Source organism: Ranitomeya imitator, chromosome 2 (genome assembly GCF_032444005.1).
Source record: "Ranitomeya imitator isolate aRanImi1 chromosome 2, aRanImi1.pri, whole genome shotgun sequence".
NCBI lineage: Eukaryota > Metazoa > Chordata > Amphibia > Anura > Dendrobatidae > Ranitomeya > Ranitomeya imitator.
In genome coordinates, this window is record NC_091283.1 from 106,901,663 (window position 1) to 107,190,020 (window position 288,358).

Genomic DNA, 288,358 nt, shown 5'->3' on the forward strand with positions numbered 1-288,358 from the left:
TGGATAATCCTGATGTTAATTGAGCATTTTATATGCAAATATTTATTTAAATATTGAGTGGGAAAACTTTTTAAAAAGATTATACATTCTGACATGAATAATCACTTTGTTCTCTTCAGGGCTAAGAAATCTATTTATTAGTGTATAATGTTTGTCTGCTGAAGTCTGGTGACAGATCCACTGTAAAAAAAAAAAACTCAAGTCACTAGCTGAAAAGTTTATAGTATCATTACAATGCAATTGATTCTTATTGACCATAACGGTAAGTGGCTGCTCTCTGGTTGGAGAATGTGTGTGGTGAAGAATATACTGATCTATCGGAGATGTCAAAAGAGTCAAGCTGCTAACTTGGCCATTTTGTTCTCCTCTGTAAACTACCATGGGGTATTCCTTTAATATATGCTGTAAATGCTGGATTATAATCTATAGATATGTTTTCTAGATCTCTGCTGTTAAAGGTTCAGAAATCTGATGTTGGCACTGAAATTGTTAATTATTACACACAACTGATTACATAGTAACTAGTGTTGAGCGATACCGTCCGATACTTGAAAGTATCGGTATCGGATAGTATCGGCCGATACCCGAAAAATATCGGATATCGCCGATACCGATATCCGATACCAATACAAGTCAATGGGACATCAAGTATCGGAAGGTATTCTCATGGTTCCCAGGGTCTGAAGGAGAGGAAACTCTCCTTCAGGCCCTGGGATCCATAGGGAGGTGTAAAATAAAGAATAAAAATAAAAAATATTGATATATTTACCTCTCCGGCGGCCCCTGAACTCAGCGCGGGTAACCGGCAGGCTTCGTTGTTCAAAATCAGCGCTTTTAGGACCTGAGAAACACGTCCCGGCTTCTGATTGGTCGCGGGCCGCCCATGTGACCGCCACGCGACCAATCACAAGCCGCGACGTCACCGCAAGCTATTAGCGCGCTCATTTTTGAAAAATGAGCGCGTTAATGACTTTCAAAGACGTAGCGGCTTGTGATTGGTCGCGGCCACGCGACCAATCACAAGCCGCTATGTCTTTCAAAGCCATTAACGCGCTCATTTTTAAAAATGAGCGCGTCAATAGCTTGCGGTGACGTCGCGGCTTGTGATTGGTCGCGGCCACGCGACCAATCACAAGCCGCTATGTCTTTCAAAGCCATTAACGCGCTCATTTTTAAAAATGAGCGCGTCAATAGCTTGCGGTGACGTCGCGGCTTGTGATTGGTCGCGGCTGCGACCAATCACAACCCGCTACGTCTTTGAAAGCCATTAACGCGCTCATTTTTAAAAATGAGCGCGTTAATAGCTTGCGGTGACGTCGCGGCTTGTGATTGGTCGCGTGGCCGCGACCAATCACAAGCCGCTACGTCTTTGAAAGTCATTAACGCGCTCATTTTTCAAAAATGAGCGCGCTAATAGCTTGCGGTGACGTCGCGGCTTGTGATTGGTCGCGTGGCGGTCACATGGGCGGCCCGCGACCAATCAGAAGCCGGGACGTGTTTCTCAGGTCCTAAAAGCGCTGATTTTGAACAACGAAGCCTGCCGGTTACCCGCGGACTCACCAGGGGCCGCCGGAGAGGTAAATATATCAATATTTTTTATTTTAATTCTTTATTTTACACATCTCTATGTATCCGATACCGATACCCGATACCACAAAAGTATCGGATCTCGGTATCGGAATTCCAATACCGCAAGTATCGGCCGATACCCGATACTTGCGGTATCGGAATGCTCAACACTAATAGTAACATAGTAACATAGTTAGTAAGGCCGAAAAAAGACATTTGTCCATCCAGTTCAGCCTATATTCCATCATAATAAATCCCCAGATCTACGTCCTTCTACAGAACCTAATAATTGTATGATACAATATTGTTCTGCTCCAGGAAGACATCCAGGCCTCTCTTGAACCCCTCGACTGAGTTTGCCATCACCACCTCCTCAGGCAAGCAATTCCAGATTCTCACTGCCCTAACAGTAAAGAATCCTCTTCTATGTTGGTGGAAAAACCTTCTCTCCTCCAGACGCAAAGAATGCCCCCTTGTGCCCGTCACCTTCCTTGGTATAAACAGATCCTCAGCGAGATATTTGTATTGTCCCCTTATATACTTATACATGATTATTAGATCGCCCCTCAGTCGTCTTTTTTCTAGACTAAATAATCCTAATTTCGCTAATCTATCTGGGTATTGTAGTTCTCCCATCCCCTTTATTAATTTTGTTGCCCTCCTTTGTACTCTCTCTAGTGCCATTATATCCTTCCTGAGCACCGGTGCCCAAAACTGGACACAGTACTCCATGTGCGGTCTAACTAGGGATTTGTACAGAGGCAGTATAATGCTCTCATCATGTGTATCCAGACCTCTTTTAATGCACCCCATGATCCTGTTTGCCTTGGCAGCTGCTGCCTGGCACTGGCTGCTCCAGGTAAGTTTATTATTAACTAGGATCCCCAAGTCCTTCTCCCTGTCAGATTTACCCAGTGGTTTCCCATTCAGTGTGTAATGGTGATATTGATTCCTTCTTCCCATGTGTATAACCTTACATTTATCATTGTTAAACCTCATCTGCCACCTTTCAGCCCAAGTTTCCAACTTATCCAGATCCATCTGTAGCAGAATACTATCTTCTCTTGTATTAACTGCTTTACATAGTTTTGTATCATCTGCAAATATCGATATTTTACTGTGTAAACCTTCTACCAGATCATTAATGAATATGTTGAAGAGAACAGGTCCCAATACTGACCCCTGCGGTACCCCACTGGTCACAGCGACCCAGTTAGAGACTATACCATTTATAACCACCCTCTGCTTTCTATCACTTAGCCAGTTACTAACCCATTTACACACATTTTCCCCCAGACCAAGCATTCTCATTTTGTGTACCAACCTCTTGTGCGGCACGGTATCAAACGCTTTGGAAAAATCGAGATATACCACGTCCAATGACTCACCGTGGTCCAGCCTATAGCTTACCTCTTCATAAAAACTGATTAGATTGGTTTGACAGGAGCGATTTCTCATAAACCCATGCTGATATGGAGTTAAACAGTTATTCTCATTGAGATAATCCAGAATAACATCCCTCAGAAACCCTTCAAATATTTTACCAACAATAGAGGTTAGACTTACTGGCCTATAATTTCCAGGTTCTCTTTTAGAGCCCTTTTTGAATATTGGCACCACATTTGCTATGCGCCAGTCCTGCGGAACAGACCCTGTCGCTATAGAGTCCCTAAAAATAAGAAATAATGGTTTATCTATTACATTACTTAGTTCTCTTAGTACTCGTGGGTGTATGCCATCCGGACCCGGAGATTTATCTATTTTAATCTTATTTAGCCGGTTTCGCACCTCTTCTTGGGTTAGATTGGTGACCCTTAATATAGGGTTTTCATTGTTTCTTGGGATTTCACCTAGCATTTCATTTTCCACCGTGAATACCATGGAGAAGAAGGTGTTTAATATGTTAGCTTTTTCCTCGTCATCTACAACCATTCTTTCCTCACTATTTTTTAAGGGGCCTACATTTTCAGTTTTTATTCTTTTACTATTGATATAGTTGAAGAACAGTTTGGGATTAGTTTTACTCTCCTTAGCAATGTGCTTCTCTGTTTCCTTTTTGGCAGCTTTAATTAATTTTTTAGATAAAGTATTTTTCTCCCTATAGTTTTTTAGAGCTTCAATGGTGCCATCCTGCTCTAGTAGTGCAAATGCTTTCTTTTTACTGTTAATTGCCTGTCTTACTTCTTTGTTTAGCCACATTGGGTTTTTCCTATTTCTAGTCCTTTTATTCCCACAAGGTATAAACCGCTTACACTGCCTATTTAGGATGTTCTTAAACATTTTCCATTTATTATCTGTATTCTTATTTCTGAGAATATTGTCCCAGTCTACCAGATTAAGGGCATCTCTAAACTGGTCAAACTTTGCCTTCCTAAAGTTCAGTGTTTTTGTGACTCCCTGACAAGTCCCCCTAGTGAAAGACAGGTGAAACTGTACAATATTGTGGTCGCTATTTCCTAGATGCCCAACCACCTGCAGATTTGTTATTCTGTCAGGTCTATTAGATAGTATTAGGTCTAAAAGTGATCCTCCTCTGGTTGGATTCTGCACCAATTGTGAAAGATAATTTTTCTTGGTTATTAGCAGAAACCTGTTGCCTTTATGGGTTTCACAGGTTTCTGTTTCCCAGTTAATATCCGGGTAGTTAAAGTCCCCCATAACCAGGACCTCATTATGGGTTGCAGCTTCATCTATCTGCTTTAGAAGTAGACTTTCCATGGTTTCTGTTATATTTGGGGGTTTGTAACAGACCCCAATGAGAATTTTGTTGCCATTTTTCCCTCCATGAATTTCGACCCATATGGACTCGACATCCTCATTTCCTTCGCTAATATCCTCCCTTAAAGTGGACTTTAGACAAGACTTTACATAGAGACAAACCCCTCCTCCTCTCCGATTTTTACGATCCTTTCTAAACAGACTGTAACCCTGTAAGTTAACTGCCCAGTCATAGCTTTCATCTAACCATGTCTCGGTTATTCCCACTATGTCAAAGTTACCTGTAGATATTTCTGCTTCTAGTTCTTCCATCTTGTTTGTCAGGCTTCTGGCGTTTGCGAGCATGCAGTTTAGAGGATTTTGTTTTGTTCCAATCTCCTCGCTGTGGATTGTTTTAGAAATGTTCTTACCTCCCTTCTGAGTATGTTTTCCTGGGTCTTCTTTGTTCAAGTCTAATGATTGCTTTTGGAAAGGGAAAACGGTTGCTAGGCGATGAGAATTTATGGTGATATCGGTGACCCTATGACGTCTCCACCCTTTTCCCGTGTTTTATTCCCATTACACATGCATCTGTCTAGGAGGATTGTAGACAAGTCCTATTGGTGCAGTTTATTGTGCTCACGATGATGCTCCCTGAGTAAAGAGCTAAACAACTTCACTAATTCATGTAAACCATGTTCTACATTATGTTTGTCTTTCAGCTCAACACTCAGAGAATAACATTTTATTTTAAGTAATGCAAACACGAATTCACTAATCACATAGGGATTAGGCCTAGATATTTTCAGGCAAAGCACCAGAGTTCTGAAGTCCTTGTCACATTCAGGGCCAAAAGGTCTGATATCATTTTTGGTGTCCTTCTGGATTTATTTTTGGAAAAGTTATCTTGATATTGACAGTTAGGCCAAGTTCACACATTCAGGATTTGGTCAGGGCCGTATTTAGAGTTTCTGCTGCCCTAGGCACTTTTAGTGCTGCCTCCCCCATTGGTGAGTATGACACTATCGGCATAGACTTTGGCAATCGCTGATGTGAAAGTAGCCTTTTGCAGCAGATCGGGCAGTTTTTCTGCATCTGCCGTGTAACGGATCACTTACGGCAACACTGCGTTTGGCCTCATTCATTCCCCATGGGAATTGTGGCACTTGCCGTGATCTGGCAAATGTGGTACCATACCTCCCAACTTTTGAAGAAGGGAAAGAGGTATAAAGTTTACGTGCATCGCGGCAAATTTTAGGCCACGCCTCTGAACACACCCATTTCACAACTAGTCACACCCATATCCACGTCCCAACCACACCCATTTAGCACTGCTGATCACACTGTTTCATATGCAATAATTATTACTAAAAAATAAATATGGCCACACAGTGCTCCATACTGTATAATGGCCACACATGATGCTCCATACTGTATAATGGCCACACATGATGCTCCATACTGTATAATGGTCATTGGCCACACATGATGCTCCATATTGTATAATGGCCACACATGATGCTCCATACTGCATAATGACCCCACATGATTTTCAATACTGTATAATGGCCCCACATGATGCTCCATACTGTATAATGGCCACACATGATGCTCTATACTGTATAATGGCCACACATGATGCTCAATACTGTATAATGGCCACACATGATGCTCTATACTGTATAATGGCCACACATGATGCTCAATACTGTATAATGGCCACACATGATGCTCTATACTGTATAATGGCCACACATGATGCTCAATACTGTATAATGGCCCCACATGATGCTCCATACTGTATAATGACCCCACATGATGCTCAATACTGTATAATGCCCCCCTCCCATCTTGTATGCGTGGCTCATCTCCCTCCCATCCCATACGCATGGCTCATATTCCCCCCCCCCTCCTCCTGTATGCATGGCTCATTTTCCCCCCCTCCTGTATGCATGGCTCATATTCCCCCTCCTGTATGATGGCTCATATCCCCCTCCTGTATGCATGGCTATTAATCCCCCCCCCTGTATGCATCGCTCATAATTCCCCCCTTCTGTATGCATGGCTCATATTCCACCCCCCCTCCTTTATGCATGGCTCATAATTCCCCCTCACCTCTTGCATGCATGGCTCATAATCCCCCCGTATACATGGCTCATCTCTCCTCCCCCTGCTCCTTCTCCCATGGCTCTGCTCCGGGCTCTCCATCCTCTTTCTTCCCCCCCCCCTGTCCCTCATACTCACCTGTCCCACACCGCGCAGCCGCGCCGACATCCCTCTGGCTCTGTCCCGACTCCCGGCGCAGCACCTTCTTCCTGAGTGAGCGGTCATGTGGTACCGCTCATTAAGGTCATAAATATGTGACCCAGGACTTTAAAAGAAAAACAAAAAAACAAACAAACCTTGCTCAGGTGCCGCCCCCCTGCATTGTCCCCGCCCTAGGCACGTGCCCTCAAGTGCCTAGTGGCAAATACGGCTTCAAAATGTGTGCAAATTACAAACTGATGATAATTTTGAAAACTTGTTAAAGTAATATAAATTAACGTATATACACACCACACTAAGGCTGCCGTCACACTATCAGTATTAGGTCAGTATTTTACATCAGTATTTGTAAGCCAAAACCAGGAGTGGGTGATAAATGCAGAAGTGGTGCATAAGTTTCTATTATACTTTCCCTCTGATTGTTCCACTCCTGGTTTTGGCTTACAAATAATAATGTAAAATACTGACCAAATACTGAAGGTGTGAATGACACATACCTTAGTTAAATTCTCCGAAGGCTGAGGAAAGCAGTTAGCGCTTTTCCCAGCTGCCGATTGCTGACTACAATTGTCATCATCCTCACCTAGTCTACCTGTGTTCAGCGAGACTAGGCGACACTGATGACAGCTGTGGTCAGCAACGCCATCTGGGAATAGCATGCATTATTAAACAAATAAATGAATGGAAAAAACGGAATGTGTTCCCCGTAATTTTTAATAACCATCTGAGGGAAAGCAGATGGCTGGGGGCTGGTGTTCTTATTCTGGTAAGGGGCCAATATACATATAGGTCCTCAGCCTGTTAATAGGAGCTAACAGCTGTCTGCATAATCTTTACTGGTTATTAAAAAAATTATAATTCATTTTTATTTATCAGCAAAGCTGGTGGCTGGTTCTAAATAGGCTAGGATGAGGCCATGGATATTTGCCAGCTCCCAGACTAATAACACCAGCTCTCAGCCACCCCTGAAATGGTGCATCCATTAAATGCATCAATTCTGGAGCTTAGGCTTGGTTCTTCCCAATCGCCCCGATGCATTGGCAATTGGAGTAATGGTTTTGGGGTTGATATCAGCTGTGTAATGTTGGCTGACATCAAGCTCAGGGGTTAGTAATGGAGAGGCGTCTATCAGAAACTCCCATTACTAACCTCGTAGTCAAAAGGAAGAAACACACATACACACAAAAGTCCTTTATTTGTAAAAATCACTCCCTGACAATTACCCTCTTTACTCATTTATTACCATACACAAAGTAATCTTCACCTATCCACCGTAAATCCATAATAAGGAGGTCCCACGATGATCCACGACTCTGCTTCATTTGGATGCTATGGTGAGTGGTAACATCAGTAATAGACATTACACAGTTGACATCAACCCCAAAATTATTACCCTGAAGAGCTGAGTCTCAGAGCCAAAATGTGAGCATCAAATGGATTTGTCATTAATGGGGCAGCTAACATCAGGGGTTCCAATATCCATGGCCCCTTACCAGCCTATTAACATCAGCCTACAGATGTCTATTTATCCTTTTCTGGTTATTAAAATTAGGGGGGACCCCACTTCGGTTTTGGGGGGTCCCCCTTTTTAATAACTAGTAGAGCTATGCAGACTGCTGTGAGCTGTTATTACTAGGCTTGAAACCTTTATGGATATTGGCCCCTTCCTAGAATAATAACAGCAGCCTCCAGCTGTCTGCTTTCCATCAGCTGGTTATTAAAAATAAGGGAGACCCCACATCATTTATTTATTTATTTATTTATTTATTTATTTATTTTTGTGCTAAATACAAGTACAGAAAACTACACACACTGCACTGATTATTTATCTCACTGACATATTTCTATTTATCTATCTATCTATCTATCTATCTATCTATCTATCTATCTATCTATCATCATCTATGTTCCTCATTGTTATCTATCTCAAGCTTTGAATATCTTTAATATATAACACTCTTTAATTTTTATGCTGCATTTCATTCCATACATGTCACATGGACAGCACACTGATGGCACATGGACACACAGATATGGACAGCACACAGATGTCACACAGACACAGACCACGAATCTCACCAGTCCTGGTTGTTCCACTATGGGAAACACCAGGAAGTGTGAAGGGGGCCTTAAAAGGGGTATCCAGTAGTTTATTATTTACAAGAACAATGGCTGCTGATAACAACAAAATGAAGAGAAATACTTGTGTTATCTATGCTGCTGTCATTTTTCTTTCAACATTTTCTTGGTGAAGTTGTGCATAAAGCAAAATATGGATACTTAAACTCAATTTATATATTTTTTGTACCAAAGTTACCACTGTCCTGTTACTGAACAAAACCCACTACACCAAGACCAATATACCAATAACCACACACGAGTCAAACAGCGCTACATCATAACTACATATTACCAGCATATACAGTGGAGAATGAATAATACCTCAATACTGAGCTCTAAAAAAAACAATGAACTAAGGCTAGTTTCACACTTGCGTTTCAAAACGCATGCGTTTAAAAAAAACGCATGGTGAAAAAACGCATGTAAACGTGTGCAAACGCTGGTTTTTTTTGACGCATGCGTTTTTGCATGTGGTGAAAAAAACGCAGCGTTTTGACGCGTTTACATGCGTTTCTTCATGCGTTTGCGTTTTTTAAACGCATGCTGAGAAATGTGTGACAGCTGCCAATCATCAAAATAAAGTAAAAAAAACACTATAAACTGAAATAGTTAGGGTTAGGGTTAGGGGTAGGGTTAGGGGTAGGGTTAGGGTTAGGATCCCTTTAGGGTTAGGGTTAGGGGTAGGGTTAGGGGTAGGGTTAGGGGTAGGGGTAGGGTTAGGATCCCTTTAGGGTTAGGGGTAGGGTTAGTGTTGTGAATTCTGTTGTTGGGCTCCCTCCTGTGGTCATGAATGGTACTTCGGCTGGTTCTGTCCATGGACTTCCTCTGGTGGGTGTTTCTGAGTTTCCTTCCACAGGTGACGAGGTTAATTCGTTAGCTGGCTGCTCTATTTAACTCCACTTAGATCTTTGCTCCAGGCCACCTGTCAATGTTCCAGTATTGGTCTAGTTCACTCCTGGATCGTTCTTGTGACCTGAATTCCCAGCAGAAGCTAAGTTCCAGCTTGTATTTCTTTGGTTTGCTATTTTTACTGTCCAGCTTGCTATTTTTATTGTTGTCTTGCTTGCTGGAAGCTCTGGGACGCAGAGGGAGCGCCTCCGCACCGTGAGTCGGTGCGGAGGGTCTTTTTGCGCCCTCTGCGTGGTATTTTTGTAGGTTTTTGTGCTGACCGCAAAGTAACCTTTCCTATCCTCGGTCTGTTCAGTTAGTCGGGCCTCACTTTGCTAAATCTATTTCATCTCTGTGTTTGTATTTTCAGCTTACTCACAGTCATTATATGTGGGGGGCTGCCTTTTCCTTTGGGGAATTTCTCTGAGGCAAGGAAGGCTTTATTTTTCTATCTTCAGGGCTAGCTAGTTCCTTAGGCTGTGCCGAGTTGCATAGGGAGCTGTTGTGAATTCTGTTGTCGGGCTCCCTCCTGTGGTCATGAATGGTACTTCGGCTGGTTCTGTCCATGGACTTCCTCTGGTGGGTGTTTCTGAGTTTCCTTCCACAGGTGACGAGGTTAATTCGTTAGCGGGCTGCTCTATTTAACTCCACTTAGATCTTTGCTCCATGCCACCTGTCAATGTTCCAGTATTGGTCTAGTTCACTCCTGGATCGTTCTAGTGACCTGTCTTCCCAGCAGAAGCTAAGTTCCAGCTTGTATTTCTTTGGTTTGCTATTTTTCTGTCCAGCTTGCTATTTTATTGTTGTCTTGCTTGCTGGAAGCTCTGGGACGCAGAGGGAGCGCCTCCGCACCGTGAGTCGGTGCGGAGGGTCTTTTTGCGCCCTCTGCGTGGTCTTTTTGTAGGTTTTTGTGCTGACCGCAAAGTAACCTTTCCTATCCTCGGTCTGTTCAGTAAGTCGGGCCTCACTTTGCTAAATCTATTTCATCTCTGTGTTTGTATTTTCATCTTTACTCACAGTCATTATATGTGGGGGCTACCTTTTCCTTTGGGGAAATTCTCTGAGGCAAGGTAGGCTTTATTTTTCTATTTTCAGGGCTAGCTAGTTTCTTAGGCTGTGCCGAGTTGCATAGGGAGCGTTAGGCGCAATCCATGGCTATTTCTAGTGTGTTTGATAGGATTAGGGATTGCGGTCAGCAGAGTTCCCACGTCCCAGAGCTCGTCCTTTATTATCAGTAACTATCAGGTCATTCTGTGTGCTCTTAACCACCAGGTCCATTATTGTCCTGACCACTAGGTCATAACAGTACAGGTGGCCCAAAGTACTAATGCATCTCAATAGAGGGATAAGAGAAGTTCTGAGACCATTTTTTTTTCTTTGCAGTGTGTTCTGTCTATCTTTTCCCCTTTACCTCTGGGTGGTTCAGGACACTGGTGTAAACATGGACATTCAAGGTCTGTCCTCTTGGATGGATAATCTCACTACAAGGGTACAAAACATTCAAGATTTTGTGGTTCAGAATCCGATGTCATAGCCTAGGATTCCAATTCCTGATTTGTTTTTTGGTGATAGATCTAAGTTCTTGAATTTCAAAAATAATTGTAAATTGTTTCTTGCCTTGAAACCTCGCTCCTCAGGTGACCCTGTTCAACAAGTAAAGATCATTATTTCTTTGTTACGTGGTGACCCTCAAGACTGGGCATTTTCCCTTGCGCCAGGAGATCCGGCATTGCGTGATGTTGATGCGTTTTTCCTGGCGCTTGGATTGCTTTATGACGAACCTAATTCAGAGGATCAGGCAGAGAAAATCTTGCTGGCTCTGTGTCAGGGTCAGGATGAAGCGGAGATATATTGTCAGAAGTTTAGAAAGTGGTCTGTGCTCACTCAGTGGAATGAATGTGCCCTGGCAGCAATCTTCAGAAAGGGTCTCTCTGAAGCCCTTAAGGATGTCATGGTGGGGTTTCCCATGCCTGCTGGTCTGAATGAGTCTATGTCCTTGGCCATTCAGATCGATCGACGCTTGCGTGAGCGTAAAGCTGTGCACCATTTGGTGGTACTATCTGAGCATGGGCCTGAGCCTATGCAATGTGATAGGACTTTGAACAGAGCTGAACGGCAAGAACACAGACGTCGGAATGGGCTATGTTTTTACTGTGGTGATTCCACTCATGCTATCTCCGATTGTCCTAAACGCACTAAGCGGTTCGCTAGGTCTGCCACCATTGGTACGGTACAGTCTAAATTTCTATTGTCTGTTACTCTGATTTGCTCTTTGTCATCCTATTCTGTTATGGCATTTGTGGATTCAGGCGCTGCCCTGAATTTGATGGACTTGGAGTATGCTAGGCGCTGTGGTTTTTTCTTGGAGCCCTTGCAGTATCCTATTCCATTGAGAGGAATTGATGCTACGCCTTTGGCCAAGAATAAGCCTCAGTACTGGACCCAATTGACCATGTGCATGGCTGCTGCACATCAGGAGGATATCCGCTTTCTGGTGTTGCATAATCTGCTGATGTGGTCAATTGGTCTTCTGCAGCTGTAGAGGCTTTTCAGGAGTTGAAGCGTCGTTTTTCTTCTGCCCCTGTGTTGTGCCAGCCAGATGTTTCGCTCCCGTTTCAGGTTGAGGTTGATGCTTCTGAGATTGGAGCAGGGGCTGTTTTGTCGCAAAGAAGTTCTGATGGCTCGGTGATGAAGCCATGTGCTTTCTTTTCTAGAAAGTTTTCGCCTGCTGAGCGTAACTATGATGTTGGTAATCGTGAGTTGTTGGCCATGAAGTGGGCATTCGAGGAGTGGCGTCATTGGCTGGAAGGAGCCAAGCATCGCGTGGTGGTCTTGACAGATCACAAGAATTTGACTTATCTTGAGTCTGCCAAACAGTTGAATCCGAGACAGGCTCGATGGTCGTTATTTTTCTCCCGTTTTGATTTTGTGGTTTCGTACCTTCCGGGCTCTAAGAATGTGAAGGCTGATGCCCTGTCAAGGAGTTTTGTGCCTGACTCTCCGGGTGTTCCTGAGCCGGCGGGTATTCTCAAAGAGGGGGTAATTTTGTCTGCCATCTCCCCTGATTTGCGGCGGGTGCTGCAAAAATTTCAGGCTGATAGACCTGACCATTGCCCAGCGGAGAAACTGTTTGTCCCTGATAGATGGACTAGTAGAGTTATCTCTGAGATTCATTGTTCTGTGTTGGCTGGGCATCCTGGAATCTTTGGTACCAGAGATTTGGTGGCTAGATCCTTCTGGTGGCCGTCTTTGTCACGGGATGTGCGTTCTTTTGTGCAGTCCTGTGGGACTTGTGCTCTGGCTAAGCCCTGCTGTTCTCGTGCCAATGGGTTGCTATTGCCCTTGCCGGTCCCGAAGAGGCCCTGGACGCATATTTCTATGGATTTTATTTCGGATCTCCCCGTCTCTCAAAAGATGTCGGTCATTTGGGTGGTTTGTGATCGCTTTTCTAAGATGGTCCATTTGGTACCTTTGTCTAAATTGCCTTCCTCCTCTGATTTGGTGCCATTATTTTTCCAGCATGTGGTTCGTTTACATGGTATTCCGGAGAACATCGTTTCTGACAGAGGTTCCCAGTTTGTTTCGAGGTTTTGGCGATCCTTTTGTGCTAGGATGGGCATTGATTTGTCTTTTTCCTCAGCTTTCCATCCTCAGACAAATGGCTAGACCGATCGAACTAATCAAACTTTGGAAACATATCTGAGATGCTTTGTTTCTGCTGATCAGGATGATTGGGTGTCCTTTTTGCCGTTGGCTGAGTTCGCCCTTAAAAATCGGGCCAGCTCGGCTACTTTGGTTTCGCCGTTTTTCTGCAATTCTGGTTTCCATCCTCGTTTCTCTTCAGGGCAGGTTAAGTCTTCGGACTGCCCTGGTGTAGATACTGTGGTGGATAGGTTGCAGCAGATTTGGACTCATGTGGTGGACAATTTGACATTGTCCCAGGAAAAGGCTCAATGTTTCGCTAACCGCCGGCGCTGTGTGGGTCCCCGACTTCGTGTTAGGGATTTGGTTTGGTTGTCGTCTCGTTATGTTCCTATGAAGGTTTCCTCTCCTAAGTTTAAGCCTCGTTTCATTGGTCCATATAAGATTTCTGAGGTTATCAATCCTGTGTCATTTCGTTTGGCCCTTCCTGCTTCTTTTGCCATCCATAATGTGTTCCATAGGTCGTTATTGCGGACATACGTGGCGCCTGTGGTTCCATCCGTTGATCCTCCTGCCCCGGTGTTGGTTGAGGGGGAGTTGGAGTAAGTGGTGGAGAAGATTTTGGATTCTCGTGTTTCGAGACGGAAACTCCAGTACCTGGTCAAGTGGAAGGGTTATGGTCAGGAAAATAATTCCTGGGTTTTTGCCTCTGATGTTCATGCTGCCGATCTGGTTCGTGCCTTTCATTTGGCTCATCCTGGTCGGCCTGGTGGCTCTGGTGAGGGTTCGGTGACCCCTCCTCAAGGGGGGGGGTACTGTTGTGAATTCTGTTGTCGGGCTCCCTCCTGTGGTCATGAATGGTACTTTGGCTGGTTCTGTCCATGGACTTCCTCTGGTGGGTGTTTCTGAGTTTCCTTCCACAGGTGACGAGGTTAATTCGTTAGCGGGCTGCTCTATTTAACTCCACTTAGATCTTTGCTCCATGCCACCTGTCAATGTTCCAGTATTGGTCTAGTTCACTCCTGGATCGTTCTAGAGACCTGTCTTCCCAGCAGAAGCTATGTTCCAGCTTGTATTTCTTTGGTTTGCTATTTTTCTGTCCAGCTTGCTATTTTATTGTTGTCTTGCTTGCTGGAAGCTCTGGGACGCAGAGGGAGCGCCTCCGCACCGTGAGTCGGTGCGGAGGGTCTTTTTGCGCCCTCTGCGTGGTCTTTTTGTAGGTTTTTGTGCTGACTGCAAAGTAACCTTTCCTATCCTCGGTCTGTTCAGTAAGTCGGGCCTCACTTTGCTAAATCTATTTCATCTCTGTGTTTGTATTTTCATCTTTACTCACAGTCATTATATGTGGGGGGCTGCCTTTTCCTATGGGGAATTTCTCTGAGGCAAGGTAGGCTTTATTTTGCTATCTTCAGGGCTAGCTAGTTTCTTAGGCTGTGCCGAGTTGCATAGGGAGCGTTAGGCGCAATCCACGGCTATTTCTAGTGTGTTTGATAGGATTAGGGATTGCGGTCAGCAGAGTTCCCACGTCCCAGAGCTCGTCCTTAATTATCAGTAACTATCAGGTCATTCCGTGTGCTCTTAACCACCAGGTCCATTATTGTCCTGACCACCAGGTCATAACAGTACAGGTGGCCCAAAGTACTAATGCATCTCAATAGAGGGATAAGAGAAGTTCTGAGACCATTTTTTTTTCTTTGCAGTGTGTTCTGTCTCTTTTCCCATTTACCTCTGGGTGGTTCAGGACATAGGTGTAAACATGGACATTCAAGGTCTGTCCTCTTGGATGGATAATCTCACTACAAGGGTACAAAACATTCAAGATTTTGTGGTTCAGAATCCGGTGTCAGAGCCTAGGATTCCAATTCCTGATTTGTTTTTTGGTGATAGATCTAAGTTCTTGAATTTCAAAAATAACTGTAAATTGTTTCTTGCCTTGAAACCTCGCTCCTCAGGTGACCCTGTTCAACAAGTAAAGATCATTATTTCTTTGTTACGTGGTGACCCTCAAGACTGGGCATTTTCCCTTGCGCCAGGAGATCCGGCATTGCGTGATGTTGATGCGTTTTTCCTGGCGCTTGGATTGCTTTATGACGAACCTAATTCAGTGGATCAGGCAGAGAAAATCTTGCTGGCTCTGTGTCAGGGTCAGGATGAAGCGGAGATATATTGTCAGAAGTTTAGAAAGTGGTCTGTGCTCACTCAGTGGAATGAATGTGCCCTGGCAGCAATCTTCAGAAAGGGTCTCTCTGAAGCCCTTAAGGATGTCATGGTGGGATTTCCCATGCCTGCTGGTCTGAATGAGTCTATTTCCTTGGCCATTCAGATCGATCGACGCTTGCGTGAGCGTAAAGCTGTGCACCATTTGGCGGTACTATCTGAGCATGGGCCTGAGCCTATGCAATGTGATAGGACTTTGACCAGAGCTGAACGGCAAGAACACAGACGTCGGAATGGGCTATGTTTTTACTGTGGTGATTCTACTCAAGCTATCTCCGATTGTCCTAAGCGCACTAAGCAGTTCGCTAGGTCTGCCACCATTGGTACGGTACAGTCTAAATTTCTATTGTCCGTTACTCTGATTTTCTCTTTGTCATCATATTCTGTTATGTCATTTGTGGATTCAGGCGTTGCCCTGAATTTGATGGACTTGGAGTTTGCTAGGCGCTGTGGTTTTTTCTTGGAGCCCTTGCAGTATCCTATTCCATTGAGAGGAATTGATGCTACGCCTTTGGCCAAGAATAAGCCTCAGTACTGGACCCAATTGACCATGTGCATGGCTCCTGCACATCAGGAGGATATCCGCTTTCTGGTGTTGCATAATCTGCATGATGTGGTCGTTTTGGGGTTGCCATGGCTACAGGTTCATAATCCAGTATTGGACTGGAAATCTATGTCTGTGTCCAGCTGCGGTTGCCAGGGGGTACATGGTGATGTTCCATTTTTGTCTATTTCGTCTTCCACTCCTTCTGAAGTTCCAGAGTTTTTGTCGGATTATCGGGATGTATTTGATGAGCCCAAAGTCAGTGCCCTACCTCCTCATAGGGATTGCGATTGTGCAATTAATTTGATTCCTGGTAGTAAGTTTCCTAAGGGCCGATTGTTCAATTTATCTGTGCCAGAACACGCCGCTATGCGGAGTTATATAAAGGAATCCTTGGAGAAAGGCCATATTCGCCCGTCGTCATCACCGTTAGGAGCAGGGTTCTTTTTTGTGGCCAAGAAGGATGGTTCTTTGAGACCTTGTATTGATTACCGCCTTCTTAATAAAATTACAGTCAAATTTCAGTATCCTTTGCCGTTGCTGTCTGATTTGTTCGCTCGTATTAAAGGGGCTAGTTGGTTCACCAAGATAGATCTTCGAGGGGCGTATAATCTTGTGCGTATTAAACAAGGCGATGAATGGAAAACAGCATTTAATACGCCCGAGGGCCATTTTGAGTACCTGGTTATGCCATTCGGGCTTTCCAATGCTCCATCAGTATTTCAGTCCTTTATGCATGACATCTTCCGAGAGTACCTGGATAAATTCCTGATTGTGTATTTGGATGATATTTTGGTCTTTTCGGATGATTGGGAGTCTCATGTGAAGCAGGTCAGAATGGTGTTTCAGGTCCTTCGTGCGAATTCCTTGTTTGTGAAGGGGTCAAAGTGTCTATTTGGATTTCAGAAGGTTTCATTTTTGGGGTTCATTTTTTCCCCTTCTACTATCGAGATGGACCCTGTTAAAGTCCAGGCCATTTACGATTGGACTCAGCCGACATCTGTGAAGAGCCTGCAAAAGTTCCTGGGCTTTGCTAATTTTTATCGGCGCTTCATCGCTAATTTTTCTACTGTTGCTAAACCGTTGACTGATTTGACCAAGAAGGGTGCTGATGTGGTCAATTGGTCTTCTGCAGCTGTAGAGGCTTTTCAGGAGTTGAAGCGTCGTTTTTCTTCTGCCCCTGTGTTGTGCCAGCCAGATGTTTCGCTCCCGTTTCAGGTTGAGGTTGATGCTTCTGAGATTGGAGCAGGGGCTGTTTTGTCGCAAAGAAGTTCTGATGGCTTGGTGATGAAGCCATGTGCTTTCTTTTCTAGAAAGTTTTCGCCTGCTGAGCGTAATTATGATGTTGGTAATCGTGAGTTGTTGGCCATGAAGTGGGCATTCCAGGAGTGGCATCATTGGCTTGAAGGAGCCAAGCATCGCGTGGTGGTCTTGATAGATCACAAGAATTTGACTTATCTTGAGTCTGCCAAATGGTTGAATCCGAGACAGGCTCGATGGTCGTTATTTTTCTCCCGTTTTGATTTTGTGGTTTCGTATTTTCCAGGCTCTAAGAATGTGAAGGCTGATGCCCTGTCAAGGAGTTTTGTGCCTGACTCTCCGGGTGTTCCTGAGCCGGCGGGTATTCTCAAAGAGGGGGTAATTTTGTCTGCCATCTCCCCTGATTTGCGGCGGGTGCTGCAAAAATTTCAGGCTGATAGGCTACGTTCACATTAGCGTTGCGCCGCCGTGCGTCGGTGACGCAACGCGCGACGCACGCTAAAACGCGCGCAAACGCGCGCGGTTTGCGACGCGTGCGTCGTTTTCCGACGAAAATCGGATGCACAGAAAATGCTACATGTAGCGTTTTCTTGCGTCCGACGCTAGCGTCGGAAACGACGCACGTGGCGAAAAACGCCACCAAAACGACGCACGCGTCCCCTATGTTAAACATAGGGGCGCGTCGCCGCTGCGTCGCCGCTGCGTCACCGGCGCAACAGCGACGCACATTGGCGGAACGCCAATGTGAACGTAGCCATAGACCTGACCGTTGCCCAGCGGAGAAACTGTTTGTCCCTGATAGATGGACTAGTAGAGTTATCTCTGAGATTCATTGTTCAGTGTTGGCTGGGCATCCTGGAATCTTTGGTACCAGAGATTTGGTGGCTAGATCCTTTTGGTGGCCGTCTTTGTCACGGGATGTGCGTTCTTTTGTGCAGTCCTGTGGGACTTGTGCTCGGGCTAAGCCCTGCTGTTCTCGTTCCAGTGGGTTGCTTTTGCCCTTGCCGGTCCCGAAGAGGCCCTGGACGCATATATCTATGGATTTTATTTCGGATCTCCCCGTCTCTCAAAAGATGTCGGTCATTTGGGTGGTTTGTGATCGCTTTTCTAAGATGGTCCATTTGGTACCTTTGTCTAAATTGCCTTCCTCCTCTGATTTGGTGCCATTATTTTTCCAGCATGTGGTTCGTTTACATGGTATCCCGGAGAACATCGTTTCTGACAGAGGTTCCCAGTTTGTTTCGAGGTTTTGGCGATCCTTTTGTGCTAGGATGGGCATTGATTTGTCTTTTTCCTCGGCTTTCCATCCTCAGACAAATGGCCAAACCGAACGAACTAATCAAACTTTGGAAACATATCTGAGATGCTTTGTTTCTGCTGATCAGGATGATTGGGTGTCCTTTTTGCCGTTGGCTGAGTTCGCCCTTAATAATCGGGCCAGCTCGGCTACTTTGGTTTCGCCGTTTTTCTGCAATTCTGGATTCCATCCTCGTTTCTCTTCAGGGCAGGTTGAGTCTTCGGACTGCCCTGGTGTAGATACTGTGGTGGATAGGTTGCAGCAGATTTGGACTCATGTGGTGGACAATTTGACATTGTCCCAGGAGAAGGCTCAACGTTTCGCTAACCGCCGGCGCTGTGTGGGTCCCCGACTTCGTGTTGGGGATTTGGTTTGGTTGTCGTCTCGTTATGTTCCTATGAAGGTTTCCTCTCCTAAGTTTAAGCCTCGTTTCATTGGTCCATATAAGATTTCTGAGGTTCTCAATCCTGTGTCATTTAGTTTGGCCCTTCCTGCTTCTTTTGCCATCCATAATGTGTTCCATAGGTCGTTATTGCGCAGATACGTGGCGCCTGTGGTTCCATCCGTTGATCCTCCTGCCCCGGTGTTGGTTGAGGGGGAGTTGGAGTATGTGGTGGAGAAGATTTTGGATTCTCGTGTTTCGAGATGGAAACTCCAGTACCTGGTCAAGTGGAAGGGTTATGGTCAGGAAGATAATTCCTGGGTTTTTGCCTCTGATGTTCATGCTGCCGATCTGGTTCGTGCCTTTCATTTGGCTCATCCTGGTCGGCCTGGGGGCTCTGGTGAGGGTTCGGTGACCCCTCCTCAAGGGGGGGGTACTGTTGTGAATTCTGTTGTCGGGCTCCCTCCTGTGGTCATGAATGGTACTTCGGCTGGTTCTGTCCATGGACTTCCTCTGGTGGGTGTTTCTGAGTTTCCTTCCACAGGTGACGAGGTTAATTCGTTAGCTGGCTGCTCTATTTAACTCCACTTAGATCTTTGCTCCAGGCCACCTGTCAATGTTCCAGTATTGGTCTAGTTCACTCCTGGATCGTTCTTGTGACCTGTCTTCCCAGCAGAAGCTAAGTTCCAGCTTGTATTTCTTTGGTTTGCTATTTTTTCTGTCCAGCTTGCTATTTTTATTGTTGTCTTGCTTGCTGGAAGCTCTGGGACGCAGAGGGAGCGCCTCCGCACCGTGAGTCGGTGCGGAGGGTCTTTTTGCGCCCTCTGCATGGTATTTTTGTAGGTTTTTGTGCTGACCGCAAAGTAACCTTTCCTATCCTCGGTCTGTTCAGTTAGTCGGGCCTCACTTTGCTAAATCTATTTCATCTCTGTGTTTGTATTTTCATCTTACTCACAGTCATTATATGTGGGGGGCTGCCTTTTCCTTTGGGAAATTTCTCTGAGGCAAGGTAGGCTTTATTTTTCTATCTTCAGGGCTAGCTAGTTCCTTAGGCTGTGCCGAGTTGCATAGGGAGCGTTAGGCGCAATCCACGGCTATTTCTAGTGTGTTTGATAGGATTAGGGATTGCGGTTAGCAGAGTTCCCACGTCCCAGAGCTCGTCCTTTATTATCAGTAACTATCAGGTCATTCTGTGTGCTCTTAACCACCAGGTCCATTATTGTCCTGACCACAAGGTCATAACAGGTTAGGGTTAGGGGTAGGGTTAGGGTAAGGATCCCTTTAGGGTTAAGGGTAGGGTTAGGATCCCTTTAGGGTTAGGGTTAGGGTTAGGGGTAGGGGTAGGGTTAGGGTTAGGGATAGGGTTAGGATCCCTTTAGGGTTAGGGTTAGGATCCCTTTAGGGTTAGGGTTAGGATCCCTTTAGGGTTAGGGTTAGGATCCCTTTATCACCTTTATGGTGGGGGGTGGCATATCAGTGTGTTTTCTGTTTTTTTTAATAAAAACGCATGCGTTTTTAAAGCAAACAAACGCATGTGCTTAAAAACGCATGCGTTTCCATTGACTCCAATGTATTTTTTTACACAAAAAAATGCATGAAAACGCATGCATTTTTATGTGTCAAAAAAACGCCTCTCAAAAATACTACAAGTTGCATTTCTGAAAAAGAACGCATGCAGCAAAAAAACGCATGTGTTTCAAAACGCGACCAAACGCGTACAACAAAAAACGTATGCGTTTTCAATGTTAAATATAGGAAAAAAAATGCATGCTTTTTTTGTGCAAAAAACGCTGCAGACAAAAACGCAAGTGTGAAACCACCCTAAGACTAATATTACCATATAATGGTAGATTCTAATAAATCCAGTGACACTCCACGTATACAATTGAATTATTTAATTTTCTTTTTTTTTCTTCATCCATCACAGACCACTATGACTTCTTCCACCCTCGTCTCTGCACAGCAATATTACCTCCCTATTGCTCCCTCCACAGTAATCATATTCATCAAAATATAGTACATTACAGTAGTGATATCCCCCTTTGTGCTCCTCACAGTAGAAATGTTCCCCTCGGTGTCCACATATAGTATAAATTCTGCCCTTTCTTTGGGCCCATTTTTATTCATGCTCAAAAACAGTAACAATGCTACCTGGTGGCATCTATACAGTAGTAATGCCCACTCCATCACACAATAGTAATGTCCTCCGCTGTGGTCACTTTCTTTGTGACTCCATACAGTAATAATGCCCTCTCATGGCCAAATACATTCATAAAGCCCCTGTTTTTCTGGCCCCATACAGTGTAGTAATGTCCCCTATTTGTGCTCTCATACAGTGTTAATTCCCTTCTCTGTGGCCACATGCATTATGTCTCCTTTGCGACCTCTTACAGTAATAATATCTCCCAATTTTGGCCCAGCAGATTTATAATGTCCCCCATTTGAAGCACTATATATTCAGAATTTCCTTAATTTTTGTCCCCATAGTAATAATGTCTCCTATCTGTGCTCCCAATCAGTAATAATTACCCCACATGTGGTCATATGCACTAATTGTCTCCTTTGTGCCCCTATACAGTAATATGTCCCTTATTTGTGGCCTCATACATTAATAATGGCCCCCATTTGTGGCACTATTCATTTATAGTGTCACCCCGTTTATGTCCTAATACAGTAATAATTCTCTATACTAGTGGTCCAAACAGTAATAATTCCCCTGTTTGTGTTGCATGTGCGGCACCCCAGGGTCCTGGTCGTCTCAGTGGTATTGCTTTCCTCCAGGGGAGAGTGATGCTACGTTTGGAGGCAAGAAAGTATAACTGCATCCAGGTATCACAAACATGCAATGCATTTCATACTCCGGGCCACCAGGGGGAGCTTTTGCTCCTATTTATTAGGACACTCCCTATATATATATATATATATATATATATATATATATATATATATATATATATATACAATGCCTACAAGTAGTATTCAACCCCCTGCAGATTTAGCAGGTTTAATAAGATGCAAATAAGTTAGAGCCTTCAAACTTCAAACAAGAGCAGGATTTATTAACAGATGCATAAATCTTACAAACCAAAAAGTTTTGTTGCTCAGTTAAATTTTTATAAATTTTAAACATAAAAGTGTGGGTCAATTATTATTCAAGGTTTAATATTTTGTGGAATAACCTTTGTTTGCAATTACAGCTAATAATCGTCTTTTATAAGACCTGATCAGGCCGGCACAGGTCTCTGGAGTTATCTTGGCCCACTCCTCCATGCAGATCTTCTCCAAGTTATCTAGGTTCTTTGGGTGTCTCATGTGGACTTTAATCTTGAGCTCCTTCCACAAGTTTTCAATTGGGTTAAGGTCAGGAGACTGACTGGGCCACTGCAACACCTTGATTTTTTGTCTCTTGAACCAGGCCTTGGTTTTCTTGGCTGTGTGCTTTGGGTCGTTGCCTTGTTGGAAGATGAAATGACGACCCATCTTAAGATCCTTGATGGAAGAGCGGAGGTTCTTGGCCAAAATCTCCAGGTAGGCCGTGCTATCCATCTTCCCATGGATGCGGACCAGATGGCCAGGCCCCTTGGCTGAGAAACAGCCCCACAGTATGATGCTGCCACCACCATGCTTGACTGTAGGGATGGTATTCTTGGGGTCGTATGCAGTGCCATCCAGTCTCCAAACGTCACGTGTGTGGTTGGCACCAAAGATCTCGATCTTGGTCTCATCAGACCAGAGAACCTTGAACCAGTCAGTCTCAGAGTCCTCCAAGTGATCATGAGCAAACTGTAGATGAGCCTTGACATGACGCTTTGAAAGTAAAGGTACCTTACGGGCTCGTCTGGAACGGAGACCATTGCGGTGGAGTACCTTACTTATGGTATTGACTGAAACCAATGTCCCCACTGCCATGAGATCTTCCCGGAGCTCCTTCCTTGTTGTCCTTGGGTTAGCCTTGACTCTTCGGACAAGCCTGGCCTCGGCACGGGAGGAAACTTTCAAAGGCTGTCCAGGCCGTGGAAGGCTAACAGTAGTTCCATAAGCCTTCCACTTCCGGATGATGCTCCCAACAGTGGAGACAGGTAGGCCCAACTCCTTGGAAAGGGTTTTGTACCCCTTGCCAGCCTTGTGACCCTCCACGATCTTGTCTCTGATGGCCTTGAAATGCTCCTTTGTCTTTCCCATGTTGACCATGTATGAGTGCTGTTCACAAGTTTGGGGAGGGTCTTAAATAGTCAGAAAAGGCTGGAAAAAGAGATAATTAATCCAAACATGTTGAAGCTCATTGTTCTTTGTGCCTGAACTACTTCTTAATACTTTAGGGGAACCAAACAGAATTCTGGTGGGTTGAGGGGTTGAATAATAAATGACCCTCTGAAAAGACTTTTCACAATTTAAAAAAAAAAATAAACAAAGAAATAACATTCTTTTTTGCTGCAGTGCATTTCACACTTCCAGGCTGATCTACAGTCCAAATGTCACAATGCCAAGTTAATTCCAAATGTGTTGAATACTACTTGTAGGCACTGTTTAAATAAAACTGGTAGACTGCAGGGAAAGTTAGTCAGTTCCAGACAGGAGCCAGTTCCTGACAGGGGTCCAGTCAGGAGTTCTGTTAGTCAGTTCCAGACAGTAGTCTGAGGAGGACAGAAGGTTAAAGGAGCTGTGTATGCCCTCAGAGCTGCAGCTCCCAGAAAGAGACATTGAAAGGCAGAATTGTATTGCAACGAGCGTGAAGGAAGTCGAAGCAAAGGAGAGGATACAAGAAGGGGACCAGCCCCGCTCAGGCTGCCTCATTCTGAGGCGCAAATTCCCGGTAGCTGGAACACTGAGGGAGTAAGGACCTCTACGCCTTATTTCAAAGACTGGCAGGACAGCTAATTGCAGGTTACCTGACTGCACCTACACCCAGGAGGCACAGTGCCACCTACAGAGCCGGGTTATCTAAGAAACCCTATAAACAGGCTCAAGTCACCAGTCATACAGGCTTTGTCCTATCCTACACAGGGGACAGAGAGAGCGAAACATCGCATCTGTGAGACCCTTGTGTGAACCCATAGGCAGTAAGGGACTATACCACCGCAGTGCAAGGGAAGGCTACTGATTTCCACCTGGACAAGGGGGCTCTGGACTTGCCTCCAAACTGGCCGCACTCTGCCTGCCCTGTGATCTGGTACCCTGGACTGTGGATGCTGAAATGTCTTCAGTAAAGGTAAAGAGACTGCAACCTTGTGTCCTCGTTCTTCACTGCACCATTCACCATACCACCATCTACACACCGGAAAGCCCTGGGAACATACTTCACCTGTGGGAAGGTATACCATCTAGCTGCCATAACATCACCCCAGTGGACCCCTTAAAGCAGCTTCGGTCACCCTGACTGAAAACCACAGGTGGCGTCACAAACATAAACTTTATCCCTTTAAAGACCTTTCCCTTTTATACGGACGTCCCAGGGCCACGGACCAGGTCAGCCACTGTGACATGCCCCTGTGAACCGAAGGACCCATTACCGAGTACCCCACGGCCCTTGGGGGGCGATCCACATGCATTAATTTTGTCACCTTTGTCTCCCCATACAGTAATAAAGTCCCCAATTTGTGACACTATACATTAATAATGTCCCTCATTTGTAGCACCATACATTAGTAATGTCCCCCTTTGAGGCCCCATACATTAGTAATGTCCACATTTGTGACCTATAATCCAACAGTACTATCTCCAATTGTACACCATTTGTACTTAACAGCCATTAAAAAAGTGTCTGTCAGCTGTCTCTGCTCCAGTGATGAACGTCTCTGTCAACTTCATCCTGGTGCAGTAAGTGCAATACAGTTGTGTAATTGTACCAACTTCAATGGGATGCTGACATTTGCTGCTGCAGTCTCTGAACGAGCTGTGACTTGTACATCTAATACTGGGCAAAAAATCAATGGCTCTCTGCTCCAAAATAATTTTCAACTGAATGCACATCTTGAGATGCACACCCAGATGAAAAAATCTTTCTGGGCCCAGTTGTGGTTGCAACCCCTGTGACCATACCTCCCAACCGTCCCGGATCCAGCGGGACTGTCCTGATTTTGACAGTCAGCCCCGCGATCCCGGGCGGGACATTAATTGTCCCGCACTGGTTGGGAGGTATGTGAATCACCCGGTCGGTCAGCTGAGAGCTCCCTGCACCCGGCCAGCACAGCAGCACATAATGGCTGCTCTGTGTACAGGACCTGTGATGAGGTCACAGGATGGGAGGAGTTAGGGGTCACATGATCGGATTCGGGAGGAGGACCTCCGTATACAAGACTTTGCTGGTTGCCATGGCGCCGGAGGAGGGTAAGGCAGCGTATGTGTGAGGTCAGGAGGTGTTTACAGTGTGGATGTAGCAGAGCCGTGTGTGTACGAGGTGTATGGAGCTGAGCCGTGTGTACGAGGTGTACGGAGCCGTGTGCATGAGGTGTACGGAGCGCAGCCGCGTGTGTACGAGGTGTACGGAGCCGTGTGTACGAGGTGTACGGAGCCGTGTGCATGAGGTGTACGGAGCCGTGTGCATGAGGTGTACGGAGCGCAGCCGCGTGTGTACGAGGTGTACGGAGCCGTGTGCATGAGGTGTACGGAGCGCAGCCGCGTGTGTACGAGGTGTACGGAGCGCAGCCGCGTGTGTACGAGGTGTACGGAGCGCAGCCGCGTGTGTGCGAGGTGTACGGAGCGGAGCAGCGTGTGAAAGGTGTACGGAGCGGAGCCGTGTGTGTAAGGGGTGTACAGAGCACAGCCGCGTGTGTACGAGGTGTACGGAGCACAGCCGCGTGTGTACGAGGTGTATGGAGCGTAGCCGTGTGTGTGCGAGGTGTACAGAGCGGAGCAGCGTGTGAAAGGTGTACGGAGCAGAGCCGTGTGTTTAAAGGGTGTACAGAGCACAGCCGCGTGTGTAGGAGGTGTACGGAGCACAGCCGCGTGTGTGCGAGGTGTACGCAGCGCAGCCGCGTGTGTGCGACGTGTACGGAGCGGAGCAGCGTGTGAAAGGTGTACGGAGCCATGTGTATGAGGTGTACGGAGCACAGCCGCGTGTGTACAAGGTGTACGGAGCGGAGCAGCATGTGAAAGGTGTACGGAGCGGAGTCGTGTGTAAGAGGTGTATGGAGCACAGCCGCGTGTGTTACGAGGTGTACGGAGCACAGCCGCGTGTGTACGAGGTGTGCGGTGCGGAGCAGCGTGTGAAAGGTGTACGGAGCGGAGTCGTGTGTACGAGGTGTACGGAGCACAGCCGCGTGTGTACGAGGTGTACGGAGCGGAGTCGTGTGTAAGAGGTGTTCGGATGAGAGCAGAGTGTGAAAGGTGTATGGAGTGGAGCCACGTGTGTACGAGGTGTACAGAGCAGAGCCACGTGTGTACGAGGTGTGCGGAGCAGAGCCATGTGTGTGCAAGGTATATGGAGCGGAGCAGTGTGTGCAATGTGTATAGAGCGGAGCCGTGTGTGTACGAGGTGTACGGAGTAGTGCCGTGTGTGTACGAGATGTATGGAGAGGAGCCGTATGTGTATGAGGTGTACGCAGCGGAGCCGTGTGTGTGCAAGGTATACGGAGCGGAGCAGCTTCTGCAATGTGTATGGAGCGGAGCGGTGTGTGTATGAGGTGTACGTAGTGCCGTGTGTACGAGATGTATGGAGCGGAGCCGTGTGTGTATGAGGTGTATGGAGCGGAGCTGAATGTGTACGAGGTGAACGGAACGGAGCCGTGTGTGTTTGAGATGTATGGAGTGGAGCCGTGTGTATGGAGCGGAGCCGTGTATGCAAAGTGTACGGAGCGCAGCCGCGTGTGTAGGAGTAGCTATGTGTGGCCATTATACGGTACGAAGTATCATGTGCGGCCAATATACAGTATGGAGCATCATGTGTGGCCATTATACAGTATGGAGCATCATGTGTGGCTATTATACAGTATGGAGCATCATGTGTGGCTATTATACAGTATGGAGCTTCATGTGTGGCTATTATACAGTATGGAGCATCATGTGTGGCCGTTATACAGTATGTAGCATCATGTGAGGTCATTATACAGTATGGAGCATCATGTGCGGTCATTATACAGTATGGAGCATCATGTGGGGCCATTATACAGTATTGAGCATCATGTGGGGTCATTATACAGTATTGAGCATCATGTGCGGCAATTATACAGTATGGAGCATCATGTGCGGCAATTATACAGTATGGAGCATCATGTGTGGCCGTTATACAGTATGGAGCATCATGTGGGGCCATTATACAGTAATGAGCATCATGTGGGGTCATTATACAGTATTGAGCATCATGTGCGGCAATTATACAGTATGGAGCATCATGTGTGGCTGTTATACAGTATGGAGCATCATGTGTGGCCATTATAGTGTATGGAGCATTATGTGTGGCCGTTATACAGTATTGAGCATCATGTGGGGTCGTTATACAGTATTGAGCATCATGTGCGGCCATTATAGAGTATGGAGCATCATGTGCGGCCATTATACAGTATGGAGCACTGTGTGGCCATTATACAGTATTGAGCATCATGTGGGGTCATTATACAGTATGGAGCACTGTGGCCATATTTTTTTGTTTATAATTATTCTTTATGAACAGTGTGATCAGCAGTGCTAAATGGGTGTGGTTGAGACGTGGATATGGGTGTGACTAGTGAATGGGTGTGGTCAGAGGCGTGGCCTAAAATTTGCCGCGGCGCGCGTTGCGCGCCGCTAACTTTGTCCCTCTTTCCCAGCTTCAAAAGTTGGGAGGTATGCCTGTGACTATGATTGTCAGGACAAGGTTTAAGCCCTTATTAAATGTCCTATACTTTGAGGGGGGACTGGCATGTTTGTTTTTTGCACAGACTAGTAGTTGAAGAGTTGGTGGAACTTGTACTACTAGAACTGTTTGCAAACACGTGCATATTTAATGCTTGCTATCAGCGTCAGACTGGAGCACCTTGGGCCCTCCAGAGAAAATCATTCTTGGGGCCCACTATGTAGCTACACAGAAAAAAAATACAAAACCACCAATTTGTGAGGTAAAACATGCTAAAATCAGGCTATAATTTAAGGTAGTACATGTCTTAATGATATAGCAGGGGTTGGGGTAACATCCCTCATTGAATATAATGTAGCTCCTCCTCATAGAATATAGGGTAGCCCCTTCATAGAGTATAATGCAGCCCCCCCCATAGAATATAATGTAGCCCCATCATAAAGTCTAATGCCGCCCCCTCATAGGTTGTAATGCAGCTCCTCATAGGGTATAATGTAGCTCTCCCCATAGAATATAATGCAGCCCCCCTAATATAGTATAAAACAGCCCCCATAGAGTATAATGCAGCCCCCCATAGAATATAATGTAGCCCCTTCATAGGGTATAATGCATACCCCTCAAAGGGTATAATGCAGCCCCCCATAGAATGTAATGTAGCCCCCTCAAATACTATAATGCAGCCTCCCATAGAATATAATGAAGCCCCCCATAGGGTATAATGCAGCCCCCCATACAATATAATGTAGCCCCCTCATATAGTATAATGTAGCCCCCATAGAATATAATGCATCCCTTCATAATGTAAAATGCAGCCCCCCTCATATAGTATAATGTAGCCCCCTCAGAGTATAATGCAGCCCCCTCATAGGGTATAATGCAGCCCCCATAGAAAATAATGTAGCCCCCTCAAAGTATAATGCAGCCCCAAAAAAACAGTACACAGGCAAAGATGCTTACCTGTTGCAGCCTCCAAAACAATTGCACTATCAGGGTGCAGCGGACCCAGGTTAAGATGGCAGCTACACAGGTGCATTAATAGCGATGTTTTGGAGTGCAATTGTTTTGGAGGCCGCAACAGGTAAGCATCTTTGCCTGTGTACTGTTTTTTTTGTTTAAAGTTAGTGGAGGTTTTTTTCCTCTTATGGTGTTATTATAATGCAGCCCCTCATAGGGTTTAATGCAGCCCCCATAGAATATAATGTAGCCCCCTCAAAAGGTATAATGCAGCTCCCCCATAGAATATAACATAGCCCCCTCATAGGTTATAATGCAGCGTCCTCATAGGGTATAATGCAGCCCCGATAGAATATAATGTAGCCTCCTTATAGGGTATAATTCAGCCACCCTCATATGTATCATGCAGCCTCACATGGAATATAATATAGCCCCATCATAGAGTATAATGCAGCCCCTTCCATAGAATATAATGCAGCACCCTCCACAGTATTATGGCCTCCTGTCACCCGCTGCTCCACCATTGCTGCTCTGCTGGTGCCGGGTGGGCCCCCCTGACTCATGGGCCCCATACAGGGTCGGACTGGCCATCGGGCAGTTCTGTCAAATGCCAGAAGGGCCGGTGACAGTAGTGGGCCGCTGCACGCCGACTCACCCTTCCCCCCCAGTGCCGCCGCTGTCGCATTCAACTATACCGGCGTCTATGACTGTGTGGGTTGTGCTGTATACTGCTATGTGGGCTGTGCTATACACTACTATGTGGGCTCTGCTGTATACTACTATGTGGGCTGTGCTGTATACTACTATGTGGTAAGTGCTGTATACTACTATGTGGGCAGTGCTGTATACTAATATGTGGGCTCTGCTGTATACTACTATGTGGGCTCTGCTGTATACTACTATATGGGCAGTGCTGTATACTACTATATGGGCAGTGCTGTATACTACTATGTGGGCAGTGCTGTATACTACTGTGTGGGCTCTGCTGTATACTACTATGTGGGCTGTGCTATATACTACTATGTGGGCTCTGCTGTATACTACTATGTGGGCAGTGCTGTATACTACTATGTGGGCAGTGCTTTTTAAAATTTATAAATAAAGATTTTTGACTTTTCTCATTCCTGGAGCTAACGTGTTATTTTTATACGTAGCTTTTTGTGGTATTGATTATGGTATGGAATGTGACCAGGCTCTTGTGAGTCTTAGGTTGTCTTTTTTGGATTAACATGTATATATATGTGGGCAGTGCTGTATACTACTATGTGGGCTGTGTTGTATACTGCTACATGGGCTGTGCTGTAAACTGCTACGTGGGCTGTGTTATCTGCTATGCGGGTTGTGCTATATACTATGGGGGGTATATTATACTCTATGGAGGAGGCCGTGTTATATACTATGTGGCTGTTATATACTATTGTGGGGGTATATTATATTCTATGGGGGAGGCTGTGTTATACTATGGGGGGCTGCATTATATTCTATGGGGGCTACATTATATATTATGGGGAGGTGGGCTGTATTATATTCTATGGGGTGGCTGCATTATACTCTGGGGTGGCTGCATTATATTCTGTAGGGTGGTGGCTGCATTATACTATATGTGGGCTGCATTATACTGTATCGAGAATTATTGGGAATACGTTATACTATATGAAGAACTATGGGGTGCATTATACTATGGGAAGTGAATTGTACTACATGGATGTCTATGGCGGTGCATTATACTATATGGAGCACTATGAGGAGTGTATTATGCTATATGGAGGACTGAGCAGTGTATCTTAATATATGGAGGACTATAGGGAGTGTATTATACTATATGGAGGACTATGGGGTGTATTTTACTAGACAAGTAAAATGCTGCATATTCAGATTGTTTTTGCTGGAACAAAAATCATTGTTCTCAGCAGCACATTGCCAGCGTAAACTGTAGATGTGCTGCTGATAACATGATACTGTATGGTGATCTGTTAGTGATCTATTAGTGATCGTTCTGTCCCATCATTATTCCTCAGCTGGTCGAAAGAGGCCGGGAAACAAGTGTTGAACAACTTCAGTATTGTTGATCAAACTCATTTAGCGGCCTGAACTCAGCGCTTGTAAATACAACCAAAATGCTTTTGTGTGATGTGCAATATGTTAGCATTTGGGGCCCCATTTTATACTTTGCCTAGGCGTAGGGCCCCACTTTGCCTAAAACCGGCCCTGCCTACAAGTGTACAAAGATATTATACAGTCACCATGTGACAAGTGGGCCTGTGTAACTTCAAATGCCAGGGCTGAATTTTAGTCCCAGTCCAGCCCTGGCCCCATAGCAGCTGCGTAGTGTGCCGCTATTAGCAACACGCTACTGGCTGGGGGCCGTTGGGGCAGTGGGGGCCCCAGGCAACTGCCGGCCCTTTAAGCCAGCAGATGTCAGTACTTGGACCACAAGAATCCTTCGGTTCTCCGGAGGGCCAGTCCGACTCTGCCTGCTACGCAGCCACCCGAACTATTGTACATGCTTCCAAGCAAACTCTACCCTCCAAAGTACTCTCGCAAGAACCCTCCAATAAACTGTTTTCCAAAGGTCATTACACATGCTCTAGGTTTTTTAGCTAAAAGTACCATTAAAGGGGTTTTCCACTTTGATATTATCCCCTTTCATATGTCCTAACTCTTTATAATGATAGCTTTTCTAATATACTTCCATTACCTGTGCTCTGAGCGAGTGCATCTGGATGTAGGTCACGCGGTTCTTTGTTGCTATGCAGTGACTCCTTCCTGCTGTGTTCCCTCCAGTCTGTCCTTCTTTAGATGGAATGAGAGAAGCATGTCAATCTGCTCCTGATGGGATGGAGCTGCATAGAAATGACTGGCAGCTTGTCTCAGCATACATATTCGCAACATGCAACTTCAGGAGTCAGTCTTGTAGTTTCGGCGCCTTGTCATTAGAAAGCATATCGCAGTGTCAATTAATGGAAATATGAAAGAGTTCCAAATATTAGTGGAAAACTCATTTAATACATTGATTTGTGATACAAAAGTTCTCTAAATCTATGACTGTATCTGTTACTACCTTAAAAAGTATTGAAAACCCTATTGCTATAAAACAACTTTTGACAGTTTGACAAAATTATACCTCCTGAGTCCTGAATGTACACAATGTGATAATGCCACCTCACTGTAAGTATCTTCTTTAGATCACTAAATGCCCCTTTTGTAACCCAATAGTGTAATAGTACATCCTTTACCCCCACACAGCAATAGTGTACCTTCACCACCACCCCAAACACAAAATATATTGCCTTCTTAGTGTCTTATACATAGTATTTATGTCCCCTTTGTTTCTCCCGCCCGCTAATGACATCCCTTATTGTCCAAAAAACAGTAATGAATTGTGCCCTTAGGAGTTTGTTGCACAGCAAATTATGCAGCTGCGATGAAAACTAAATCTCAGAGCACATCCAAATACTCGGAGACCACCCGAGCATGCTCGGGGAAACCTGAGCAACGAGTATACTCGCTCATCACTAGTAGTGACACATACTGTATCTCCCCTCCAGTACTTTACCAGTGACTTTGTCACAGGAGGTTTTTCAAGGGTTTGATTAAGCCCCTTAGTGACAGTAAAAGGAAATCTTAATGCTTCAACATATCAAGATATTTTGAACAACTGGATGTTTCCAAACCAGGAACGGACTGGGGCTGAAATTCAGCCCTGGCATTTGAAATCTTACAGGCCCATGTGTCCCCGTCCCCATGAACCAGATGGAATATATTACTAATATTACCCAGGATGTAGGAAAGGAAAATTTTCTACAAGACCAATGTTTCTAATGATTCCACTGGCCTGGTGTGGTAAGTGACTGAGTCAGCAACCATGTGCTCCATCGCAACTCCTAACAGTATGGGTATCCTGAGAACACCAACTCTGTTAAGAATGTAGCAGAAAAGGCAGCCCATGACCAGAGAGACCTTTCTGGAATATGCCAGAATTGCCAGATGGCCAGTCCGGCCCTGTTTCCAACTTTGTAAAAAGTTTGAGGAAGGATCTTTACTGTTCCAGCAGCACTATTCACAGTGCACAAGGCAAGAGAGACATGGTTGTCTTGGGTTTGGTTGGTGTGGAAGATCTTGACTGGCCACATAAATTCCTAACCTCAACCCCATTAAACATCTTTGGGATGATCCAGAATGGAAATATTCAGCCAGGTTTTCTTCTCCAACATCAGTGTCTGACCACACAAATGCTTTTCTGGGTGAATCACCGAAAGTTCCTCAAGACACCCTTCAAAATCTTGTACATTGCCTTCCCAGAAGAGTGTAATACAAAAATAGGAAAAGCGCTCCTTGTGTTAATCTGTGAATCTTATTTGAATACCAGATTGTGCACTGCTCACCTGAGGAGGTTGTGCATAGATACAGCTGCAGCTCCGACCACTGATTCCTAGCCGTAAGGCTACTTTCACACATCAGGTTTTTTGCATCAGGCACAATCCGGCGAATGTTGGAAAAAACGGATCTGGCGCAGATTGTGAAAAACTGATGCGACGGATCCGTTTTTTCGATGGATCTGACTAGCATATCCAGATAATTGGATAAAAACAAAATTGGAGCATGCTCAGTTTAAAAAAACAGAATCCGGTGTCGGAATCCGTCATTTTCCAGATCCGGCACTTTCCGGCTCCCCATAGGCTTCCATTCTAGCAAACAGCCGGAAGGGCCGGATCCGGCGCTTCTGGTTTTTTCGCCGGAGACAAAAAACGTTGCTATGGACATTTTATCCAGAAACCGGAAATGGACGATTTCCCGGATCCGGCACTAATACAAGTCTATGGGAAAAAAACAGATCTGGCGGCAGCATTCGCTGGATCCGTTTTTTTTAAATTTAGCCAGATTGAGCCTGACAGCGAAAACCTGATGTGTGAAAGTAGCCTAACTGGAATGAAGGTTTGAGAATCACATAAAAAACTTGCCAGATATTTTGGGCGCTGCCAGTGGATGGAGTATGTGACAGCCTTTGATTCTCAAACTTTCCAGAAGAGGGAAAATTGTTATAACTTCAAAAGAGGACAAACTTCATCAAATTATTTCGGATAGGAGGACAATAAACCTCCAGTAGGTCTTACATGTAGCTGTTCCAGTACTTCTGTCCATATAGTGAAGATACATATATGCATGATTATATTGCAGTTTTACCATGTACAACTTTTGAGCTTGTTTATGGTAAATTTAATATGACCTATATATATTACCACTATTAATTGGCCAGTACCAGTGAGCCTTGATGATTCCTGTCTTGGCATTGCTGCGAGTTATTTTTGCTTGAGATTTAAAGATTAGTCACACTACATGTGACCACAATCCCCATTTAACTAAATACTCCCAGACTGAGGTCACTCGGCAGCTGCTGTCCAAGCTATAAAATTATATTGGGAAGCTTATAAGGGGCTTTCTTGTAAAACCCTAATCAACTGAACAATGATGAGATAAAGCGGATGCGAAAACAATGTCGGCCAGCAATTTGTGGTCAATAATATCGATATCATAAACTTGGCATTAGGTCTGAGTTACTTTTTGTGAAGATTAACAAAAGACATACATGTGTCCATAAGGCACATAGTCCATCTGTTTGGACTTGTCTACATGTTCCTCATTTACCAGTTCAAAACATTTCACCTACAAAAATCCTTTTCTGGTCAATATATGTTCATTAGACCAACTGTAAAATCTAATCTGCAAGTCATTTTTATCAGGCATCAGTCTTCATTGGCAAGGCACACTGCTTTGGACCCAGCATCAAAGGAAGGAACATTCAGCAATGTGGTCAAAGTATCCAGATGGCCAGTCCAGTAAGTGACTAAGTCAAACAGCGACTCCTAATTTAGGCAGTTGATTTTAACAATAGAACAAAAATTACTGCAAAAAAAATGAAAAGAAAAAATACATGGAAAAAAAAAGCTTATTTTTCTATGGCGTGTTGCTTGGTGAAAGCTTTATATCTCCTTTTTGTTTCCTATAATACAGATCTTGTTCATACACAGCAGTTTTGATTGCCATTGTTTTGAGCCAAAGTTAGAAGTTGGTCAAAAAGGAAGTATACATATAAGGCCGGGGTCACACTAGCGTATGGCATCCGATGTGATATGCTAATGACCCATGGCTCCTGCTCTGCTGCGAGTGGGAGCCGAGTGTCATGCGTCAGTTCTCAGAGACTCTCGCATAGAGTGGATCAGAGCACAGCTGCAGAGGAGGCGGAGAAATGACTTTCTCCATCTCCTCCATTGCCGGGGTCAGAGTATATCGCACATCACTAGGATGATATCCGAGTGATGTGTGCTGTCTCATCTCACACCCATAGGCTTAGGCTTATATGGACCCATAGGCTTATATGGGTGCGAGTGAGCCAAGTCTCGCCCGAGTGTCGGTGACAATCACAGCATGGAAAAAAAAGGGGATGTGAGCTGCCCCATAGAGGAATACTGGTCCAAGTGCTATGCGATTTTTCATCGCATATGACTCGTCCGTATTACGCTGAAGTGTGACCCCGGCCTAAAGAAAAGAAAAACTCTTCTCTTCTCTTATGTACCCACTCCCTTATTTGGTTTAAAAAAACTGCATGTGTGAGTCTAGGATTAGTGTAATTTCACACACAGCATTTATTTATTTTTATAAGGGTCCAAGCAGGGACCACTAGGATATGTACTGGTTGCAGGTTCTCTGAACCCACCTCAGAAACAAATGAGGCTGTCACATTCTGGTCAGGGTAGCCGTGGCCAGTCTATGCCTCGGTGGTCCATACTCGGACTGATTTGCACGTACGTCTACATGAGCCCTAACATTGTTTATGTGGCACGTTTATTGGCATGTTTTATAATAGCTAGATGTAACTTTTTGGTTTATAGGGCAATATAAAAAGCAACAGGTGGCTTTGTTGTGTGGCATTTCAGTTGGAGTGGAGTTTTTTATTTAGTTTTTTGTTTTTTTTTCAAAATGCAGCAAGATCTTAGTATTGTTTTTTTTTTTCTGGTGTTTTTCCCAGTGTGTGTGAAGGCTCTGTAGTGATTTCAACCTGTTAGGCAGTACTGTATGAAACTATGGGAGAATTTACTAATCATTCCTAATAGTTAGACAGTGTAAACTTAGACTAGACAGTCTGAAAATGTGTCATATTTATCACAGTGGTTCAAGCTGGATGACACATTTGGGAATCTTTATACAATTTAGATTGACCTCACTATATGGAAGTCTTCAGACACTGGACAGAGATCTGTCTGAGATGGTTTACTGAATCCTGCATTGAGCAGGGGTTGGAGACGATGACTCTGGAGGTCCTGTCCAACTCTAATATTCTAGGATTCTATGATATTGGGCTGTAAAAAAATAGAAATGTCTACCATATTTCCCGGCGTATAAGACGACTTTTTGACCCCTAAAAATTGTCCCAAAAGTCGGGGGTCGTCTTATACGCCGGGTACGGCGTGTGCAGGGAGCGATCCTGCATTTCGGCGTGTGGTTATAAAGAATAAAAATAAAAAACATGGATATACTCACCCTCGGACAGGCCCTGGATCACAGCGCTGTTAGCGTCTCCCTCTGTTCCTTAGAATGCGGTGAGTGAAGGACCTTCAGTGACGTCGCGGTTTTGCACCACCATCAGGCTGGGAGCATTCCTTAAGTTCTGCTGCCTGCAATTGAAATTGGCAGCACCACTAAAGATGCCTGTTGTCTTCTCTATGTCATCATCCAGCCAGCATGTATATGCCAGCCACAAGAGGAAGTCAAGCCACAAAGAACCATGCAAAGAGGTAAGTATTCATTCTTTTTCTGTAAAGTGAATGAAATCAGGGTGGGTGAGAGGACATTATATTATACTAGATGGTGGCCCGATTCTAACGCATCGGGTATTCTAGAATATGCATGTCCACGTAGTATATTGCCCAGCCACGTAGTATATTGCCCAGCCACGTAGTATATTGCCCAGTCACGTAGTATATTCCCCAGCCACGTAGTATATTGCCCAGTCACGTAGTATATTCCCCAGCCATGTAGTATATTGCACAGTCACGTAGTATATTCCCCAGCCATGTAGTATATTACCCAGTTACGTAGTATATTGCCCAATGACGTAGTATATTGCCCAGTCACGTAGTATATTGCCCAGTGACGTAGTATATTGCCCAGTGACGTAGTATATTACCGAGCCATGTAATATATTGCACAGCGACATAGTATACAGCACAGAGCCATGTAGTATATTGCCCAGCCATGTAGTATATTGCCCAGTGACGTACTATATTACCGAGCCACGTATGTCACAGGTTAAAAAATAAAAAATAAACATACTCACCTAACGATCCGAGGGCCCCTTGTAGTTTAACATACTCACCATTCTGGTCGCTACTCCTCAGCATCCTGTCTCTCCGCCTCCTGGGATCCAACGGCGCTGTGCCGATGTGCGCGCGGCTGCCGCCATCTTGCGTTCCCAGGATGCATTGCAAAATTACCCAGATGACTTAGCGGTCTCGCGAGACCGCTAGGTCTTCTGGGTAATTTCAAAATGCATCACTGGGAAAGGAAGATGGCAGTAGGCACGAGCGGCTCAGCGTACAACGGAGGGTGAGTATAGCAGGTTTTTTTTTTTTAAACATTACTTTTTTTACTATTGATGCCGCATAGGCAGCATCAATAGTAAAAGGTTGGGGACACACAGGGTTAATAGCAGCAGTAACGGAGTGCGTTACCCGCGGCATAACGCGGTCCGTTACCGCCGGCATTAACCCTGTGTTAGCGGTGACCGGAGGGGAGTATGCGGGCGACAGGCACTGACTGCGGGGAGTAAGGAGCGGCCATTTTCTTCCGGACTGTGCCCGTCGCTGATTGGTCCTGGCAGCCATGACAGGCAGCTGGCGAGACCAATCAGCGAATGAATAACCGTGACAGACAGAAGGACAGACAGACAGACGGAAGTGACCCTTAGACAATTATATAGTAGATTATTGAATCAAGGATGGAGGGTGTAAGAGAGGACACGTCATAATGAATTGGGGGAGCATGTCATTATAAATTGGGGGGATTACATGAACTGGGAGAGTGGGAGAAGCACAATGGGGGTTAGGACACAGAAAAGTGACTTAATGAATAGGGGAACAGAGCGCAGAGGCAAATTAATTTATTTATTTGGAGGAGGAAAAATGTTTTGGGGAACAATTCAGGCTTATCAAATTACAGTGCTCAGCATAAATTATATTTTCCTTTCAAAATCAACATTTTCTATGGAATACTGCAAAATTCTCCCTCAAATGTGGGCCATTGATTGCAAATGGAGTGCCCCCAAGGGCCGTGGGGTACTCGGGCCGGGTTGGACAGTTCTTAAAGGGGATGTGTCACGGCAGCAGTGACCCGGTCCGTGGCCCTGGGCGTCCAATAGAAGTGAAATTGTAATTCAAGGGAAACATAAAGTTTATGAGAGAAGATGTTCGTGACACCATCTGTAGTCCTCGGCAATAAAGGTGTTAGCTGACGCTGCTTCAGAGTCCGCTGGGGCTGATGGTGATGCAGCAGAGTTGGTACAGCTCTCCACAGGTAGAGCTAGACCACAGGGCAACTGAATGAATAAATGATGAGATGATGGTGGTTGTGGTAGGCCGGGCAGGTGTTGTAGAAATAATGCAAGGACACAGTAAGGTGCAGTTTTCACTTTTACTCACCGTTTCCAGTCCAGAAGCACCAGCCGGAGGCTGTGTTCTCCAGGTCAGTGGCCCAGCAAACTCACAGGTAGATTGGGAGATGCTCTTTTCCAGGACTCCTTTTGTATGCCTTTCTCTGGCTGTCTCACTACTCTGTTTCCACTTCACCTGCCCAGCGTCTCACCCACAGTGTCTCAAGCCAACAGCTACAAACATGGTCGGGCAACGTCCTTTAAGTCCCCTGGATTCAATCCGGCTGCCTTTTTGGCGAAGTATGGGTGGATGTGGCTGTGACTCTTGCAGATGCCACAGCCTCCGGTTTCTTAGCTGAACTTGAAGCTTTCTACTAAGTTGGGCCCAGTCCCCTGACTGCGATCTGATCCCTCCACATCTGGATGCGGGCCATGCGGGTGGCTTCTGCACTTCCCGTGCCTCTAGGACCCTTCTTCCTCTCTCCTTCCCTGCAATCTCCCTCTTTTAGTATTTTCTCTCTCTATAGCTCCCTCTCATAATGAGCTTCTTCTCTCCATGTCTGCTCCACTACTTTCCTCCCTCCTTCTGACTGACTTTCCTCTAATCAGCTCCTCCCCTACTCTACCTACCCCACCCACTCCCACCACCCATTCCTATCCAGTCTGGGATAAGGCTTTCCTCCACAAGGGTATGCCCAGGTGCCCCAACTGAACTGGTGTGTGTTGGATGTGAGTGTTAGAGTCCTGGGTAGTGCTCCCTCTTTACCTGAGATTGGGATACCACACCTGTGCATGAGGTGCAGTACCTCTGTGGTGACTGGATCCCAGGGGTGCCACACAATTTTTTTTTTATTTTGCATGCCCCAAAATAATAATTTTCCTAACAAATTAATTAAAGACCATGCTACAAATATGAGTACAACCCAATGAAAGTCTTAGGAGCAAAGCTACGGTTTAGACTACAAAATTCTATTTACAAAGAATTCAACCACAGGTAAGGCTAATTATTAATTACACTGGTGTCCGTTGATCTACAGGTATAATATCTCATAATGTGTATAATATTTCATAGGGCAATGACCCACACCATGAGTGGTAGTTCGGTCTCACTGCACTCTCTTTCTTGTTCTATGATTTACAAATGTTGTTTATATGAATCTGCATATAGTTTTCTTTATTGTATTCCTTTTGAAAAATAATAAAGTTAAAAAAACAGGTATCACTTGACTATACAAGGGTGTTACTTAAAGGCAATCTGTCAGCAGGATTGTGCTAAGTATCCTACAGACAGTGTCAGGTTGGCGCGGTTATACTGATTGCAATGATACCTGGTGATGAAATCCATCTTGTGATTGTTGTTTAATCTTTATTTTCAGTTTTGAGTCAATGATATGCCTGTGTCCCAGGGCGGCCTGTGGGGGCATCTTCATGTGGTGCTCTGATTAGGTATTCACCAGTATGGCTTATGACAGGTCACTGATCCTTCACTGACCTGCCCCCTATTTTACATACTGATTATTATTATTATATATTAAAAAATTAAATCACATTCAGCAGGCAGGGGCCAGCGGCGGTGCCTGTGCTGCAGCATGATCGCATATATAATGTGCATTAAATTGTTTTATTTAGTGATATACATTTATTCTGAAAAAAATCTTTCTCATAATGGCGCCACCGCACCTGCATAGTAGCAACTATCTGCGATCCGAGACAATTTTCATAAAGTCCCCCCAGTCCCACCACGAAGCATCAGAATCTCATTAACTGAAAACTGAAAATAAAGATTAAAGAACATCCACAAGACGGATTTCATCAACCAATGTATCATTTTAATCAGTATAACGGCACCAACCTGACAGTGTCTGTAAGTTACTCAGCATAACTCAGCTGACAGGTTGCCTTTAAGAAAATCCTTTCTCATTTTAGGCTGTCAGCAAAAGCACCACATGGAAGAGAAATGTAACAAAACTTAAGCAAGAAAGTAATATATTTACACAAGAAAGGTGAAGACTACAAGAAGTAAAGCAAATGTTTACTTATCACTCAGAATACTGCAGTAAACGTAACGTATATACTCGAGTATAAGCCGGGTTTTTCAGCACATGAAAATATCCCCCGCGGCTTATACTTGAGTGAGGTGTTCAGAACATGAACGGGGACCGGCAGCCTGTTTACTGAAAGATTATATCTTAGGAATGTGTGGTCCAGTTCCTCAGCAGGTGGAGTCAGCTGACTAGTGCTGTCTATGCTGCAAAACCACATCCTATTTAACCTTCCATCAGTCTGCTGGGAGTAGCTAGTTATTGTTTAGCTTACCTTAATGCATCTTTGATGCTACTCATCTGCTGATCTACTGTTCAGGCTTGATCCTGACCTTATATTCTCCATAATCTCTCCTTTGACCCCCGGCTTGTATGCATTTGCTGTTGTCTGACCTTCTTGTATCTTATTCTGCTTATTTCTCTATGGTTTTGTCTTTGGATTCAGTTCCTGCTTTTGTCCCTCCAATTATTGAACAAGCTGGTTTGACTACTCTCGTCTCAGGCTCACTCCTCTAACCAGCAGCTTCTCCATGGACACATTCTGGAACCCATGAAGCCCCATTGCAAATTAGGATCCCTGTATAGGGATCTGAACTTACAATGGGGCCCCAAGGGTTCCAGAATGTGTCCACGGAGAAGTTGCTGGTTAGAAGAGTGACCAAACTTTCTCTGGAAACTACTAGACGTAGTGGATAGCACCAAGTTGGTCCTAGGTGACTCACTTTAGAGTAAGGTTGTTGATGAAAGGAAATATAAGGATTATGATCCAAACTTTCATGTGAGCTCTCTTATAGATTTCACTGTTCGCCTGCAATGTACAGATAATTAAAGAAGCTCCCAGTGCCAAAGATCCAAAGCTTTTGATGAAACCCTATTACAAAAATGCTTTTTAGCTAAAATATACTGTCCATCATATTATCTTTGTTTTCTCTAGTATTTTGTATTGTATGTGTGAAAGTCTCCTCTGCCACACAATAAGACATCTGGCACATGGTAGGTGGGGCCCCTGTTAAATATTAGCAGAGGGACCCACAAGCCTTAGTTACACCTCTAGGTGAGGCCTCTAAACTTATTTTTATATATAGCTAAAAAATGTAACTAAATGAGCAGGTGCTACAAGGATGAGGGATTCCAGAGTGACTTGGCACCTTTTAACTTATTCATGCATTAACTAGGGGATAGAAGGGTGGAAGAGACGGGAAAGCCCTTTTAAAAGAGATGGTCTCTCAGCTGTCAGAACTGGTAACAGGAAGTCAGTCCGGCTGAATTACAATTATTTCTACTTTGCGGCTGGAAGGCCAGCATCCCAGAAGAACAGCTGAGCCGTGCAGCCCAAAGGGAATTCTATGCATGAAGAATCATCTGCTGGTGCAGCATGACTGTGTTTCTCATGTGTTACCTTGTCCGCTGAAGCCTGGTCTATTAGGTCTCATCATGATGCATACAATGTGGTTTGGGAATTAGCCATTTTTGACATTGGACACATACGTACTATGATAAATTCAATTTACTCTTTAGAATTTCTAAAAGGAGCTTACTAGTTTTTCTGTTCATTATATTTATAGGCTTTATTCAATTTGAATGACCTACAGTATTTAGTGACTTTTGCCTAGAAGTTCAGCTCCGCTCTGATTCGTTGAATTCCAGTTGGTCTACAGCTCTAGTCATTGGTCGCTCCACCAAGCTGTGCTGTTCTGCTCTGTATATTTTACATCTGGTTGGCACCGGGGCAGAAAACAGCTGATCAGTCCGAGTGTCAGGTGCCAGACCTCCGCTAATCTGATATCGATGACAATCCTAAGGACAAGTGTCAGACCCCCACTGATATAATATTGATGACAATCCTAAGGACAAGTCATGATAGTCATCTATATCATAAGGTCAGACAAAAATTTTAAAATGACCACATTTCTGTTGCGTTTTAGGGTTTGTATTAGAAAAAAAAACAGATTGTCCAATATTTCATTAAAGCACACTTAGTTCACTATAAAGTTGCACGGTGAATTAATTTCAATATAAAAGGTTGCGGATCCGCCCCTATACTCTTTTCATTTTTTTTTAAATTGGAATAGAAAAGGGCCTTTACCAAATTGTCCATACATTATTTGAAGTTACAATTGTCCAAAATGTCTGGGTATGCTGGAGCATTAAGATTCCCCTTTATGGGAATTAAGGCACCTAGGCCAACTCCTAAAAAACAACCAATAAGATTTTCTCTCTTTCACCAAACTTTTCAGTTGGCACAATGTAGTCAATGAATTAATATTCTCCTTACAGTGGGCAAACTCTGACTCGTCCATCACGTGGCAGATAGAGAAGCGTAGCTCATCGCTCCACAAAACAAGTTTCCACTGCTCCAATGTCCAATGGTGGCAGCTTAACACCACTCCATCCGATGCATGATCTTGTGCTTGCTGATGTCATGTTTGCATGCAGCTGGTAGGCCACGGAAACCCATTCTATGAAGCTCCATTGAGTTAGTGTTAATGTCAGAGAAGGTTTGGAATTCCGCAATTAGTCAGCAGAGCACTAGCGACTTTTATGTACTATGCACCTCAGCACTTGGCGAACTGCTCTCTAACTTTACTTGATTTGCAACTTCATGTCTGAGTTGCTGTGGCTCTTGGGATAAATGTACTTTTTAATAGTTTTTTTCAAATTTTGTAGGCTCTTCAATTGCTTGCAGATCATGTCGGTCTAATGCCCCTACTGATTGCTTAATAAACCATCGAACAGTGTGCAGCTCTGCAGACAGGAGCGAAGAGCTCCTGTCTGAGAGCACACACCAGGCTGAGTACGGATTAATAGAAAGAATAAGCTTCGTAGACGATCTGCAAGCATTTAAAAAGTGCCTGTCAAATTTGAAAAATTGTAATCAAAGTTTACCTACTCTTTAAGAGTGGTTCTAGGTTTTTTGTTCATACAGTTGTTTTGAAAATATAGTCAACTACACTTTTTAATGTATTAATACCAATTGTATTTCAAAAGGGCACTTCTTTAAGATACAATTGGCTCACATTATTCTATGGGCACATTAGAAATGTCAAGAGAATTTTCTTGTATATACAAATGTAGACGTAAATTCTTTGTGAACCTACTGTTATTCCTCCCATGCCAATAAACACAAAAGCCATTGCATCTGAATGTGGGCTATCAAAACCATTTCATTTCTGTGGTGAAAGACATTAAGCCCGCATTGGAAGATTTCTATCATAATAAAAGGGTTGAAAAGATTACAAACAGTTAAGTTCTGAGACAATTATGGGTCTTTGTTCTCCGGCACACTCATTTGATTAATATCTACAGTATTACCTCTGAAATACACGCATTGTAGTATTGTAATGTGTTCTTTGAAGAAGTACAGGATTTGCATTAGAGATGCAAAAGTGACATATTTAACTAACTAGACAGCAGAAGTGAATAAGTCATTGTTACAATTTTTCGCACAATTCTTTACTTATTTGCAAAATGCAGCATTAGGTCATTCATGAAATAGATGGTACTGGCCTATAAAGGGAATGTATCACCCGTAGTGTTTTGAATAATTAAAACCAGCTAGTCACACATTTATTATTTTTCAAATCAGTTTTAATTTTCTGATCATAGAAGTCTCTTTTTTATTTCCTATAAAACATTAGGGGGCTGATATTTTGCTGGTTATTTTGTTAACAGTATTTAACCCCTTCCCGACCTTTGACACCACATAGGCGTCATGAAAGTCGGTGCCTATGTGGCGTCATGGAAAGATCGCGTCCCTGCAGATTGGGTGAAAGGGTTAACTCCCATTTCACCCGATCTGCAGGGACAGAGGGAGTGGTAGTTTAGCCCAGGGGGGGTGGCTTCACCCCCCTGTGGCTACGATCGCTCTGATTGGCTGTTGAAAGTGAAACTGCCAATCAGAGCGATTTGTAATATTTCACCTATTATAACTGGTGAAATATTACAATCCAGCCATGGCCGATGCTGCAATATCATCGGCCATGGCTGAAAACACTAATGTGCCCCCACCCCACCTCACCGATCGCCCCCCCAGCCCTCCGATCTGTCCGGTACACTGCTCCGGCTCCCCTCCGTCCTGTGCTCCGCTCCCCCCGTGCTCTTGCCCGCTCCCCCCGTGCTCCAATCACCCTCCCTGTGCTCCAATCACCCCCCCTGCACTCCGATCCACCCCCCCGTGCTCCTTTCCACCCCCCCATGCTCCGTTCCACCCACCCGTGCTCCGTTCCACCCCCCGTGCTCCGTTCCACCCCTCGCGCGCTCCGATCCACCCCCCATGCTCCGATCCCCCCCCCCCGTGCTCCCCCCCCACCCCATCATACTTACCGATCCTGCCGGGGTCCGTCCGTCTTCTCCCTGGGCGCCACCATCTTCCAAAATGGCGGGCGCATGCGCAGTGCGCCCGCCGAATCTGCCGGCCGGCAGATTCGTTCCAAAGTGCATTTTGATCACTGAGATAGATTATATCTCAGTGATCAAAATAAAAAAATTAATAAATGACCCCCCTCCTTTGTCACCCCCATAGGTAGGGACAATAGAAAAATAAAGAATTTTTTTCCACTAATGTTAGAATAGGGTTAGGGCTAGGGTTAGGGTTAGGGCTAGGGTTAGGGGTAGGGTTAGGGGTAGGGTTAGGGTTAGGGCTAGGGTTAGGGGTAGGGTTAGGGCTAGGGTTAGGGTTAGGGTTAGGGCTAGGGTTAGGGGTAGGGTTAGGGGTAGGGTTAGGGTTAGGGGTAGGGTTAGGGTTAGGGCTAGGGTTAGGGCTAGGTTTAGGGCTAGGGTTAGGGCTAGGGTTAGGGTTAGGGCTAGGGCTAGGGTTAGGGCTAGGGTTAGGGTTTCGGTATGTGCACACGTAGTCTGGTCCTCTGCGGATTTTTCCGCTGCGGATTTGATAAATCCGCAGTGCTAAACCGTTGCGGATTTATGGCGGATTTACCGCGTTTTTTCTGCGCATTTCACTGCGGTTTTACAACTGCGATTTTCTATTTGAGCAGTTGTAAAACCGCTGCGGACTCCGCACAAAGAAGTGACATGCTGCGGAATGTAAACCGCTGTGTTTCCGTGCAGTTTTTGCACAGCGATTTTTGTTTCCCATAGGTTTACATTGAATTGTAAACTCGTTTTCCGCAGCGTGTGCACATACCTTTAAAATTAGGGTATGTGCACACGGTGCGGATTTGGCTGCGGATTCGCAGCAGTGTTCCATCAGGTTTACAGTACCATGGAAAACCAAATCCGCTGTGCCCATGGTGCGGAAAATACCGCGTGGAAACGCTGCGTTGTATTTTCCGCAGCATGTCAATTCTTTGTGCGGATTCCGCAGCGTTTTACACCTGTTCCTCAATAGGAATCCGCAGGTGAAATCCGCACAAAAAACACTGGAAATCCGTGGAAAATCCACAGGTAAAATGCAGTGCCTTTTACCCGTGGATTTTTCAAAAATGATGCTGAAAAATCTCACACGAATCCGCAACGTGGGCACATAGCCTTAGGGTTAGGGTTGGAATTAGGGTTGTGGTTAGGGTTGTGATTAGGGTTATGGCTACAGTTGGGATTAGGGTTAGGGGTGTGTTGGGGTTAGGGTTGTGGTTAGGGTTAGGGTTGGAATTAGGGTTGTGGTTAGGGGTGTGATTAGGGTTATGGCTACAGTTGGGATTAGAGTTAGGGGTGTGTTGGGGTTAGGGTTGTGGTTAGGGTTAGGGTTGGAATTAGGGTTGTGGTTAGGGGTGTGATTAGGGTTATGGCTACAGTTGGGATTAGAGTTAGGGGTGTGTTGGGGTTAGTGTTGGAGGTAGAATTGAGGGGTTACCACTGTTTAGGCACATCAGGGGTCTTCAAACGCAACATGACGCCACCATTGATTCCAGCCAATCTCGTATTCAAAAAGTCAAATGGTGCTCCCTCAATTCCGAGCCCTGACGTGTGCCCAAACAGTGGTTTACCCCCACATATGGGGTACCAGCATACTCAGGATAAACTGCGCAACAATTACTGGGGTCCAATTTCTCCTTTTACCCTTGTGAAAATAAAAAAATGCTTGCTAAAACATCATTTTTGAGGAAAGAAAAATTATTTTTTATTTTCACGGCTCTGCGTTGTAAACGTCTGTGAAGCACTTCGGGGTTCAAAGTGCTCACCACATATCTAGATAAGTTCCTTGGGGGGTCTAGTTTCTAAAATGGGGTCACTTGTGGGGGGTTACTACTGTTTAGGCACACCAGGGGCTCTGCAAACGCAACGTGACGCCCGCAGACCATTCCATCAAAGTCTGCATTTCAAAAGTCACTACTTCCCTTCTGAGCCCCGACCTGTGCCCAAACAGTGGTTTACCTCCACACATGGGGTATCAGCGTACTCAGGAGAAACTGGACAACAACTTTTGGGGTCCAATTTCTCCTGTAACCCTTGGGAAAATAAAAAATTCTGGGCTAAATAATTATTTTTGAGGAAAGAAAACGTATTTATTATTTTCACGGCTCTACATTATAAACTTCTATGAAGCACTTGGGGGTTCAAAGTGCTCACCACACATCTAGATAAGTTCCTCTCGGGGTCTAGTTTCCAAAATGGGGTCACTTGTGGGGGGTTTCTACTGTTTAGCCACATCAGGGGCTCTGCAAACGCAACGTGACGCCCGCAGAGCATTCCATCAAAGTCTGCATTTCAAAACGTCACTACTTCAATTCCGAGCCCCGGCATGTGCCCAAACAGTAGTTTACCCCCACATATGGGGTATCACCGTACTCAGGAGAAACTGGACAACAAATATTGGGGTCAAATTTCTCCTGTTACCCTTGGGAAAACTAAAAAAATTCTGGGCTAAATAATCATTTTTGAGGAAAGAAAACGTATTTATTATTTTCACGGCTCTGCATTATAAACTTCTGTGAAGCACTTGGGGGTTCAAAGTGCTCACCACACATCTAGATAAGTTCCTTTCGGGGTCTATTTTCCAAAATGGGGTCACTTGTGGGGGGTTTCTACTGTTAAGCCACATCAGGGGCTCTGCAAACGCAACGTGACGCCCACAGAGCATTCCATCAATGTCTGCATTTCAAAACGTCACTACTTCACTTCCGAGCCCTGGCATGTGCCCAAACAGTGGTTTACCCCCACATATGGGGTATCAGCGTACTCAGGAGAAACTGGAAAACAACTTTTGGGGTCAAATTTCTCCTGTCACCCTTGGGAAAATAAAAAATTGCAGGCTAAAAGATCATTTTTGAGAAAATAATTTTTTTTTTATTTTAATGGCTCTGCGTTCTAAACTTCTGTGAAGCACTTGGGGGGTCAAAGTCCTCACCACACATCTAGATTAGTTCCTTTGGGGGACTAGTTTCCAAAATGGGGTCATTTCTGGGGGATCTCCAATGTTTAGGCACACAGGGGCTCTCCAAACGTGACATGGTGTCCGCTAATGATTGGAGCTAATTTTCCATTTAAAAAGTCAAATGGCGTGCCTTCCTTTCCGAGCCCTGCCGTGCGCCCAAACAGTGGTTTACCCCCACATATGGGGTATCAGCGTACTCAGGACAAACTGGACAACAACATTTGGGGTCCAATTTCTCCTATTACCCTTGGCAAAATAGGAAATTCCAGGCTAAAAAAATCATTTTTGAGGAAAGAAAAATTATTTTTTATTTTCATGGCTCTGCGTTATAAACTTCTGTGAAGCACCTGGGGGTTTAAAGTGCTCAATATGCATCTAGATAAGTTCCTTGGGGGGTCTAGTTTCGAAAATGGGGTCATTTGTGGGGGAGCTCCAATGTTTAGGCACACAGGGGCTCTCCAAACGCGACATGGTGTCCGCTAACAATTGGAGCTAATTTTCCATTCAAAAAGTCAAATGGCGCGCCTTCCCTTCCGAGCCCTGCCGAGTGCCCAAACAGTGGTTTACCCCCACATATGAGATATCGCCGTACTCGGGAGAAATTGTCCAACAAATTTTAGGATCCATTTTATCCTGTTGCCCATGTGAAAATGAAAAAATTGAGGCTAAAAGAATTTTTTTGTGAAAAAAAAGTACTTTTTCATTTTTACGGATCAATTTGTGAAGCACCTGGGGGTTCAAAGTGCTCACTATGCATCTAGATAAGTTTCTTGGGGCATCTAGTTTCCAAAATGGGGTCACTTGTGGGGGAGCTCCAATTTTTAGGCACACGGGGGCTCTCCAAACGTGACATGGTGTCCGCTAAAGAGTGGAGACAATTTTTGATTCAAAAAGTCAAATGGCGCTCCTTCCTTTCCAAGCCCTGCCGTGCGCCCAAACAGTGGTTTACCCCCACATATGAGGTATCAGCGTACTCAGGACAAATTGGACAACAACTTTCGTGGTTCAGTTTCTCCTTTTACCATTGGGAAAATAAAAAAATTGTTGCTAAAAGATAATTTTTGTGACTAAAAAGTTAAATGTTCATTTTTTCCTTCCATGTTGCTTCTGCTGCTGTGAAGCACCTGAAGGGTTAATAAACTTCTTGAATGTGGTTTTAAGTACCTTAAGGGGTGCAGTTTTTTGAATGGTGTCACTTTTGGGTATTTTCAGCCATATAGACCCCTCAAACTGACTTCAAATGTGAGGTGGTCCCTAAAAAAATGGTTTTGTAAATTTCGTTGTAAAAATGAGAAATCGCTGGTCAAATTTTAACCCTTATAACTTCCTAGCAAAAAAAAATTTTGTTTCCAAAATTGTGCTGATGTAAAGTAAACATGTGGGAAATATTATCTATTAACTATTTTGTGTCACATAACTCTCTGGTTTAACAGAATAAAAATTCAAAATGTGAAAATCGCGAAATTTTCAAAATTTTCGCCAAATTTCCGTTTTTATCACAAATAAACGCAGAATTTATTGACCTAAATTTACCACTAACATGAAGCCCAATATGTCACGAAAAAACAATCTCAGAACCGCTAGGATCCGTTGAAGCGTTCCTGAGTTATTACCTCATAAAGGGACACTGGTCAGAATTGCAAAAAACGGCAAGGTCTTTAAGGTCAAAATAGGCTGGGTCATGAAGGGGTTAAAAATATTCTTTATGTTAGGACTCATCTGGTGAGGTGGATTCACTATTCCCCAGGGAAGGGTGAACACATGGACTTAGGGAGATGGCACAGCAGAAAGAATTTTCTGTATGAGACATGGAACAGTGAAGACCTGCCCAACAGACTAGACAGTGTAAAGGGAGCGGTGGACCACTGTGCTGTGGTCTGAGGAGAGCTTCTAGGGGCATAACTAAGTGAACACCTGATTCTTCGCTAGAGTCCCTGATGGTGGGGTTAGACTTGGCTCCACATGTACACCAGGTGCGACCTCAGACACACAGCAGCTGACCCCCAAGGGACAGAAAGCTGGAACGGCCAAGAAAGGAGGGCTCAGCTGGCACAGTCAGGCACAGCAGGATCCCATGTGCGGCCGGTGCTGGCAGACTCGGCTCATAGACAGACAGGCACTGGCAGGTGCAGGCTAGTACGGCTAGTATATAGGTGGGCACAGGCAAATGCTAGCAGGTATGGTTGATATACAGGTGGACACAGGCAGTTGCCGGAAGGTACAGCTGGTATATAGGTGGGAACAGGCCGGTGAGGGCTGGTGTACAGTTGGGCACAGGTAAGTGCAGGTAGGTATGGCTGGTATGCAGACAGGCACTGGCAGATGTTGGCAGGTGTGGCTGGTATACAGGTGAGCACAGGCAAGTGCAGGCAGGTATGGCTGGTATACAAGTGGGCACAGGTCAGTCTGGGCAGTTATGTTGGAAGGCACAAGCAGGAATGAGCAGAGCAAGCAGGCAGGTACTAGCTGGAATTTGGCAGATACTTGTAGTTATGCACATATAGATGACCTGAGAACTAGCAAGGGTGCAGACTAACTGACAAAATACGTTGCTCAGGCACCTCCCATCAGGTGAAGGTGCCTTAAATAATAAGCAATTGGCTGGGGAGACTTTAGGACATGGCACGCTGTCCCTTTAAGAGGGAATGTGTGCGCGCCCTAAGCAATTAAATCTCTCCAGAAGGAGAGGGGCATGGATGTTCTCCCTTGGCTCCCATGACATGTCCTCAGGACCAAGCTCCTTCCAATCAAGAAGAAAAAGGGTTTTCCTCTTAACCTCTTACTAGCCAGAATATTCTCTACCTCAAAAACATCTTCTGTGCTGACAAGAGCAGGAGTGGTACCTGAGTCCTTGAAGAAGGGACTGAAAACGGCAGGCTTGAGGAGAGACATGTGAAATGAATTGGGGATTCGTAGAGTGGCCGGGAGTTTGAGCTTATAAGTTTTGGCATTATTTTGTTTGAGAACCTGAAATCGATCGATGAAGCGAGGACCCAATTTATACGAGTGTAGCTTGAGAGGGACATATTGTGATAAAAGCCAAACCTTATCCCCAGGGCGAAAGAGAGGCGGGTCCAGATGTTTCTTGTCCATGTCTCTTCATCTGTTCAGCAGATTTAATTAAAGAGATTTTAGTTTACTCTCAGATCTAAGAGAAGTCCTTTTTCCGTGCCGGGAATGTTGGTGATAGCAGACACAGGAAATGGAATATTGGCATGTTTACCGTACACCATGAAAAATGGGGATTTAGCCGAGGATTCACTCACAGGTTATTGTATGAGAATTGGGCTCAAGGCAGGAGTTCGGCCCAATCACTGTGTTGAGCATTAACAAAGTGCTGCAGGTAGTTGGTCAGGATCTGATTAACCCTCTCCACCTGGCCATTGGACGGCAGATGGTATGCAGAAGAGAAGTCTAATATCACATTCAGTAGTTTGCAGGTACTCCTCCAGAAGCGAGATATAAATTGGATGCCTCTATCAGTGACAATATGGAGAGGTAATCATTGGAGGGGAAAAATATCCTGAATGAACATCTCAGCAAGCACAGGAGCAGACAGAAGACTGGACAGTGGAGTAACATGGGCCAAATTTGAAAAGCAATCAACAACTACCCAAATGAGGGTATTTCTGGCCAATACTGGAGGATTGGTGATAAAGTCCACCGCGATATGCTGCCAGGAAGCATATGGTATGGGCAGCAGTAATAACTGGCTGTCAGGAAGCTGTTTTGGAGTCTTATTCTAGGCACAGAGGTCACAGGCCGAGACAAAATGCGCAATATCCTTGTGCAGTGTTGGCCACCAATAGTACCATGAAATGAAAAGAACGGTTTTCTTCTGTCCAGCATGACCAGCTAATTTGGATGAGTGACCCCAGTGAAGCACCCACTACCTGTCTGGTTCAGAGATGAAGATTTTTCCAGGTGGAACCCGATACAAGTTTAATAGAGCAACATTAAGCATTTTGGAGGTTTCACTGATGCTTTGAGGTTTCTCCTCCTGGTCGGAAAACGGAAAGAACCTGGAAAGTGCGTCCGCTTTGAAGTTCTTCTCTGCAGGCTGGAAGTGGAAGACAAAATCACACCTGGCTTAGTGTGAATTTAGGCGCTGTTCGGACTGCAAGTTGGCCAAAGTTGAATAATAGCACAGATATCATGTGCTACTGTCTACAGGACTGTGCATTTATGTTATAGTTTTACTTTCAAACCAGTACTTCTCATTAGTAATTACTTATGCGTGAGTGAATACTTCACACTCTGCAATAGATACTGTATTCATCATAAAATGGTTAGTAATGATAGTAAATGAAGTACAGTACACTTCTTCATAGGACAAAGCTGGACAATGTCATATACCATAACACATGAAAAGAAGCCTGTGCAAGTGATTAGCGATTATTCATGGGTGAAGTGGCATGTAGGCACATATTTCCCCTAACGCATCCACTGCAGGTGTAATGTAACACATAACACCCGGATATGCTGAGGAGCCACCAAAGGAGCGGTCCTCAGTTCTGCACATTAAAGCAGATTCTTCTTGTGAAACGATACTTTTAGGCTACGTTTCCACGATGAGTTTTTGATGTTGCACATTTTCTGCACCATTCCTGCATCTATTAAGTAAAATAGAGTACTTGCATTTTTTCTACAATACACAGAGTAAAAAACTTTCACAACTTTCACAAAAAATGTAGTTTAGGGCACTATTTTAGCAGCGATAATTGCAGAGGTATTTACCTTATGAAATATTTCCATTGCAGGAGTTCTGCCAGGAAAATGGCCTTTGGGAAGGTACCTAATACTTTCCATTTTTCCCTCTTTATATAAGAAATGATTTGAACATGAAGACATGTATTAAAGAACTTTTGTAGAATGCTAAATGTGGTTTAATAGCCAGAGTTTTGATGTCAGGTTCTCTTTAACACATCACAATGTACTGTTTGTTTTTTTTTGTTTTGTTTTATAGGAGAATGAGTAATCCTGCATGATCTTAATTTGGGTCGTTAGGTTTCTTTCAGAGTTGCATGAACTAAACTCAGATCATCAGAGTTTAAGGCGGTTATAATATACAGTATAGATGCTAAAATTCAGCTGTAATCCGGTCGTCTTATACCAGCGTTATTTAAAGCACTCATAACGGAATTAATCTATATTTACGACACTTGCTGATAAATATGCAGTAAACATCAGAACAATTATCCAGCTTTCCAGACGTCTCAGATCTCATCTTCAGGAGCGGCGTAACATAATATCTGAAGAAACACAAGGGATAAAGTGATCGCATGGTCTTGTAGATGTTGGATAAAATTGGGATGGGCCAGGGGATTCTGGAGGCAGGTTAGGAGTTAATTTAGCAGCAGACAAGCGGTTAAACCAAGGCAGGAGGAGTCTGCTCATTTTAGGCACTAGGACCGGGGAGCAGACTCACCCACCCTGGCAGCAATCCTTTGGCTTGAAGCTCGGATAACAAAGGCAGATTGGAAATAGCCTTCATTCCACCAGCATCCTCAGCTTGTACCAGTGCTAGCAGGGTGAGTACGAGCCGCTTTCCAGTAACATCCCTGCATGTGCATTTTAAGGGGACAGTGTGGGAAATGTCTAGAATAGAACCTGTGCCTATTGAAGCATCTTATCATTTGCTGCATGCATCCAGATCACTGCCCTTTATCCGAATCACTCAATATCAATGATTCGCTATTATTTGCGCCTCTTGGTATTCGGAGCACGTATATTGCGCACATTTTAATACCGTGTGGAGTAAAATGTAGCAGGAAGCTTGGGACCGCATAGGGGAGACCTGACGAGGGCTGTCATCCCTTGTGTCACATAGGTGACAGACAGTGATCAGGTCCGTGTGGCGGCAATCGTAAAGGGCGGTTGTTACGGAAACTGCACATTTAACAGACGAGTCGCGAAATAAGGATTAATGCCAAAATATTTCAGTAGATGCAGCGCACGTGTAAAAAAAAAGGGTTCACACTAAATCCGAATGTCTGATAGAATACGCACCGTGTAATAAAATGACACATTATACACCAAATATTTAACATAGACAAGAGTAAATAAAAATAAATATTTACCAAAATAACAAGAAAAATCAATCTTGGTCTACAATCGTCCCCATGTGATTTTAGATCAAGGGGTTTAATAAATATTTTCCTAGTGATTAAAGAGTATTGAGACAATGAATGGAGGGAAAGGTGTGGACGTCCATTGTTAATGCTGCCATATAGTATGTTATCCCACAGCACATTAGTGGGAGGTGAAGGTTGCTGAGATTCTGTAAGATATGTAGGTGATATAGGAGAAGGAAATGGTCATGCGGGATTAACCCCTCGCTGGGCTTTCTTGCATTGCATGCTGCAGATGGGATGTGTTAAGAGTTGCCTTGTTCCACCCATTCTCTGCAGCATGGTGCTTCACGGGGATGTAATAGATGTGTCTGTAGAAATCCACATGTACATTTGTCACACACTCGGCCCTTTAACAATACACAGAGCGGATTCAGGCACTGTTATCTTGTCTGTGTCAAATACTGGCTCTAATTTTGGACTCTGCATTTTCATAATTACTTAATGGGACAAAGAAATAATTTCTGTAAATTTGCCTAACAAATCATATGTGGATTTTTTTTTTTGTTTTGGCTAGTACAGACGTGCGAGAGCTGATATGGGTGAGGGTAGGCTGTGTCTGATCAATAATCCTTTGTTATTGGGAGATGGCCCCTGTGAACCCGGGCTTTATTGGTATGCATCGCAGGAACAATAGTGTCAGGTGCATGTGTCTGGATTTGCATCATCCAGGAAAGGTGGCCTTCAGAATTCATGTTGGAAACACACCCATCCTCCATCTACAAAGGCAGCTACTCTATTACTGTGACACCATGCTTATGCTATGCTGCTGACCTTCACAGACATCAGTGGACCACCGTAGGGTCCCTACACAGCACATAGGTGACATGCATTAGTGATCATGGGGCATACATTTTCCTTCACTACCTGTCAGTAAAACCCTTCAAGGCTACTTCTTCTAACCCTGACATGGCTGACATTATTTGCATTAAACTCTATAGCAAATGTGTACGAGTAAGACTTTGTGCCCCTTGAACCCACTACCAACTATTATTTATTTATTTTACTCACTTATGTAGCGCCATTCATTCCACAGTACTTTACTGACATCATTGTCCCTGTCCCCACTGGTGCTCACAATCCACATTCCCCATCTGTAGTCTTTGGAGAGTGGGAGGAAACCGGAGAACCCAAATCCTCAAGGAGAACACATAAACTCCTCGCTGTTGTTGTCCTTAGTGGGATTTGAACCCAGGACAGTACTGCAAACTAACATTGCTGACCACTGAGCCACCGTGCTCCCCATCAATTATAATCCAAACATTAGCATGGTAGCATACTATCATACGGGGCAGTGAACGTTTTCTTCAAAAGTCATCCTGACTATATGGAGAGGACCATGATCGAAAATGGTCTTCTAAGAGAGGTCCTCTCAAAAAGGATTAGAAGGATGCATGGAACATGGTGAAACAGGCCATTGAAAAGCTCATTTTAAAGAGGTTTAACAATCTTGGCACCCTATTATTAGGATATGCCATCACTTTATGATTGGGGGGCATCCAACCTCTGGGACCCTACTGATCCTGAAGAGGAAGGGGACACAGTGCTGGTGTTGTGTTGTACCCTACTGTACAATGGCGGTGTAGGGACCTGTGGTACCGTCCCATGTGAGTGAACAGCTATTGGGAGCCAGGAATACCGCAGTGCAGGAAAGGGGATACAGGGCTAGTTATGGTGACGTACCGGGCTACATGACCATCTGAGTTTGGACTTTTAATTTTTCCCTTTTTAAACTATGTTGCTATAATACACGGATTTTTCCATTTTGCTGCTATATCTACACCCAGAAGTCGGTCTGGAACCTCCATTCAAGGCAGTTGTCACCAGTTGTTGAGTCAATATACAACTTTTCTATTTTTTTTATTATTCTCACAACCCGGGACTCCACCTAGTGGTGGCATCTCCTAGTGATATTACATTATTTTATAAGATGGAGAAACCTCTTTCAAGAAAGGGTTGAGCTTCTTTATCAGGTGATTTGTTTAGGAGCGGTCCCACTTTATATTAATCTGGATGCCACCAGACAACGTACCATCAACACGTTTCCCACGTTTTTCAACACTTTATTTATACTTTTGAATAAATTACTTCCAAGTCCAAGGTCTACAACTATGGTGTAAATCCCGTCCATAAACATTCGCCTTTATTGGAAGATTCTGTCTGCCTGCTAATGTCTATAGGGCCTGTCTGTTTCCCTGGGGATGACCTGCGTCACTTAGATCTGACAGCTGCTCATCTTCTCTTACTCTGTTGAGCTAACACTCACATGAGGCTGGTATTGGGGGAATTTGGGTTGATGGCGAAAGTTGGCCAAATGAGTTATCAAATATTTATGGGCTGCATTATACACGTCAGCTTCCCTGACATTTGTGTTTTAGTAACATAATGTATTCCCTATAATATAATAATTCTTGAACATAGTGTTGTGCGGTTCCTTTATTATTCTTCTTAGAAATGTAAGCATAAATTAACATCTGGTAGTTTGAGCCTCTACACAGCCTGACAGTCTCCAATCACTGATGACTACGTAGCTGTTTGACAAGAGAAATGGTGACTTAAAGGGGCATTCCCATCGCCAAGATCCTATCCCAATGTCTAGTAAGTGTAATAATAATAATATTAGCAAATACCCCCAATTTAGAAATGTTTATAGTTCTTCTGATTTGCTATGTCTCTTACCCCATGTGTGGGCATTGCAGTAGCTTAGGTATCCCTAGTTACGACCACCCATATAGTGACAGTTAGCTAGTTGTTATTAATGATAACCATGGATACCTAGGCTACTGCAATGCCCGCACATGGGGTAAGTGACGTAGCTAATCAGAAGAACTGTACTACATTTCTTATTGGAGGTATTTGTTAATATTGTTATTATTGCACCTACTACTTATTGGGATAGGATCTTGAAGACAGGAATACCCCCTTAATTTATTTATACATTTATATGAGGAATAACAGAAATATTGCACTATGGAGAATAATAAACAGACAAGTCAGGAGAGGCTGTTTGCTCCGCTTTAAGTAACCCACATTAGGATAACATCCAATATCCACTGTCAAACCTTATGACCTGTGTTTGGCCATAGAATTAGCCATGAATGTTAATTATTTGGACGCATGGCTGATTGACTTTGCTCCATGATATGTCGATTAATGGGCATGTCAGACCTCTAAGTTAGTTTCAGACCGATCAAAACAAAATTAACACTAGCCGCACAGTACGTCTTATGAGATGGACCAGGTGATGGCTGATTGTAGACAAGACCTCAATTGCATAATTCAACCAATGTTGAGTCATCGGAAGGACAATGGTGCTGCTGACTATGGTACAAAAACTATGGAATTTGGTCAAATCTTGTCCGCTGAATAACTTGGGAAATAAATCGAATATATACATTTTTTTAATGCTTTGATGGTGACTAGTGATGAGCGAATATGCTCGGTACTTGAGATTTTCCGAGTATTTTTTAGTGCTCGGAGATTTAGTTTCCATCACCGCAGCTGAATGATTTACATCTGTTATCCAGCTTGATTAAATGTGGGGATTCCCTAGCAACCAGGCAACCCCCACATGTACTCATGCTGGCTAACAGATGTAAATCATTCAGCTGCGGCAAGAAAAACTAAGTCTCCGAGCACTAAAAAATACTTGGAGGACACCCGACTGTGCTCGGGAAATCTCAAGTAACGAGTGTATTCGCTCAACACTAATGGTGACATGTACTTGGCAATATGGTGACTCAACATTAACGAAAGAGATGAATTTGGTCATGTTGGTGGTTATTGTTATACATGTTTTAGTTTATGGGACAGTTCATTTTACTTTGTTAATTTGTAAGCAAAATTCTTTTTTGTTTATTTCATTTTTGTGACATCTACGCTGTAAATCCATAAAAGTGAGCATTTCTGCAGTACACAGCCATTACTGCAATAACTGATGTTCATCGCCAGGCAGGGAATTTAGTCTGTCCCTTCTGTAACGAGTCGTGTAATCCGGATTCGTACAGTATCATGTTAGATTTAGGCAGGTCCTCTAATCCTATCCGAATGTCCTCTCTTACACCATGCCTTGCCTGGCAGCTTTGCCTTTGGTCCTACGACTTGCAGGACATGCCATGTGATAATTGGCTTTCTTGTTGCATCTCTCAGCCATGGCAACTGATTCTTTTGTGTCGACTAAGGCTGCGGCAGAATCAAATAGATGACATCATGCCACATGTGCCGGGAATGTCTTTTATATTTCGGAAATGTGGCTTCTGATGGAATGAAACCGATTCACGAAGATGACTCGTGAGACGCGCTATCAGCCGCACTTGATAAAAGCATTTTTATAGGCAAACATTAAAACAATGCTGCGTAGAAGTCAAGGCTTGGGAATAAAAAAAAAAGAGAGAAGAGAACTTAATGGTGATCACACTTCTGTCACAACTCCTGAAAGGATCCAGTGATCACGTCAGCTGCTTGCAGGACCCGCTTGTGTACGATGATATAGTGGGAAGAACTTGGCACTACATGAAGTATTTTATTTTTATCACTCATATGGCGTTTCCTATAATAATAAGACCTTCGTTAGATATGAGAGCAGCAGGTAGCACTGGGGGAGCAGAGATGGCGGTGCGGCGATAATTTGATTGAGATATGCTTATTGCATCTTTAAAAGGGAGTGTTAATCTTTGGCTTTATTATATGCGATGGATCCATACTTGGGTTCTGCCCTTCTAGAGTTGGTGCCAATTGGTTAGCACATTCTACTCCTCCATTGCCCATGACAGTGGTCTGTGGCCACTGCTGATGTCTGTGGCTCTTCGTTTGATTTACCAGTCTGCTGTGAGGTCTTTGTTGCGGAATCCTATCAGCAGGTAAGAGGCGGTTTGCTCTCTCCCATGTTAGAGATCACTGTCCTGGCCGATGGAATAGGACGTGACAATAAATTTGCACCAACTTCACATGGACTATATGATGATGCAGGAGAAACGATACCCAGAAGTTTGGGCCATAACCTTGAGAGCCTGTCATGTATGTTTTACTCTAACACTACTTATTTCTGAGAAAACATAAGTAAAAGCCGGTTGAGGACCATGCGTCTAAGGCCTCTTTCACACTTCAGTTGTTTGGCGTCTGTCTAAAACTGCCATTTTCCTCACATAACGGATCCATCAATTTTTTTTGACGGATCCGTTATTTTCCCATAGACTTGCATTAGCGACGGATTGTGACGGATGGTCGTCCTTTCCATCCGCCATGCGACGGATTCGTCGAAATTTGGCAGACGTTTTCTGGACATAGACGGACATTGAAACATTTTTTGTCAACGCCGAAATGGCGGATCGCGACGGATCCGTCGCGTTCGCAATTCCATAGAATGGCCGCCTATGGCCGTCATTTCGGCGGATCCGTCGCCCCAATCCATTTTTTCAATTGCGCATGCTCCAAAAAGTAGATACTTTTCCCAGACAACCCCCAAGTAACGGATCCATCAAAAAAACGGATCCGTTAGACCCGTTTTCTCAACAATTGTGAAGGATCCGTCAATCCGTCACTATGTCGGTAGTGACTGACGCCAAACAACTGAAGTGTGAAAGAGGCCTAAGATGTCCCGGCAGCTTCTCCCCTTAGACTGACAGGTCTCTCCCTCTACTTACACATAGGGAAAGAACTATCAGTTTTGAAGAGCAGAGCAGCAGAAAAGATGTCTGGTCTACCACTTGGACAAGTCATTCAAGAAACATGGCTGCTGGTCGGCCTATAAATCTGTGTTTGCACCACAGCATTTAAAGGGATAGAAGTCTGCAGTCACTACTCACTATGTTACTGGAGACTAGTAAATCCTCACACTGTGGGCTGTCAGGATTCTCCGGTGCCGGGAGCGGGCGGTCCTGTGACCACAAGTATGGAATTTGCATACTTCCGGCCACATTCCGACTGGACTGTGCCCACCCTCGTACAATAAATGTCCTTTTAGCGAGTCCACGCACAATTTTGTTGGCATGTGACTTCAAGTATGCAAATCACATATTTGTGTTCACACATCCGCCGGCGCTGAAGATCCATTCCTCATAGCACGCAGTGCGCGCGATGTGAGGATTCGCAAGTCTGCAGTCACATGGAGTGACTGCAGACTTGTAGCCTGAGACCGGAAAACCTCTTTCAGAGTTAAACCTTCATAGCTGGAATAATGCAGGGAGTATCTGATTCATGAGGCACGTGGGTCTGGCAGCACGAATCTGCTGTCAGGTTCCCTAAAACACAGAACAAGTAAAAACTCCCGTTCCTATACTTCTATCCAGCATTATTGGGAATATTGCTATAACTCTTTTTACGGATCTATTTTCCTATTTTTTTATTTTCTGATTTTATATCATCTTGAATCTGTAATGTAGTGACAAACATTTGGTACGGCTATGAAGTTCCTGGCAATTAACGCAAGCTGTCAGCTGTCTGTATCATGGTGAATAAGCAGGCGGGTCTCACACACATTCATCACATTCTGCAAAGTGCTCAAATACTGCCGGCCACAATGGATTTAATGTGATTGTATACTTTTAGATGAGTCCTACCTGAGTCTATACAATTGTATCTTTTCAAAAACTGGTTGCTTTGGCGTTTCCGTCCACGTATGTGCTATATATTATGGGACTGCATTAAAATTCACTAATACATGTATTTCTATTCTTACAAGACCTAGCAATCCTATAATAATAAGGCTCTGGTCCATAAGGCAGGATAGGTCCAAAATCCCTGGCTTTTCTCCACTTTTCTCCACTTCTATACTTGCTGTTCTTTCAGGAAATCCACCTGTACATTTGTGTTAATAGATTAACTCAGATCCCATTGGTCATTGTAAGTGGTGGATAATGGTGTTATCAGCTGTGTATAGAGGTAATACCTGTCACTTTAATCCTGCCTGTGATGATAATGAAACGTCTGAAAAGTCTTCTTTTAAAGGAACAGGAGTCTAAATAACCCCAATGACCAGTGTGAAAATTGTTATTTTTTATACTGATTGGCTATTTTTTTTTTTTTTAAATGCTACATTCTTTAAATACTTTTAACTCAAGAAGCTGACTTAAATATGTAACTTTCAGATGATACATTCCCTATAAGTATAGATGCCATGTTTTTTAACTTATGTTTGTGGATAGGTTTAGGTGTTGCAGGAGGCTGCCTTACTATAAGATCATTATGTAATATTTTCAGGATCAAAAATTGTTATCTATTGTTTTTCTAAAAGGGGTGTATATGAAAATGTGTGTGAATTAGATTATATAGGGCACTGGTGGATACAGACAGAAGAGGGCCCCTGTGCAAGAACAATAAAGGGGTCTTTTGCAGTCCAGTAGCTCATCATAGTGCACTAATCCACCTGCTTTGGAGGTAGAAGTTGCCCCCTTACCTTTTGGGCCCCGATGCAGCTGCACAGGTTGTACCACTGACATGTCCGCCCCTGATGTAGGGTATTTACTGTAATATAGTGAGAAATTTACAGACATCTGTATATCATACACAAAACCGATAGAAATTGTAATATAGTGAGAAATTTACAGACATCTGTATATCAGACACAAAACCGATAGAAATTGTTTTGTTTTTTACCGAAAAGGGACCTTTCAATGGATTATTTTACTGAGTACGTTGTCCGATTGGTGCTGCCCTGATGACTCTGGAATAGTTTTTCTTTATCTTCTGTGCCTCTTTATTCCAAACTTGTGCCCCCTGGTTATAATAGTGCAAATTTTCCCTTCAATCAATTCGGTGTATACAACAGAACTTCTCATTGGGTGCGGTCATATTTTGATTGGGCAGAATCATAAGATAAAAATCAAATGGACACAGAGAAGTTCTGTAATACCCGCCCAGTTTGTTAAAGGAAAAATTTGTACCATTATTACCAGAGACGTAACTTTGCAACAAAGGAGCTCAGAGAAGAAGAAAAACTGTTCCAAAATCAGTGAAACATCACCATCAGGTCCATCAGAAGAGGGACCGTATTTTTCGAACTATGAGATGCACTTTTTCCCAAAAAATGTTTGGGAAAAATGGGGGTGCATCTTATAGTCTGAATGTACTTACCAGGAGTGTGGCGGCAGCAGGAGTTTGGCGATTCTGCTGGCCCTGGGATGGGCAGAGGGGGTGTTCGGTGGTCTGACTCTGCAGGGAGATGATGGCTCCCATCCCAGACTGGTGAGGCAGTATTTAATGGTGTTCGGTGAAGCGGGGGGCTCCGCCCACGTGTTTTGAGAGCCAGAAGCCTCCGCACTTCCATTGCTGCGGCCTTCAGGAAAATGGCCATCGTAGACGGTGCATGCAAAGATTGAGATTTCTGTGCCGAGATCTTAATCTGCGCATACACCTCCTACAGTGGCCATTTTTCAGGATGCCACCGCATTGTAGCAATGGATGTGTGGGGGCTCCGGGCTTTCACAAAATGTCAGTGGAGCCCCCATACCACAGAGCACTGCCGAACAGTCTAGGATAGGAGTCATATAATCTCCCTGCAAAGCTGGACCACCAAACATCATCTCCACCAGTGCTGCCAATCCCCCCCCCAGGTAACCTGAATTCAGACTGTGTGACGGACCCCCATTTGACGCATCATTTTTTCCCCTCTATTTTCCATCTGAAAATTTGGGGTGCGTCTTATAGTCTGAAAAATACGATAGTCAGTTTAAATTAAATATCCAGTGAAATATCCCTTTTAATACTATAATAGACCCCCTACAAGAATATTTACTGTAACTGTATCTATAATTGAAATATCTCAAGAATCATCCTCCTTCCTGTTATTCTTGTGGTTCTTGCAATCTACTATATAATTGTCTACGGGTCACTTCCGTCTGTCTGTCTGTCTGTCACGGATATTCATTGATCGCGGCCTCTGTCTGTCATGGAAATCCCAGTCACTGATTGGTCGCGGCAAAACAGCCACGACCAATCAGCAAAGGGCACAGTCCGGAAGAAAATGGCCGCTCCTTACTCCCTGCAGACACTGCCCGACGCCCGCATACTCCCCTCCGGTCACCGCTCACACAGGGTTAATGCCGGCGGTAATGGACGCACTCCGTTACCGCCGCTATTAACCCTGTGTGTCCCCAACTTTTTACTATTGATGCTGCCTATGCGGCCTCAATAGTAAAAAAAAATGTAATGTTAAAAATAATAATAATAAAAAAAAAAAAAAAAAACTGTTATACTCACCCTCCATAGTACGCCGAGCAACTCGAGCCTGCCGCCATCTTCCGTTTCCAGCGATGCATTGCGAAATTACCCAGAAGACTTAGAGGTCTCGCGAGACCGCTAAGTCATCTGGGTAATTTCGCAATGCATCCTGGGAACGGAATATGGCGGCAGCCGTGCGCCTATCGCCGGAGCTTCGCTGGATCCCAGGGGTGAGTATATAACTATTTTTTATTTTAATTATTTTTTTATATGGGGTTATATCTATAGGGATATGGTGCCCACAATGCTGTATACTACGTGTGCAGTGTTAGAAACCGCGTGGCTCTGTGCTGTATACTACATAGGCAGTGTTATATACTATGTGGGCTGTGTGATATACTCCGTGGGCTGTGCTAGATATTACATGGCCACTGCTATATACTGTGTGGGCAGTGTTATATACACTACGTGAGTGGACAATATACTACGTGACTGGGCAATATACTATGTGACTCTGTGCTGTATACTACGTGGCTCTGTGCTGTATACTACGTCGCTGGGCAATATACTACGTGACTGGGCAATACACTACGTAACTGGGCAATATACTACGTGACTGGGCAATATACTACGTGGCTCTGTGCTGTATACTATGTGGCTCTGTGCTGTATACTACGTCGCTGGGCAATATACTACGTGACTGGGCAATATACTACGTGACTGGGCAATATACTACGTGACTGGGCAATATACTACGTGACTGGGCAATATACTACGTCGCTGGACAATATACTACGTGAGTGGGCAATAAACTACGTGGCTGGGCAATATACTACGTGGCTGAGCAATATACTACGTGACTGGGCAATATACTACGTGACTGGGCAATATACTACGTCGCTGGACAATATACTACGTGACTGGGCAATATACTACGTGGCTGGGCAATATACTACGTGGCTGGGCAATATACTACGTGGCTGGGCAATATACTACGTGGCTGGGCAATATACTACGTGGACATGCATATTCTAGAATACCCGATGCGTTAGAATCGGGCCACCATCTAGTTAATCCTATAAAATTCTATTTAGGACAAAAATCCTCAGACAAAGTGTCACCTTTTCAGCAATAAACTTAGCTCATTAATCTTTGAGGACCAGAGAATGCCCGGGATCTGCATGGGCTCAGGTGTTATGGCTGCTGTTTGTCTCAATTAGCCATCCCTGCTTTCCCCCATGCCTCAGTTGAGTCACTTTTGGTATAAATTATTTACATACTTTGAGTAACATGAGAATGTGTGCCAGTAACAAGTAAAAGGAATTATTAATGTTACAAGGGGATTGCCCTGTTTTGTAGTATCTCTGGGCGAGACACGCGAGAAACATTCTCATCTCTGCATGAATGACTCTTTTAGGTCTCCAGAGGCGCTAAGACATGGAGCTCGAATTTGGTCACTTTGATGAAAGGGATAAGACTTCCAGGAATGCACGAACATCTCGAATGAACGGATTGCCCAGTCCCACACACAGCGCCCACTGCAGTTTTTACAGAACCCGCACTTTGCAAGCTCTCAGCAACGAGAAGAAAGCTAAGAAGGTCCGCTTCTACCGCAATGGAGATCGATATTTCAAGGGAATAGTGTATGCCGTGTCTCCTGACCGGTTCCGAAGTTTTGACGCCCTGCTGGCTGACCTCACCAGGTCACTCTCTGATAATATTAATTTGCCCCAGGGCGTTCGCTACATTTACACCATCGATGGAATCAACAAAATTTCCAGTATGGATGAACTGGAGGAAGGTGGGTTTAAATTTTCTTACCTTTATATGACATTTATGCAAAAAAAAAAATATATATTTTGGCTGAAATATATTTGACTTCTCCATTATGTATCATATCATACCATGACACTTTATACAAGTTCAAAATAAACTGGAGAAATATATATTAAATTCAGCCTTTTTTATACCAAAATGTGTTGGCAGAAGTAATTGAGCCCCACAGCCAGAGAGGAACCTCCTCCTCCTCTCCTGAGGTGCCATACTCCGTGCTCACACCTCCCCCGTCAGATCTGCTGAATCAATCTCTCCTGTTGCCTAGCAGCGCATAGTCGCTGTGCCGTCTAGTCCTATAGAGTCTGCATCGTAAATCATTTCTTGCATTTTTTTTCCACGATTTTCCTAAATCGCGATAAATTTGCTGCGTTTTCTCCCACGATTTTCCAAAATCGCTGTAAAAATGCAGAGATTTTGTCCTGAGCTTTTTTTAAATTGGGTCCAAAATGTGGCGATTTTGCAGCGATTTTAGAAAATTGTGGCAAAATAAGCACATTCTGATTGCATCTTGCAAACATACCCTAAGGCTTCTTTCACACTTCAGTTGTTTGGCGTCAGTCTGCTCCGACATCGTGACGGATAGGCGGATCCGTCAAAATTGTTGAGAAAACGGTTCTAACGGATCAGTTTTTTTGACGCATCCGTGTATCTGGGAAAAGTATCTACTTTTTGGAGCATGATCAATTGAAAAAGCGGATTGGGGTGATGGATCCGCCAAATGACGGTCGTGACGGATCCGTCGCCCGTAGGCGGCCATTCTAGGAAATGGCGGACGCGACGGATCCGTCATGAACCGCCATTTCGGCGCAGACAAAAAACGTTGCAATGTCCGTCAATGTCTAGATGACGTCCGCCAAATTTCAACGGATCCGTCACATGGCGGATGGAACGGACGACCATCCGCCACAATCCGTCGCTAATGCAAGTCTATGGGAAAATAGCGGATCAGCCAAAAAAAAAAATGGCGGATCCGCTATTTGATGAAAACGGCGGATTCAAACTGACGTCAAAAGACTGAAGTGTGAAAGAGACCTAAGCTATCGATCATCTATCTATCATCTCCTATAAAGATCCCCTTGCTGAAGTTTAATCCAATGTATATGAAGCTGCCGGACCGTCCTCTGACCGCCAATGTAAACTGTGGTCTAGGAGGTTGGATTTTTCTTGCTGATTTGTTTTTCTGGAGATAAGTGCCACTAGTCAGAATCGCCAGGCAGACACTCATTTTTCTGCTAAAACAACTTGCATGTTCAGCAGAGACGGTTGTGCGTATTAATCGAGAAGTTGGCCAACAACTATATAATGTGTAAACACATGTTGTCTATTCAAGTAATTCAGGGGGGACATTAGTATGCTGTATTTCATATTGGTAAAGGTGGTTCCCAGGACACTGTATGTGACTGCAGACCTCCGAATTGTGACAGCGTAAGTCCACGAGAAGCAATGATTCCCTGGTATTACCGATGCAGGCAGATGTGCCATTTCCATACTTGTGGTCCCGTTCCAACTAGAGTCATTCACATTCTCTCAGTAGAAGTGAATTGAAAGCAGCCAGATGAGTCTAGTCGTCATGTGGCCGCATGAATGCAAATCATATCAATGTGGACACGTGACCACCCGCTCACCATGCTGTCAAAATTCATCAGTCTGCAGTCAGATAAAGTCACAGCAGACTTCTGTCCCAAGCCATTTTAATGCACCATGCATTGCAATTACGAAGCCACAGTCTACTAGTCTATGATAAATCCATTATGGCTATTTGAAAAAGGAGAGGGAAAAATAAAAACATAACTAAAGTTGTCCTTAAGGGGCTAAAGGTTTTGTATCTAGTTTATAAGCATTTCACCTATCCATGATCTCTGGGGGGGGGCAGATCACTGAGATCTCAACGTTACCAAGAACAGAGTTCCATTAAACCCTGTTTGAAAGTAAGTGAGATTAAAAGGAATCTGTCAGCAGGTTTTTGCTATTTAATCTGAGAGCAGCATAATGTAGGAGCAGAGACCCTGGTTCCGGCGATGTCACTTGATGTAGACTCAATACAATCAGTGTTTTATTAGCAGGAGATTATCAGTACTAGTTCTCACGTGCAGCCAGTCCAGCTAATCCCAGTAACCCCGCCCCCACCACTGGTTAGCAGATTGCTGACCATGCACAGTGTACGCGGGACGCTGTCAATCAGTGGTGTAGGCGGGGTTATACAGAGCTCAGGATTCCGAGCACTGCTAGATCTACAGCAGAGAAAACAGGGATATTATCTAAACTGCACCCAGCAGCCCAGTAAGTGGTACATCACTGGAATCGGGCTCTTTTTTCCTACATCTTGCAGCTTTCAAATTCTATAGCAAAAGTCTTTTATAGATTCCCTTTAAGTGCAGCTCTGTTCTGATCATTCTTTACGGGACTGCTGCAGAACACAGCGCTCAGCTATCCAGCATTACAACAGAAAACTAAAGGAGCAGAGCTGCACATGCTCGATCACTGCTCCCTTCAGACAGGGTTCTGCAGAGCTTTGTTCTCTAGACACCCTCTGCTAAATTCATTCCAAGGCCATGTTCCCACCTTCAGTATTTGGTCAGTATTTTACCTCAGTATGTGTAAGCCAAAACCAGGAGTGGGTGATAAATACAGAAGTGGTGACGTGTTTCTATTATTGTTCCACTCCTGGTTTTGCCTTACAAATACTGAGGTAAAATACTGACCAAATACTGAACGTGTGAACGTGGCCTTCATGAGACCAGCTAGTGTCCAGCACTCCCGTTAGGAATGAATGGAATGGAGGATCGCATGATCATCACCACTCTATTCACAGGGGCCTGTGAGAGGAAATCAGTAAATTACCTAATGTTTAAATCAGATTTTTTTTGTTACTTTTTAGTATTTATTTCTTTATTTATTATTTTACATTTCACAGTCTGCATTGAAAAATAAAAATGACAAGCCTTGCAATTTTCATGCTGGACATTGAGGCTATTCTAGAATTATACTTCATGGTCTTTTAAGAAATCCAAATGTATATTAGCAGTAATAGATAGGCCCTATCTTCTGTATTGAAGCATCTAATGAGTGTGTGCAAGTGTTGTCATGAAACGAAGAGGAGCTGTGACATCGCCAACTGTGAACATAGGATCCTGTGTTAGTAGCTGTTGTAAGGTAGCGGCTTTCGTGTCCGTTCGGCAATGAGGCAGTGACCAAAAAAATTTCAACTTAAACAACTTTATTTTCCAACTTATAAACTAAAACTTTATTCTCATGTTCATGGAATGTTCATGTCAATCAGTCCGTTGCCATGGACGACTGCACCACCACATAATCCGTGGGTGGGGTAATCGCTTGCTAAAGTCTCTGGTGTTTCACACAGACAGGCCTGCACAAGGCTCCTGCTCTGTTCCATGGGAAATCCAATACTGACACACCCAAACATCAACGGAAAGTATAAATGGGAATCGTGGACATGGGCCACTGCCAAGACCTGGAATGGAGGGAGAGATCCATCCCACCACCATCCTACAGATCTCTCCAAAAATAAAAGGCCGTGTCAGGTTTTCTTAAACCTTGGTCAGATAGTTTGACCAAATCCTCAGCGGTTTTGTATGCTTCTATGCATATCCTGGGCGACACATAATGGCCCTCGTATACGAGTCCCCTCACAACCTCACACTGTGTATAGAGGTGTTGCCTCTTATTGTAATCCTGCCAGTTTTGTAATGAGACTTCTGAAAACTCTACCTGAATGGACCGCAATTGAGTCTAAAACAGCACCAATGGCCAGTGTGGAAATTGCAAGGTTTTTTTAACTAATACAGAGGATATGGAAAAAAAATCAAAAATTAAAAAAAAAATACAATTAATGCAAAAACCTGATTTAAACAATAGGTAACTTCCTGATGATACATTTCCTTTAACAAACCCCCAATGACCAGCTGACATTGACAAGATGAGCCACATTTTGCTGTATATTTACTGTGTAGTGTTCAATGTACAGAAGTATCCACTTCAAAATGACAAATATATGATCCTGGCACAGGAGAGTGCAACTCCGCACCTAGCAATACAAATTCAATGGCTTTTGTTCTGTTAAGAGTTCACTTTCTCTGTGATGTATTTTTCTCTGTGTTAAGATCAGGTACATCGGTATAGCAAAACCGAGTCATGTATGTCAGATGGAGGCCATTATTAATAACAATAAGTGGTTATGTAAAGTCAGAGATCTAAGTGGAGAATTCTACTATATGGCGTCCATATGACCCAATTGGAAATATGAAGAACCTCAAAGGGAGAAAAATGCAAGCCGAAAAATACAAAGTTATTTTTATTCAATAAAATAGAAAAAAATAAAAAACACACAAAGTAATATTGAGACGTCAGACATGGTGCGGTACAAAAAAGAAGGGGAACACCTGGTTTATATATGATATACAGTAAGAACCCAACTACTCAGTTATAAAAAGAGTACCACACACACACACACATATATATATATATATATATATATATATATATATATATACCAGACAGGAAGATAGTTAAGCAGTTTATACAATGCCTAGAAGGTGTCAATCAGGAGGTGGGTAAGGTTATGTTCACATGTCCAATAATGATCATTTAGAGCGGATCCAGCAGCAACGCGTTGGCAAAAAAATGTTGTGCAGACTGGATCCAGTAAGCAAAAACGGATGTGTTACAAATTAAAGAAAAATGGAAGGCTAATTAACAGATCAGTTTTCTATAGACTTCAATGTTTAAAAAGGGATCCAGCAGAGATCAGCTATATAAAAACGGACTGGCCATGTTCACATGTTGCGGTTTTTACCGCGGAACCGCAGCGATTTTGCCGCTGCGGGTCCGCTGCAGTTTCCATTGCGTTTACAGTAACATGTAAACCCTATGGAAACCGCAAACCGCTGTGCGCATGCTGCGGCAAAAACCGCGCAGGAAGGCAGAGGTTTACAACCCGCAGCATGTCACTTCTTTGTGCAGAATCGCAGCGATTCTGCACCCATAGGAATACATTGAACCGCTTACTTCCCTCATGGGGCTGTGCCCACCATGCGGGAAGTAAGCAGAGAATGTGCAGGTGGCACCCGGAGTGGAGGAGAGGAGACTCTCCTCCAGGCCCTGGGAACCATATTTGTGTAAAAAAAAAAAGAATTAAAATAAAAAATGATATACTCGCCTCCCAGCGCTGTACGTGGCCGTCCGATCTCAGGTTGCTATGCGAGCAGGACCTGCGGTGACGTCGCGGTCACATGACCGTGACGTCGCGGTCACATGACCGTGACATCACGAAGTTCCTTCTCGCACAGCATCTTTGGAACCGGACCGCCACCTGCAGCGCCGAGGAGATCGGGACGTCAAAGGGTGAGTATATAATTATTTTATTATTTTTAACATTACTATTGATGCTGAATATGCAGCATCAATGGTAGAACAAGTGCATGATTAAACCCGTGGCGGAACCCGCAACACAAACCGTGATAAATCTGCAGGGATAACCGCAGCGGGTTTGCCCTGCAGATTTATCAAATCCGCTGCGGGAGAACCCGGGGGAGAACCCGCAGCCCCCTTCCTACGTGTGCACATAGCCTTAAGTTGTTTTTGCACAACTTTTACCAAAGGATTGCTGCTGGATCTGTTCTACCTAGTCAGTACTGGACATGTGACCATATAAACAACAGAGACACCAGGAGTGAATAATCCAAGAAAAAATGTACTTACAAAGTTTTACACTTTATTACATTACAAAAAGGCACATAATAAACAAAATTGTATCATGACAAAAATTGTTTTTACAGAGAGGGATCAGTAACAAAGAATGTGGGTCTCAAAAATTATATATATAATGAGGTGGGTACAGCATTCATCACAACATATATAAGGTGCTAGTGCTGCAATGGACAGGTGCATTGTCCAATTAACATGGCTTAATATTAGTTATTTGCAAGTCCTCAGCAAGCAGGATACATAAAGTGCCATATGCCAGTATAATAACACGCTGCTACCTATCTCATAAGTGCTAGAGTGCTCTTACCCATTGTACCTCTCTGAGACTCCACACATGTATCCCCAACGCGCGTTTCGCGATGGCTTCTTCAGGGGGCCATGTGAACATAGCCTAAGAGACCAGGGACCCATCACACCCAACGAGCGTTTCGCATAGAAATGCTTTGTCCAGTGGAAGAACTTACGGTGTATGTGTTCCTTCTTTTATGCACCTTACCTTGCCTGTCATGTCTCAATGTTACTTTGTGTGTATTTTTTTCTGTTTTATTTAATAAACATGACTTTCTTCGTATTTTTTGGCTTGCATTTTTCTTCTTTTGGGGTTCTTACTAATAATGCACAAAAGCCTTTTACATGGATTATGCCTGTAGATGTCCAATTATGGATATGGACAAGAGTTGTCTTTTCGAGACCACCACACTGGTTAACATAATATATTTTATTTTAGAAAAGTAAAATGAAATTCTATTCCAAATCTGCCAACATTTCCCCAATGCTGAATGTATCGTGGAAAATTGGAGAATGTAATGTTGGCTGAGAATTTATCTCGGTCATGGGAGTCTTTCTATTCCTCAGATGTCTCTAAATTGTTTTTCATTTATAAACAAACATTATATTCTCTGCATTGGTCCTGTATACATAAATTGTCACATATTACATTGTTCTTTCCAGGAAACATTTTGCTTTTAACCTTGGAGAATAGAAGCCTCTGGGCTGGATTATGTGCTGCCATAGACTTGGATAACTTTGCCTTAAAAAGCAGTAAATGCTCGCTTTAGATGTTGGAAAACCACTTAGGGCTTGGCATATAATGACTTAGTCTCTCCAGGAGGTGCACACGCCTCTGTAATTTATGGAGAATACGAATTACTTAAAAAGCATTTATGGCATGCTTTAGACACACAGCTGATTTAGGGAAAAAAGAACCTCAAAATCTGTAGTGCGAATGGCATAACATCTGCGGGCAGGATATTCATTTCCTATCTGTGTGGGTCGAGCCCATACACATTCTTTGTGCGGATTCCGCATTGGTTTACACCTGCTCCATAATAGGAATCCGCACAAAAACCGCAAAAATATTCCGCAGAAAATCCGCAGTGCGGGTTACCTGCGGATTTACCAAAATCAGTCTGGAAAAATCCGCAGAGCAATCCGCAACGTGTGCACGTGGCTTAATACCGTAACCCATGTAGAACATTATTATTATTATTTATTATTATAGTGCCATTTATTCCATGGCGCTTTACATGTGAGGAGGGGTATACATATTAAAAACAAATACAGTAATCTTAAACAATACAAGTCATAACTGGTACAGGAGGAGAGAGGACCCTGCCCGCGAGGGCTCACAATCTACAGGGGATGGGTGAGGATACAGTAGGTGAGGGTTGAGTTGGTCATAGCAGTTTGGTGGAATGATAGTTACTGCAGATGGTAGGCTTGTCGGAAGAGGTGGGTTTTCAGGTTCCCTTTGAAGGTTTCGATGGTAGGTGAGAGTCTGATATGTTGTGGTAGAGAGTTCCAGAGTAGGGGGAAGTGCGGAAGAAATCTTGTATGCGATTATGGGAAGTGGAGATAAGAGTGGAATAGAGAAAAAGATCTTGTGAGGATCAGAGGTTGCGTGCAGGAAAGTACCGGGAGACGAGGTCACAGATGTATAGAGGAGACAGGTTGTAGATGGCTTTGTATGTCATGGTTAGGGTTTTGAACTGGAGTCTCTGGGTAATAGGGAGCCAGTGAAGGGATTGACAGAGAGGAGAGGCTGGAGAATAGCGGGGGGAAAGGTGGGTTAGTCAGGCAGCAGAGTTTAGGATAGATTGGAGGGGTACGAGAGTGTTAGAGGGGAGGCCACTGAGCAGGAGGTTGCAGTAATCAAGGCGGGAGATGAGTGGATGGACTAGGGTTTTTTGCAGATTCTTGATTAAGGAATGTACGGATTCGGGAAATATTTTTTTAGTTTGAGTAGGCCAAAATGGAAAGGGCTTGGATATGTGGTTTGATGGAGAGATCAGAGTAAAGGGTTATCCCGAGGCAGCAAGCTTGTGGGACTGGGGAGAGTGAACAGCCATTTACTTTAATAGATAGGTCCGTTGAGAGGGTTGAGTGACATGGGGAAAAATGATGAATTCTGTTTTGTCCTTATTAAGTTTTACAAATCTAGCACAGAAGACAAATGAAATAGTGGGCAGACATTGTGGGATTCTGATTAGTAGGGAGATGATATCGGGTCTAGAGATGTAGATCTGTGTGTCATCAGCATAAAGGTGATATTGAAAGCTGTGTCCCATGCCAACGGGGCAAATGGAGAAGAGCAGGTCCCTAGGACTAAACCTTGCGTGACACTGACAGATAGGGGGTGAGGTGAGGAGGTGGCATGTGAGTGGGAGACGCTGAATGTCCGGTCTGTTAGGTATGACGAGATCCAAGATAGGGCCAAGTCTAGGATGCCAAGAGATAAGAGGGTCTGTAGTAATAGGGAATGGTCCACTGTGTCAAAAGCAGAGGACATTTCCTTTAATATGAAGGTGAAGTGCTTTTAATCAAGTGCAGGAGTAGGAGGAATAAGACGCTGCGGTCTTCTGGCTCATCTCTAAACCCATGACAGTGACTTAGCAGTGTGCCTACTGTACTGTTGTCATTTGACAAGTTTTTTTTCCGAAGTTTAAACACATAAATGTCTCATGTTGCAGTCTTGAAGTTTTCCTTACATCACCACATCTAATACCAATGCAGAGTTATTCCTGCTTCATCTCATGTAATTGCTTTTTGATGGTGTTTTAATATAGGATTAGTCAATTTGCAAACCTAAGTACTTTTATCTGACAAAGATCAAAGACTTTGCATATGAGAAAGAATTTATAGTTTGCTGAATAGCAGAGTGGATTTTAATAAGTAGATCTTACTCATTTGTTTATTACAGGATCTCACCGCTGCCTCGAATTAAGGCCGAGCTTAATGTTTAAAGTAGGGTCATGGTAACTTGTAGAGACAGTGGACCTCCCTGGAGCCAAATTGTATTCTAGCGTGATAAGGAAAAAAATCTACGCGGGGTTATCCTCTGTCATTGAGAAGGTTTAGTTCACATCTGCTTTATAGTTAAGCCATGACACACTGCTTGACTGATATCACCGTACCTAATGGGTCACAGTGATTTATCATGGGTACCTTCATAGTGTCCATCTGTTTGACTGAAAATAATAGCTGTGCATGCACAGGTATGGATCCTGTCAAATCTGCAACAGAGTATCTGATGTAAATGTGAACATAGTCTAAGAATAAAGAAAAAATATGATGCAACCCAACAATGTTATATAAGTTAGATGATCCTGACTGCAGTAGTTTCTAACACCATAATTTCTTGTAGCATATCTCCATAATTGCTAACTTCGCCACATAACTATTAGCCCCTGGACCAATTACTTTCCTGATCATTGGCCAATGAAACAATGCCACCAATTAGCCAATGAATAAGAAGAGGTTGAGATATGCAGGTCTTATAATCATCATAGCTGGCAGCACGTCCTAACTGTATGAGGACAGTACGATTATATTAAAGATCATTTGTCCCATACAGTTTGCATCAAGCCATGAAATAAAGGCTTAAAGGGGTTGTCAGGGACTTTAACATTGATGGCCTATCCTTAGGATAGGTAGGTCATCAATGTTTGATCAGTGGGATGCGACATCTGGAACCCCCGCCGATCAGCTGTTCCTGGTGTCGGTGGCACCTGGAACTGCTCAGTTATGGATCAGCACAGCACATTTACGTCAATGGAATAGTGGCTTTGGCCGGGTACTGAACATCATCCCATTTATTATTTGAATAGGGGTTGAATGTGCAGTACAAAGCCACAACCAATATACAGTTGACGTTCAACTCTGTAACTGAGCAGTTCTAGTCCCCACCGACACCAGAAATAACTCATCGCACCCCCGCCAATCAGACATTGATGACCTATCCAAAAGATTGGCCATCAAATGTTAAAGTTCATGACAAACCCTTTAAATATGGTAGATCAACCTGTTATATCGTCAGTTCGCACTCAAGTAAACTCTTTATACTGACTCTGCTGTCATAACTGTCAATTATGTACATCTACTAGGGTAAGTGGTTTCATGCCCCAAGGTGTAAAGAGTTGTGTCCATTTTAGAAAAATGTTTATTCAGTTCTACAATATTTGAGTACATACTTCAAATGTGAAAATTATTTTAATATCATATATGTGGTTTTAATGAGATTATTGAGTTGCATAGCACTGTACTACTTTATATTATAAATATGAAGCTTCTTCATTGCGGCTTTTCAGTGAATTTGGCTGCTTTTCACTGCATTGCATCTACTGGAAGTTAATGCAAGTGGACCATGAAATATCAATGGTCGTCATTCATTATTCATTATCATCATCAGAATGATAAAGTGAAATGCTGTGACTTCCTCAGAAAATAATGTAAATATAGAAAGTCCCACAGGAAATAGTATGTTCCATTTCACATAACTATCTGTTTCATCAGGCTCATTTATTCATTGGAAACTCCCTAATCTGCTCAACTAACTGGCAGGAAACTACTTTATAGACAATATGTCTCTTTCCAATCTACATAAAAGATGGATGTATTGGGCAAAATATACTATTGGCTCATGCTCTTTGTGATAAGTTTTGTAAAGAATGGCACCCAGTAGTAAGTTGTTCTGAACACAGGGTATATTTCACTGCATGTCTCCTCAAAAGGCAAAGCAAAACCACGGTCAGGTAGACCAACAAAAAATGTTGTCCACAACTGCCAGGAAAATTGTTCGGGATGCAAAGAAAAGCCTACAAATAACATCAGCTGAAATATTGGACTCTCTGAAAACTAGCGGTGTAGCTGTTTCAAGATGCACAATAAGGAGGCACTTGAAGAAAAATGGGCTGCATGGTCGAGTCGCCAGAAGAAAGCCATTACTGCGCAAATGCCACAAAGTATCTCACCCACAATATGCAAAACAGCAGAGACAAGCCTCAAAACTTCTGGATCAAGGTCATTTGAAGTGATGGGACCAAAATTGAACTGAGCTACAATGGCACAGGAAACTTGGTCAAAGTTGAAGGAAAGATGAATGCATCATGTTATCAGCAAATACTGGAGGCACATTCGCACTCATCAGCCCGGAAACTGTGCATGGGACATACTTGGACATTCTAACATGACAATAATCCAAAAGTCAAGGCCAAGTCGACCTGTGAATGGCTACAGCAGAACAAAGTGAAGATTCTGGAGTGGCCATCTCAGTCGCCTGACCTCAATATCATTGAACCACTCTAGAGAGATCTCAAGCGCGCAGTTCATGCTAGACAGCCAATGAATTTACAGGAACTGGATCCTTTTTGTCAAGAAGAGTGGGCAGCTTTATCATCTGAGAAAATAAAGAACCTCATCCACAACTGCCACAAAAGACTTCAAGCTGTCATTGATGTTAGAGAGGGCAATGCATGGTCTTAAGAAATTGGGTATGTGAACGTTTGATCAGGGTCATTTGGATGTTTTGGGTTGTCATTATGATTTAAAAAGAGAAAACACAGTAGTTTGACAATAAATGGCTTCACCCAACCACTAACAATGAATGGAGAAAAAGTTTTGGTGTTATCATTCATATTCTCTGAAAAAAGGCCAAGAAAGCAAAAATTCAGCCGGAGTATGTAAACTTTAGAGCACAACTGTACATACATCATATAGGGGGCGCTGAGGCTGGAATACATACATCACATAGGAGACAGTGATATGCAGGAAATATTCAAGCCCTTTAAAGAAATACCAGTATTTACAGGAAATCTGAAAATGTGTGTCAGGGCTGGTTTTAGACTAAGTGGGGCCTGGGTAAAAGTTTAAAATGGGGCCCCAAATGCTAACATATTGCACCATCACAGAGAAACATTTCGGTAGTATTTACATGCGCTGAGTCCAGGCCGCTAAACGAGCATGATCGACAATAATGAAGTCGTTCGATGCTTGTTCCTGGCCTCTTTACTCCGGCTGAGGAAGAATGATGGGTACAAATAGTCCTCGATACAGTATAATGCAGGTCCCATATAGTACACATAGTAGAATGCACTCCCCATGGTCCTTGATAGAGTATAATGCAACCCCCACCATAGAGTATACTGCAACCCCCTCAGAGTATACTGAAGCCCCCTCATAGAGTATACTGCAGCCCCCCTCTGAGTATACTGAAGCCCCCATTATAGAGTATAATGTAGTCCCCACATACAGCATAATGTAGCTCCCTCAGAGTATAATGCAGCCCCCCAAGTATAATGCAGCCCCACACACAGTATAATGCAACCCCCAGAGTATAATGCAGCCCCCTTAGAGTATAATGCAGACCTACACACACACAGTATAATGCACCCCCTCAGAGTATAATGCACCACACACAGTGTAAAGCAGTCCCCACACACAGTATAGTGCAGCCCCCTACTCACAGTATAGTGCAGTCCCCCACTCACAGTATAATGCGGCCCCCACACACAGTATAGTGCAGTATCCCACACAGGGTATTGTGCAGCCCCCCACATACACATTATAATGCAGCCCCCCCCCACACACACACACAGTATAGTGCAGTCACCCACATAGTATTGTGCAGCCCCCCATACACAGTATAGTGCAGTCCCACACAGTATAATGCAGCCCCCACACACAGTATATGGCAGCCTCCACTCAGTATAATTCAGTCCCTCCACATACACAGTATAGTGCAGCCCCCCACACACACAGTATAGTGGAGTCCCCCACACAAAGTATAATGCAGCCCCCCACTCACTGTATAATGCAGCCTCCTCACACACACACAGTATAGTGCAGTCCCCCCACATGCAGTAAAGTGCAACAGCCACACACACACGCACACAATACTTACTGTACCTCTCCTCCTCATTCCCCCACTGCTCTGGCTTCTGCAATCTGCAGAGCGTCTCAGCATCTTATCAGCTCCACTGCTGGCATACGCTGCTGAGTCAGAGGCAGAGGGGGAGTGATGGGAGAGGGAGCGTCATCTGATGCTCTCTCCCCCATCACTGCTTTCAGTTGATAAGTTGAATGTGGGGTGGCGCCGGGCCCCTCTTACTCACGGGCCCAATAGCAGCCATGTCATGTGCCACTATTAGTGGCACCCCAATGCCTGCCCCTAATGCCAGCCCTGCCTCAAGTGAGACACTGTGGTAGTATTCCTCACTGTGTGTATGTGTGTTTATAATGGTATCACAGTATAACAGTATAATGGTATTACATTATACAGTATCACAGTATAATAGTACCACATAGTGGTCCATACAGCATAATTTGCTCCATATATTGCTCTATACAGTATAATGGCCCCACATAGTGTTCCATACAGTATAATAGACCCCATATAATGCTACATGCAATATAATGGACCCCATATATTGTTCCATACAGTATAATGGCTCCATATAATGCTATATACAGTAAAATAGGCCCCATATATTGCTCCATACAGTATAATGGCCCCACATAGTGCTCCATACAATATAATGACCCCACATTACTCCATACAGTATAATGTGCCCCATATATTGGTACGTGCAGTATAGTTACCTCATATTTTGTTACATACAGTAAAATGGCCCCATATATTGCTCCATATAGTACAATGGGCCCCATATATTACTCCATACATTCTAATGGGCTCCGTCTACTGTTCCATACAGTATAATGGGCCCCATATATTTCTCCATACAGTATAATGGCCCTATATATTGTTCCATACAATAACATGACCCCATGTGTTGATCCTTATTGTAGAATGGACCACTTATAATGATCCATTCATTGAAAAAGAAATAATCAAGTACTCACTTCAACCCGTTACCCGTTGCTCCAGTCTCTGCTGCTCCGGTCTCCTCAGTGTCTTCTGACTCGCTGCACAAAGGGCTCACTGCAGTGACATCAGTGAGGAATCAGTGAAACAGTTTAAGGGGCAGTACCCGGTGCCAGCGCTGCCCCCCGACTTACGGGCCTCGTGATGATGACCTTGATGACGAGTAGTCCCCCCATCTGTCCAGGGCCCCGGAACTTGCTCTGGTTCACCGGGTGCTGACGCCGGCCCTAAGTCCTTCATATATTGGATTTCTATGGCTCAGCACTTCAGTTTGAGATTATCTTTTTGAAGGTCTGTAGGGCAGTGGAAATACGTTGTCTGGAGTGACGAATCACATTTCCTCTACCGGCAGTCTGATACGCGAATCTTGAATTGGCAGAAGCCAGAAGAATATTTGTTGGTCAGATGCACAGTGCCAACAGTGACCACTGCCAAGTTTTATGGAAGAGGAGTAATAGTGTGGTACTTTGGTAGCCTGAGCTCGGCTCTTTTGAACCCGGAAGGGGAAGTATTAGTGCATTTAATAATATTACAAAAAACACTGGACTTTCTAATTGTAGCACCAGATTAGTCTGGAAGAACTTGACGGGCATGCCCTGAGCTCTGATTTCAAACCCAACTTAAAGGGAACGTCTACCTAGATTCATGCTGCTCGAACCACAGGCACCATCAATTGGAGCTTAGCTGCATAATTGAAAGGTCTTTTCCTATATGAACATACGGGAGAGGCCTTCAATCAAAGGTGGATGATGCCTGCACCAGAATAGTCACCTCTCTCCCTATGGTCCCTGATAGACTTTTCAAACTATATTTTATCTGAAATGCCTGAGTTTTTCAGAGAAAAGCATACCTGGAGAAATCCCTTGTTCAATTTATATACTAATGGTACACATGTGCAAGGGGCTGTTCCCCTGCCTGATATCTCGCGCTAGCACCATCATTCCCGGGTTGGGCTTATGCACAGATCAATAGACCAGCTCTCGTAAGTCCTCAGGACCTTACTGCGCATGTACCCCTTCAGGAATGATGTTGCTTGCAGAACTTTCGGGTTAAGGAGCAGGTTGCTGAGAGAAGAGTGACCTGTCAATCTGTGAAGGGAGTCTGGCGGCAGGCATAGAAAAAAAAGTGGCCGGAGAATTGTAAGTTCAGGGTCAAGCCCCTGCACTTGTGGCTTATTAGCATGAAAAGTGTAAAAGGAATTTATGTGAAAAGGAAACATGGATTGCTAAAACAAAGGTATGGATTTATTCAGCATTAGAGTGACACAATATAGATTATATTAGTTGGGGGTACGAAACCTGTTGATAGGTTCCTTTTAATGGACCTTAATGAGGATACATTTGTAATGCTAGTGACATAAGATTTAACATACTGTCAAATTTTACATCCATATTTAGTATCTCTGGTGTGGGATGTTTCCATTAAAGAACACTTCAACATGCTTTGATAACTATGAGAAATTTACAAAAAATAATTAATATACTAACAATGTATTTGGTGGAAAAAATAATTTAATGGAATGCAATAAAAACATCACTGTAAAAGCATCACACAGGTAACACTTAGTGATAACATAATGAGATATATCGGATAACAAAGATGGGATAGCAAAAATAATGTTAATTAGAAAAATCTACCTTCAAATGTTTGTGGGATCCAGAGCAGCCTATGGATGTATTTTCATTTTTAGCCAAAACCTTGATGGACACAATTAGTAAAGTTAACATAAAAACCTCTCGCAATTTACACTATTTGCAACTTTTTAAATCAAGACACTTAAAGTCGTGCAAATGACACCTAAAGTAATAAACCCATTAAGGTATTAAGACAGTAACGGAATTTCCACGTTTGCTTTATGCCTGTATAAGTGCAGTGAATTAGCAATGTAACATTTGAAAGTTTCTTTGATGTCCATATAAGAAAAAAGCGTATAATCAGTCATTAGTCTCACTGCGTCTTCTGTTCTGCCATTACTATTGGGCCATCTGTCCTTTTCTCTGCTGACTTGGCAGATCAGCATCCCTCTGCCTGGAAGGCTGCCTTGCCAAGTAAAAAAAAGGCAGATTTTGCATTGTAAAGGCAGGTGGCTGAGTTTTTCCATGACAATGTCTTCCCTATGTCATTTCATGGATCATAGTTTATATTAGTAGGCAGGAACTGGACGGACAATCTGTTTAACCTTGCAACAGTGTTAAGGAAAACATGATCTAATACACCCTGGATCTGATTGTATACTGGTTTATAACTAAAGTTACACAAATGTTATATTTATTATTGCACACAATGTTTTCTTTAACAAATGCCATGGTGTTCTGCAATTATTACAAGAAAATAAAGTTGCTCGTGATAATAAAGGACTTTTTCCATCCAAAAGTGATGGCGCATCGCAAAGATAATTTCCTGAACAATGGTGGTCTGATAGGATCCCCACTAATCTTTAAAAGAGAGAGCTATAAAGCTAGAATTCACATCTTGCAAATCGTGGAGTTTAAAGGGGTTGTCTGGCCTTAGGCTACAAGTCTGCGGTCACTCTCAGTGACTGCAGACTTGTGAATCTTCACATCGTGCACACCGTTTGCTGTAAGGATTCTCTGGTGCTGACGACGCAGGAGCGGGCAGTCATATGACCGCATGTATGAAATTTGCATACTTCTGGCTACATTCCTGGTCTTGCTCAATACAGTTGCATTGAATGAAACCGCCCTCCTTTAGTCGGCACGTGAACGTATGTATGCAAATCACATACTTGTCCTCAAGCCCGCCTCTCCCAGCACTGTCACTGCAGAATCCTCACAGCGCACAGTGTGCGCAATGTGAGGTTTCACAAGTCTGCAGTCACATAGAATGATTGCAGACTTGTAGTCTTAGGGTTTGTGCACACGTCAGGATTTCTTGCAGAAATTTTCCTGACAAAAACTGGACATTTCTGCCAGAAATCCGCATGCGTTTTTACCACGATTTTACCGCGATTTTGATGCGTTTTTGATGCGTTTTTGGTGCGTTTTGTGTGTTTTTTCCCAAATGTATAGAATTGCGGGGAAAACGCAGAAAATCCGCAAAAATAATGAACATGCTCATTTTTTTACCGCGATGCGTTTTTTTCCGCGAAATCCATGTGCACATAACATGCAGAATGCATTCTAAATGATAGAATACATAATGTATGCGTTTTAAATGAGTTTTTATAGCGTTTTTACCACGAAAAAATGCGAAAAAAAACGCGAAAAAACCTGAACGTGTGCACATAGCCTTAGGCCGGAAAACCCCTTAAAGGGAACCTGTCACCTGAATTTGGCGGGACTGGTTTTGGGTCATATGGGCGGAGTTTTCGGGTGTTTGATTCACCCTTTCCTTACCCGCTGGCTGCATGCTGGCTGCAATATCGGATTGAAGTTCATTCTCTGTCCTCCATAGTACACGCCTGAGCAAGGCAAGATTGCTTTGTGCAGGCATGTACTATGGAGGACAGAGAATGAACTTCAATCCAATATTGCAGCCAGCATGCAGCCAGCGGGTAAGGAAAGGGTGAATCAAACACCCGAAAACTCCACCCATATGACCCAAAACCAGTCCCGCCAAATTCAGGTGACAGAGTCCCTTTAACTTGCAGGAATTTCCAATGATATTCAGTTATTAAAATTGGCCATTTCTTGGACAGTGCAAACTTAGACTAGACAGTCTTAAAATGCATCGAATTTGTCAAATTGGTCCGTGCCAGCAACACACTCTCTCACAAGTTCCAGCCATGCAATCTTCATAAGTGCCTGACAGGACACATGTGTAAGGGTTATCTTCATGAGACAACTTCTATAGCTACCATCTGTCATGGGAGCAATGTGTCCTTTACCTTTATAAGGAGAAATATTCGCGTGGAGAGAGAAATTAAAAGGGTATTCCTATCTGTAAGATCCTATCCCAATATGTAGCAGGTGTAATAATAATAATATTAGTACCGTAAGTGCCTCCAATTAGAAATCTATATATATAATAGCCTAAGGGTTTTTCCGTCTGTCTTTCTGTCTGTCTTTCTGTCTGTCTGCCTGTCTGTCTGTCCTGGAAATCCCGCGTCTCTGATTGGTCGAGGCCGCTAGGCCTCGACCAATCAGAGATGGGCACAGTATCATCGACGTAGAAATCCCGTGCCTCTGATTGGTCGAGGCCGCCAGGCCTCGACCAATCAGCGACGGGCACAGCGACGATGATGTCATAAAGGACATAGACATCCCCCGTCTCTGAATGGTCGAGGCCGCCAGGCCTCGACCAATCAGCGACGGGCACAGTATTGACGTAGATGTCATAATGGTTGCCATGGCGACAATGATGTCATAAAGATTGCCTCGACCAATCAGCGACGGGCACAGTCTGCCGCGAATTCTGGAATCATCATTGTCCATATACTACGGGGACATGCATATTCTAGAATACCCGATGCGTTAGAATCGGGCCACAATCTAGTGTAGTATATTTTTCTGATTTGCTATGTCTCTTTCCTCATGTACAGGCATTGCATGACTTTTAGTATCCATGGTTACGACCTGTGATATAGCGACAGTTAGTTACCTAGTTGCTAGTGGTCGTAACCATGGATACCTAAGGTCCTGCAATGTCTACACATGAGGAAAGAGACATAGTGAATCAGAAAAGCTTTACTACATTTCTAATTAGAGGTATTTGCTAATATTATTATTATTACACCTACTACATATTTGGATAGGATCTTGGAGATGGGAATACCCCTTTAACTTAATTGCCCATATTTGCATATGCCTATAGGAATACCATAAAAGTGAGATGTATGGCAAATTTCCAAGATATAATTTTCCATGGTTATCTGAGAGAACGGATCCCATTTAAAGAACAATAATTCATTTTGGAAACATAGATACTGGTTTACAATTTGCTCTGCAGTGATAATTGCCCTGGAAAGATTGATAGTTTGATGGCTGAAAAGTATTTTAGGAGTCTCCAATACATATTAATTACAGAAAAAGTCCCCTTTATATTTTATCCTCTGACTATAGGGACATTTTCAAACATTTATTTAACCCTCAACAATCAACTGTTACTACTGGGGGAAGCTGATGCCCTTAAACAGCCGCATAAATGGCCGGCTATATAATATATAGATATCTGGCTTGGGTCCACTAGGCTCTTCTAGAATGGCTCTATAAATCTGGCTCACAGATGTGGTCTCAAATGGAGACTCTCTATGATAAACTATATTAGCACCGCAATCTCTAGATGCAGCATACAAGTAGCCCCTAATGGGACTCCAGCACATCTCATGAAATATTTCCTCTCCTTGCCTTTCTAGTATGAGTAAGGTTTGATAAAGACCCAGTGGGTCGAAACTTATACCATTGGAATACCTTATTGTCTCAACTGCGGTGAATCATTTAATTTTGGTGATTTGAAAATAAAATTCTAAATTGTTTGGAACTTAAAGGAATTCTGAGTGTGACTGTTTATCCTTGGGATTATATTAGCATGCCAACGTTGTCTTCATAAGACGACCCATAAAATAGGTTGTGGAATGCAGCACTGTCCAGCCCGCAAGCTTCCCGCTAATGTGGGTGGCATGCTCCTGCTTGAGTGACAGATAACACCAGCGGCATTGTTGGCCCAAACTGTGGGCTCTCTGATACTGCAAGCAATGGCACCATCTGCAGGATCGGAGAAGCATAGTGGCTCCTCAATGATCCCTAAAGCTCCTGATCAGTGCTTACAATGTCTATTGGAAAGCACTTGTAAGCACTACATGTTATCAATGGGTGGTAAACAACTAAGCAACCCTATACTCTGGAACTCTCTACCCCAACACATCAGGCTCTCCCCTACCACGGAAACCTTCAAAAGGAACCTGAAGACTCACCTCTTCCGACAAGCCTACAGCCTGCAGCGATCCCCAGTATACTGAACCGCCACATGACCAGCTCTACCCTCACCTAGTGTATCCTCACCCATCCCCTGTAGACTGTGAGCCCTCGCGGGCAGGGTCCTCTCTCCTTCTGTACTTGTGTGTGCCTTGTTTTACTCATGCTTATTTTACTTGTCTATATTTGCCGCGTTCACATGTAAAGCGCCATGGAATAAATGGCGCTATAAAAATGAATAATAATAATAAGCAACAAGCAGAAAACTAAAAAACATTCCATTCTTGAGCAATGTGATGACAATAACCTTTTGAATGGAGTGTGTCAGGCCAAAGCCACAGTATAAACTAACCACATAGCCTTGTAGGGATATAGCCCCTATTAAAATCGCATTTTTATGGTTCTAAATTCATGATTCTGTTATGCAGAAACTGAAGTTGGTGTGGCTAAGAGGATCAGTGCACTTTTCCACCCGGTGGTTTCGCATGTCCTTGCCTCCCTCAGTGGGAGTTGACAGAGCACTGTTTGAAGAAAAAACTGCGGCAAGCCAATGCTGTCAATAACCAGTGAGGGAGGTGGGGCATGCAAGGCCACTGGATGGTGTACTGACCCTCTTGACCATACCAAAGGTGCATCAAGCACCTTTATTAGCATATATGATTACATTTCAGTGCTTAGAACACTAAAGGTGCAATTTTTATAGTGAGTGAATTCCCTAGAGTCCTTTTTAATTAGTTTATACTGTCAGTTTTGGATGGCAAATTCCCTTTAAGTGTTTCCTCCATGGGTGTAACTACCAGGATAGTTGGCATAGTCCCACCTCTCAGATGATGGAGAAGGGAATGAAAGTATATATGTAAATTGTAGGGAGACAAAAGCAAGAAAGAAATTTTCAATAAGCCTATGGCAAGGGTAGGGGACAAATAATCATAAACCTTAAATATGATAAATTTGTCATGCTGATCGTGGTCCTAGTGGAATATGGTCCTGTTCCTTGTTTGGCTGCTGACTTGTTGCACCCCTGATTCCTCCTGCATGTATTATTCCCAAAGGTGCATAACTTTCCTTACATACTCATAAATAGTACCGCAAGTCACTGAGCCCAATTGTCCACCATGTAAGCTTCAAGTTTGACAGCTTGTAATGGAAGTATGAGTCACTTATTTAGAGGAGTCAATGCCAAATTCAGTCAAGTCATTGAACCCTTTCTTAAATGACGCTGACCTATATTTTCAATGTGTCATTGTGGACTACAGAAGGCTAATTGTAAACCGAAAATGCCCCCCGTGAACCCCTCACTGCATCATCCGCTTATAGGAAATATGGCAGCCATTTATAAGATGAAAACGTAAGGCAATGCACTGAAATAGACATCGATAGAAAGAATATTTACAGAGTAATTAGCGGCGGGGGCTATTAATGATTTCCATTTATAATTACAAATAAATCCGAGTTCCCGATCTGTAATGCTTCGTTATTACTCTATAAAAGGGAATGCGTTTATGCGGTAAGTGCTGCGGGCCGTACTGGCAGGGAGGTATAAAATATAATTTTTTTTGCATATATATTTATAAATTAGAGTGGGAGGGATATGGCAGAATTTTTCGACAGTCACGCAGTAGAGATTTCATGAATAGGATACAGGCCTCTGCAATGAAGGGGCTGTTTAGATAAGCATGTGCTCTTTTTCGGCAGAGCTAAAAAGCGCTCCAATTAATTTGCAAATCCCATTGAGGCCGGGAAGAAATTAAAATGGATGTGTATGATATGTGTTTAGAGGGTCTGGCAAGCAATGCTAATCCTATAAGAAGCCCCAGTTTTTCCTATGCTTCCAGAAATGTTAGGAAATAGGCCCAGTTATGTGTAGGATCAATCTCGCTTTTTTTCCAAAGCTTATTCTTCTGTAGCATAAATAAATGCCATTAATAGACCTGCAGGTCTGTCACCCGTCTTGTCGCTGCAGACATGTTTGGAGGGAGCCTATTGTAGAACGCTGTTTAGCACTCGCATTGTTTCTATGGTAACAGAATCAGGTTTACCTTTCACAGCCGCAATACAATAGTCGCCCGCTGCCGGATACCTTGTCTTTCCATTAACAGAGATACATTCAGTCATTAGAGATCTGAAATAGGTAAATGGCTAATGTTTTACATGGAGTGTAATATAATAGGGTCACTGGTTATTTAAAAATGGGGATGATTTTGTGTCATTATTAATATAAATGGGATCTGACGTAAACCTCTTCTGAAATAGTGCTCTGATAAAATGTAGTATTGAAAGATTAAAGAGACAGTTTAATCATTCAAGGCTCTTAAAGGGGTTATCCAGGAGGGGTTTTTTTGCAATGTGCCTAGGGACTAGCAGGTAGGCAGTTGCTAACACAGACCGCACCTGCTGGCAATTCAGTGGCTTCTGCTGACGCTACAACTACAGAGCATCATTGCCTTCTCTTCCGGGGTGCTCTGTTGATGGGGCATTACTGCCAACATCATGCACAGGAAGCCGGCAGTCACGCCAAGTCAACAGAGCAGCCCAGAAGAAGACGACCTGCTCTGTTGGCAAGGAGCAGTTGAATCGCCTGCAGGAGTGGTGAGTGACTGTGGTAAGCTGGCACCAAGTACGACAGGCAGGTAGTTAGCAACTATCTGCCACTTAGGCCCACAGTAAATAAAAAGTCTTGAACAACCTCTTTAAGATCCGAGATTCCTGAATAGGAGACATGAAAACAGTACAATACATACTGCAGAGCTATGGGCAGGAGCAGACATGATATTGCTGCAACCTGTGCAGCCACACAAGGGCCGAGAGATTAGGGGCTCCATGTCTACCTTCAAAGCTTCTGTCGACGACTCATTATTGGACTGCACAGGGCCCATATACTGTTCTGGCACAAAGGCCCACTTTTGTCTTTGTCCGCTCTTATCTATGGGATTTGTTTAATGGAAAAAACAGGGATGCAAGGTAGCAAAGAGAAAAGACGAAAAACTATCTATTGCTATTTAATGAAAGCAGCTTTCATCTAGGCAAAATATCCAAAGAAGCCGTCCAACATGACTAAGGCATTTTTTTAAAGTCACTTTCCTTTTTTGTCTTGTGGTATTAATTACAATTTTGGCCACAAATTCATCAAAATGAGGTTTGTGACTCGTGAATTTGGTCCAAATGAAAAAAAAAGGACTTTCTTCCTGTTTTAAACTGTTTTTGCAACTTTTTGTGCTACATGTCTACCTTGCCATTTACATGGGATGCAAAAACTGTGCCAAAATTTGAGCATGTTCAAAAATACACAAAGGGGGGAGGATTGGAGTGAAGATGCCCCAAATTTTGCGACTTAAACATATAGAATTCCTAGAGTCCGCCCACAAAGTGGAAAAAAACAACACAGGGCAGCGCATATAAAACAGACTTAACCCTGCTGTACTGTTTGGTCAAAAATGACCATTTTTGAACTTTGATATTTTTTAAACAATTCATTATGCGGTTCTGAAACTTGTGGTTACTTCTATTTTCCTAATTTGAGGGGTTCTTTTTAAGGGTCCTTTTTTTTTTTTTTGGTTTATTTTTTGCGCCACATTTTTTTTTTACACTTGTACTGTTCCCTGTCAAAAATGACCGAATAGCATTTTAGCTAATTTCAGCCATTTTTTTAGTAAAACAAATGAGTTATAATTTCTTTTGAGACTACTTATTGCATCTACTATTGTTTATGAAGTAAACAGTTGTTTTAGGTGCAGATTTACACATGCAAACCATAAAATTAGCTAAAATGCTATTCGGTCATTTTTGACCGGGAACAGTACAAGTGTAAAAAAACATTGGCTTTCAGTACAGTTCTGTGCAAACAAGCCTGAGCTTCCACAAGGTATTCTCAGCAAAAGAGGTGTACATAGTTCCATGTTTTATTTCACTCAAGACACAACAGTGGTTTCTTATGTTCCCCAAAAAAATAAACAAGTGATACTTATGAGCACAATGCACAATGATGATGCAATAAGCAATCGAGAAGATAGAAAGCCGGACGTGATAAAGGACTAGGCAGACATGTGTACTATTGTTGTCCTGAATGTAAACAATAGAATTATGTGAAGATTTTCTGAAAAAAACTGATTTTTTTAATTTTACTATTTTTTTTTTAAATGTTTGCACGCAGTTAAATTTTATACTATAGTTAATTTTAGTTATAGTTAGTTATAGTTGTTATAGTAGTAGTTGTTGTTTTAGTTAGTTAGTTAAGCTCAAATTTGTAATTTATGTGCAGGAAAGAAATATATCTTGGTACCGTGTTAGCCAGTAGATAGAAAAATATTTAGAATTGAGAGTCCTCAGTGGTTGATACCTTTTAATGGCTAACTGAAAAGATGGTAACAAATTGCAAGCTTTCGAGACTACATACGTCTCTAGAGACGTATGTAGTCTCGAAAGCTTGCAATTTGTTACCATCTTTTCAGTTAGCCATTAAAAGGTATCAACCACTGAGGACTCTCAATTCTAAATATTAATTTATGTGCAGAATTCAATAAGCCCTTGTAACCTTTATAAACACAAAATAAATAAAAAAATTGAGTTTTTTACATATTTTTTTTTTATAATGACCAACCATGCTCACATGCAGTATAATAATGCAACAGGTATTCAAAAAAAAAATTTAAGTAGCTAAAACAGCATTTTAATAGGTCTGGTCAAAAATGACGGGAGCAGTACAAGTGTATAGTGGAAACGAATAGAACAGCAGGTTTAAAAATTGAGCACATAAAATACTGAATTGGGTGCAAATAAAAAAGGCACTGAACATACAAAACGAAACAAAAAATAGGCGCAAAGGCAATGATGAATCGGGGCCTGAATGTCCATTCAGACAGGCTGAGAACTAGCTTTCCTAAAAATGTTCTTTCCTGATTATCGATCCTTGTAAACATAGCGATCATACCCAGAGAACAATCAAAACAATAGTTGATTGTATGATTGAACAGTTTATGCCAGCATGGAAATCATTGTTATCGGAAGCTCATCACCCTTTGTAAACAGGAGATGTGTTGCCAATAGCATGAGAAAAACAGAGAAAAAAAGCTGACCATAAAGTCCAAACATAGTATGATGAGAAAATCAATAATGTTTATTAATATCAATAATACACAGGTAATAATAAAATGACAAAAAACAAATCAATGTATACACAGAGTTAAAAACAAGGGTGCATACCCAGACAAGAAAAATTTGCCATAAACTGTAAAATATTATCTGACCAATAATAAAGTGCCAATCACAGAATTGATGAAAATAAGTCAATCATAAGTACAAAAAAATCAACCAGATGGTAATAAAGTGCATGAAGGGAGTTGTGTGACTGGAGCTTATTACTATTGAAGCTGATTTCCGCACCAAGCACTTAGCACTTTATTATCCTATTCTTATCCTCCACAACTTTTTTTTCTCTGTTTTTCTTCTGTGATTTTCCGACTGTCCTCATCTAACTATACATGTCCAGGTTTCTGGTTGTAGGGTCACTATTTATATCTAAATGATACTTAGATCACTTATACGCATAGGCACCCTGCCACTGTAAACCTTTGTTTTGTTTTTTTTGCCAATAGCATGAGTCTGTATGGGGTACAGACCAATCACATTGATGATTTTTCTGTTCCCACCAGTACTCATCAGCCTGTGTTAACAGGCCAACAAACGAGCCTCTATTAGCCAGTCTGAAAGAACCTTTTATATTAGGTATCCATTTGAAGTTTATATGCAAATAAGTTTCTCAGATTTTGTGAGCGGGACTGCAAGACCCAGAGTTGGAAACAGGAACACATGGGCTACTTGCACAGTGAACAAGTCTGTAGGAACATGTTCACACACCACCAAGAAACTTGAAGACAAAAAAGAGCATAGTAAAACCAAAAACACTCAGTTTTAAAAAATCACAGTAATACGCAAGTGCTAGTAAAAAGATGTAAAAAAAAGGGTATTTGGTTGATAAGTTTTTTTGCAAAAAATGTATACTAAGCTGCTCCACCAAACGTCAAGGTATACCCATATAGAGGACTGCTCTGTATGGGTATACCTTGACGTTTGGTGGAGCAGCTTAATATACATTTTTTGCAAAAAACGTATCAACCAAGTACCCTTTTTTTTACATCTTTTTACTAGCACTTGCGGATTACTGTGATTTTTTAAAACTGAGTGTTTTTGGTTTTACTATGCTCTTTTGTGTCTTCAAAACCCAGAGTTGGCCAGAGGAAAGATGGTCCATGTCACGTGGCCCCACTCACAGTGCTCCGAGAACCTTATTTCAATATAAACAAATAGAATGTTTTCTTCTATTGGGTGCTTAAAGTAGCGGCATGACTCCATTACAAGGACTTGTTGTGCTTACCATATATTGATATGGATTTGATACAGATTCAGAGCTAGGAAACGGTTCCCAAACAAAGAACGCATACTGTATACCAAACTCTTTCTCTAGGGGTCTATAATAAGTAATCCAACACAAATGTCAATAATCTAAGTAATAGTCTTACAACTTCCTCTATATAAACTTAAGTTACTATCAGCATGTTGACATCTTGGGGCCCAATTTAGTTACCTTTTAATTGGCTGCAAAGAAGTTTAGCCGTCCAAACTGCTGATCTGAAGCTTAGTGTTATCATTGAGTGTAATATGTGGTGTATCGATATGTGTCAATAACAATCCGATCCATATGTGGCCAAAATAGAAATGTGGCAAATGATCCACAGCACCACATATTAGATTGCTAGACAGGTCATTTTGTAGGGAGGGGTGTAAAGCCATTAAATCTTACCCCCGAATTCTTGTATACTTTGGGGTTTTTTTTAACTGTTCATGATAAAAGCCCCAAACATGCTTTGTAAAAGTGATCCCAAACTGGAATTTATATTTTAGAGCTATAGAATATCTACATTTACAAATATCACAGAAAATAAATGGAGTTACATAAATTGGTTAATTTCTACCTTTGTATCATATATTTTAGGAGAAAGCTATGTTTGTTCATCTGACAACTTCTTCAAGAGACTGGAATATACAAAGAATGTCAACCCAAACTGGTCAGTAAATGTGAAGACTTCTGCTGCTCAAAAGAGCCCACAGTCCCTGGGTACCTGCAACAACGCTCAGTCCAAGGAGAGCAAGGACTTTGTCCGTCCCAAGTTGGTAACGATCATTCGAAGTGGAGTAAAGCCTCGTAAGGCTGTACGTGTCCTTCTCAACAAGAAGACGGCCCATTCCTTTGAACAAGTCCTCACCGATATCACTGATGCCATTAAACTGGAGACTGGAGTGGTCAAGAAGCTGTACACTTTGGATGGAAAACAGGTAGGGGGAGATTTGGCCACGTATTGACATACTTTTGGATTACTTTTTAGTTTTCAAAAAATACTATAGCCAACTGTCTTTCTTTTAAAGTATGGCACCCATAATAAATGTTACCTGTACACAAAGGGTATATCACCAGTACCTTATGTCGCAAATACAAGAAAAAACAGCTTGATCTCCAGTTCCATATAGTTCTGACTATAATGTACAAATTTTGAGCGTTCTACTCACTGCTTTCTTCCATTCATGTAATTTAGCCAGCATGCCATGTCATATTATGGAAAAGTATTCATTGGAATGATGATTACTATATTTACAGATCTTTCAGAGGCTATGTTCACACCATATTTTGTGCACTAGTTATATGTAAGGTCAACCTCCCAACGCATTTGTTAAGGAAGTCAACTGACCACTATACAAGCGATGCCTGTCAAATAAGCGTCCTTTTGTCATGTGCCAAGCTGGCAAATATTGGTAAACAAAATCTATTATTCAGATAGAGAGCAGGGCCTCATATACTTTAGAAGCGGAGAACAAAATAGACCCCCAATTAACGTTTATTAATATTTAAAAAGCAAAGGACTCAACAACAACAAATCCCCACATAAATTGCAAGCATGGCATCATGGTAGAAAAGTATCTATATATCTAGATAGTAGGTGGAAACAGTGGCTATTGTCACTTGGCAAGATACTCTACTACCAGACACGACACCTCATAGTACAATAGCATGATACCTAAAAGTGTCTACACCCATAAGAGCCAAAATAACCAAACGGTATTAGTAAAGTTAATAAAGTGAAAAAAAGTGCATACTGTATATAAACTTGGGCTTAAAATCGAGATATAGCAACCTTCAATGGACATGATGTACAAGAACGTCATTAGTAGAGTATTGTATACCATAGAGCGAGGAGAAAAAGCAGGGGGCTAAACTTTCCCTAATATGCCCTGCTATCTTTCCCTGCCTTGCTCCGGAGGTTGGCACCGTAATGTCAAACGGTATGGCGCCTCTGCTCAGCGTCGGCAACCCTAAAAACCCTACAATTGGCCCTATATCAGATTAATAGGGACAATGGGAGGTGGTATATGTCAAATATAGATGTTGATAACAGGACAAAAATCAAAAGAGTGAATGCACTTTGTGCCTAAAGACAAAATCCCTATCCCATATATTACAAAAAATTACCAGATACTAGTCTATAGGTCCCACATTCTGGAACACATCTATAGTCAATACAATAGATTTAGACCTTAAGCATCCCAATTGTCTTGGGTTGATATGTCAAACAGCATCCAAGCCAAACTTGATAGTGGATAGCCAATATTAATAAATGGACTACCAAAAATATGCCCCCTAATCTGGACATTATAATAGATATAACAAACTTGGCACGTTTCTCCCTGTGTTCTCCAGGGATCCTCAAGGGACCGATGGGAGACATCAGTCTCTCTCAATTATGGACAAACACATGCGTCACCCCGCCATCCCCATGGTATACACCACCCTATTATTGACATTCTTGTGCATCATGTCCATTTAAGATTGATACATCTCTATTTTAAACCCAAGTTTATATTTGCACTTTTTTGCACTTTATTCACTTTACTAATACTTATTTGGTTATTTTGGCATGTAGAGGTGTAGACATCTTTAAATATCAAGCTATTGTAGTTTGAGATGTCATTGGGTATCTTGTCAGGGAACAATAGATAATGTCTCTACCTACTATCTAGATGTATAGATAATTTCCCTGATGCCATGCTTGAAATTTACTTGTATGTAGGGCTTTGTTGTTGTTGAGTCCTTTACTTATTAAAATATATATAAAAGTCAATTTTTTAGGGTCTATTTTGTTCTATGGTGAATATTGGTGTAACTTTATTACCTCTTTAGGAAAGCACAACACCAACAGACCTTTTTCCATATCAGAATAGGACATTTAAAGACTTTTGGAGCTTTAAGTTTGTTTCTTGTATATCAAAAAGCAAAATCTTGCTGCAATTTCCAACATAGCTGGCCACTCTGGATTAAATGTATAAAATGAAAAATAATTAGTTTCTTCATGGAGGTATGTATGGATGATATATGCCACTGTATGTTCTATCAAAACAATGGATAGGTCTCGTCCATGTAGGTAAGCCCGGTGGATAGACCAATTCTTTTCAACTCATCAGCGGTCTCCAGTACTCCCTCCCGTGCTCAATCCCTATTGCACGTCCACTGGCTGTGCCACCTCTCAATTTCAGTTACATTGTAGACTTGGGTAAATCTTCGCTCTGAAATAAGAGACCCAATGAGGTAGCAACCAGCACAGCGCTATATTGACAGAGGAACTCTGGCTTCAGAATCTCAAAGGCAAAGTCTTCACATCTCAACTGAGATCACTATGAACCTTGTAACCACTGATGTCATTTTCTGCCTCTTTTTTGGATCCTTTTTAGGAAAGCAAAGAAGAACAGAAGTAATAATTGCATCAATTTTGAGTATAAACAAAACAATTTATATTGTTTAGTTTGATTTACCACCCAAAGAAGCTCAATTACTTATTTTCTAGGTAGTTCCCAATGTCAATGTTTATGAAAGACATGATCATCCAACTATAATGTACAATATACCCCAGCATCTGTATACATAAATTATGGATAATATAAAATATACAATTAGAAATCTAGATCATATCTTAGGGATTCTTGCATTTATCCAACAGGTTTTCATTGAATTTATTAGACTTTTACAGAGATGAAGAATTGGGGGTGGGAAGCAACATGTGTTATATGGTGGTATTTCTCATACAAGGACTATTATGCTTGTAACAAACCAGTATATAATCTTTACTTAATAGTTCTATGGTATAAAAATAACTAGGGCAAGGATGCAACAGGGATACAGTAATAGTAGCTCACTACAAGTAATATTATGACTTATATGTATTCTGGCAGATATATTGTAATAGGAGAGCAGACAAGGAGGTTATGTGTAATGTTTTTTACCGAGGTCACTGGTGTAACCTCATAAATCAGGGTAAACTTGCTCTCATTTCATTTTTATATCCTCATGCACCGCCAGGTCCTAATAAAGTGTAGTGAGCCATTACAATAAAGATTTAGTGTAAGCGGCTTTCAGAACAAAAGGTACAGATCCCCTAATATACATTCGTAGGCGGAATCCAGAGCACATATTAATTAGAACATTCAAACTACATTTGGATTTTCTATCCCAGCTACTAACAGAACTGTTCTTTCCTAAAAATACCACATTTACCACTCCCGCTAAGACAACTAGGAATTGCACTATTGGAATCCCTGTGTTCTCTTCAGCCTAAGAATGAATGTAAAGCATCTTGAAAGCATTAAAGGAATATTACTAAACCAGACAATACAGAAAAATATTTTTAAATGCACCTCTTTTTTTTTTGTGGAGCTACATGAGGTTATACTGTACATAGTTCACATAAGCAGAAAGGAATGAAGTTCTTCTGCCAAGCAGAAAAGTTAAACTTCAAAGGAGGTATCATTGAGCACGTATGGGTGTCGGGACAAGTCTAAGAGCATCTCGTAAACCCAAAGTTCTGACATAAGCATGGTAGTAGTAAATGAGCAATCAAGCAATAAGGATTTCGGCCCAGACTTGGGCAGGTGCACCTTAAAGTGAACCTCAAAGCTAATACATGCTGCCTTAGCCACACGCAGTATGTATCATATCGTGGCTGCACGATTACCAAGGTATCGGTTGGCAGCTTATCTCAAGAAGCACAATGCGATCAGCAGTCCGAAATCGGACATGTAGATCAACATCTCTTCTGACCATCAGTTGGCCAGCACCCCATACACATTAGACCGTTGATCGACATTAGTCTAAGAGTTCACCGGTAGAGTAGTCTGCTGTGTTGGCTGTTGCAGCAAATCTTGATGTCCAAAATTGGTAATCAGAAATGTTTTTAACATTTTATCAAAAAGGAATTTTTGCTTTTTTTCACTCTTTCTAGCACATAAAATGTACACTGAAGTTCTGGGATAAAAGCCAATGTAAATACTCATTCCTTATTTAATGTATTGATTCACATTTGTTGAACCGACTTGCATATTCCGTCTCCTCTGGAAGAAAGAAAGTCCTCCCTTTCATACAAGAAAACTACGTAACTTGAATAGCAATTCTCTACAATTGCTTACTTTGGAATTCCTTAGTCATTGACAAAAGCATTCTAGTAAAATATTAATAAAATCCTAACATATTACTGTTTTTCTCACAAGATCCCGAGTGTTACACAGGCTGACGATTCTTGTTCTGCAGAGACCACTTCTTATTTGCCACCTCATTATTGTCACAGTTACTTCAATATGTCAAAACCAACAGTATATTGTGAGCCACTTAAATATAAATCAAACTTTATAGTCTAAAATGACAGTAGCCATCGGACAAGACAAGATACCCAACTTTAAAGTTAAAAACTATAATATTTTATTGATGATATTATTATTTTTATTTATTATTATAGCGCCATTTATTCCATGTGAGGAGGGGTATACATAATAAAAACAAGTACAATAATCTTAAACAATACAAGTCATAACTGGTACAGGAGGAGAGAGGACCCTGCCCGCAGGGCTCACAATCTACAAGGGATGGGTGAGGATACAGTAGGCAAGGGTAGAGCTGATCGTGCAGTGGTTTACTCGATCGGTGGTTACTGCAAGTTGTAGGCTTGTCGGAAGAGGTGGGTCTTCAGGTTCTTTTTGAAGGTTTCGATGGTAGGTGAGAGTCTGATATGTTGCGGTAGAGAGTTCCAGAGTAGGGGTGATGCGCGAGAGAAATCTTGTATGCAATTGTGGGAAGAGGAGATAAGAGGGGAGTAGAGAAGGAGATCTTGTGAGGATCAGAGGTTGCGTGCAGGAAAGTACCGGGAGATGAGGTCACAGATGTATGGAGAAGACAGGTTGAGGATGTCTTTGTATGTCATGGTTAGGGTTTTGTAATGGAGTCTCTGGGTAATGAGGAGCCAGTGAAGGGATTGACAGAGGGGAGAGGCCGGGGAATAGCGGGGGGACAGGTGGATTAGTCGGGCAGCAGAATTTAGAATAGATTGGAGGGGTGCGAGAGTGTTCGAGGGGAGGCCACAGAGCAGGAGGTTGCAGTAGTCGAGGCAGGAGATGATGAGGGCATGGACTAGGGTTTTGCAGATTCTTGGTTTAGGAATGTACGGTTCCGTGAAATATTTTTTAGTTGAAGGCGGCAGGAAGTGGGAAGGGCTTGGATAGGTGGTTGGAAGGAGAGATCAGTGTCAAGGATTACCCCGAGGCAGCGAGCTTGTGGGACTGGGGAGAGTGGGCAGCCGTTTACTGTAATGGATAGGTTTTTGGGGGGTCGGGTGAGATGGGGGAAAGATGATGAATTCTGTTTTGTCCATGTTAAGTTTTAGAAATCTAGCGGAGAAGAAGGATGAAATAGCGGACAGACATTGAGGGATTCTGGTTAGTAGGGTGGTGATATCTGGTCCAGAGATGTAGATCTGCGTGTCATCAGCATAGAGATGACACTGAAAACTGTGAGATTCTATGAGCTGTCCCAGGCCAAAGGTATAAATGGAGAAGAACAGGGGCCCTAGAACTGAACCTTGCGGCATTCCGACAGATAGGAAGGCAGGGGACAGGTCCAGGAGGAGGAGGACAGAGTAGTGTCGCTTGGTATATAGGTATATTGATATAGGATAAAAGGCAAGAAATAAAAAGACAGGACAGGCAAGCCTCCAAAGAAAGGGTAGGACACAACAAACTTAAGCAGTTAGTCTAATAAGTCGTAAGGAATTCATGCTATGCAATATATAAGAAAAATAAACAGAACAGGAATGCCCATAGGTATAAATGTCAAATAATAAAGAATTATTCAGGTTATAGGTCAATAAAGTGCAAATGCAATAATAGTCCTCATAGCTATATCTATCCTCAAATGATTCTATTTCTCCATAGGATAAGGGTAAGGTGGTGAGGAGATGAACAGGACACTTTAGAGTAAATGTGTAGATCCTAGTGATCTTACATTACCATTAATATGTTGTGCCCTGTGCTTCCATCATACCATCCCAAACATCAGACCCAAGGGAATGAAGGCAAGAGCATTCCTGGCATGCAATCCATATACCTGTCTGAGTACTAGTGAAATGGAAATACTAGTATAAATCACAGTAGATTACCTGTGGATGAGACAGGTCTAAGATGCAGGCATAAGGCTGTGCTACCCCACACCCGACGGGCGCCGTTTCGCTGCTCCCTTCTTCTGGGGATGCCTATAGATTGGCTCTCCTGCTAATCATGCAAATCATGTATGTTTTAATATTTAGTTTTAATAAGGAATATAAATAAGTTGACACATTCCTTTTTAGGTCAGATTAAGGGTATAGAACGCCTATTCCCTCTTATTGTCAATGTTGATAAAATATTGAGAGCAATGGTCCGGAATCTTCTCTATCTCTAATTCTTAGAGTCTTAAGTCTTACACGCCAGTGAAACGTGGACTGTGCTCTGATCATAGTTTTCGAGGCCACTTATCGTGTCTTCTGATCCAAACTAACTGTCTTATATTTGTCTCTGAGGCAAGTACCCCAGGTCAGGAAACTAGGGTACTGCAATCTGAGCATGGTCTGTTTTTACAAATCTAAGAAACTGGCCTAAATCTTGGACTAAGAAATTACCTCTAAGTATGGAAGTCTCTGACAACTGAGAAAATAGAGAATACTGACATATAGGGCCTGAGCACTGAAATCCGTGAAGTCATTTGAAAAGATTAATATAACGAGCCTTTCAAAAATAGCTGAATAGACGAAACGCCAAGAATAATCTTTATATTAAGCCTCCTTGCCATATCTGAAACTTTATCAAGTGCTGCAGACTCTCGGATTACAATGTAAATTAGACACAGACAGACATTAATTAGTTCCTTACCAGAAATACTTATATAAAACAGATTGCAGGCTCAACAAAACTTCAAACCACTTTTAAAAGGTACATTTTTTATTTTAAATGAAAAGTATTTTTTTTACGTAATGGTTGTCTGATTCATACAGGCCCCATCAGTTGTTATTGACTTGAAAACCGCTGTGTCAGTGTTTTTATAAATGATGCATTAGAAAACACCCACAGAAATCAATGGATATTCATTGTTTTCAATAAGAGTCCCCAGGGGCAAAAGCTGCAGAGACCGGCGCAGGCCAGACAAGCACATTAATTCTAATAACACTCAACTGCTCATCTGTACGTGAGCGAGGAGGGAAGATTAACTGTGCAGCATACAATGTGCACGGGATCCATTCCCAACGCCAACCGGTATAAATGCAACATACAGTATGTCTGAAAATGTAACACAAGGCAATGCTTTTAGGGGAGAATAGCTCTAGAATTTGGCACTTAATAGAGCATGGCACTTTTATTTCTGAATAGACTCTTATGGATATTGAACGCCTATGGCTGTATTGCCATGACTCTGCTTGGCAGTTATATGAAGCTATAAAATGACTGTGTGAATGAGGCGTATAATCATATACAGTCATGGCCGAAAGTGTTAGCACCCTTGATATTGTTCCAGAAAATGAAGTATTTCTCCCGGAAAATTGTTGCAATTACACATGTTTTGGTATAAACGTATTTATTTCCTATGTGAATTGGATCAACACAAAAAATGTGAAAAAAAAAATGCAAATTGGACATCATTTCACACAAAACCCCCAAAATGGGTCGGTCAGAATTGTTAGCACCCTCAACTTAATATTTGGCTGCACAACCCTCTGGAATAATTATCTCCAATCAATCACTTCTTATAACCACCAACAAGCTTCTTACACCTCTCAACTGGAATTTTGGACTACTCTTCTTTTGCAAACTGCTCCAGGTCTCTCATATTTGAAGGGTGACTTCTCCCGACAGCAGTAGATCTCTCTACTTGTGTTTAATGGGACTTAGATCAGGACCCATTGCTGCCACTTCAGAACTCTCCAGTACTTGGTTTCCATCCACTTCTGGGAGCTTCTTGAAATATGTTTGGGGTCATTGTCCTGCTGGAAGACCCATTACCTAGAATACAAATCCAGCTTTCTGACACTGGGCACTACATTGCAGCCCAAATTCCTTTGGTAATCTTCAGATTTCATGATGCCATGCGCACAGTCAAGCAAAGGCAGCAAAGCAACCCCAAAACATCTCTGAACCTCCATCATATTTGAATGTAAGTACTGTGTTCTTTTCTTTATAGGCCTCATTCCATTTTCGGTGAACAGTAGAATAATGTGTTATGCCAAAAAACTCTGTATTGGTCTAATCTGTTCACATTTCACTTTCCCAGAGGGATTTTGGCTTAAGGTACCGTCACACTAAGCGACGCTGCAGCGATACCGACAACGATGTCGATCGCTGCAGCGTCGCTGTTTGGTCGCTGGAGAGCTGTCACACAGACAGCTCTTCAGCGACCAACGATCCCGAAGTCTCCGGGTAACCAGGGTAAACATCGGGTTACTAAGCACAGGGCTGCGCTTAGTAACCCGATGTTTACCCTGGTTACCGTTGTAAATGTAAAAAAACAAACACTACATACTTACATTCCCAGTGTCTGGTCATGTCCCTCGCCTTCAGCTTCCCGCACTGACTGAGCGCCGGCCGTAAAGTACAGCGGTGACGTCACCGCTGTGCTGTGCTTTACGGCTGGCCGGCGCTCACCAGTCAGTGCGAGAAGCTGACGGCGAGGGACATGACCAGACACCGGGAATGTAAGTATGTAGTGTTTGTTTTTTTACATTTACAATGGTAACCAGGGTAAACATAGAGTTACTAAGCGCTGCCCTGCGCTTAGTAACCCGATATTTACCCTGGCTACCAGTGAAGACATCGCTGAATCGGCGTCACACACGCCGATTCAGCGATGTCAGCGGGAGATCCAGCGACAAAATAAAGTGCTGGACTTTTCCCAGCGACCAACGATCTCCCAGCAGGGGCCTGATCGTTGGTCGCTGTCACACATAACGATTTCGTTAACGATATCGTTGCTACGTCACAAAAAGCAACGATATCGTTAACGATATCGTTAACGATATCGTTATGTGTGACAGTACCTTTACTCACATATATTTTGGCAAACTGCAGTCTAGCTTTTTTATGTCTCTGTGTCAGCAGTGGGGTCCACCGGGGTCTTTGGGGTATTCATTATGCAAACTAGGGGGAAGGTCACTGAGGGATCAGTGACATGTCAGCAGTCTGCATTATGAATACAGTCAGAGCGCCACATAAAAAACCCCCTCCAGGCCGACACCGGGGCACGAGCATATCATTAACTCAAAACTGAAAATAAAGATTAAAAAACAACCGCACTGTGAATTTCATCAACCAATGTAACATTTTAATCAGTATAACAGTGTCAACCTGGCACTGTCTGTAGGTTACTGTGCACAGTCCTGCTGACAGGTTCCCTTTAAGAACACAGAGGATTTTAAAGGAAACCTATCAGGTCCCCGTGCCCCCAGAACCATCATCAGTTGTGTCTGCATACAGGGCCAGTTTTAGGCAAAGTGGGGCCCTAAGCAAATGTTTAAAATGGGGCTCCAAATGCTAACATATTGCACATCACACAGAAGCATTTCTGTTGTATTTACATGCGTTGAGTTCAGGCCGCTAAACGAGTGTGATCGACAATATTGAAGTCGTTCAACACTTGTTTCCTGGTCTCTATACACTAACTGAGAAAGAATGATGGGAACAGAACAACCACTATTAGAACAATCTGTCCCCATGCAGTATCATGTTATCAGCAGCAAATCTACAGTTTACACCGGCGATGTGCTGCTCAGAACAGTTCCGGCATAAGCAATCAAATCACTCAATGAATATGCAGCATTTTGCTTGTTTAGTATAATGCAACCCATATTCCTCCATATATTATAATCTGCACCACAGTCCTCTATATAGTATAATACACTCCCTATAGTCCTCCGTATAGTATAATACTTTCTCCATAGGCCTCCATATAGTATAATACACTCCCTATAGTCTTCCATGTAGTATAATACATTCCCCATAGTCCTCCATATAGTATAATACACTCCCTATAGTCCTCCATATAGCATAATACACTCCCTATAATACTGCATATATTAAAATACACTCCTCAGTAGAGTTGAGCGACTTTTACTTTTTAGGATCGAGTCAGGTTTTGCGAAACCCGACGTTGTCAAAAGTCGGGTCGGGTGAAATCGGCATATTATTTCGAAAAGTCGAAACCCAATGCAAGTCAATGGGGAATCAAAGTCGGTAGTGAGTGGAGGACAGGAAAAGACCGACAGTGCCCATTTTAAGGCCAAAAGCATCAATTCTTATTTCTTAAGCTTGTCAATCTTAATTTACTTTATAATAATAGTTAGGCATTGAAAACAGGGGCTCACTTGGCAAAACTTGTGGGGGGGTAAGGCTGGCTCAAGATTTTTGTGGGCCCAGGAAACACGGAATACGTCACGGCGGTGGAGCAGGGAGAGGTAAGTATTTCAACTTTGCAATTGCTGTGATCCTGAGCAAGCAGGGGGGGCCCACTCGTTGGCACTGGCACAGGGCCCCTCATAGTACGGCGGTGTGTTTGACAGCGGGTGGCGCCTCCCACTGCCAGAGACACTTTTGCGTACTATGAGGGGCCCTGTGCCAGTGACCTCGCCAACGAGTATGCCCCCCACCTGATGAAGGAACCTGCACTTTCATCTGCACCTTCCTCTTTGTCCCCGTGTAAGGTGGTATAGTATGCGGGAAGGGGAACCTGACTTTCAGCAGGGTCAGATTCAGGCTGTGCAGAGTGAAAGGGGAATGTAGTGGTCTGGGTCAATGTACCAGCAGACCTATCTAGCAGTGGCTGGGCAATGGGCAGGATGAGGAGGAAACACAGATATAGGCCCAAATAATAAAGTAGGCTAAATGCAGTTCAAAATTGGTAACAGGACTAAACAGGCGGCCTAGCTTTTTTCAGTGGAGGACAACTGTAGTGAGTGGCGCAGACACAGTTAGTAGGCTCGAATACAAAAGTAGGGTAAATGCAGTTCAAAATTGGTAACAGGACTAAACAGGCGGCCTAGCTTTGTTCAGTGGAGGACAAATGTAGTGAGTGGCGCAGACACAGTTAGTAGGCTTGAATACAAAAGTAGGCTAAATGCAGTTCAAAATTGGTAACAGGACTAAACAGGTGGCCTAGCTTTGTTCAGTGGAGGACAACTGTAATGAGTGGCGCAGACACAGTTAGTAGGCCCAAATACAAAAGTAGGCTAACAGCAGTTCAAAATTGGTAACATGACTAAACAGGCGGCATAGCTAGGTACTGGGGTGGGCTCCTCTGCTGAGTAGCAGACAGTGGTAGTAGGCGCAAAGTATTAACTGGTCTAAATGGAGGCCAGGGCCCCTGTATATTTTAACTATCATCTATCATTTCAACAAATTTGTATTTTTCAGTGCCATTGAAATATTTAACAGCACAGACTACACAGTGGTGGAGCAGGGAGAGGTAAGTATTGCAAGTGGTAGAGCACTGTTCGAGCTGGGGGGAACACTCTCTCGTGGGCGGTGGTACTGGCAAAGGGCCCCTCATATTACGACGGTGTGTCTGACGTTGGTTGTGCACCACCACCATCAGAGACACTTCATTGTACTATGAGGGACCCTGTGCCAGTGCCGTCGCCCAAGAGTGGGTGCACCCACCTGTCCAGGCAAACGGCACTCGCACGGGTGCTTGTGCCAGGTGGTGACCACGGCCCTGTGGGGGAGTCATCCCATTTAGGGAGTAAACCTATAGGGAGGGCAAACAATTTAAATGCTCCACCATCATACAATATAAGAAAACCAAAAAACAATGGACACAAGAGCTCAAAAAAATAATAATAATAACAGCTTTATTGAGACAAATAGAAAATTACAATAAATACATAAGAAACACCATGTACGTAAGATACAAGAGATAAAAAGAGAGGCGAGCCTAGTGCCACGCACAAATACATAAATACACCAACGAGCAAATCAGGTAGTAGCTATAAGGTCAAGAGGCCATATATGGGAGCATATAAAGATGTAATAAAGGTAATGAGAGAAATATTATCCCAATATTCACTATGATTCCTAATACCAGAAAGTTGGCAGCTACATAAGAGATAAAGCTCCAAAATACCGAGCGGACAACAGGAGGGTAACGTAAATATGTAGCCAAATGTATGGGTGTCACATTAGAGCATAATACACAAAGATAGACCCCAAATGGCGTATTACATCTATCAGTACAGAGAGATTAACGTTATGGTCTGATTACCCCTAGTGGCTCAGTAAGCCATATATTGCACATAGTCCCGGGAAGTCCCATGCAAAAGGGGGAAGACTGAACCGATACAAAAGTGATACGTTACCGACCTGCTGCTGTCGTGCGTGGAAGAGGAGGCCCCTAGGGGTAATCAGACCATAACGTCCCTTTTTAGGATACGCAAGGCATACTCAGCCATGTGGGCCAATGTTCCAGGTGTCAATTCACTGCTTGTGCTGGGTTGAGGAGCACTTTCTTGCAAATCAACATCACTTGTGTCCCGCAAAAACCCTGTACCTGACCTTGCAATGCCACCAGTTTCTATTGCCCCCTGTGAAGCATCCTCCTCCCATAAATATTCATCCCCATCAACCTCCTCCTTTTCGTCTGCCACCTCGTCCAGGAGAGTTCCCTGAGCAGACAATGGCTGACTGTCATCAAGGCTTCCCTCTTCCTCGGCTGCAGATGCCAGCTCCTTAATGTGCGTCAAACTTTGCATCAGCAGACGCATTAGTGGGAGTCTCATGCTTATGATGGCATCGTCTGCACTTACCAGCCGTGTGCATTCCTCAAAACACTGAAGGACTTGACAAATGTCTTGGAGCTTCGACCATTGCACACCAGACAACTCCATGTCTGCCATCCAACTGCCTGCCCGTGTATGTGTATCCTCCCACAAATTAATTACAGCATGCCTTTGTTCGCACAGCCTCTGAACCATGTGCAGTGTGGAGTTCCACCTTGTTGCAACATCGATTATTAGGCAATGCTGGAGAAGATTCAGCGATCGCTGATGGTTCAGCATACGGCTGGAGTGTACGGGCGACCGGCGGATGTGCGAGCAAAGTCTTCGCACCTTCAGGAGCAGGGCTGGTAACTCCGGATAATTTTTGAGGAAGCACTGCACCACCAGGTTCAAGGTGTGAGCCAGGCAAGGTATGTGTTTAAGTTCTGAAAGGGCTATGGCAGCCATAAAATTCCTTCCGTTATCCCTGACTACCTTGCCTGCCTCAAGATGTACACTGCCCAGCCATGACTGAATTTGTTGCTGCAAGTACTCGGCCAGTACTTCCGCGGTGTGTTTGTTGTCGCCCAAACACTTCATTTGTAACACAGCCTGCTGACGCTTACCACTAGCTGTTCGATAATGGGACACCTCGTGTGAAACACTGGCAGCTGCAGATGGAGTGGTCGTGCGACTGCGCTCTGTGGATGAGCTTTCGCTTCTGGAGGAGGAGGAGGAGGAAGGGTGGCGAACGCCTACAGCCAACTGTTTCCTAGACCGTAGGCTAGGCAGAACTGTCCCACTATGGCTGTCCCTTGTGGACCCTGCATCCACCACATTAACCCAGTGTGCCGTGATGGACACATAACGTCCCTGGCCATGCCTACTGGTCCATGCATATGTTGTGAGGTGCACCTTTCTACTTACTGATTGCCTCAGTGCATGGACAATGCGGTCTTTGACATGCTGATGGAGGGCTGGGATGGCTTTTCTCGCAAAGAAGTGTCGACTGGGTAGGTCATAGCGTGGTACTGCGTAGGCCATCAGGGCTTTGAAAGCTTCGCTTTCAACCAACCGGTAGGGCATCATCTCTAGCGAGATTAGTCTAGCAATGTGGGCGTTCAAACCCTGTGTACTCGGATGAGAGGATGAGTACTTTCTTTTCCTAATGAGAGTCACTTGTAGGGTGAGCTGGACTGGAGAAGTGCATATGGTGGAACTAGCGGTGGTGGTGGTGGTGGACATGGCGGATTGAGAGAGGGTTGGTGATGGTATTCTCGATGTTGGCCTGCATACAGTGTTTCCTACCAATAACCTTGTGATTCCCTGACTGCTTTGGCCTTGCAACGATACCTCCACATTTGCTGCTGGTGGTGTCCTAACCGGTGGGCTTTCAGTGAGGGAAGCAATGTAGCGTTGCTGACTACCTTCATTCGGAGCAGGTGCACCAACGGTACGGGACGTTTGGTAGTTAGTCCAGGCTTGCAAGTGCATGCTGGTTAAATGTCTAAGCATGCACGTTGTATTTAAATTTTGAAGATTCTTGCCTCTGCTAAAAGTCTTTGAGCATTTCTTACAGATAACTTTTGACTGATCATTCGGATCTTGGTTAAAAAATTGCCACACTGCACTCTTCCTACTATGGAATACCTTTTCAGGCATTGCACGCTGTGCTACTTTCACCGGATGGCCACGCTGTCCTGTTTTTATTTTTGACAAACGTTTTTGGCCTGATACAGGCCTGCCAGATGACAGCTGTTGTGATGTAGATGGCTGCTGCGGATCATCCTCCTCCGCTTCAGAGCTACTGGCAGCGGCACCCTGTTCCCCCAATGGCTGCCAATCTGGGTCAACAACTGGGTCATCTATCACCTCCTCTTCAATGTCATGTGCACCTTCCTCTGTGTCACCGTGTAAGATGCTATAGTGTTCGGGACGGGGCACCATAGTCTCATCAGGATCAGATTCTGGCTCAGTACACTGCGAGGGCAATGTAGTGATCTGAGTCAATGGAACAGCACTATAATCTAGCTGTGGCTGTGCATCAGTGAACTCCATGTCCGATTCATCATGTAATGGGCAATTAACAATTTCCCGTTCTAAACCAGGCACGGTATGTGTAAAGAGCTCCATGGAGTAACCTCTAGTGTCGCCTGACGCATCCGTCACTTTTGTTTTGGGTGAAGGACATATGGAAACGTCTTGTTCCTGACCGGGAGCATACACTGACGACTCGCTGCTTTTATATTTGGAACCTTCTGAAGAGGAGGCGAAAGAGCTAGAGGCTGAGTCAGTAAGGAAAGCCAAAACTTTTTCCTGCTGCTCCGGCTTTAAAAGCCGTTTTCCTACTCTCAGATAAGGGAGCCTTCGAGGCCTTGTGTAGCCAGAAGATGACGCTGGCTCAACACCTCCTGCCTTAGGTGCTATTGTGCTTTTGCCAATACCACCAGATGCACCACCACCACCATCAGTACCAGCTCATAACCACCGCCCACGGCCTCTTCCACCTGACTTCCTCATTTTTTAGAAAATCTAACCAAAATAACAACCATTATATGGTACTGTAAAACAAGGTAGAAGGTGTAAATAAACGTGTTGAGATTTTAAATCTCCCTTTTTTTGGGAGACTGAACAAAAAATCAGGCCCTGTGCAAAAAACATCACAATGTAAGTGGCTGAAAGTGGCTGGCTGATATACAACAAACTAACAGGACAGAAGTATATCCACTTTGTGAGAATTTGAATCTCCCCCTTTTTTGGGGGAGACTGAACCACAACTTAGGCCCAGTGTATATAACAGCACAATCTAAGTGGCAGAAAGTGGCTGGAAGATATATGAAAAAATACAAGGACTGTAGTACAATTTAAATCTCCCTACAATGATCTGAGGAAAAGTATGGCAGCAATAAAAAGGACTGCTGCACACAAAAGTGTGGACAAATAACCAATATAACTGTGCAGAAAGGAGCAACAGGATTTTTGCTTTTAAAAAAGCAGTTGGTTTGCACAGCGGCGTGCAAACAGCAATGCAGCTATCAGGGAGCCTTACAAGGCAGCCTAATAAGCTACAGAGCTGATGCACAAAAATATAGCCTCTACTGTCCCTGCAAACAAATGGTGGTGTTGGACAGTGGAAATCGCTACAGCACAAGCAGTTTCGGGGCTTAATCTTCCCTCCCTAACTATATCCCTTCTTCTGATGAAGCTGCAGCAACCTCTCCGTATGCTACGATCGGCAGAAGTAAGATGGCGATCGGCGTGCACGCCCCTTTATAGCCCCTGTGACGCCGCAGGAAGCAAGCCAATCACTGTCCTGCCCTTCTCTAAGATGGCGGGGACCGAGACCTATGTCCTCACGCTGCCCACATTCTGCATCCTCCTTCAATGGCTGAAAAATGGCGCTGAAAGCGTCATACGAAACGCGACTTTGCCGAAAGTCAGTGATTTTTGAATTTGGCCGATCCGTTTTGCTCAACCCTACTCCTCAGTCCTCCATATAGTATTATACACTTCCCATAGTCCTCCATATAGTATAATACACTCCTCACAGCCCTCCATATATTAAAATACGCTGCTCAGTCCTGCATATAGAATAATACACTCTTCATAGTGCTCCGTATAGTATAATGCACCCCCATAGTCATCCATGTAGTACAATTCACTTCCTATAGTATAATGCACCCCATAGTTCTTCACATAGTTTAATGTATTCTCCATAGTCCTCGATACAGTATAATGCAGCCACCCCATAGAGCATAATGCAGCCAACCCGGAGAGTATAATGCAGCCACCCCACAGAGTAGATAAACATAAACCATACAGGGCAACATTAGAGTAAAGGTGCCAAAGAGACCCAGGCCCTTTGTGGCTGTCTCCAAGGTACACCTTATAGGACACTCCTGAACATGATATCAAACATAAGAAAACCGGAGCAAAAAGTCCAAAAATATTAAAAGGTATACATTTATTAATGACAAAATTTACAATCATAACATGATAATAACAGACTAAGATCAGGTAATAAGGCTATACAGTGTCCTGACTAAACAGCTGTCATTTGAAATGGGTAAAGTGCTCAAGTGCCATAGCGGCTGTGTGGTGTGCCGCTATTAGCGGCACGCCACTGGCTGGGGGCCCCTGGGGGAGCAGGGGCCCTAGGCAGCTGCCTGGTCTGCCTGCCGCTAACATCGGCCCTGTTAGCATATATAAACACTGTGCCTAACAGTCCCTGTATTACATTACACATAAACAGATTTTTAGAAAAAGTATTTCTAAAGTCCGTTTATGATATGTAAATGAAGGCTGTGACTTGTTAAGGGGGCGTTAATGTATCCAGACTAGTTGTCCCACTTAGCATTTTATCACTCCCATGAGGGCGTGATAACATGACTTACAAGCACGGCATCATCGAAAGCGCTCTTCTTACCTAACACATGCGCTCGACTTCTTCCCCTCTCATCTTTGATCCTTTGAAGAGGGGAGACTACTTGTCATGCGCTGTCGGCCTCTCTAAAGCTGGTACGTGTAGATCCGGCTTCAGATGATCAATGATGAGAGGGGAAGAAGCCACGCGCATGCATTAGGTAAGTATAGCACTTGTGATGATGCCACCCTTATAAGTTTTGTATTTTTACAAGCACTTTGCAATTGTAACCAACTTAAGACTGCCACTTTAACACATTTATAAAGCTATGCATCACCCCAAGTCTTTTTTCTTTAGGTCACAGATGAAGTCCATTGGCAGTGACGTATTGGGGTGCCAAGGGCCCACCGGTAACCAACTGCAAGGCCCAACTTTTCAATTACATGCAAATGTGACATTATCCTCAATCACAAATATATATAACAATGAACGGGGTAGATTGTTACTGAATAAGATGCCGCCTTTGTCTGTCTGTACATAGTGATTCATGTATGTTGTGCCAAGCACTGCTCATATAAGAGGGTGGCGCCCACTCTTGCACAGGGGCCTACCGGAAGATTCTCCTGTTCTTCTGTGAGCCAGCCCAAGCCTGGGTGGACATATCATAGGTGCAACCTGTGCAGAGCAAGAAGTCAGGGGACCCATTTCCACCTCCAAATCAGGTGGAATTGATGAACTATTGGGCTGCAAAGGGCCCATATTTTTGTTGCTGCACAGGGGCCTCTTCTGTCTGTGTCCGCAAGTAGTAAAGTCAATATCACTTTGCACTTACTTTATCAAATATATAACACTGATGGTGGCCCGATTCTAATGCATTGGGTATTCTAGAATATGCATGTCTACGTAGTATATTGCACAGCCCACGTAGTATATTGCCCATCCACATAGTATATTGCCCAGCCACGTAGTATACTGCTCAGCCACGTAGTATATTGCCCAGCCCACGTAATATATTGCCCAGCCCACGTAGTATATTGCCCAGCCCACGTAGTATATTGCCCAACCACGTAGTACATTGCCCAGTCACGTAGTATATTGCCCTGTCACGTAGTATATTTCCCAGCCACGTAGTATATTGCCCAGCCACGTAGTATATTGCACAGTCATGTAGTATATTGCCCAGTGACTTAGTATATTGCCCAGTGACATAGTGTGTATTGCCCAGTGATGTAGTATACAGCACAGAGCCAAGTAGTATATTGCACAGCAATGTAGTATACAGCGTAGAGCCACGTAGTATATTGCACAGCGACGTAGTATACAGAACAAAGCCATGTAGTATATTGCCCAGCCACGTAGTATATTGGCCAGTCACGTAGTATATTGCCCAGCTACATAGTATATTGCCCAGCCACGTATGTCACAGGTTAAAAAATAAAAAATAAACATATACTCACCTTCCGAGGGCCCCTTGTAGTTCGGTCACATGACCGTGACGTCATGTCAGGTCCTTCTCGCGCAGGCACGCAGGACCTTTGATGACGTTGCGGTCACATGACCGTGACGTCATGGCAGGTCCTTCTCGCGCAGGCGCGCAGGACCTGTGATGACGTCGCGGTCACATGACCGTGACGTCATGGCAGGTCCTTCTCCCATACCATCCTTGGCACCGGAACCTGCCGCTTGCATGGAGCGGTCACTGGAGTGTCGCGAAAGGTGCGTATATAATGATTTTTTATTTTTTTTATTATTTTTAACATTAGATGTTTTTACTATTGACGCTGCATAGGCAGCATCAATAGTAAAAACTTGGTCACACACGGTTAATAGCGGCATTAACCCTGTGTGAGCGGTGACTGCGGGGAGTGTGGAGCGGGCGCCGGGCGCTGACTGCAGGGGATGGACTAATCGGACTGTGGCCGTCGCTGATTGGTCGCGGCAGCCATGACAGGCAGCTGGCGAGACCAATCAGCAACTTGGATTCCATGACAGACAGAGGCCGCGACCAATGAATATCCGTGACAGACAGAAGGACAGACAGACAGAAAGACGGAAGTGACCCTTAGAAAATTATATAGTAGATTCATCCTTTTGTGAATTTGTAATTTACTTGTATTTATGCTCACAGATAGTAAGATATGTGATGTTTTTGCCAGTGTATAATGGAGGCATCTATGGAAATTGACGCAGTTGCAGGAAGACACATTGTGGACAATGTCAACAGTTTCCATTATTTCAAGCTTTGGCATCGGTTGTATGACCATGTGTTTAATGTAGGTCAATATAAATGGGGTAATTAACTTGCATATTGATCTAGACATGTAAAGCACAGGTTGTGTGTTACTTAGTGTTCTCATAGACTCTTATTACTAAATTACATACATTATATAGTGAACACACATCACAACCTAGAAGCTCCAAATGACAGCCTTGCACCAAACGGTTCATCTATCTCCACTTAGCGGCACATGTAATATTTTACCATGCTAAATAAATACTTCAAGGACTTTAATGTAATGTTCACGATGCAGCAATGGTGTGGGCATGTGTGGACAAGATAGCTGTTGCCATAATTATCTGCAGCAAGTAGAATAAAACATTTACAATCAAAAAAACAAATCAGAATAGAAAAAGAATATGTAACAGTTTTAATTATTAAAAAGAGATAGCTTTCCCTTATGTCCAGTTACAGCTGTAACGATCCATGTTTAGATTCGTGGCAGCTCTGGTTCCACTCTGTTTTAAATATAGTTTTTTTTCTTTTCAGGATCAGCGAGGGTTAATGTCAGTTTCCCCGCTGGCAATCTGCTGTAACTGCAGTTTTGCTGGGTCAGCTGATCTGGGTGGTGACCACTCCCACCATCCTTTAAATGGTCACCTGATGCATCAGCTGACTGTTGGTGATAGTTTCTCTATGAAGACCAGCTTTGCAGTTGCAGCTCTCTGGTGTCTGCTGTTACTGGAGTTTGGAGTCCAGCTTATGTGTCATCTGCGGTGTGGAGTATGGCAGCGGTGTCTGGAAGTTTTGTGCTTATTCCTTGCTCCTTTTGCATTTGTCACTATCCCCTTTGTGGTACCATCTGCAGTGGTGAGGCTAGCGCACCTTGCCAGCCAGTGCACTAGCCAGGCCAGTGTGAGGTGACAGCGAGGGATGAGGTTCCTGATGGCGATTGGGGAAGGACCCATTTAGGACATTAGGGGAGTTCAGGGGCAGGCTCGGGTTTGAACTCAGGGGTGTCCCTTCCTTCATTTCCCTATTGATAGGGCCTTCCTCCCCCCTTTTCCATCCCATTGTGTTTGTTGTGCCATTTTCTACCAACCCCCGTGGGGTTGCTATATATATCGTGACAACAGCTTTTAGCATTAAGATATTTTTGTTGTTAAGGTTATAAAAAATGCTACAATTGTAGGCTGTAATTGCACAAGGTAAATACTGCAGATAAGATGTGCCAAGAAATGTGCGATATTTGCGATAATGCAGCAAATGAGAAAATCGGAAACTATAATGACTGTAAATTCACTGAGATATGCCGGAACCAGGACACCAGATGTCATCCTTTTTTAAGCTTTTTTCTTAGAAAAAAACAAAATGTTTTAGCCGCTCAGAGCCTTCATCAAGCCATAAAAAAGAGAGATATGCATAACGCTCCTTTTTAGGACTTAATAAAGGCCCTGTGAGGCCGAAACCCTGTGATTAAATAAATTTACCAAAAGGAGGACGTCTCATGCCCCGATTCCTGGATTTCTTTGTATGGCTACAACCTTGTGGAGTGTTGTACCAAATGTGCACGGACAACAGAGTGGTGCATGGGACTCATCTATTGACTGTATACTCACTACATCCACACAGCTGTATTTTAGGTCCGAGTTCTGTCCGTTACTGGCCTCACACGGACAGCAAGAGGACCATGGTTATTAAATTGGACTGTTCAGATAAGCTATTTCACATGGACCAAATTGTGGCATGCATTCTCTTCCATACTTCAGATGAGTCTATGGCTATTCTATTAAAATACAGATCATCCGTATGGCATCCAATTTTTATAGATACATTACAATCTTAACATAGGAAACTGTATTTGGTCTTTTTACTTTTTATTCACTGCTGACGTATAAGCACAAATGAAAAAACATCCGTTTTCTCTGGATGAAAATCAGATGATTTTTTAATATGGTTGTATGAGCCTAGCCTCAACCTGATTAATCAATTGCAACTGTTAAAAGGTGCAAATTACTGGCACAAATGGAATTCAGTCGAAGATAGGTCGATATGCACCGGATTTATGAAGAAGTAGTGCAAAAAACGTTGTTCTTGTTGAACATGGATGCATCCGAGGTTACGATGGATTGATTGTGCTGTAATGACATGTATGTGCAAATAATCCTCTATACATCCACAGTCCCAGGGGCTGAATGATGGCAGCCGACGCTCTTTTTATTGTAATGTTGTTATCATCTATAGCATGTAGTAGATGTGTGACGCGGCCTGTGGACGCTTCTTTCTGGAAGCTTCTATCGCTATGCGATGCACATACAGTAAGGTAGTGCTGGCTTCTGCAGTCACACCTTCCCCGCCTTACATATGCATGTATTACCAGAGTCTGGCTTCTCGTCTGGCAGCTGCAAATTCAGGTTGCTAAGAAACCGCCTCAGCAACACAAAGGCCTCTCAGCTGGATCAGTCTTATCTGTCATCCTCCAAACAGCTGGCTAGCATTTTATTTCACTCTCTTCAATTCTGCACTTAGCCAACGCATTGTATGTCAATTTACTTTTAGTTGCATACTTGGGGGTCACATAATGATAATGACACTTTTACATAAGTGGTAATATATTGTACTATTTCAGTTGTGAATATTTTTGGACTAAATATTTTTGGAGTTCTTGGTAAGTTGCTAAAATGTGCAAAATTGACATTTTTTTACAAGATAACTGTCACATCCATTTTTGGATTCATGGCAGCTGTGGTTCCACTATAATTTAAATGTAGTTTTTTTTCCTTTCAGGCCAGCAGGGGTTAATGTCAGTTTTCCTTGATGGCAGCTAGCTGTTGCTGATGCAGCTGCTGAATTGCTAGGTCCCACCATGCTTTAAATAGTCACCTGATGCATCAGCTGACTGTTGGTGATAGTTATTCTATGGAGACCAGCCATACCAGTTGCAGCTCTCTGGTGTCAGCCCTGTATCAGCTACTTCTGGAGTTTGGGGTTCTGTTTCTGTGTCTTCTGCGGTGTGGAGCTTGGCAGCGGAGTCTGGAAGCTAAGTGTATTTACCTTGGCTGTCTCGTGCTTGTCACCACCCCCTGTGTTGTGCCATCTGCAATGGTGAGGCTAGCGCCCTTTATGGCCAGTGCACTAGCCAGGGCAGAGGGAGGTGACAGCGAGGGATGAGGTTCATGATGGCGGCAGAGGGAAGGACCCACTTACGGCATTAGGGGAGTGCAGGGACAGGCTCAGGTTGGAGCTCAGGAGGTGTCCCACCCCTCATTCCCTATCGGTAGGGCCTTCCTCTCCCCATCCCTCTGAGTGTGTGTTGTGCTGTCCACTGACAGACTCCCTGGTGGGATAGTGACAATAACTTTGAGAAATACAGACCCACAGTGATCTGCTGTTATTGCAAGAGAAAGCTGCAGCTGGTACGTGTTTCCCTGGTAGAGGAAAAGTATTGTATTATATAATAGATGGCCACCCATGTTGTAATTGGACAGACTAGGCCTGCCAGTGGCACAAACACACTCTGTAAACCCTCACACGCTATAGATAGATCATACAGTTGACCGTATCTCACCCAACTGTCCCATACACAGGAGCACGCCTATGTTCTCCATGAGACAGCTGCTGTCAGACATCTCTTAAAAAGCATTCCCATCAAAGTTTTTATCTTAATATATTGCAATCATAATATTTTACAGCACTATGTACTTATAATTGATCATTTTACCTTTCTGCCCAGTTAATTCTTCTCTTTTCCATTAGGTCTATAACATCACGTGATTAAAAACTAACTAGCTGAATCTTTCTAAGCACTATGTAGAAACAGGAAGTCTCTTTTCCCTGTATGAGTCATTATTAGAACTACAATGCCACATCACTGCAAAGTCCCTGGTAGCCAAGCTCCACGCTTTATTCAACACCTGACACAGCTGCTCCCCTCCTGCCCCCTGTCAGGAGCTTTGCAGTGACGTAGAATCATGATTCTAATGATGCAGGGAAAATTAACCTCCTATTTCTACATGGAGCTTAGAAGGATTCAGCTAGTCAGTTTTTAATCACGTGATATCATAGACCAAATGGCAAAGAGAAGAATAACTTGGTAGAAACTCAAAATGAGCAATTGAAAGTGCACAGTACTAAAATGGGGGTATTCATGCGAAAATCCATTTATCGCTTTGTGCTTATATCGCAGGCTTAGTAACATTTTATTAATAAGTTTTAGGTTTGGAATTAAGTTATTTTTCCCATTTTTTACAACAGATTTATTGGCAGAATAAACTTGTTTTTGGCACCCTGCATTCGGATAATTTGCACAATTACTGGGTTACAATACCATAAATAGCAATACATTGGGAAATTCCTACGAATGCAGTTCATTGCCATTTTCTTTAAGAAGCTCCATTCTCACAAGAACCATGTAATAAAACAGAAAAGGTTATTCCGTTATCCATAGCATCCTGTTGTGGGTTACTAACTTTTCAGAACAAAATGCTTTTCAAGATATGACTCATAATAATACCAACATTTTGATGTCTTTGCTATTGCTGCCATCATAAACAAGCAATTAAAGGGAAAAAAAATCTGCATAGATGTCGTGTAGAATTACACAGTAACAAAGGTCAAGTTTCCAAGCTCAGTATAGGTTTCCCCATTTAATATTCTTTGCTTGTTTTATTTTAGGAAATGTTCTTGCGCTTTGCCAACATGGAGCTTTGTTTCAGTGCTTTAAAGAAGATGAACCAGCTGCACATCTTCACAGGCCAACCAATGTGGGGTCCTGCCTGGAGCTGGCCCTGGTCCTGAATGTGGGTTTCCACTGACCACAGTAGCTTTTAAGATGCCCATAAGACACCAAAGAAATCAGAATAAACTCCCTTATTGTATGACCTTCACAGTGCGATGAAAGCCGATCTTTGTGTGCTTCAGTTTTGACAGTATGGCTTTATAGGGACTCTGTTAGCACAGAATTACTGTTCAAACTAAGCTTCCCACCTGCTTTTTTTCCCTCTATCTCGACTCCCCGTCTTCTTTGATTGACAGCTCTGGCTTCATTTAGCCTGAGAAGGGTGGAGATAGATGTGAAGGTGTATATAAATGATTGGACCCGCTGTGAAGCACCGAGCGCCTGTACTTTGTTGGAGCAGTCATTCTGCGCTGACAGAGTTCCTTTAACACAGTTGAAGATTTTCATACCAAGATTACATTTGCTAAAAGACTAGTCCCATTGTGTACTGGTATAGCATATGAATATTGTTATCATACATTGTCTTGTCTGCTTTCATGCCGGCAAGCATGATTTTTTACTATAAACATGAAAACTGTGTATAGAACAAAGCAGTCGGCTGATGGCATTTTCAAGCCCCATAAGGGGACTGCAAAATGTAGTCAAATATACCTGGTATATATGTTCCTCATCCTGACATATATCTCCCCCAACCTTGTATATATGTCCTTTATCCTGGGCATCATCCTGGTATTTATGCCCCTTATTCTGGGCCCCACCTTGATATATATGGCCCTGATCCTGGACCTCATCTTGGTATATACATCCTTTATAATTGTATGTATGTTCCCCGTCATGGTATGTACTGTATGTTCCCCATCCTGGTAAATATATCCCCAATCCTGGTATATATACCCCCCATTCTGGTATATGTATATCCCTCATCTTGATATACATGCCTCTTATCCTTGTATGTGTCTTCCCCATCCTGGTATATATACAGTTAGGGCCAGAAATATTTGGACAGTGACACAATTTTCGCGAGTTGGGCTCTGCATGCCACCACATTGGATTTGAAATGAAACCTCTACAACAGAATTCAAGTGCAGATTGTAACTTTTAATTTGAAGGGTTGAACAAAAATATCTGATAGAAAATGTAGGAATTGTACACATTTCTTTACAAACACTCCACATTTTAGGAGGTCAAAAGTAATTGGACAAATAAACATAACCCAAACAAAATATTTTTATTTTCAATATTTTGTTGCAAATCCTTTGGAGGCAATCACTGCCTTAAGTCTGGAACCCATGGACATCACCAAACGCTGGGTTTCCTCCTTCTTAATGCTTTGCCAGGCCTTTACAGCCGCAGCCTTCAGGTCTTGCTTGTTTGTGGGTCTTTCCGTCTTAAGTCTGGATTTGAGCAAGTGAAATGCATGCTCAATTGGGTTTAGATCTGGAGATTGACTTGGCCATTGCAGAATGTTCCACTTTTTGGCACTCATGAACTCCTGGGTAGCTTTGGATGTATGCTTGGGGTCATTGTCCATCTGTACTATGAAGCGCCGTCCAATCAACTTTGCAGCATTTGGTTGAATCTGGGCTGAAAGTATATCCCGGTACACTTCAGAATTCATCCGGCTACTCTTGTCTGCTCTTATGTCATCAATAAACACAAGTGACCCAGTGCCATTGAAAGCCATGCATGCCCATGCCATCACGTTGCCTCCACCATGTTTTACAGAGGATGTGGTGTGCCTTGGATCATGTGCCGTTCCCTTTCTTCTCCAAACTTTTTTCTTCCCATCATTCTGGTACAGGTTGATCTTTGTCTCATCTGTCCATAGAATACTTTTCCAGAACTGAGCTGGCTTCTTGAGGTGTTTTTCTGCAAATTTAACTCTGGCCTGTCTATTTTTGGTATTGATGAATGGTTTGCATCTTGATGTGAACCCTTTGTATTTACTGTCATGGAGTCTTCTCTTTACTGTTGACTTAGAGACATATACACCTACTTCACTGAGAGTGTTCTGGACTTCAGTTGATGTTGTGAACGGGTTCTTCTTCACCAAATTAAGTATGCGGCGATCATCCACCACTGTTGTCATCCGTGGACGCCCAGGCCTTTTTGAGTTCCCAAGCTCACCAGTCAATTCCTTTTTTCTCAGAATGTACCCAACTGTTGATTTTGCTACTCCAAGCATGTCTGCTATCTCTCTGATGGATTTTTTCTTTTTTTTTCAGCCTCAGGATGTTCTGCTTCACCTCAATTGAGAGTTCCTTTGACCGCATGTTGTCTGCTCACAGCAACAGCTTCCAAATGCAAAACCACACACCTGGAATCCACCCCTGACCTTTTAACTACTTCATTGATTACAGGTTAACGAGGGAGACGCCTTCAGAGTTAATTGCAGCCCTTAGAGTCCATTGTCCAATTACTTTTGGTCCCTTGAAAAAGAGGACGCTATGCATTACAGAGCTATGATTCCTAAACCCTTTCTCCGATTTGGATGTGGAAACTATCATATTGCAGCTGGGAGTGTGCACTTTCAGCCCATATTATATATATAATTGTATTTCTGAACATGTTTTTGTAAACAGCTAAAATAACAAAACTTGTGTCACTGTCCAAATATTTCTGGCCCTAACTGTATATCCCCCAACTTTGCATATATGTCTATCCTGGGCACCATCCTGGTATTTATGTGCCTTATTCTGGGCCCCAACCTGATACATATGGCCCTGATCCTGGGCCCCATTCTAGTATATATATCACCCATCCTATTATACATACCCCTCATTTTGGTATATACAGTATGTCCATTATACTGGTATATATGTTCCCCATCCTGGTAAATATATCCCCAATCCTGATATATATATCCCCCATTCTGGTATATGTATATCCCTCTTCTTAGTATACATGCCCCTTATCCAGATATGTATGTTCCCCATCCTTTTATGTATATCCCCCATTCTGTCACTGTTCTTTAAGTCATAGAAAAAAATAAATGAATCTACTTACCTTCCCTCCACTCCACTTCCCACCGCGCGGTGTCCTCTTCTGAAAACAGTAGCTGACTTCAGCATGCAAGTGACAGGAACGCATGACGTCACTAACACGCCCACAGTCATGTGTACACCGTTATCAGTTGCTGGCGTCTGATTGGTCGGCAGCTTGTATAGCACACTGTGCTGCAATACACTTCAGCTGAACGTGCGCGGGCCAAGTTGCGACCTCTGCGACCGCGATCATTACGCCCCTGGTCTGTGCCTGGTCTCAATGCGATTCATAGAGTACCCTAAGAATACTACTCATAGAAGTCTGCACTTTATTTAGAAGAGGTTCGGCACCAATGCTAATTATGGCTCCAAATATGACATCTTCATGTAAGTAAATCCTTGTGACCACTGAATGGTTTCTCTCATGGAATTGAGGGAGATGAGCAAAGAAGGATACACAGTTTTCTAGTTTAAATATTAACTGAGAACATAAATGCTCCAGAGAGGTTCTGACAACTGATGTTTTCTGACATTCTGTGACAAAAGAGCATATTTCGCTTCTGGGGTTTTCTCAGTGTATAATCTCACACACGAGCTTTAAATCTGAAGATTTGCAGTTCTACAAGAAGAGAGTAAAATGTATCATGCCAACCTCTGGGTGATGTGCTAAGAGCAGTGGGATTATTTCTAGCAATAGCAGAACAAAGATATCGGTTCAAATTAAAAGCGCTATATATCTTTACAGTATACTAGCCAAAGAGCCCGGCGTTGTCCGGGCATAGTAACTAACTGTGGTTAGTTATTATTTTTTTATTATTATTATTATTTATTTATATAGCACCATTGATTGCATGGTGCTGTACATGAGACGGGGTTACATACAAATTACACATCACTTACAGTAAGCAAACTAACAATGACAGACTGGTACAGAGGGGCGAGGACCCTGCCCTTGCCGGCTTACATTCTACAGGATGGTGGGGAAGGAGACAATAGGTTGAGGGTTGCAGAGGCTCCGGTGTTGGTGAGGCTGTAGCTCCAGTAGTGGTGAGGAGGCAGTGGGGTCAGTGCAGGCTGTAGGCTTTCCTGAAGAGGTGGGTTTTCAGGTTCCGTTTGAAGGATCCAAATGTGGTTGATAGTCGGATGTGTTGGGGCAAAGAATTCCAGAGGATGGGGGATATTCTGGAGAAGTCTTGGAGGCGATTGGATGAGGAGCGAATAAGTGTGGAGGAGAGAAGGAGGTCTTGGGAGGACCGAAGATTACGTGAGGGAAGATATCGGGAGATTAGTTCAGAGATATATGGAGGAGACAGGTTATAACAAATAACGAAGGCAGTTAAGGGGCCTTATTCCTCCGGCACCGCATGCTCCTTCTTTTTACACAGCCTCCTTCTGCACCTTACACTCCTCCTTTATACACAGCATTTTTTCTGCAGCACAGCTTTTATATACACACAGGGGCAGGCATACCTCCCAACCGTCCCGGATCCAGCGGGACTGTCCCGATTTTGACAGTCAGCCCCGCTATCCCGGGCAGGACATTAGTTGTCCCGCACTGGTTGGGAGGTGTGTAATATCACCCGGCCAGCTCCCTGAGTCCCTGCACCTGCAGAGCAGCACACCACATATTGGCTGCTCTGTACGCACAGGACCTGTGATGAGGTCACAGGATGGGAGGAGTCAGGGGGTCACATGATCAGGAGGACCTCCGTGTACAGGACTCTGCTGGTTGTCATGGCGCCAGACAAGGGTAAGCATATGTGTGAGGTCAGAAGGTGTTTACAGTGTGCATGTAGCAGTGCCATGTGTGTACGAGGTCTATGGATCGGAGCAGCGTGTGAAAGGTGTATGGAGCAGAGTCGTGTGTGTATGAGGTGTACGGAGCGGAGCCATGTGTGTAAGAGGTGTGCGGATCGGAGCAGAGTGTGAAAGGTGTATGGAGCAGAGTCGTGTGTGTATGAGGTGTGCGGAGCAGAGCCAGGTGTGTACAAGGTATATGGAGCGGAGCAGCGTGTGCAATGTGTATGGAGTGGAGCCGTGTGTGTACAAGATGTATGGAGAGGAGCCGTGTGTGTATGAGGTGTATGGAGCGGAGCCGTGTGTATGCAAGGTATACGGAGAGGAGCAGCGTGTGCAATGTATATGGAGCGGAGCCGTGTATGTACGAGGTGTACAGAGTAGTGCCATGTGTGTACGAGGTGTACAGAGTGGAGCCGTGTGTGTACGAGGTGTACGGAGCGGAGTCATGTGTGTACGAAGTGTACAGAGCAGAACCGTGTGTGTACGAGGTGTACGGAGTGGAGCCGCATGTGCAAGGTGTATGGAGCGCAGTTGTGTGTGTATGAGATGTATGGAGTGGAGCCGTGTGTGTACGAGGTGTATGGAGCGGAGCCGTGTGTGTACGAGGTGTACGGAGCGGAGCTGTGTGTACGAGGTGTAGGGAGCGGAGCCGTGTGTGTGTGAGGTGTATGGAGCGGAGCCGCATGTGTATGATATGTATGGGGAGGAGCCATGTGTGTATGAGGTGTACGGAGTGGAGCCGTGTGTGTATGAGGTGTACGGAGCGGAGCCGCATGTGCAAGGTGTATGGAGCGCAGTTGTGTGTGTACGAGGTGTATGGAGCGGAGCCGCGTGTGTACGAGGTGTACAAAGTCGAGTCGTGTGAGTACGGGATGTATGGAGAGGAGCCGTGTGTGTATGAGGTGTACGGAGCGGAGCCGTGTGTGTACGAGGTGTAGGGAGCGGAGCCGTGTGTGTGTGAGGTGTATGGAGCGGAGCCGAATGTGTATGATGTGTATGGGGAGGAGCCATGTGTGTATGAGGTGTACGGAGTGGAGCTGTGTGTGTATGAGGTGTACGGAGCGGAGCCGCATGTGCAAGGTGTATGGAGCGCAGTTGTGTGTGTACGAGGTGTATGGAGCGGAGCCGCGTGTGTACGAGGTGTACGGAGTCGAGCCGTGTGTGTACGGGATGTATGGAGAGGAGCCGTGTGTGTATGAGGTGTACGGAGCGGAGCCGTGTGTGTACGAGGGGTATGGAGCGGAGCCGTGTGTGTACGAGGTGTACGGAGTGGAGCGCGTTTGTATGGAGCGGAGTCGCATGTGTACGAGGTGTACAGAGCGGACGCTGGCTGTGTCGGATCGGAGCAGATATTGCTCCTCACTCTGACACTGACTGGCACAGGAGACACGGAGGTCTTTATCAGTGGCGTATCACAGCTGCAGCGACGTGAGCAGTCAGTGGCGCAGCTGGATGACACCATTCAGCGCCGTGGGAGTGGAAGCTGCCGGCTGCTGCGAGGGTGCGCGGTGAAGGGTGTGTAACATAGTTAGTAAGGCCGAAAAAAGACATTTGTCCATCCAGTTCAGCCTATATTCCATCATAATAAATCCCCAGATCTACGTCCTTCTACAGAACCTAATAATTGTATGATACAATATTGTTCTGCTCCAGGAAGACATCCAGGCCTCTCTTGAACCCCTCGACTGAGTTTGCCATCACCACCTCTTCAGGCAAGCAATTCCAGATTCTCACTGCCCAAACAGTAAAGTATATGAGCTTCTGGAACTTTCCAGTTTACTGGAACCAAGTGGCTGCAGGATGAATATAATTTAATTTTCTCCCTGCACCTAAATATTACGTTAGACTTCTGCATATGTGCGAAACAGCAGATTATCACTTTGTCTGCATGTAAAAGCCTTTTTAATTATTCGTGACCGGTTCCTAAAAGCTGTATAATTTATGGAAATGTTCAGTATTCAAATTATCTCTTTGAATATGAAATATTTGGTATTGTTGGCATTCAAGCTTAGCACTGTGTGACACAAAAATAACAAATTGTGTATATCCTTAGGTCTTAGGCATGGAGCCCTTACAGATATAGACCACCACATCGTGTCTCTCCATGCCTCTATATTTTGCAAAGATTTTGTCATTCAGTATTGGTTTGAGAGAAGAGTTTCCCCATCATCCAGCAGACATATGATAGAACAGTAGGACTTTTTTGGGTGGTGCTATATATCTCTGTACTACTAGGTGGTTGTAAAGAAACATAGAAAATGTGTAAAGTAATCAAGTCGTACTTTCTGTGAATATCGGTTCCTCGTAATCTCAGTATTACAAATGTAACAAGTCGGTCATTTAAAAGAAAAAAAAAATAATGTCCAGTTTTGATCAAGCACGGAGTATGGAGAAGACATATGTTCTAGGACTGTAGTCATTCATTATTAATGGATGCACTTTCCTTCCTGTTCAATGAACTGTGAACGTCTTACAAGATGCAGGAACTTTCTACGGAAGCCTTTGTTTTGTATTATTAAACACACTTTCCATGATCCAAGATATGTAAAGCCTTCATCCTACGCTAGATATGTGTTCAAGGACACCTCCTACAATAAAAGGAATCGTCGTTACATATACAGGTCCTTCTCAAAAAATTAGCATATAGTGTTAAATTTCATTATTTACCATAATGTAATGATTACAATTAAACTTTCATATATTATAGATTCATTATCCACCAACTGAAATTTGTCAGGTCTTTTATTGTTTTAATACTGATGATTTTGGCATACAACTCCTGATAACCCAAAAAACCTGTCTCAATAAATTAGCATATTTCACCCATCCAATCAAATAAAAGTGTTTTTTAATAACAAACAAAAAAAACATCAAATAATAATGTTCAGTTATGCACTCAATACTTGGTCGGGAATCCTTTGGCAGAAATGACTGCATCAATGCGGCGTGGCATGGAGGCAATCAGCCTGTGACACTGCTGAGATGTTATGGAGGCCCAGGATGCTTCAATAGCGGCCTTAAGCTCATCCAGAGTGTTGGGTCTTGCGTCTCTCAACTTTCTCTTCACAATATCCCACAGATTCTCTATGGGGTTCAGGTCAGGAGAGTTGGCAGGCCAATTGAGCACAGTAATACCATGGTCAGTAAACCATTTACCAGTGGTTTTGGCACTGTGAGCAGGTGCCAGGTCGTGCTGAAAAATGAAATCTTCATCTCCATAAAGCATTTCAGCCGATGGAAGCATGAAGTGCTCCAAAATCTCCTGATAGCTAGCTGCATTGACCCTGCCCTTGATGAAACACAGTGGACCAACACCATCACTGACTGTGGGTACTTGACACTGGACTTCAGGCATTTTGGCATTTCCTTCTCCCCAGTCTTCCTCCAGACTCTGGCACCTTGATTTCCGAATGACATGCAAAATTTGCTTTCATCAGAAAAAAGTACTTGGGACCACTTAGCAACAGTCCAGTGCTGCTTCTCTGTAGCCCAGGTCAGGCGCCTCTGCCGCTGTTTATGGTTCAAAAGTGGCTTTACCTGGGGAATGCGGCACCTGTAGCCCATTTCCTGCACACGCCTGTGCACGGTGGCTCTGGATGTTTCCACACCAGACTCAGTCCACTGCTTCCTCAGGTTCCCCAAGGTCTGGAATCGGTCCTTCTCCACAATCTTCCTCAGGGTCCGGTCTCCTCTTTTCGTTGTACAGCGTTTTCTGCCACATTGTTTCCTTCCAACAGACTTACCATTGAGGTGCCTTGATACAGCACTCTGGGAACAGCCTATTTGTTGAGAAATTTCTTTCTGGGTCTTACCCTCTTGCTTGAGGGTGTCAATGATGGCCTTCTTGACATCTGTCAGGTCGCTAGTCTTAGGGTACCGTCACACTATAACATTTCGATCGCTACGACGGTACGATTCGTGACGTTCCAGCGATATCGTTACGATATCGCTGTGTCTGACACGCAGCAGCGATCAGGGATCCTGCTGAGAATCGTACGTCGTAGCAGATCGTTTAGAACTTTCTTTCATCGCTGGATCTCCCGCTGTCATCGCTAGATCGGTGTGTGTGACACCGATCTAGCGATCTAGCGATGCGATCCAGCGATGCGTTCGCTTGTAACCAGGGTAAACATCGGGTAACTAAGCGCAGGACCGCGCTTAGTTACCCGATGTTTACCCTGGTTACAAGCGTTAAACTAAAAAAAAAAAAACAGCACATACTTACATTCTGGTGTCCGTCAGGTCCCTTGCAGTCTCTGCTTCCCGCACTGTGACTGCTGGCCGTAAAGTGAAAGCAGAGCACAGCGGCTGTGCTTTCACTTTCACTTTACGGCCGGCAGTCACAGTGCGGGAAGCAGAGACTGCAAGGGACCTGACGGACACCAGAATGTAAGTATGTGCTGTTTGTTTTTTTTTAGTTTAACGCTTGTAACCAGGGTAAACATCGGGTAACTAAGCGGGGTCCTGCGCTTAGTTACCCGATGTTTACCCTGGTTACCCAGGGACCTCGGCATCTTGGTCGCTGGAGAGCGGTCTGTGTGACAGCTCCCCAGCGACCACACTACGATTTACCTACGATCACGGCCAGGTCATATCGCTGGTCGTGATCGTAGGTAAATCGTATAGTGTGACGGTACCCTTACCCATGATGGGGGTTTTGAGTAATGAACCAGGCAGGGAGTTTATAAAAGCCTCAGGTATCTTTTGCATGTGTTTAGAGTTAATTAGTTGATTCAAAAGATTAGGGTAATAGGTTGTTTAGAGAACCTTTTCTTGATATGCTAATTTATTGAGACAGGTTTTTCGGGTTATCAGGAGTTGTATGCCAAAATCATCAGTATTAAAACAATAAAAGACCTGACAAATTTCAGTTGGTGGATAATGAATCTATAATATATGAAAGTTTAATTGTAATCATTACATTATGGTAAATAATGAAATTTAACACTATATGCTAATTTTTTGAGAAGGACCTGTACTGTAGAATTACACTTAAGGTACCTTCACACATAACGATATTGTTAACGATATCGTTGCTATTTGTGACGTAGCAACGATATCGTTAATGAAATCGTTATGTGTGACAGCGACCAACGATCAGGCCCCTGCTGGGAGATCGTTGGTCGCTGAATAAAGTCCAGAACTTTATTTCGTCGCTGGACTCCCTGGAGACATCGCTGGATCGGCGTGTGTGACACCGATCCAGCGATGTCTTCACTGGTAACCAGGGTAAACATCGGGTAACTAAGCGCAGGGCCGCGCTTAGTAACCCGATGTTTACCCTGGTTACCATGCTAAAAGTAAAAAAAAACAAACACTACATACTTACCTACCGCTGTCTGTCCTCCAGCGCTGCGCTCTGCACTCCTCCTGTACTGTCTGTGAGCCGGAAAGCAGAGCGGTGACGTCACCGCTCTGCTTTCCGGCTCCCAGACAGTACAGGAGGAGAGCAGAGAAGCAGAGCACAGCGCTGGAGGACAGACGGCTGTAGGTAAGTATGTAGTGTTTGTTTTTTTTTACTTTTAGCATGGTAACCAGGGTAAACATCGGGTTACTAAGCGCGGCCCTGCGCTTAGTTACCCGATGTTTACCCTGGTTACCGGCATCGTTGGTCGCTGGAGAGCGGTCTGTGTGACAGCTCTCCAGCAACCAAACAGCGACGCTGCAGCGATTCGGATCGTTGTCGGTATCGCTGCAGCGTCGCTTAATGTGAAGGGGCCTTTACCTTCCGCAGCCACAATGATTAGCTGGAAAACTATTCCAATCCCATGTCTGTAGAAAATACCGTTGAATAGAAAGTGTGGAAATCGCATTGTATGATTGCTAAGACGCTATTGTTCCGAAAGATTAGCTGGAATTAAACTCTTAATTACAATATGTGCCGCCTTTGGCTACTGTGTGGTCCATGTACTGTGTAGCATGGTCGGTTATGTTCATCTAGATCTGATTCATATAAAATTAGCAATTATGTAGCTACTGAAGCTGTAGTCTGTTCATTGACTAACATATGGAAGGATAAAAATTTCATTGACTGCTGACACAGATCCTGCCAAATGCACCCCAGCAAGTATTGAATGGGGTTATTCCCATCCCAACCTTTCGTGATTGAAATGGGAGCACGTCCCTTCAGACTCTGACCGGCACGGGTAGAGCTATGAAATCAGAGAGGAGCTCAGCTGTGCGTTTTCTGTTACGCCCATAGAAATTATTAAAAGTTACAGTCTCCGCATACGACATGTGCTGTGCACACATGCATGTGCGTACATATTGTAGTGCAGCGGGGTTGGTGCAGTGTGACAGACAGGCAGTGACGACAGGAGAGTTCAAAACAAAGTCTCTTTAATGTCCAATGTACTCACAAACGGAAAACAAATGTTATCCTCTGGATCGCAGCCGTATCCAAGACTGGTTGCCATGGGCGACTGCACCACCGTGCTACGCTGAGGGGTGCCAGGCCTTTTGGCTATGCTTGGCTCCATATTACTCCACACAGGCTGAGCTTTACAGAGCCACTTGCTCTGCAAGTTTGCAAACCAGAACTGACACACCCAACCCTTTGCTGCAGAGTTTTTAAATGGAATCTGTGGCCATGGGCCTCTTGTAAAACCCGGTCCGAAGGGAGTGAACTGCCCCACTACCATCCTGTAGTTCACTCCAAAAATGAAAGCCTTTAAAATTTTTTTCATGAACATTGCCTTGGTCAAATAACTTGACCAGGTCCACACTTACTTTTATTTTGCACTGCAATCACAACTATGCCTGTGACTGCAATGCACTCCAGCGGCCTCAACACGCTTCTGTGTGCAACCTGGGGGGTACATAGTGACCCTCGCATATAATACCTGTCACTGCCTCACAATATATCTAATATATAATTGCCTAGAATACTACTTCCTGCAATTTGTGCCAACTTCCGTGGCTTTGTCCGGAGCTAATGTCCGGAGCTAATGTCCGGAGCTAATGTCCGGAGATAATGTCCGGAGCTAATGTCCGGAGCTAATGTCCGGAGCTAATGTCCGGAGATAAGTGACGTCAACAGTGTCCAGTGTCTGATTGGTTGCCGCCTGCTGCGAGCGACCAATCAGAAACGTGCCGTACTGTGACACACTCCGCCCGCCATTTTGGTGTGATTTTTGAATTTTTACCTCACAGCAAGTTTCTACTGCGTGGAGGCGGGCCCAGTGACGTTGCTCTTCAAGCTCCTGCCGAATTTCGTCAAAAAAATGATAATACCATTTACCAAAACTATATATATTTAGTTGTGAAGTGGTTCAGTGACATTTTCACACCAATTTTGAACTTTTGTTTGGTGTTTTCTCCATATACTGCCTATTATTTTTGTTCTTTCTTGCTATTATTTATTAATTGTATTATTCTTACATTCAGGGGCGTAGCTAGAGCTTTTGCCGCCCGGGGCTGCTCCCGAGTTTGGCTCCCCCCCCACCCCCCCTCGGCTCAATACACACAAAGGTTACCAAAAATAGGGCAACACACATGATAGGGTCTGCAAAAAAAAAAAACAAGTTCTGCTTACCTGACCGCGCTCCTGCTCTCTCCACGCAGCTGAAGCGTGCACTCGCCGGCGACTGACAATGACGTCAGAAGCCGTCGACGTGTGCGCTGCGGCCGACTTCAGCTGCCAGCCTCCAAATGGCTGGTGGCTGTTGTTAACTATTGACGTACGGGCGCGGGCCCGCACGTCAATAGAGTTAAACAGCTGCAGCGCCGGCCGCGGTTTTAGAGGGCCCCGGGCGAAAGAGTTTCAGTGGGCCCCCCCTTTAACACATAGCATGATTCATGATGCAGATACAGCAGAGAAATATAGCATAGCCACATAGCATATAACACAGCCCACGTAGCATATAGCACAGCCACGTAGTGTATAACACAGCCCACGCAGTATATAGCACAGCCCACATAGCGTATAGCACAGCCACGTAGTATATAACACAGCCACGTAGTATATAACACAGCCATGTAGTATATTGCACAGCCCACGTAGCATATTGCCCAGCCACGTAGTATATTGCCCAGCCACGTAGTATATTGCCCAGCCACGTAGTATATTGCCCAGCCACGTAGTATATTGCCCAGTCACGTAGTATATTGCCCAGTGATGGAGTATACAGCACAGAGCCACGTAGTATACAGACTTAAAATAAAAAATAAACATATACTCACCCTCCGATGAATTCTGGCCCTGTATCGCACGAGGCAGCTTCCAGTCCCAGGGTTGGTATGAGCGCAGGACCTGTGATGACGTTGCGGTCACATGACCGTGACGTCATGGCAGGTCCTTCTCACATACCATCCTTGGCACCGGAAGCTGCCGCTTGCATGGAGCGGGCACTGGAGCGTTGCGAGGAGCGGGAAAGGCGATGGAGGGTGAGTATAGCAGGTTTTTTCATTTTTTTATTATTTTTAACATGACATATTTTTACTATTGATGCTGCATAGGCAGCATCAATAGTAAATAGTTGGGGACACACAGGGTTAATAGCAGCGGTAACGGAGTGCGTTACACCGCGGCCCGTTACCGCTGCTATTAACCCTGTGTGAGTGGTGACTGGAGGGGATTATGGAGCGGGCGCTGATTGTGGGGAGTATAGAGCAGGCGCTGGGCACTGACTGCAGCGGAGGGACTAATCGGACTGTGCCCGTCGCTGATTGGTCGCGGCAGCCATGACAGGCAGCTGCCGAGACCAATCAGCGACGACAGACAGAGGCCGCGACCAATGAATATCCGTGAAAGAAAGAAAGACAGAAGGACAGACAGAAAGACGGAAGTGTGACCCTTAGACAATGATGTAATATATATATATATATATATATATATATATATATATACATATATACTTCTCACCTGTGTCTTGCCTCTCTGTTGTTTTCTGTCTCTGTTCTCACATCTTTTCTGTCTCCCGCTCTGATTTTCATATTTCCTTCTGCCTCTTCTTCCTGCTTGTCCGTGGCTCCGCCCCCGACATTTAGCCCCGCCCCTCCATGGCTCTTCACATTGTGAGAGCTGTGACGCTGCTGGAGGGGTTGGATCGGAGCTTCTGCTGCTGACTGCAGGTGCGGGGGTGAGTCACAGCGTGTGTGACTGTGTGCCCCTGCTACACTGCAGCCAGCAACTCTGCACGGCCACGCGCACTGCCAGCGCTCTGCTCCAGTCCTCACAATGCTGGGAGGAAGGAGCAGAGAATGAGTGCGCGCAGCCGTGCTGATAGCCGCCCCCACATTGTGCCGCCCGGGGCGGCCCGCCCCCCCCGCACCCCCCTTCCTACGCCACTGCTTACATTTGAATAAATAAAGTATACAGTGGGGCAAAAAAGTATTTAGTCAGTCAGCAATAGTGCAAGTTCCACCACTTAAAAAGATGAGAGGCGTCTGTAATTTACATCATAGGTAGACCTCAACTATGGGAGACAAACTGAGAAAAAAAAATCCAGAAAATCACATTGTCTGTTTTTTTAACAATTTATTTTCATATTATGGTGGAAAATAAGTATTTGGTCAGAAACAAACAATCAAGATTTCTGGCTCTCACAGACCTGTAACTTCTTCTTTAAGAGTCTCCTCTTTCCTCCACTCATTACCTGTAGTAATGGCACCTGTTTAAACTTGTTATCAGTATAAAAAGACACCTGTGCACACCCTCAAACAGTCTGACTCCAAACTCCACTATGGTGAAGACCAAAGAGCTGTCAAAGGACACCAGAAACAAAATTGTAGCCCTGCACCAGGCTGGGAAGACTGAATCTGCAATAGCCAACCAGCTTGGAGTGAAGAAATCAACAGTGGGAGCAATAATTAGAAAATGGAAGACATACAAGACCACTGATAATCTCCCTCGATCTGGGGCTCCACACAAAATCCCACCCGGTGGGGTCAGAATGATCACAAGAACGGTGAGCAAAAATCCCAGAACCATGCGGGGGGACCTAGTGAATGAACTGCAGAGAGCTGGGACCAATGTAACAAGGCCTACCATAAGTAACACACTACGCCACCATGGACTCAGATCCTGCAGTGCCAGACGTGTCCCACTGCTTAAGCCAGTACATGTCCGGGCCCGTCTGAAGTTTGCTAGAGAGCATTTGGATGATCCAGAGGAGTTTTGGGAGAATGTCCTATGGTCTGATGAAACCAAACTGGAACTGTTTGGTAGAAACACAACTTGTCGTGTTTGGAGGAAAAAGAATACTGAGTTGCATCCATCAAACACCATACCTACTGTAAAGCATGGTGGTGGAAACATCATGCTTTGGGGCTGTTTCTCTGCAAAGGGGCCAGGACGACTGATCCGGGTACATGAAAGAATGAATGGGGCCATGTATCGTGAGATTTTGAGTGCAAACCTCCTTCTATCAGCAAGGGCATTGAAGATGAAACAAGGCTGGGTCTTTCAACATGACAATGATCCAAAGCACACCGCCAGGGCAATGAAGGAGTGGCTTCGTAAGAAGCATTTCAAGGTCCTGGAGTGGCCTAGCCAGTCTCCAGATCTCAACCCTATAGAAAACCTTTGGAGGGAGTTGAAAGTCCGTGTTGCCAAGCGAAAAGCCAAAAATATCACTGCTCTAGAGGAGATCTGCATGGAGGAATGGGCCAACATACCAACAACAGTGTGTGGCAACCTTGTGAAGACTTACAGAAAACGTTTGACCTCTGTCATTGCCAACAAAGGATATATTACAAAGTATTGAGATGAAATTTTGTTTCTGACCAAATACTTATTTTCCACCATAATATGCAAATAAATTGTTAAAAAAACAGACAATGTGATTTTCTGGATTTTTTTTTTCTCAGTTTGTCTCCCATAGTTGAGTTCTACCTATGATGTAAATTACAGACGCCTCTCATCTTTTTAAGTGGTGGAACTTGCACTATTGCTGACTGACTAAATACTTTTTTGCCCCACTGTATATGGATTCTAGACTCCCGATTCTTTAGAATCGGGCTGCCATCTAGTACATATATATTTGAGATCCATGAGGAAAAGATGGCAGTCTGAAACAGCAAGGCTATTTTGCTATAAATACATATGGTATATACATGCGTACACATTACACACATATATTATACATATCTAAGGTCTGCATAGAACAAATAAATCCCAGAAATCAAAAAGTGAAGTAGGCGCATCTGTATTCAATGCCAGGCAGCACCCATGGATAAGTGCATGGCAAGGCACACAGGCATAGACATATTCGCAGTTTGTGGACCTAACTAGTCAGAATGGGAACCTAACCTGGGAACTAGACACAAAACGTTGCGCCAATAGTTGCGCTTCTTCACTCACAGTACTTTGCTCACACAAACCAGGGACTGCCAGAGAAAAATTCTGTGTTTTGGATTTGTCTTGAGATGAGTATATAAGGGACCTTATTTTTCTTAATAAAAAGCAGGCAGGATGTGTTCATCAATAATCATGCTGACTGACAAAGTTTTCAAGGAAACTCAAGTAGAGACTTTGGATATTAGTAAAGGCTACACATTTATTTAATTTTAGAAAACCTCAAAACTCTGAGATCATAGTGCAGAAGATCTGACTTTGCAGAATTTCAGATACTATAATCAATTCCATTGCACTGGTCTCCTGAACCACAGCTGGTTTACCATTACCATAGCGCAGTAAAAATGTCAGCCGGGGAAACTGCTTAACTTACGGAACTACTGGAAACTCCAAAAGGCACTGGGACCTCCTTAGGGTCCATGAATCCTCAGGACTTCATCTTGTCTGATCAAGTTGATTAATGAATGTCAGATTTGTCCTACAGCAGAGATTTGGGTCAGAGATTAGAAAAATATTTCTCATAGATCACAACACATAATGCTATTGATTTCACATAATTTCCATGCTCTTTCGTAGCTGGAAAAGAAACAAAAGATTGAAACATTATAACATTGCAATGTGGAATACCAACATATAAGTTGCTTATTTAGAATTACCAATACCTTCCTGCCCTGTTCTCTTTTAACTCTGTAAGTTTCTGCTATTGTTACGCTTAATCTTTCTTTATCTGAAGAGGGGCCATCCCTCAAAATGCGTTATTTTAGACCACAAATATTTTTGCACTTCCTAAGACGTGTCGGTGCCTACATTTTTGTTTTTCCCATTTTCTTACTGCACTTGGGGACCCAGTATACACAGCTCACGCATACAATATACAGTATATATTCAGATATGTCAGTGGGTTTATGCTGGAACCCAAAAGGGCACATTTCTTTATCTAATAATTTCCGTTTGTAAAATGCACCCATCAGATTTTAAGAATCCACATTATCTACAGATTTTGAGATTCTTCTCACATCTAAAGATGAATTAAACATTTTCCTGGTCCCTTGTTACCATGGTATTCAGTGAAGGTTCAGATCTCAATGACACAGGGTCAAGCTGTTAGGTCAATGACGGGTCTGCCGAACATATAGAAACTACCAACACCGTCCAGGATAACACAATCCACTGGATAGGTGATAACTGTTAGACTGGTGTAGATCCTCACTAATCGTCAGAATGGGGGACTTGTGTTCTTCATTTGCAATGTCCCAAAGTCGTGGATTTACAGTAAGATTTTTTACAATGTGAAATGTACTTGAAATATGTCTCCAAATGCTTGAATTGATGAACTGTTGTAGTTTAGATATTGGATGCAGCTGCTGGCATCCACACATGGCCCACCTTCCCCCACCATGCAGGGATGCCGCCATACTCGCTGATTCCCTGTATCCTACCTGCTTCCCAGTCTGTGCATTGTGCCTAGTGCGCATTCTCCCCTGCTCTTAAAGGTGCAGCACGCGCATACAGTATAATGCTCTCAGCCTATTGCCGAGACATGATAATGTTCACCTGCAAGATAGCTCCCGGGTAATAGCTGTATAAAAGACTCCCTCCCCCTTAGGGAGTCACCAAACAACACATTCAGTCTTTAGATAGTGTCGTGTTCTACTAGTGCAGTTGTGAGGTCCCCGGGTCCCAGTGTGGCCAGCGTTCTGAACCTGAATCCCTGGTCCCGATGTGGCCATTGTCCTGAAATCGAATTTCTGGTCCTGGTGTGACCAATGTCCTGAACCCAAACCCTGGTCCCGGTGTGTCGAGGGCCTGAACCTTGTCCCCTGGTCCATGTGCAGTCAGTATCAGTACCAGTGTCCAAGACCCGTGTGTCTGTATTTGTGCCACCGAATAATCCATGTATCTGGACTGCTAAAACCAGTCTCTGAATCAGTCCAGGTTGACCGTATCCGGAGTCTGGGTCAGTGACCGTTCTGTAACTGAGCGAGAGCTTGGTAGTCTGAACAGAGCCCTAGTTCTTATCAGTGTCAGCAAACCTAACTCCTGGGGTCAGCAGCTGCAGTACCGGGTCCTGGCTAGGAGTGGTAACTGGCGGCTACCTGCAGCTCAGCTTGTCTTGACCTTCAGGAGGTCCAGTGAACACCAGGCAGCTGCTTAGCTACACCCCTTCCTAGGCAGGCCCAACCCTGTGGCACAGTGGGTGAACAAAATCACATGCACCACCTGCGGGCATGACAGATATTCAGGGCAAATAGGTGTTTACTTTAGTCTTACAGGTTAATCAGCAGTTTCTATGGACTATCCAGGAACATACTTTACTAGAACCTGGCCCAAGCAATGTGTGTCTGTGATGATAAAACGTGTAACTATCAAGCCTTTGTCCCAAAATCCTGATGTTATCAACTTGCTGCTTCCCTACAATCACCATCACAGGTACACCACTAACTATCCAGCCATGAGGGAACAGTAATTGCCTGTGCCCACCACTGCATCAGTGTACCAGGCAACAGGCACGACCACCACCGATGACACTGGAAATCTGACCCATGCCCAATGTGCTGAGTCCCATGTGCACTACACACTCTCCCTTGGTCGTAAGTGCCATAGATTTGAGTGGAGCAGTAGGATGGATTTTTGTCAATGTTGGACTCACACCAATCTAACAGTAACACCGTAATTTGCTAAGACTGGAGTACCTCTCTCTCCAATGTGAAGATAACCTAAAAGCTGTTTGATCGTTATGGGCATAAACAAAAAATATTTAAGCTAACAAATAATAAAATTTAGCACAAAAAAACAACAGTAAACTAATGCAAAAATATATTATCATGAGGAAAAAATATTGCCTTAAACAGTCACCCAATACTGTGTGAATAGAGACACCACATTTCTGGACACAGTGTCATTTGTCCACACCAGAGCATTCTACATACATTTTTGCTGTATTTTTAAGTTCCTTGGAGCTGACAGCACTTACAAGCTTTTCCCCTTTAATAAATGGGTTTGTGAAAACCTTGAAATATCAAAGTTTAAGATTCTAGGAAAGAATTTTAAATGTGCTTGTTTATTATCAAGGAGGTAAAACCTTCACCATTGCTTTGAAGTATGACATTTCCAAGCCACTGTTTTACTTGTCAAAACATCTGTCAAACAAAGCAAGACATAAGGATGTTTTTGAGTTACTAAAGTGACGAGACTGACGCACTTTGGGCTGTTGTGTAATGGGCTAATGTCTGGTTTAGATCTTCAATTTTTTTTTTCGTTGTCATTCTTTAAGACTGAAGCCTTTGACTTCTTGTTTCCCCTGCCAGTTGCATTAAGGAGGAGATGTGTGGCAAACAGCTGACTGTCGGCTTTTGATAAATGACTGTAATTACTGTTCGGTTGACATATACATTGGAGTAGGGTGCAGCAATATATCTTGGTGTGCAGGCAGACCTGCATATTTTAAATACAAGATATATATGTGCATCTGTCACAGAGATTGCCAGTGTGGAAGTTATTTTAGGATGCTAATAAATTAACATGTCCTCGAGTTATACATATATTAATAATAATAATAATAATAATTATAAAGCTCGTATATATAGCACTTTTGGAATTCCTGATGCTTGGATGCACTGTCATAAGAGTAACACTTTTTAAAATATTTTGTCATCTTTTAATTCATTTTTTGTATGGTGTAAAAGTAAATTTTGAAATATTGCAATTTTCTCGTGATGACATCTGGTGGCCGAACAAGCTGTACTGCAGATTCCAAGAATCTCATCTTTCGGCTGGGAATGAAGTTGACTGTTATAACTTCACCATCAATATAAGCAGGGTAATAATGTCAGGTCTTTTATATCTTAGACAGCTAAAACTGAAGAGGTAAATTGATCAGGAGAGGGTTGATGAGGTCACTGCTCATCTACGCTCCAGCTGATATTGGCTTAAAGGGAACCTGTCACCCCATTTTTTCAGATTGAGATATAAATACTGTTAAATAGGGCCTGCGCTGTGCGTTACAATAGTGTATGTAGTGTACCCCGATTCCCCACCTATGCTGCGAAATACATTACCAAAGTCGCCGTTTTCGCCTGTCAATCAGGCTGGTCAGGTCGGGTGGGCGTGGTGACATCGCTCTTTTCTTCCCCAGCTTTCCGTTGGTGGCATAGTGGTGTGCGCATGTCCAAGTTCCGAATTCCCTGCGCGCACGTGAAGAAACAGCGCGCGATCTGCGCTGTTATCCCTGTCATCGCTGGGGGCGGCCATCTTCCTGGGGCCGCGCGTGCGCAGATGGAGTGCTCTGCTGCACGGGGCTTCAGGAAAATGGCCGCGGGATGCCGCGCGTGCGCAGAAGAGATTGCGGCGGCCATTTTCCCAAAGCCGAGTTTGCAGATGACCGTCGACAAGTGCAGTCTGGATCTTGACCGCCGTAGCGCTGGTCTTCAGTGCTTGTCCATTGTTGTCTAGGTCCGAGCCTACTGTATCGGCTTCTGGGGCTGCAGCAAGAGCATTTACCATCTCTCTTGGTGCCAAATCTCCTCTCATTTTGGCATGCTGACCTTTTTCTCATATTTTATACACTTGATCTGGGGCACTGCCTAATTATGTCCCCTCTGCAACTCTTCTCATTGAGAATACTTCAGCAAGGTTATTTTAAGCCTGGAGGCCGCACTGCTTTGCAACACTTTGTCGCCTGTGCTCCCTTCTCCTACAATTATGACCAATAGTAAACAATCCTGATACATTGCAGCATCTCAGGTTTAACCCTTTTTAATCCAGTAGTATTTTAGTTGCCAGTAATGAATCACACAGCAGATTCAATATGCCAAAATAATCTCCTGGCATGCATTCCTGTAATTCTTATCCTGTATAAGGTACAGTAGATTACGGTCTTCTGAATCCTTGGAGTTGAATTGGATGCTATCCAAGAAAGATCTGCCTGCTGAATAACCAGCAGCCAACGTGAGAAAATTGTCAAACAGGTTTTTTCTGTAAGAGCTTTAATTCACTGCAGTCAATTATGCAGTTTGCTGTTTTTAACATTACACATTGCACTCGACTACAGGCACTGCTTACTGACAATGAATGCAAATGGTGAGGCTTGCCTAGGAATATACTGGAGAACTATGGAGGAATACAAATAGACAGAGACATACTCTACACATAGAAAAATAAGGGACATTTCCCACAGCATTGTTTGCATTAATACAATATATTTAAATTTATTGTGATGGAATTGTCTATACAGAAAGGGAATAGAAGGTTATTTAATAAATTGTCAAGTGAACATTATATGGTGAAGAAGGTACACATGGCACTCAAGGTCCTCGTTGGTGGTGCACAAGTCAGGTTTCCAGCCCGTCAATTAGTAATCACAAAAAACTTGGCACTCAAAGTTTTGCAGAAAAGAATTGAACATTTCATTTATTGTGCATCCAGTTCAAAGATTTTAAACGTTTTCGGTCTATTCACAAGACCTTCATCAGAATAATCTTTAACAAAACTGGAATAATGAGCACGATATATATGGACCTGAAGGCCTGAGTATCAAAACGACCCGGGAGAATTAAACCTTTAGGATCCTGGAGTATACATAAGCTAAGAGGCGCATAGGAAGCGTTCTCCGGGACGGTCGGTATCTCTGCACCTCGGACCTGGAAGCTCAAGCGCCAGTCCATATTGCGACTCTTTACTCTCCCTTTGTGCCTCTTAGCTTATGTATACTCCAGGATCCTAAAGGTTTAATTCTACCGGGTCGTTTTGATACACAGGCCTTCAGGCCCATATATCGTGCTCATTATTCCAGTTTTGTTAAAGATTATTCTGGTGAAGGTCTTGTGAATAGACCGAAAACGTTTAAAATCTTTGAACTGGATGCACAATGAAAGAAATGTTCAATTCTTTTCTTCAAACTTTGAGTGCCAAGTTTTTTGTGAATATTATATGGTGTCATCCTTTTTTATGAGAAATGGCCCATTCCAATAGAGGATAGACCATGTAATATAAACATCATCATCCACTAATCTACAGAACATCACGGTGTATTATACATAATTACGTTAGTACTTTTTTAAATCAGTTATCTGTTGCTCTTTGTCTGCTAAGATACCATAAAAATGAAAAAAGAAAGCCAGTGTGGGTTCCATAAGAATCCATTAAAATCCAAGACATAATGGATGATAATCGTACTTGCCAACAATTGAAGGGGACCATCAGGGAGCTTCTGAAAACTGGAATACATTTATTCCCGGAATTTCCTTCCCATTTACACTGGACATATCCTCTGTCTAGGGCAATTGAACAACAGGCAGTATATATGAAACTGAAAAATGAATATAGATCAATAGGCAATTATAGACTACAGACCAGACTGGGAGAACAAATGTGAACCCTAAGTCAGTCCCCCCAATCTATGCACCATGTTCCAAATTATTATGCAAATTATATTTTTCTCTGATTTTCCTAAATGGTCGGTGCAAATGACAGTCAGCCTAATAAAAGTCATCACCTGTTAGAGTATGCATCGAATTTTATTGAAGAAACCTCCCAATGATAACAGTATAATCTACAAAATGAATATAAACTCAAAATGCACTGTTCCAAATTATTAGGCACAGTAGAATTTCTATACATTTGATATGTTTTAAAGAACTGAAAATGCTGATTTGTGGAATTTGCAGCATTAGGTCACATTCAATGAACAAAAAAGCTATTTAACTCCAAAACATCCTAACAGGCCAAGTTATATGTTAACACAGGAACTCTTCATCCATTGAACTTGTGAGTTTTTGGAGAGTTTCTGCTTGTATTTCTTTGCATGAAGTCAGAATAGCCTCCCAGAGCTGCTGTTTTGATGTGAACTGCCTCCCACCCTCATAGATCTTTTGATTGATGATACTCCAATGGTTCTCTATAGGGTTAAGGTCAGGGGAAGATGGTGGCCACACCATGAGTTTATCTCCTTTTATGCCCATAGCAGCCAATGACTCAGAGGTATTCTTTTCAGCATGAGATGGTGAATTGTTATGCATGAAGATGATTTTGCTCCTGAAGGCACGTTTATGCTTTTTATACCATGGAAGAAAGTTGTCAGTCAGAAACTATATATATGTTGCAGAGGTCATTTTCACACTGTTAGGGTTGGCGGAATGCACCGAGTATATATATATGTATTTTTAGGTGCGTCCGCAACCCAGGGTCCACCGTACAGGAGAGGAACCTGCTGCTGGCAAATGGCAGCGCTATAAGCGAACTCTGTTAACTCCACAGCGTCGCTAGGAACAAGATGCTGTGCCCTGTTAACCTCACAGAGGTACACAGCTACCAACCAGAGCAAAGGGTAATGTTAGGGTTCAGAAGTGGACGGCAAAATGGCTGACCAAGGACGAGCCCTGAGTCAATGCCAACAGTTGGAGCGCTGTATCATGGGTGACTCGAGGACCTAAAAAGACCTGTTTCAGAGTGCTCAAGAACAGCGGAGCACTCTGCACCACATGATCGCCACGCTCACACAGCGGCGTAGCCCACTCCAACGCCTTGTCCGACAGGAGAGACAGAATAAATCCCACCTTTGCCCGCTCTGTGGGGAAACGTGCTGCCAGGAGCACGAGATGTATAGAGCACTGGCTCACGAAACCCCTACAAGATTTACTATCACCAGAAAATTTTTCTGGCAGCGGGAGGCGAGATAGAGTCGGAACAGGGGTGGCCGTGGACAAGGTTGCTGCAGCCATGCTAGCAGCCTGAACAGCAACCGTGGTAACATCCACAGCGGAGGTTGTGCGCTCGAGAACCGCCAACCTACCCTCCAGCTGCTGGATGTTCCACAAGGATTGCTGTTTATCCACGATTTACTAGCCAGACCCTGGCGCTAGTATTATGCTAGGGTTGGCGGAACGCACCAAGTATATATATATGTATTATTAGGTGCATTCGCAACCCGGAGTCCACCGTGCAGGAGAGGAACCTGCTGCTGGCAAATGGCGGCGTTACAAGCGAACTCTATTAACTCCACAGAGTCACTAGGAACACGATGCTGTGCCCTGTTAACCTCAGAGGTACACAACTACCAACCAGAGCAAACTGTGGTCATGCAGTCAGAGAAAACAGACAAACAACTCCTCACCGGAGGTGCCGGTATTCTAGCGGCTTATTTCAGCCAAGGCCCTGAATACACTCATACAAACTCCTCACCGGAGGTGCCGGTTTTCTAGGGGCTTATTTCAGCCAAACCCTAACTGCGTCCAGACATGGCCACACTGGCGCTGAGCTCATAGACATTGGTTTGATACTAGCGCATGGCCGTGCGGCTATGCGAACCTTTTATAGCTGCAGCAACTTCAGAACCTTCCTAGAGGACCAATGGGAGCTGCTGCAGTATCTGAGCATGTGACCCCCGATCTCCAATGAGAGATCTTACCCTGGGCATGCTCAGAAGGGGAAAAGCAGGACTTAGTCCCAGAGACGTCTGCTCGCCACTGACCAGTACTGGCTACAAAGGCAGAGCCTGGAAGAACAGTAGTAACCAGTTGCCCAGTATCAGCCTGAGCCAGACGCTGGGACCAACGTGTCCGCTGAGCAGGCTCCACTGCAGCTGGAGAAGAATGGGAGACCGCAGTGGAGGTGGTTTGAGATTCCCCCTGTGCAGAGGTTGGAACTCGACACCTAACACACACCTTCATGAACCTTAATGGGCCCTACCAGCTGTTTCCCCATGATTCTGGCCCAAAACATGGCTCCCCAACATCCTTGCTGACGTCGCAGTCTTGTTGGGACATGGTGACCATCCACTACTCCATCCATCTAGACCATCCAGGGTTGCTTGACGCTCAACAGTAAACAAGACTGTTTGAAAATTAGTCTTCATGTATGTCTGGACCCACTGCAACCGTTTCTGCTTCTGAACACTGTTTAGGGGTGGCCGTATAGTAGGTTTATAAACCAAAGCAAGCCTTTGAAGGATCCTACACCTTGAGGTTTGAGGGACTCCAGAGGCACCAGCAGTTTCAAATATCTGTTTGCTGGTTTATAATGGCTTTTAGCAGCGGCTCTCTTAATCCAATGAACTTGCCTGGCAGAAACCTTCCTCATTATGCCTTTATCAGCACGAACATGTCTGTGCTCAGATTCAGCCACAAATCTCTTAACAGTACGATGATCACGCTTAAGTTTTCATGAAATATCTAATGTTTTCATCCCTTGACCAAGGCATTGCACTATTTGATGCTTTTCGGCAGCAGAGAGATCCTTTTTCTTTCCCATGAATTAGAATCACCTGGAAAACTAATTATCACATGTGTTTAAGATTGATTTCAGTGATCCATTGAGCCCTGAGACACAATACCATCCATGAGTTTATTTGAAAAACAAAACAATTAAATCTTTATGACACTTAAATCCAATTTACATAATAATTTGTAACACTGTGTACAAACAAGTCCACCATGTATACAGATCCCAGACTAGACCGTCTATCTATACTGATCTTTGAACAAGCACATCTCTAAAGATTCCAGACTCCCCATCTATACAGATCCCTGACCAATCCTCATCAGACAGGTGTTCAGCACCAGATATCAGACCAGCTCAACCAGTGTGTGATACAGAAAAAAAGTCATCTCCATACCTAAAATGTGTATCCTAGCATGGTACTGCCCTCAATAAGTTCTTGCACCAGTGCTCAGACTGATGACACAGTAAGAACACCTCTTTAGCAAAAAAACAGCACTCCTTTATGGAACTCAGGAGATTGGTGTCACTCTCGCTGGTGGCGCACGTGGTTTGTGGACCCACTTTGCCACAGAATCAGGCTTCCCTAGGAAGGGCATAGCTAAGCGGCTATCTGGTGTTCAGTGGAGCTCCTGAAGGTGGAGTCAGGCTTGAGCTGCAGGTAGCTGCCAGGTACCACTCCTAAGTAGTCCTCGGTACCACAGCTACCGATCCCAGGGGTTGGGTTCACTGAACAGGAACACGGGAGCAGAATCACAGACAGGAAGGATTCGAAGACTGACAGACAGTACAGACAACATGGACTTTGGAGGTAGGTACTTGTTCAGACACACAGATCTCTCGAAACAGTTCAGGCACCGCCAACACAGCAACAGGATTCAAGTACCACCGGAGCCTCTTCAGGGTAACGTATAAACTACACGGGACTAAAAGGACAGTAGAGGACAGGGAATTAACTATTAGATTAAGGACGGGGACCTGGCAACATACTGTTGCACATGCCAAGTACTACTAAATAACTATAGGGGTTGCTCAAGCACCTCCCTATTGGGGAGGGTGCCCTTTATACAAGATGCCTCCCTGCTATTGACTACGGGCATCTTTGCAGGTGTTTGCGCTCCCTCATTAAGAGCAGAGGAGTGCACGTTTGCACTAAGGGCACCACCAGAAGTCAGAGCGGCGTGCACAGGGCAAGGAGGGAGAGGAGCGTCAAGATGCTACCGTGCCCGGGGTGGGGAGTTTGTCAGCATCCCCACATGCAGGGAGGAGGGTAACCACACGAGGGCACCAGCAATGGGTGTTACAATTCGATACTTGTTTTTGGAGTCCAGAAGGTCTCTCTTTCTTCCACAAGCCTTCGGGAAGGAGTTCTGTATTTTTAAAAGGTTGATTATAATAAATTCAGAACATATAGCTCTGGAATAGTTAAGAGACCACCACATCAAAACCCTGTCATGGGCAGCCCAATCTCCAGACCTGAACCCCATTGAAAACCTCTAGAATGTAATCAAGAGGATGATGGATAGTCACAAGCCATCAAACATAGAAGAACTGCTTACATTTTTGCGCCAGAAGCAAAAAGACGCATGTGCCAAGACGCATGAAAGCTGTGATTAAAAATCATGGTTATTCCACAAAATATTGATTTCTGAACTCTTCCTGAGTTAAAACATTAGTATTGTTGTTTCTAAAGGATTATGAACTTGTTTTCTTTGCATTATCTGAGGTCTGAAAGTATTGTTCGTTTTTTTATTTTGACCATTTTTCTTTGTCAGAAAAAAAATACAAAATTTATTGCTTGGAAATTCGGACGCATGTTGTCAGTAGTTTATAGAATAAAAGAACAATTTAGATTTTACTCAAAAATATACCTACAAAGAGAAAAATCATACAAATTGAACATTTTGCAGTGGTCTCTTAATTTTTTCCAGGGCTGTATATTAAAGCTCATATAAATAATAATAATATATATATTTTTTTTTTTTTTTAAAACACCAACATTTTCTACAACAATAAAAGCATTTAAAGATTAACAAATGACTCATATACCAAAAGGAGTGAGGGTCCTGCTCGCAAGCATACAATCTCAGGAAACAGGGGAGACATGAAAGGTAAATGGTAAAAATAGTAATAATAATAACATTATGTGATTAGAGCTTTATACAGAATACGTCTGACAGCGAGAGTGTAAAATTATTAGCAGGACTATATTTCACTCATTGGTATGATGCTCCCTTTCAAAAATGTACATCTCTTCATCAATGCCAGAACCTGTGGTAAACTAGCCTATGGCTGCTGGTTTGCTGGGAAGCAGCAAGAAAGTGAATTTCCAACAACTTCCCGGCTTTACAGTATTTATTTTCAAGCCGACTAGAGGCTATTCACAAAGCACTCAGTTTAGCCGATTTGGAGTTAGTAATCCAATTACACAAATCTTTAATAGAAAACATAAAAGGATTTCCCACCAAACGTATGTAGGTCATTATGTTCATCAGTCCAAAAAAAAAAAAAAAAGCAATGCCTCCTTGCAATCTTGTAAAATAAACAAAACCAAAATATTTCTACGTTTTACATATGGACAAATAAAATTGTGTCTTTTAAATAATTGCATTGAAAGGACGTCTAGAATAATCAAAGCAGTAGTGTGGATCACAGATGACCAATGTGTAGTGACTGCGAACCCAGCAAATCCTAGAATGTGAACGAAGGCATATTTGCAATGAATGCTGAAACTAGCGTAAGGCTATGTGCACATGTTCAGGTTTTTTTGCTTTTTTTTCACGCTAAAAATGCTATAAAAACTCATTAAAAACGCATACATTATGCATTCTATCATTTAGAATGCATTCTGCATGTTTTGTGCACATGGATGCTTTTTTTTCCGCAAAAAAAACGCATCGCGGTAAAAAAATTAGCATGTTCATTATTTTTGCGGATTTTCTGCGTTTTTCCCACAATTCTATGCATTTGGGAAAAAACACAAAAAACGCATGAAAAACGCGGTAAAAACGCGTGCGGATTTCTGGCAGAAATGTCCGTTTTTTGTCAGGAAAATTTTTGCAAGAAATCCTGACGTGTGTACATACCCTTAATGCAAACAACCTTCCTACAAGCACAAATGCAGGCCCTTGCAGCAACAATGGCACTCTCGCATTAATTTGAATTGGAAAAACGAAAATATTTAAGAATATTACTAGAGAAAAAAAGAAATATTCAAACTTTTTTTCCATGACAATCTTCCTGTTTGTCAACTCATATATTTATTATTATTATTATTATTATTTATTATTATTATTGCGCCATTTATTCCATGGCACTTTACATGTGAGGAGGGGTATACATAGTAAAAAACAAGTACAGTAATCTTAAACAATACAAGTCATGACAGGCACAAGAGGAGAGAGGATCCTGCTTGTGAAGGCTCACAATCTACAAGGGATGGGTGAGAATACAGTAGGCGAGGGTAGAGCTGGTTGTGCAGCAGTTTGGTCGATCGGTGGTTACTGCAGGTTGTAGGCTTGTCGGAAGAGGTAGGTCTTCAGGTTCTTTTTGAAGGTTTCCACGGTATGATATGTTGCGGTAGAGTTCCAGGGTCTGGGGGATGCGTGGGAGAAATCTTGTATGTGATTGTGGGAAGAGGAGATAAGAAGGGAATAGAGAAGAAGCTCTTAATGAACTCTACATAATGAACTCTATCATCACTGCTCATGGGACCTCTTCTCCTTCTTCTATAAATGATAGCCCGTAGTCCACTGCATAGTTGTTGGAATAAGTAATTAATATACCAATTATTTATATTGAACTTTCATGTTGTATACTTAGACATACTTGTGCGGACTATCTGATAGAGCCGAGAACTCTTCTCTGTCATATTATTACACCCGAAGGTGTCGCACGTGGTTCGTGCCACAGGGTCGGGCCTGCCTAGGAAAGGGCATAGCTAAGCGGCTACCTGGTATTCACTGGAGATCCTGATGGTGGCGTCAGACTATGTCGTGGATAGCTGCTAGGTACCTCTGTTAGGCAGGACCCGGTACTGCAGCTGCTGGTACGCACACATGGACATGGACTCAGACTGTGGTTGTAGCAGTTCGGATATATTGGGTATTCTGATAGGCACACGTTCAGACACACAGGTCTCGTATACTGATTCAGAGACTAGACGCACACAGATCAAGAGATGAGGTTCAAACACTAGGATCAGGGACTTTGGTTTCAGGACTGTTCGCACCAGGACCAGAGATTTCGGGTTCAGGACTAGCTGCACCAGGACCGACCAGGAAATAGGGTTCAGGACACAAGTCACACCAGGACCAAGTAACTTCACTGGTAGAACACCACACTACCTAATGACTCAATGTGTTTCTTGGCACCTACCTATTGAGGTAGGTGCCTTTTAAACAAGGTGCCTCCCAGCTATTGGCTGGGAGCCATCTTGCAGATGCACTCTAAAACTAAATGCCTCTCAGCCATTTTCTGAGAGCATTTAACTATGTACACATGCTTCCCCTTTAAGAGCAGGAGAGCGTGCAAGCACTAAGCGTGCCACCAGGAGACACAGAAAGAGGAAGCAGACTGAGCACGCCGGTGGACATCTCCACTCTGCCGGGGTGGTGAATATGCCGGTGACTAGGGTTGAGCAACTTTTACTTTTTCATTGTGACATAAGCAGAATCCACTGGATTACAAGCAAGAGTAGTCTGTGACCACTCTGTGTCGGTAGTGATCGGCACCGGCACAACAGACAGGTAGTCAGATACCACATGCCTGTTAGTTCTTAGGCTGTAGTAAAAAAAAATTGTCCTGAATAACCCCTTTAAATGTATTTTTGGGAACAATTTTTCCCTCTCCATCAGCTACTGCTAGCTTAAAATAGTGAACTCGTGTGTTGCTCACCCTCCCAGGTCCAGCTTTGCACCTCTGCCCTCACCTGGTCTTTGCTAAAAGACTGCATTGGGGATGTCACTACTAAAGTGCATGTGAGCGGTCCTGTCAGTCACCCGGCTTAGCAGTGATGCAGGCGTAGAGTGATTGACTACAGTGATTATTTTTGATGTAGTAGAGACCACTGCAGCCTGTGAGAAAAAGAAGATGGTGGCAGAGGTGTTATGCTAAATCTGGGTAAGGTGATAGGGAGGGAACAATATTCCCAGATATACCCTTTAATGCAAACCTGACAGCAGGATTTTGCAAAGTAAACTACAGACATTGTCATGTTGCCACTGCTAAGCTGATTAAAAGGATGCTTGGGGTGAAGAAATCAGTCTTGTGGTTCTTCAGTAATCAGTGTTAGAAGTTTTCAGTTAATGAGATGCCCGTGCTCTGGGGCGAGACTGTAGGCAGAGTCTTATCTTCCTGCTCTAAGCCAGAGAAACCAAGGAAAGACCTGCCCACAGGCCGCCCCGAAGCACAGTCAGTCTGCCTCTATGGGGAGGAACATGTTTATGCTTTGGAGAGGCCTGTGGGCAGGTCTTTCCTTGGTTTCGTAGGTTTAGAGCAGGAAGATAAGACTCTGCCTACAGTCCTGCCCCAGAGCATGGGCATATCATTAACCAAAAACTTCTAACACTGATTACACAAGAACCACAAGACTGATTTCTTCACCCCAGGTATCATTTTAATCAGTATAACAGAAGTAACCTGACAATGTCTGCAGTTAACTTAGCAAAATCCTGCTAAAAGGTTTGCTTTTAATTAAGCATTATATGTAGAGACATGCAGATTGCTCTTTTATAACATTTATGGCCAACTTTATATCCAGATTAGCTGATGTGCAACTATTTTAATCTCTGAAATTCATTGTGAATTTTCTAAAAAAAAATATTGTGAGGGATTTAAAAATGCTGCCCTGCGCCAACTATGACATCAGTTTCTCTAGCTTTTCCTTCTGGCAGTGGGAAAATTACTGACAGCAGGGCAGACAGCATTGAGTATAATTATTAATTCTGCAGCAGATAAGTATGTGTATGGTGGGTAGCTCCTTCAGCAGCATGGCTGTGCTCAGGGCACTGACCTTTATGGTGAGATGTGACACCTCTTGTACTGTGATAACAGCTGTTTATTTAATCTGCCTGAATTTCTTCATGTCTGAGCAGCCATACCATGTATATGTCCTCACATTGTAATAAGCTAAAGGAAATGCATGTAACTGAAGGTCAAGACAGACAGATTCTGAATACATTTTATGGCACGTTTATAATGTGTTCTTTTGTTACAAATTTTCTAGGGCGTATGACCATATTTGATGTGGGTCATATATAGTATACATTGCTATATATCCACAAATAATATAATTGGTGTTATACTGACATAAGCATAACAATAAAAAGTAACAACAAAATAAATGTTACTAGTAAAGAATCTAGGTACAGCAAAACATATCAGCCATTTTCTGATACATAAAAGATTAGATATACTTGTACACTGACAGTTGGACATCACTTTAGATAATGTTGTAATAGTATAATAATACAAGATCACCCAAATCGAATAATAGTTGGCTACAAGTTTATTTGAATGAGAAAATATTGCCAAAAGTAAGAGAAAGTGTCAGACTCATCACACTGAGCCATTTTTAATCATCCACAGCAGAATTTGTTGGTTAAGTATAGAAGAGGAAGAAAGTGGTGTTAGGTCATCATACTTACACGATGCCTTCGCTGTGCTTCTTCATTAAACTTCATTGAAATTTCAATATAAGCAGTATATATATATTTTGGATAATGGGCATTTTTTGCCCATACCTCCATCTATAGTATTTATAAATGTGTTATTCAGAGTTTTCCTCATCATATGTCCTGTTCTTAAGACAGTCTAGCACTATAAAATTTGCAGAGGGTTGACTCTTGACACTCCGTCCAATCTGATGTTTGATGGAGCCAGGGCACTTGGGTGAGCAGTGTGCTACATTACAGTGATGTACATACATTATTGGTTGTGCTTGGTAATGGTAAATCCTTGTGTCTTTTTATGTGTCTCGTGTCATTATTTTTACTACAGCACTAACTTCAGGCTCCACAAAACTACTGCGTTGTACAGTACAGGGTAATGTAAAGAATGAAGAGACCACAGCCTTCAATACTTCACTCAGCTGATCAGATGGGGTTAACAAGAGTCAGACCCCACTGATCCAATTTGGACGACCCATCCTAACATAAAGCCATGGATTTTAAACCCGGATAAGCTGTTTAACCATTTAATTGACATTATGTCGACAATGTATTAGTGTGCGGGAAAATAATATCTGAGTACATACAGAAAATTGTCAGTTGTTTTCTGGATGAAAATTGCGTGATTTCTTATGCGCTTGTTTGAACTTGGCCTAACAGATGAGATACAGTACTTTAGTACCTTGAAGACAAGTTATATATTTTTAGCATGGGACCAAGAATAAATGAGATTAATAAACATTTTTAATAATTGCTAATGATCAGATTTGGTTTCAATATACTCTCCGTCGTCTAGATCATGGGTCAGAGAATGGGTGCGTAATCCTTGTCTGGCTGTGATTCTCCAAACGTGATAATGGTGATCACTGGCATCGCTCGAACCGATGAGAAGGGCAAAGATGGGAACGCTACGACGTGGGAGGGGTAGCGCCACTATTAATGACTGAGCTGCCATTGTTTGTGACAGCCTCGCTGTGATGGGAGGTCCCTCATCCAGCCTCTCTTTGTTTTCCTAACTCAGACAAAATGTGCAATTTCAGATCTTCTTTGCCTCCAGGCTTCTGGAAAACGTGGCTATAAATACACAGTATAATGAGCCGGAGAAATTTGAATCAAATTAGTAGCTTGCTTCCACCAGCAATAATCTGTTATCAGCTCACATCCCAGCGCCATCAGACATTTTTAAGCTGGAAGCTCAAGGCAGCATTTAAGATGATTAACTCCTCGATTACTACAGGGGGGACTTGGGGTAATTTGCAGACCTCTCTGCATGAGAACGTCACTGACATCCTAATTTTGCTCTAAACGCAGTGTCACCTTAAAAAAGAAAAACAACAACAGAAATTCATTAAACAAATGAACTTACATAAATGCAAATGCAATCAGGTTCTGCATCCATATGTAGATTTTTTTTCCTACCAAAGGTCTGATTAACTATGGAGGTTGTGATGGAGAATAGTGTAGTTCTGCTCCAGACAACTTGTTTTTTCCTATTCCTTATTTTAGCCCACCATCAGCCCCACTGTGCACCAAGCTGCGGACTCATTTACAATACACTGGATGCTTTGGATACACTGCCTAAAGGTACCTCTACACAGGGGCTGACTGGCAAATTTTGGCCTGGGGGACAAGCACACAGCAGTGGCCCATGAGTAGCGGCTCATCCTTAAAGGGGTTGTCGGATCTTATGCTACATGTCTACAGACACTATGTGGGAATCCTCATATCGTGCGCTGTGAAGATTCTCTGGTGCCGGCAACAGGTGGTCTTGTGACTGCAAGCATGCGATATATATATATTCCCAGCCACATTTCAACTAGACTGTTTTGGGCCTTGTTCAATACAGTTGCATTAGGCCATGCAAGTCTAGTCGGCATGTGACCGCATGTATGCAAATCACAAACTTACAGCCACACACCTGCCAAATGACCACAGCACTGCCAGCAATGTGAGAAGCACAAGTCTGCAGTCAAAAGAATGACAGAGTGAATGCACCAATGACACACACATGCACAGCCCCACTGTATAATGACACACACACAGCCCCACTGTATAATGACACACGCACAGCCCCACTGTATGACACACACACATGCACAGCCCCACTGTATAATGACACACACACAGCCCCACTGTATAATGAGACACACGCACAGCCCCACTGTATAATGACAGACATGCACAGCCCCACTGTATAATAACACACACAGCACCACTGTATAATGACACACACAGCCCCACTGTATAATGACACACACATGCAGCTCACACACATGCATGCAGCTCACACACACACGCACCTCACACACACACGCACGCAGCTCACACACACACACATGCACAGCCCCACTGTATAATGACATACCCACACATCCCCACTGTATAATGACAGGCAAACGCACAAACCCACTGTATGACACACACATGCAGCTCACACATGTACACAACTCTCACACACACACACACGCGCACGCAGCTCTCTCACACACACGCACGCAGCTCTCTCACACACACGCACGCAGCTCTCACACACGCACGCAGCTCTCTCACACACGCACGCAGCTCTCACACACACACGCACGCAGCTCACACACACGCACGCAGCTCACACACGCACAGCCCCACTGTATAATGACACACACATGCAGCTCACACACGCACGCAGCTCACACACACACGCACGCAGCTCACACACACGCACGCAGCTCACGCACGCACCTCACACACACACGCACGCAGCTCACACACACACACACGCACGCAGCTCACACACGCACGCAGCTCACACACACAACCCCACTGTATAATGACACACACATGCAGCTCACACACGCACGCAGCTCACACACACGCACGCAGCTCCCACACACACGACACGCACGCAGCTCACACACACAATACACGCACGCAGCTCACACACACGCACGCACGCAGCTCACACACACGCACAGCCCCACTGTATAATGACACACACATGCAGCTCACACACGCACACAGCTCACACACACGCACGCAGCTCCCACACACACGCACACAGCTCACACACACACACGCAGCACACCTCACACGCACACAGCTCACACACACACACGCACGCAGCTCACACACGCACGCAGCTCACACACACACACACATGCACAGCCCCACTGTATAATGACATACCCACACAGCCCCAATGTATAATGACAGGCACACGCACAATACCACTGTATAATGACACACGCACGCAGCTCTCACACACACACGCACGCAGCTCTCACACACACACGCACGCAGCTCTCACACACGCACGCAGCTCACACACACGCACGCAGCTCTCACACACACACGCACGCAGCTCTCACACACACACGCACGCAGCTCACGCACGCACCTCACACACACACGCACGCAGCTCACACACACACATGCACAGCCCCACTGTATAATGACATACCCACACAGCCCCACTGTATAATGACAGGCACACGCACAAGCCCACTGTATAATGACGCACGCAGCTCTCACACACACACACGCACGCAGCTCTCACACACACGCATGCAGCTCTCACACACACACACGCACGCAGCTCACACGCACGCAGCTCTCACACACACGCACGCAGCTCTCACACACGCACGCAGCTCACACACACGCACGCAGCTCACACGCACGCAGCACACACACACACGCACAGCCCCACTGTATAATGACAGGCACACGCACAACCCCACTGTATAATGACACACACATGCAGCTCTCACACACGCACGCAGCTCACACACACACGCACGCAGCTCACACACACACGCACGCAGCTCACACACACACGCACGCAGCTCACACACACACGCACGCAGCTCACACACACATGCACGCAGCTCATGCACGCAGCTCACACACGCAGCTCACACGCACGCAGCTCACACACACACGCAGCTCACACGCACGCAGCTCACACACACACATGCACAGCCCCACTGTATAATGACATACCCACACAGCCCCACTGTATGACAGGCACACGCCCAAGCTCACTGTATAATGACACACGCACGCAGCTCTCACACACACACGCACGCAGCTCTCACACACACACGCACGCAGCTCTCACACACACGCACGCAGCTCTCACACACACACGCACGCAGCTCTCACACACACATGCACACAGCTCTCACACACACACATGCACACAGCTCTCACACACACGCACGCAGCTCTCACACACACGCACGCAGCTCTCACACACACGCAGCTCTCAGACACAAACGCACGCAGCTCACACACACACACACGCACAGCCCCACTGTATAATGACAGGCACACGCACAACCCCACTGTATAATGACACACACATGCAGCTCACACACACATGCACGCAGCTCACACACGCACCTCACACACACATGCACACAGCTCACACACACACACACGCAGCTCGCACACGCACGCAGCTCACACACACACGCACACACATGCACGCAGCTCACACACATGCACACAGCTCACACACACATGCACAGCCCACACACACACACACATGCACAGCCCCACTGTATAATGACATACCCACACAGCCCCACTGTATAATGACATACCCACACAGCCCCACTGTATAATGACACACACATGCAGCTCACACACACACGCACGCAGCTCTCACACACACGCACGCAGCTCACACACACACGCACGCAGCACACACACACGCACAGCCCCACTGTATAATGACAGGCACACGCACAACCCCACTGTATAATGACATACCCACACAGCCCCACTGTATAATGACAGGCACACGCACAAGCCCACTGTATAATGACACACATGCAGCTCACACACACACGCACGCAGCTCTCACACACACACACGCAGCTCTCACACACACACGCACGCAGCTCTCACACACACACGCACGCAGCTCTCACACACGCACGCATGCACACAGCTCACACACACAAGCACGCAGCTCACACACACATGCATGCAGCTCACAGACACACCAGTTACCTCATACACACACCAGTTACCTCAAACACACACGCACGCAGCTCACACACACATCACACACGCCAGTTACCTCATACACACATCACACACACCAGTTACCTCATACACACATCATACACTCTCCTCTGTGGTGCAGGGGTGGCTCAGCTGATGTCCATGTGCAGCTCTTCAGTTTCTCCTGCTCACAGCTCTGCACTGTCCCGGGCCCCGGCACCTCCCCCGTCTCTCCTTCTCTGCCGGGATAGCAGATAAGAGCAGGAGAAGCCAGAGCTCCGTGCACACACAGGCCGGTATGCTGACCTTTCATCTTGGCTGCTGGCTCTCTCCCTCAGAGTGGCAGTGGCGCATAGGAGCTTGCTCATCACATACCCCTGCAGCCTGCATGTCAGGGCTGCTGGCGGGATGGCACCACCGCGCACTACAAGTGCGCTATGTATTAGTCACTGCCAGTCCTCCAGCGGCCCTGTGCAGCTGCTTAGACACCGGCCCGGGGGGCATATGCATTTCTGCCACCCAGCCCAGCCCGCCCCTGCCTCTACACTAAACGACTTACCAACGATCACGACCAGCGATATGACCTGGCCGTGATCGTTGGTAAGTCGTTGTGTGGTCGCTGGGGAGCTGCAGGGGCTGACTGGCAAATTTTGGCCTGGGGGACAAGCACACAGCAGTGGCCCATGAGTAGCGGCTCATCCTTAAAGGGGTTGTCGGATCTTATGCTACATGTCTACAGACACTATGTGGGAATCCTCATATCGTGCGCTGTGAAGATTCTCTGGTGCCGGCAACAGGTGGTCTTGTGACTGCAAGCATGCGATATATATATATTCCCAGCCACATTTCAACTAGACTGTTTTGGGCCTTGTTCAATACAGTTGCATTAGGCCATGCAAGTCTAGTCGGCATGTGACCGCATGTATGCAAATCACAAACTTACAGCCACACACCTGCCAAATGACCACAGCACTGCCAGCAATGTGAGAAGCACAAGTCTGCAGTCAAAAGAATGACAGAGGGAATGCACCAATGACACACACACACGCACAGCCCCACTGTATAATGACACACACACAGCCCCACTGTATAATGACACACGCACAGCCCCACTGTATGACACACACACATGCACAGCCCCACTGTATAATGACACACACACAGCCCCACTGTATAATGAGACACACGCACAGCCCCACTGTATAATGACAGACATGCACAGCCCCACTGTATAATAACACACACAGCACCACTGTATAATGACACACACAGCCCCACTGTATAATGACACGCGCACGCACAGCCCCACTGTATAATGACAGGCACACGCACAAGCCCACTGTATAATGACACACATGCAGCTCACACACACACACACGCAGCTCACACACGCACGCATCTCACACACACACGCAGCTCACACACACATGCATGCAGCTCACACACACATGCATGCAGCTCACACACACGCACGCAGCTCACACACGCACGCAGCTCACACACGCACACAGCTCACAGACGCACGCAGCTCACACACACGCACGCAGCTCACACACACGCACGCAGCTCACACGCACGCAGCTCACACACGCACGCAGCTCACACACGCACGCAGCTCACACACGCACGCAGCTCACACACACACACAGCCCCACTGTATAATGACATACCCACACAGCCCCACTGTATAATGACACACACATGCAGCTCACACACATGCATGCAGCTCACACACACACGCACCTCACACACACACGCACGCAGCTCACACACACACACATGCACAGCCCCACTGTATAATGACATACCCACACATCCCCACTGTATAATGACAGGCAAACGCACAAACCCACTGTATGACACACACATGCAGCTCACACATGTACACAACTCTCACACACACACACACACGCGCACGCAGCTCTCTCACACACACGCACGCAGCTCTCTCACACACACGCACGCAGCTCTCACACACGCACGCAGCTCTCTCACACACGCACGCAGCTCTCACACACACACGCACGCAGCTCACACACACGCACGCAGCTCACACACGCACAGCCCCACTGTATAATGACACACACATGCAGCTCACACACGCACGCAGCTCACACACACACGCACGCAGCTCACACACACACGCACGCAGCTCACGCACGCACCTCACACACACACGCACGCAGCTCACACACACACACACGCACGCAGCTCACACACGCACGCAGCTCACACACACAACCCCACTGTATAATGACACACACATGCAGCTCACACACGCACGCAGCTCCCACACACACGACACGCACGCAGCTCACACACACAATACACGCACGCAGCTCACACACACGCACGCACGCAGCTCACACACACGCACAGCCCCACTGTATAATGACACACACATGCAGCTCACACACGCACACAGCTCACACACACGCACGCAGCTCCCACACACACGCACACAGCTCACACACACACACGCAGCACACCTCACACGCACACAGCTCACACACACACACGCACGCAGCTCACACACGCACGCAGCTCACACACACACACACATGCACAGCCCCACTGTATAATGACATACCCACACAGCCCCAATGTATAATGACAGGCACACGCACAATACCACTGTATAATGACACACGCACGCAGCTCTCACACACACACGCACGCAGCTCTCACACACACACGCACGCAGCTCTCACACACGCACGCAGCTCACACACACGCACGCAGCTCTCACACACACACGCACGCAGCTCACGCACGCACCTCACACACACACGCACGCAGCTCACGCACGCACCTCACACACACACGCACGCAGCTCACACACACACATGCACAGCCCCACTGTATAATGACATACCCACACAGCCCCACTGTATAATGACAGGCACACGCACAAGCCCACTGTATAATGACGCACGCAGCTCTCACACACACACACGCACGCAGCTCTCACACACACGCATGCAGCTCTCACACACACACACGCACGCAGCTCACACGCACGCAGCTCTCACACACACGCACGCAGCTCTCACACACGCACGCACGCAGCTCACACACACGCACGCAGCTCACACGCACGCAGCACACACACACACGCACAGCCCCACTGTATAATGACAGGCACACGCACAACCCCACTGTATAATGACACACACATGCAGCTCTCACACACGCACGCAGCTCACACACACACGCACGCAGCTCACACACACACGCACGCAGCTCACACACACACGCACGCAGCTCACACACACACGCACGCAGCTCTCACACACACGCACGCAGCTCTCACACACACGCACGCAGCTCTCACACACACATGCACACAGCTCTCACACACACATGCACACAGCTCTCACACACACGCACGCAGCTCTCACACACACGCACGCAGCTCTCACACACACGCACGCAGCTCTCACACACACACGCACGCAGCTCTCACACACACATGCACACAGCTCTCACACACACATGCACACAGCTCTCACACACACGCACGCAGCTCTCACACACACGCACGCAGCTCTCACACACACGCACGCAGCTCTCACACACACGCAGCTCTCAGACACAAACGCACGCAGCTCACACACACACACACGCACAGCCCCACTGTATAATGACAGGCACACGCACAACCCCACTGTATAATGACACACACATGCAGCTCACACACACATGCACGCAGCTCACACACGCACCTCACACACACATGCACACAGCTCACACACACACACACGCAGCTCGCACACACACGCACGCAGCTCACACACACGCACACACATGCACGCAGCTCACACACATGCACACAGCTCACACACACATGCACAGCCCACACACACACACACATGCACAGCCCCACTGTATAATGACATACCCACACAGCCCCACTGTATAATGACATACCCACACAGCCCCACTGTATAATGACACACACATGCAGCTCACACACACACGCACGCAGCTCTCACACACACGCACGCAGCTCACACACACACGCACGCAGCACACACACACGCACAGCCCCACTGTATAATGACAGGCACACGCACAACCCCACTGTATAATGACATACCCACACAGCCCCACTGTATAATGACAGGCACACGCACAAGCCCACTGTATAATGACACACATGCAGCTCACACACACACGCACGCAGCTCTCACACACACACACACGCAGCTCTCACACACACACGCACGCAGCTCTCACACACACACGCACGCAGCTCTCACACACGCACGCATGCACACAGCTCACACACACAAGCACGCAGCTCACACACACATGCATGCAGCTCACAGACACACCAGTTACCTCATACACACACCAGTTACCTCAAACACACACGCACGCAGCTCACACACACATCACACACGCCAGTTACCTCATACACACATCACACACACCAGTTACCTCATACACACATCATACACTCTCCTCTGTGGTGCAGGGGTGGCTCAGCTGATGTCCATGTGCAGCTCTTCAGTTTCTCCTGCTCACAGCTCTGCACTGTCCCGGGCCCCGGCACCTCCCCCGTCTCTCCTTCTCTGCCGGGATAGCAGATAAGAGCAGGAGAAGCCAGAGCTCCGTGCACACACAGGCCGGTATGCTGACCTTTCATCTTGGCTGCTGGCTCTCTCCCTCAGAGTGGCAGTGGCGCATAGGAGCTTGCTCATCACATACCCCTGCAGCCTGCATGTCAGGGCTGCTGGCGGGATGGCACCACCGCGCACTACAAGTGCGCTATGTATTAGTCACTGCCAGTCCTCCAGCGGCCCTGTGCAGCTGCTTAGACACCGGCCCGGGGGGCATATGCATTTCTGCCACCCAGCCCAGCCCGCCCCTGCCTCTACACTAAACGACTTACCAACGATCACGACCAGCGATATGACCTGGCCGTGATCGTTGGTAAGTCGTTGTGTGGTCGCTGGGGAGCTGTCACACAGACAGCTCTCTCCAGAGACCAACGATCAGGGGAACGACTTTGGCATCGTTGAAACGGTCTTCAACAATGCCGAAGTCCCCCTGCAGCACCCGGGTAACCAGGGTAAACATCGGGTTACTAAGTGCAGGGCCGCGCTTAGTAACCCGACATTTACCCTGGTTACCATTGTAAAAGTAAAAAAAGAAAAACACTACATACTCACATTCTGATGTCTGTCACGTCCCCCGCCGGCGTCCACAGGGTTAAAACTGCTTTCGGCAGGAGCGCTGCTAATGCACGTGCTGATGCCGAGAGCTTCCCTGCACTGACTGTGTCAGCGCCGGCCGTAAAGCAGAGCACAGCGGTGGCGTCACCGCTGTGCTCTTCTTTACGGCCGGCGCTGACACAGTGGACGCCGGGGGACGTGACAGACATCAGAATGTGAGTATGTAGTGTTTTTGTTTTTTTTTAAACTTTTACAATGGTAACCAGGGTAAATATCGGGTTACTAAGCGCAGCCCTGCGCTTAGTAACACGATATTTACCCTGGTTACAAGTGAGCACATCGCTGGATCGGCGTCACACGCCGATCCAGCGATGACAGCGGGTGATCAGCGACCAAAAAATGGTCCTGATCATTCCCCAGCGACCAACGATCTCCCAGCAGGGGCCTGATCGTTGGTCGCTGTCGCACATAACGAGATCGTTAGCGGGATCGTTGCTACGTCACCAAAAGCGTGACGTTGCAACGATATCGTTAACGATATCGTTATGTGTGACGGTACCTTAACCATGAAATCCCATTGCTCTAGGCAGTGCTACCCTATCAAACAGGTTTTTACATTAATTACTCAGGTCAACAACTCCTATACAAATTAGGTTTTGTTCTCACCTCTGCTGCAATGTTTGATGCAGAATAGCATGGCAGCAACATAACATACCGCAATAAGCGTGTCTTGTGCAGCTGCATAGCGGCCTACAGATTAATGATCATTCTCCTAGATGGCAGGCGAGGAACTGTTAATGATTCCATTGGCCTTGAATTATTGGCAGGTCATTGGACAGCTGGCTTCCCACATCCGGTTCTTGCACAGAAACCTTTTTCTATAGGGTCGGAAGGCTTAAAAAGAAACTACATAAATGCTAATAAAAATGCAATAATAAAAATAATTGATTCTGACTAATAATGGCTATACATGGCATAGCTAACAGTTTGAAAGCAATTCCCTAGATATCCTGTTGACATCACTGCAGGGCAAAGGAATGCAATGTCGGACTAGCAGCCTCAAAGACGAAGGTTCCTGGGCATGAAGGGTTTACATGTCCTTTTTGGATTATTACACATTAACTTATTTCTTATATAAGCTATCATTATAGAAGTTTACAATGTCGTTAATGGGAATCTGGCACCAGGTTTTTGCCATCTAATCTGAGAGCAGTGTGATGTAGAGACAGAGATTCTGATTCCAGTGATGTGTCACTTGCTAGGCTGCTTGCCATAACAGTGATACAATCACTGTTCTAAACAGTAACAGCTAATCACTAGTGGACTATATTAACCTGCTGCCTTGTAACTCTCCATATTCCGGAGCTGTGTATAACCCAGCCATTTCTACAGACTGGAAGCTTTCTGCCTATGCACAGTGTGCACGGAAAGCTGTTAATCAATAGTATGGACGAAGTTATACAGAGCTCAGCATTCAGAGAACTAGTAGATCTACAGCAGATGAAACAAGGATTTTTTCAAAACTGCAGCAAACAGGTCAGAAAAATGATACATCACTGGAATCAGAGTCTCTGCCCCTATATAATGCTGCTTTCAGATGAGGTAACACAATTCCAGTGACAGATTCCTTTTAAAGGAGGATGTATGAAGAAACAAAGTCCAATACTGCAAATGTCTGTCTGCACGTAAAATGTATGTAGCAGTCACCTGCTCTTATGTGTTGGATGGGAGAAGTGTTTTCCCCTATTCCGCTACCTTAGCAGCTAAGACCAATTGTTGTACAGCTTCTTGTCTCTAAAGATCCTTTAGACCATCAACAACTGAATAGCAATAAATGGAAAGAAAATGACCTTTCTGATATTTTTATTATTACAGTAATATCTTTCAAATTTCCCAATCAAGCAGTGTCCATATTCTTCCGCATGCTCACTGGCTTTTCTTCTTTTTCTAGGTGACCTGTCTCCATGATTTCTTTGGTGAAGATGATGTATTTATTGCCTGTGGCCCAGAAAAGTTTAGATATGCTCAGGATGACTTCTCCCTGGATGAAAATGGTAAGTCCAGATACCATATAAAAGACAATATAGTTAAGGAGATAGCTAAATTATCCAATCTTAGAAAATCCCTCTTACGGAATATGGACATCTTAGATGGAAGTCCACCGCTAAGCCCCCTCTGCATATAAGTGGAAAGGTGGAAAGCTCTTAAAGGGACTCTGTCACCTGAATTTGGCGGGACTGGTTTTGGGTCATATGGGCGGAGTTTTCGGGTTTTTGATTCACCCTTTCCTTACCCGCTGCCTGCATGCTGGCTGCAATATTGGATTGAAGTTCATTCTCTGTCCTCCATAGTACACACCTGCGCAAAGCAATCTTGCCTTGTGCAGGCATGTACTACGGAGGACAGAGAATGAACTTCAATCCAATATTGCGGCCAGCATGCAGCCAGCGGGTAAGGAAAGGGTGAATCAAACACCCGAAAACTCCGCCCATATGACCCAAAACCAGTCCCGCCAAATTCAGATGACAGGTTCCCTTTAAAGGGTGACTCTTCCTATATATTCTGTCCGTCTATTACTCGGTTACCCAGCAATGTGTCGGCGACGCTAAGCTTTAGTCCTCGACAGTTATTAAGGCTATGCTCACATCTTCGTTAAAGGCTCCATTCGAAGCTTCGGTCACAGATTCCAATGAAAATATAGCGCAATGTAGGAGAGCATGTTGTATTATTTTGTCCAGTAAAATTATGGGCACGCTACCGTAAAATCAACCGGACATCATTCTAGTAAATGGTGCAACTGGTTTGGTGAATCCGGTACTGCTGTTGATTTGTTGTTCTCCATCTCCTCCAAAAACTGAGCAGAACAATGGAAGGATTGAGTGTGAACCTAGCCTTACCGAAGCCAAACTCTCAGCAATTAGTTAATCACTGAGAAAGCTGCAATCTAAAAAGGGGTTGCCTAAAAGGGACAAGCTTTGTAAAGGAACGCATAATATCATCAAGAGCTATTGGTGGAACGTTGATGAGGCGCATCTACTAATGCTTTGAATAACGAGGCCACAATGCCCCTTGGTGCGCTCAAACATCTTGGCTACAGAGTGACGTATCTTAGATTCTGGATAGAAGTGTTCAATATATTGGCACATTGATGGCTCCAGCATAGGCAGAAGACCAGGCTCTTGGACCACCACTGATGTTATCTTTTGACCCATCTTCACGGTTTGTCCCTCAAAACCATCTTGCTAAGAAGGAGCCCCTATTCTTCGTGAGTACCACTATTTGCAAAGAATTCTATATTTTATGTGCAAGCTCTATGCTGTCAATGGGATAAGATTTTTTGACTGCTTTCAGTTGCCATACCTACTAGATAACATGACCATATTTCTATTGCAGTCTTCCAGGTACCGTTAACCCTTATTTTACAGAATGCCAGAAGACATGATTTAAAAATAAATAATTAAAAGAAATATCTTCTTCGCTTTGCTTCTGTTATAATGCACATTAGTGTCACATTATACTCAGATTACATTTCTTGTAATTATGTCGTTTTGGTCCAGCATTTCGGAAGGACTATCCTGAGCTCAGCTGGACGGGCAGTGGCAGGTTTGCCGACCTCCTTAGTCAGCAGTTATTTTGTTGAGAACCTAATTTGACAGTTTTCTCTCCTTCCAGCAAATCTTACAAGAACGGTGTTACTTTGCTATGTTTTCTTTGACAAATGTGCAGCAAGGCATATCGTGGCTTTGGGGGGAGCGTGCTGCTGACATGTTACTGATTTCTTTGCCGCTGTATTATCTCATTTCTGCACTTGTGTGAAAACCTGGCATTGTGTGGATTTTAATAAATTCCGCCTGACCTCACAACAAACTCCACGGCTGGAAATCGAGGAGTTAGCTGATTTAGTTGTCTGGCACATTCAGGGCTAGAGGGGAATACATTGGAATGTATTTTATTTCCATTCTTAAATAAATGATGTGTTAGTGCGAGACTGTGTAATTGTTCCTAGACCAATTTTTATGCAGTTTTTTTTTTTCCGTTGTTTCAATTATCTTTACGGTAAGCGACTACTGTAATTTACTGTGAATACTGTACCTACATAGATTAACAATCTTTTACATTATATTACAGTTATATTCTCCATTTTCACCTTTCAGAGTGTCGCGTGATGAAAGGGACCCCACCACCACAGACTGCACCAAAATCTGGTTCTAGTTCTCTCAAAAGTTCTGCCAAGAGCCCGGCACCAACACGTCGCAGCAAATCTCCTGCTGACTCAGGTGGGGAACAGTTCTGATGGCGAGATATCAAACATATTTTTCTCTGAAATTAAAAAAAAAAAAGGAGATTCAATAATGCTTTCCGAAGGTTATCATGGACAATTGTTGGTTTAACCAACAATGGCTAATGGAGATGAGAAGATTGCTTCTCGCTACTCGGTCCAAGATCCAGATCAGTGCCCTAACAGTGGACAGGATCTGTGAAATTTCCCTGACCTTCTTGTATCCATGGCCTGTCGTCACCTGTTCACCGCAGATGACATAACACCAAGCTGGCGAACCAAACGCTGTACCGAGGAACCCAGAAGTTCTGGAAATTCGTCCCACTCCTGTCCTTAGCCAGAGATCACTGACCTGGACTGGGGTTGTGCCAAGCAATCTACTCATCTCTTATGTCTACCATTGTAATGTATACAAGGCTCATCAATCACCCAATTTCCTACTAACCCTCATTCAGGGCCATATTTGCCACTAGGCTTTTGAGGGCATGTGCCTAGGGCACCAGGATGCAAGGGGGCGGCACCTGAGCAAGTTATTTTTTTGTTTTTAAGTCCGGGTGGCGACTTTGGCACCTGGCCCCCATAGCGCATCGGTGTCCCCGCCTACTCAGGACACCGACACCTGGCCAGGTGAGTATGTAATTTTTTTTAATTGCAGCAGCATACGGGGCATATTATTCTATGGAGCATTATATGGGGCCATCAACCTTTATGGAGCAGCATACGGGGCATATTTTTCTATGGAGCATCTTATGGGGCCATTATTAACCTTTGTGTAGCATTATATGGGGCATATTATTCAATGGAGCATTTTATGGGGCATCATTAAGCTTTTATGCAGCATTATAAGGGGCATATTTTAATATGGAGCATCTTATGGGGTCATTATTAACCTTTGTGCAGCATTATATGGGGCATATTTTTTGTATGGAGCATCTTATGGGGCCCATCATGAACTTTATGGACCATTATATGGGGTGTATTTTGTATGAAGCATCTAATGGGGCTCCTGATTCAGTATGGATATTTAAAAACATTTACCTACTGATGTCTCAATTAATTTTACTTTTATTGGTATCTATTTTTATTTTTGAAATTTACCAGTAGCTGCTGCTGCATTTCCCACCCTAGGCTTATACTCAAGTCAAATAGTTTTCCCAATTTTTTTGGCAAAATTAGGGGGCTCGGCTTATACTCGGGTCGGCTTATACTCGGGTGTATACGGTAATTCTCATGTTTTTATGTTAGTAGCATTAAACGGAATGTCCAGGTTTGTAATGAGTCTGCAGTCATTGTTTGTGACTGCAGACTTCTGACTTCTCACAGTGCGCACTGCACACTGTCAGGATTCTCTCGTGCTGGTGATTTACATACACGCGGTCACGTGCTGACAAGACATGTGTGGCCTCAGTCAATGAAAATGAACTGAGTGAGGCCGGGCACGTCTAGTCAGAATGTGGTCAGAAGTATACAAATCACATGATTGTGCTGACATGACTGTCCACTGGCAAGGGAGAATCCTAAAAGTGTGCAGTGAGAATTCAGAAGCTGCGATGTCAGGATTCAGCTCTGCAGGTTCCAGTAGTCGTCACATGGACACTTAGCTCATATGCTATTTTCATACTTGTGGTCCTTTCACAACGAGCTTCCCTTCCTGTTTCTCACAGTTTATCACTAAACATTGAGAGTATTAGGGAGAGCGGCTCGTGGGTACATGACTAAGTGTCCAAATCGCAAGTGTGCTGGGCGGAGGGCGCCAAACTGAATTCTTGCCCTGGGTGCCGGAAAACCTAGATACACCTCTGCCGGTATGCTACTGTGAGCGGTGATTACCAGGTCCGGAGTAGGGATGTCTGTGCACAGTGCAGCACAGGCAGTGAGGCAGTGACTGAGGGTGTGCACAGAGAGGACCCGGAGACTGACCGTCCCATTCTACACCATAGCCTGGAGCCCTCATTATCATAGGAATATGTCAGTTAATAAATTGTTTTTCATAAGTTTTATAGTGTAGTTTTAGGTCAGGGAGGGATGGGTAGGGATGAACTAGCAAGGTGCAGGGACAGGTAGTGATGGCTACTTGCAGACATGTGCGGCACTTGCGGTGAGACAAAAAAAAGACTTCTAGCAGCGTTTTTTTTCCATTGCGGCAAGTACCGCATTTGCCGGATCGCGGCAAAACCACAAGTGCCGCACATGTCCGCAAGTCCCATAGTGAATGAATGAGGCCGAACGCTGTGTTGCCGTAAGTGATCCGTTACGTGGCAGATGCGGAAAAACTGCCGGATCTGCTGCAAAAGGCGACTTTCACATCAGCGATTTTTGCCAAACCCACTGCCGATAGTGTCATACTCACCAAAGGGAGAGGCAGCACTAAAAGTGCCCAGGGCAGCAGAAACTCTAAATACGGCCCTGCCCTCATTGGCATATATATCTTCCATTATTCTGCATAGCTATAAATCCCCTAGCTGAAAGTGTTACTGGGTGTACATTTTTTTTCAGAAATTTCAGTAGTTTTTTTTTTTTTACTTATCGGAATTCATTTTTTTCATTTCTGTACAATGTGCAGAGATATCTGCAAACAACAATCGCAAACACTTATGTCACTAGTTTGCAATGTGTGAACTTAAAGGGACACTGTCACCTGAATTTGGAGGGAATAATCTTTAGCCATAGAGGCTTGTGCAGGCATGTACTACGGAGGACAGAGAATGAACTTCAATCCAATATTGCAGCCAGCATGCAGCCAGCGGGTAAGGAAAGGGTGAATCAAACACCCAAAAACCCCGCCCCCATGGCTGAAGATTGTTCCCTCCAAATTCAGGTGACAGAGTCCCTTTAATGGAAAAAGGCTGCATTACATTGAATTTTAGAATGGCAAAATGTATCATCCCTAAGAAATTCCGCATGTGCCGTTGATTTTCTATGTAGAGTTTAATTTCAGCCAGCTTCATGTAAAATACACAAATTACCGTGTAAGGATATTTTACTTTAATTTGTCATTAACACTTTCTGTGGCCACATCAGTAGTATTTTGATTCACCTGTGATGTGAAAACCATTTCCAGTGACTACCTCTTGAAGCTCATCAAAGAGAATGCCAAGAGTGTGCAAAGCAGTCATCCAAGCAAAAGGTGGCTACTTTGAAGAACCTAGAATATAAGACATATTTTCAGTTGTTTCACACTTTTTTTTAAGTATATAATTCCACATGTGTTAATTCATAGTTTTGATGCCTTCAGTGTGAATTTACCATTTTCATAGTTATTATGAAAATACAGAAAAATCTTTAAATGAGAAGGTGTGTCCAAACTTTTGGTTTGCAATGTATATGACAATGGGCCTCAATTAATAAATCTGTCTGTTGCACATAGCAACCAATCACAGTGCAGCTTTCATTTCACCAGAGCAGTTTTAGAAATGAAAGCTGAGTGCTCATTGGTTGCCATTGGCAATAAAGTCAGTATCCACCTAAATGTCTTCTTGAGATTCATGTCTTCTTGCACATTCATTAAAAGTACCTGGCATACTGTATGTCTGTTATTATCATATGTCTACTAATAAAATGTGGGAATCTACAGCTACCTATTCTGCCTGGCACAGTAATTTATTGTATGTATTTCTCATGGTCTTTCAGAGTGAATACAAAAGGCTGATCATTATGTCCAACCATTTTGAAGGGAAGGTTACCATCATTCTGACACCGTGTGGTGGTCGGAACTAAGAGCTCCGCTGCCAGAAATGTACTTTATACCCCCGGCTGTGTTCAGCTTCAAGATGGGGGCGGCACCGACACGGTTCCAGTCACCGCCCTGTTTATAGAGAGTGGTGGCTGTAAGGCTACGTTCATATTGGCGTTCCGCCAATGTGCGTCGCTGTTGCGCCGGCGACGCAGCGGCGACGCGCCCCTATGTTTAACATAGGGGACACGTGCGTCGTTTTGGTGGCGTTTTTCGCCACGTGCGTCGTTTCCGACGCTAGCGTCGGACGCAAGAAAACGCTACATGTAGCATTTTCTGTGCGTCCGATTTTCGTCGGCACGGCGGCGCAACGCTAATGTGAACGTAGCCTTAACGAGTTCCCGGCGCTGACTGACAGCAGCTCAGCATTAGGGCCGTCTGTCAGTCAGTGCCAGGGTGCGGTTACAGTTGCAGCGCTCTATACACAGAGCGGTGACTGGAACGGTGCCGGTGCCACCCCTATGACTGGAAGCTGAACGCTTTCGGGGGACATAAAGTTAATTTCCTCCCGGCAGTGGGGCTTTCAGTGTCGGTGCCGCATGGTGTCAGGACGCTAGTAACCTGCAGATTAACCCCATATCTACAGTTTAATAAAATTATTTTACATGACTGGTTCCCTTTTTAACATAGTTACATAGGTTGAAAAAAAGACATAGGTCCTTCAAGATCAACCTTTCTCCACCAATTATACATTTCATTTTTGAAAGTAATTCAATTTATCCAACCAGTAGATTTAGAGTATTTAAAGGAGTTGTCTTATGTCATTGAACATGGGTGAATTGGTGGTGCTCTTCTGATTGACAGTTCAGACCACCGCTGGCCCAAACGTGTGCTCTCCATTGCTGCAAGCAAAGGAAGCTTTGCCTCTGCTGCATTACTGAAGCGCAGGGGCAATAAACCTGATCAGATCAAGTGATCCGGTTACCTTCACAGCAGCGCTTACAAGCTCTAAAGCATGGGGCTTGTAAGCACTGTGCTCCTTGTCTAGGAGACCATCGGCTGCTTTCTTGAGAAAGGCAATTATTTTTCGTAATAAGTAAACTGCAAAGTTGCTTGTTTTTATAGGCACATTGCAATTTTAACCATTTATAATGTTGAGAAACCCCTTTTAACAAGAGCGAGGGTGAGGGTGCCGTCATAAGCCTTCATTCTGATGTGCCAGTAGTTTTGTTATACAAATCCATTGTTCCCAGAGAAGACACTAGTATAGACAGCGCATTGTTATGCCTCTTGCTTTGATTTTATTCTATGATCATTTAAGTCTAGCTATTCTGTAATTAATGCACAATAAAGTACAGTAAAGACACTACGCTATTGCTTTAGTAAGCAATTCAGGATGCCTGGTATTGTAATAGTTACAAATTAATCCCTGAGACAAGACAATCTAATCAGCAAGGGATGTTTTCCGGGCTTTAATTTCATGCTTCCTTAATAGAGGGGTTGGGGAAAGGAGACAAAAGCATTTCCACAAGGCTGCGGCAATTATACACTAGAGATCCAGCGTGTCAATCAGGTCCTGACTTCACATTCTGCTCCCTGGGGCTTTTAAAGATGGCAGCAGCACGGTGACGGCAGATGTCATTCTGTTAGGTGATGGAGCTTAACAGTAAATGGATGCTACAAAACCTAATAAAATTACACAGCATTTGTGGTATAAAACGCAAAAAGCTCAGATATAAATGTCCACGCTATTTAGACTGACAGCTGGAATGAGAAATCACTAGAGGTTTTATTAAAGAGAGACAATACAGATGTCTCTGGAATTTAGTCAGAATATATTATATTATCACTCGTCCTTCTAAATGGTCTCGAGTTTTTCATGGTATTAAGTAATTGCACAAATAAAAAATACTTAATAAAATTTTTTTTTTAAATATTGCTGGAATGCCCCTGTAATAATTTACATTATTCCATGAAAAAAAAAATCAACTTCTGAAAATTAACTTTCTTACAACTTTGGGAGCAGCCAATGACTATTTTATGTCAGTCTGTGTGCTGTTAATTAAAGGGCTTAACTGAAGGACAACAATTATCACCTTTCTACTGGATAGGTGATAACTTTAGGTTTGCTTTGGGTCACACTCATACCAATTACGAGAATGTGAGTTCTGTGTCCACCATGTAAATGGAACAGCGGTGTACATTGACAGCTGGTTACAGTGACCACTGCAGGCCTTGATACAGTTGGATCAGGGTTGTCCCTGTTTAGGGAAACCTCACCCCGTACCCTGGAGCCCTTTGACCTATATGCATTGAACATAGCCTATACATTTGATGAAGGGTCTTCACCCAAAACATTAACATAATACTGTACTTACTGTGGTGTAACCAATGGATGTGAAATATTAACAATAAATCCGATATGAAGCATCTACAAGTGCCTTCAGGGGTGCAGTTCCTTCATGCTGTCTACTAGGTGTGCACATTGACCACTGCTCCAATAAGGTCTAAGGGATCATAGTACAGAAGTGTGATCACATCTCACACAGAAAATGAAATAAAAGTGAGAGTCCATCCCATACACTTTCCCCATATTCACTTGGGGGATCCTGGATGCCTGTTTCTGTGGCCAACCGTGGGTCCAAATCCCCAAAGATCAATATGAGCAACATAACTAGAGAAAATGACCAGAACACTCACACTTGAACTGTAAACTTTAATGTCTATTGACAAGTCAGCATAGGAATAGAGCAAAGACTGACAACATTTGGGTCTCAGACCTTGGTCATGGCATGTGTCCAAATATTATGCTTGTTGGCCCAGAATCTGACAGCTAATGCGTGGACTGATATGCGTGATATTTAGATACTGGCTGTGACCAAAGTCGGAGATAGACTAAAACATTGTCCTTGCTTTATTTTTAAGTTGACTAGTCAAACACATTAAACTGCAAACTTTAATGAGTGCAGTGGTTCTGCTAACTTTGTTTTGAGGGTCAACACTTTACCTATGAGCATCATTTTTGAGGGGTATGGGTGCTAACCAGAATTTCACCAATATAACTGGGGAATCCATTTGAGTAATATCTCGTACATGATGTAGAGCCAGTTCTAAATTTGTGGGCTTTTGGGCAACACAGACTTTGTCATGTCCCGTGACATGGAAATCATATAGTATTGTATTTTTGCTGTTGTGTTGCTGTGTTATAAAGTTTGCATTTTAGAAGTTTGTTCTATATCTCCTACTGTTTGATTCTCTAGCTCGGTTGTCATCGGCCCCCTTCTTCATCCTCTTTGTGAGTTTGGCTGCCATTTTATGTAGCCACATGACTTACAGCTCTGGTTCAGAATAGCCTTTTTTACATACTGCAGCTGTTACAGATACTGTTACTGTAACTTGGCATACTACAAGAATTCAGCTTAAAAATAAACCTGCTTCTGGAATTTTCATACGTGCCTCCTGCAGTCAAGTTCAAGCTGACCATATCTCTGTGTGAGTACTAGTACATAGAGACAGCCATAGAAATGGTATCTCAAGTGCCCTACGCAGCCTAGTTATGGAGTAGGTGTGGTGGTGTGATATACTATGTGGGTATCATTTTTGTGCATATTTCTATTTTACTTATTTTCATGGTGTTCTCTTGTAGAAGGAGTTATTTGCTAATTGATGAATTGCTGTTGCTGCCATCTGATATCAGCCCCCACAGTACTGTATTGTTGTCTTCTCACAGGATCAGTGAATAATCCTGTTTGGTAATATGCTAATGACATATTGACCTAGTTTGTTGAAACAATGAGCCCCTGCAACCTTCCCCATCCTGACCTGTGAATGAGGAGGGGGACTTAAAAAATATCAGTGAGGTGAGACACAATCAGTCCTGTGTGGAATGATGATGTGTTCACAGCATCTCAGAGAGAAAGAAGAGTATATGGACTATGTGATCCTCCGTCTGTTGGATTGTTGTACTTTTATCCTCTTACTGAACTACATTCGGATTCTGGATTATTTTATCCTTTGTGTGGTGGATCGTATATGGATCTTTCATATTTTTGCCTAAATAAAGGTCTTGGAGTTGCTCACTATTCTCTTGCTCTGATGAATGTGTGATACCGGAGAAGGACCCCGTGACAGTAGGAATAGCCCTAAACCCAGAAATAATCATGAGGAAACGGAGTTACTGTCCATAAATACTCAAATTTTTATTAGTTATCAGCCACAAAATTCTAATATTGATACAACAAGTTTCTACAATACATATACACCTAAAACAAAATGAGGGATGGTGGTAGCAAAAGAGATGGAAAGACACTGCGTGGATATACCCAATGCCAAAATAATCCTTTCCTAAAGTGCTTAGTGCAAATGAAAACTGGGCTAGGATCAAGGCACTATACAGTATCCAAAATACGTCATGACAATTGTTATTGCCAAATACACTGAGCCGTGCGCAAAGGCTCAGAGGGCTATTAGTAAAAGTATATTAATACCTACATACAAAAGTGCCCAGATAAACCTTACCCAGATGCTGGCAGTTAGGATGCTCCACGCAGTGGCCCCAACGCGCGTTTCACGTCAGCTTCGTCAGGGGGCAGTGCTGCTACATGTCAAAAGGGTATCTTATAAAGGTTGCTCTAATTATCGGGATTCAGCCCACATGTTGCGGCGCATGTTACCGCCCGTCCAGCAGGGAATTACATCCCAGGCGGCATCCAAAATGGCGCCGCGGTCAGTTCCGCCGGAAATGGCGTCACTGAACCACGCGCGTCATCAACGGCGCTGCCTGCAATGTCCCACAATCCAGACGCAATCGGACATGCGCACAGTGGGCCTGGGCGTCAAAGACTATCAGTCCAGTCATCACAGGGACAAGAATAGAAAGGGGGCGGTGTCAACGGACTTAGCAACTACAGCGCCAGCCGCTGTGCTACGGATAAAGAGGTTTTTAACCCATTAAGGAGCTCATTTTCAAATAGTGCCACTTTGTGTAGAAGAATATATAAATATGATACCCAGTCAGGACGCAGTGACGGTTTCAAACAATGTAACAATAAAAGGTGTGAATACAATTCTTGTATATCGATGCACAGTATACTATAACAAGCATAAAAAAAGAGAAAAAAGACTCTCCAGAGATAAGAAAGAATTTTACATAATGATACTAAAGCTATACTAAACAATTATATAGCATACTTATTCTTAATTTGGTGTTGCTTTGTGTTTGTTGTATGTTTGAAACCGTCACTGCGTCCTGACTGGGTATCATATTTATATATTCTTCAACACAAAGTGGCACTATTTGAAAATGAGCTCCTTAATGGGTTAAAAACCTCTTTATCCGTAGCACAGCGGCTGGCGCTGTAGTTGCTAAGTCCGTTGACACCGCCCCCTTTCTATTCTTGTCCCTGTGATGACTGGACTGATAGTCTTTGACTAGAACATCTAATTCCACCAACAAATTATCCATTAACGTGGATCACTCTAATACTACAGATATCACATAAGGGAGTTTCAATTAAGAAAAAGACCCAAAAAAGAGTGTTCATAAGAAAAATACAAATTTATTTAGACATAAAATATACAAAATTATAACAAGGTAGAGCTAAACCTGCAGGATAGGGGAAATAGCAGTCCGCACTTCACTATGGTATCAATATAAGTAATATATAGCTAATTTCAAGTAAAAAGTATCAGGAGACATTTCCTATTAGATACCATCATATAGTCAAAGGCATTAAAGCAGCACAGATGTAGAGAGATCTCAATTAGCCTAATGAGGTCAGTGTAACTCCATTGACATAAAGTGGCATAGTGCAAACAGATATCAGCAAATGCTGTGTCTAGGGATGACGCTGAAATATCAAATAGGCGATAAATATAGATATAATGCTTGCATAAATTACCTATTAGGAAGTGTGGTAGCCGGACCCCTGCCTGCCGCCTCAACGCGCGTTTCGCCGATCTTCTTCAGGAGGCGTGGCTTGGATCATGTGTGGGTCACGTTATATAGTGCAGTATGGCCAATGAAGTGCAGAGCCGCTTAGAAGTCGGCGCATGCGCGGATGTCAAGGCGCCGACAGAAAAAAGACACTTCCTGCAGTGCCCGTGGGGCGCAAACAATCCACCGTCGCTGAGCGACGGCGACTGCGTGCGGTCACTATGGGCGCGTTAGGAAGGTCTAGGACACCTTGATCCCGGGCATGCGCACAAGCCGGCAAGACATGTAATGTGGAGAACCTAAGGCTGCGCTAAGTGTAAGATCTAGATGTGAACATCATGCCTGCACGGGGGAGACAGCGATGGGAGGGGAAAGTCCAAACGTGCCTCAATCCCGAGCACACATAAAGCTCACAGCAATAAAGTATATGCAGGGGAAGATTATATTGGATAAATTACATCAGTCCTATGCATATATCGATATAGTGATTGTGAAGGAATGACCTATACAGTACCTCAAGATAACAAAATATAACCAATCATTATAATCAAGGAAGAAATGATACATTAGAAGGACTTATATATAGAATAAGTGCTAAAAATTATATATTAAAATAATGATGTGAATTTGGGCTAAAAAATAATAAAAGTGTAAATAATTTGAAAATTAATTGTTATGTGATCTCTCAATATAAAAAAATCGGAAATTACCCAAGTTAGAATACCAATTCTTAGGATATCTATATGTGAACAGTGTATAGATATCAATATGTGATAACAGTAGTTATAGCTTAAAATCAATATGCATAAAATTCGTTGGGCACTGAAAAAGTACCAAAAATTATTATCATAAGATAACCAGTCCAAAATACGTACAAAATACATTAATTATAAATAACAATAACACCGTAAAGGTGAATATTCGTGTTGTCCAATTCTTTTCTTTCTCCATTCCTCCTGTATTAAGATTGGGAAACCGTAACAGTCTGTCAGGAATTCCTTCAATGGATCAATGATGTAAAGCAGCAACTCCACAGTCAGTCGGCAATTCGCAGCCAAGATAGATATAATATGCATACGCACTATATAAGTACAAGCAGAAAAAAATTAAAATCTAAACATAAACGATTAAAAACGATAACCACACATGAAGGAAAACAAAATTAAAAATAAAAATGCAACAAAGAATAGATAAAAACCCAGAGATTATTTCATATATAGATTATAAGAACGAGCTAAATCCATGACTTTCATTGAGCCCATTTGGTACCAATGTATTTAGGCGAAAAATCCATCGACTTTCCACCTGAGACAAGATCTTAAATAGATTACCCCCCCTTACGCCAAGATTTACCTGATCGATAGCTAAGACTTGAAGGCCCTTTGCATCTGATTCGTGCATTGTTCTAAAATGTCTAGGGAGAGTTTTCAATTGACCTCCCTCCTTACTTTCTTTAGATTTTTCAATATCTCGCACGTGCTCGCGTACTCTGACGCGGAGTTCTCTGGTCGTCATTCCGATGTATATTAAGTTACATGGACAGCGTGCAAGATAGATCACGCCTTGGGATGAACAGGTAAGGTATTTCCTGATTAAGAATTTCTTTGATCCCTCTGAATTGGAGAATTCTTTGCTCTTTATAGTGTTTATACAGGCTTTACATCTTTTGCAAGGGAAAAACCCTTGAATTTCTCCGAAGACATTAGTTTGAATCTGATCTTTTTTAGAGCCATAGTGACTTCTGACCAATAGGTCAGATAGGTTTTTAGATCTTTTGGCTGTGATTAAAGGCTTAGGGGTGAGTATCTTATTCAGGATTGGATCGACCAGCAATACATTCCACCGATCGTGTATAATTTTAGTGAACTGTTTCCACTGGTTATTATAAGGTGTAATAAGTCTCACATCCTTATTAGAAGATTCTTGCTTATTCTTTTTAGAATAGAGCAATTGGTTTCTGGTTGAGCTTCGTGCTTTGTTATAAGCTTGTCTGATTGGACGATGTCCATACCCTCTTTCTCTAAATCTAGTATAGAGTTCTTTTGCTTGTTCTTCATATGCTTGTTCTGTAGAACATATTCTTTTAGCTCTCACATACTGACTGATAGGGATAGATTTAATCGTAGAGGGTAAATGAGATGAAGTCGCATGCAAGATCGAGTTTGTTGCAGTCGGTTTTCTAAAGATGGTTGTTGAAATTGATCCTTCAAGATCGACCGAAATATCAATGTCCAAGAATGTGACTCTACGTCCATATGTGTAGGTCAGATAGATATTCATATCATTATTATTTAGCCGAGTCATTAGGGTATTAAGTTCTTCAATAGTCCCCTCCCATACGAAAATAATATCGTCAATATATCTTGACCAATTATGTACTTTTTCAATGCCAGGTATAGATGAACATTGGAAAATATCACGTTCCCATAATCCAAGAAAAAGGTTGGCATATGAGGGGGCACATGCTGCCCCCATAGCCGTACCTTGTAATTGGAGGAAGATTTGGTCTTTAAATGTGAAGCAATTATGGGTTAAAATAAATTCTAACAGAATCAATAGAAGTTCAACCAGAGATCTTTCCATATTGCTGTTATTAAGAAACCATGAAATTGCAGCTAGACCCTGAGAATGTCGTATTGATGAATATAAGGCCTCTATATCTGCTGTAACAAGGATCATATTGTCATCTAGGTGGAGCTGATCGAGTCTTTTTAAGGCTGCCGTTGTATCTAATATATGAGATGGCAAGGTATTAACGATCGGTTTTAAATAGTGGTCTATTATTTTGCATATTATTTCATTAAGGCTATCATTGCCTGACACAATTGGTCGGCCCGGAGGGTCTAGAGGGTCTTTATGTAATTTAGGGAGGAGGTAAAATGTTGGTAATTTTGGTTTTAAAGTCTCAATTGTTTCGAGTAATTTTTTGGGGATAATTCCCATAGTACAGGCCTCCATTAATATATTAACTAATTCATTCTGATGTTGTTGAAGAGGGATATATGTTAATTTTTTATAACATTTATCATCTAGTAGAATTTTAAACGCCTGTTTTTCGTATAGTTCATTAGGCCAGATTACTAGATTTCCCCCTTTATCAGCCCTTTTGAATGTGACATCCTTCCATCCCTGTAATTCTTGAATGATTTTTTTCTCCCTCAAATCCGATACATTAGGATAGTATTTATGGTTGATTTCCTCAATATCTTTAGTGACTAATTTTACAAAGATCTCAACTGCAGGACATACATTAATATTAGGAAATTTTTTTGATTTATCAAATATGAAAGTAGGAAACTTGCTCACCCTTTCCTCCTGGTCGCTTTCTTGTAATAGAGATTCCAAAATGGTGAGTGTCTCCAACTCTTCCTCGTTGTTTAGAGCCAGACCCATTTTGTTTTTTTCATGGAATCTTTTTAGGATAATTTTCCTTGCGAATAGGTGGACATCTTTTACTGTGGTAAAGGGGTCTAGATGTTGTGGGGGAGAGAAAGTTAGGCCCTTTTCAAGTAAAGACATATGTTCGTCAGATAGAGTATGCGAGGATAGGTTTATTACCTTGGGATGGTCTTTCTTTTTCTTATTTTGGGTTGCCTCATATCTCCCTTGATAGCCTTTCTTTCCTCCAAATCTGGTTTTCATCTGTCTATAGCTGAGCTGTTCATGTCCATGAGTTGAGGTCATACTACTTGCTGTTGATGTAGTTGAAGAGGTAGATGGACTTCTAGTACGAAGTTTATCCTCATTTTGTCCTCTATACTGCCAACGGAATATCTTTTTCTGTTCATAATCTTGTTTGTCACGTGAGAATTTTTTTACTTTGGCAGCGCTGATCTGCTGCTCCCATTTTTCAATATCCAGATTGATCTCATTGTAGAATTTATTTAATTCCTCAGGGATTAGTTTTCCTGCTAATTCTTTTTGTAAGTCATTCAATTGACCATCTATATCTTCTAATAGCAGTGTATTTTTACAATTAATAATTTCCATAAATGATATTGAACAGGACGAGGCAGTATTTACCCATTTATTTGTCAGTTCTGCATCATCTAGTCCGAAGGTCGGGTATAGTTGTATCCGAAGACCTCGGGGGACAATTCCTTGTTGTATATAATTCTCTAATGTTGTTTTTGTCCACCAGACTTTAGTTTTTTTATTTATCAAATTTTTATATCTAGACATAAGTTCTTTATTATCACTCTGGGTAGAATTAAAATTAATAGCAGTACCCTGTTTAAATAAATTGGCAGCTTTATCCAGCCAGCTCTTTTCTCTGGCTTTAAGATCCATGGGGAATCAACACTGTTATAAAACAGAACACTGATAATTAGAACATCTAATTCCACCAACAAATTATCCATTAACGTGGATCACTCTAATACTACAGATATCACATAAGGGAGTTTCAATTAAGAAAAAGACCCAAAAAAGAGTGTTCATAAGAAAAATACAAATTTATTTAGACATAAAATATACAAAATTATAACAAGGTAGAGCTAAACCTGCAGGATAGGGGAAATAGCAGTCCGCACTTCACTATGGTATCAATATAAGTAATATATAGCTAATTTCAAGTAAAAAGTATCAGGAGACATTTCCTATTAGATACCATCATATAGTCAAAGGCATTAAAGCAGCACAGATGTAGAGAGATCTCAATTAGCCTAATGAGGTCAGTGTAACTCCATTGACATAAAGTGGCATAGTGCAAACAGATATCAGCAAATGCTGTGTCTAGGGATGACGCTGAAATATCAAATAGGCGATAAATATAAATATAATGCTTGCATAAATTACCTATTAGGAAGTGTGGTAGCCGGACCCCTGCCTGCCGCCTCAACGCGGGGCAGACTTTCCCCTCCCATCGCTGTCTCCCCCGTGCAGGCATGATGTTCACATCTAGATCTTACACTTAGCGCAGCCTTAGGTTCTCCACATTACATGTCTTGCCGGCTTGTGCGCATGCCCGGGATCAAGGTGTCCTAGACCTTCCTAACGCGCCCATAGTGACCGCACGCAGTCGCCGTCGCTCAGCGACGGTGGATTGTTTGCGCCCCACGGGCACTGCAGGAAGTGTCTTTTTTCTGTCGGCGCCTTGACATCCGCGCATGCGCCGACTTCTAAGCGGCTCTGCACTTCATTGGCCATACTGCACTATATAACGTGACCCACACATGATCCAAGCCACGCCTCCTGAAGAAGATCGGCGAAACGCGCGTTGAGGCGGCAGGCAGGGGTCCGGCTACCACACTTCCTAATAGGTAATTTATGCAAGCATTATATTTATATTTATCGCCTATTTGATATTTCAGCGTCATCCCTAGACACAGCATTTGCTGATATCTGTTTGCACTATGCCACTTTATGTCAATGGAGTTACACTGACCTCATTAGGCTAATTGAGATCTCTCTACATCTGTGCTGCTTTAATGCCTTTGACTATATGATGGTATCTAATAGGAAATGTCTCCTGATACTTTTTACTTGAAATTAGCTATATATTACTTATATTGATACCATAGTGAAGTGCGGACTGCTATTTCCCCTATCCTGCAGGTTTAGCTCTACCTTGTTATAATTTTGTATATTTTATGTCTAAATAAATTTGTATTTTTCTTATGAACACTCTTTTTTGGGTCTTTTTCTTAATTGAAACTCCCTTATGTGATATCTGTAGTATTAGAGTGATCCACGTTAATGGATAATTTGTTGGTGGAATTAGATGTTCTAATTATCAGTGTTCTGTTTTATAACAGTGTTGATTCCCCATGGATCTTAAAGCCAGAGAAAAGAGCTGGCTGGATAAAGCTGCCAATTTATTTAAACAGGGTACTGCTATTAATTTTAATTCTACCCAGAGTGATAATAAAGAACTTATGTCTAGATATAAAAATTTGATAAATAAAAAAACTAAAGTCTGGTGGACAAAAACAACATTAGAGAATTATATACAATAAGGAATTGTCCCCCGAGGTCTTCGGATACAACTATACCCGACCTTCGGACTAGATGATGCAGAACTGACAAATAAATGGGTAAATACTGCCTCGTCCTGTTCAATATCATTTATGGAAATTATTAATTGTAAAAATACACTGCTATTAGAAGATATAGATGGTCAATTGAATGACTTACAAAAAGAATTAGCAGGAAAACTAATCCCTGAGGAATTAAATAAATTCTACAATGAGATCAATCTGGATATTGAAAAATGGGAGCAGCAGATCAGCGCTGCCAAAGTAAAAAAATTCTCACGTGACAAACAAGATTATGAACAGAAAAAGATATTCCGTTGGCAGTATAGAGGACAAAATGAGGATAAACTTCGTACTAGAAGTCCATCTACCTCTTCAACTACATCAACAGCAAGTAGTATGACCTCAACTCATGGACATGAACAGCTCAGCTATAGACAGATGAAAACCAGATTTGGAGGAAAGAAAGGCTATCAAGGGAGATATGAGGCAACCCAAAATAAGAAAAAGAAAGACCATCCCAAGGTAATAAACCTATCCTCGCATACTCTATCTGACGAACATATGTCTTTACTTGAAAAGGGCCTAACTTTCTCTCCCCCACAACATCTAGACCCCTTTACCACAGTAAAAGATGTCCACCTATTCGCAAGGAAAATTATCCTAAAAAGATTCCATGAAAAAAACAAAATGGGTCTGGCTCTAAACAACGAGGAAGAGTTGGAGACACTCACCATTTTGGAATCTCTATTACAAGAAAGCGACCAGGAGGAAAGGGTGAGCAAGTTTCCTACTTTCATATTTGATAAATCAAAAAAATTTCCTAATATTAATGTATGTCCTGCAGTTGAGATCTTTGTAAAATTAGTCACTAAAGATATTGAGGAAATCAACCATAAATACTATCCTAATGTATCGGATTTGAGGGAGAAAAAAATCATTCAAGAATTACAGGGATGGAAGGATGTCACATTCAAAAGGGCTGATAAAGGGGGAAATCTAGTAATCTGGCCTAATGAACTATACGAAAAACAGGCGTTTAAAATTCTACTAGATGATAAATGTTATAAAAAATTAACATATATCCCTCTTCAACAACATCAGAATGAATTAGTTAATATATTAATGGAGGCCTGTACTATGGGAATTATCCCCAAAAAATTACTCGAAACAATTGAGACTTTAAAACCAAAATTACCAACATTTTACCTCCTCCCTAAATTACATAAAGACCCTCTAGACCCTCCGGGCCGACCAATTGTGTCAGGCAATGATAGCCTTAATGAAATAATATGCAAAATAATAGACCACTATTTAAAACCGATCGTTAATACCTTGCCATCTCATATATTAGATACAACGGCAGCCTTAAAAAGACTCGATCAGCTCCACCTAGATGACAATATGATCCTTGTTACAGCAGATATAGAGGCCTTATATTCATCAATACGACATTCTCAGGGTCTAGCTGCAATTTCATGGTTTCTTAATAACAGCAATATGGAAAGATCTCTGGTTGAACTTCTATTGATTCTGTTAGAATTTATTTTAACCCATAATTGCTTCACATTTAAAGACCAAATCTTCCTCCAATTACAAGGTACGGCTATGGGGGCAGCATGTGCCCCCTCATATGCCAACCTTTTTCTTGGATTATGGGAACGTGATATTTTCCAATGTTCATCTATACCTGGCATTGAAAAAGTACATAATTGGTCAAGATATATTGACGATATTATTTTCGTATGGGAGGGGACTATTGAAGAACTTAATACCCTAATGACTCGGCTAAATAATAATGATATGAATATCTATCTGACCTACACATATGGACGTAGAGTCACATTCTTGGACATTGATATTTCGGTCGATCTTGAAGGATCAATTTCAACAACCATCTTTAGAAAACCGACTGCAACAAACTCGATCTTGCATGCGACTTCATCTCATTTACCCTCTACGATTAAATCTATCCCTATCAGTCAGTATGTGAGAGCTAAAAGAATATGTTCTACAGAACAAGCATATGAAGAACAAGCAAAAGAACTCTATACTAGATTTAGAGAAAGAGGGTATGGACATCGTCCAATCAGACAAGCTTATAACAAAGCACGAAGCTCAACCAGAAACCAATTGCTCTATTCTAAAAAGAATAAGCAAGAATCTTCTAATAAGGATGTGAGACTTATTACACCTTATAATAACCAGTGGAAACAGTTCACTAAAATTATACACGATCGGTGGAATGTATTGCTGGTCGATCCAATCCTGAATAAGATACTCACCCCTAAGCCTTTAATCACAGCCAAAAGATCTAAAAACCTATCTGACCTATTGGTCAGAAGTCACTATGGCTCTAAAAAAGATCAGATTCAAACTAATGTCTTCGGAGAAATTCAAGGGTTTTTCCCTTGCAAAAGATGTAAAGCCTGTATAAACACTATAAAGAGCAAAGAATTCTCCAATTCAGAGGGATCAAAGAAATTCTTAATCAGGAAATACCTTACCTGTTCATCCCAAGGCGTGATCTATCTTGCACGCTGTCCATGTAACTTAATATACATCGGAATGACGACCAGAGAACTCCGCGTCAGAGTACGCGAGCACGTGCGAGATATTGAAAAATCTAAAGAAAGTAAGGAGGGAGATCAATTGAAAACTCTCCCTAGACATTTTAGAACAATGCACGAATCAGATGCAAAGGGCCTTCAAGTCTTAGCTATCGATCAGGTAAATCTTGGCGTAAGGGGGGGTAATCTATTTAAGATCTTGTCTCAGGTGGAAAGTCGATGGATTTTTCGCCTAAATACATTGGTACCAAATGGGCTCAATGAAAGTCATGGATTTAGCTCGTTCTTATAATCTATATATGAAATAATCTCTGGGTTTTTATCTATTCTTTGTTGCATTTTTATTTTTAATTTTGTTTTCCTTCATGTGTGGTTATCGTTTTTAATCGTTTATGTTTAGATTTTAATTTTTTTCTGCTTGTACTTATATAGTGCGTATGCATATTATATCTATCTTGGCTGCGAATTGCCGACTGACTGTGGAGTTGCTGCTTTACATCATTGATCCATTGAAGGAATTCCTGACAGACTGTTACGGTTTCCCAATCTTAATACAGGAGGAATGGAGAAAGAAAAGAATTGGACAACACGAATATTCACCTTTACGGTGTTATTGTTATTTATAATTAATGTATTTTGTACGTATTTTGGACTGGTTATCTTATGATAATAATTTTTGGTACTTTTTCAGTGCCCAACGAATTTTATGCATATTGATTTTAAGCTATAACTACTGTTATCACATATTGATATCTATACACTGTTCACATATAGATATCCTAAGAATTGGTATTCTAACTTGGGTAATTTCCGATTTTTTTATATTGAGAGATCACATAACAATTAATTTTCAAATTATTTACACTTTTATTATTTTTTAGCCCAAATTCACATCATTATTTTAATATATAATTTTTAGCACTTATTCTATATATAAGTCCTTCTAATGTATCATTTCTTCCTTGATTATAATGATTGGTTATATTTTGTTATCTTGAGGTACTGTATAGGTCATTCCTTCACAATCACTATATCGATATATGCATAGGACTGATGTAATTTATCCAATATAATCTTCCCCTGCATATACTTTATTGCTGTGAGCTTTATGTGTGCTCGGGATTGAGGCACGTTTGGACTTTCCCCTCCCATCGCTGTCTCCCCCGTGCAGGCATGATGTTCACATCTAGATCTTACACTTAGCGCAGCCTTAGGTTCTCCACATTACATGTCTTGCCGGCTTGTGCGCATGCCCGGGATCAAGGTGTCCTAGACCTTCCTAACGCGCCCATAGTGACCGCACGCAGTCGCCGTCGCTCAGCGACGGTGGATTGTTTGCGCCCCACGGGCACTGCAGGAAGTGTCTTTTTTCTGTCGGCGCCTTGACATCCGCGCATGCGCCGACTTCTAAGCGGCTCTGCACTTCATTGGCCATACTGCACTATATAACGTGACCCACACATGATCCAAGCCACGCCTCCTGAAGAAGATCGGCGAAACGCGCGTTGAGGCGGCAGGCAGGGGTCCGGCTACCACACTTCCTAATAGGTAATTTATGCAAGCATTATATCTATATTTATCGCCTATTTGATATTTCAGCGTCATCCCTAGACACAGCATTTGCTGATATCTGTTTGCACTATGCCACTTTATGTCAATGGAGTTACACTGACCTCATTAGGCTAATTGAGATCTCTCTACATCTGTGCTGCTTTAATGCCTTTGACTATATGATGGTATCTAATAGGAAATGTCTCCTGATACTTTTTACTTGAAATTAGCTATATATTACTTATATTGATACCATAGTGAAGTGCGGACTGCTATTTCCCCTATCCTGCAGGTTTAGCTCTACCTTGTTATAATTTTGTATATTTTATGTCTAAATAAATTTGTATTTTTCTTATGAACACTCTTTTTTGGGTCTTTTTCTTAATTGAAACTCCCTTATGTGATATCTGATAGTCTTTGACGCCCAGGCCCACTGTGCGCATGTCCGATTGCGTCTGGATTGTGGGACATTGCAGGCGGCGCCGTTGATGACGCGTGCGGTTCAGTGACGCCATTTCCGGCGGAACTGACCGCGGCGCCATTTTGGATGCCGCCTGGGATGTAATTCCCTTCTGGACGGGCGGTAACATGCGCCGCAACATGTGGGCTGAATCCCGATAATTAGAGCAACCTTTATAAGATACCCTTTTGACATGTAGCAGCACTGCCCCCTGACGAAGCTGACGCGAAACGCGCGTTGGGGCCACTGCGTGGAGCATCCTAACTGCCAGCATCTGGGTAAGGTTTATCTGGGCACTTTTGTATGTAGGTATTAATATACTTTTACTAATAGCCCTCTGAGCCTTTGCGCACAGCTCAGTGTATTTGGCAATAACTATTGTCATGACGTATTTTGGATACTGTATAGTGCCTTGATCCTAGCCCAGTTTTCATTTGCACTAAGCACTTTAGGAAAGGATTATTTTGGCATTGGGTATATCCACGCAGTGTCTTTCCATCTCTTTTGCTACCACCATCCCTCATTTTGTTTTAGGTGTATATGTATTGTAGAAACTTGTTGTATCAATATTAGAATTTTGTGGTTGATAACTAATAAAAATTTGAGTATTTATGGACAGTAACTCCGTTTCCTCATGATTATTTCTGTATTGTGGAGTGTCCAGCCTAGAATTGTGGCTCTCATTGTGAGGCTCCCCCACTAGGGTTGTGAGCATGTTAGAGCAATTTGGGAAATATTTCAATTTGGTCTTTTTCTGATAGCCCTAAACCCACCAGTGATCTGCCCTTCTACTTTTAGCCACAGCCACACCTACAGTGTCAGCCATATTGACTCTATGGACAATGCCAGGTACAGCACAACTTATCTGGTGTTGGCTAGGCATCCATCTGCCCCCTATACTTTCATTACTTTGTAATGTGCTGAACCCAGGTGTTGCCTGGAAGCGGCAGAAAGAAAAGCCTTTATTAAAGGGAACCTGTCACCCCGTTTTTTGAGATTGAGCTATAAATACTGTTAAATAGGGCCTGCGCTGTGTGTTCCTATAGTGTATGTAGTGTACCCCGATTCCCCATGTATGCTGAGAAATAACTTACCAAAGTCGCCGTTTTCGCCTGTCAATCAGGCTGGTCAGGTCGGGAGGGCGTGGTGACATCGCTGGTTCTTCCTCAGCTTTACGTTGGTGGCGTAGTGGCGTAGTGGTGAAGACACAGCGCGCGATCTGCGCTGTCATCCCTTTCGTCGGTGGGGGCGGCCATCTTCCTGGGGCCGCGCGTGCGCAGATCGAGTGCTCTGCTGCACGGGGCTTCAGGAAAATGGCCGCGGGATGCCGCGCGTGCGCATTAGAGATCGCGGCGGCCATTTTCCCAAAGCCGAGTTTGCATCTCGGCTTTGGGAAAATGGCCGCCGCGATCTCTAATGCGCACGCGCGGCATCCCGCGGCCATTTTCCTGAAGCCCCGTGCAGCAGAGCACTCGATCTGCGCACGTGCGGCCCCAGGAAGATGGCCGCCCCCACCGACGAAAGGGATGACAGCGCAGATCGCGCGCTGTGTCTTCACCACTACGCCACTACGCCACCAACGTAAAGCTGAGGAAGAACCAGCGATGTCACCACGCCCTCCCGACCTGACCAGCCTGATTGACAGGCGAAAACGGCGACTTTGGTAAGTTATTTCTCAGCATACATGGGGAATCGGGGTACACTACATACACTATAGGAACACACAGCGCAGGCCCTATTTAACAGTATTTATAGCTCAATCTCAAAAAACGGGGTGACAGGTTCCCTTTAACCATTCAAATAGGTTAAAAATGCAAATGCCATAGATTATCTTCAGAAAAGGTATTATGATCTCACTGCTGAGAATTAAGCAATATTACAGAAAAAGGGAAGTACCAAAGGGAAGTTTCATTTGGAATTAAAGTTTGATCTGCATTCAAATGGCTTTATAAATTGTCCACACGTTGATCTTACTAAAGCCACTTCCGTAACACTCTAGGCCGGAAAAGAAATCCACATTTCATGGTAATAAAAAAGTTCATGTAACGAGATTTTGTCTCATGCTAAAATATTCCATTTCTGTGCTAAATCAGGAAAATGTTCCTGTGTAAAGATGTTGTTGTTGCCAAATTGTTATAGTGCTCCAATGTTTTTCGATGCAGTTGCCACTTGAGTATATGAAGATTGGAGATATTCGGAAAGTGTGCTAGAAATATTTTTGTTTTTGAGGAGTTCACCAAAAGAAAAATTCTGCACAAGAAGCAGCTTCTCACCAGAAATGAACATGTTATTATTATTATTATTATTATGCATTTTTATAGCGCCATTTATTCCATGGCGCTTTACATGTGAATACGGGGCAGATATAGACAAATACATTAAACATGAGCAGATAACAAGGCACACGAGTACATAAGGAGGGAGGACCCTGTTAATGTTAGGTGTACCTTGTGGATAGGGTGTAAGATATTATAGTTGTGACCCCATACACAGACGAGCAAAAAGGTAACAATTAGCTTTGAGCGAGCATGCTCGGACACGGTGTTATCTGAGCACACTAATGTCCTAATAGAGTATCTTCGGCATGCTCGAATACTATGCTTGAGTCGCAGCAGCTGCATGTCTCGTGGCTGTTCGACAGCCGCAACACATGCAGGGATTGCCTTATCCGAGCATGTTCTTTCATCACTAGTAACAATGCTTTGAACTTTTGACTTTCAGGCTCCATATTTCACCATCCACTGCTGCTTCGAAAGTGAGACTACCATCATTTTATAGACCATCATCTTGTCTATCTCATACATAAATTTAACTTGCAACTATTTAACAATCGATTAGTTATGCTGATTCTTGTCATGTCACTGCATTGTTACGATTTTGCTGGTGGAAAAAAGGTCTTCCTGTATACCACAAATTACAACCTGTTCTCACGTTCCCTAATAGCTCAGTGTACTATTAGGTTGATTCCCAAGCAAAAGATTACTAGTTCAAGGAGCAACCATGAACAAGATATGCCAAGAAAAGAGAATCAGCATCTTCCAGCTCATCGATAGCGGTCTCATGGCCAAGAAAATTGTCAAACTGCATCACGTGAGCGCCATGACAGTTGGAAGAATATGAAATGAAGTCCGTCCCTGCATTCAAAAGCAAAGAGGTGGACGTCCAGTAAAAATATCGGAGTCAACAAGTTGGCTGATCACAAGGTCTATCAGTTCTGATGTGACAAACATGTCAGTGGAGGTGGCTCATATGCTTCGTAATAGTGAGATTACAGTCATCCATGTAAGCAGCGTGCAATACACATTAGACAAGTCTGGAATCGTGGCCCGAAAAAATGTGAAGAAGCATCAACTTCAATATAATCATAAGAAGCATCGGCTCGAGTTTGCCAAAAAGTACGAAAAGCAAACAGTAGAAGATTGGAAACGGGTGATTTGGAACAATGATATGAAAGTCAATAGACTAGGCTCTGATGGGTGCAAATGGGTCTGGAAAAAACAAGGGAAAAGGGGGCTAATGGATCGCGAAATTGAAGGAACTGTCAAGCTTGGTGGAGGAAACCTGATGATTTGGTGTTGTTTCATAGCGAAAGGCATTGGATACTTGACCAGAATCCTGGTGGTCTCAATGCTGAGCTATATGTGAGTATCCTACAAGACTAGTTACTTTTTACACTTGAGTACTATGGGTGTGAAAAGAATGACAGTGTTCCAGCAGTACAAAGACCAGAAGCATACATTGAGATTGTCAAAGAAATGATTAAATGACAATGAAGTAGAGGTGCTGGATTGGCCCCCGCAGTCCTCAGACCTCAACCTAATCGAACACTTGTGGGTAGAGTTGAAGAAAAAGCTGTATACATACCCTATCACGTCTACCAGTATGCACCAATTTTCAGAACACATAGAAGTGACCTGGGATTAAATTTCCGTTGAAACATGCTTGAATCTGATTGAGAGCATTCCCAGAAGGATTCAGGAAGTATTGAAAGCCAAAATGCAGATTAACAAAACAATAATAAATTAATAAAAATAAAAATTTTGATTTTTAGGAGCAAAACAGTAACTATGCAGTGACACACTGACATGACAAGAATCAGCATAAGTAATTGTAGGTTAAATTGTTGCAAGTTAAATTTAGGTATGAGATAGCCAAGATAAATGTCTATAAAATGATGGTAATCTCACATTGAAAGCAGTAGTGGATGGTGAGATATGGAGCCTGAATGTCAAAAGTTCAAAGCATTTTTACTAGTAATGAACAAACATGCTCAGATAAGGCAATCCCTGCATGTGTTGCGGCTGTCGAACACCCATGAGACATGCAGCTGCTGCGACTCAAGCACAGTATTCAAGCATGCCGAAGATACTCTATTAGGACATTAGTGTGCTCGCATAACACCGTATCCTAGCACGCTCGCTCATCACTAATTGCTACCTTTTTGCTCGTCTGTGTATGGGGTCACAACTGTAAAATGTTACACCCTATCCACAATGTACACCTAACATGTTCATTTCCCGTGAGAAGCTGCTTCTTGTGCAGGATTTTTCTATTGGCAAACTCCTCAGAAGCAGGAATATTTCTAGCACACTTTCCCAATATCTCCAATCTTTATATACTCAAGTGGCAACTGCATCGAAAAACATTGGAGCACTATAACAAGTTGGCAACAACAATATCTTGACACATGAGCATTTTCCTGATTTAACACAGAAATGTAATATTTTAGCATGAGACAAAATCTCTTTACATGAACTTTTTTATCAACATGAAATGTGGATTTCTTCTCTGGCCTACAGTGTTACGGAAGTGGCTTTAATAAGATCAATGTGTGGACAATTTATAAAGCCATTTGAATGCAGATCAAACTTTTAATCCAAATGAAACCGGAATTGTTTCTACTTCCCTTTTTCTGCAATATTGATTGATCCTCAGCAGTATGGTGAATGAAAGGATGGGTGTGGACACAGTATGGTGAGTGGGGGGATGAGTGCAGATACAATATGGTGAGTGGAGGAGGGATGGGTGCGGACACAGTATGGTGAGTAGGGGGATTGGTGTGGACACATTGGGGAATGTATGCAGACATAGTATGGGGAGTGGGGATATGGATGCAGATACAGTATGAGTAGCGAGGGGAAAAATGTAAGTGGACAGTATGAAGAGCAAGGGTGATGGGGATGTGTACATACACAGTATGGGGAGCTGGGGGATGTGTGAGGAAGCAGTATGGAGAGCAAGGGGGTAAATGTATGAGGAGACAGTAAAAATAGGGTGGGGGAAACGTGTGAGGGGAATAGTGTGTGAGGGGAATCTGTTTAAAGAATAGCTTTCCAGAACTAGGCTTGTTTCTTTAGATGTATTTTTTTATTGCAAAGTTTAATCTGGCCTTTCTATTATGAAGGCTGATTAATGGTTTGCACCTTGTAATGAACTCTGTATTTGCTGTCATAAAGTACTCTCTTTATGGTGTATGTAGATACTGAAACACCTACTTCCTGGAGAGTGTTCTTGACTTGGGTGGATGTTATGAAGGTTTTTTTTTTATAATAAGTATTCTGAAATGATCCACCACTATTATGTTCTATGGACAACCAGGCCTTTTCAAGTTCCCAAGCTCACCAGTGTGCTTTTTTCTTGCAGAATGTACCAAACTGTTGATTCAGCCACTCCTAACATTACTTCTATCTCTCTGATGGATTTCTTCTTTTTTCAGCCTAATTATGGTCTGCTTCTCTTCCATTGATAGCTCCTTTGACCGCATTTTGGGGGTTCACAGCAACAGCTTCCAAATGGAAATGATACACCTAGAATCAGCTGAAGACCTTTTACCTGCTTAATTGATGATGGATTAACAATGGAAAAGCCCATGCAACCCATTAATCCCTTTCCGACCTGTAATAATAGAACAACATGGCACTCGTAGTAGTGTATAGAGTAGATGCTCAAGTAGGGTATCCAGCCCAACAAACCCAAATCCGAAAATACTTGGCACTCTAGATGCATAATTATCATATGCAAAAGGTTTATTGATGTGCATCCATAAAGGCAAGTCGAACGTTTTCGGTCCACATCCGGACCTTCATCAGAACAAATATAAGAGATAAATGGCGCTATTTACCCAGTGACTCCGGTCGCATCACACGTGCGCCTACGTGGACAGAACTTCTTGCTGCATCCAGGCCACCCTACCAATATTGGAATTTATAGAGACAGGATTAACGTTTCTCCCTGCACCATATCTCTTATATTTGTTCTGATGAAGGTCCGGATGTGGACCGAAAACGTTCGACTTGCCTTTATGGATGCACATCAATAAACCTTTTGCATATGATAATTATTCATCTAGAGTGCCAAGTTTTTTCGGATTTCCCTTTCCCACCTGTCACACAGCATATGTGTCATGAAAGTCAGTGACAATCCAACCTGTGACGCATATGCTGTGTCATAGAATGATCGCGTTCCTGCAGTGCGACTGCCAAATCTGCTGGCCGGCAGATTCATTCATTCCAGGTACATTTTGATCACTGTGATAGACCCTATCACAGTGATCAAAAAAAAAAGTAAATACCCCCCCCCCCCTTTATCACCCCCATAGGTAGGGAAAATAATGAAATGAAGAAAATATATTTATTTTTGTTTTTCCACTAGGTTTAGGGTTAGAATTAGGGTTAGGCTTGGAATTAGGGTTAAGATTAGGGTTAGGGGAGTCTTGGGGTTAGGGTTAGACTTGTGGTTAGGGTTATGGTTAAAGTTGGGATTAGGGTTAGGGGTGTGTTAGGGTTAGGATTGTGGTTAGGGGTGTGTTAGGGTTGTGGTTAGGGGTGTGTTGGGGTTAGGGTTGTGATTAGGGTTAGGGTTGGGATTAGCGTTAGGGATGTGTTGGGGTTAGAGTTGTGGTTAGGGGTGTGTTGGGGTTAGGGTTGTGATTATGGTTACGGTTAGGGTTGGAATTAGGGTTAGGGGTGTGTTTGGGATAGTGTTGGAGTTAGAATTAAGGGGTTTCCACTGTTTAGGCACATCAGGGGGTCTCCAAACACGACATGGTGCTACCATTGATTCCAGCCAATCTTGCGTTCAAAAAGTCAAATGGTGCTCTCCCCCTTCCGAGCCACGGCGTGCGCGCAAACAGTAGTTTACCCAAACATATGGGACATCAGCGTACTCAGGAAAAATTGCACAACAACCTTGGAGGTCTAATTTCTCCTGTTACACTTGGAAAAATAAAAAATTGGGGGCTAAAAAAAAATTTTTGTGGGAAAAAAATGATTTTTTATTTTCACGGCTATGCGTTATAAAATTCTGTGAAGCACTTGGGGTTTCAAAGAGCTCACCACACATCTAGATAAGTTCCTTTGGGGGTCTAATTTCCAAAATGATGTCACTTGTGGGGGGTTTCTACTATTTAGGCACATCAGGGACTCTGCAAACGTAACATGGCGCCCGCAGACTATTCCATCAACGTCTGCATTTCAAAACGTCACTAGTTCACTTCCGAGCCCCGACGTGTGCCCAAACAGTGGTTCCTCCCACATATGGGGTATCAGCGTACTCAAGACAAACTGGACAACAACTTTTGGGGTCCATTTTCTCCTGTTACCCTTGTGATATAATTTGCGGGCTAAAACATCATTTTTTGAGGAAAAAAATTATTTTTTATTTTCACGGCTCTGCATTATAAACTTCTGTGAAGCACTTGTGGGTTCAAAGTGCTCACCACACATCTACATAAGTTCCTTGGGGGGCTAGTTTCCAAAATGGGGTCGATTGTGGGGAGCTCCACTGTTTAGGCACACAGGGGCTCTTCATACGCGACATGGTGTCCGCTATCGATTGGAGCTAATTTTCCATTCAAAAAGTCAAATGGCGCTCCTTCCATCCGAGCCTTGCCGTGTGCCCAAACAGTGGTTTATGACCACATATGAGGTATCTGTGTACTCAGGAGAAATTGCCCAACAAATTTTACTATTCATTTTATCCTGTTGCCCATGTGAAAATGAAAAAATTGAGGCTAAAAGAAAATTTTTGTGAAAAAAAGTACTTTTTCTTTTTTATGGATCAATTTGTGAAGCACCTGGGGGTTCAAAGTGCTCACTATGCATCTAGATAAGTTCCTTGGGGGGTCTAGTTTCCAAAATGAGGTCACTTGGTTGGGGAGCTCCAAAGTTTAGGCTCTCCATACACGACATGGTGTCCGCTAATGATTGGAGCTAATTTTCCATTCAAAAAGTCAAATGGCGCTCCTTCCCTTCCGAGCCCTGCTGTGTGCCCAAACTGTGGTTCACCACCACATATGGGGTTTCAGCGTACTCAGGACAAATTGGACAACAACTTTTGGTGTGCACTTTCTCCTTTTACCCTTGGGAAAATAAAAAATTGTTGCTAAAATATCATTTTTGTGACAAAAAAAGTTAAATGTTCTTTTTTTCCTTCCATGTTGCTTCTGCTGCTGTGAAACACCTGAAGGGTTAATAAACTTCTTGAATGTGGTTTTACATAAAATGAGAATAATGGGGAAAGGGGAAAATATGTGTAAGGCCGGTTTCACACGTCAGTGGCTCCGGTACGTGAGGTGACAGTTTCCTCACGTACCGGAGACACTGACTCACGTAGACACATTGAAATCAATGTGTCACTGCACATGTCAGCGTGTTTTCACGGACCGTGTGTCCGTGTGCAAAACACGGAGACATGTCAGTGTTCGTGGGAGCGCACGGATTACACGGACCCATTAAAGTCAGTGTGTTCATGTAAAACACGTACCGCACACGGACGCTGTCCATGTGCAGTCCGTGTGCCGTGCAGGAGACAGCGCTACTGTAAGCGCTGCCCCCCCCCCACGTGGTGCTGAAGCGGCCATTCATATCTTCTCTCCAGCAGCGTTCACTGCCTAGAAGATATGAAAAATCCTTTTTTTTTCCTCCTCGTGTTTAAAATAAAGATCCCTGTCCCCACCCCCCTCCCACTCCCTGTGCGCCCCCCCCCCCCCCACTGTTAATAAAATACTCACCCGGTTCCCTCGTAGCGTCCTGTCCTCGCCGCACCTTCTCCTGTATGAGCGGTCACGTGGGGCTGCCGATTACAGTCATGAATATGCGGCTCCACCTCCCATAGGGGGTGGGGTTACAGGGATCTTTATTTTAAACACGAGGAGGAAAAAAAAAGTATTTTTCATATCTTCTAGCCAGCGAACGCTGCTGGAAAGAAGATATGAATGGCCGCTTCAGCACCAAATGCAGGGGACAGCGCTTACTTGAAGCGCTGTCTCCTGCACGCTCCGTGTGGTACCCAGTTGGCACACGGGCGGCACACGGCTGCCGCACGTGTGCCACACTGATGGTCACGGAAATCACATGGACACACGGACACGGATAATTCCGGTACCGATTTTTCCGGTACCGGAATTATCTGGACGTGTGAGACTGGCCTAAGTGGGTTAAGAGCTGTCTCAGGGATAGGAAACAAAGAGTGGTTATTAATGGAGCACACTCGGACTGGGTCGCGGTTAGCAGTGGGGTACCACAGGGGTCAGTATTGGGCCCTCTTTTTTTTAGCATATTTATTAATGACCTTGTAGGGGGCATACATAGTAGAATTTCAATATTTGCAGATGTCACTAAACTCTGCAGGGTAATCAATACAGAGGAGGACAATTTTATATTACAGGATGATTTATGTAAACTAGAAGCTTGGGCTGATAAATGGCAAATGAGTTTTAATATGTGGATAAATGTAAGCTCATGCGCTTGGGTAGAAGTAATAAGATGTATAACTATGTGCTTAATTCTAAAACTCTGGGCAAAACCATCAATGAAAAAGACCTGGGAGTATGCGTGGATGACAAACTGACATTTAGTGGCCAGTGTCAGGCAGCTGCTACAAAGGCAAATAAAATAATGGGATGCATTAAAAGAGGCATAGATGCTCCTGAGGAGAACATAATTTTACCTCTATACAAGTCACTAGTTCAACCACACATAGAATATTGTGTACAGTTTTGGTCTCCGGTGTATAAGAAAGACATAGCTGAACTAGAGCAGGTGCAGAGAAGAGCGACCAAGGTTATTAGAGGACTGGGGGGTCTGCAATACCAAGATAGGTTATTACACTTGGGGCTATTTAGTTTGGAAAAATGAAGGCTAAGGGGTGATCTTATGTTAATGTATAAATATGAGGGAACAGTACAAAGACCTTTCTGATGATCTTTTTAATCATATACCTGAGACAGGGACAAGGGGGCATCCTCTGCGTCTGGTGGAAAGAAGGTTTAAGCATAATAACAGACGCGGGTTCTTTACTGTAAGAGCAGTGAGACTATGGAACTCTCTGCCGTATGATGTTGTAATGAGTGATTCATTACTAAAATTTAAGAGGGGACTGGATGCCTTTCTTGAAAAGTATAATGTTACAGGTTATATATACTTGACTCCTTGATAGGGCGTTGATCCAGGGAACTAGTCTGATTGCTGTATGTGGAGTCGGGAAGGAATTTTTTTCCCCAATGTGGCGCTTACTTTTTGCCACATGGGTTTTTTTGCCTTCCTCTGGATCAACATGTTAGGGCATGTTAGGTTAGGCTATGGGTTGAACTAGATGGACTTAAAGTCTTCCTTCAACCTTAATAACTATGTTACTATGTGGTTTTTATCAGCTTGAGGGGTGCAGTTTTTAGAATGGTGTCACTTTTGGGTATTTTCAGCCATATAGACCCCTCAAAGTGACTTCAAATGTGAGGTGGTCCCTAAAAAAATAGTTTTGTAAATGTTGTTGTAAAAATGACAAATTGCTGGTCAACTTTTAACCCTTATAACTTCCTAACAAAAAAATTTTGTTTCCAAAATTGTACTGATATAAAGTAGACACGTGGGAAATGTTATTTATTAACTATTTTGTGTCACATAACTCTCTGGTTTAACAGAGTAAAAATTCAAAATTTGAAAATTGGTAAATTTTCACAATTTTTGCCAAATTTCCGTTGTTTTCATAAATAAATGCAAAAATTATCGACCTAAATTTACCACTAACATGAAGCCCAATATGTCATGAAAAAACATTCTCAGAGTCGCTAGGATCCCTTGAAGCGTTCCCGAGTTATCTCATAAAGGGACACTGGTCAGAATTGCAAAAAATAGCCAGGCCATTAAGGTCAAAATAGGCTGGGTCATGAAGGGGTTAAAGAGTTCCTTGAGATGATTGTCCAGTTACCTTTGTTCCATTGAAAAACAGGAATAAAAATAAAAATCTGTAATTCCTAAACCCTTACTCCAAGTAGGATGTAAATACCCTCAAATTAAAGCTAATAATCTGCGCTTCAAGTCCATTTTATATAAGTGTATCTTGAATACGTTTTGGTAAACAGCTAAAATGCCAAACCTTGAATCACTGTCTAAATATTTCCGAACCTAACTACGGTATATATGTGTACCTTCTGTGTTTTGGATGATTCACCCACATTTTTTATTGTGTTGGATTTTTTTTACCTTTTTATTTAAATGTCAGCAGCTGTCTAGTTAATCTTGTAGATATGCTGCATTTAGCAGAAAGGTAGAAAAAGCATATTCCTTCTGCCCTCTGTGTATCTTTCATCCTGTCTCATTCCGTACTTGTCATGAGCATGGTGATGTTGCAAAGATCTGGCCTCCAGCAGGCCTGGGCACAAATCCTGTAAATACCAAGGTACGTTATATGCTTCGTTTTGCTGTAAGATTTGACATACCGTGAAATATAAAGCACTAGAGAATATATAGATGCTGAATATTAACATTTGAAATATTTCCTGTGACAAATGCTAGAGGGTAAAGGATCCTTAAAGTAAGACTCGTTCCAAAAGTAGAGTTTACTTAGGCTACATAAAGTTTGCAGTAAAATGCTAACCCTACCTAAATCTTGACAAATGTTTGGGGGTTCTGTGCGCTGATAACTAAAGACTCTACAGGTACAGAGTGCGAAAATGATTTCTATTTTACATATGGCAGTACAGTCTGGTAGTGCCATAGACAAAGAATATTCTCGAATGCATTCCATTATGTGTTCTCCTTTAACCATTAACCATTTAAAAATTTTAAAACATCAGTCTGTAGCAACCAAATTATATAAGTGGTTAGTCCGAGGAGGGAGTTCTACATCGCCCCCTCCACCATAACACAATCGTTGGTTGCCAATGGGTTTGCATGGCAGTGGAAGACCTAATCATGGCCATAACCAGGACCTACCCTGAATATAAATTTGTGTTTCTTTTTTATCAGCTAATGGAACTTCAAGCAGTCAATTGTCCACACCCAAATCCAAGCAATCTCCAATCTCCACCCCAACCAGTCCTGGAAGTCTTCGCAAGCACAAGGTATTATGTTTCTTCTCCGATTGTATCCCTAATAAAGCAAATGAATTCTTATTTACATCATTAAGGTAAATCAGTCATCAGATTTCCCAATACAAACTCATCCATTATTAAATTAATCTTTTAGACCTGATGACGCTGGTACACTTACTTTGATAATTGATATCAGAATAGCTGTATAATCCTTTTTCACAGTTTGCACTCAATCTCTACCCATCTAGCATGACTGACTGCTCTTCAGTGTCCCTCCTCACTGCTGCTAAAATCTCACATTTCCCAGTACAATCTGCAGCTGTCTGGCTAGTTGAATGGAGACTAGCGTAAGTACATCATCATCATCAGCTGTACTAGATCTATCTAATATTGTAGGTCACTTGTGCTATGAAATTGTGTTACATATCCCTTAAAAGTTCGATTAAAAATTTTTCAACTAATCAATGAAGATCTGGTCGCTGAAATCCTCCTCCTTACCCCCTTAATTGCCAGAACAAGATTCTTTTATCCCTATTAGAATCGAGCGGCACTGCACAGTGAGAAAGCCAAGAACAGAACTTCAGAAGCCCCATTGAGAACTAATGGAGCTACAGCCGAGCATGTGATTTGTGGCTTCATTTCAACAGGAAAAAATGTGACCCATTCTGGCGATCAGTGGGGATTCCAGTGGTTGGAACCCCGACGATCTAAAAGTCATCACCTAACCTGTGAATAGGTGATTACATCTTCAAATCAGAATACCCCCTTTAAAGAAAACATTTGTGAGGACTATATGCAGTGCCCCAGAGACCTGGTCGTTGCAGTATGGCGCTCTGCCGCTAAGGGGAGTGGCGGTACGTCTGATGGCACTAAGGAGTTCTCCTGACCAGGTATCACCGGAACACATTACACTTCACACTCTGGCCACTAGGGGGAGAAAAAGGCTTTATTTATTGGGCCACTCCTCACACTGGTAAAACTAGGGGCTGGGGAGGAAGTTAGTCAGAAGCTGACTGGGTTGGATTCAGGCAACATCCCGTGGCAGGGGGTGTTGCAGGGAGAAGGCACAGGGGGGTCCCTGTCAGGCGTGGGAACCTGGCAGGTGCCTAGCGAACAGAACAGAATGTAACTGAACCGCACCTGCACACCCTGCGGCGGTATCCTAAGAAAGAGACACGAAGGGAAGGATATTGTGGAACAGTGTAAATGAGAACAATCACAAAAGAGAGCCAGTAAGAGTCGTGCCGAGAGAGACAGAGGCAACATCTTACTGAGGCACGTAGTCGGTGGCTGGAACACCGTAGGAGTAACTGACTTCAGGCCTTACTTCAAACTCCGCCGGACAGTTAATTATAGGTTGGCTGTCTACCTTAAATTTCCTACGAAGACATAGGGGGCAACATTGGGAGAGGGGCGTCTCTAGGGTCCCGGAAGACCTCCAAGCCTTCCCGTCATACGGGTGCGTCCTAGCCAAAATATACCTGGGGGACGAGAAACTAGTAACATCTGGAACTAAAGAGAACAAGAGAGAGCTGTAGAGAACGAACGAACGAGAACAGCAGTTGTGAGGACTATTCCGAATGCTCAGCAGGGTAGGACTACAACACACAGGCGCTAGTGGTAGGCAACGATTTCCATCTGCGAAGGAAACTCTGGATGTGCCCATCGGATCGGCCGGTCTCTGAGAGCCCTGTTAAACGTACTCTGGATTGAGGATCCTGAAGCCTTCAGTAAAGAGGTAAAGAGACTGCAACCTTGTGTCCTCATTATTGACTGCACCTCACACCATCGCTACCTACACCACTGGGAAGCCCTGGGGACATACTTCACCTGTGGGAACTTATACCATCCGGCTGCCATTCCATCACCCCAGCGGACCCCATAGCAGCGTCGGTCACCCTGACCGAACACCACAGGTGGCGTCACGAACCCCTGACAGACTGTTCCACTACTTTCATTGGACGCACCTTAGCAGGGTCGCGGACCGGGTCTAGCCACCGTGACAGCCTCAGAACCGAACCAGAGAGGCCCGGTACCAAAACGCGTGGCCCTGTGTCTGGGGGCGCTCAATATATATCTGATCAAGGAAAAATGTTATTAAAGGAAAATAGCAACTTCAGGATTACCAGGGTGAAAATGCAGATTGTGATTTTTTTTTCTTTAGACTAATTAAAAAAAGTAATGTTCTCCACCTTGCCTACATACACACAATTGTTCACAATATGGTGATTTTTCATTTTACCTATAGAAAACTTTTTTTGAAAAGTTTCTCAACACTGATGCTAAAAGTTTTTTTACGAAATTTATTACTAAAATTATATTTCGGGTTCTATTAGTTGGTCACATTGTATGTTACATTGAGAACCAATTAAGTGTGATTATATAGAGCACACACAATACTAGAGAACATCTGGATGGGAAGAAAACCTTTCCTTATCTGTATGTAACAGAAAACAGGGACCACATTTATATTGGAATTATGTGGTACAAATTACTGTGTTAGCAAAGTATAGCTATTCTGACTCTTCAAGGTATGAGTCTCTAAATCCTTAGCCTTCAATCTCTTAGAAAACTGTATGATTGTTGTACTCACATGCGATGCGTCCTCAGATAGTGCCAACTCAGCCACACTGACTCATAATAAGAGTTCATGAGAAACAGAGTTGATATTCTCTGAAATCTTGTATTTAAGCACAATGCAGCAGGTGGAAAGAGTAATCCAAACAGAGAAATACACATGTACATCCAAAAATGGCTACAGCAAATGGATAATGAGAAAGAAGGAAGGAGCAAACTAACATCATCAACTACAGAAGAGAAGAAGGGACAAGCTTCAAGTGGCAGGCTTCTCCCTAGCAACAACAGGATACAATGTATAACACAGAATACATAACAAGTTGTTCCCATTCATGGGACACAACAATAGCACTATTTCTTGGTAATGTATGGATTAATAATTTTCTAATAGTCATGTATGACTATTGGTATTTTTATACTGTGTAACTATTATATTGGCATTGTATACCTTATTGGTACTGTATGTGACTTGGTGGAATAATAGCTGTTGGGGTTGGCCACATGAACAGCGGATCTTCTTTCTATCTATCTTAGATAGTTGAGTGCTCGTTCGGCTGACAACTAGCTCTCTTGATCTGCTCATACGGACTGTGCATGTGTTGAGTGGTCAGAGGGAGTAAGCCACCGCCAGACCCCTCAGGCAATTGATTATCTCAATGGGAATCAAAGGATCAGTTTTGAAATTCTACTTATTCCATTCTTTTTCCCAAATCATCTGTCGGGAGAGAATTGGAAGCCCCATACACATTAGATGGTCAACTGGTTTTGCAAAGTTTGTCAAGGTCAGACAACTTTTTTTCTAGCTAGTATGGGGACCTTTACAGTGGAAACAAGGTAGACATTCATTTTAGATACTTGTGGAGGGAAAAGTGATCTCAACCTCATCTCCTTCACTGTCTGACCAAGGTGAAAAGAGCAGGGATAAAACATTGCTCGGAGTCCGTATTACCCTAGTGAAGGATTGTTGATAGCAAAACTTTATTCTGCAGTTTCTAATAGTTGACACCAGTGGAAAGATAGCATGTCAGGTCTCATTCTATCAATGTATTTTCTTTGAAGCTAACGAATGCCTCTCTTGTTTCTCCTTACAGGACCTGTACCTTCCCCTGTCCCTGGATGACTCGGATTCTCTTGGAGACTCCATGTAAAGAGTAACAGTGTATGGCATCCGCTCACGAGGAGGATCATACAGCAGAACACATCAGATCGGCACTACGGTGCTTTTTAAAGGATCCAATTACAGCTTTCACTGTTATTTTTATTTTTTATGTGATTTATAGTTTGTGTCATGAATTACATGTGACCCAACCTGACAGGGATAACCAACTGTTTTATAGTGATGAAGCAGGCTTCAAAATTATGTACTGTATGCATGTGTGTCATTCTTCAGTTGACCCTAGTACTAAACATGGGCTGTAAAAGATGGCTATTGTCACCAGCTTTTATTAATGGTGTCATTCTATGACGACGACGTAACAATCCCGGCACATGTACGGTATACTAGGAAATGTTGAAAGCGTGTTGTGGATCATTTTGTATGTTTTATATTAATAACTAAGATTCCCCTTTTACATTCTGTAATGAGAATTCATACTAGACTACTCAATGGCTTATGGGTTTTTACTTATCCATGCTAGGCAATGTTCTTAAATATTAAGATTCAACCCTAGCACCAAGAATTAGACCATTTGGTTACAGTCGTTACAAGGAATTTGCACCCAATTTGGGTCCCGGTTTTGTATCAGCATTCCAATCAGTTTTCAGTAAAATAAAAAATTTAAACTGCCGAACCCCTCCTTCAGTTTCACCTGTCTATGAACTGAATATAATGAACAATTACCATTTTAATATTTGGCGTATGTCAGATTTGGGAAGTCAAATTAATAAGCGGAAAATCTTTCTTAATTCATTTCGGGGAGTGACTGACTCAAGCACCAGATGGCCTCCTTACTTCCTCAGCACAATTCCCGGCCCTTTCCTTACACTGGTTTTGCCTCTGTCACATAATATTAGAATCTCCATTCTTGTCTAGCACCGATCACTAACGACGAACCCTTTTCAACAGCAGATGGCAAAAGTCTCAACATAATGGGATGCCAATCTGAGGATTAATCACTAATTTTACACATGGGCACTTATATTGGTTAATAAGCATTTGTACATTTTTTATCCGTTATTATCAATCGTATATTGATCAATCAACTTACAATTCCAGCAGACACAATACAACCAAACCCTATGCAATAGTAATGTTTCATGGTAATCCAAGTCTATAGTCAGAAGTTATATGCAGTACTGCGCTACAGTCTATGCGCAACTGCAGAAAGCTGCAGATTTTGTATAAAAGGTACTCAAAACTAAGAATATTTGTTTAGTTTTAAATAAAATGGGTTGTAATTTAAGGAGGTTGCCCAGGACTTTATAGGAGAAGTCATCAATATCTGCTACCTGTGATAGTCTATAGGGCGGTTCACATATCAGTCATTTTTTTGTGGACCAAGTAGTCCATGCAAAAATAGCGAAGACACGTCCAATATTGATCTGAGGGCCCATGAAAAAAAAATCAGGCAGGACTCGGATGTCATCCGTGTGCAGTCAGTTTTTTACAGACTGATAGATTGGAGATGGCGGAGAAAGTTATTTTTTTTCCCCATCAGTGAAAAACTGATGAAGCACTGACCGATTTTTCAACCATGTGTTCCATGTATATTATAGACTTTAAAGCCACTTATCCTAATTTGAAGGTTTAATACAATCTGTGTTCTGCATATAAGTTTCTTTGGTTATAGGAAACTTGCTTACCATGAAACTCAAATAGTAGACATAACACTGGAAACAAATACTGCCTCCATTTATATTCTATATTTGGTGCTTTATAACAAACCTGCCATTTGGTTAGTAGTAGCCTGTGCTAAACCTCCTGTGTTTAGTGGAAGTTGCTACAAGTGCCTTATTGCCATCAAAATCAATGCAGGGTATACATCGATAAGGTCCATACTACGCTGCGACCTGCTGCGGCCTGGTAGACAGGAGACCGGATCAGTACTGCCCCGGAATCAGGAGGACAACCAGCTGCAGGTCTAGACAGGCCCACCTCTTGATTTTGGTTGACCTAATGCTACTATTATAATGCGTTAATGGACTACTGAAACGCGCCCTGCGCCCACCCGGAGGTGATTTCTTGCACACCTCTGTGTTAACCCGGTTTCATATGTCAGACATTCATGGTAAGAGTATGAGGCTTTTGAGTTTGGGTCAGGAGACCCGCAGCCAGTTTGGATATCATGGTCCGAACTTGGGCTATAAATGTTGGATATGTGAAACCGACCGTTGGCTGCATTGATCAAAATATGGCATATTTCTAGAACAGCAGAAGTCCTCAAAGGGCTCATATTCACTTGCAGGCAACTCGGATGAGTCTCGCACGGCAATACCCGGCGCTGCTGCCGGCACTCAGATCAGAGCGTGCGGCCGCATAGGAATACATGCAGCCGCACGCTCCTCTGTGCCAGGTGCAGCGCCGGGTATTGCCGTGCGAGACTCATCCGAGTTGCTCGCAAGTGAGTATGAGCCCTATGGCTTGGTCTACACATCATGAAAAAATTGTGCAGCAGAAAAAGCCTTAAAATCCATACCAATATCCGCAAAAGTAACACGTGCATAATTCATTGTTGATTTTGGTGCAGAATTTAGCCATCCAGTGTACTACAATCAATGTCATCTGCTGTGATAATTTCTGAACATATAAAGGATTTGTAAATCTGCAACTCGACTACAATCCGATATGGATTTTGTACATTGCAAGTGAATGAGATTTCTTAAAACTAATCCCACAACAAGTAAGCGATGTGTATATCAAGCCTTATAGCCCAGACCTACCCTCACTAGCATGTCTTAGTATCTGTAGTCATACAATTCCATTACCAATATCTGTAAGCAAGTCCTTGCCTACCATACCCCTAACATCGGCAGTATTACAGTCCCTAATGGATCGTACCTGCCTGGATGTCATGGTCACTCCTGAAAACACTGTGATTTTTTTTTTTCATCTTTCAGAATGTTTTTTGTAACCTTTTTATAACATTTCCTATTAGACTTCCGACTATCCGGAACGCATTTTATAAACTCGTATTTCATTGTTGCAGACTCTCTAGGGGAGAAAAAAAAGAAATTAATTAGTTTTCTCAACAATTTATCAAACTTTTATCGTTATTTGTGAAACTGCAAAGGTAATTTTACACTATTTTGATATTTGCTTTGTAAGAAATATCAGTGCTGATTCTCTGCGTCAGCACATCTTTTACGAATATTACCTTATGATAAACTCATTTGAGTTTTTTAACCCCTATTATACTTTGTTCATTTTCTTTTTATACAATGGTGCGTGGTGCTTTTAATTGACCTATTAACACTAGAAGTCCCAGACATTTCGAGTTCTCTGGGTTCCAAAGGTAGAAATGTTAAATGACCCCTCTCTGGGACTTCTAGTGTTAACAAATAGGTTTATTTGATGAAACCAAATAAAAGTGAACTGAATCCAATGGATGGAAATAACCTGGGAATGATATTCTAAAGCAGTGCTGAATGGTCTATCCATGCCGGTCTTCGGAGGAGACCCTCAGCTTACCCAATGAGGCCTCACGCACATGACCACAATTTGTACCATGTAGATGCATGCATAGATATTCATACTGAATGGTAAAAACATTATCTGGCCTTTTCCAGCCGTGGCCCTGGTCTACCAGTACCTTTACTAGTGGAACTATTTCAGTATGGAAGAGGTTACTGAGTAATTAGATTGCTTGTCTTCATAGGGTCCCAAAGACCAATTGATTCATGAATGTCTTATAGAGAGATCTAATTATCTGGTGAAATGGTTTTAACCACTGACTTTTCAGTATTATTTAATCCATCTCTGATCAATGATGACCAATGATAAGTCATAGGCAGTTCTGTTTTAGTTTTAACCATAAGGATAGGACCAAATGGTGCAGCTGGCCACGTGCAACCAAAATTCCATCCAGCGCTATGGCCAATTGACCGCAGGTGGACGGAGCTTCAGCCATGTAGCAGCCGCACGTCCACCATAGCCTAAACACTTGATTGATATGAATAGACCTGTACTGACACACATTCCAACCCGTGTCATTTATCTCATCAATAAGCATGTTTTTAGTATGATGTAAGTCATGTACCATATAACATAGCTTCTACAGACCAATATTTGAAGTAATCAGTTATGTACGTCTAGAAAAAGGAAGCATCAATGTAGTTTAGGTGGAACATTAAAGGCCATCATCACTGGAATAGATTATGAAATCTGTAATTAAAGGGACTCTGTCACCTGAATTTGGAGGTAACAATTTTCAGCCATAGAGGCGGAGTTTTCGGGTGTTTGATTCACCCTTTCCTTACCCGCTGGCTGCATGCTGGCTGCAATATTGGATTGAAGTTCATTCTCTGTCCTCCGTAGTACATGCCTGCACAAAGCAATCTTGCCTTGCACAGGCGTGTACTATGGAGGACAGAGAATGAACTTCAATCCAATATTGCAGCCAGCGGGTAAGGAAAGGGTGAATCAAACACCCGAAAACCCCGCCTCTATGGCTGAAAATTGTTCCCTCCAAATTCAGATGACAGAGTCCCTTTAAATGGCTGCCTAAGGCTAGTGGTAGGCAGCGACTCTGATCATGCAACATCGAAACTCAGATGATTCAAGCAACCAAAAACATTTGTGCCATGTGTCTGTGATCTGCCATTGTGCTACTTTAGTTGCAAAGTCATGACTTGGAACCAAAAGTAGTCACAGGGCTTGAACGTTAAAGGGGTCATGTGTCACCATTGATCTTCAGAAGCACATAGCTCCCCAGCCTCTTGGCTTCTTGCTTTGGGAGATGCTCTCCTGCTTGATTGACAGTATGGCCAGTGCATCATGGCCTGACATGTCCCCTCTCTGATGCTGTGAGCAGAGAAGCGTAGTGATATAGAACATGTCCGCATTGGAAGCTGAAAGCGCACACCAATCATTCTGACCAGCTTTAGGGCAGCATATACGAGCGCTACCGTAAAGAGCATGTTTGACCACCACTAATAGACTGCACCGGTGTCCGATAACAACAACAATAACCATCTCTGTAGTCTTGAAAATGAAGGGTTTTTTAATAACAAGGAAATTGCAAAGTTGCTTGTTTGTTTTTTTACAAACATTTTGCAATTTTACTTACTGTAGTTAGAGGGTTATTTTCATTATCTGGAATATCAAGAAACATGATTGTTTCTATTGAGCCAGATCTGCAGGAATGGTGTTAATCATCCTGGGGGGCTCTGCTGAGTGATTGAGCGTTGATCATGGAGGGTAGGGGTGCACTGGATAGGACAGTTGTGTTTTTCAGACAAGGTTGTAGGCATAATTTAGCATTTTAGTTCAATGAGAACTTAAAGGGGCTTGTGTCAGTGTCAGTTCCTCTAAAGTAGGACTGTGAATCCTTTTTTGCAGGAAATGTATCATTATATACATGTCATGTGCTGGAACAAGCAAGTTATTACAAATATCAGTGATAAAAAGTTATTACAAGTGACAATTTTCTGCACAAAGTTCCTTGATAGTTTCTAACCTGGACCTACACAATCTGTATTATAAAACCTATCCCAATAATCTGATTCTCTGGTCTCGTAATGCACAGAGTCTCTCCCATATTCTCCGATACATTAGTCGAATGGCGAAAATCACACGTGAGGTAGAAGATTGTCCCATAAATGATGACACTTGGCATGCTAGGAGCGGTTACGGTCATGTCCTAATAGATGCTCAGTGAGCCATCAGTGGATATTCCCGGTCTGCACCAGAGTCCTGCGTGGCTTCTCTACAAGAATGTTTAGGGGATATTTTGCACTGTTAGTTATTTGGTGTCATTCATTAGACAAGTGACACAGGGAATTGAATGTAAGCACTAGGAATCCTGCACAGACTTAATGGGATTATGGCGGGGTCAATATTAGGTCCATGGGTGCAGGCTTAGGCAACCTGTGGATGAACAACAACTCTCAGCATAACTTTGGATTAGGCTGGGGATTGTTTACATATGCCTTAGAGGATGCTAAGGAAATAAATGTTACTGTTGTCTGAGTATTTCGGGAGAATTGGCTTTATATATTTGAACCTATTTAGTGACCACTTTGTGGCAAGTAGTTATTTGCCCAAATATTAAACTCATTTGCTAGAATTGGGTACTGTCATAAACAAATGTGAAATGATTGGCACATGGCGTTGGAAGCATTGGGCACATCGCTTGCTTAAGTAGTTCTTGAAGGTATACACGCCAACATCTGGAATGATCCTTTGGGGCATGATCTTGCAAAGCAGCCCCAAACTTTTTGAAGGCTGGTTTACAAGACTGTCCAGACGAAAATAAAGTACACGATAGTTCAAAAAGGATCAATGTATAAGGATCGATTATGTGCAGTCCTTATAAAAGGATCGTTTATGTGCAGTACTCAAAGAAGTGTTTCCAGAGGATCCATGTAAGGTTATGTTCCCACAATGAGTTTTTGGTGGGTGTTAGACCCTGCGTATTTTTGAAAAACTGCAAGTAACCTATTTTACTTAATGGGTGCAGAAAATTTGCAACATCAAAAACTCACCAAAAAGCTCATCCTGGGAACGTAGCCTTAGGCTAGGTTCACATTGCGTTAGGGCAGTCCGTTTAGCGCATAGCGCTACGGACTGCGCTAATGCAATGTCCCAAAAGGGATCGCGTTTGCCGATCCCGCTAGCGCAGATGCCCGATCTGCACTAGCGAGGAACGGACCTCGGACGCTGCAAGCAGCGTTCGAGGTCAGTCCGAAACTAACGGGACATCGCTAGCGCGTGCCGAAAATGGCATCCGTTAGCACATTGCCGTCAATGGGTGCACTAACGGATCCGTTGCATGGTGTTAATTGCGACAATTTCGCCATGTAACGGAGAATGCTAGCGTTAACCCATTAACGCAATGTGAACCTAGCCTTAGACTATATTCACATGTTGCATTTTTGCTTTTTTTATGCAAATTTTAAGCTGTGTTTTGCAGTACCTGCAAAAACTACGAGATCTCAAAAATCTCACTCACACACTGTTTTTTCTTTACCTGATTGATTTGTTCCACTGCTGCGTTTTTTTAAAGACGCAGCATCTCATGTCATGTCTTTCAGCATTTTTGCAGCTTTTTTTTCACCCATAGGAAATAATGGGTAAGTGCAAAAACATAGGTATCTGTGTTTGCTGCAAAAACCTAAGGAAGTTTCATCATGTTTTTTTGGGGGGGTGGGGGGGGCACTAAATTTTATCAACATGTGCAAGAGACAACAAAAAAGAAAAAGAAAAAAAAACGCAGCAAAAAATGCTTATTGCAAGCAGCTTCTTTATTGAAAAGCGAGCCTGCAGAAAGAAAAAGCATCAAAACCACAAGGTGAGAACATAGCCTTAGAGTCCATTTCCACTGGAAGATCATTCTGACAGAGTGTTCCTGAGCGGTCATTTATCGCTGCAAAATTGTCTAGTGGAAACAGACGGTTGAAGGGATTTTTTAGGTCTCATGATTATATTATGGGTCTGTGTTGTACAGAAAATCTATAGGCCGTGCTGCACCTTTCTGTGCCTCTGAGTTCATGCAGAGATATGCAGGGTTTTTTTTTTCTTACAAGTAAATTTGTCAGAAAAAAAATTATGTACCATATTACATATTGACATAAAGCATTTCAAGGGCACAGTATGGCCGCCCACCAACTGATGAGGACTCTCTGTGCCATGCATTGGCTCTTGTGCTCACCATAAAACCAAGTTATCAGACTTTAAGATCTTATAGGAGAAGCTGTTCTATGCGGTTTCCAACATGACAACACAAGAAAACTCAGTATCACAAGGATTGTTTAACCTCATTGTAACCAATTAGCTATTATATACAGGAGGGAAAAAACTGGCGCCCCTATGACAACTCTGAGCGGTCAGATCTACAGGGGCAGCAAGTGTTGGTCATGGGGAGCCAGGTAGAATCGTGTTTCTCAAAAGCCAGGTCATTTAGATCAGGGGTGTCAAACTGCATTCCTGGAGGGCTGCAAACAGGTCATGTTTTCAGGATTTCCTTGTACTGCACAGGTGATAATTTAATCACCAACTCCTTATTTGTGCAGGTGATTAAATTATCACCTGTGCAGTACAGGGAAATCCTGAAAACATGACCTGTTTGCAGCCCTCGAGGAATGCAGTTTGACACCCCTGATTTAGATGTTGATTAGTGATGATATGGCGTTTCATAATAAAACATAGGGGACTATAGGGAGAGGCGAGACTAGTCTGATTGTGTCCCCGGCTGGATTTTCCTCGCTCCAAGTGATTGGCACGTTTCTCATATACAGAACCTAGGGGGAGACCCTTTAATTAACTATAGCAGTGTGGAGCAAGATTAGTCTAGCAGATTCCTAGTTTCGAACTATGTTTTGTCTGAATGCCAGAGCGTTTCAGAGAAGAACATACCTGTCTGCAGCCATGCCGGCCGCCTCAGACTCATGCTGCCTGCGATTTTGGCAGCATGAAGCTAATGTCACTTTCCTTTTAAGACCGATTTTGCAGCATTTGTATTTTCCCAATCAGAGTGCATAAAAAAAAAATCTAAATTTCAACGAGCCTTGGGTGAAATAAATGCTTGCCACAGAACGCTAGGAATATGGAGCCAGACTGTGTCTTTCTTGTTTTTTTTTTTAACCTATGTATAAAGACTTTTAGCAGGAACATTTTTATACTTGGATTCTTTTTGATTTGTACTTTTGATAAAACGATGCTTAGATGGACTTGGCTCTTTAACGTAGAGCACTTATTGGATGACTGATGTGCAAGGATGTATTTAATGAGGTCAGTATATGAGGACATTGGCTGGAAAAGAAAGGGGTTTGAGAACTACAAGTACTAAAGAATAATATTATTGTATTCCATTGACCCTCATCTACTTATTTATTAGTAGTATTGTTGCTTTTATAGCCCGTGCTGATGACATTGGCTTTACAAGTATAGTATTGACAATAATGCATGCAATAGAAAAAGCCATTAAAGGTGTAAGTCATTTATATGTGCCATATATTTGTAAAGACCCCCATTTAGCCAGGTAACCACATGAATCCAAACTATTTCTACCTGCCGCACTCTTTACTAACTTTCCGAAATATGGGTTAGATTATAATTTTGTTAAATTATTTTTTGGCTTCCCTTTTTTTAAAGGAAATCTGCCACTAAGTTTTTGCCATGTAATCTGAGAGCACCATAATGTAGGAGCAGAGACCCAGATTTCAGGGATGCGTCACTCACTGGGCTGGGATTTGCTCTTTCAATACAATCAGTATTTTATCAGCAGGATATTATCACTACAGGACAACTGCCTCCTAGTCCAGCCGCGCCCCCAGCACTGATTAGCAGCTCTGTGTCACTATACAATGTACACAGAGAGCTGTGGCGTGTCAGGGTTATACACAGCTCAACAACCGAGATCTGCAGCAGAGAAAACTGTGACTTTATCACAACTGCTGCACCCAGTAAATAAAGTGATACATCACTGGAATCAGGGGCTCTGTCCCTACATCATGCTGCTGTTAGATTACTGATGCATGTTGCTATCTTTTGTACTGGCCACTTAGGTATTTCATAATTGAAAGGCACTGATTCTAATATTTAAATTGCTGGTGAATTCCAGAAGGGTTGATCCAAACTGTTTCAATGTATCATGTTGTAATATAGCGCAGCTTGAAGCCAATGATTTCTTGCTTAATGTATACAGCAAATGCATGACCTTTGATAATTATTCCTCACTTGTGGTGCGTTTTCTAGCATATATTAACCCCTTAAGCTGCCACATGGAATCCACCGTTCATTGCAGAGCAATGGGCTGCGGGCTCCATATGGAAAGCCTGGGGCTTAGCTACCGTTTGTTTTATCATCTACGATGTACAGCAAAGCTTTTTATCGATGTTTAAAAAAAGAACAATGATAGGTATCGCTGTAGTTAGGATTCGAGTATTTAGTGGATTAGTGGATGTAATTTTTTAGAAGTTTTAGCTTGAATGTTAACAAGACTTTTGGGGTGCATGCATGAAAATGTGCATTGCATTTCTTCATATTTTAACGACCGGCAACAGGCGGGGTTCTCGCTCTTGATCATGTCATGATTGTCTTAACAAAAAGGGTTGCTCATTTATCATAGACTCTTGTCATGGGGGAAAGGCAAAGAGTCAAAAGAATAGTCAATCTACTGAAAAATATGATGAAATCAAGGCGAAGCCATATGGGGTGTATATGGGGTGTATATGGGGGTAGCAGTAACACCCAGAGGCCAATGTCATAGATGGCACACTGTATTGCAGATTTTGCTTTAGGGTCCAGGGGCTTCACGTTACACCTCTGGCTGAGGTCGACATCAGGCTGATAGTCTCTAATTAGCAATATAACATTTACCTATCAGACTGGCTATCTCCTACTGGACGATAATGCTGATACAAGGCGAATAATGAGGATAACCATAATTCTCTTATTGATGGTTAGTGGCACTCAAAAATATAAAATAAAGCATCATTCTCACTGTAATAACCATTAAAGACTTCCTAGCAACATCTCATAGTTTTTCAAGTTAATAATGCCCATCCATTATATTAGCCAACAGATCCTAACTGATCAGGCTGATCTCTCTTTAAAAGGGAATCTTTCAGTGGGTTTTTGCTACCTTATCTGAGAGCAGCATGATGCAGGGACAGAGCTCCTGATTCTAGCGCTGTATCACTTATTTTACTGGGCGCAACAGTTGTGACACAATCAGAGTTCCTAGCTTTACACTGCAGCAGAGCTGAGAAAGCTAACCCCGCCCCCACCAGGCCCTCTATGTAAATTGTGCATTAACTGTGAGCTGCCTATCACAGAAGGGGGCGTGGACGGAAGAGTTTCAACAAGGAAGCTAGTCACAACAATGGTGATGACCTGGTGATAAAACCTTCACTGTAAGTAAACAGCACCCAGACTAATAAGTGACACATCGTCAAATACAGTGTTTTAACCTCAGATTACAAAGCAAAATCCTGCTGACAGATTCCCTTTAAGAAGGCTATAGACGCAATGATTTCTCATATGATACAACTAGCAATGAGACAGTGTTGAATTTGGTATAAATGGTGCCAAAATGATCAAACACAATCAAGTTGAAATCGGAACGTTTACTGGTATTACTGATCATTAAGACTATTCACACCCCACGTGTGGTGTACGTATGCCTGGAAATACGCCACCGTATGGTATGCAGCTGCGTCCAGGTCAATTACCCATTGTCTATCATTGTAAAGCACAGGGGGCATAAATCAGGCCAACGCAAGTCTACACCAAAGACTTCCAATACATCACAAATACTTAGGATAGGTTTCTGCAGACAATCAAATATATCAGAAATTGTCTCCTTAGGGGAAATCGCTTTGTTTAGGCGCCACTGGCTTCGTTATGTTCTGATCAGAAAATATTGAACTGTTTTTTAAGCCTAAATCGCCCGGTCTTTGTGCTATGCTTGACACGTTAGGAAAAAAAATGAAATTCATCCCGAACAATTGTAACCACAGAAATAAGTGTGGACTGTCCTGTAATCCCATATATGGCCCCGATGAGTGTTCTACACCGTGTCCGTGTATACGGCATTTTATCATTCTTGAGTGCACGGAGCCTGTATTCCAGCAGCATTGTGCAGCTTGTAGATGTGACATGATAGGAAGCATTTCTTCATCCATAGAACACAAGTGCATATTTACTGACGACAAGGCGTCAGCTGGAAGGGCAGGTATTACACTGGTGACTTAATAGGCTACGGGCACTGATCCGATAATGGCCGTCAGTTTTCTTCAGCAGTAAATTCATTTAGAAGCTTTATCTGTTCTTAGGTCAGCAGAATGCAGCGTGCGGTACTACTGCCTGTTCCTGAGAAGGATGGGGGTAGTAGTTATCCAAAGCATTATCTTAGGCTACTTTCACACTAGCGTCTGATTCGGCCTGTCGCATTGCGTCGGGCCGAGATTCCGACGCTAGCGTTTGATGCGCCGCACAATGGGTGCAGCGGATGCATTTCTCCGGCGCATCCGCTGCCCCATTGTGAGGTGCGGGGAGGTGGGGGCAGAGTTCCGGCCGCGCATGCGCGGTCGGAAAAAGCGGTCCGTCGGCAGCAAAAAACGTTACATTTAACGTTTTTTGCTCCTGGCGGTCCGCCACAATACAGTTGCGACGTGTGTCAATACGTCGCAATTCGTCGGTAATGTTACTCTATGGGGCAAAAACGCATCCTGCAAACAACTTTGCAGGATGCGTTTTTTCCCCTAAACGACGCATTGCGACGTATTCAAAAAAACGCCAGTGTGAAAGTAGCCTTACAGAAAACTCACTAATGGAGATTTGTGAATGAAGGTTCTCATTACAGAGGACGGCGAATAATCTTATCACCAATGGGACATACCTATTTCTTTATCCATGGACTTAGGCTATGTGCACAGGTTGCGGATTTTGCTGCGGATTTGCAGCAGTTTCCCATGCGTTTACAGTACAATGTAAACCTATGAAAACCGCAATCCGCAGTGCCCATGCTGTGGAAAAGATGCGCGGAAACGCTGCTGGTTACATTCAATTCTTTGTGCGGAATCCGCCGCGGTTTACACCTGCTCCTCTATAGGTGGAATCCACACAAATTCCACATAAAATCCACAGTAAATCCGCAGGTATAACGCAGTGCCTTTTACCTGCAGATTTATGAAATCCGCTGCAGTAAAATCCGCAGCCCTCAAAAACACGTGTGCACATAGCCTTACTGTGATGTAAATGTTTCCGTAAAGTAACGATTGCTTATAACCATTGTTAGGACCAATAGCAGGAATAACAGAACATACCAGGAACAATGACACCTTAAAGTGGATGGACATCTTCTAATGACATAGCTCTGTTTGGTGCAAAGTCCTCTCCTTAGACGCATGTATTGTCTGTGGCCTCCACTAGGGGGAGCTTAGAAACCTACTGATTGCTGTTTAATAAGGGTTGTCCTCCGCCTCCGAATTGTTTTTTGTTTTTTTTTATATAAATGCATGTATTTGGGTTTAAAAATCAGATTTGTAGTTCACTTCCATTAAATATTTTGCACGGTTTTGTATTTATAGATTTTGTTTCCCTGCAGATTCAACATTCAGTGTGGTCTGTGGTCATAAGTCAAATGAGAGAATCCCCCCCAAAAAGGCAGAGAGAAGAGTTACAAACTCGCTCACTGATGGATTCTCAGTTTACCCATTCTGCAGCCAACAGTAAACAGTGCAATACAGAGGCTGTAAAAGAAAAATGGTGAAAAGTTTTTAATTAAACTACATTTTTTATAAAATATATTCTTTTAGCCAAAAATACAGACTTAATAGAGATTTCCGGTATTTTTATAATATCAGATTGGTAGGGGTGCAACATCCGACATTTCCACCTGTCAGCTGTCCACTGTGCTGGCGGCGGCAGCATGTGATCAGTTGTGGAGCTGCACATCACACACACATCAGCTGCACCACACATCTGCCGTTATTCAAATGAATCGGAGTGCAGTACCCGGTTGTGGCCACTATACAGTTGACGGCGCTGTTGTTCCACCCCACAACTGATCACATCCGGCCAGCGCCAGCAATGGGAACGGCTGATCGGCGGTGGTGCTGGGTGTTGCACCACCTGATGTCACTGATCTGACATTGATAACATACCCAAAGGATAGTCCGTCAATATAAAAGTACTAGACAACCCCTTTAAGGAAAATAACAACGTCTCCAAAGGCGGACAACTCTTGACAACACAAAGCTCCCTCTAGTGGTAGCTGAAGGCAACTGGCATTTTATATTTGAAATCTATGTCTATGCATGGGACAATGAGCTCTGTATCAGAAAAACAAAGCTCCAACTCAAGGAATATATATTAAAAAAAACAATCAGGGCAGACGATTAAGAAATACAAATAGCACCAAAAGTCTTCTACTGCAGGTCACATCGACCATTGCTTATTACATCATTATATAAAAGAAGTGGTATCTTCCATTGGTGATTAGTGTGACGTTTTGTGATTCTAAACTTGTAATATTCCACGGTCATCGCCCCATTCTACTGAACACAATCACCTGCGTCTTAATAGCCCTTACTGACCGCACTGTTCAGCCCTATCCTAAAACACCTTTGTAATGTCCTAGCCCTCTCCTCTACCGAACGCAATATTTCTTATTGTACAATGTTATCAACCAGGAAATTCTCTCCTTTTTATAGGTTTTTTTTTTTATTGGTATTTGTCTTTTTTTTCTCATTGCCATGTAAATTTGGAATATGTGTGTAAACTCATTTACAAAAAAAATAAATAAAAATTGGTTTAAGATGTGCCTGTGTGATTCTTTCATTAATATTCAGTAGCGCTGTTATGATGATTAATTCATTAAACTATTATTTATCTCAAACATATCACAACTCCCACTGAGCCCAATTTAACCGAATGTTTTTATGTTTTCAAATCTTAGGAAAAGTGTTTTTTTCTAATTGCCAGGCTGCAGTATTCCCATTTGTGAAAACATTTAGGAACTTCATTTCTTAAATGCTACATTTAGCAGCATGCTGATTCCTGGGCAGGGTTATGGTAGGCGAATGTAGTGAGATTATCGATGGTGCTTTGCATACCTGCACTATTATGGAGACCAGTGGTGGCCAACAGGCCATGCCATCATCTGCCAACTGCAGAACCAGTTGGACGGCCGAGCTGTCAGTAACTGCATCCTGAGGGGTGGAACCGTGACACGTTTTTGTTTATTATTTTTTATCTTGGGTTTTGTCTGTTTAGTGGCCAGTGTGAATGTGCGCTTACACGCTGCATGCACAACAACTTATGTTCTAGTTCATCTCTTTAGGTTTCATATTGTATCTACTATATAATTGTCTAATGGTCACTTCCGTCTTTCTGTCCTTCTGTCTGTCTGTCTGTCACGGATATTCATTGGTCGCCGCCTCTGTCTGTCATGGAATCCAAGTCGCTGATTGGTCGCGGCAAAACAGCCACGACCAATCAGCGATGGGCACAGTCCGGAAGAAAATGGCCGCTCCTTCCTCCCCGCAGTCACTGCCCGGCACCCGCATACTCCCCTCCAGTCACCGCTCACATAGGGTTAATGCCGGCGGTAGCGGACCGCGTTATGCCGCGGGTAACTCACTCCGTTACCGCCACTCGCTATTAACCCTGTGTGACCAAGTTTTTACTATTGATGCTGCCTATGCAGCGTCAATAGTAAAAACATCTAATGTTAAAAAAAATTAAAAAATCATTATATACCCACCTTCTGCCGCCTTTGCCGCTCCTCGCGACGCTCCAGTGACCGCTCCATGCAACCAGCAGGTTCCGGTGGCAATGATGGTATGCAACAAGGACCTGCCATGACGTCACGGTCATGTGACCGCGACGTCATCACACCCTGGGACCGGAAGCTGCCACGCGGTGACAGAACTACAACGGGCCCTCGGATTGGAAGGTGAGTATGTTTATTTTTTATGTTTTAACCTGTGACATACGTGGCTGGGCAATATACTATGTGGCTGGGCAATATACTATGTAGCTGGGCTATATACTACGTGGCTCTGTGCTGTATACTACGTCACTGGGCAATATACTACGTGGCTGGGCAATATACTACGTCACTGGGAAATATACTACGCAACTGGGCAATATAATACGTGGCTGGGCAATATACTACGTCACTGGGAAATATACTACGTAACTGGGCAATATACTACGTGGCTGGGCAATATACTACGTAGCTGGGCTATATACTACGTGGCTCTGTGCTGTATACTATGTCACTGGGCAATATACTACGTGGCTGGGCAATATACTACGTCACTGGGAAATATACTATGTAACTGGGCAATATACTACGCAACTGGGCAATATACTACGTGGCTGGGCAATATACTACGCGGCTGAGCAATATACTACGTGGCTGGGCAATATACTACGCCACTGGGAAATATACTATGTAACTGGGCAATATACTACGCAACTGGGCAATATACTACGCAACTGGGCAATATACTACGCAACTGGGCAATATACTACGTGGCTGAGCAATATACTACGTGGCTGGGCAATATACTACGTCGCTGGGCCATATACTACGTAACTGGGCAATATACTACGCAACTGGGCAATATACTACGCAACTGGGCAATATACTACGTGGCTGAGCAATATACTACGTGGCTGGGCAATATACTACGTCACTGGGCAATATACTACGCAACTGGGCAATATACTACATGGCTGGGGAATATACTACGTGGCTGGGCAATATACTACGTGACTGGGCAATATACTACGTGACTGGGCAATATACTACATGGCTGGGGAATATACTACGTAGCTGGGCAATATACTACGTGACTGGGCAATATACTACGTGGCTGGGCAATATACTATGTGGCTGTGCAATATACTACGTGACTGGGCAAGATATTACGTGACTGGGCAATATACTACGTGACTGGGCAATATACTACGTGGCTGTGCAATATACTACGTGACTGGGCAACATATTACGTGACTGGGCAATATACTACGTGACTGGGCAATATACTACGTGGCTGGGCAATATACTACGTGACTGGGCAATATACTACGTGACTGGGCAATATACTACGTGACTGGACAATATACTACGTGACTGGGCAATATACTACGTGACTGGGCAATATACTACGTGGACATGCATATTCTAGAATACCCGATGCGTTAGAATCGGGCCACCATCTAGTAAAACAACAGTTTTTCATTACTTACTTAGGGATCATTAATGAATCCATCCAGGAATGCCATGCTCAGACAGCATCAAGATTACTAACATTTCAAGCTTTCAGGCCAAGTGGAGATGTCAGGATTCCTGCCATCATTTTTAGGTGACCCTTAGGGCAAGTGTTCTAGTAAATATTTATGAAACTTCGTAGCCCGCATGTCAAACACTTGCATTATGATAGGAACTCTGTAGACAGACACAGTTGCTGGAAGACAGTGATATAAATACATTAATGCAGCTGTTCTGTTATTAGCAAATGCTCAGAAACAAATGTAGAATCTCTTAAAATAAAGAAGAGGACACGGCCGACATGACAATTGCTTCTGTTTGGGATGAAAATGGTGTTCCAAGATGACATCATACCCCATTCCCAGCCCCGTGCCATAGGCGATGGGGTGAGTAGTGGCACCGGGGTCCTCTTTGTGTCATTTTTTATGTGACATATCCCAGTGTATCAGTTTTGCACAGTGTTCCTCTGCCTCTATGGCGGCCGTTTGATAGAAAGCAGCAACTCACAGACTATTCTCTTGTTACCTTATAACCTTGCACACTTGGCTTCATTCATTTATCATTCAGCCATGTCCAAATCCAAAATGAAAACTGTAAAATGATTCAATTATTCATTGCGGGTCAGGAAGGAGTAGTCTCTCCGCTATCTGTGATTTAATATTATCACCAATTACCCACGAGGCTTTTCATGTCTTCAAAAAGAGAGAAAAGGAGCATGAATCGCAGAAAACAGAAACATAACAGATTGAGAAAGACCACAAGGTCAATCTCATCTGTCCTTACTTATCTATCATAACATAAAAATGAGAAAGGAAATATTTAATCCAAACATGTCTGCATGCCCACCAATCGGGAGGATGCCCATGAGTCCTCTGTGAGACCACCCTAGTCACTATCTATGGGACCGCCAAGTACACCATTTGGCCATTTCTATCTCGTCTAAAGGTTGTGAATGGAGTGATGGTCATGAATGCGCACTGCTTATCCATTCACAAAGTTGGCTTTGCGGGGGGTCCCAGTTATCAAATCTCATAGATGAAGCATTTATCGCATATCCTGTGCATATATGATAAGCTGTGATTATGGGAAATTCCTTTTAAGTCTTTCCTGATAAGTAGATTTTTAAAGGGAATCTGTCAGCGGGTTTTTGCTATTTAATCTGAGAGCAGAATGATGTAGGGACTAAGACTAGGATTTTAGCAATGTGTCACTTATTAGGCTGTGTGTGGTTGTTTCAATACAATTAGTGTTTTATCAGCAAAAGATTATTACTGCTGGACTAGGTGCCCATGTGCAACCCAGTCTAACTCCGCCCCTACCACTGAATAGCAGCTGCTAATCAGCGGTGTGGGCAAGGGAAGCTTTCTGAGCTCTGCTACATCTATAAACTCTGATTGCAGCACATCAGGTGCACCCTGTAAACTAAGTGACACATCGCTGGAACCAGGGTCTCTGCTCCTACATTTTGCTGCTCTCAGATGAAGTAACAAAAACCTGGTGACAGATTCTCTTCTACATTGAAAACCCCCCAAAACATAATGTAATATGTGTTGTCTTTTCTGTTTCTATGTAACAACATGTAAGGAAGCTGATAATAACAGAACTACAGTAAGAACATTTCCATAGGCAAAGCAGTGAGTGGTTGGAGTTGTTTAACTAAACCTAATGCAGGTATAAGTGTGTGAGAAGCAGCTCGTAAACCCAGTTTATTTGATATTGTGATGGCTACTATGCACCTGTTACCTGTAGTGACAAATAAAAATTAAAACAAGCAATGTAATAAAATGTTATAAAGAATAGGGGGCTCAGTTAGGTTATATGTGAGGGGGTCGGTCTCCTTTCACAGCCTGTGGACAGCATGATGCCTATTGCTTTAGGTGGACTGAACTCATCGAGAGACGGCACAGACATTTGTTACTTGAGCTGCATATATTTCCCTTGTCTTACAGATCAGAGCTGGAGTCCCCTCCAGCCTCATAACATCTTTGGTGTTGGACAAGGAGTGAGAGTCCATCAGGTGCCAATCACAGGAGACAGAATATTGGCTAGTCCCAATAAGAGGCCGGCACATGCAGAGGACTGGCCACAGTGACACCTGAGGGCTGCCTGCAAAGTGGGAATGAGCTTTTAGAAAGGAAGTGGATTGGCTACTTGGCCTAGTGGGACCTCCGAGCCTGTGTCTCCAAGTGACTGCTATTGATCTGGGGGCTTAAAAAGTCTAACTAGAAAGAGTTGTTTTGAGTGGGCTGCCATTAAAGTCAACTGAGAGTATGTCATCCAGAGGCGGTTAGTTCTGGTATCTGCTGGGCTGTGTTAATATTAAAGGGGTTGTCTCCTATGAGAAGATCTTGATGCTGGACAATCACTTTAAGCTTGGTTAGAGAAGCAATAGTTGGTAAGAGTGATGTGCTGAACCCAGGGCAGGCTGTGTGTAGGGCTTGTTGGACGGCTTAGGCTGATCCCTATTTATTAGGGCTCATATCTAGCTGGAGGAAGGACGGGTTTCCCTGCAAGCTCTGGGTGTTGCATGTTGCGGTACTGAACTAGAGCTGACTATATGGAGTACTGCTCTTATTGTTCCGCAGTGAGATCGCTAATGGACAGAACATTGGAGAATAATGAAGTGCACAGGACTCTTGGAGCAAGGTCTGGGACAGATGATCAATCCTTGAGAGCAGTCTGTGGGACAGAGGAAGAGATAGGTGCCAGATACAGGGCAGGGTTTGGGACATATACAGGTGCATCTCACAGAATTAGAATATCATCAAAAAGTTAATTTATTTCAATTCTTCAATACAAAAAGTGAATCTCATATTACATAGAGTCATTACAAACAGAGTGATCCATTTTAAGTCTTTATTTCTGTTAATGTTGATGATTATGGCTTATAGCCAATGAAAACCCAAAAGTCATTATCTCAGTAAATTATAATACTTTGTAACACCAACTTGAAAAAATGATTTTAACATCCGAAATGTTGCCCTACTGAAATGTATGTTCAGTAAATGCACTCAATACTTGGTCGTGGCTACTTTTGCGGCGTGGCATGGAGGCGATCAGCCTGTGGCACTGTTGAGGAGTTATGGAAGCCCAGGTTGCTTTGATAGCAGCCTTCAGCTCGTCTGCATTGTTGGGTCAGGTGTCTCTCATCGTCCTCTTGACAATACCCCATAGATTCTCTATGGGGTTAAGGTCAGGCGAGTTTGCTGCCAATCAAGCACAGTGATACAGTTGTTTTTAAACCAGGTATTGGTACTTTTGGCAGTGTGGACAGGTGCCATGTCCTGCTGGAGAATGAAATTTCCATCTCCAGTGGGTTGGTCACTAGTGGGGGTTACTGTGGCTTATCACAGATATCAGGCTGATCTGATGAGAATCAATATAGCAATTCTCAGCTAACTGCATTTTCGCCGTTTTTCCTGTACTGCGGGCGTCCGATGACCTAGAGCAGGACGAGGGCACATGACACATTTCCTTCCACTTAATCCATCATGTTAAGGGCAGCTTCTCACGGGGGATAACATATAGAGTATGATATATATTATAAAGCTACTGCAGAACAAGACAGTGATGATTCTGAAAACCCTTCTGTGCGAAGAGCAGTCATCAAAAGTCATCATAAATGCATTTGACAGCTAATTATTGCCAACATGGCAAAAAGCCAGAAATGGTGCAAAACTAATCTATAAAATTCTCACTTCTGTCCTGCTACACAGTCTCTAGCATGCCCTGATAGACACAGATGTAGACAGCACTGATCTCACTGCAGAAGGGAACCCGGATTTTATGTGTCACACCTATTACATTGGCGTCACGTTGCAGTACCTTTTTCTTATTTATCCCATTATAACCATCTCACTTTGTCAGGCAGATCGAGAGTGAGGCATAATACCCTAGGGTGGGCTAAAGGGGAGTCTGATAGCGCAGAATGGCTGTTCAAACCAAGTATGGGTGCCTGGTGCACCCTTGGTGTGGCCAAACATTTAACTACACCTTCTCACCTACTTGTCTTCCCTCCATCTCCACTCCCTCTTTTCTTTGATTGACAGCTCTGTCTTTATAGAGTCAGAGAAGAGTGGAGAAAGAGGGAAAGAAGTAGATGGGAAGGTGCACTTAAATGTTTTGTCACACCAAGGGTGCACTGAGCACCTATACTTGGTTTGACCAGTAATCCTGTGACCACCCACCCACAACAGGGAAATTGTGTCAGTGCGCACAGAGCACATGGTCATGATTCTGCAGTCTGTAATCACATATAGACTACAGACTTTTCACCTCAGCCTAGACAACACCTTTACATTTTCTCATAATCAACATGTAGAAAGGCTGAAACAGAGTGTCACAGGACCATCCTGTCCCCACCAGCGTGTCGTTATGCTACATTGCGTTCTGCCATGTTGGCATTGCTTGTCTGGAGTGAATCACCCTTTATTTGTGCGCACATTTCTGCCATAAGAAACGCCACCACTATTGATGAATTCGACAGACGGGTGTAGCCATGCCCTGTCCCACCTCATCTGTAGCTCTGATTACTTTAGTGGAGAGGCCCAAATTTAGTTTGTAAACGCCAAATGTCACTAAATCGCTTTCCAACTACACAATGGATAAAAAAATTAGTGATTCTACAAAGTGTTTTATGCCAGTTTCCTGGTGTAAACTCTTTCATGATTTGGGGCATTAGTGCTAGAAATGTGTGTCACAATTGTGATGTATGGTGTCGCACATTAGTCCATGCCGTGAGTGTCGGACAAGGTGCAGAAAGTGTCTACAAGACATAACTATGGCGCTCGCAACACACGAAAGTTCATTATTTGGCGCAAATTGCACCTGAATTCTGGCACATGTAGCTTAATAAATCTCCCAATATATGGCATTTTAAATGCTCTCTCTATTTGTCCCATACATAGAACATTTAAAACTACATATCTCACATATAAAAATATAGAACAATGGCAATACTCAAACTAAAAAGAGAAGCACGAGTTCTCAAGGGGGCAATTAATGGAATTCTTTTGTTGCATAATTTCATTCACCTTCTTTTAATCAAACATTTCCCTGTAAGTATCTGACCATAGAGAACAGTCTCTGAAACTGGAATATGTATGAATAACAGATATTATCCAGCATACTTCATCCAACTTCTAATTAAAATATGACCTGTTACAGAACATATATGGCAAGGAATGAGTCCAAATCATTAGTAATAGTTTTATATTATTATTAACAACGATTAATTACTAGCAAGACAACTTATAATCTATTTTATATTACTTTTATAGTATAATTGTAATCTAGATCTTCTGGAGATTTTTGTTTTTTAAATGTCCTATCAGGGTTTGTGATAAAGATGCAATGTATGCTGCATCACTGTCTAAGCTGCAACACAGCTACAATTAATTATTTTTCCTACATTTAAAATATTGAACCATATTTATGGTAGCTTTTATTTACCCCTTAAAAGGGTTCCCCAATGAAAATAAGTCACAGTAGGTGATAACTCAGTGATCGATGGATATTCAACTGCTGGTTAATCTGCAGAATAGGGCACTTTTCTGCCCATTAGAATGGAGCGGCGGCAGTGCACATGTGTAAAGTGTGCAAGGCAGTAGTCACGGTCTAGGGACAGATGTTTCTCCTCGCCCTGGCACCCCACAAATAAACGGTATCCCAGTTACCATATGCTGTAAGTGCAATGCAATTCTCTCACATGTTGGGCGCAGGCCTCATCTGTCTCCACGATCCCAGATTCAGAAACAGCTGCACATTTAATAGGGGACACCCATTTGTTTTAACAAATTTGCCTTTACTGAACAGTTCAAGTACAACCATCTTGTCAGAACTCTGTTTTTGGGTGTCTCGGGACGAGGGGCTCCTTCCCTGTCCCCAATGCTAGGAGCGCCCTAGCTCACCCTTTTCCCCGGATTACTTCTGATGGTGAAGATGCCGGGGCCACGTACCTTGACTTAGTTCCTTAATTCGCACTCTGTCTGTACCCTTCCACCACCCAGATAAAAGGGGAGTAGTAGTGTACCGTAATATACCAACCAGACTGACAAGGTAATACGAACATTGGAAACAAAAAATACCAAACATTCAAATATACTCACCCATATAACAGAGCTATGCACCGGGCAGTGGAGGATGGGATAAAACCATAGTTGGAGAAGAAAGGGAATTATCACACATTCAAAACCTAGTAACAGTCACAGATAAATCCACCAAACGCCTTCTCAGATAACCACCAACAACAACCTCCAGCCATGCAGCATAAGCTACTCTGACAATGAGTGCTAGCCAAGGCCCAGATTACATAGGAGATGGGAGTGCCTAACAGTGCACAGCTGAGAGCCTAAGGGTTTCTAGAAATCATAAAACATGGATGCCATCAATTTACAATCCGTGATTAACATTGCAATGATGTATAGGGCAATCTTTGTATTTATTTTATCATATGTGAATATCACTGATAAAATGCTGGTGGTAAATACTAATTGATGAAACACTGATGAAAAATACTTGTGCCTTTTTTATATATATATGAAAAAAACTTATGTCTGACTAAGACCTTACGGTGTAAGCTCTTCTTGCTTTGCACCTCTCTACTTTTGTCTCGTGTTTTCTTCATGACTTGATTAATTGTCATTTTACTTGTTTAATACTTGAAATTTAAGTTGCTATGCATTTTGTTGGCACTTTTTAGATAATATTTTTTATTATACAGATAAATTTAAAATCTCTATACAATGCAGTTTACAGAAAAATGGGCAATGCTGCCATCTACTGGCAAAATCTAAAGTTACACAATTACCTTGAAAAAAAGAAAATGCAGACTTCGATGTGATAGTTAAATTATACATGTCACATAGAGTGCATCATCTGTGTGTACTTAAAGGGGTATCAGTGATGTTCTGTCACTTAAGGATTGTGACTACCATGAATCTTGATATTAATTGTCTAGCAGCATTAACTGGCCGCTGTATAGCCAGCATTTAAAGTGAAATGAATATTCACCCCTCTCCACGCTATAGCGCTTACCGAAGAAGCTGCATCGGGAACCCCGCCAACTGGAGCGCTCCCGGTAATCAGTAGTTCGGCGCTGCAGCTGCATTTGTCGCGGCTGTGTGACAGTCACAATACATGCATAGAGAGCCAGTGTGTTGTGACTGTCACACAGCCGCGAGACATGCAGCTAATTATCAGGAGCGCTCCAGGTTCCCACTGCAGCTTATTCAGTAAGCGCTATAGCTTGCCACATAAGGAGGAAGCGGATGACGTTCGCTCATCTCTACTCCTGAGTATACCAGTTTTGTTTGCTTTCTTGTTTTTTTATTCTTTATTTAATAATCCCGTCACATAGTTGCAGAGATATGGGTGTCTTTCTTCAGTGTTAATTTCTCTGGTCTTTACAAGGGGCGTTGCTCAGAGAAGACCTGTTTTTTGGATGCTCTGCATTATTGCCCTGTGACAACAGTCTTTTTGATAACGACTATAAAATGTAGCACTAAATAAAAAAGCCCAAATCTCTGCCACCCTATGATGGCTTTACGAAACTGGAATACTCACAGGAGCAGAGGAAAGAAAATAATAGCAAATATTGGCCAATTTTGACCTGTTGACAGGTCCTCTCTTAGTTATTCCTGTTTTATATCCATAAGATCCCTTAATATTGGAATATGGATTGGGTTTGTTTTTTCAGCTAATACCCCTCCTGCAGTGTAGCACATGTCATGCCCAGAAACTATCACATTCATATCCTTACTCTTTGTGACACAGACCACTGGATTAGCACAGATTTCAGAAACCTCAATACCCACGCTCTGTCCAGGTAGTGATTTAGCCACGTTACTACATCATCCGCCTGACTTTTACATTTGATACTCTTTGGAGGTCTTGTCAAAGCCGATGGGATTTTACCTAAAGACTTGAATTTCTTAGAGGCAGGAGAAAACCCTGAACAGGATATGAGGTTATTATTACCGATTAGGGGATTTATTACTGCATATTACTGAACCATCCGGCTGTAGTCCTCACCATCATTCTTCATCCCCAGGCCAGAATCAGATTTACATTTCAGGTCCCTGTAAAGAAAAAATGTTATCTCGAGGTATATTCTTTTGAAGATATCTTTCACCGACTTTTTCATGAACTGGTCACACAATGTAGTTGAGTGGAATAAAACATTTTTATATTATTATTTCATCTCTATGTTGTGGAGATATTAGTAATCAATTATTTGGCACCTAATGAGTTACCTTTAGCTTTGTCCGAGTGTCATTAATAAATAATAATAATAATCTTTATTTTTATATAGCGCTAACATATTCCGCAGCGCTTTACATTTTGCACACATTATCATCACTGTCCCCGATGGGGCTCACAATCTAAATTCCCTATCAGTATGTCTTTAGAATGTGGGAGGAAACCGGAGAACCCGGAGGAAACCCACGCAAACACGGAGAGAACATACAAACTCTTTGCAGATGTTGTCCCTGGTGGGGTTTGAACCCAGGACTCCAGCGATGCAAGGCTGCAGTACTAACCACTGCACCACCATGCAATGACACAACGACCTGTAAGTGTTATTTTCAATTTTAATCCCATTTTATTTGTAATTGTATTGTACATATGATTTGTCTCCTTTAAAATATCTTTTTATACTTTGTAAACACTGCCTACCTTTTTTGGAGTAAAATATACAACTACTAGCTTGTCTCTCCATGCTCTATAACGAACTGTCGCATCCTCTGAAGTGAATTATGCTACTGATTTGGGTCGACTCCGGACCCGGAGCTGGTGGCAGCGGATATGTACTGTACGGTTGGGAGTCTTTGTACAACACTGGGGCAAAGACAGAGCCTTGTGGTACCCCACGGGAAAAACTCTTCCAATTGAATGGGCAATCATTAGATAGTTTTCACTAGAGACCTGTACTTCTCCCTCTATGATGCGGACCAATCATAAGCAGGCAGCAATATAGAAGTGCAAAATGTCCTGTGATGATGTCATCAGGGTCACATAGCCCGAGTCCACAGATCCTGCCAGCTGGAGTGTACAGCACTGAATTTATATTACACAGCACAGAAATTAATAGCTCCACATATCTGTGCAGTATCTCGTGTTTCCATGTGCAAATGAGAATAATGATGGTTCCGCCAAACTGTGACAGTCCTTGAGATATTTCTACACATCTATTAAGTCTCCTTTTAGCCTTCTTTTTTACAAGCTAAACATTCCCAGATCCTGTAACCATTCCTCGTAGGACATACTATGCAGTCCGCTCACCATCCTGGTCACTCTTCTCGGAACCTGTTTCAGTTTTTCAATGTCTTTTTTAAAATGTGTTTCCCAGAACTGGACTCAGTATTCCAGATGAGGCCTGACCAAGGAGGAGTAGAGGGGGATAATTACTTCACGTTATCTAGACTCTATGATTCTCTTAATACATCCTAAAACTGTGTTTGCTTTTTTGCTGCTGCATCACACTGTTGACTCATGTGCAGTCTGTAATTTATTAGTTTCCCCAAGTATTTTTCACACGTGCTCTTTCTTATTTCTATTTCTCCCATTCTATAGATGTAATTTTCATTTTTCTTGCCCTGATGTAGACTGTTCCATTTCTCCCTGTTAAATACCATTATTCAAGCTTATCTAGATCTTTCTGAATTCTTTCTCTATCTTCTCTAGTGTTCGCTATTCCTTCTAGCTTTGCATCATCTTCAAATCTGATTAGTTTACCTTTAGTTCACTTATCTAGATCATTTGTAAAAGTGTTGAACAACACTGGGGCAAAGACAGAGCCTTGTGGTACCCCACGGGAAAAACTCTTCCAATTGAATGGGCAACCATTTATTATCAGTTTTTGAGTGCTGAAACAGTTATGAATCTCCAGTGCTTATTTAAACTGCACACTCTGGCTGGCAGGACCAGTGGATGCAGGTCATGTGACCCTGGTGACATCATCACATGTCCTTCTGCACTTCTATATTGCTGCCTGCTTATGATTGGTCCGCATCATACAGGAGTTAGAAGTACAAACCCCCCAGTGAAAACTAATAACGCCACTTGGACTTAACTGAAATTAACTCAGTCAGTGTCAAATATTTAATTGCTAAAATCTCCTTAATGGATAGACTAAATAAAAAAACAACTAGCCCCCACCTTTTTATTCCACTCTGTAGTCACTACTACATTGTGTATGTGTACAGTTCAACATGAAAATGTGATAGGTCATCGTTAACACTTTTTTAATTTTACATAGTAAATGATCACATATCATATTGTACATTTCAATAATGTATACATTTAACAACTTTATGTAGGAATCTGTCTGAAAAGATCTACTATAAAATACAAGGAACATTAACATAATAAGGTCTCGCTCAAACCTCTGTAATTTCTGTCCGAGTGCGATCCAACAAATCATCAGATCACACTCAAACCAATGTTAGTTTATGGCGCCATACAGCTCAGTCTGAGAGAAAAAAAATCTATGCTTTTTCAAGATTGATCCGATATTCAGATCACAAATACAGCTGGAAAAGGGGCAGCACCGCTTACCTGCCCTGGTCTCTGAACAAATGCACTACAGGATGCAGCCAGCCCATATAGCAAAGATGTTGGCAACACGGGTGCAAAATACTAAATAGACAGCCACTCACAGCCTACCAGTTCATGGAGGGGGTGACTGCTTAGTATACATTTGCACAATAGAGGCCTGTATAGGGCGCTGTTCATATGTAGGTAATGCATAGTCTCAATGGAAATATAGGGGGCTACCATGTTACTTGTAGAACGAAGGCTCTGAAACCGCTATGGCTCCTTGCCCCTCAAAAAAATCCAGGGAATTCTGCACTCCAAAGTCCAAATGCCCCCTCCCTTATGAGCCTCAGTGTGCCTAAACCACATTTAGCATTTCGGTAACAATGAAAGCACGCCTAGTTTACAGGTGCGTGTCTCCAGAAGCACGAGCTGGGCATAATGAGCTGGGTACTGCAATGTACACCCATGGACTCAGATCATCACTACACCTGTAGATAACAAAATGGGGTCACTTGAGGGGGGATTCTGCTATACTAGCACTTAGGGTCTCTGTATATGGAGTCTGCAAACCATTATAGGAAAATCTGCGCTCCAGGAGACAAATCGTAATCTGTACCTCTCGAGTCTCAATTTGTACTCCAGTTCATTTTTAGGTTTCTGCACTTAGTTCAGGTAAGAGTGCGGCCTCCCTTCCTGTGAGCTGGATATCACATTTAAAAAGCTCCCCACTAACTGTGTGCCCATGTTTGCTACCCGGTCCAGCTCAGCCCCGATTCACACAGGACTTCACTTTGATGCATGATAAGGTTTTAATATTAGAGGTTAGGACCATCCTAAACACCTTAAAGTTGGTAGGATATCTTTTATGCTTTTTTTTTTTTATATATAAAAAACGATGTTTACTAAGTACCCAATGTTATTTATGTGCACTATTGCTTGTACTTATTTACATAAAGCAGGGTATTTATTTTTTCATTTTGTTTCTGTCTTGGGTTTTCACTATCACGAAGTACAATACGTCACAAGAAAATAAAATCTCAAAATCAGTGGGATCCGCTGAAGAGTTCCAGAGTTATAACTACATAAAGTGACAGTGGTCAGAATTGCAAAATTTGGCTTGGTCATGAAGGTGAGAACAGGCTTGGGGGGTTAAGGGGTTAAAGGAGATTTCCATTTTTTGCCCATTAAATTAATGGTTGTGGTAGATGTGATGAAGAGATATTTTCTATACAATAAGAAGAAGTGCTAACTCAGGGGCAGTAGGGAAAGGATTCTGGAAAATGTGTACAATAAGCGCCCCTACCGCACACCAAAATAGAGTAAGAAGAGGCTCCCCCAAAAGACATGGAGGAATGTGCCAGCATATCCACAACCGCTCCAATATTTATTACGTGAGCAGGGAAATATTCTAGTTTGTGAAGCATGTTATACCACCTAAATTGCAGTTATAAAAATGCCTTGTGATAATTTGTGATTTTTAAAGAAATCCTACATGCATTAAACCATTGAGTGTTAGTGAAAGATTTAATTGGCACATTCCCATTTAAGGATAAGAGGTTATTGGTCACATAATGCGGAGGTCAAAACAGATTGAATAAAAAAAAGGACTGGTGCCTTTTTTGTATTTTATGGCATCATGTAGAAAAATCAGACTATAAAGGGAGAGATAGTGAGGAGAAGCTGTTCTTAGAGTGTAATGTTCTGTAGATGGTTATAGAAATCTGCTCTGGATAAAATATATTCTTAGGTAAGTTCTGAGAAGCAATAAATCATTTTGTTTTCATATAAATCTTCTATGTAATGAGTTCCAACAGAAGACATAGATTTGGAATAAGAGTCTCATGGAGGCATAATGGAGTGCGAATCTTGCAGTATTGACAGTTATTGTTTTCGAGAGTGCAAATATTATTCCAAGCTTTCAGAGTTTCTTCTCGATTAGTGTAAATGTAACACACATAGGATATAGCAATGGAGAAGGAAAAATATGATACAATGGGAGGCTTTCTATCATCATTTATAGAATATAGCTAATGTGTGTACAAGTAGGGAATAAAGACTACTACTGTACATCAGCTGGCGCTATATAAACTACAATCCTGCCCGCACATTGAGCAGTCTCTCCTTCTAGCATGGCCATCTGTAGACAGGCGTAAAGGCACACCCAATGATGGCCCCACTCTCTGCGTTCTATTCCCCACCCATCTAACATTGTAAAACAATAATAATAATAATAATAAGTCCAGTAGGCTAACTGACTTCATCGTGGCTGGATTTGACTTTTATAATACAATGTATCAGGAACTTTACTTTGGTCTTCTCTGGCCCTATATAGGAACATGAGGCATAATATTATTGGACAATCACTACAAATATAGCATCCGGCTGTAGCAGTCAGTAAATATAATCGCTGCAGAGTATGACCAGGACCTGATTATATTACATTTGCTCCTGTCAGTTATGTCTGTAGGTTTACTGTTATCACCATGTGAACTTTGTCTGATCTTCTGTGAAACGTCAGGTGAAGGGATTGTCCTTCATGCTTAGTGTAACTCTACAGTAGTTATGTATAAATCTTGTAAGGAGAAGACATTATAATGGGGCAACGCTTAATGTGCTGTGACAGCCTCCTCATCCCTGCCTGGGAACTTGTTACATTGGAGCAAGAGTATTTGCACACAAGGTGAAAGAATAAAACTGTCATGCAGAATTATCTTTCCTAGAAGGGATACAAATGGAAATGAATCATAAACCTTGCAGTAGAGCAGCTTGGATTTAGGCAGTTACTTTCCTATTGATTGCGGTAACTATGTAGTGGTGATATGGAGCATACAGACCATACATGAATCCACCACATCATTGTCTTCTAACGTGTAACATCTTCTTGTGCACATAAAATCAAACTAACCTTTTGGAGGGCAAAGCAGCACTGTAGCCTACATAAAGCATTGTCCATGCTAGTATTAGTGTAGTTGTTTGTCTGCCATATTAATTCATTATTTCCCTCTGATGTGGTTGCCTTGATGTAAACTACATTTCACATGATACCTCTGGTGCTGCAAAGTGGAACACACTGCAATTTTCTCTGCTTCTATCTAAGCAGTAGTGATGGATCAATAATAATACACTGCTGTAACTTAATTCACTCTTGCTAAGTTTCAATGTACTTTATAAAGGCACAGATGATTGGCCTCGGGGAGACCAAAACATCCAACACCGCGGAGACACCATCACGTGTTTCTCAACGCAGTGAATCCAGAACACTGCCCCCATCCCTTATGGGAAATATGCAGATGCATGTAAAGAAGCTGCGGAGACACCATCACGTGTTTCTCGACGCAAGCAGTGAATAGCCAGGCCTTTCCCCGGGAAGGAACAACCACGGGAAGGGCAGCATCCTATGAAGGAAACATCCAACACCGCGGAGACACCATCAAGTGTTCATAGGATGCTGCCCTTCCCGTGGTTGTTCCTTCCCGTGACTGTGTCATGTTTAAAAATCACCAAAATATTTGTTGGTGAACCACTTTTGTAAAGCTGGCATTCCTGTATGCGTCCGCTCCCCTCCCCAGCAGAGATGCTGACTTACCACCCTGTCGTGTCCTGCATCTCAGCTGGAGAGCGGCGTGCTTAGGGTGCATGCTCAGGCACTCCCTATCTGTTAAAGAGACAGGACACTCAATCCTTTGTGTCTCCAGCCAATAGTTGGGAGGCACTTAGTACTTAAGGCACCTTCAGCTTTAGGGAGGTGCCTGATCAACAATTGTAGTTAGTCAGTCTATAAGCTGCTTTCTTATGATCAGGTCCCAGTACCAGTCCAGTTAAACCTGTACCAGTACCAGTTCTTCTACTCTTTTCCCATCTTGTCCAGCAGTGCCTGAACTCAAAACCTCTCCAGTGCTACCAGAACCTACTACTACAGGACAGATCCTGGTACCGTAGCAGCTGACCCCAAGGGTCAGGACAGTTGAATGCACTAGGAGTCCAGTACAGGACTGGGATACAGGCATACTTACCGCTGGAGCAGTTTCAGTATTCAAAGGATCTAGTGAAAACTCAGGTAGTTATTTAGTTACAACCGTCCTGGCTCTCCCCAGTTTGTGGTGTGTGACAACTTTCTTCTTCCAGCTCCAAGATGTCAGAGACTACATGAAACTACAATGCATGTTGAAGCCATATAGGATGGTCAGGTAGATGCCATGTTACAGCTGTGACACAGCAGCAATTAACATTTTGCTTAACAAGCAATCACCTATTTTTGCAGTCAAAAACATTTCCCTGCAAGACCATTGTGATTGGTTAACAAGCAGTTAAAAGACTGCAGCTAAAATTAGCTGGAGTTTCCAGATGCTACCCAGCCGCTGCATGTGGCTTTACCCCTTAGATTCTGATATCACTCCTTTTAATTTTAGATATGTTTCAGACTTATTTGTATTCTATTTCCTTTAGCATTTTATAAGTAGTACTGTCTCTGTATAGTCAGATCTACTATAAAATTGTCTAAGGGTCATTTCCTTCTTTCTGTCTGTCCTTCTGGCTGTCATGGATATTCATTGGTCGCGGCCTCTGTCTGTCATGGAATCCAAGTCGCTGATTGGTTGTGGCAAAACGCCCACGACCATTGCCACGACCAATCAGCGACAGGCGCAGTCCGGCGGCAACATGGTCGCTCCATCCTCCCTGCAGTCAGTGCCCGCTCCGTACTCCCCTCCAGTCAGCGCTCACACAGGGTTAATGGCAGCGCTAATGGACCGCGTTATGCCGCGGTGTAACGCACTCCCTTAAGACTTTTTTTTCTATTGATGCTGCCTATGCGCTCCTCACGACGCTCCGGTGACCAGTCCATGCAAGCGGCAGGTTCCGGTGGCAATGATGGTATGCGACAAGGACCTGCCATGATGTCACGGTCATGTGACCGCGACGTCATCACAGGTCCTGCGAGAAAGACCTGCCATGACGTCACGGTCATGTGACCGTGACGTCATCACAGGTCCTGCACCCATACCAATCCTGGGACCGGAAGCTGCCGGGTGCACCGCACGCAGGGCCAGGACTTCAACGGAGGGTGAGTATATGTTTATTTTTATTTTAAGTCTGTATACTACGTGGCTCTGTGCTGTATTCTCCGTCGCTGTGCAATATACCACGTGGCTGGGTAATATACCACATGGCTGGGCAATGTAATACATGACTGGGCAATATACTACATAGCTGGGCAATATACGACGTAGCTAGGCAGTATACTACGTAGCTGGGCAATATACTACGTAGACATGCATATTCTAGAATACTCGATGCGTTAGGATCGGGCCACCATCTAGTACTGTAATATTTAACTGTATGCTGTAATATTTAAAGTAAATTGTCTGATTTGATAGATGGTGACAGTTACTAATGACTGCAGATCTCATTCAAAGAGGTAACAAAGTTTCAATATCTGGTGAAAGTTACACGTTTAATTTAAAGTTTCTTTTTTTGGTAGTGTACAAATACAATCTCGCAGAGTTTGTTCACATAATACATTATTTGTGTAAGCCATTACAATTATGACAAGTCTCATCAAATGGATGCTGCAGTTTACAGTGCACAATGTGAAACTGTTAAATAATACAAAGAAATTCAGTGCAACCGCAGCCCCTGGAGATTGCCAAAAGCAATGTTCTAAAATGAGAGGTAATGCTTCTCTATTCTCACTGCAGTTAATAACATGCCAATGGGGGCTGCTGCTTTCCTTGTAGGAACAAGGTGCCTTTGTGTATACTGGCTGTGCTATAGTAGATATTCTGTACATCATACAGTGTTACCAAATTGTGACAACTGTATCTAAGTTTAGCCTGTCCTAAAAAAATATTTACATGAGATGATGATGGAATCTTCCCAGTTAACATTGTATTGTGTTGAAAAAGTCCATGTCCTCATATGAACAATATACGGTACATTTTAGCAGGACGTTGACATACTGGGTCATCTATAATAAAAATCTGTGTCAATAGACAGATTAGTTTTCACCATTCAGCTATTGTTTCTGTTCTCATCTATGTGTACTTAGTGGTTTAAAATTTATTCTCTCTGTGTCTAGTATGGGGAAAAAACCCTACGAGAGAAGCAATCCGACTGAAATGTCTGGTTAACGGGATAAAGGCTATACTAGTATATGTCTTCCTCAGCATTGAACACAGATCATATTTTGTCTTGATCTTTCATCAGTACCTGAGTTACACCCCCCCCCCCCCACGATGACCTCACATGGGCTTAGTTATGGGATGTCCTCAGCCCTTCAGGATTTTATGAAATTCCCAACTTTTGCTTTAACTTCATTCCTGATGATCACAGAAATTTGAGATCAACGCCATTTTTTTTATTGGGATTTTACCGTTACTCAGAGATCAAAGATGACATGGCTGTTGTCAGCGGTCTGTCCACTACTGATTTGTGACTTACAAGCAGGGTGTTACAGTTATGAAAAAAACATGCATGTTCTTCCCTGATTCGTCCTGAAGCTGAAAATGTATGTCCCATCACTTTCGGATCTAAATGGACTCCAATATTTCTAACGTTCTTACAAAGACATACGCCTGGGTGAATGTATAGCATTTGCCTGCCAGGAAACAGCAGTGTCACTGTGGACAAAGCCATTTCTATTTTGCTATCTATGTGTAAACACAAGTACCTTTGTTCCAATTCTCTGAAAAGACCTTTTCCTATATTAACCCATTACTTACCAAATTAGCAATTATCTTTTTTTTTTTTAATGACAGATTTTTAATGATTTGGGTCCTAATGAATCAGAAACATAATTTGCAAAATTTTTACAAGTACGGATTTTTCAGAAAAGGGCGTCCCAATATTCAATTAAAAATGACAATGACATGATTTCCTATTTTGAAAACATTCATTTTACAAACACAACCCAAAAAATTGACCCAATTTTAAAAATTATAAAATCATAGCTGCTAGAAGCTAAAGATTAGGCGTCCCAAAAAAGGACATTGGTAGATAATGGGTTAAAGGGGACCTGTCACCCCCCTAGGCGTTTGTAACTAAAAGAGCCACCTTGTGCAGCACTAATGCTGCATTCTGACAAGGTGGCTCTTTTAGTTATGCTCCTTGCACACGCTGAAATAAACACTTATAAAATGTGCCCCCTCATACCGTGAAATCGCCAGGGAGGCGGGTCTTTCCGCCCTAATTAGACACAGCACAGCCATCATTCATACCCCCTTTGTGCCGGGCGCCGCCTCCTCAGCGTTTGAATCTGTCCCGGAGCCTGCGCCGTTAAGTGATCCCTTGGGCATGCGCAGTTAGCGCTGCCCGTCTTCTGACATCATTTGATGTCAGGCTGACTGCATCTGTGCGGCCGCGCTGCCCGAGATCCCGCCCCACAGTCTCTTCTGATTTATTCACACTGCGGGGCTGGGATTCATGGGCATGTGCATTGCAGATCTTTCTTTCAAATCAAAAAGGGGCTGCCTGTATATTAATTAAGATTTTCACTTCAAACTAAATCCAACTTCTTACTCCTTTATGTCCTTTGTACTTTGAGTCTCGGAAATTCAGATTGTCAGCTATTTGCTTTATCACTGGAAATCTGTGTGTGAAGGAAGGAGAGAGGTAGGTGAGTGCCCCCTTCACCAGAGGCTTAGAGATTTTAATATTTTCTATGACGGAGAGTATAAATATATATATATATATATATATATATATATATGTATATATATTGTAAGGAGGCTAATGGCTGCGTAATCAATGGGAGGTATGTGTCACAAGAGAGTGCTGCTCTCTGAGATGTAACCCGGAGTATTTTATTTAGTGCACGTATGCACTAAGATGCTGTTTGGTGCACCTGGGTCCGGGTTGCGGGTAACTATGAGAGATGGGCGGGTCTGACTACCCACATACCTCATCTCTGGGTGTGGTTTCAACTTATGTAATGGAGGCTGTTGTTTGGCACATGGTCTGCATGTTGAGAGGGAGAAGGCCTCCTGTGTGTGTGTGGCTCCCGACTGAGCCTGAGTACTGGACATTACTCCAGCCTGTGTACCCACAGGCCTGGCACAGCAGAGCCCTGCTATGGACATTTATGCTTTGTTTTTCCCTGCTCTAAAGGCTGTTTACCTTTTGTTGGTGCTTCTGGGTTTATGAAGCAATTAAACTTACAGGAACTTTTAAAGGAATGTGCCTCCTGCTTTCCTCCCATCGCACCTGAGTGACTACAACTCTTACAATATATATATATATATATATATATATATATATATATATATATATATATATATATATATATATATGTTTTTTTTTTTTTTTATTATCCCACCTGGGCCCCATTGAGAATAATAAATGTTAACATGAAGGAAACCTCTGTAATATGTGCATACAATTTCTGATGAATTACTATGGAAACATGATTTACTACTTTAAAAATATATATTAAGTCAGGATAAGGTTATCCAGCAGAGTTTTTGCATATACAAGATTGGTTTAGACAGGGTTTTTTTTACCACATGACTCAAATTTAATAGTCTAATATGATCAATATGGAACACCTGTGCTATGACGCTACTAAACAACATGCTATAAAAAGCAAACTGTCAAAACCATGCATGTTCATGCAAAAACTGGAGTACATGGTCTTTCCCAAGTTATCATGATAAGTATCATTGGTTTGTTTTTGAAACTATGTAATTTTACTGTGCAAGAAACCAGCACTAGGGATGAGTGGGCCTACGGCTGTTCGGTTTCGTTGGGTTCATCTGGTTCGACTGAACTGGAGTTAAAAATTCAGTTCGGAATCCAAACTTGACTCTGAACCTGGACGCAATAGAAGACAATGGAGACCCGAACTTTGGTGCTTTACAATGGCTGTAAAATGGTCATAGTAAGGGCCAGGGGGCTGCAAAAGGAAGCTAAATGGGAGTAAGAGCAGGACAATTGCTCTGCAGACAAATGTGGATAGGGAAATCACTTAAAATAACAGAATAAAAAAAAATTATAATCTTGAAACAGGAGGCGAAGATCCAAGTGGAGAAGGTTGAGGAAGAGGTGGAGGTGTAGGCGGAAGAGGCATAAGAGGAGGAGGTATCCATCACTGATTTTGTGGGGTGGTTATTGTTCTTTTTGGAGGAGCTCTGAAAACAGGCAGTATAATTATCTGCTGGCCACTTTCTCTCTGTATACAGAGTGGAGTTTCAGCTGCAACAAGCATGGGTGAGTCCGCTCTGCAGAATAAGACCACTTCATCACCAACGAGTGCGCCTCCATGAGGGACGTATGTGCTATGTTGCGCCCCTTCAATTACTCCACAAAGATGGCCAGCGCTGATGACACCATCATCAGCTTTGCTATGCCACTTCTATGTCTCCTAGGAAAACAAAGCTTCAGGCAGTGATGGTTGAGATGGTGGCACAGGAGGAATAGGAGGAGGAACAGGGACTATTCACACTATTATCAGGCCGGGCATCCACACATCATGATGGATGGGTTCCTGTACTAACAGCGGCCAGGTACATAAATGTACAACCATGGCACAGTTTTGGTGGATGAGGAGGAGGAGGACGATGGGGAACAACCATGTTCACAGAGTGTGGCACTCAAAGCTGCAAATGGGCATCACTGGAATGTGGCAGGGGGGATACAGATGATACATAGTACCCAGATGATACACCTTCCACTGAGGCCAGATTGTCGTTGCCTCTAGGCAGCCTGACACACATGAGGCAATACATACTGCTCTGCTTGTGCAATGACTGCTGAGTTTCAAGTGCTGATTACTTTGTGGCCACCATGCTGGATTCCCGCTACAAGCACAATGTGCAAACCTTACTAGAGCATGATCGGAAAATGTGGGAATACAAGCGCACACTAGTAAATGCCCTACTGAAGGTACTCTCACCTGACAGCAAGGACTCAGTGGAAGCACAAGGCAGAAAAGGATGAAGTCGCCAACTCGGCTGGGACACCGGCACTACCGTGAAAGGGAGGGAAAGCATGGCAGAAATGTGGAAAACCTTACTCAGCACATCTCAACATTCAGCGCCACCATCGGATACACTCTGTATTAGCAGGAGGCAGTGTTTAGGTTATGTCCGTGTAGCAACTCACATGAGATTTATAGGTTACACGCTAAAAAAAGTATAGGTGAACAATTTAAAACACCTGTGTTAAGCTAAACTGACTGCAGACAGAAAACAGAACCAAAACACCCAGATAAAATGTGTGTTTCTTGTGGCCCGGCAAAAAGAGAAGCCGACCACAAGCTCAAAGGATCATATCCATGAGCATGACAGTTTCAACAACATGGTGGAGCTGTATGTGTCCACATGTCTCCACATACTGAGTTATTGGTCTGGCCCATTTAACTTCTGGATATCCAAATTGGACATATGGCCTGAGCTTGCCCTTTACCACTTGGAGGTGCTGGCGTGCCCTGCAGAAAGTGTACTGTTGTATTGTGTTTAGCACAGCAAGAGGCGTGATCACAGACAGTTGCATGCATGCATGAACAGGTTTTTTGGCACAGTAGTCCCAGAGGCAGGGTTGCAGAGTACACACAGAGGCTTAAAGGCAGTTATTTTTTTAGGCAAAGCCACAAATCTTAGAGATACAGCAGTAAAGAACAATTATTTTTTAGACACACTACTTGCCAAAAGACGGCTGCAGAGTAGAAATATTTTTGGGCAGACTACTCGTATAGACACGGCGGTAGAATAAAATGATTTTTTTACCTCACAAATGGGAAAGAGACAGCTGCATAGTTGAATTTTTTTTGCACACTACTCTTAGGCTGCCGTCACACTAGCAGTATTTGGTCAATATTTTACATCAGTATTTGTAAGCCAAAACCAGGAGTGGGTGATAAATACAGAAGTGGTGCATATGTTTCTATTATACTTTTCCTCTAATTGTTCCACTCCTGGTTTTGGCTTACAAATACTGATGTAAAATACTGACCAAATACTGCTAGTGTGACGGCAGCCTTATAGTCACAGTGGTAGGGTAAAATTATTTTTTTGGCTCAGAATGGGAAAGAGACAGCTGCATAATAGAATGATTTTTTTTAGACACACTACTCGCAAAAAGACAGCTGCAGAGTAGAATTATCTTTTAGACACACTACTCATATAGACAAAGTGGTAAAATAAAATTAGTTTTTGACCCACAAATAGGAAAGACAAAGTGGTAGAATAAAATTATTATTTTTTGGCACACATGGCAAAGACTGCTGCAGAGCAGAATTACCGTATTTTTTTTAGACAGCACTACTTGCAAAAAGACAGCTGCAGAGTAGAATTATTTTGTCACACCGCTTATAGACACAGCAGTAGAGTAAAATTATTTGTTTTGACCCATAAATTGGAAAGAGATGGCAGTAGAGTAGAAATATCTTTTAGACAGACTGCTTATACAGACAGCAGTAGAATAATTTTATTTTTTTCTGATGCGAACCCAGAATTTTGCAGTTCATGTTTGCCTACTCAACACATTACAGTACCTGCAAAATGAATGGAAATTATAAACCTCTTCTGACCACTGTGCATTTTTTCCCTCTGTGATTCTGCAGTGGAAACTCCCTTTAACCCTTTCACGCCCGGAGCTTTTTCCGCTTTTTCATTTTCGTTTTTTGCTCCCCTCCTTCCCAGAGCCATAACTTTTTTGTTTTTCCGTCAATATGGCCATGTGAGGGCTTATTTTTTGCGGGACGAGATGTACTTTTGAACGATACCATTGATTTTACCATGCCATGTAACAGAAAACTGGAAAAATTCCAAGTGTGATGAAATTGCAAAAAAAGTGCAATCTCACACTTGTTTTTCGTTTGGCTTTTTTGCTAGGTTCACTAAATGCTAAAACTAACCTGCCATTATGATTCTCCAGGTCATTACGAGTTCATAGACACCAAACATGTCTAGGTTATTTTTTATCTAAGTGGTGAAAAAAAATTCCAAATTTTGCTAAAAAAAAAAAAAAAAAATGCGCAATTTTCCGATACCCGTAGCGTCTCCAATTTTCGTGATCTGGGGTCAGGTGAGGGCTTATTTTTTGCGTGCCGAGCTGGCGTTTTTAATGATACCATTTTGGTGTAGATACGTTCTTTTGATCGCCCGTTATTGCATTTTAATGCAATGTCGCAGCGACCAAAAAAACGTAATTTTGGCATTTTGATTTTTTTTCTCGCTACGTCATTTAGCGGTCAGGTTAATCCTTTGTTTTTATTGATAGATCGGGCGATTCTGAACGCGGCGATACCAAATATGTGTATGTTTGATTTTTTTTTTAATTGTTTTATTTTGATTAGGGTGAAAGGGGGGTGATTTGAACTTTTATATATTTTTTATTTTTTTTATATTTTTAATCACTTTTTTTTTTTAATTTTGGCATGCTTCAATAGCCCCCGTGGGAGGCTAGAAGCATGCATAACTCGATCGGCTCTGCTACATAGAGGTGAAGCACAGATCACCTCTATGTAGCAGAAATGCAGGGTTGCTTTGAACGCCGACCACTGGGTGGCACTCAAAGCAATCGGCCATCAACAACCATAGAGGTCTCAAGGAGACCTCTGGTTGTTATGGCGATGCACTGCTGACTCCCGATCATGTGACGGGGGCCCGCAGTGCAAGAACTTCCGGCCGCGCGGCCGGGAGCGCTAGTTAAATGCCGCTGTCAGCGCTTGACGGCGGCATTTAACTAGTTAATGGGCGCGGGCAGATCGCGATTCCGCTCGCGCTCATTGCGCGCACATGTCAGCTGTACAAAACAGCTGACATGTCGCGGCTTTGAGGTGGGCTCACCGCCGAAGCCCACCTCAAAGCAGGGGATCTGCCAGCTGACGTACTATTCCGTCAGCTGGCAGAAAGGGGTTAAATATATTTTTGTAATCCGCATGTGACATTATCAATTATCAAGCATGACATACCAAAACAACAAAAATTTAGCTATTGGTGTAGTAATGCTGCAGTAAATAACTCATCATGGGAACTTAGCCTATTAAGGACTCATTAAGATGTCCGCTTTTCTAACATACAAGAAAAACAGACTGATTATTTTGATCAGAATATCATCTGAGTGTAAAAGGTGTGGATCTGAGATATACTGTGGGACTGAACGAGAAATCCCTGGGGCTGACAGGATCAGTGAATGTAGGGATAATTCAGGAAGAACAGAAACTAAAGCGGGAAATGTACTGTGTTACTGAAATAAGAAATGGAGGGTGCTGTGCCCGATACAATCTGATGTAAGACCAGGGATGAGATTTATGTCTTAATCTGTCCATGTGGCAAGCTATATGTAGGACAGACTGCTCAGGAACTTATAAGGAGAATTCAGAAGAATATGTCTACCATTCTTTTGGCAGTCACAGACCAGAGGAAGGACAAGCCTCTTACCCCAGTAGCCACGCATTTCATGGCAGCCCACGGTGGATCCACTGCAAACATTAAAATTGTGGGCTTGCAAAAGGTTCCTTATGGAGGTAGGGGCGGTAATCCACGCAAGCGACTTCTTCAGGTTGATTCCAGATGGATTCTTAATCTAAGATCTGTGGGGCCAAGTGGTTTAAACAAAGCATTTTGTTCACTGGGTTTTTAAGTGAGGCATTGAGGGTGTCTCCTTAGTTATCTTCTATGATATTTATCCTAAGAAGCCCCCCCCCTTTTTTTTTCTAACTTACAGGTGGTTTTGGACTCAATTACGTGGAGATTCCTCCTTTATGGTCTTCCCCTTTATTCGCGTTCAGGGGTCACCCATTTTTCAGTGGAGCATGTGGACCTGTATGCTACACATGCTGATGTCATTATTCAACTGTGCCTGGATGGACACTTTCACAAGACCACTCAAGAACCTGGAACACTATAGACCCGGACTCATGCCATCTATGAATTGGTACTTTGCTTTAGGCCGGCTTCACACGTCCAGATAATTCCAGTACCGTATAAAATCGGTACTGGACTTATCCGTGTCCGTGTGCTCACGTGGCACATCAGTGTGGCACACGTGCGGCAGACGTGTGCCACCCGTGTGCCCACTGGGTACCACACGCACCGTGCAGGAGACAGCGCTAAAGTTTAGCGCTGTCCCCTGCATCGTGCTGAATCCGCAATTCATACCTTCCCTGCAGCAGCGTTTGCTGCAGAGAAAATATGAATAATAGTGTTTAAAATAAAGATCTATCTGTCCATCGCCCTCCCACCCCCTGTGCGCCTTCCCGCTGTTCTGAAAATACTCACCCGCCTCCCTCGTTGGCTGTCGCTGCTTCCTGGTCTGGCCGCATCTTCTCCTGTATGCGGTCACGTGGGGCCGCCGATTACAGTAATGAATATGCGGCTCCACCCCTATGGGAGGTGGAGCCGCATATTCATTACTGTGAATGAGCGCACAGGGTGTGGGAGGGCGGGGGTTCAGCACCAGTGGGGAGGACAGCGCTTAATGTAGCGCTGTCCCCTGCACGGCACACGGACTGCACACGGACAATGTCCGTGTGTGGTACGTGTTTTACACGGATCCATTGACTTTAATGGGTCCGTGTAATACATGTGCTCCCACGAACACTGACATGTCTCCGTGTTTTGGCACACGGAGACACGGTCTGCAAAAAATCACTGACATCTGAACAGATGCAGTGATTTTTATGTGTCTACATGTGTCAGTGTCTCCGGTACGTGAGGAAACTGTCACCTCACGTACCGGAGACTCTGACGTGTGAAACCGGCCTTAGGGAGCCTCTTTCTGGCTAATAACGGCCTGGGGATACAGGCTGGTTTATTCAAAACCTGGGGCCACCACTGGACCTTTTGCTAATTTTGTTAATTTTGTTTGATTCCCCTTTTTTTCGGGTTCATGGGGGGTCACTCCCTGGGATCTATATATGGCTGATATGTGGGATATTGATGGCCTATGATAGGCAGGCTCAATATGATAGGCAGCTCTGTGCAGGCTGCCGTTTGCCCTCGCCATTTAGGATTTTGTTCCTTTCAGGTTTCGATGAAAGGGTGCCTATCCGGACCATGCAGCTATCATTAAACTTTTTTGATCAGAGATAGGGAATGGTATCTGTATTTACAGCCATTTTTTTTTTATGTGCAGCACTACTGTAGATAATATTACTTAGTTTGTGCCAAGAGCACTTTGTAACTATCTGTCTCCGGTCACATTTTTGTATTTGCAACACTAGATAATATATTATTTATGTTGTCCCAAGAATACTCTGTAACTATCTGCCTCTGGTCACATATAGAAAAAACCATCCATAGAAATGCAGTTAAGTAAATAAGGCAGCACACTGTAGCGCTAGAACATACAAACTTGAAAAACGAAATTTGAACTGCATTACTGCACTAGAAATATGAAAAATGAGAGCTTTTAGCGCATAAAAATGGCCAATTTTATGTGTACCTGGTAGCCCCGTTACGGCATCTCTCTTATACCAGGTCCTACACTTGCCTTACCTCGCTGAGAATAAACGTCTCCATCTGAATGGGTACATGTGAAAACCTCTTCCTAGACTAAAATTCTCTCTCTCTGTGGAGGGGTATTGGACCTGCTGTAATTAAAGCAACTGAAGCTAGGAGGCGGAGTGCACTATCAGAAGGCTAGAGAATACATTTCAAAAACCTGACCGGCACATCCAAACATAGGCTCAGTGTGAACAGGTGCTGAACCTAGAGTCGCCAACTCGTATATAGTTAAGTAAATAAGGCAGCACACTGCAGCGCTAGAACATACACACTTGAAAAACGAAATTTGAACTGCATTACTGCACTAGAAATATGAAAAATGAGAGCTCTCATTTTTCATATTTCTAGTGCAGTAATGCAGTTCAAATTTCGTTTTTCAAGTTTGTATGTTCTAGCGCTGCAGTGTGCTGCCTTATTTACTTAACCATATACGAGTTGGCGACTCTAGGTTCAGCACCTGATCACACTGAGTCTATGTTTGGATGTGCCGGTCAGGTTTTTGAAATCCATAGAAATGCAGTCATAAGTCCAGATATATGAAAGTATACATAAAACTTTATTTGATCATAGCAAGTGTAAAACAGCAAATGGGTTAATCCCCCCCCCCCCCCCCCCCGTAGGACAGGGGTAGGTGCATATGGGTATATCATTCAATGACAGCCAAAGTAACAGCAAAGTCCAATATATATGAATGGTCAAATGCAAAGAAAAGATATATGCCGTGCTGACAAGAAATATCCGAAGTAAGAGTATATGCATGTATTATACATACCAGTAGGCTCAGTAGCACAAATGTGTATGCACCCAACTCAGTGGAGCCTGATCTATTCACATTACTCCTCTCTACAGAGATGTCCTACTTAATTTCTGCACTTTTGCCATTACTGAATTAATTACTGATTATGAATGCCCACATTGTCTGTCACACCACGGGAATGTTTCTCATATAAACACCTTCTCATCTGTTCAGCTTCTGCAAAGCCTTGTGAATTCTCCAAATGGGCTATTAATAATAGCATGGCATGGGTGGCAAAAAGTGGCATAAAGAATTCTCTGCTGAGCTCTGTCTATACTGTGATGTGTAAACCCTGCCCTTTACTTTTGTTAGGGTAAAATCAAAGAATGAAATTTGAGATTTTCCATAAACGGCTGTAAATAACAAATTCATATCATTCCGATTTGCAAAGGAAACTAATTATGAAACTTTTTTTAGATCCTTTCCAAACAAATAATGAATGGTCTATGAAATGGCCAAACTAATCCATAGACAATAGATAGTGATTGCTAGTGTTCCAAATATATTCTTCCTTCCAAACACATATTCAGTAATTTATACATAAGTGGGAGAATTTGACCCTATGGACATCCCTTTCACTTGAAAATAATATTACTTGTTAAAAACTGAAAAAAATATGTCTGAGAAGGGAGACCATGACATAACCAGAAATTCCTTTTAGGCCATGTTCACACTTTGCATTTTTTACCGCGGAACCGCGGTGATTTTGCCAGTGCGGGTCTGCTGCAGTTTCCATTGCGTTTACAGTAACATGTAAACCCTATGGAAACCGCTGTGCACATGCTGCGGGAAAAACCGCGCGGGAACGCAGCAGTTTACAACCCGCAGCATGTCACTTCTTTGTGCAGAATTGCGGCGGTTCTGCACCCATAGGAATGCATTGATCCGCTTACTTCCCGCATGGGGCTGTGCCCACCATGCGGGAAGTAAGCGGATAATGTGCAGATGGTACCCGGGGTGGAGGAGAGGAGACTCTCCTCCAGGCCCTGGGAACCATATTTGTGTAAAAAAAAAAAAAAGAATTAAAATAAAAAATAATGATATACTCACCTCCCAGCACTGTACACGGCCGTCCGGTCTCAGGTTGCTATGCAAGCAGGACCTGCGGTGACGTCGCGTTCACATGACCGTGACATTTCCAAGAATTACCAACCAAAAAATGATCTGTACAATGCTCCCCCCCCCCAAAAAAAAAAAAAAAAAAAAAAAAATTAACAGGGTTCAGTATTAGGCCGGCATCACACTAGCAGTATTTGGTCAGTATTTTACATCAGTATTTGTAGCCAAAATCAGGAGTGGAACAAATAGAGGAAAAGTATAATAGAAACATATGCACCACTTCTGTATTTATCATCCACTCCTGATTTTGGCTACAGATACTGATGAAAAATACTGACCAAATACTTCTAGTGTGACGGCAGCCTTAGTGTGGTGTGTATATACGTTAATTTATATTACTTTAACCCCTTAATCCCATATGACGTACTATCCCGTCCAGGTAACCTGGGACTTAATTCCCAGTGACGGGATAGTACGTCATATGCGATCGGCCGCGCTCACGGGGGGAGCGCGGCCGATCGCGGCCGGGTGTCAGCTGCCTATCGCAGCTGACATCCGGCACTATGTGCCAGGAGCGGTCACGGACCGCTCCCGGCACATTAACCCCCGGCACACCGCGATCAAAGATGATCGCGGTGTGCCGGCGGTGCAGGGAAGCTTCGCGCAGGGAGGGGGCTCCCTGCGGGCTTCCCTGAGACGATCGGTACACGGTGATGTACTCACCGTGTACCGAGCGTCTTCTCCCTGCAGTCCCCGGATCCAAAATGGCCACCGGGCTGCATCCGGGTCCTGCAGGGAGCACTTCCGGGTCAGGATCAGGCTGCAGCTGCAGCTCTAATCCTGCCCGGCTGTATGTCAGATCACCGATCTAACAGAGTGCTGTGCACACTGTCAGATCGGTGATCTGTGATGTCCCCCCCTGGGACAAAGTGAAAAAGTAAAAAAAAAAATTTCCACACTTGTAAAAAAAAAAAAAAATAAAATTCCTAAATAAAGCAGAAAAAAAAAATATTATTCCCATAAATACATTTCTTTACCTAAAAAAAAACAAAAAAACAATAAAAGTACACATATTTAGTATCGCCGCGTCTGTAACGACCCGACCTATAAAACTGGCCCACTAGTTAACCCCTTCAGTGAACACCGTAAGAAAAAAAAAAACGAGCCAAAAAACAACGCTTTATTATCATAACGCTGAACAAAAAGTGGAATAACACGCGATCAAAAAGACGGATATAAATAACCATGGTACCTCTGAAAACGTCATCTTGTCCCGCAAAAAACGAGCCACCATATAGCATCATAACCAAAAAAATAAAAAAGTTATAGTCCTCAGAATAAAGCGATGCCAAAATAATTATTTTTTCTATAAAATAGCTTTTATCGTATAAAAGCGCCAAAACATTAAAAAAATGATATAAATGAGGTATCGCTGTAATCGTACTGACCCGAAGAATAAAACTGCTTCATCAATTTTACCAAACGCGGAACGGTATAAACGCCTCCCCCAAAAGAAATTCATGAATAGCTGGTTTTTGGTCATTCTGCCTCACAAAAAATCGGAATAAAAAGCCATCAAAAACTGTCACGTGTCCAAAAATGTAACCGATAAAAACGTCAACTCGTCCCGCAAAAAACAAGACCTCACATGACTCTGTGAACCAAAATATGGAAAAATTATAGGTCTCAAAATGTGGAGACGCAAAAACTTTTTTGCTATAAAAAGCGTCTTTTAGTGTGTGACGGCTGCCAATCTTAAAAATCCGATATAAAAAACGCTATAAAAGTAAATCAAACCCCCCTTCATCACCCCCTTAGTTAGGCTAGGTTCACATTGCGTTAATGGGTTAACGCTAACGGACAGCGTTGCACGGCGAAAATGTCACAATTAACGCCGTGCAACGGGTCCGTTAGCACAACCATTGACAGCAATGTGATTTTCGGGTGTAGCGCATCGCTAGAGCGTGCCATTTTCGGCTCGCGCTAGCAAGGTGCCATTCTTTTGTGGCGCGCCTCAGACGCTGCTTGCAGCGTCCGCGGCGCGCCCGAGGTCCGATCCCCGATCTTCCAGAGCGGGGACGTTAACGCGACCACTAAACACGACACCTAAAAAGACATTGTGTTAGCGCAATCCGCTAGTGCTAAACGGATTTCCCTAACGCAATGTGAACCTAGCCTTAGGGAAAAATAATAAAATTAAAAAAAATGTATTTATTTCCATTTTCCCATTAGGGTTAGGGCTAGGGTTAGGGCTAGGGTTAGGGTTTGGATTACATTTACGGTTGGGATTAGGGTTGGGATTAGAATTAGGGGTGTGTCAGGGTTAGGTGTGTGGTTAGGGTTACAGTTGGGATTAGGGTTAGGGGTGCGTTTGGATTAGGGTTTCATTTATAATTGGGGGGTTTCCACTGTTTAGGCACATCAGGGGCTCTCCAAACGCGACATGGCGTCCGATCTCAATTCCAGCCAATTCTGCATTGAAAAAGTAAAACAGTGCTCCTTCACTTCCGAGCTCTCCCGTGCGCCCAAACAGGGGTTTACCCCAACATATGGGGTATCATCGTACTCGAGACAAATTGGACAACAACTTTTTGGGTCCAAGTTCTCTTGTTATCCTTGGGAAAATAAAAATTTGGGGGGCTAAAAATCATTTTTGTGGGAAAAAAAAAGGATTTTTTTATTTTCACGGCTCTGCGTTGTAAACTGTAGTGAAACACTTGGGGGTTCAAAGTTTTCACAACACATCTAGATAAGTTCCGTGGGAGGTCTAGTTTCTAATATGGGGTCACTTGTGGGGGGTTTGTACTGTTTGGGTACATCAGGGGCTCTGCAAATGCAACGTGACTCCTGCAGACCAATCCATCTAAGTCTGCATTCCAAATGGCGCTCCTTCCCTTCCGAGCTCTGCCATGCGCCCAAACAGTGGTTCCCCCCCACATATGGGGTATCAGCGTACTCAGGACAAATTGAACAACAACTTTTGGGGTCCAATTTATTCTGTTACCCTTGTAAAAATACAAAGCTGGGGGCTAAAAAATCATTTTTGTGAAAAAAAAAAGAATTTTTATTTTCACGGCTCTGCGTTATAAACTGTAGTGAAACACTTAGGGGTTCAAAGTTCTCACAACACATCTAGATAAGTTCCTTGGGAGGTCTAGTTTCTAATATGGGGTCACTTGTGGGGGGTTTGTACTGTTTGGGTACATCAGGGGCTCTGCAAATGCAACATGACTCCTGCAGACCAATCCATCTAAGTCTGCATTCCAAATGGCGCTCCTTCCCTTCCGAGCTCTGCCATGCGCCCAAACAGTGGTTCCCCCCCACACATGGGGTATCAGCGTACTCAGGACAAATTGCACAACAACTTCTGGGGTCCAATATATTCTGTTACCCTTGTGAAAATACAAAACTGGGGGCTAAAAAATAATTTTTGCGAAAAAAAAAAAATTATTTTAACGGCTCTGCGTTATAAACTGTAGTGAAACACTTGGGGGTTCAAAGCTCTCAAAACACATCTAGATAAGTTCCTTAGGGGGTCTAGTTTCCAAAATGGTGTCACTTGTGGGGGGTTTTAATGTTTAGGCACATCAGGGGCTCTCCAAACCAACATGGCGTCCCATCTTAATTCCAGTCAATTTTGCTTTGAAAAGTCAAATGGCGCTCCTTCCCTTCCGAGCTCTGCCATACGCCCAAACAATGGTTTACACCAATATATGGGGTATCAGCGTACTCAGGACAAATTGGCCAACAATTTTTGAGGTCCAATTTCTTCTCTTACTCTTGGGAAAATAAAAAATTGGGGGCGAAAAGATCATTTTTGTGAAAAAATATGATTTTTTATTTTTACGGCTCTGCATTATAAACTTCTGTGAAGCACTTGTTGGGTCAAAGTGCTCACCACACCTCTAGATAAGTTCCTTAAGGGGTCTACTTTCCAAAATGGTGTCACTTATGGGGATTTCAATGTTTAGGCACATCAGGGGCTCTCCAAACGCAACATGGCATCCCATCTCAATTCCAGTCAATTTTGCATTGAAAAGTAAAATGGCGCTCCTTCCCTTCCGAGCTCTGCCATACGCCCAAACAATGGTTTACACCAATATGGGGTATCAGCGTACTCAGGACAAATTGGCCAACAATTTTTGAGGTCCAATTTCTTCTCTTACTCTTGGGAAAATAAAAAATTGGGGGCGAAAAGATCATTTTTGTGAAAAAATATGATTTTTTATTTTTACGGCTCTGCATTATAAACTTCTGTGAAGCAATTGGTGGGTCAAAGTGGTCACCACACATCTAGATAAGTTCCTTAGGGTGTCTACTTTCCAAAATGGTGTCACTTGTGGGGGGTTTCAATGTTTAGGCACATGAGGGGCTCTCCAAACGCAACATGGCGTCCCATCTCAATTCCTGTCAATTTTGCATTGAAAAGTCAAATGGCGCTCCTTTCCTTCCGAGCTCTGCCATGCGCCCAAACAGTGGTTTACCCCCACATATGGGGTATCAGCGTACTCAGTACAGATTGTACAACAATGTTTGGCATCCATTTTATCCTGTTACCCTTGGTAAAATAAAACAAATTGGAGCTGAAATAAATTTTGTGTGAAAAAAAGTTAAATATTCATTTTTATTTAAACATTCCAAAAATTCCTGTGAAACCCCTGAAGGGTTAATAAACTTCTTGAATGTGGTTTTGAGCACCTTGAGGGGTGCAGTTTTTAGAATGGTGTCACACTTGGGTATTTTCTATCATATAGACCCCTCAAAATGACATCAAATGAGATGTGGTCCCTAAAAAAAAATGGTGTTGTAAAAATGAGAAATTGCTGGTCAACTTTTAACCCTTATAACTCCCTAACAAAAAAAAATTTTGGTTCCAAAATTGTGATGATGTAAAGTAGACATGTGGGAAATGTTACTTATTAAGTATTTTGCGTGACATATCTCTGTGATTTAAGGGCATAAAAATTTAAAGTTGGAAAATTGCGAAATTTTCTAAATTTTCGCCAAATTTCCGTTTTTTTCACAAATAAACGCAAGTTATATCGAATAAATGTTACCACTAAAATGAAGTACAATATGTCACGAGAAAACAATGTCAGAATCGCCAAGATCCGTTGAAGCGTTCCAGAGTTATAACCTCATAAAGGGACAGTGGTCAGAATTGTAAAAATTGGCCCGGTCATTAACGTGCAAACCACCCTCGGGGCTTAAGGGGTTAACAAGCTTTCAAAATGATCATCAGTTTGTAATATGCACACATTGTGAAGCAGTCACAGATGTGCGTAAATATTTGTTTTCTTTCAATAAGATTAGTGGCCTGGTTCTACATGATTGCAAAAAATGTGTAATTAAAATGCAGCAGGTAAGCAGCACGGGATCAATCAAGCAGCAGCTGCCACTGCCAGTTCTCTTATCTCTCTCTATCAATTCTTCACAACATAATCTTCTTCATTGCTATGATGTCCTACACTATGTGTACAAAATTGATCAGTGTTTTATGGCTTTCTCTTCCTATCTTTATGGCATGGCTAATATATAAGTGGAGACGTCCATTTACTATCCAGATTCACCGTAAACTGGCTGCTGAATTCTCTGCTTTTGCTTTTACACAGGCTCTAATAGACCTCTTTAATTGGTTTTGCTATACAATGTGATGTGATAACTGTAAGACGTTGTGGAAGAGCCCGCCTGGCTATGCTTGAGGTCATGTGAGCCTTGTCTGATCAATGCAGTCTTCTTTGATGTGTAAAATGGTGGTGAGAACTTTAGGCGATTTGAGCTTATCAAATGGCAATCTTTTTTGGTTCAACAAATTCCACTCAAATTTGATTGGAATTGGATCTTTTCACTCATCTCTACATCACAACACCATTCTTGTCCATAGCATTGTGTAAGGTATTGCTGGTCACGCACATCCACATAAATGCATGATGGGGACATAGACTGCGATGACACAAACGGAGTTCTATGTAATACAGAGAAAAAAGTGGAGCATCATTTTTCCTAGTGAAAGAATAAGGAATAAGGTAACATGAATAAAAGAATAAAGTAACAGGAATCTAACTATAACCCCCATGCTCCCTTTGCTTAAAGTTGAGCACTTAATTTATAAACCTAAATATTCAAAGTGTTAAAGCAAACAGAATAAGTACAAAGGAATGTAGTAAACGTACTGTGCCTTCACCTATTGCAAAAGCTTTGCTATTATGTAAGCGTATGCTAAATTAATCTGCTAGGAAAGAATTTAAAGCATTCCCAGCCGCAGCTCACTATGTAGTTTTCAATGTGACAGATTTTCAGCATTCACCAAGAAGAGGTTAAAGCTGAAAACCTTTGAAATTACTTTTTTGGTGAAAAACAATCTCTTTTCTGTAGTTATAGTAGCAAACCACGAAGGGGGAAAGATTTTTTTTAAAGAAAGGATGGGAAGGGTTAAGCATATTAATGATTGACTATGCTCAACTATCTACAATTGCTCTGAACCTACAAGTGGATTTATCAGGCAACGTACCGTCATCTATTATCATTACAAGAATTTGGACTTCTGGATATAATCAGCAGTTATTGCCGGGTGAAGTATACTGTTGGCTGGCTGCTGTTGTATTAAATATTACTCATTCACATGAATGGCGGAACACGTAATATACCGATGGTTCGGAGCCGGAGTGGGAGCGCCTCTTGGCTTTCACTCACAGAGGGGGAAGTATAATCAGGGCATATGGACAGATGTTGCCTTTTTACATATAAATTACATGAGAATTTTCTCTTTGCAGAAGAATTAGACCCCTTGCACGTCTGAAGGAAGCTTGAACTTACATTTCATGGTGGATTTGCTACAGTGGAGAAGTATGCCATATGTGAATCCCCCATAACAATTCTAAAAAAAAGAAACGAGAGACAAGGGCACATAAGGTAGTACATGATAGTGTAGTGTGATGCAGTGACCCCTGTAACAGGTCGGGGGCGCTGCATGGTCTCCCCAGTGTGCACACAGAGGTGTATTGAGGCCATGAGAGTGCATGGCAGTTGCATGCATGGCTGTGGTCATAAGACAAAGTCCGGCATTGTGATGAATGGACGATATGTGTGTCGCAGAGGAGAAGACTCTGCGCTGCCAGCCTGAAGTGATGTGGTGTTCTGGGACCTATAGTCCCACAAGTATGTTGCATGTTGTGTAATAGTCATGGGAGGCTTGGCAGGGCTAGTTATGTGACATGGGCGGGAGAAACTAGCCACACACACCCACACTCCCACCCAGGGGAGTGGTTAAGGATATATAATGTGACCAGGGTGTGGGTCACATGTCCCTGTGTATGGTGGCTGTGAAAATCCTGTTTGAAGCCTGTGTTGGAAGACCTGGGAGGAGGCTTCCTGAAGAGCACAGGGTGGGGCTTCAGACCTGGTGGCCTGGGGTGTTTGACGGAGTCCTGAATAGCACCTGGAAAGGTCACATTCTGGTGTGTTGGGAGGTCCTGGGAGTAGGACCGGATCCCTGAAAAGCGCACAGTGGAACTGTTGGGGAAGCTACCGTCCTTCGGTGGGTCTGAACTGACTAAGATATGCCGCAAAGGCAAGCTGGCGATTCCAGTGAGGCAGCTTTCCCAGAGGACTGACAAGGAGTCAGCAGGTGGAGCAGGAGCTCCCGTCAGGTACTTGTACAGACTGTTGGTACTTGTGATATGAACTGTGTGGTAACCCACGGCAACTGGTCAGGAGAGGACCAGCGTGTTTAGTTGCTGCAAACCGTAATGTCGTATGTTGGTGCCTGTTGTGCTCCATGGACATTGGTGAAGTGTACGGCGTACGGACACCCATGATACTGGGCGAAGTGAGGCCCAGCATGCTTAGTGTCCGTGAGACAAAGCCGTGTTTGAAATGTACAAGATAAAGCTGCAAGTTATTATCACCAGTTGGTGCCTGTTGTGTTATGAAACGTGAACTGTGCATAACCCGGTTTATGACCCTTTAATAAATCGTATGGACTATTTTTGTGGTCAAAAATCGTGCCTGACTACGTCAATCCCGTGCCAAGCGAGTGTCCCCCAATACACTTAGTGAGAGCAATCTTACAGTAGAGAAAGTTAGGAAGAGGTAAGGGGGTGCTCACTTTACCAACTTGTAGTTTATCTTTTAGGACGGAGTCACACGAGTGATTACTCTTTAATGCTAGAGAATCAGAACGATGATACTAATGACACTCTGATCAAATTTTGTCAGAGTCTCAGCCTACTGTCATTTTACTGTGATCCGATTCTTTTGCAGACAATAGAGAAGATGGATAACTTAAATTTCTCCATTTTCTCAATTGTCTGAGTCCACAGATGTTGGAATACGTTCGGATGACATCTGAGTGCATTCCGATATTTCACACGCAGCCATAGATTTGTATGGGTGCGCATGATCTGAATTTCGGAGTCACTTGCAGCATTCTAATAGATATTTTTTTTCATGCTGAATCGGCATGAGAAAAAAAACAGCAGATCTGCACAGCCCCATAGTAGAAAATTGGGCCGAGTACTAATCGAAAATACATCAGATAGCACTCTGTCTTGTTATACGCTCTTGTGAGCGAATACTTAGAAGTTTGGTATGAACTTGAAATGCATAATACGTAGAGTTACTATTCAATACTGATGATTAAGGGAGCTTAGTCTCCAGAAACGCGTTGAGATTCTTACACATATGGTTCGTGCTGAAGTCTCTATCCTCTATGTTCAAAGTTTGTGAATAAAGAAAACTCTTTTTTCGGATTCGGTGAAGCTGGACATTTTTTTCTTTTTTGGACTATTTAATACTACCACAGCGTGGAACAACTACTTTTCCAGCAGCAGTGCTGTTAACCAGAAAAGTCCATCTCCTTTTACTCCTCAATACAAATCTTTTAACACTAGGCAGCTAAATCAATATAGGTATTATGGTGTTGCATTACATGTGAACTTGGCTGCAGTTAATCAGTGAAGGTCAGATGGAACTCATTATTCTCCTATGGCAATCTCCACTCCCCTCCTTCCCATAATAGATCCAGAGCGTAACTTTAAAATATCCACCCCCCCCCCAGGTCCTCTTCAACACATCAGAAATCCAGCCCTCTACTATGACTCACGGCCATATAAAAGAAAGCTAGAATACCATTTGAAAACTTTCGACAGCCCTCAGGAGTCCCCAGTTGCCTCTTTAATGCAAACAGCAACCATTCGTAGTTTTGTCAGCTGGATTGCATAAATTGGATTAAATTTTGGCATTGCTTTTCATCACGCTGACGGACACAGATCATACTTTTAGGACGTTGCACAGCAGAGGTAAGATTCATCATGAACAGGTTTTGAACCTATTGTATGAAAACCGAATATCCTGATGTGTCTGTGCTGTTTGTCAGACGCAGCTGAACAGTCGTGTTGCACAACTTGTTATGGTCACTTGCCAATTAGTTTTCTGTTACTTTACTTAGAACTGTAGTTTACACTACATAAGCAAATCATTACCTGAACGTTACATTTAGCTCTGTTATATTTGTATATATATTTAAAAATATTATTAAACCGGATCCTAATTGCAAGTATAGTATTATTATTACTATTATCATTAGAATTTGTAAATTGTTCCAATGTTGTTTATTCAAGGTGAGTAAAAGAGAATGACAATCCTACCGTGATTCTGACTTTCACAGTCTCTAGTATCGGTCACATTTTTGGCAAGCATAAATGAATCTGAAATATTGATTGATAATCCACAAATCTGTTGGAAGTGAAATATTTTTTTTATTGATTTAATAACGCTGTTGGAAACCATTGTTCATTGAGGTTAAATCGGAAGAAGGCAATGAGATTTTTCTTACTCCAGAAAGTAAAAGCAGCATGAAAAAAAATGACAACCGGAATGATTTACTGCTCCTACAACAGACACATTTCTTACGCTCCAGCAAACTGACATTTCCCATTGACTCAGAGCACTTCAGAAGGTCAAGCTGATCGTTGTCTATTGATGGTCTATAATGTGCATTTTATGACAGCTGTTACTATATTTTATACCAAATTTGCATCTAAATATTAGTGCTGCTGTATATATATAGCACATAATACCGGACCGCCAATAACATCCAAGCGGCACAATGTAGGGTATCATTATAGCCAATTATTCAGAATAAATAATGTGTTAAAGAGCCGCATAAATAAAAGGTACAGAAATATCAGGGGGTTTCATATACTTTGAGCAATTAGGGAAACAAATATACATATTTATCTAGGTTTAAATAAAATGATCCATACCAGGGGTGGACGCTTAATTTTCCCAAGGGCCCACTGAGAGTCCGTGCCTGCTGTGGAGGGCCGAACCAATAGGCTGAATGCAATTCTGCTTAATAAATTTATCACTCAATATTGAGCAGAATTAAGTTTGTTGATTACTACTGCTTATATATAGATAAAAAAATAAAACGGCAATATAGTTGTGAGGGGCATCTTATGTATTGGTTTTTGATTCATAATCTTTGGCATCTATGTTTCAATATCAAGTAGGAGGCAAAAACTGCTGTAATGAGTGAAGAGTTTTAATAAAATCTATTTTCTGAGGGCTGATCAAAGCTGATTGACACCCGGGATCAGGAGAAGAAATTTCCCCCTTTAGGGCAGATTGGTTATTCAATTTTTTTTTTTATGGTTCTAAACCCCTTCCTAGGACCATAAAGCCCATCTGACAATTGACAGATGGGCCAGTCCCTACAAAAGGGCCGCCCATGCTCCTCTTAAGGGGGCAAGCAGGAGCAGTAGGACTTTACAGCTGGAGGTGGAGAGGAGATTGATAAGGACCTGTCAAGAGGCACAAGAGAGGATGTGCGGAGCAGATCACTGATTGGCTGTTACTTCAGCTTGGACTGCTGAATAAGTATCTGCTTTGCGTCCTGCTTTTCGTTAAATTCAGTGGCTAGTAGCTATACAGGTCAGTAGCATACAGCATTTTTGTTGTGCTGGATCCACGTGGGTGACAGCAGGTGAGTATGGCAGAGTTTGATATTTTGGGGGAATCTAAGCCTCATTTTAACATTGTAATTAGTTTGGACAACCCCTTTAACAGCGCTTCGCTTTGGTTCATATGGGGAGTCCTAAGCATGTGTCTGTCATCCCCTATGTTGTATGTAATATATTAGCAAGTCCAGGGCCTTTTTTGGGGGGGGGAGGGGGGGGAATTTATGACACCATTATGGTTTGTCACAGGACTATCTACACACCTCAACATTGATATCGCAACACCAAGAAGGAAACCTCATGTAATTGTGGAAATGACAAGATGGACAGACATGTTAATGATACACAAATGATAAAAAAAAAACTATGCCGTCATATGCCAGCAGTGGATGTTGATAACGTGCCCAAGTGCATTCAGAGCGGGAGAACATTCCTGAGACAACCATTAAAAACCTCATTGACAGCAGTCAAGAGGTATAAGTGCAGGGATTTCTGTGTGTGGCAGGACGTGGCACTCATAGTAGTCAGAGTTGTGACCATAGCCTCGCCGGCACACCTGTATGACTGAAAGCTGGCGGCTTCCAGGAGGTATAAAGTTCATATTCTCCCTGTAGCTGCACTTTCAGTGCGGCAGGGCGCCTTTCTTTCCCTTTAACTCCTCCATAACCTTGCGAGTTTCCATTTTTGCCTCCCCTTATTCCAAGAGCCATAACATTTTTATTTTTCTGTCCCCATAGCCATATGAGGGCTTATTTTATTGGAAGACAAGTTGTACTTTTGAATGAGTTCATTCATTTTATAATGTGATGCACGGGAAGCCGTGATTTTTTTTTTTTTTAAGAGCAATTCTGCAATTGTTGTTTGGATTTTATTTACCATGTTCACTATATGGTAAAACTGACCTGGCAATATGATTCTCCAGGTCAGTGCGAGTACGCAGCAAACAAATTTCACTTATGTCGCCTGTTTCTGAGACCTGTGACATATTCATGTTTTGTAATATGGGGCTGTGTAAGGGCTTATTTTTTATGCCCTGAGTTAATGTTTTTATTTATACCATTTGGGGGTAGATACATTGTTTTGATCACTTTTTATTGCATTTTATTATTTTAAGTGGCATTTTGAAATGTTTCTCTTTAAGCTATTTACCGATCAGATTAATTCATTTTATATTTTGATAAATCAAACTTTTACAAACGCAGCGATACCAAGTATGTTTTTTTTTATTGTTTTATTTTTCATGGGGCAAAAGGTTTTTTTTCTTCATATTTAAAAAAAAAAAACTTTTTTCTTCTAAATTTTACTGAATTAAATAGTCCTCTTAGGGGACTTGAAGTTGCGATTATCCAGTCTTGTGCTATAACATCAGCAGAAATCACAATCTGGCTGTGCTGTCATGACAATCCATCAGTGCCCCGGTCACGTGATCACGGGGATGAATGATGCCCTTCCGGACGGCATGTGTTAAATCCCGCCTTCAGTGATTGACAGCGGGATGTAACTGGTTAACAGCTGCGGGCACCAATTTTTTTTCCCTGTTTATTATATATTTTTGTTTTTCAAAAAAATAAAAATAAAGATTCTATCCTATCAATTCAAGCATTTATCTTTATAGATAAAAAGAAGATAAAGCGGAAATAATAATCAAGCTGCGTAGGGAAATAAATCGTCACCTTTAATCCAACTAGTTAGATGCTGTGTCCAATTTCATGCGCATTATGACCCTTGTGATGTGGATTAGTTACAGAGCAGTTCTGTTTATCAGAGTGGGACTTTTTTCAGGAGGATGAGGGTAATAAGTCCTCTGGGTGAAGCTGTGAATGAAGCGAGTTATATTCATAATGATTATGAAATGTTACAGCGTTGTTGTTATGCGTTAAGTTGTGATTACATTTTAATTCAAGTTGTAACTCTAATTTTACGAACAATAGGCATAAATAGATTTAAGGTAATAATCACCATTTCCCGGTGAGGACAAAGGAGGATTAAACTCTTTAATAGTGGGATATGTGGTTTGAAAGAATTATGTTTATTAAAAGAAAAAATGTGGTACAGTTTTTACATTGATTTAAAACTAAACTGGTTGTTATAAAGTGTAGAAAGACAAATGCCTATGCATGCCGATTATCCGATAGGGTATGTGTGTTTGTGTCAGGGGTTTTGATCATTTTATTTCTATTTTTTCATCATTTGGATCTCAACATGTATATCGACATGGGCGTAACAATCAGGGTCGCAAAGGGCGAGATTGCAACAGGGCCTGTACGTTTAGGGGGCCCGCTGGACCAACCCCGTTTTATGCCAGATGCGCTTCCTCAGACACATAGTCAGCTCAGCTGAAATGTATTGCAATGCAGAGATCCACCAGCTCCCTGCACCGCAATAGTTATAGTGGCCTCCGACCTATTGGGCTTGCAGCTGATGTTGGTGTGCCCATCGTGGGAGATGCATGATGTCACTGCCATTACATTGTAAATTATTACAGGAAGGGGCCAGGATGGGGGGACATTTATAATACAGAACTGGTGCCAGGATGAGGGAACATTATTAAAGGAAGGGACCACGATGGTAGAAATTATTACAGGTGCATATAAATATGACTAACATGCTGGTGGGTGCCCCAGTGTAAAATTAGTATCGAGGCCCATAGGACTCTAGTTACGACACGGTTTTTCGAATCTGTAATTTCCTGAATGTTTACTTCTTGGTGTTACAATTACCATGTTGATGAGCGAATGTTTGCACATTTTACCAAAAGTGTCATATTATATTCTAGATAATAATCAAAAAAGAAAAAAAATCCTAAAATATAACTTTTAATTATACGGTTAAAATTCCCATATATTCACAAAAAACTCAATAGGGTCACTACAAATATCAGTTTTATGTTATGATAAACAGAGAAAAGAGAACGATTCTTATGGGTAAGGGGAGCGTCTTCGCACTCATTCACCCTACCTTGTCGAAGAGATTGGCACCCTAAGTTCGACATGGCACATGAGCTCAACTTTGACTATCTCTTAGTGACTCTTATGGGGATTAATTAATAAAACACCAACACAATCACCAAACAAATTGCTATAGTGCAATCTAGTTGCCTATATCTGATACATGACCATAATATCACAAGGTCATAAGCTCTAGGCATAAACAATTAGTAAATTCGTATCTGTTCTTGTGAACCCTAAATGGATATGGCAGAATAGTTGGTTATAGTGTCGTAACGTTAAGCCGTGAATTTAACAGTCATAGAAAAATATGATAACTGGCTTAAATCTATATACCAGACGATGTACTGAGAAAAAATGTGCAGTGAGTTCACATAAAAATTGTCTCCTTACACAATATAGGTATAAGCAAGGCATGACCTTGGGATTTTCCGTTTTTCCGTGTTCGTTTTTTCACTCCCCTCCTTCCCAGAACCATAACTTTTTTATTTTTCCATCAATATGGCCATTTGAGGGCTTATTTTTTGTGAAACGAGTTGTACTTTTGAACGACATAATTGGTTTTACCATGTCGTGTACTAGAAAGTGGGAAAAAAATTCCAAGTGCGGTGAAATTGCAAAAAAAAAAGTGCAATCCCACGCTGTGTTTTTGTTTGGCTTTTTTACTTGGTTCACTAAATGCTAAAACTGCCATTATGATTCTCCAGGTCATTACGAATTCATTGACACCAAACATGTCTAGGTTCTCTTTTATCTAAGTGGTGAAAAAAAATTCCAAACTTTGCTAAAAAAAAAAAAAATCAACATTTTCCGATACCCGTAGCATCTCTATTTTTCGTGACCTGCGGTCGGTTGAGGGCTTATTTTTTGCATTCCAAGCTGACGTTTTTATTTATACCATCTGTGTGCAGATACGTTCTTTTGATCTCCCCTTATTGCGGCATTATTGAATGCGGCGATACTAAATATGTGTAGGTTTGATTTTTTGATTGTTTTATTTTGAATGGGGCGAAAGGGGGGTGATTTAAACTTTTATATTTTTTTTTCACTTTTTTTCACTTTTTTTTTTTTACTTTTACCATGCTTATACAACAAATGCAGCAGCATCACCAACACCAGCAGCAGATACACGTACATCCAGAAGACGGTAAGACGAGCTATGCAAAAAAAAATGACCCAGGGTGATGATGTGGAGGTCTTTTTGACTGTATTCGAGGGGGTGGTGGAGCGTGAGAAGCTACCACCAGAGCAGTGGGCAGAGCTGCTGGCCCCCTATTTGACTGGTGAGCCCCAGAAGGCCCTGCAGGATGCTCAGGAGTATGCCAAACTAAAAATGGAAATTTTGGCACGTGCAGGAGTGATTATGTCAGTGAGAGCACAAAGGGTTCACCACTGGTCCTCTTGTGGGGACAAACCGCGTCGATCCCAAATGTATAACCTACTTCATCTGGTGCAAAAATGGCTGCAGCCATAATCCTCCACTCCACCCAGATGGTCAAGCGCGTGGTCATGGACAGGTTTGTGCACCCTCTTCCTAGGCTGGTGCAGACCTGGGTTGCCCAAGGAGATCCCCGAAATGCAGACAAACTGGTGGGCCTAGTGGAACGGTTTCAGATGGTAAAGAAGTTCTTAAGAAAGCCAGGGGGTGGTGCATCCTCATACTGGGGCACCCAGCAAGAACATGAGCCCCAAAAGAGGGGTAGTAAAGCCACCACAGGGGGAGTCCTAGATTCAAAGGGGTCACTGAGGGGTTTTCAAAGGCCACAGGTAAAGATTTGCTTTGCTGGAGATATTGTGGTCCTGGACATATAGCAGCCCATTGTCCCTTGTCCTCTGAAGAGATAGACTTTAGCCTAGGGAAGAGATGCTCCTACTATGCCTACCCCACCTGCAGTGTGGACTTTCAGGGGCTGCAGGTATGTCCCTTGTCCATAAGTGGGGTACTGGTGGCAGAACTTTGACCCAGGGAGTTTGGTGACCCTGATAAGGGCCACACTTTCCCATCAGTTGATCCCGGGATAACACATGGGTGTACATTGTATCTACGTGGACCCCAAAGACTATCCCTTTGCCAGAGTGTCGGTTAAAACAAGCTGGGGTACGGAGCCTCATGAGGTCAGGGTGGTCGAAGGTTTGCTGCACCCCGTGATAATGAGGGACTTCAGCCTTTCCTGGGACTTATGGGGAAGGCAGAGATATCAAAGGAAGCAGACAGGAGCCAGCCCAACCCTGTTGAAAACTCATCACAGTCGGAGATGAATGAGTCCCCCTTGTGTGTTCTGCATGGTGACGAGGATGAGATGGTAACGGTTATAAAAACCCCCAGCACCAAGAATGTTATGCAGTATATGTATGTATAATAGTTTCCATGTGAAATGCATCAGTCCACAGGCTGCGCCCCTGGACAAGATATTCTCTTTCTGACCTCCCCCCACCTTTGTAATTCCCACAGTAAATAGTGGCAGGCTCTGGCCCCCTGCGGCTATTGTAATGTATGTCTGGCCAGCTGTTTTCCTATTGGCCTGCCCTGTGTATCTGTGTTATATATTCTGTGTGCTGAAAATAAAGTGTGTTCTTTTAGACTGGAAATACCTGGGGTAGCAGTCAGCTTTTATATGCTCTCACGTAACCAAGGAATTTCAGCCAGCGTCCTTCATTCAGAATCCAGCAAAAGCAGCGTGGACCTCCTGAAACACGGGGTGGTACTGAAAGAGGTACCTGTTGTGAATTCTGCTTTTGAGTTCCTTCCAGTGGTTGTAGGTGGTAATGCAGTTGTTCCTGAGTTGCAGTCCTGGTCAGGTGTATCTGCTGATTGCAGTTCTGACTGGGGTATTTAGGTGTGCAGGATTCATTAGTCCTTGTCAGTTGTCCATGGTTCTGGGAGGTTTTGGATCTTTGTCTGGTTCCTCCTGCCTTGCTGCCAATTCAGCAAAGATAAGTGTCTGGTTTTTGTTTCTGTGGCACACATGCTGTGTGCTTAATAATTCTGTGCTATTCATTTGTTTTCTCTTGTCCAGCTTAGATTGTGTCAGTGTTTTCTCTGTCTTGTTGGATTCTCTGGAGTTGCAGATATACGCTCCACATCTTTAGTTAGATGGTGGAATTTTTTGTATTTTCTGCTGTGGATATTTTTGGAAGGGTTTTAATACTGACCGCTTAGTATTCGGTCCTATCCTTTCCTATTTTAGCTAGAGTGGCCTCTTTTGCTAAATCCTGTTTCCTGCCTGCGTGTGTCTTTTCCTCTACTACTCACAGTCAATATTTGTGGGGGGCTGCCTATCCTTTGGGGTTCTGCTCTGAGGCAAGGTAGAATTCCTATTTCCATCTATAGGGGTATTTAGTCCTCCGGCTGTGTCGAGGTGTCTAGGATTTGTTAGGCACACCCCACGGCTACTTCTAGTTGCGGTGTTAAGTTCAGGATTTGCGGTCAGTACAGTTTCCATCAACTCCAGAGAAAGTTTCATGCGGCTCCAAGGTCACCGGATCATAACAGGTACCCCAGCTTGTTAGACCCCATTACACTGGTGGCAGACAGCGGGATCTGATACCCCTTCTATAGGAGGAAAGGAATGAATGGAAGACAATTACCAGAAGTTAAAGAGGACTACATTAAAAGATCTGGTTGAAGCCCTAGGGTTAATCGCCAGCAACAACACAAAAGCGGATTTGATAGCAGCCATCATGGAACACAACAGTGCAGCGCCCCTCAATGTGAACGTGGAGGAGACTGAATTCCAGAGGGAGGTAAAGAACAGACTGGCGTTCTATGGCCCAAACCCTGCAGTAGAGATCATACGAGAGGTGATGGCTGATGTGCGTACTGATCTGAAGGAAAAGATGGCCGAGCGGACCAGGATAGAGCTGGCCAAGATGGAGATGGCAGGACGGACCAAAGTGGAACTGGCCAAGATGGAGATGGCAGAGCGGAGAGAGGATAGTCAGCGAGCAGGGGGAGCTCTGGCTTCCGCCCAGGTACCTTCAACAGTAAGCCACAAAAAGATCCAGTATAATGCCTTCCAACAGTTGGGGGAGGCAGAGGAAGACATTGATGGCTTTCTGCAGGACTTTGAGCGGCAGTGTGCCCTTCATCAAGTGAAGCCGGAGGAACGGGTTCAGATTCTGTCCAGCAAGCTGACAGGCCGGGCAGCGGACGCCTATCGCACGGTACCTGATGAGGACTGTATGGACTATGAGCGGATCAAAGAAGTGATCTTGGCCCGGTATGCGCTGACACCAGAGGCATACCGCCAAAAGTTCCGCGGACTTATAAAACGAGTAACCGATACCCACACTGATTGGGCCTGTAAATTACGGCGGTCACTGCTACAGTGGGTACAAGGGAGCCAAGCAACCACTAAGGAGGACGTCCTCCAGCTCTTCTTGTTAGAACGATTCTTTAATGGACTAAACCCTGAGACACAGGAATGGCTTCGGGACAGGCGGCCAATGACTCTTGAGGAAGCCGCTCGTCTGGCCGATGAACATCATGACGCCAGGAGGCCTCAGTTGTCAGGATCAAAGATGGACACTAGGGGTCCATCCATGGACTTAGAGGGACCCAAACCACCGAAGATTGTAGGGGGACCAGCTAGAAACCCGACCTACCACAGTTCCCCTGAGGCGCGATGCCACACCTGCCATCAGCTGGGCCACCTGCAAAGACAATGTCCCAACCAGACTCAGCATACCCAGTGGCCAAAGGCGGGAACAGCTACCTTCCGCCAGGCCGCTGTACACTGCTACCAAGGCGAAGCTGACCCGACATTGGGGGCTACGACTAACCAAGGGGTGGAAGAGATGGAGGAAGTGCTGCATGAAGTGGACCCCGTGCAGGCAGCCTGGGCAGATAATCGACAACAGCATCGACAGGTCATGTGGGTTAATGGAAAACGTATGCAGGGACTAAGAGATTCAGGGGAAACTTTGACCCTTGTGAAGCCTCATCCCGTCTGGGCCCAAGAGAAGACGGACCGGAGAGTGGCAGTCCGTGTAGTAGGGGAAGCCATACATCGACTGCCCACTGCCAGGATTCACATGAACTGGGGAGTCGGGGATGGCCTTGTTGAGGTCAGCTTGATGGAGGATTTGCCTGCAGACGTCTTGCTGGGAAATGACTTGGGGTCCATGTTGTCTGCCTTCTCGGTTGCCCCTCTGGCTGAGACATATCCTGTGACCACCCGGAGACAAGCTCGAGCTGCGGAGGCGCAATCACACTCAGAGGAGGCCCAGGTAAGACATTCCAGCCCTACACGTATTCCCATAGCCAGACACATTTCTTGGGCCACCCCAGATGAATTTAAGAGGGAGTTACTTGAGGATCCTTCATTGGAGGGATATCGTGGGAAGGCATAGGAGGGGAGAGGGGTACTGGAATACTGGAAGGGGAACAGTTTATATGGAAGCAGGGACTCCTCTACCAGATCACAGAGCAGCACCACACAGGGACGAGCCCCACTATAAAATGACAGCTGGTAGTTCCCAAGAAGTATAGGCAGGAGTTACTGCGAATCTCTCATGACATACCCTTGGCCAGGCACTTCGGCGTCAGTCGCACCAGGCATCGTCTGACGCAAAACTTCTTTTGGCCGGGGGTAACCTATGATGTTCGTCAATACTGCCAGACCTGTGACAGTTGCCAGCGCATTGGCAAGAGGGGAGATTGATGCAAGGCCAAATTACGCCCCCTCCCCATTGTGGAGGAAACATTTAGCCGAGTAGCGGTCAATCTGATAGGGCCGTTAGCCAAACCCAGTCCGTCAGGGAAAGGTATATATTGACAGTGGTAGATTATGCCACACGGTATCCAGAGGCGGTTGCGTTACCTAACATACTGGCAGAGACGGTGGCGGCTGCCTTGCTCCAGGTTTTCTCACGGGTTGGATTTCCCCGGGAGATTATCTCAGACCAGGGTACCCAGTTTACAGCAGAGGTGACCAACCAACTGTGGAAGCTGTGCGGCGTAAAGTCCATTAGAAGTGCCCCGTACCACCCGCAAACCAATGGGTTGTGTGAACGCTTTAACGGGACGTTAAAACAACTCATTGGGATTTTTACCAGGACCTACAGGGACTGGGAGAAATTCTTGCCTCACCTCCTGTTTGCCTATCGAGAGGTGCCCCAAGAATCCACGGGGTTCTCCCCATTCGAACTGGTATACGGGAGACGGGTAAGGGGACCCCTAGACTTAGTGCTAGAACACTGGGAAGGGGAGGGCCTCATAGAAGGGGTTCCTATTTTACCCTATGTGCTGGAATTCCGGGACCGCTCACAGGAGCTGACCCAGGCTGTACGTGGGAACATGCAGGTGGCCCAGCGGCGCCAGCGCGTATGGTACGATCGGAGGGCCAGAGAGCGCACCTTGGAAATAGGGCAGAAGGTCCTGGTGTTAGAGCCCACTAGGCAGAACAAGTTCCCAGCTGCATGGCAGGGGCCCTACCAGGTAGTGGGGAAAATAGCCGACACCACCTATAATGTCGCCAATTGTGACGACCCCAGGGTTATCCGCATGTTCCACGTGAATATGCTGAAGCCCTATCGGGAGCACCCTGAAGAGGTAGTGGCCATCTGTGCACCTGAAGCAGAGGATTTAGCCGGACTTCCCTTGCCTGATGTCTTAGGGGAGAGGACTCAGTCTAAAACATGGGACCAGGTACACTGGGGTGAAGACTTAGGTCCCCAGGAGAGACAGCAGGCGGAGGAGTTGTTGAGGCAGCGACAGAGGATGTTTTCGGGGAAACCCAGGTACACTCACCTGGCACAACACAAGGTTGCGACCCAGGATCAGACCCCCCTGCGACAACCCCCCTTCCGCATCCCTGAGTCTGTACGAGAAGGGATGCGACAAGAGATACAAGAGATGTTGCGTTTAGGGGTCATTGAAGAGTCAGAAAGTCCCTGGGCATCCCCCGTAGTGTTAGTGCCCAAGAAGGATGGGACTACACGGTTTTGTGTAGACTATCGTAAGCTCAATGAGAAAACAGTGACGGATGCGTATCCCATGCCGCGTGTGGATGACTTGTTAGACCGGTTGGCAGGGGCAAAGTATTTGACCACCATCGATCTATGCAAAGGCTACTGGCAGATTCCCCTTAGTCCTGATGCTATTCCCAAGTTGGCATTTGTCACCCCGTTTGGCTTATTCCAGTTTTGAGTTATGCCATTCGGGATGTAGACTGCCCCGGCGACCTTCCAGAGGCTGGCTGACCGGCTTCTGGATGGTCTCCAGGACTATGCGTGTGCCTACCTGGATGACATCGCCATCTACAGCGCGACATGGGAAGAGCATCTAAATCACCTAGAGACAGTATTGGACAGGATGCACAAGGCCGGAATCACCCTGAACCCAAACAAGTGTCATGTGGGCAAAGCAGAGGTTCAGTATTTAGGGTATTGGGTGGGAAGTGGGAAACAGAGACCAGAACCAGCCAAGATTGAGGCCATAGCCAAATGGCCCACCCCACGCACTAAAACCCAGGTCATGGCGTTTCTAGGGACAGCGGGGTATTACAGGAAATTTGTTCCCAATTACAGCAGCGTGGCCAAGCCCCTCACTAATCTGACCCATAAGAACCAACCCCGCCAGGTAACCTGGACCCCAGAGTGTGAGGAAGCCTTCCGCCAGCTAAAGGACGCACTCACCAATACCCCTGTATTGGCCGCACCCGATCCAACTAAACGTTTCCTGGTCCACACAGACGCTTCTATGTTTGGATTGGGGGCAGTACTGAGCCAAGTCGGGCCGAACGGCCAAGAACACCCGGTAGCTTACCTGAGCCGGAAACTACTGCCCCGTGAAGTGAGCTATGCGGCCATCGAGAAGGAGTGCCTGGCAATAGTATGGGCACTCAAAAAGTTACAACCATATTTGTATGGATGACAATTTTCCCTCCTAACGGACCATAATCCCCTGGTCTGGCTTAATCGGGTCTCCAGAGACAACGCCAGATTACTGCGGTGGAGTTTAGCGCTACAACCTCTGGACTTCACCATCCACTACAGACCCGGCAAACAAAACGGTAACGCCGAAGTCGACAAACGGAACTCGTACCAACCCCATAAACTTCGGTCATCCCCAAACCGATCCGTTAAGGATCAGACTATGTATGCCGATCGCGTCGCTGAAAAGGGGAGCCGTGTTACAGAACCCCCCAGCACCAAGAATGCTATGCAGTATATGTATGTATAATAGTTTCCATGTGAAACGCATCAGTCCACAGGCTGCGCCCCTGGACAAGATATTCTCTTTCTGACCTCCCCCCACCTTTGTAATTCCCACAGTAAATAGCGGCAGGCTCTGGCCCCCTGCGGCTATTGTAATGTATGTCTGGCCAGCTGTTTTCCTATTGGCCTGCCCTGTGTATCTGTGTTATATATTCTGTGTGCTGAAAATAAAGTGTGTTCTTTTAGACTGGAAATACGTGGGGTAGCAGTCAGCTTTTATATGCTCTCACGTAACCAAGGAATTTCAGCCAGCGTCCTTCATTCAGAATCCAGCAAAAGCAACGTGGACCTCCTGAAACACGGGGTGGTACTGAAAGAGGTGCCCCAGCTTGTTAGACCCCGTTACAGTAACCAATGAGACAAATTCCTGAACTGGGGATTTCTGGTGGGAGTTTTGTGACTGCCCAAATGCAGGACTTGACCTTTAAACATGTACTGGAAAATGTGACTGCGATAAAGCGGGTTGCCCAAGAGCTGGGGGCAGACACCAGGTTCCCGTACTTTGCACTCAATGGTGAGTTGCTATATTGGGTCACTAAACAGGGAGGGGAAGTATTAGAGCAGCTGTTAGTCCTGGGACCCTATAGACGTAGGGTACAAGATCTGGCCCATGCTCATGTCTTGGGGGGCACCGAGTTGTAGATAAGACCCAAGAACGAGTCCTTCAGAGGTTTCACTGGCCTGGGTGTCTCAGGGACATTGTTAATTTCTGCCGATCCTGCCCTACCTGTCAGCTAACTGCCCTTGTATCCCACTTCCGCAGTCCTCTAGTTTCATTACCCATAATTGAGATCCTATTTGATCGGATTGCAATGGACCTGGTCGGGCACTTAGTTAAGTCCGCCAGGGGTCATCAATACATCCTGGTGGTAATGGACTACGTTACGCAGTACCCAGAAGTGGTACCACTGAGAAACTCCTCCACCTGGAGTATAGCACGAGAGCTAGTCCATATTTTCTCCCGGATGGGCCTGCCGAAGGAGATCCTGATGGACCAGGGGACACCGTTTATGTCCAAGGTGATGAGGGAGTTGTGCAAGGCCCTCCAGATTACCCAATTTACAATGTTGGTGTGCCATCCACAGACATACAGCCTGGTGGAGAAGTTCAGTAAGACCTTGAAGTTTCATGCTGAAGAAGGTCATGGAGAAGGATGGCCAAGATTGGGATTGCCACCTACCATACCTACTGTTCTCCATCAAGGAAGTCCTACAGGACCCTACGGGGTTCTCATCGTTCAAGTTGTTATACGGACGGCACCCCCCGGGACTTCTGGATGTTGTGAAGGAGACGTGGAAAGCAGAAGTTACACCCCACTGGAGCATCATCAAGCATGTGGCCCAAATGCAGGACCAAGTCGCAAGGTTGATGCCGATTGTGAAGGAGAGTCTCCACCAAGCACAAAAAGCCCAGGTAGACCCTTGCTACAACCAGGCCACGAGGCTGAGACAGTGTAGCCCGGGGACTGGGTGCTCGTGTTGATCCCTACCATGGAAGGCAAATTCCTGGCGAAGTGGTAAGGGCCATACGAGGTGGTCGAGAAGTTGAGTGATGTCAACTATAAGGTCTACCAACCAGGGAAGGAAGCCATACCAAGTGAACCACATTAACCAGCTGAAACCGTGGCGAAACAGAGATCCGTTAGAAGCACCGTGCCTAGGGCCCATCCTGAAGCCAAGGTCAAGGATGTCACAGTGGCAGAGACACTGTCGCAGGCCTAGAAATAATAGTGCCATGAGCTGCTTCAGCGGAACCGAGACCTTTTTTCTGAGTTACCAGGATGTACGCAGGTGGTGGAGCACGAGATCCTAACTGAACCACGTATGAGGATGAACCAAAGGCCATATCGGATTCCTGAAGCTTGCCACGAGGTGATCTCCCAGGAGGTGAAGAGAATGTTTAGCCTGGGTGTCATCAAGGAGTCAAAGAGCGGCTGGTCCAGCCCAATTTCCTGGTGCCGAAGTCAAATGGAAAGTGGAGCTTCTGTAACGATTACAGGAAGCTCAGTGAGGTGTCCAATTTCCACGCATATCCGATGCCCCGGGTTGATGAGCTTATTGAGAGGCTAGAGTCAGCCAGGTACATCACCACCCTGGACCTAACAAAAGGGTACTGGCAAATTCTCCTGTCTCCAAGTGCCAAGGAGAAGATACACCTGACGGGTGCTTTCAATATACCAGGATGCTGATCAGATTACAAGGAGCCCCAGCTTTCTTCCAGAGGGCTATGGACCAGATACTAGTCCCACACAAGAAGTATACAGCCGCTTACGTGGTCAACACTGTGATCTTCAGCCCAGATTGGGGAAGTCACCTGCAGAAGGTCCAGGCAGTACTTGGTGCACTAAGTAAAGCGGGGTTTACCATAAACCTAAAGAAGTGCACCCTCGAGAAAGAGAAGGCTACATCGTTGGAAGGGGCGAAATAAAGCTGCAAGTAGACAAAGTGGATGCAATCCAAAAATGGCCACAGCCGGTCTCCAAAAAGCAGGTTAGGGACTTTCTGGGAATTGTGAGATATTATCGGCGATTTATCCTGAACTTCGCCATGATAGCTGCCCCCTGACTGATCTTCTCAAGGACACAAAGTCAACGATGGTCAAATGGTCCTCTGAAGCGGAGAAGGCATTCCAGGAGTTGATGCTCATCCTGAGCCGACAGCCAGTCTTGGTCACACCAGACTTCACAAATGAGTTTGTGCTCCAGATGGATGCCTCCGAAGTCAGTTTAGGAGCTGTGCTGTCCCAGGTAATAGATGGCAATGAACACCCAGTTCTATACCCGAGTAGGAAACTCTCCTTCTGTGAGAACTATGCCATCGTGGTGAAAGAGTGCTTGGCCATCAAGTGGGCAATCGACACCCCAAGATATTACCTATTAGGCAGAAGGTTCAGGCTAATATCTGATCATGAAGACACAAAAGAGAATAGTAAAACCAAAAACACTCAGTTTGAAAAAATGTTGCAGTAATCCGCAAGTGCTAGTGAAAGATGTAAAAAACAGGGTATTTGGTTGATACGTTTTTTGCAAAAAATGTATACTAAGCTGCTCTACCAATCTTCACGGTATACCCTTATCAGAGCAGTCCTAACTAATGTATGCAATCCCTATCTGATGTATTTAAAAACCTGATCATCTGTATATAACCTGTGTGAACAGGGTTCAGAGAGGAAAAATCCATGTGTGCATACAGGGTAGAACAGCTTTTGTGCAGATAGCCCAAGAGGAGTGGTGGAACTCCCCAGTCTTGTAGACACAAGAGAACAATTATGGAAACAGGAACACATGGGCTACTTGCACATGTTTTTGGTTTTACTATTCTCTTTTTTGTCTTCAGGTTTCTTGGTGGTGTGTGAACATGATCATACAGACTTGTTCACTGTGCAAGTAGCCCATGTGTTCCTGTTTCCATAATTGTTCTCTTGTGTCTACAAGACTGGGGAGTTCCACCACTCCTCTTGGGCTATCTGCACAAAAGCTGTTCTACCCTGTATGCACACATGGATTTTTCCTCTCTGAACCCTGTTCACACAGGTTATATACAGATGATCAGGTTTTTAAATACATCAGATAGGGATTGCATACATTAGTTAGGACTGCTCTGATAAGGGTATAACGTGAAGATTGGTAGAGCAGCTTAGTATTCATTTTTTGCAAAAAACGTATCAACCAAATACCCTGTTTTTTACATCTTTTACTAGCACTTGCGGATTACTGCAACATTTTTTCAAACTGAGTGTTTTTGGTTTTAATATCTGATCATGCATGCCTGAGATGGCTGAGGGAAAAGAAAGGGAAGAATGCATGGGTAACTAGGTGGTTTCTGGCGCTCCAGAACTTCACTTTCCATGTCGAACACAGGCCAGGGAGGTTGCATGGGAACGCAGATGCCCCAGTGCTCTGAATGCTTAGCTCTGTATAACCCCACCCACATCTGATTGGCAGCTTTCAGTGTACACTGAACATTGGCAGAAAGCTGCTAGTCAGTGATGGGGGCGGGGTTATACAGAGCAGGAGGACTTCATGGCACAAGTCTGTCCTGTCATAATAACCTCCTGCTGATTTATTGAAACAACAACAAGCAGTCCAGTAGGTGACACATCGCTGGATTAAGGGTCACTGTCCCTACATCATTCTGCTCTCAGGTTACACAGCAAAAACCTGATAACAGATTCGCTTTACGGTTACCAGATTTTAAAATACTGATATTTAGTAACATGCCATTATAGCAAGAATGTAGATAAAGAACACGTGCCTCATACCCTGGAGACTATACTACCTTTAGGACCTAAAAAGCCTCACTGAATACTCTTTCTGATGTCAATTCTTCTCGCTCAGGTAGGCATTAGGCCTTGGGTAGCGTTCACACAGGCAGTGCAGTTTTGGTCCAAACACATCCAGTTTTAATTACTTTCCATAGGTTGCACAGCACCAAAACAAAATCATCATCATAAATTCTTAGCCTTGCCCCGGTGCTAACTATACAGTATAGTCCCGGATTACTTCAGACACTGCTGAGCTAGCCCCAGTTCAGTCAAACAAAACTGCTATTGTCCACAGCAACTACTGATACTTGCAGTTTGGTACACACGGCCTATACAGACTCTTCTTAAAGAGATTCTCGCTTATTTCTCTCTTCAACTTCAAGACACATCTAGTCTGCTCAGCCTTCCCAGCTTCAAGTGCAGCTAAACAGAACCTGCAGAGCTATGATTTATCTCTTGCCTACCTGGCATTGCTACAGTAGGCAAAAGGTCTTACTCTCTTCTGAAGTCTAAAGGAGTTGCAGGATTGGCTGCCTCCATAACTTCTAAAGACCTTAGTAGAAAAGGCAATATTATCTGGTACAGTTCTAGAACCTCCACCTGTTCAGCCTGTGCCAGCACAACTAGTTCTAAGAAGTCTTGGCCATCACTTGCCCAAGTCTCCATCCACAAGTTCCATAGATTGAATCAGTAGCATTCCCAAGAATGGAACTCTGGATTCCGAGAACCAAAGCTACATGTTGAATGAAGCAAATGTATGCATGTTCTTTCTCTATTCATGTAGCTATGGCTATTTCTGGCAATTTAGTAGATAATGAATGGAGCAGAGATCCATCATGCACATCTCTGCTCCACCCAAGATTGTTGGAATAATGCTTATTATTGTATATATTGCATCAACTACTGTTTAATAGTGCATGAGTTTCCATCTCCTGCAATAGTGTTATATTGCCAATAAAGCACTGTTAAAAAAACAAAAAAACATGAAGTTCCTGCCCACTCATTGCGTGTGTGTGTAGGTGTAGAACATTTTACTTTTTATATTTTACTACCAATCCTGGAAATTCAAGGTAAAGATGCTTCTGATAAGAAAAGGTATGCGGAAATACACACAGGAGTCTAGACCTGACCCACTACCAGAAGAATAGGTAGAGAAAGATCAAAAAGCACAAAGTACTATCTCCCTCAGAATAGATAAGATTGTTCATGTATGTAAAACTGAAAGAAATGTGGGAATAGCTGCAGAAAGTGCATGAAAGGATAAAGCTCGGCAATAAGCTTTATTTGATGAGAAAGCTGTTTCAGTCTAAACTAAATAAGGGTGAATATATGCAGGATTGCAAACTCTAGAAATTGTGGAGCGCCTGTGGACATTGGGAAAGATCTAAAGGATTTCCATGTTGCTGCACTACTACAAAGCGATCTACCAAAAAGCGTTGACAAACTTGTAACTGCATTAGATGCACACCCAGATGCTTACATTGGAGTATGTCAGAGGAAAGATTGTAGATGAGTATAATCAAAAGACAGAAAGTGTAAGCAGCAGTGGGGTATCCAAAGCAAAATCTGCTTTAAAAACCCAAGATCTATCAAAAATTAAAGTAATTTGAAGGAAACGTGTTTTTCTGTTTTTTTTTTTAAATCTTTTTAGATAGAATGAATGAGCTGAAAAAGCTCTTAATGCACGTACATCAAAGCATGCATGGTATATAGACTCTAGGGAAACTAGTCATATGACTAATGACAGAAGCTTCTCTATGGACCAAAGCAAGTCAGAAAAAGTGAAGTTAGGTAATGGTCAGTTTATGACTTCAGAAGGAATAGGAGATTGTTACATTAATTGTCAAGTCTCTTCAACACAAAGCAGAAAGATCCCAGAAAATGTGCTCTATGTCCATAGTCTTGAAAGCAATCTGTTATCCTGTAGAATGTAAGCCCGCAAGGGCAGGTGTTATGATCAGGTGACCTTGGAGCAGCATGAGAACTTTCACTGGAGTAGGTGGTAACAAAACCTAGACACCTCAACACAGCCGGAGGACTAAATACCCCTAAAGATGGAAATAGGAATTTCTACCTTGCCTCAGAGCAGAACCCCAAAGGATAGGCAGCCCCCACAAATATTGACTGTGAGTAGTAGAGGAAAAGACACACGTAGGCAGGAAACAGGATTTAGCAAATGAGGCACACACTAGCTAAATAGGAAAGGATAGGACAGGATACTAAGCGGTCAGTATTAAAAATCCTTCCAAAAATATCCACAGCAGAAAATAAAAAACTCCACCATCTAACTAAAGATGTGGAGCGTATATCTGCATCTCCAGAGAATCCAACAAGACTGAGAAAACACTGACACAGTCTAAGCTGGACAAGAGAAAAACAAATGAATAGCACAGAATATAAGCACACTGCATGTGTGCCACAGAAACAAAAAAACAGACACTTATCTTTGCTGAATTGACAGCTGAGCAAGAGAAGCCAGAAAGTGATCCAACACTTCAGAAGAAACATTGACAACTGGCAAGGACTAATGAATCCTGCACACCTAAATATCCCAGTCAGAACTGCAATCAGCAGATACACCTGGCCAGGACTGCGACTTAGAGACAACTGCATTCCAACCTACAACCACTGGAGGGAACCCAAGAGCAGAATTCACAACAGGCAGGGTCCTCGCCACTCTGTATCAGTCTGTCATTGTTTGTTTACTGTAAGTGATACCTGTAACTTATATGTAACCCATTCTCATGTACAGCACCATGGAATCAATGGTGCAATATAAATAAATAATAATAATCTGTGAAGAAACTCACAAGACAAGGAAATGAAGTTACATTTAAAGATGACAGGTGTAAGGTCTCAAAGGAAGATCACACACTAGCAGAAGGAAAAATCAAAGATGATTTGTAGCAGTTAAAATTTAAAGAAAATATGTATACTACGAAACATGAACAGCACGAGAATTGTATCCATGTATGGCACGGGTGTCTTGCACATAGACAACCAGAAGCAAAACCTTTCCTAAGAAAAGTACTACAAAATCAGAACGGTTTCTGGACTTAATAGACACAGAGATTTGTGGTCCAATGAGTACTCAAACTCCTGGGAGGAAGAGGTATTTTTTCACATTTATCAATGATCATTCAAGATATACCATTGTATATCTGCTTCACAGCAAAAATGAAGTTCCAGAGAAACTTGAAATATATCTTGCTGAAGTATAAAACAAATTTGGGAGAATACCAAAAATCCAAAAATTCTGTGTGCAGATAATGGAACTGAATATAAAAGTAATAAGGCACAAAGGGTTTTAAGGAAAATGGAACCCTGGTATCAGTCTACCACCCTACCCGTGCCCTCCGCTCCGCTAATGACCTCAGGTTAGCATCCTCAATAATCAGAACCTCCCACTCCCGTCTCCAAGACTTTACACGTGCTGCGCCGATTCTTTGAAATGCACTACCTAGGTTAATACGATTAATCCCCAATCCCCACAGTTTTAAGCGTGCCCTAAAAACTCATTTGTTCAGACTGGCCTACCGCCTCAATGCATTAACCTAACGATCCCTGTGTGGCCTATTTATAATAAAAAAAAAAAAAGGTTCCTCGCATCATGTTCTCATACACTTTATGCAGTATTAGCCCTCTGTGTCTGTACTGCTACATACTTAGGCAGGTAACTGGTTCAGGCAGCTTTACATGAACACCTGAGCCTTACACTATAGCTGGTCCGAATAACTAAAGCAATTGTTACCATCCACCTCTCGTGTCTCCCCTTTTCCCCATAGTTTGTAAGCTTGCGAGCAGGGCCCTCATTCCTCCTGGTATCTGTTTTGAACTGTATTTCTGTTATGCTGTAATGTTTATTGTCTGTACAAGTCCCCTCTATAATTTGTAAAGCGCTGCGGAATATGTTGGCGCTATATAAATAAAATTATTATTATTATTTATTATTACCATGTTTTAGATCACTGTGCTATACAACCCTGAACATAATGGTGATCCAGAAAGAAGGAGAAAGTGGCAGTAGCATGCTATTTGACGCAGATTTGACAGCATATCGGGGTAAAGCAATAATGACAGCTTGCTATCTTCAAAGCAGACTACCAGATAAAGCTACTGAGAAAACACCATTTGAGCAGTGGAGCAGCAAGAAGTCTGAACTACAGCACATAAGAATATTCTGAAGTAAAGTATTTGTACACATTCACAAAAAAAAGTACCAAGTGGGAATCCCATGCAAAAGAAGGTATCGTAGTGGGCTGCAGTGAAACCCAGAAAGGATATAGAATCCTGCACCCAGAAATCAACAAGGTCACAATAAGCAGAGATGTAATTATTTATGAGAACTTTGTGTCACTAAAGTTTCCTGACATCATATCAGTAGTTCAGCTGAAGCAACAACAATCTTGGTCACAATTTCCAAATAACAAGGAAAAAGATGTAGAAGTTTGGTTAGATTCTTCAACCATTGCAAAAGCAATAGAAAAATCATGTGAACCTGAAGTCAGGAGTTTGTCAAGATAAAACAAGGATATACCAGCTAAGTGTCTATTCTACTTTGTCAAAATCAGAGCCGCAGTCATGAGATGAGATGCAACAACTGCCTGTCTATGAAGAACGATTAATGCTGGTAATGAGGAAATTAAGTCCCTTTATCAACTTCAAACTTGGAAACTCTCCAAATTACCAAAAAAGGCAAGAGAGCAATCAAATGTAAAAGGGTTTTTAAGACCAAGTATGACTCTAAAAGTAAGGTTCACAAATTGAAAGGGAACCTCTCAGCAGGATTTTGCACAGTAACCTACATACAGTGTCAAGTTGGTGCCGTTATATTGATTAAAATGATACTTTGTTTGATAAAATCCGTCTTTTGGTTGTTGTTTAATCTTTATTTTCAGTTTTGAGTTAATGATATGTTCCAGCTTTGGGGCGGGGCTGTGGGGATCTTCATGTGATGCTCCGCTTAGCTATTAATATTGAAGACTGCTGACAGGTCACCGATCCCTCAATAATTTGCCCCCTAGTTAACATAATGAATATTACGGTAAATATACAGTACAGATCAAAAGCTTGGACACACCTTCTCATTTCAAGATTTTTCTGTATTTTCATGACTATAAAAATTGTAAATTCACACTGAAGGCATCAAGACTATGAATTAAGACATGTGGAATTATATACTTAACAAAAAAGTGTGAAACAACTAAAAATATGTCTTATATTCTAGGTTCTTCAAATTAGCCACCTTTTGCTTTGATGACTGCTTTGCACACTCTTGGCATTCTCTTGATGAGCTTCAAGAGATAGTCACCGGAAATGGTCTTCCAGCAATCTTGAAGGAGTTCCCAGAGATGCCTAGCACTTGTTGGCCCTTTTGCCTTCACTCTGCGGTCCAGCTCACCACAAACCATCTCGATTGGGTTCATGGATGGTGACTGTGGAAGCCAGGTCATCTGGCGTCGTACCGCATCACTCTCCTTCTTGGTCAAATAGCACTTGCATAGCCTGGAGGTGTGTTTGGGGTCATTGTCCTGTTGAAAAATAAATTATGGTCCAACTAAACGCAAACCGAATGGAATAGCATGCCGCTGCAAGATGCTGTGGTAGCTATGCTGGTTCAGTATGCCTTCAATTTTGAATAAATCCCCAACGGTGTTACAAGCAAAGCACCCCCACACCATCACATCACACCTCCTCCTCCATGCTTCACGGTGGGAACCAGGCATGTAGAGTCCATCTGTTCACCTTTTCTTCATTGCACAGACACGGTGGTTGGAACCAAAGATCTCAAATTTAGACTCATCAGACCAAAGCACAGATTTCCACTGGTCTAATGTCCATTCCTTGTGTTCTTTAGCCCAAACAAGTCTCTTCTGCTTGTTGCCTGTCCTTAGCAGTGGTTTCCTAGCAGCTATTTTACCATGAAGGCCTGTTGCACAAACTCTCCTCTTAACAGTTGTTGTAGAGATGTGTCTTCTGCTAAAACTCTGTGTGGCATTGACCTGGTCTCTAATCTGAGCTGCTGTTAACCTGAGATTTCTGAGGCTGATGACTCGGATAAACTTATCCTCAGAAGCAGAGGTAACTCTTGGTCTTCCTTTCCTGGGACGGTTCTCATGTGAGCCAGTTTCTTTGTAGCGCTTGATGGTTTTTGCACCTGAACTTGGCAACACTTTCAAAGTTTTTTTCAGACTGACTGACCTTCATTTCTTAAATTAATGATGGCCACTCATTTTTCTTGACTTAACTGCTTTATTCTTGCCATAATACATATTCTAACAGTCTATTCAGTAGGACTATCAGCTGTGTATCCACCAGACGTCTGCTAAACACAACTGATGGTCCCAACCCCATTTATAAGGCAAGAAATCCCACTTATTAAACCTGACAGGGCACACCTGTGAAGTGAAAACCATTTCCGGTGACTCTCTCTTGAAGCTCATCAAGAGAATGCCAAGAGTGTGCAAAGCAGTCATCAAAGCAAAAGGTGGCTACTTTGAAGAATCTAGAATAAGACATATTTTCATTTGTTTCACTTTTTTGTTAAGTATATAATTCCACATGTGTTAATTCATAGTTTTGATGCCTTCAGTGTGAATTTACAATTTTCATAGTCATGAAAATACAGAGAAATCTTTAAATGAGAAGGTGAGTCCAAACTTTTGATCTGTACTGTACATAGTAAAAAACCCTTCTGAAGGCAGGTGCCATCTGTGGCACCTGCTCTGCAGCACAATCACGTGTAATATGCAGATAATTTTTATGGTTGAGGTTATCCTGATATTTATTTTAAAAATCCATTTGAAAATGGCACCAGTCCAGGCACTTCCTCTGCAGTAGCAGCGAACGGTGTAAATAGAGGTGATCTGATAGCTGCTACTGTGCATGCACCGGCGGAGTCGTCTTGCTGGAGAAGAAAACAACATTTCCTCCTCCAATATGGCGCTGCCGAGCCTGCGCAGTAGCAACATTTCAAATTCTCTGCAGATAGGTGGAAAAAGGGTCAAAAAGATTGGACTTCCGATATGACAGTTCTTCCATATTTGAAAGAGACATAAATTTAATGATAGCTATAACAGGAGATCTAAAACTCACAGTCTACATGGTGACTTAAGTGATCGTAAGTCGACAAGTGGTTATTTGCTCGAACTTGGAGAAAGTTCAATTTCTTGGTCTAGCAGAAAACAAGTGTCTGTAGCCTTGTCGTCTACAGAAGCAGAGTATGTGTCTGCAACCCATACATGTAAAGAGGTAATTTGGTTAAACCAATTGTTAGGCAATCATTGTAAGCCATTCAGTCAGCTGATGGTGATTTATGAAGACAACCAAGGATGCATTAACTTGCATGCAGTGAGAAGATCATTGCGAGAACCAAACATATTGACGTTAAACATCATCACCTGAGTGATTTGATAGAAAGTGGCATAATTGAGATTGTTTATTGCGAGACTGACCAGATCCAAATTTTAGGAATTCAGAAAAAAGTTTGGACACCCCTGGTCAAAATGACTGTTATTGTGAACAGTTAGACAAGTTGAAGATTAAATTATCTTTAAAAGCCCTAAAGTTGAAGATGACGCATTTCCTTTGTATTTTAGGCACAAAAAAATATATTAGTACCTAGTAACACCACCTTTTGCAACCATCACAGATTGCAATTGCTTTCTGTAGCCACCCCAAATTCTTTAATTCTTGTTTGAGGGATTTTCATCCATTCTTCCTTGGAAAATTCTTCCAGTTATGTGAGATTCCTGGGTCCTCTTGCATGCATTCACTGCTATTTAACAATAATAATAATAATAATCTTTATTTATATAGCGCCAACATATTCCGCAGCGCTTCACAATTTAACAGTTTCAAACACAACAGTCATAAGTAACAATGTTAACAATACAATAATTAAAGCAACATAAGACGACCCTGCTCGTGAGAGCTTACAATCTACAATGAGGTGTGGGAGATACAAAGTACAGGTGTGTATTTACAATGATGTATTTACAATGATGGTCCAGCCATCTTCAGGGGGTGGGGGATAGATGGAGATAGTGAATGGGCTACACACAAACATAAAATGACTTTGATTAGGGAACGTGATAGGCTGCTCTGAACAAATGTGTTTTGAGGGAGCGCCTAAAACTATGCAAATTGTGAATGGTCCTAATATCTTGGGGTAGAGGTACAGATTAGTGCAGAGGTTAGTCGAAAGTCATTTGCAGAGCGCAGAGGTCGGTAAGGCCGATAGACAGAAATGAGAGTGGAGATGTAAAGGGGTGCTGCACTGTGAAGAGCTTTGTGGGTGAGAACAAGTGCTTTGAATTGGATTCTATAATGAATGGGCAGCCAGTGTAACGACTGGCGAAGAGCGGACGCGTCCAAGTAACGATTAGCTAGATACACAACCCTGGCTGCTGCATTAAGGATAGACTGGAGAGGGGAAAGTCAAGTAAGAGGGAGGCCAATTAATAGAGCGTTGCAGTAGTCCAGGCGGGAGTGGACCAGGGCAACAGTGAGGGTTTTTGTTGCTTCCATAGTGAGAAAATGGTGGATTCTAGAGATGTTCTTTAGGTGTAAGCGGCACGAGCGGGCTAGAGATTGTATATGGGATGCGAAGGAGAGATCGGAGTCAAACGTAACACCCATACAGCGCGCCTGCTGCCGTCGTGTTATTATGGTGCCACCCACGGAGAAGGAAATGTCAGGTTTAGGGAGGTTAGCAGATGGTTGGAGCAGAAGAAGTTCAGTTTTGGAGAGGTTGAGTTTCAGATAGAGAGCAAACATGATGTAGGAGACTGCGGTCAGTCACTGGTGTTCTGTAGTACAGCGGGAGTAAGGTCAGGGGATGACATGTATAGTTGTGTGTCGTTGGCATAAAGATGGCACTGAAAGCCAAATCTGCTGATGATCTGTCCAATTTGGGGCCGTGTAGAGAGAGAAGAGAAGGGGGACAAGGACTGAGTCCTGAGGTACCCTGACAGTGAGAGGAAGAGGAGACGAAGTAGAGCGAGAGAACAGAACACTGAAGGAGCTGTCAGAAAGATAGGAGGAGAATCAGGAGCGAGCAGTGTCCTTAATGCCTAGAAACTGGAGCCTAGAGAGTAGGAGAGGGCGGTCAACAGTGTCAAAAGCTGCAGAAAGATCAAGAAGAATGAGCAGAGAGTGGTCACCGTTACATTTTGCTGTCAGAAGGTCGTTGTTCACTTTGATGAGTGCAGTTTCTGTCGAGTGTAGGGGGCGGAAGCCGGACTGTGAAGGGTCTAGGAGGGAGTGAATGGAGAGGTAACGGGTAAGGTGGGAGTAGACTAGATGCCCAAGAGTTTAGAGATGAAGGGTAGGTTGGAGACTGGTCTGTAGTTATTTGTGCAGGATGGGTCAAGGGCGGGTTTCTTTAGTAACAGAGTAATGATATAGTGTTTGAAAGAGGATGGGAAAATGCCTGAGGAGAGTGAGAGATTAAAGATTGTAGATAGGTGAGTAGTGACGACTGGAGAGCGAGACTGGAGGAGATGAGAGGGAATGGGGTCGGTAGTGCATGTAGTCGGACGAGAAGAAGAGAGGAGCCTGGAGACTACTTCTCCTGTGAGGGGATCAAATGTGGAGAGTAAGCCAGGGGGATGCAGGGAGGGATGGGAGTCAATGAACTTGGTGACGAATATTGTCTATTTTCTCTATAAAGTGGGAGGCCAGGTCATCAGCACAAATGTCTGTGATAGGGTCTTGTGGTTTTGGCCTGAGGAGGGAGTGAAAGGTGTCAAAAAGTTTCTTGGATAGTGAGGAGATCAGGGTGGTGAAGTAGGTCTGTTTGGCGAGGTGAAGGGCAGAGTTATAGGTTTTTAACATAAATTTGAAGTGTATGAAATCTTCTGGGGTGAGAGTTTTCCTCCATAAGCATTCAGCACTCCTAGAGCATCACTGGAGAAATCGGGTTTGCGATGTGAGCCTGGGCTGTTTTACTCCGTGTTTGTAGGTTCTGATGGTTAGGGGAGCTACTTGGTCCAGGGTGTTTCTAAGAGTGTCATTGTAGTGATATTCTGCCAGATCAGGACAGGAAAAATAGGAGATTGGGGACAGTTATGAGTGTAAGGAGTCTGAAAATGTATTAGCGTTAATGGCTTGTAGATTTCTGACTGAATGGTAGGTAGGAGGGTGCTGGGGTGAGCGAGGATTTCTCAGCATGAAGGAGAGAATGTTGTGGTCAGAGAGGGGAAGCGGTGAGTTATTTAGGTAGGAGATTGAACACAGCCGGACAAAGACCAGGTCAAGGGTGTTACCGTCCTTGTGTGTCTCAGAAGTTGAGAGCTGTAAGAGGTCAAGCGAAGTGGTTAGTGATAGAAGCTGGGATGCAGATGTAGAAGTGGAGCTGTTTATGGGGATGTTGAAGTCTCGCAGGATAAGGGTTGGGAGTTCTGAGGACATGAAGTGCAGCAGCCAGGCAGAGAAATGGTCCAGGAAGTGGGTGGGTGAGCCTGGGGGCCGGTATATGACCGCTACTCTGAAGGAGAAGAGACAGAAGAGCCTGATGGTGTGGACCTCAAAAGAAGGGAATGAGAGTGATTGAGCTGGAAGGATGATCTGGAAGGTGTATTGTGGGGAGAGGAGTATGCCGACTCCACCACCAGGTCTGTTTGTGGGTCTCGAGGAATGGGAGAATTGTAGGCCACCATGGGAAATGGCAGCAGGGGAGACAGTGTCAGAATCCTGGATCCAGGTTTCAGTGAGGGCCAATAGATTTAGAGAGTTGTTCACAAAGTAGTTGTGCAGGAAAGGAAGCTTGTTACATACAGACGGTGGATCCCAAAGGGCACAATTAAAAGAAGGAGATGAGGGAGTGCAAGTAATATTAATAAGGTTAGAAAGGTTTTGATGTGAGGTAGGGTAGCAGTTGAGGTTGTGGGATGGTGGACCAGGGTTGGGGGAGATGTCTCCCGAAATCAGTAGGAGTAGGAAGATAAAAAGCAAGAAGTTTTTGGAATTGTAAGAAGTTTTTTGTTCAGTGTGTTTGGGCAAGATAGGCTGAGGTTTTGCAGGAAGGTGAGAAGTGCATGGGAGCTGTACATGGGAGAGGGAAGGTGAGAGGAGCTGATGGAGGGGGGATGGTGCGGTGAATGTGGATGGCAAGGGAACATAGGAGGATAGGAATATAGCACATGGATAGAAAGGAGAGCAGAGTGTGGGTTACCTGACTCCTGCCCTGACTAACTGCCATGGAATAACTGCTCTTTAATTTGATGCTTATCTAATGCGATGCTTTGCTGAATGCGTGCGACCCCACACATGCGTGCACCCCTAGAAATGAATCTACATTTTTAGGCCCCCAGTGCAGGGAGAGGACAGCGGGCTTATGGGAGCTGGTTAGTTATAAATTATGGACAGCTGCTCCACACATCCTGGTGTGGATAGATGATCAAAGATGCTGTCCTGATTATATCTCTATACTAAACACCTCTCCTGTGATAAACATCTACAGAGCCCCCCTTCCCCTGGAGCTACAACAGTGAGTACTGAAAACCATGTAACTGATGAATTCTAGCAAAGGAGTTGCTAAGGGTTGGGAGTTGTAAGTTATCTATTGGCCCTCACTGAAACCTGGATCCAGGATTCTGACACTGTCTCCCCTGCTGCCATTTCCCATGGTGGCCTACAATTCTCCCATTCCTCGAGACCCACAAACAGACCTGGTGGTGGAGTCGGCATACTCCTCTCCTCTTACATGAAATTACCATTCAGGGTGCTTGCTGACACACAGAAAATCATTGCAATATACAAAGACATTTAAGATCCAGGGAGAGCTGGGGATATTCAGTGCATACCATTCAGGGTGCTTGCTGACACATAGAAAATCAATATACAAAGACATTCAGGATCCAGGGAGAGCTGGGGATCTAGCTACAATTTTTAATGGTGTTCAGATCAGGAATAGTCTCAATAGGATCACTGTAAAACCTTCAGCTTGCGTATTTTGAGGTAGTCTGTTGTGGATTTTGACTTGTGTTTAAGATCAATATCCATTTGTAGAAGCCATTCTCTTTTCAACTTCAGCTTTTTTTTTTTTTTTTTTTACAGATGGTGTTATGTTTGCATCAAAATATTGTTGAAATTTCACTGAATCCATTCTTCCCTCTACTCGTGACATGTTCCCGGGCCATAGGCTACAACACAAGCTCAAAGCATGTTTGATCCACCCCTATGCTTAATGGTGTGTAAGATGTTCTTTTCTGGAAATTATGTGCCCTTTTTTCTCCACCCATACCTTTGATCATTGTGGCCAAAGAGTTCTATTTTAAACTCATCAGTCCACGGAACTTGCTTTCAAGATGCATCAGTTTTGTTTAGATGTTCTTTTGCATACTTCTGACATTAAATTTTATGGTGAGTATGCAGGAGATGTTTTCTTCTGATGACTCTTCCTTGAAAGCCATATTTGTGCAGGTGTCTCTGAACAGGTTAACAATGTACCACAACTCCAGAGTCTGCTAAATTTTGAATTCAAGCAGAGATTCTGATTTGCCTCTCTAGCAATCCTACGAGCAGCTCTTGCTAAAATTTTTCTTGGTCTTCCAGATCTTATCTTGACCTCCACTGTTCCTGTTAACTGCAATATCTTAATTACATTTCGAAACGAGGAAAGGGCAACTTGAATACACTTTGCTATCTTCTTATGACCTTGTCCTGCTTTGTGTGCCTCCACCATTTTAATTTTCAGAGTGCTAGGCAGGTAAAAGTTAAAAGTACTCATGGCTGCTGGTTTTCGGCACATGGTTAAAGGAGGTTGAGTTTTTATAAAGCTGGGAAATTTGCATCATCTGGCCTTTCCTAACAATGATAAGGAACAAGCCATAATGCTAACAGGCTAATTAGGGTTTGAAACCTTGATCGAAGTTATCTCAGCACACAAATCTCCAAGGGTGCAAACATTTTTGCATTGACTCACTTTCCTTTTTGTAAGTTTTAAAATATAAAAGGTGAATATATATATCCTAAAATACAAAGGAAATGTGTAAATGTGTCATCTTTAATGTTAGGCCTTTTAGAGATTATTTCATCTTAAAATTGCTTAACTGTTCACAATACCAGTAATTTCAACCAGGGGTGGCTAAACTTTTGCATGTCACCAGTGGCGTATCTAGGGGGGGCAGCCGGTGCATGTGCCGTGGGCGCAGCCGGCAGGGGGGTGCAGTCGGGCCGCCTAATGTGGCATTCCGCAGCGTCTCCCCCGGCGGATGCATTCTGCCGCCCCAGGTCTGGGAGTCAGCTGTTCTCTGTGCCAACTGTCAAGCTGACAGCCGCCACAGAGAAGCTGCAGAGCACTGACTCCCAACAGGTGCGGAGGTGGAGGGGGGCCCCTGCCGGGTGGCTGTGGCAGGCAGGGAGAAATCCCTGCAGCTCCGCTGCCTACAAGAGAAAATAGCAGCGGAGCTGCAGCGATCTGTCTTCCTGCTTCCTGCCCGCGCTTCCTCTCACACAGACGCGCCGCTGAATGACATCATCATTCAGCAGCCGGCTGTGTCAGAGGAAGGCGATGGAGATGCTGCGGCAGAGCGCAAGGAGAGGTGAGAGGGGTGTGTGTGTGTGTGCACGCGAGCGTGCATGCGCGTGTGTGTGTTGCACGCTGCAGGGGAGTGTGCAGAGAAGTAAATGGTGCGTGTGTGTGTGTGTAGGGGGAGAAGAAGGCAATGATGGGGATGGTGGTGGAGGAGGAAATGATGGAAGTGGTAGAATGGGCAAGGATGGGGATGGTGGTGGAATGGGCAAGGGTGGGGATGGTGGTGGAGGAGGAAATGATGGAAGTGGTGGATTGGGCAAGGATGGGGATTGTGGGAGAGGAGGAAATGATGGAAGTGGTGGAGGAAATGATGGAAGTGGTGGAATGGGCAAGGATGGGGATGGTGGGGGAGGAGGAAATGATGGAAGTGGTGGAATGGGCAAGGATGGGGATGGTGGGGGAGGAGGAAATGATGGAAGTGGTGGAATAGGCAAGGATGGGGATGGTGGAGGAGGAGGAAATAATGGATGTGGTGGAAAGGGCAATAATGGGATTGCTGGGGAGGAAATGCTGGAGGTGGTGAAATGGGCAATGATGGGCATGACGGAGAAGGCAATAATGGAGGTGGTGAAGAGAGCAATGATGGGGTGGGGTAGAGGACAATAATATGTGTGTGGACAATTTGAGTGGGGATAGGGGGATTTATTATGTGTGGGGAGAATTTGGGGATGGGGGAATTTATGTGTGGGGTGAGATTTGTAGTGGGGATGGGGGATTTAATGTGTGTGGGAGACTTGAGGACACAAAATGAAGAGCAATGGAGGGCATATATGAGGAAACAGTACAGGGGAATTGGGGGCATGTATGAGGAAACAGTATGGGGGAATGAGGGCATGTATGAGGAAACAGTATGGGGGAATGGGGGGCATGTATGAGGAAACAGTATGGGGGAATTGGGGGCATGTTTGAGGAAACAGTATGGAGGATTTGGGGGCATGTATGAGGAAACAGTATAAGGGAATGGGGGGCATGTATTAGGAAACAATATGGGAGAATGAGGGCACAGTATGAAGAGCGATGTGAAAAATGTATATGGACAGAGTACGGGAAGTGAGGGTGATGGGATGTGTGCAGACACAGTATGGGGAGTTAGGTGAGCAGGCAGTATAGAAAGTGAGGGGGTAAATATATGAGGAGACAGTATGGTGAACAGGAGGGATGTGAGAGGAGACAGTATAAGGAGGGAGGGGAATAGTGTGAGGAGACAGTATGGGGGGGAAAAAGTGAGTGGGCACAGAATAGAAACTGAATTGTGGGGGTGTAGCATGGAGGGACAGTGTGAGGGCACAGCCAGGAGGGGACAGTATAGCAGGAAGGGGGAGTTTGATGAGAGAGTACAGTATAAATACTGGGCCCTATAGGGGGAACACAGTATGAGAGGACAATGTGAAGAGGGGACCGGTATGGAAAGGAGAGGTCAGTGTGAAGAGCATGAACCATAAGAGGGACAGTGTGGGGGTCATATTTTGTGCAGACAATATGGTGAGGGGCAATTTTTTTATTCAGGAGCATTTTAATGACACTTGTATCTTTAAGGGCGTCATGTCGAGATTTTCTGCAAAAGAACAGAGAAGATGGAAATCTGCAGAGACGGCTGTGGATGAGAAAACTCATCATGGGGTCTGGACAAGATGAAGAAAAGAAGGAGATCAGCTCCAGAGACGACGTCATCTATAAGGTACCTGGATGTAAACGTTATGTGTGATGTTAACTAATTCTCATGTTTTTATTTATGTTAGGAGCTTTAAACGGAATGTCCAGGTTTGTAATGAGTCTGCAGTTATTCTTTGTGACTGCAGGTTTCTGAATTCTCACAGTGCGCTCTGCACACTGTTAGGATTCTCTCATGCTGGCGATTTAGATACATGCGGTCACATGCTGACAAGACATGTGTGGCCTCACTCAATGAACTGAGCGAGGCTGGGCACGTCTAGTCGTAATGTGTTCAGAAGTATACAAATCGCATGCTTGTGCTGACATGACTGTCCACAGGCAAGGGAGAATCCTAAAAGTGTGCAGTGCATTCGTTGTGAGAATTCAGAAGCTGCGATGTTAGGATTCAGCTCTGCAGGTTCCAGTAGTCGTCACATGGACACGTCACTCATATGCGACTTTCATACTTGTGGTCCTGTGACAATGAGCTTCTCTTCTGCTTCTCTCAGTTTTTCACTGATCATTGAGAGCATTGGGGAGAGGAGCTCCTCGGTACATTTCTAAGTGTGAAAATCGCATATGTCCTGGTGGGGGGGTGAGGGCGCCAAAATGAATTCTTGCCCCGGTTGCCAGAAATGCTAGATACGCCTCTGCATGTCACTGTACAAGTTTAAAATCTGCGAGTACTCATATAGTGCGTGTATAAACGATGTAAAAAGGTGAGTATGTTCATGGCAGATGCAATGAATGGGAGTACAGAATCTCCCTAATTACGGTACTAACATAGTAACATCGTTTTTAAGGTTGAAGGAAGACTAAGTCCATCTAGTTCAACCCATATCCTACCCTAACTTGCCCTAACATGTTGATCCAGAGGAAGGCAAAAAAAACTGTACAAAGATCATTGTACAAACAATAAAAGGCAATTTTTACAATTTTTACATTTCAGTGCGTAGAATATGACATCACCAGTCAGACACCTGAAAAATCAGGATTACTTGCAGCTGAAGAACGAATGCAAAAAAGCTGGAAGATTGTTTGAAGATCCAGAGTTCCCAGCAGCAAATGAATCCCTATTCTACAGCAAAGCACAACCACATAAAATAGAGTGGAAACGGCCAGGGGTAAGTGACTTACTGTATACATCGTAACATTTATAGGAAGTAATCTGAATTAAAAATAATCCAACCTTCCAATACAGATTAAATATGTACAAATTTGCCAAAGCAAACAGGACATTATACCGCATCTTGGTTTAGCTAGGGGCACACCAAAGTATAATGAGTGCATCAACCTTCTAATATTAGGATCACACATTATAATAATTACAAAGATGTGTTATTCAAGCAAATGAAAAACACTATATTTTCAAAATACACAAGATGGAAACCCTGCTTAAACAAGATTGGAGTCTAGACTTAAAAGCTAACAGCACCCAAAGAAATCTATATTTGCTCAGACTGATCCAATTGCCACCGACCGAGAATTATGGTATGAAAACATATTACTACCCAGTGCTCTCATATTGTATATTGTCCACATCATGCCAGATTGTGCCAACAAGATCTACATCTCCCAAAGGCCAGAAATTTCCCAGATAAATAATGCATGTACTGTTTGATTAATGCCCACAGATCACCTTTACTTCCCAGTGATATAGTCCACCATAGCAGCCAACTTTATCTCTTTGCTGCACTGAGCATGACCACCTTGACATTACCATTGTCACTGTGGAGAAAGTTTAAAGTCCTTAAGATCCTCCGGGGGGAACCTGAAATCTGCAAATGCCAAACAGTTCTGAGAATGTTGAGAAGCCTGGAGTGAAAGTGATTCCATGAAGACTACAGGAATAACCATAATACTATCAGTATGGATACCACTATATGATTGATCATATGAGCACACTATAAGCACTCAAGAAAATGCTATGGATACCTCTGACCATGTAGACACTTTGATGAGAGTAATACTATTAAACCCTTATGTGCATAACCAATTTTTTCTTTAAAAATGCACTTTCATCAAAATGTTTATCCTATTAATGTATTGCAATCATCATATTATATGGCACCCTGTACTTACAATTGCTCATTTTGCCTTTCTACCCAGTTAATTCTTCTCTTTTCCATTAGGTCTATGACATCACGTGATTAAAAACTGACTAGCTGAATTCTTCTAAGCTCTATGTGGAAACCAGAGGTCAATTTTCCCTGCCTGAGTCATAAGTCACTACAAAAGTCTCTGGCAGGGGAAGGAGGTTCAGCTGGGTCTGGAGGTGAAGAGGGGAATGATAAATGCAGGGACAAGAGACTTCCTGTTTCCACGTATAGCAGAGAAAAGAGAATAACTGGGTAGAAAGGCAAAATGAGCAATTGTAAGTACACAATGTCATTTAATTTGCTAACTGCAATATTAAGAGGATGAAAACTTTGATGGGCGTGCTTCTATAAGAATCAGAAGAATTTTTGGTTTTACCCGTTCAAAACTTTTCTTTACTTCATACCAGTAGGGAGGCAGGGAGTCACACGATCATCAATAGGTTTTGTTTTTACGTGGCGAAATAATAGTATGAAGGAACTATATAAGAATAATATTAAATGAGAATGGTCATATTTTGGATGGAGAAAGATATTTTCAAACTTTAAGATGTTTCATAAAGAAAAAAAAATGTAGACGATTTGACAATTTTAACATACATACAAGGCAAGGAAATGTTTGTGGTAGTGAAGTTTCTGCCATCTGGTAAAATAATCGTGAATAGAAGATACTAATGTAATTCCTAGAATCCCCTTGACAGCTTTTCAGGCTCCTGATTTTTGTAAGCTTTGGGTTTCTCACAACCTTTTGAGACAATATATATTAATATTAGAAACACAGGTTGCTGTAATTATTGTGTTTAAAATTAGTTCCCTTCCCCTGTCATCCAACGAGCATCTGCAAGCTTCCATGTCGTAGCATGTTTTTCTGTAAATATCTTCTTCAGGGAGGAAGAGGACTTGAACTCTAGTGCCAACTATTGAGGAAAGCAATTTTAAAGGTCAGTATCGACCCTTTAACGAGCCTTGTCACAGGACTTATAATAAAAATCCAAACCAGACACTTCACTTAAAGACAAGTATAATCGTGTTTGCCCTTCAAAAATCTACTATATAAAGCTGAATGTGTGTGTGTGTGTGTGTGTGTGTGTGTGTGTGTGTGTGTGTGTGTGTGTGTATGTCCGGGATTGGCATCTGCACCATCGCAGCTACAGCCACAAAATTTTGCACAGTCACACGTCTGGACCCCGAGAGCGTCATAGGCTATGTTGTGAGGCGAAATTTTAACCCCGCGCGTTCCAATTCACCAAACAATTTTGCCCCTATCTACATAATGGGGAAAAAGTGAAAGGAAAAGTGTTGGAGGCGTCGCAGCTACAGCCACAAAATTTTGCACAGTCACACGTCTGGACCCCGAGAGCATCATAGGCTATGTTGTGAGGCGAAATTTTAACCCCACGCTTTCCAATTCACCAAATAATTTTGCCCCTATCTACATAATGGGGAAAAAGTGAAAGAAAAAGTGTTGGAGGCAAATTGACAGCTGCCAGATGTGAACAAGGGGGACTTAAAGAGTGAGAGCGATGGCGCCAAAGAGTATATACC

The 288,358-nt window shown here is 43.3% G+C and overlaps 2 protein-coding genes across 6 annotated transcripts in view; both read left to right on the forward strand.

Moving 5' to 3' along the window:
• Window positions 1-53,001: 53,001 nt before the first annotated feature.
• On the forward strand, window positions 53,002-199,198 carry DCX (doublecortin). Its single transcript, XM_069747117.1, has 7 exons — window positions 53,002-53,152; window positions 64,326-64,709; window positions 91,488-91,828; window positions 160,032-160,134; window positions 162,235-162,357; window positions 194,769-194,863; window positions 198,502-199,198. The coding sequence occupies exons 2-7, from the start codon at window positions 64,346-64,348 to the stop codon at window positions 198,556-198,558; spliced, it is 1,083 nt and encodes a 360-aa protein (XP_069603218.1). The 5' UTR covers window positions 53,002-53,152; window positions 64,326-64,345; the 3' UTR covers window positions 198,559-199,198.
• A 53,037-nt stretch (window positions 199,199-252,235) lies between these two features.
• CAPN6 (calpain 6) overlaps window positions 252,236-288,358 on the forward strand; it is a 160,754-nt gene continuing 124,631 nt past the window's right edge. Inside the window, exons 1-4 of one of the 5 annotated variants that reach the window (XM_069747120.1) lie at window positions 252,257-252,431; window positions 281,585-281,717; window positions 284,601-284,742; window positions 285,667-285,841. In XM_069747120.1, the coding sequence (XP_069603221.1) occupies window positions 285,677-285,841 (165 nt within the window). In that variant the 5' untranslated portion in view covers window positions 252,257-252,431; window positions 281,585-281,717; window positions 284,601-284,742; window positions 285,667-285,676. Of the gene's footprint in view, window positions 252,432-281,584; window positions 281,718-284,600; window positions 284,743-285,666; window positions 285,842-288,358 lie in introns of all 5 variants that reach the window. The other 4 variants (XM_069747121.1, XM_069747122.1, XM_069747119.1 and 1 more) reach the window with 4 other exon arrangements.

What these genes read in the sequence shown, in the direction of transcription:
- DCX (XM_069747117.1), top strand. Translation starts at nt 64,346, where the DNA reads ATGGAGCTCGAATTTGGTCACTTTGATGAAAGGGATAAGACTTCCAGG. An exon ending in TATGGATGAACTGGAGGAAG is followed by an intron (nt 64,710 to 91,487) that starts GTGGGTTTAAAT and finishes CATATATTTTAG; the next exon opens with GAGAAAGCTATGTTTGTTCA. An exon ending in CAAATCTCCTGCTGACTCAG is followed by an intron (nt 162,358 to 194,768) that starts GTGGGGAACAGT and finishes CTTTTTTATCAG; the next exon opens with CTAATGGAACTTCAAGCAGT.